Raw genomic sequence first — 239,333 nt, 5'->3', positions numbered from 1 at the left:
TATATCTAGTAACTAACTATGCATATGTATGTGTGTGTGTGTGTGTGTATTGAAGTATGTGCACTTCGATTGCCGGTTGCCGGTTGTCAGTTGCCCGTTACTGGAGTTCAATTGCATTGATAGCCCCGGCGGCGTCACTAACTCTTCTTCTTCTGCCTACTCGCTTACTCTACTTCGTGTGGAGCTTGCTTGGTGGCTGATGCAGCTTCTGGTGCTAAACTGGCTTTGTGTCATTCTATGTGGTACAGTAAAATATATTTTCCTTGGCGAATTCTGACCATAACTTCTTTGAAAAGTCAACAATTCTCATTGGCAAGTTTAAGTTTTATTATAGAAAATTCAACAACTTTGATATTCGAAGATTCGCTTTTTAAAATATAACAAAAAATAAGAGGAAATCAAATTTTTCAGCTATCAAACTTATTTCATATTCTTGAATCTTTATACTTTACTCTGTTTATATGTAGAACATTTAATTTGAAATATTTTGCTCAATTAATTTGAAATACTTTTTTGTTTTAATTTTCTTTTAGCGTCAACTGTTCAAAGTCGACATTAAAGTTTTTAATCTTAAGTTCTTTTGATTTTAAAAGCAATTAAAATTTATTTGAATATACAAATATTGTTCTCATTTTTTGTTGGTAATTATCTCATTAAAGCTTAAAAAAATTAAACCGACCTCAAGTTGTAAAGTAGTGAAAAACTCATGATCGCTTTCGAAAACACCAAATACCAATGAAAAATAAATATTCCAAATACCAAATCGATTTTTAATCGCTATAGGCAATGCTGCTCATTATACGGACCTAAACGTCAGTTGAGCTCAACTTGTGGCTGACCCCGGCGTAGATAAGAGCGTGCTATTCGTTTATTCGTAATCATAGCCTATACTATTGACTTGTAGTCGTTTTTGTGATTTCGAAAAACTGTGAACTTTGACACGGACAGAGCTGAGCTGAGCTGGGATCGCTTGCGGCACAGCTAGTGAGCTGTCAGCATTATTTTTAATGTACAGTTCTTATCAGGGGCATGGCTAGTAGCTCGCCTTGAGGCGCGATAAGCAAATTGAATTTGGGTGGCGTTGCGAGAATTCTATTTTAATAGGGCATTAAAAATAAATATTTATGCCTGCTGGCTTGACAGATTATCAGCTCGAACGAAAATGTTGCCCACACCACCGAGCAGCGACCAGAACCACAACCACAACCACAACCATTCCGGGCAGCTTGGGGTTATCGCCTGTGATTATAAAATGCACATGATGTTTTTTCAAGACATTTTATTTCTTTGCGCTGCTTCTATTTTCAAATAGAGTATATAATTTTGTGTACTATTTTATGTGCCATTTGACACAGTTTGGCAACAGTTCATTTATGTAATTACAGCAACTAGTAGAATATAATTTAGAAAACTTATCAGGACGCTGTCAGCCCTAGCCCCCAGGTCGCCATAATCTCAACCAGACTCGGACTCGGCGCATGTTGTCAACGCATGTTCGGCAATCTTGAACTCTCTGCCTAAAACTAATCAATAATTTAATAGATTTTTATAATACAAGTGATAGTGCTAATGCTAATGCTAATGCTGCTACATAGTTGTGGGCTGCATACGTTTGCGGCTCACTGTGGCGCTCCCCAAACTATTTTTGCATGCGCTTCTTTGTCTATCTGTCTTTCTGTCAGGCGGCTTCTGTCTAGCCGTCAGTTTTATTCGCTGTTGTTCTTTGTGTTGTTTTTTCTCTTATTTCTCTTTTGCATTTAGCATTTGCATCTAGCATAGCTCACATTTTTATAGCGATTCATGTCTATAGCATTGTTTTTCTTTTATTTATAAAGCTCTCTCATCTACATGCAGTATATCTATTTTCATTTTGTCGTTTGTCGTCTCGTTTCGTGGCAAAGTGAAACTGAAAATTGCAACTAAATGCCGTGCTCATCACTTGCAGACACTTTAGAATGCGCGCTGTGTATCTGTGAGATACTTATGCTGCCGACAGAGACAGACGCAGCCAAACTGACACACAGACGGACGAACGAACGGACAGACATTTGGCCAGACAGCAAATGAGACGCAAATGCTTGCTAAATGTGCTCGAACACACACACACACACACACACGCACACTCACACACACACACACACACAGCAGCAAGCAGATGTGTTGGTAATAAACCCCATTTTGGTTTTAAACGCTAAACAAACTTGGCTTGCAATTACTGCTAAATAAAATAATTAAACATTAACTTATTCATAGTCATCATCAGCATTGTCTTCATAATCAACGGTATCATTTAACTTTGGTTTGACTACATCCTTAGCATCCTTTTTGGCCAGCACTACAGCTGGCAGTTTGGGCTTAACTTTGGGCTTAGCTTTGACTTTAGTCTTGTTCTTAAAACCTTTGTTTATAAGACTGCTATTGTCAGAGCTTCCATTGTTGATGACTTTGGTTTTGTTTCTCAGCGGTTTGTTCCAATTTGCAAACAGTTTAGGTTTGCTCACATTGGTGCGACTGCTTATGTCGTCTATTTCGATTGATTTCGTGTCACTGTGATCGACTTGTCTCCTATTTTCACAATCTACCATATTCACGCACTGCCAGCAACAGTCCGGAAAAGTGCCCGTGGTCAAAACGCCATCATCTTCGCAATTGGCAAAAGCCACCGTCTTTTGGCAACTGTAGAATAAGAGAGAGAGCTTGAATTAAATTCAGCTTAAAGTACAATTTAAATGAAATAAATTATTCAAAAAATATGCAGTCTATGGTTTTCATAGTCGCTGTCGTCGTATTCAACTACCAACTTTGAAATACGCTTTATTGTTTTTAAGAGTTTGCATTTAATTTTAAAGAATTGCTTAAATTAAATATTCCAAAACAAACTCAATATTTGTGCCTTATATAAACAGTGGGACATTTGTCCGTAGTCACTTGCATCGTATCTAACTTCAATATACACTTTTGCTGATCTCATTGAGCAAGCGAACGACTTACAAATGCACCAGCGCCAGTCCTTGTTTATTCTGGCAAACGACGATTCCACATGTAAGATTATCCTGCTCCATGGCACCCACTGCCAGCTCACCCGTCGAACCCTTGCAGCCATTACCAGCTGGGCCAAGCTCCAGCTTACCCACCAATGCGCTGGCATAGAAGCTCAGCGCAATTAAAGCCAAACAATTTAGATAAAACAGCTGCATGCTGTGTGGCAGCAATGCAGCTACTGAGTGGCAAGTGGACACCACTTGGGCTTTTTAAGCGTAAAAAACATTGAAACTCTAGCCTGGCATCTAAGTAAACTTAAATTGTAAGCTGAGCGAATCAATCACAGCAACTTTTGGTTGTGCTGTAAGTTAATCTGTTGCCACAATGATCAGCAATGATTAACGGCTGTCCTCATGCACTTACAAAGCGCTTGCAACTGGCTTTTAATTGCTCTAATGCTGCTCACTTGCTCCACTTCCAGCTATCGATTAGTAAAGGTAAGTTTGAGTGTTCATTTCATTTTAGCTATGCTTAGGCTACTCTCGTGAGTTTACAGCGACATCATTTCAAAATGCCACAAAATATTTATGCAGACTTTGCGGCCATCAGTGTGACGCCGCTTAAGGTTGCAGCTCATGTGGCCGCACCGCTCTGCAGCGACTGCAGCCTCACTGCAGCTTCAGCTGTGCAGCCTTCGGGTGGTGCGGGCTGCAGCAAGGAAAAGTGCGACGTTAAGCAGATCTTTTCGCCTGGCTCGCCCAAGCAAAAGACCTCAAGCATAGCGGCTAAGGCAGCCATGGACGCCAAGGCAGCCAATGAGGCGCAAGCGGTGGCAGGACAACTGGCCGCACAGCATGTGAAGCAGGAGCTGGCGGAGAAGGCTTTTCAGTCGGCCAAGCAGGCTGAGGCTGCATTGTCGGGCAAGCAAATGGTTGTGGAACAGCTCGAGGTGGAGGTGAACGAGGCCAATGCTGTGGTCGAGGAGGAAACCAGCTCGCTGCAAGGCACCGAGACCAACATGAACTCAGCCGTGGAAGCCGCACGCACGGCCACTCAACAATATGAAACGTTGAACGAGCTGCATCGCACCGTCAAGGAGAATCTGGTCAATATACAGGCCGTGGCCATGGGCACCCAGCAGGAGGTGAGCGAAAAGGTGACGCTGCTCGAGGCGGCCAAGAATCGTCTGGACTCGCTGCAGAAGCAACTGCAAGTGGCGCGCGATGACTACGAGAAGACCAAGAGCGCCGCCTACAAAGCCGCCTGTGCCGCTGTCGAGGCCAAGCAGAAGGCTCAAAACTCTCACATCGCATCTCGTCGGCGAAGATATCAAAGAAGGCAGCGCAGACGACCCGCCTAAGATACAACTGTTACCTTTTTATTTTATGCTTATATTTTTTATACATTGAACGACTTGCCGATATTGACCGATTAAATAACATTGCTTATATATATCTAAAAATACAGTTTGCAGTTGTATAAAATTTGCAGCTCAGTTGAGTTAAAAGTTCGAATTCAAATTGCAGTTTTTGAAAACTAAAATTCTTGCTCGAATTTTGACTTTATCCTGCAGATTTTCTATGTAATTTCAAAATACAAGCTAATGATATTTATTTAGATTGTGCGCTTTGAATTAATGCAAAGTTCTAATAAGCGAGTGTTCACTATATTTGCTGGTATTATAAACTTTTCAAAGCTACTACTATAAACAGCTTCTTATATTTCTTTACGTTTGCCAAACAGTATCTGACATATATCTTCATATTCAGTAGAATTCATTTTATCGAACCAAGCAACAGCTGCTGCAACTGCTGCAAGGTGGGAGTCTCCTCCCTTCCAAGTCTATAAAAAGTAAATACGCAGCAAGTCTAGATTAGAAACAAAATTGCAAAGTGACTTGAAGCATGAAGCATTTGTTTATAAACCTTTATGGCAGTTACATTATATTAGTTATTTGCTGCATAGACGCGGATGCTTTGGTGCATTTTAAGGCTTTAAAAAAGGGCAGTGAGTGCTGGAACTAGTCGTAGACAGGAGCTTCTGTACATATTTTTACTTTGTAGGTAACGGTTGCTTAGATGATGATGGCAAGGAAATGAAAGTGTATGGTGAGACGCAGGACAAGAATACGTGCGGCGTGATTGTTTGTCAAAACACGGAAGGACATGCTCTAATACACTAGTGAGTTGCCAACTATGTAGCTAAGCGTACTTTTATTTCCCAATTCAATCCCAAGCTGCCAGATACCAGCGGCGTTTGAAGCCTGCAATACGAATGGTGTGCTGACCACTGTGGATTTTCCCGAATGCTGCTGGAAGTGCGTGAAGTGGCATAATTGTGATGCCGAGAAGAAGGAATAATAATTTATATTGCATTTATTGCATGTTGTGTTTATACTAAAGCGGCAGATGTCAAATGAGCACTCAAATGATATTTTAATTGCTAAACTGTTTCCAAAACTCAAGACACTTCAAATTAGTAACGACGCATTATAAATGCAAAGGGTATTATACACTCCATTTATCTTGTAGCTAAATTGTACTCAGGCCTACCCAAGCACGGCCCGCTCAAAAGACAAGACACAGGATCAGCAATGATATTCTCTACCTACCTCCCCTCCCCAGACCGCTTCTCTGCCCTTTGCAGTTGCGGCGCTTTTTTTAATTAGCCGCCCCAGGGTGAATGCGCAAAATCTTTCAGGCAGCACATCGCGCATTTGTTCTCTCGTTGAGTAAGGGCCCTTTGGGTCCTTCAACCCGAAAATGCGGCAAGCGAAAAATTAAAATTGAAAAAGCAAAAAAAAAACCAGAACTACACAAATTCTCATACAACTTACGCACAGCCCATCGTACATACCGACATACATGCATATGAATGTGTTATAAGAAAAATTGAGAACCGGACCTGACAATGGGTTATATCTGTAGACAGCGGCAACGCAACGGGAAGAACAACAGCCTCAAAATTAAGTAAGAAAAAACCCCAAAAAAAATTCATATAAAATGTAAAGAAATCAGCTCAGCCCAGCAACAATTTGTGAATTGCGGTTGACGTGGACATTAAGAGAACGCTACAGCAAATTGATAAAAAATATATTTTAAAATTTACTAGTTTTAAATCATTTATTTATATGCTTTTAATCGCTTTATATGTAAAGCTTGTCGAGTAATTTTCGCTTTACAAAAACTTAAGTTTCGATTTGCTTGTGTAGGGTGCAAAGCTGTTGCAAAGAAATTGAGTGAACATGTCCAAAAATGGACAGCCGAGGGGCATAAAGAATCGCAACAAATTACAAGAGGTTCGTGAAACAACGTGTAACGAAATTAACTTTAATTTTTTTTGTAGTATTTCAATTTATTTACTAATTCGCCTGCTTAAAACATTTAATTAAATAAAATCATTATACAAGCGTAGCACTGTCCGAGAGCGTCCTATTAGATTCTGACGGTGACACTCAAACTGGCAGCGCTGGCTCTCATTGGATTCCAGCCACAGAGCGCTGACTCTCGAACTGTGGCGGGGAAATGACAGCAGCAGCGCAGTCGCTGTTACAGCGCGCTGTTAGTTTGCAGTTTGGACAACAGCTGTTGCCGGCTCCCTCGCACGCACGGCTGAGCTATGGCGTTGGTTGCTTCGCACACTCTCACGTTTGAAGTTGTTTACACTCTTTGTATATTTATGCTTTATTTTTATACTTTATATCAAAATTGTTCACCTTTTTCCGTTACATTCGATCGTGTGCCGCGCGCGCCGTTGGACGTGTCTGGTGCGCTTCGCTCTCGAGACACTTGAGATACACTTTGGCCGTTAACTGAAGTGCGCGCTACCACTAAAAATAAAAAGAAATTAAATAAAGAAATTAATTAAATGAAAAACTAAACTCGGTCAATTACCCACTCCAAGTGCTTACAAACAAAGAGAACTGAATATATTTAACGTCTTTGGATTTAAATATGTAAATTGAGTTATTCTGGTGCCGCTACATGTGTCTGACGCTGTGTGTGTGCTTAGAATTTTAACACCTTGGCACAATCCAAAACGCGTGTTTTACACATTTTCTTAACTTAAGAAAATGTACGCGAAATTCAAAGTTTACCAAGAATTTGTGGCTGAGTTCTCTCGGACTTTGACACTTTACACGTGCTCTCTACCCCGAAAGCTAACCGACAGCTCCAACTGCAATTAGGCACATTTATTAATTTTTGATTAACATGAATATTAAGCAATGTCCCAAACCTTCGAGAGGGGGACGGAAATAAAAATCGCGTCATGGTTTTATAATTACTGCATGAAAGCCGGGATGAAAATGAGTAAGCAATAAGCAGGTAACAAAACTCATAAAGCCAACTAACAATTCAACACTCGAACATTGTCATTGCATGAAATTGAAATTTCAATTTAATAAAATCAACTAAGCGAGTTCGAAGAGCGTTGCGCCCATAGATAACTCTTTGCAGCGTTTTATCTACGCACATAAATCATTTCTTAAGCATAACAAAAGCCCGCCAAAAGGCAGTCAGATACAAAAAACACAAATTACGCCCAATTTGCAGTGAAAAATGTGGAACTCAGCACTCCCGCTGGCCTGATTTTGTCTAGTCAGCAATAATTCGCGGCTTAAATTCAATTTGCTAAAAGATAGAAGATAATTTAGAACTTGTAATAGCTCAGCAACGCTTAAAATAAAATATTAAAAAGTTTTATTGAAATGCAAACATTCAATTCAGTTATTAAATATTAAAATTCATATGAAAATTTAATTTAAATGCCAATTAAAATGCGTTTATGTTAAGCAAGAGTAACAGCTGCGTAACAGCTCTGCTGGCAGTAACAGGAGAGCGCAACATAACAGAAGAGAGCGCGTTTGGCTTAACAGCCATCGCTAATGTTGACGTTAACGCTAACAGTTTTACAGTGGGTTGCATAGCAAATGAAACGGGCATAAAATTTGCAGCAAGCGTTTAGTATACGCCGCGTGTAGCACAGTTACGATTTGGAATATACACTAATCTGCTAGTTAGTAAGACCAAAATTAAAAGAGAGAGAGAGAGAGGGAGAGAGAGAGAGCGAGTCGAAGTCAAAGAGAAACACAAGCAACCCAAAATTTGTCGCCTGCCTGCCAAGTATGGATGGCATACTAAAATAAGTTGTTCAGTTCTTTTTTGGTGCTCGATCGTGACGGTTTGCTCAACGCGCGCGCGTGTTTAATATTTCCGGTGTTTGACCAATGAAAAAAAAAAATATATATATAATAAGAAATTCAAATCATAATGTAAATCAAGGGGCCGCAGCAAAGGTTTCAATTAACGTATGCACTACTACTCATTATATTAATATATGAATAACAATTCAAGTTAAATATGCATGTGTGAGTGTGTGCTTGTTTGTATTTTCTGTTGTAATAATATGAATTGTGTGTTTGTGGCGACTGGCGCCAGCATCGATTTAATTATAAATACATCAATACAACAAATTCATACGTACATGTGTGTCGCTCACTCTATATATATGTGTGTGTGTGTGTTTGTGTGCACTTTTCGAAATTGTTACACACGCTGGTAGGCGTTGCTATTATTATTATTGTTGCTGCTGCTACTGCTGCCCAGTTATTCTCTCTATCTCTATCTCGCTCTCTGTCTATCTATTGCTTATTCTTACACGCTTTGACATTTCATCACGCGCCACACAGTACAAAGTTAAAGTTTTTGTCATCGGCGCTTTAAAGTGAAACTTGCCGAGATCACACAGCATTTAATTTAATTTACATAAACTTAACCAACTGCAAGAGCTATTTGCTAAGCGCTCTAAAATGTATGATTAACCCAAAAAAAAAAAAAGTCTTATCGCGTTGGAGAGAAGGGGACAAGGTTCCGGTTCCAAAGTTGAAAACTGTTTTGGACATACGATAATGGTGAATAAAATAAAAATGCTAATCAAAAGTTAAATAAAACCCACAAAAAACTCATTTGCTTGCAATTGAACCAATTTGCAAGGACATCTGTTCACATCTTACCGGGCAGCATTAGATTTTTGCTTTAGATAATTCTAATACTGTCAGGTAAAGATGTCGTCCGTGTCCTTATACATCATTAATGAAAGAGAAGAAACCATGAAATGCAAATTAAACAAGATACTTTTTTTTACGAAAAGCTCGGAAACAAGTTTTTCAATTGTGTGCGCCGCGCTGCCAAAAGGGAAAACTTGCGCGCTTGATGAAGAAGGGCCCAGCAACAAATAATAAAACAAAAAAAAAAAAACAACAACAACAAAAGCACACACGATCCCTTTTTGGTTGTGAAGGCTGAAAATTGGTCATAAATTCTTGTATATATAAATTTTTTGCAGCAGCAGCAGCCGCAACGCGCTTTTTGGGATGACATCAGTTTAGAGATCGTCGCTACACCCATACAAGCATAAGTATTAAAATACATATGCATATGTATATGTGTGTGTATGTGTGAGATGTACACAGGTAAACACACACACCAACACACACAAGCGAAGAACAACCAACAACTGAATAAGTAGAACCTATAAAAAATATATTTTATGGTTCCGCTTCTTTTTATTTTTATATTTTATTCTGTTGCCTACTCACTGTACATATGTCCCTCTGTCCGTCCCTCTGTCTGTCTCTATTTTGTAGGCTGTACATTTTATTTTATTGTCTGCCGTCGGCTAGTGACAAATACCTTTGTGCGATAAGCTTTTTTTTATGAAGGCTTAAGCTTAGCATTCTTTTCAAATTATTGCTATTGCAAAATGCAGTCTCATTTATGCTTAACTTAACTATATGTGTCAGTAGCTAATCAGTGGGCTCATCTCAAGATAGGGGCTGGGGCTGGGACTGGGGCTAGGGGCAGCAGCAGCGGTTTGTCAAACAATTTCACACCAAGGTAAAAATGTCTATCAAAGTGGCTGTTGGCCTGAAGCAAAGACAAACAAGGCAAACAAGTGAAACAATTGTCAAGAGTGAAGTCGTGCTGGCATATAGAAGACTACGTTTATACCAGAAGAGTATGGGGCACTACGATCGTATAGATAAAGATACTGAGAGACTATAGTACAAGTGTTGTGGATTGTGGATTGTAAACGCTTTATGAGGGGCTCTTAAATATTTAGTTTTCTGTTCATACAGTTGATGCCCATAGACTTAGCTTTGTTGGGCAGCAAAGGGCGGGGCGGGGGTAAGGCGCTAGATCTAATCAAGTTAAGCGGACAACGTCAATTACGGGCATTTCGAATCGTTTACCAAAAGCCGTAACATCAACGTAACCAGAACGAATATAACACCTGTTAATGAACCACGCTAGGGAGCGCTACAAATGGGGAATGTTGGGACTGTCTAGAGCCTCTAGACTCTGTTGTCAAGTCGGCTGCCCTACAAACTTTAATTGGAAATTGTAAACCTTTAAATAAATATTCGCACTCGCACTGGCACTTGAGCATTATTTATAACTTTGCGCTTGATATTTGTGCAATTTGCCAGCCATTTAATTTATTAGAAGACCAACTGCTAATCAGGCACCTGTGTCATAGGCACTTGGCGCCAAATTATATAAGAAATAGGCCCCTCACTATCATCAGGTCTAATTTCAGCTGCCAATCAAGCCGCTAGCTTGGGCAATAGAGACAAGCACTTGAGAGTTAACTGTGGCCGATTGTATCGATTAGTAGTTGTTGTTAATCAAAAATATGTGTTATCCAGTGGGGCACGTCGAAAGATAATGCCCTATAGCCCTAGCAACATGCAAATCAAAGCAAAAACCACTTCAACACTTCAGCAGACAAAATTCATTTTCATATATGATGATGACAAAAAACTAATTACAGCCAAACCCAACCCCAAGCAACTGTTGAGTGGCTCCAGAATCTGTTTCAATCTATATAGAGCTCTTCAGCTGCACTTGAATGTGTCTGTGGGATTTCACAAATTTAGAAAATAGTTTCAAAAACGCTGGTCAGTATCTAATCAGCGTGGTCATATGTGTATCTAATCGTAGAGCTACAGCAAGTGTAGTATCTAATCGAAATATTAAGTTTTAATCAACTTACGATACGGCATTAGTTTGAAGTTTTTATTGAAATTGCTTTCAAAGTCGCCTAATTGAGACCGAAATTGTTTGAGCAGCATTACAAATCAAAATTAAAGTCAAAAGAAAGCAACTGATGTGAGTTGACAAAGTAATCAAAGTTTGTTTAATTGAAAAGCGCACATTTTGTGTAGTCATGTTTCACTGATTTTGAAAGGAAAAAAAAAGACATTTCATTGAATTTCTATAAACAGTCTTTAGACATCGTCGTTAAGTCTATTCAACTGGCTGTTCTTCCCCAGATGGTCAGCAACAAAGTTAAGAAGAAGTTTCTTTTAGTTTGAAGCTGCTGCTGCTGCTGTGTTGTCTGCATAAATTAGTTAAACACTAATTTCCAATTCCGATCTCTCAGTCATGCAAATGTTAATTGACCACTTAAGTTAAAACTTCATAATGATCGTTAATAATACTGAGAGCACGATGCGCGACCAACCCCAAAGCCCAAGCCCTGCGACAAAAGCCCAAACAGTAAGCCAAACCGAAAAAGAACAGGTTCAAATTGTGGCTCTAACTAGCCAAAGCCAAAGCCAAAGCCAAAGCCAAAGAGCGAGCGCTTTGCTCAAGCTCGTAAAATATATGTATGCAACCTTTAACAAACTTACTTAACACAAATTACACACGCACACAGCCACCCATGTGTGTGTGTGTGTGTGTGTGTTTGGTAAACAGACGTGGTTACACCTGCCTACGTTATTCATGCAAAAAAAAAAACAAAATAAATATATATATATGTATAAATAAATTGTGAGCTCTTTTTTGTAGCCAGAGGCGCTTTTAACTGTGCATTAATGATCTTTTCAGCTAGCTCATTTAAAAGCTCTTGAATACCCTTTAAATCAGAATATATCGTATAAACAATTAATTGCAATCAGCAAATTAAATTAGTGTTGGGCGTAAAAGTAAGAAAATTAAATATTGTTAAAGGGTTAAGCATAGATTATTTCGCGATAGAATATTTTAGTATATATGTATAATAAATTAATATTTATTTATTTAATGTGAACTATGAACAGTCGACAATAAAAGAAACTGATTACTTAAAATATTTAAAATTAAATTTAAAAGTATTTAAAATTATGTTTTTATTTTTTATTTTTGATAAACTTATAGATTGGGAGTGTTAAACAGACCCTACAAAATCTAAAGAGCATTTAATAGGCAGCTATGCCGCAATCGGCCTAACCCTAAGTAAATAGTTAAAAGTAGCGCTCAGCTTAAACAAAATTAATGGATTATGCTTATACCTATTGGCTGACTTATAGAGAGCCTGACCTGGTTTTTAACTCAAGCCTCGAGTGGCATCAAATGGGGGGCAAGCTGGCACAGCTGCTAAGTAGTAAATGCAATTTTCAAGCTAAATTGAAGTCCAGTCATTCGCATGTAAACTTAGTTAGCTGATTAAGCTTTAAGCGCATGCAAAACTTGGAACAAGTGTTGCTGCAGCTGCGCCATATAAAAAAAAGCGCCTATAAAACTGCATATCCTGGGCTCTGAAACAATCAGAAAGAAATCAGCAGCGTAGAGCCCGCTACAAATAATTATTTGGAAAAAAAATGCAATTATTGCAAGCGCTTTGTTTAATGCTCATTTGCTTAGTGTGCGGCACAGCTGGCCTGGTGCACTATAAGAAAGTAGAAAAGACTGGTAAGCGCATAGCTTGAATATTTGAGAGCTCTCAACTGAGAATATTGCAGACAAGGGCTGCAAGTTCAACGACGCGGAGTTCGCTGTGGGCGAAGTGACGCAGGATCCCAATAGCTGTGGCGTGCTCGCCTGCATGAATACAAATGGCGATACCTTGATTCATTAGTAAGTCACAAGGACTGTTAAATTTCATTTCATTTATTTAGCAACCATTGCCATGCAGCTGCCAAATACCCGTGACCTTTCAGTATTGTGCCCACGATGGTGTCTCCACAACGACGGACTTTCCCGAATGCTGCTGGAAGTGCGTGCAGTATGTAACTTGCTGAACTAACTAGCTTAAGCTACACTTATTTATTAAATAAAGTAATGCTCCAAACTAAATTTGTTTGTTTTACGTTTTAAATTGAAAGCAACATGTTCGCTTCATTAAAGTTTATTTCAAGAGCGCTCAGTTCATTTCCATAGCTGATTACGCTGCTCACTTCGATTGCAACCCAAGCAGCATTTAAATGAAAAAAGGTTTTAATTTGTGGCAAACACTTAATCAAGATTTCTATCTTAATTGAACAACAAATTGTTGCAGCAACAGGTGTGTGTGTCTGCTAATTGGCATTCAAAGCCTACTTTGTATCTATATAAAGTTAGGGCTTTGCTTTTAATTACTTTGCGTACTTTTGTGCATAACCAGCGTTAATAAAGTTATTTCCTGTTTGTTTGAGTGCGCGATTTAGCATTGTTAGCATACATTTATCAATGTGGCATGCCACACAAACAGGCAAGCGCGACTCGTGCCAACAGAAATCTCTGCGGGCTGGCGCAACTAACTCTGCAAAGTTAATGGCCATGTTCAATTTGAGGGCGGTGACAAGCCATTACCCCAGCCCCCCCGCTCTCTACTACTCATTCCTCACTTGCAACTCGTGCGCTACTGTTTAAGCCTCGTATCTATTTCCTTGGCATTCTTGCATCCACTTAGCATTGCATCGCCTCGCTGATCGTCCCAAATTAGCGCTGCCAGCCCTCGTTGCAGCAATTTGCCAATAAGTTGGCTTTAAGCACTCAACTGATCAAATTAAGCGCTATGCTTGTTGTGGTTCAGCAACTGACGTACTACTGTCTTTATAAGATTCTAAATATAAACTAAACTTAAGCCTTAAATATCGATTTGTTTATTATAAACAGCCATGGAGCAGTTTCCATTCTATTAACTCAAATCTTTGTCTAGAATTTGTTTCAGCTTGGCTTTAAGAACTCAACTGACTTTAATAGACGTACTACTGTCTTTATAAGATTTTAAACATATTTATTCTAAATATAACTTTCTCAATTCCAATTGCAAAAAGACTTAAGTTTTAAATATCGATTTGTTTATTCTAAATAGCCATAGAGCAGTTTCCATTTTACAAATTCTATTAACTCAGCTTTGTTTAGCACCAGTTTATATAGCTCTAGGTATTATCTAGGCATTAACTTTCAAACGACATTATCGCTGTGAAAAAAAAAACATAATTTACGACATGTCTTGCAATTTAAATTGTTGTTAATATTGTATATTTATGAATTGGGGCCACAATGGCAGCACCTGGCCAGCTCTGTGTCTAATAGGCTACGCTATGCTTGGTAATTAAAAACTGTACATATTCGTTAGCTCTATTGTTAAATATGTGGCTCGTTTGCTTTCTTACACTTTGTTTGTTGTTTTCTTGACGTTTTTTCTGTTTTTGTTTTTTTTTTTTGTGGTGTAAATTCTTTTATTTTTGTTTTACACTTTTAAGCTGTAACTAATACAATAATTAGCGTTAATAATTCCGAACAAATGAAGCACTCTTGGCCCTAAGCAGCTGACGGACAAAAGCTGGCGGCTGCAAAAGCGCCAGCGTGCACAGCTCAGTGAGCAATTAAGCCAAACAAGAGATCTGCGGGCTGACTGACACAACTATAAATATGCATAAATAAATTATAATGAATTGCACAACAACAACAACAATGGGAATAACAACAACTTGCAGGCATGTGTGTGTATTTAGCACGTTAAAAAATTAGATAAATTTGCATAGAAATTGCAATGAACCTTAACTTTAAAATGGAAGAACAACAGAACAGGTTAACATCAACACTAGACAACAACAAGCAATGTTTTTACAGCTATAAAATTATAATTAATAACCAGCATTTCAATTGTCTTGCTGCACAGTGTAATATAATATGCAAACTAGCTGCTAGTTGTTGTAATTATAAACTCTTGTGGTTGTTGCTGTAACAGCCTGACAGACTTTTGAACCCCCTAGCAGCAACAGCAGCAGCAGCAGCAGCAACAAGTGCAAATGGAAAAAAATAATAATAATTATTAGCCAGAGATAAGATTTTGTTGTAGTTGCTGCTGCTGTTGTTGTTAGCCAAGCCAAGCGGGCTGGCTGGCTGGCTGCTACTGTTGGCCATTTTATGCATTTGGCTTTTAAGACACAATTTTCGGTATGTTTTGTTGTTGTTGCTTTATTTATAGCACAAACTGTTGTAGCAAGTTTGCCGACTGCCTCTGACCGTCGTCGTCGTCGTCGTCGTCCAGAGTTGTTACAGCAACAGAGTTATTAATGCTTGGAATTTTCATAATCGAAACAAGTTTTCAAGCCCAGCCAAGGAAGCACGCGCGTTTTACCTGTACCCCCCGCCCACCGCCCACCACCGCACCACAGACTCTTGAGATCTTGACTCCATGTGTAGTTGTTGTTGTTGTTTTAATAACTAACGCCTCGCGCTGGCAAAAGTCAAGCTGGGCAAGCTGCTGCGTTAACCAAACCAAGCCAAGCCGCGAGACGAGACTTGAGGCTTGAGCTTGAGCTCGGGACCGGCTGGGGGGGTGTATCTGCTGTATTTGCAGGGTATACAAACTCAGGCTGCTCCAAGCCCGCTGCCGCTCCCGCAGCCTTGTGACTGTCAGTGGCAGAGTTATGGCAAGCCAAGCACACGCCTTGCGCGAACAGGTGAAGCGTTTAACTGTACGTCAGCCTCGACTGCGACGGCGACGGCAACAGCGACGGCGACGGCAACAGCGACTGCGACTGCGAATCAGACGATCGCCAGCCAAGCTGCTTGGTTGGCTGGTTGGTTAGTTGGGGAGCGAGGTGGTTAACTGGCAGGCCAATTGACTTGCAGGCTAAAAGCGCGCTTTGCCAACCTGTTGGACTTTGTCTGCTTAGTGGCTTTAATTCGTTTGCAGCTTGGCTGCAATGCTGTTAGTTAACTCTGGCGAGTGCAACAAACACTTTACTCACGTCTAGTCTGCAAGGTTAGTACACATAACTAGCTTAATTTGCGTGATTACCTAAAGGACAAACTGACATTATTTGTAACTTGGCATTGTATTTGAAAATTATACATAAATATGCATAGTTTATTATTTCGTTTTAAAGCTTGTAGCAATTTATGTTTGTTTGAAATGAAAACTGCTTTGCATTTTGGAAACGCAGCTGGAGCAGGAGAATTTCAAGGGTCTAGGACAAACAATAATAATAATAATTCATAGGCATAGCCTAATTTTGGCAGTGCCATCAAATTGTATAAGCCGCACAGTATTAATAATAATATTTAATTAAAATTTTATTATCTTGCCGGACTATTGCCTGGATATGGCTGTAAAAACAATAATGAAAATCTTTCTCTAAACTTGAACTAATTTTTAAAATATTAAATACTTATTGTTATTAATATTGTGAAACAGTTGAACTAGGAGTTAATTTAATTAAATTGTCCTCTACTTTCAGTTTGTCTTATTTATTATTTTAATTTTACACATGCGTTTGTTTTGCGATTAATGATACTTCTATACTTATCTAAATAAATACAACATTTTTATTATAAATAATCCTCTTGTCATTTCTTTCTTGCTCTTCCTCTCTCTCTCTCTCGCTCTATTTGCTTACTCCATTCATTGCGCTTAGTGGAATTGTTGGGAAAAGCGCCAATGCGCTTGTTATTTGCTGAGCGTATGCAAAAATTTATTAATAATCGGTTGGCTCACGCACACATATGCATAGATATATATGTACATATATCGTACATATGTACATATGACAAGCGAGGCAGCAACAAGTGGCAACCGCATGGCATTGGCTTTCACTCACGTTGCAAGCGTTGCAAGCGGACAAGCGACAGACGCCGTGTGGCGACTGTGACTGGTGCTGGAGCTGGGGCATGTTAAAGGGCAGGTAGTCCGCCGGCGAAGCTGAGAACGGTCAACGTGGCTTAAATTAACCTGCTCGACGCTCGGCCAAGGCAAGGCTGTAATTTGCTTAAAAGCAGCGAACAAATAAAGGGTTTCAATGATTCAGCCAAAGACAGTCAGTCAGACAGACAGACAGACAAACAGACATACCTACATATAGATAATGAAGCGGGCCGCAAAGCCCCGAAGCCAGGCTCCAGTGACAAGTGCATGTTGCTCGCCGACAGCTGCAGTCGCATTTTTGACTGGCCCACTCGGCAGTCATCTTCATCTCCGCCAGGCCAGGCCAGGCCAGGCCAAGTCAACATGCTTGGGCAGTCTGTGCATAACTATAATAGCTAGGGGGCATCTAGGCATGTATGTGTGTGTAGTTTTTTTTATTTTTAATTAAGCACGTGTAGCTTTTCCAACGCATTTGTCTTGATGGCGAACGACATTTGCAGCTCTTGATAATGTTATTGGTTAAGCAGCTGTACACTGTGCTACAAAGTTGCGTGGAGCAGCAAGTTTGTTGCCTAAGTCATTGCTGAAATTCAATGGAAGAAACATTAGAAATTATGCGTATTTAATTTTAATTAAATAAAACTGGAGCAGCTTATCAGCTATTTATTCAATAGAACTGCCATAATATCAAATATTTCTTGTACATTTTTTGGAAAACTGATTGAAATTCAGAATCAATTGAACGTTGTCGCTTGGCGATTGAGAGTCCCAGAGGTGGCGTTTCGTTGCGGCATTAGGCAGAAATCCATTAAAAGCTGCTCGAGAGGGCAAGCTTGAGTGCTGTGCAGAGGGTAAAGTGCCTAGTGATAAATACTCAAAGGGCCTCCAAGCGCAACGTTGATAAACAAACTGAACAGCGGCAGTGTTGGCATCTGGCCCGCTCTGGTCTGGGGCCTGGGGTCTTGAGCTGAGCTGAGCTGTGGGCTTTATCAAAAACTATGCGGCGCGCTCATGAGCAAGAAATATTTTTTATTTGTGGTATGAGCAAGTGTTGTGTGCCGCACGCAGTTGCAGCTTGCCAGCCAAGAGCCAAACAGGTTCAAACTGACCACAAACCGCACCGAAATAAGCTTTTATTTCATTTAATTTTTTTCTCGCTTTTTTGAGCATGATAAAAATTAAGTATTTATTAAATAAGCAAAGCGCAATTGCGAATTGCGTTCTTAACCCTTTTTTAAGTGCTTCCCGACGTTGGCACGATAATCATAAGGTGTGAAAAATTTATTACCACAGCGAGTGCACAATGCGAAAAATAAGTATAATATTTATTTAGATTGGCCACAGTTAATAATATCATTGCTAACTAGCGTAGCCACCCTCGTTGGCATTTAGCATAAATGATTAGAATTAATGTAAAAAGATAATATCAAGGTATTATGCTGCATAATAATAGAGCTCTACCATTGACTTAATGAACAGCGTGCAAAGCGCAAAAGCCTGTTAAATATTTATTAAATTTATGCCAATTGAGAGTTGAGCAGTTGGGCAAGCAGCAAAGTTCCGATATAGTTTCAATATTTATGCCATATACAAATGTTAGATTTCAATTACGATTACTAAACAATTAAATAAGCGTAATTATTATATAATGCATAATATAAAACATATAAAATTTTAACTTGCGATCAACAAATAGGACAAGGCTCTTTTAACTTTTAACTAATTGTTTAAATAAATTAGACCTCAATATATATACTATTATTGTTCAGATATAATACAAAACAATTGTAAATTAACTCTTACTTCAGGCTTAAAATAAAAATAAACCAATTTGCAGCAATAACAATTATTTTCATTTTTTGAACAGTTATGATTTAAGATATATAAACATTGATTTTGACAGCAACGGCGCTTGAGACATCAAATTGTTCGACTGTCAGTGGGTTTTTGTTTTGTTTGTGGGGGCTACTAAATCAAGTTTAAGCTGCGTCTGAGGTTTAAGTTCAAGGCGTGCAGATTTATGGCCTGTTAAAGTGTTCAGTTGGCAAAGTGGCAGCCAAGAACAGCAGCAGCCGCCGGAGCCGCAGCTTCAGTTGCTATACAAAGCCAAAAGGGAACGCGACAAATGACCAAAAAAGGATGCGCAAACGTTGCGCCCGCCGTATGCTCAAGTTCATAAATAAAAGATTGGCAAATGGGGCTACAAAAGGCTCAGAGGCGATCGAACAATGGGAAGCGAGCAGCAGGCATAGCACTAAAAATATGCAGACGTGACTTATTTAGGACAAATTGTTTGATTTACGTTTTTATAAGTTGTTTATAAATAATTGTTGCAGCTATAGATAGCACATAGCATACATACAATATATGTATGTATGTGTGTGTAGGAATTTCAAAGTTCTTAAGCCAGACAGCAAAGCTGAGTGAGCAAAGCTAGGCCAATATGTAAGTACTTAGACTTTATGAACTGCAAAGCAGCAGCAGCAGATGAAGAAGAAGAAGCAGCAAGTCAGTGGCGTAGCTTAACAAAAGTCGTTAACAACAATTGCTGATATATAGAAATTTCAAAAGAATTTGCTATAAACAAAGCTTATAGTTTAATTGTTGTTTTAATTCTACTGAGCAGCAGCAGAAATAAATAAGTAACATAGCTAGAAACTCTAGTTTGTATATATCAATATATTTATAATATGTATGTATATCAATGTATATAATATTTATTTATTTATTGCTTATTACTCAAAATTATAATGGCACTGCCTACGCCTATGTCTACATACTATGTCTCTCTTTATCTGTTTTGTTGTCAGTCTCATATGCTTAGCTGGTAATTTGACACCTGCGACTTATGCGCATAGCTCCACTTTGCCCCTGGCTGCCGCTGCCCCTCAGCTTGCCACAGTGGCAAGCATATCGCTTGCCCAAGCATTGAAGCGTAGCTGTTTGGCTTAGTCCCTGCCTTTAGTTAATATCAATACCGCAGTTGTTGTTGTTGTCGCACGTCTAGGAGTGCGAGTTCATTGGCATATCCTGGAGCCATCGAAGCGATCAATGCGCTCCTCGATATTATCGCTGTGTGCGCTGACAAGCAGCATTTCTTATGTTATTTAATTTATGGTTTTTTCTCTTCTTATTTTTATTTCAACTTTAATCGCTGCTTGGGCTTGTGAGTTTTGATTTTGCCTGCGCTTCGTTTAGTTTCTTCTCTTTTTTCTGAATATTTAATTTGGCCGCTGACTGTGTGACACATTTACGTATGGGGCAGGGTAAGGTAACCGTTTTGGAAGTTTGTAGTTTACGGTGGTTTCGGTATCGTCTCTCAAACGCTAGCGCTGGGGCATAATTAAAATTTATGGTTAATGCGCTATGAGTCGATTCATTAGTCGCCTGCTAGCCGCGGCTTAATTAAAAAGTTTCATAAATTTTCAACTATCGCATACACCTGTTGTGCCTTCTATAAATTCTCAGACTCAGAATGAAAAACTATAAACATAAAATCGTAGATCGTGGCGTAGAACTAAGCTAAAATGCAATAACTAAGCATGAGAGAGAGAGAGAAGAGAGGATTACAAAGTAAGATTAGTTTTAAGACGTCTCACTAATTAGTTAGCTGCAAAAGCGAGAGAAGCAACGGTTACTAAACATTAACTGAAGCTTAAGTATCTTCAATTGCAACTCGTACTGCAGCGGGCCATAAATCAAATCGATATCCTGTTGAAGTCGTTTAACGGACAAATTTCAAAAACCCTTTTAATGTAATGAATGTCACAGTGGGACGTTGCTCCTCCGTTCTGCGTTCTTGCAACTGCAACTGCAACTGCAACTGATCGGCGACAAGTGATTAGCATGCAAGACATGCTAGCCAAGTTGACAGTTGTCAAATCCACTTACGACTCTTCATGTTAAACAGTTTGTGACGAGCCTGCTGTAGAAGGATTTATTTAAGTGCGACTCCAACAGACGCACTCATCAGATACAAAGTATCTGCATAACTTGTCGCCAGACGCAGCTCATTTCTCGCCTTGGAAAATCCCGCTAAAGTTTATACCTCTAGTTTGTTTCCGCCAGCTGATTCAAAGGCTTTCGTCTTAAGTCTGTTAACTTAAACAAATAACGTAGACTCCACTTGAAATTCCCATAGTTTCCTTCTTCAGCGTAAAAACAATACAATAAACTCGGTTGCCAACTGTTCCAACATTTAAAAATAAATGTGCGTCTGTAGTATTTTATATTTCTTCCTCTTGATAAGTAGCTGCTGCTTTTTTATACACTTTGACATGTTTTGTGCCGCTTCATGATCAGCTGGGGAGGGGGAGTTCAAGCTGTCGTATACGTATTTACTTTGCAGCATATTGACACAACCGTAACAGTAACAAAGCATAACAACAACAACAACAAACATTTCAATAAGTAAAACAAGTTTTCTTTATTCAATATCATTATTTCTTCAAAACTCCGCTCGTTGCGCGTGGCAACCAACTAATGTTGAAAAATAAAGTCAAAAAGAAATAAGTTCGAATAATGAAAAGAGTTGCACATGTGCGTAGTCAGGCTGTTAGTTAGGGGACAGCATTTTATACACTCTCAACAAAATCTTCTACAATTTCGAAAATCTTATCAAAGATTGATAGTTGTCTTTTTTGTTTACTATTTTGTTAATAACTTTTGTATTGTGCATCAACACCCAAAAGTTGTGAAACATCAATACATCAATAATAAAAGGTTAATACATCAACAAGCAAAGATTGTGCTGTACATAAACTTGTTACATCAATAAGAGAAGCTTGTTTTGTACATCAATCAAAGGATGTGTTTCTTAAACTTTGAGAAGCTGATAAAAGTATAGGAATGTACGATATAAAAATTATGTGGCGAAGTTTGATAAGCCGTAGCTCAGCGAAATGGCATCCGATTTAAGAGATTCATGCCCTGTTAGACTCGTGAGATACATGAGAACAAAACTGCATTCAAACTTGGAAGAAGTCTAGGATTTTCAATACTTTTGCAAAAAAAAACGTGATGTAACCCCTGTAAATTTTTCCCAAAAATGATGCCGTCTTCATTTATTATCACTTTCTATAACTTTGAAAAGCTATATCTCAGGCAAAAAAAATCGCACAGAAGTGTTTTTAGGGTTAATTTACTCAAGAGATACTAAATAAACCTATGCTGTGGTGTTCGACCAATAAAAAATTGTTTTTGAACTAGTTATGGCAAGAAAACCAATGCTGAAGAGTAACTTTTTGTTTAATTTCAAACTTTGCGAAGCTATAACTTAGCTAAAAAAAAATCTAATCCAAATGTTTTTTACCTCTTTATGTTGATATTAACCGAAAATCAAACAAACAAGACAACTGTCTATGAAATATCAAACTTTGATAAGCAGTCAACTTGCTTCTGTTTTTAAATTAAAGCTTTGAGAAGCTGTAAAATCCGATTCAAAAGTTTGATGCATATTTAAATACATAAGAGCCTAAATAAATACTTTCTGTTTCACTTGTTCAATAAAAACACAACCCTTACTCTTATATTATTTACAAGCTTTGCAGCTCTGTATCTATTTACAAAAATTAATATACAATATTATAATTTGTTATTGGATGTTGAAAAAAGATTGGTACTGGGGATAGCCATTATTTTTCTTATTTATTTGTGGATTCATTTTCGCTTGGTACTTAGCTTAAGTAAAAACTAAAAATGCCAAAGATGTTGACTTGAACTAATAAAGTTATTTTTTCTCTGCATCCCTTAAAATGTTGCGTATATTAAACAATGAGATTGCAGATAAATAATATTTCTTTCATCTTGATAATAATAACAACGATATGATAAGAAGCAGCTGCTAAAATAATTCTGGCAAGTGCCAAAGCACTTGGCAATTGCAATCTAATCAAATCAAACAAAATTAATATTTCAAGCTGGGCAGCGCCCACTATAAAAGCACCGCATTTTGTTAGCCCAGTCAAGTTTTGGCAATAATGAGAGCTGTACAAGTATTCTTGGCCATTTTATTTGTCGCCGTGGCCGCGGCCGACGTTCAGCCAATTGAGCCCTTCAAGAGCTATCCCAACTCCTGCAAGGCAGCCAAGGCCAAGAAGGATGGCATCCGCAAGCTTCAGCTTAACAGCGGTGCACCCTTCCAAGTATTCTGTGATGCCAAAACTCCTGGAGCTGGCTGGGGTTGGTTGGTTATTCAGCGACGTGTGGATAACAGAGAGAACTTCTTTAGAAGCTGGTCCAACTATCAGCAGGGCTTTGGTGACTTGGCCGGCAATTACTTCATTGGCCTAGACTTGCTCAATGAGCTGACTTCTGATCAGCCTCAGGAGCTTTGGGTTGAGCTGCTGGATTATTCGGGACAGACTCGTTACGCTCATTACGACAATTTTGCCGTTGGCAACGAGTCTAATCTCTACACGCTGAACAAGCTGGGACTCTACACGGGCAATGCTGGCGACGCTTTGAGATACCAAGAGAACATGAAATTCAGTACCTTTGATCGTGATAATGACATGAGCCCAAAGAAAAATTGTGCATCGGAGCTGTCTGGTGCTTGGTGGTATAACGACTGCATGACCAGGTGAGCAACAAAAAAAAATATTTATATATTTAATTTTTTTTTAACACTATGCAAACCCATTTTAGCAATCTGAATGGTCTATATTTGGGCGGTGAGTACGGCAATGATCTGACTGGTCGCGGCATGGTCTGGAAGGAGTGGCTGGGCGACAACTACAGCTACAAGACTGTGAAAATGATGATACGTCCCAAGGCTTAGATGTACAAAGCAAACGAAAAAAAAACATTTTATTAAATTTTAATAATTGTTAAAAAGTTACTCAGTATCATTTATCATCATATGAGCGGCTACCGCGAAATGTTTATGAACATATTGAAGCTAAGCTATGGATATGCATTATGAATTTTAATTTAAAAATCATTACAATTAATAAGTTGGCTTTTGAAAGTTTTTAACAAATTGTCTTAATTTTTTACAATTATTTTTAAAGTAAACAAATTTACATTATTTGCTATTCTAAACTTCACAGCAAAGAATAGAAATTTTATTTAATTAGATATAATATGTCAGCTTTTAGCTCATACTGAAGATTTTATATTAATAATCTTTTATTAATCTGTAAGGCCTATTCGCAAAATTATCTTTTGAGCCGATCTGCGCAAAGTTGCGAGCGTCTACTGTATGTGGCGTACAAAAATCAGCTATTATATACATAAGTGTGTATGTATATAAACTGCAATTGCAGTTATGTACATATATATATATATATGTCTTGTCTATATAATAAAAATACATTTGTGTAATAATTTCTTAGCAAGTGTTGGAGATCCGTCGGTCTCAGACTCGTTGGCGTTTGACTTTGACAATTGATGTCTCGCACATTTGTCTTTCACTTGTTTAACTTATTGCTCTCTCTCGCTCTTTCTCACTTTTGCTCACTCTGACATACACTTACTGCTGTTGGCCAACTTCCCGTTGTGTTTGCGAGTTTTTGCTTTTGCTTTTTTGGTTTTTATGCTTGCACTTGGCCACATTGTCTACAGCATCTTCGATTCTCATCTGCCTGCTCTTCTTACTCCATCTCTATCGCTCCAACTCTCAGCCGGCCTTTTGAAGTGCGCTCGTTTTGACAAATGTATGTCATTGCTGCCTGCCATCAAACCGACACACACACGTGTCTGTGTGTGTGTGTGTGTGTGTGTGTGAGATTTTCGACTATTTATTGATGAGCTAGCGGCAACGGTAAAAACTGTTAAAGTGAACGGCATGTGGGATACAATGAGATGCACGATCAATTCAACAAATTTTACAATAGTTGATGATGAGTCGGCAAACGCGTAGAGAACCTCTTTGCAACTCAATTCGAAACTAGACTAAATGTTTGCCAAACTTAAAGAGCTTGTAATGGCTTTACGGTTGAGCAGAATTGGCCCAAAGCCCCAAAAGTATACTCCATGTGATTATAATAGAACAACAATCTTATCGCACGTTTCTTGAGCCCTAATCTTAAACTACAAGTACTTACATTTATAACTTTGGCAATTATAAAAAAAAAGTAAATAATAAATAAAGATAAAAGCAAGTTTGCAAAGCTAACGATTGCTTTGAACTTGCAACAATATGCAGCAAGTTGTTTATTTTCAGAATCTTTTAATTTTTTCGTGTACTTTAGATAAACAAAGCGGCTAAGTAATTTTTTTGCAAAACCCCCTATGATCATCAATATTGATAAGAAGCAGCTATCAAAATAATTTCTTTTGGGCTGGCAAGTGCCAAATTGATATTACTCGTGCCACTTAACACTTGCAATCTAATCAAATTAAACAAAACTATGATTCATTACTAGCTAGCGGGCACTATAAAAGCAGCGCATTGTGTTAGCCCAGTTAATTAGTCGTTAAAGTTTGGCAATTATGAAAGCTGTACAAGTGTTCTTGGCCATTTTATTTGTAGCCTTGGCTGCGGCCGACTTTCAGCCAATTGAGCCTTACAAGACCTATCCCAGCTCCTGCAAGGCAGCCAAGGCCAAGAAGGATGGCATCTACAAGATTCAGCTGAAGGGCGGCGAGCCCTTTGAGGTATATTGCGATGCCAAAACAGCTGGAGTTGGTTGGTTGGTCATACAGCGACGAGTCGATGCCAACATAAACTTCTTTAGAAACTGGTCAAGCTATCAACAGGGCTTTGGTCCATTGACCAACAGTTTCTTTATTGGTCTTAACAGACTACACAATCTGACTGCTGCTGAGCCGCAGGAGCTCTATGTGCATTTGGAGGACTTTACTGGCCAGAAGCGTTTCGCCAAATACTCTGACTTTGCCATTGGCAACGAGGCTAATCTCTATTCGCTGTACAAGCTGGGCAACTTCGCAGGCAGTGCTGGAGATGCTTTCAGCTATCAGCGGGGTATGAATTTCAGCACCTATGATCGTGATAATGACAGGAGCATTCACAATTGTGCGGCACAGTTCTCCGGTGCCTGGTGGTATAACAGCTGTATGTACAGGTGAGAGACAGAAAGAGAGAGAGAGAGAGTGATATATTGTTTTACACATTTTGTTTATACATTACAGTAATCTCAATGGACAGTACTTGGGCGGTGAGTACGGCAGAGATCTGGAGGGTCGCGGCATGGCCTGGGTGCAATGGCTGGGCATCAACTATAGCTATAAGACTGTCCAAATGATGATTCGCCCCAAGAATTAAATGTACACAGTCTAGGGAATTGTTATAAAACTTGTTCTTAAGCGCTAAGATTGTTAAATATAGAAATAGAAAGCCAGATTTTCAAGTTTCATTGATCGTATTCTAATTCTAGCTGTAGATCACATTATGTTTTAATAAAAGATCTACATATATTTGCGTAGCGTATTAATCAATATCAATATCAGATTTCGCTCACAATCGGTGTTGCAAGCTATTAATATTAATATGCAAATCGGTTTGTGCAATTAGCTAAAGTTATAAATTTATATTATATGCTTAAATTTAACAGCATTTATATAAAGGCTACTAGGCATACAAATGTCTTTAGTTGAAATAAAAGATTAGAAAGCTTAAGTATGTGAAGTATGCTTGGGATTTGATGGCCAGACAGCTGCCGCAGCTTAAGCAAGCATGCAACATTTGCCCCTTGTGGCACGTAGTAAGTATACGCCAAGTAAATTCCCCGTAAACTTTGACAGTTGTCAGCAGATACATATTCCAAAATAGAAACGCTTAATTGCAAGTATTACGTTGAAAATGATACCAATAAACAGAGCCCGAAGGCGACAAAAGTTTTCATTTCAAAATTAGAACAAATGCGACATATACACGCACTAAATATCATTATATACACACACACATACATATGTATATGCAAGTGTATGTTTAACAATTTCCACTGTGGCGACAGCTAAGAAATTTTCTTTAAAACACAACAACAAAAAAATGCCGTGAACAATTTTCGGTTCGAACATTTTGAAACATTTTAATTTTCTTTTTTGCTCCAAAACTCACATGGCCACAGACCATGGCGGCGACAAAGACATTTTCATTGCTTAAATATATACAAAATAAGGTATATTAGCTGCAGCAAGATTATAAAAAAATAAGTTCAATGTATAAAATGCTTTTATAGCCAAGGCATGCAATTATTCGTGTATCTATAAAGAAAATTGTTGAGGCCAAGCGCTAGGGTATATGCTAGTCGTTGCAGTTGTCAACTTTGGATGCACTAGGAAGTGTGGAAATATTTCAACATTCGTTTTACGAAAGAGCTCGCATCATTTCAGAACCCATCAACGGCGACACGGCGACCAAAAACCTCGGCACAATTTTCATTTAAGTCAGAAATTAAGAGATGTTATACATTTTGATGACGATGCTCTACTCTTCAAATCTCTCTCGCTCTCTCTCTCTCTCTCTCTCTCTGTATGTCTGTCTGTCTCGACCCCGAGCAAGAGATGTGTGGAGTAGCCGTGTATGGATTTGTGGATTCTTTTTTAGCGGGTGTGGGGTTATTTTAGAGTGTGTCTGTGGGTGTGTGTGCGTAGGTGTAGGCATAAGTGTGTGTACGTGGCGCTGTCAACTGCTGTTGAAAGATTTTCGTGTCTCGTTGTTTCCATGCCGCCTGCCATCGGACGACAGACACCAGTAAAATTCTTGAAAAACATTTCAAAAACTTGGAAAAAAAAAATTTGGAAAATTCTTAGCTTGCGTACGTAAAAAGATTTAGCAATAGCAATGAATTTAGTTAATTTATGGCATTATTAATGACATTTTGAAATATTAACAGAAAATAAAAAATAAAAAAAGGCAGCTAACACAGCTACGCGACATTTTATTCGACTTTTTGTTCATGCTGTTTTCTTTTGCAGTAAAAATATATAAATATATGTATATATAACATACATACATGCATATATATAAGTATCTGAAAACTTTTTCATTTTCAAGTCATGTGAGCTTAATTTCCGTTGCTTTTGAAACAAAAGGAATTTCTTTGGGTCAGTCTAAAATATGTATATACTTTGGCTAGGCCAAAGTAATAAATATGCTAAATAGTTTGACATTTGTGAATGGCACGAGCTAATCAACCTGCATAAAATGCAAATAATACTTGGAAATCGAACAAAGAAATCCAAAATCCAAATATACTTAAACAAATTTACGATTTAATCAATAGAATCTTCAGTCATAAAATGCTAAAGCGCCGCTGCTGGTGTATCTTTATCTTCTTGATTTCATTACCATATTGTTAAACTAAGTTAGAGTGCCAGTCACTAAAATACAAATACGCAAAATTTACATTAATTTGAGAACAAAGTGTAGCATATTATGCAAATATTTGCCGAGCTAGCGCTAGCTAGCCCACCTGGCAACAGAATAGACTTTAGCATATAGAGCATTATACTTATTTTATTTGGTTCAGTTATAATCAAGTACATATGCTGGCAAGTATTTTAGATAACCTTATGTCTTGGGGTCCAAGTCTGGGCCAGGGTCTGACTATATAGCTGTTATTGAGACTATCCCTGGCGCTTACTTAATTAAACGCTCTAAATTGCGCCATGTGCAAATTCTTTGCTGACAAACTTTGATCTTTTGAATTTAAAAATGATGCTGATTAGGGCTCGAGTAATTTGCTGATTAGCATGGAAAAGTACGCTTGTCAATTATTATATAGAAAATCTGTTTGCTGAATGAAATTGCTTTATTTAAAAAGTAAAAACTCAGCTGAATAAATGTGCTACATTGGAAAATTATTTTCAAACTAAATTCAAGTCCTCAGTCTAAATGCATTCTGACATTTTTATGAACACCGAATTACACACACGAGTTCTTAATACGAGAAACTAGAAAGATTTGCAACAATTTTTATAAGCACAAATTTTCTCAAGATATGTATACTCATACATAAGTCTCTAGGTATACATTGTCTAACGTATTTTAAATTTATTGCATAATTATATTAAATTTATGGCAGGCAAAATCGAAAATTTTTTTAAACAATAAACCAAAAAAAAAGTTTCACAACTTTTACCACGAGCGCTTTACCAAAATAAATCGGAATATATGTATATAATGTTTCTGACAAGGGTGTTTTAGCTTTGGTTATAGCCCACATTGCATAAACTTTTTAATGTGCTTGGGTTTGTCATTGCCAAGATGTCTCAGATCATAACCGCACAAAAAAAAAAAAGAAAACAAAAATGACATAAAAAGCAGCAACAAAAACAGCAACCAACGATTAAAAGCATATAATTTGCATAAAATCACCTGAATAGCGTTAATATTTTTAGTTTTATAATGCCAACTGATGCTCGGCATGCTCATAAAGTTCAAGATAAAGCGACAAGCAACTAAGTTTTTTTTCCGTATGTAAAACGAGACCAAACACGAAATCGAATTTGAAGAGGCAAATCGAAGATCATGCACTTAAAGAAATTTCTTACTAAACTTAAGATGTTGATCATAATCCTAATTAATTACAATATAAGGTATTGCAAGAACCATACCGCTTATTAATATTTATTATTTTAATAAAGTTAGCGCTTAAAATAGCGACACTTATTAAAAAATAATTTTTCCTGCAGTGTTTAAGCAGTTAAAAAAATAGGAAAAGAAAACGTACGCACGCCTCTAATAAAATTTAAAATATTTGCATAAATCAACCAAATATTTTTCAAACTGTTTTACATTTATAATGAACCAAAGAGAAAAATACATAAGCATTACTTCTCTTTTATGACCCATGATCTTATCAATTGATGTGTTATGGAAAACCATAAATTCGCATTCTACTAAAATATAGCAATAATAGTGTTAATTAATAAATGACTTAACTTGAGTACATAAAATACATAATTTTATTAAGCTGCTTTTGTTGTTGCAGTTGTTTTTTTAATGAAAAAAAATCAGCATTTATATGACAGTGCTGCCCAGGTTATAAAAAGTTATAGATTCGTGCAGTAGCTAATCTGAGATGCTATTCAATTCAAAAAGTATCTTTAAGCTGCTCGCACGTTATCTTGTAGATGATACTTGCAAGCTATTTCATTGTTTGTGTCACGCTCGCACCAATGTGAGGTATAACTATCGCCACTATCGATAGTTTTCTTATACATTTAAAAATGTATATCTATTTAATGGGAATGCAATGAAATTATGGAAAGAAGGCAGGATCCATGTTTGATTCAGGCGAAAATAAAAACATACATATACCAATTAATGTGTCACAGACGCTCTTGCTGCCGCGCCACCTAGCGCTATCGATTGTGGCAAGTATCGACTGTTTTCCACCTCTAACTTCAGGCCAGATGTAGCTGTTGCTGCTTATCCATAATTTGAGAATTTGGTAGTTTTAAAACGCCATGGAAGACCCTTTAAAGCCGAAGCCAGTGCCGCTGGCTGCTGAGACAGTGCTATGGTTTGAGTTTCTGCTTGATCCGCACAAAATAACACAACACCTGCAAAGCAAACACCCTGGTAATGAAACAACAACACAACTGCAACGCCCCGCAACTTTTACTGACCGCATTCCACTCGCTTACAGAACCCAGCGCCGTAGAGCTTATCATGCAGTTTATTAGCATGACGCCGGAAACAGTAGTACCATCCACTGTTGTAACGCCTGGCAGCGATTTGCAGAACTTACCGAATTCCGGAATGGGCGCCAATGTTACTACATCCACTACCTCAGCATCACTAAGTGTGCCGCCCACAACACAACTGCAGCAGCGACAGCCAGAGCTTGGTTTGCAGCTCACGCGAAAACAATTGGCATTAAAGATCCTGGAATTGAAAGTGGCCACTTGGCTGCGATGGGATTTGGATTTGCTGGAAAAGAATCTGCCTGTGATTATGCAGCTGGGACTTTTGCGCGATTTGTGCATTATAAGCTATGGACGTGCAGTTAGCATACCACTACCCAGCGATTTTGATATGAAGATTTGTACGTTGCCAAGTGACAAGTGTTAAGCAAATAAGTTTAATTTAAATCTGTTCTTTTAGCAAAAACCGGCAATGAGTGTGCGGCACGCTTTGCACTTACCATTTATCATCGCATGCAGCTGCGATTGCAGCTCATCAAGGACAGTACGCTCAAGACACAGCGACCGCTCATGTAAGTCGCCAAACTTGGTCAAAAGTCTCTTCTAATGTATTGCTCTTGCAGTTACCAAGCTGTAGATCAGCTGCAACAGTTTCTGGACACACCCACGCAGCCTTCCATTGAATATTTGGAATATCTCTGCGCAACAGCTACCACGAGAACCTTTCATGTATTCCATTACGATAGTTTTGTTACGCTGCAATGCGATAATTTGAGTTCCTCTCAAAACTACGATCTGATGCATCTCATAAGTCCGCAAGAGTTGCGTGCACAGCTGCACTATGAACTGGCCCACTACTATCTCTATACCAAACAGTATGTGCTAGCACGAGAAAACGCCGCCGCAAGCAGCAGCAACTATCAATCCTTGCCCGCCGGCGTCACCCATAACTTCTGTCACATAAGACCCATTGAGCTGGAGGGATTACTGCAGGCTTGTGGCATTAGTGCACAACCGCAAACGCTGCTGGAGCGATTTCATATATCGCTGCTGAACAGCTATGCAGACATTGTTCCCATACTACAACTCGATAATATTGCACGTGAAATACCTTTGGTAAGCAGACGCAATGTGGAGCTGGACATTGAGGGCACCATTTCGACGGGATTACTCAAGGAGCCGCGGCAGCTGCTGTTGCAGGTTGCCGCCTTGAATGTGGTGCGCTCTATCTTTGAGTGGGGCAACATTTTCAGCAGCGTGGAGTATTTTGAAAAGTATCGTGACCTGGATTATATGACGCCCATAATGGATGCTATGCAAAACGCGCTGCCGCAGTGCAGACCCAAAGAACGCACAGCATTTAAACACTTTCTTATAGACTGTGTGCTTTCCCAGCAACTGCAGCAGCAACAACAACTGGAGCAATCACGACAGCTGCTGCAAACCTTGAGTGGCATGTGCCTATTCACCGCGCAAGAGCTGCAAGATCTGGAGGGACAACTGCAGCAAACCGCGCTGCCTGTGCTTAACAATTCGCTGGCCACGCTCAACGATTGGATTTGCAACTCCAAAAGTAAATATTTAACTGAGATACTTTTTTGAAAATTATTTAACATAATTTGGGTTTTTGATTGCAGTGACGCTCGTGGATGTGGCCAGCTTGGAACGTCAGTTGATCTCTTGCAGCAGCGCTAACACCGTGCGCATATTGTTAGTCAAGCTCTGCAGCAAAGCGCCCGGTAAACCGTTGTGGGCCATTAATCCTAGCTGGGATGTGCCGCAGCCGCTAAAATCTTTAATCATGGCCATGCCAGTGAGCTTTCTGCAAGACTTTAGCTATGTTCTGTTGGGCAAGGCACGTGAGCTGGCCATGCGTGGCAACTACATTGATGCCGTATCCATGCTAAGTGTGCTCAAGTCGGAAACGAAGCGTCAGGAGCTGGGAGGCAATGCGCAATTAATGTCCAAGCTGATTACCTGGGAGATTCTGCATATACAAATTACACAAAGTCTGGAGGAGTGGCATCAAAAGCCATTGGATCTGCAAGCCTTAGGCACACGTTGTAAGCAATGCTTGGCTGCACTTCAGGCGGGTGACTCCATGGTGCCACGGCTGGACATACAAGAGAACTGCGCCATTATGCTGCTTAATCTGACAGACTTTCCCGCGCTGCTTTATTTGGATAAGCGTACGCCACAGCTGGAGCTGCCGTTTGCCTTTGCAGCCACTTTTATTGAAATGGAAAAGCTCAAGGGACCCAAGAAGGTATGTCGCGATGCCTGGGAGCTGATAGTTAGCATGTTCCTCAATGTGCCCAAGCGTGCGTCTGCCACAGGCACTGGGAACGCTGCTATCAGCTCACTGTTGGCTTTCTTGCAACGTCTGCGACATCAAAGCGTCTTTGGACTAGCCATCTCCATGCTGGGCAAGATGCATAATATACTTAAAGACGATCCCAACCATGATTTGATCTGCGAGTACATGCAGCTCTGGCCTACCAGCGTAAACAAGTAAGATAACTTTACTATTGCAGCACGAATCCTTTAACTAATTGTCTTAATTTTTTACAGCCCCAATAGCTACAGTCTGCGTAGCGTCTGCGAAACGCTGCAATGGCTGCTATCGGAAGCACTCAGCTACTATCCGCAGACCATTTCGTGGCTGAAGATGAAAGGCGACTTGGAGCTGGCCAGCGGCAACAATGAGTCGGCAATGCGTTGCTATGTCAATGCTCTGGTCACCGGCACCGACTACTGCACCATGCCGCTGCAGCGTAATGTGGCCGATGATTATGTTATAAGGAAAATGATACGCTGTGCCGCCAATTTGGGATGCCACATGCAGGCTACGGTGCTATGCCAGTTTCTCGATGAGATCGACTATAGCATTGTCTTTAAGAATCTCAGCGAGAAATCTTCCAACTTTACAGATGCCATGGATGCCTATTATAGCTGTATTTGGGATACAACGCTGCTTGAGTTTATTGTCAATCTGCATGCAAAGCGTGGCGAGCACAGCCGTAAATTGGAAGCGGTATGGCTGTTAAGTCAACTAAATGTGCATAAAGTAACTAAGCTATATTTCTAGATATCTATGATGGGCACCTTGGAGCTGAATGCCAACAATAATGAGGAGATCAAGCGAGAGAGCGCCATGGTGCGCAAGTCGCGCTTTCTACGCGCTCTTGCCAAGCAGTATTTACTGTAGTCGCTGGCGGGGCCAACAACTACTGTTTACCGACCCCCGCCCTCGCCCACAGAAGACCAACTAGGATTAAGTGCAAACAGTTTATATAATTGTATGAATATAGTTGTAATTCAAATTCAATTATTGTAGATGTTAAGCTTAAAAATGCTAGTTATTAGATTTTGTCCTTAAATTAAAGAAACTTGTAATTTTTTAGACCAATTTAGTTTACTTACTTGGGCCGCCTGCCACGACCACCGCCGCCACTAACTTTGGCCTTCTTATTGTTAGCGCTCTTTTTGGCCTCTTCAGCCTTGCGTTTGGCATTGGCCGCATTGGCATTGGGCGTGCTAGGCAATGTTTTAAAGAAGCTATCGAGGCGCACTTGCGTCTGTGCCTGCTTGGACTTTAGTAGTTTCTTGGCACCATTGCGTACGCGCTCCTCGTTAAACTGGCGATCGCCGCAGAGAAACTGCACCAGACCCTCCTCATCGGGTGCCTCCCACTTCAAATCAATGGCGCTGGCATCGGCCACAACTGGCTCAATGAATAGTTCACGGGCGCGTTTGTAATTCCAGTTCTCCGGCACCGTATACTTGCTCGTATCTATGTTCTCCAATATGGTTTCAATATCTCTATAGCTTTTGATCAGCTCAATGGCTCGCTTGGGTCCCACACCTTTAATGCTCTCACAATAATCGCAACCCATTAGTATGCAGAGATCTATAAACTCAGTACTGGTGAGCTCCAGGCCTTGCAGCACCTTGTCGTAGCTAAACTCCCTAACGGGCATTTTACGTGCCTCGCTGTAGGTTAAGTAACGAAGCAGCTTAGTGGAGCCAAAAGTTAACGCATCCATATCCTCTGTGGCCGTTGCATATACTTTCCCAGCTTTAACTAACGCTGCGCACTGCGCCTCTGCTTCGCATGGAGACTCTACATATGGCACGCCCATCAGCTTGAGCAGATCCCTGGCTTCCTTTGCGTGTTCTTTAGTAACACGCACCAGCCGACGATTGAATTTGTCCATCTCCGTTTGATCGCCAGCTTCGGTAGCTGCTTTCAGTTGTTTCTCTGCCTCCTCTCGGCGCTCTGCGCGCTTCGCCAGCTCTCCGGACTTAAGATCTGGTGGTGCACCATCGAAAACGTAGACAGGCTTTATTCCATTGTCGAGCAAGCGAATAGTGCGGTAGAACATGCCCATCAAATGTGAGGTTGGATCTCCATTAACCGTGGCAAGTTGTGCTCCCTCCGAACGAACCGCTATCAGAAACTGATACAGACACATGCTGGCATCAATTGCAACTTTGCGACCTGAAAGTAATGGGTAACGTTAAATAAATAAAGTGAATAGCCGGTCTTCGATTTTATTGCGCACCGAAAAAGTTTTTGAGTTCATTCTCGCGTATTGCCTGTGGGGCTAAATCTGCAATTAGCTTTGAAAGTCCTAAAATTCCCATAATAACCGCTTGTATTTAATGGTAATTGATACAATATCTTTGTTGTTTTTGTTCAACGAATATAACGCGCGTAAATGTAATAGTTCTAGTGAGGGACAAACAACATTTTAGCATCTGTCACGCTTATCGATAAGAATCGATTATAGATGAAAAGTAAAATAGACGATTCTTCTTTCATAAGTTTGCGCTAGTTTTCGAGTACAAAATACACTAATCAGCAAATTCAAAAAAAAAAGTCATAATATATTAATTTTATCATTTGCAGAGGAAAAACATGTATTTTCTATAAGAATAAATATCGGCACACCATTTTTTATCTTCAATTTGTAGTCAATTTTTCTGTTATGCTTGTAAAACAACAAGCAACGCATTATATATTTAATTTTTTTTTATATTTTAAAAACTGCTAACACTGAATGCGGTTAAAATAGCTATATACCGAAAATGTTTATATAAACTTTGCTGAAGGCTAAAATTAAAAATAAAAAGCTTTTCACAACTGTTAATATCTAGTAAAATTTAAATTCTTGACCAATAAGAAGAATCGATATACAATAAGATATCTGTACAAAGCATTCTTATTGCTCATAATAATGCTTGTCGATATATCGATATTTTGATACAACAACCCATCATGTCGGCTGATGAAAAAAAAGATAAAACCATTGAAAATATGGTATGTAAATTAAAGTTAATGGTTTTAAAACAAAGGTCATAGTGTCTGCTATAATCGCGCATAGAAAAAATAAGGTGTGCAAAGGTGTTTCACATGCAAAACATGCGCAACAAATATTGCTTTCGATAAGTCGCTCGTTTATGTGTATAAACATGGCGTCGTTGCGTTTTCATGTTGTTTTCGATGTGTGCGAGTGAGACAACCTGTGCTTTGCCCCCATAGACATAGACACGCATACACAAACGCAGGCCCAAAAGAAAACTTGTGTGGTGGTGCCTTAAAGGAAGAAAAATCCGAAACGCATAAAGTCTAATGGTAGTGCTTAAGTTTTAAAAACCGCCAAAAATTTGTGTAGTGCTAATTGGAAAGTGTTTATGTTTTTGCTTTGATTTTCAATAGGATACGGATGCCAGTGCCGCGCCAGAGGCCGAGACAGCCACCAAAGAAAATGCCGCCGATAAGCTAAACGAGTCGAAGGCGCTAGAAAATGCAGCGGAACAGCCTGCAGCCGATGCTGAGCCCGTCAAGGCCGAAAAGGAGAAAGGGGATGGAGCTTCGCCTACCACAAGTGATGACGTAGATGTTGCTGATAAAAAGGCTGTTGGAGACGCAGCATCGGATGCAGGTAAATAAAAGCAACAAACGCACGCATATTCAAAAACAAGAGCAAATATTTGTGTGTGTATGAGTGAAGAAAGAGCGAGAAAAACAAAAATCATGAAATGAAATTTGCGCGCGTTTCACAATATCTGTTCGGCTCGTTCGTTTATTCATTTGAGTCGCTCGGAGATTGTTGTTGCTGCTACTTCGGTGGTGCTGTCGGCTAGAGCATGCGTCCAATGGCACACTCTCCAACTGACTGTTGCTCATGGTTCGATTCCCAGTTGTCACTAAACTAAAGTTTCAAATCTATAGGCTTTTTATGTTATTTCAATTTCTCCTTGGCTATTGTTCATACAAAACCCTGACCAATATGGTTTTGTGTAGTTAATGCTTAGGTAGATTAATGCTTCAATTTCATGGTTCCTTGCTCCCAAACATCTCGCATTGAACTTCCCAAGCTTGAAGACAATTTTTAACAACAAATATATTATATTTTTTTTTACATTTAATTATTTTATAATAATTTAACGTTTAATTTTGCAGACGAAAAAGAGGCTGACACAGAGTCGTCAGCGTCGCCTACGACAAAGAAAGCAGCCAACAGCAGTAATAATGGGGAAAATAAAAGTCAGGATGAGGATGAAGATGACTTAGAGGAGGATCAGGATGATGAAGATGATGAGGGTGATGACGCGGATGAAACGAAAAGCGATGCCGGCGACAAGGAGAAAAAGTCAACCACAGCAGAAAACAAAAATGATACAACAGATGGGGCCAAGGCAAAGGCTGGCGCGTCCGCTAAGAAGACGGAGACCAAGGCAAAGAATGGCAAATTGGATAAGTCAGAGGACAAAGAGGGTGATGACGACGATGGCGATGAAGGCGACGGGCTTGACGAGAACAACGAGGTTGCCGAGGACGATGAGAATGTAGTCGCTCTCGCCGAGATCGATCGCATTAATGAGAATATTAACAAGACGCGAGTCGATGGACTTCAGCCTCTGCATGCTGTAAGTTTCTTTTATAATAAATTTTTTGAGGAAACTGTTTAATTTATTCTATGCCATACAGATCTGCTTTGGTGCCCAAGGCAAGAACAACGTGGTGAAGAAAAATCTGCGCTCCTTTGCAGGCTTTGAGTTCGCAAAAGACTCGGCAGAATATAAAAAGAAATTTGATGCCATCAAAAAGTTGGATAACAAGGGTCTGCGCAATATTTGCGAAATTTTAACACTGGATCGTAAGGGTAGCAAGGACGAGATCTTGTCACGAGTGATGAAATTCTTAATGGAGCCCGATGAATCGTTGTGCGCGGAACCCGATGAGGAAGAAATGGATGAGGATGAAGCATCCGAAGAGGAGGAAGAAGCTTTTAGTGAGGAGGACAAAAAGCGCAAGAACAGCAAGCCAAGCGGAGGCAGAGGATCAGCTCGCAATTCCAGTGGACGCCCCAAGCGTGCCACAGCAGGCAAAAGTACGTATAGCTTTAAGTCGGCCAATTATATATTTACCATATCTTATGTGAATTTTAGAAATGTCAGCCTATGTTGATTTCTCCAGCTCGGAAGAGAGCGAACACAAGGTTCAAGTGGCTAAGAGAAGACGCAACGATGACTCCGAGTCTGGATCAGATGTAAGATTGTAAACGCACCGATATTTTGAGCTCTCACTTAATAATTTTACCTTGTAGTATAATCCTTCCGGAAATTCGGATTCCGATGGTGGTCGTAATGCAGGACGCAAGGCTGCAGCGCGAGCCAATCGTGGTCGTCCTGTGCGCAAGAGTCGCCGAAGAAATTCAGATTCCGAGGATGAAGAGGAATCAGAAATTTCTGATGCGGATAGTGATGTAAGTTAATGCTAGGACGGTTGATTACTTATATTGTACAAACTTTTGCTTAACAGGTGCCCAAGCGCAAACGCGGTTCTGCAGGTAAACGTGGTCGATCTGCTCCTGCAACTCCAGGCAGACGAGGACGTGGTCGTGCGGCTTCTGCGCGAAAGCGCAAGGATTCTGAAAGCGAAGAGGAAGAAGTTTCGGAGGATGAAGAAGAGGAAGAATTGTCGGAATTCGGCACTGAAGCCAGCGATGTAAGTGCATCGTTTTAAACAATATTTATATCAATACAATGTAATTTATCACACAGGATGAGCCTCCTAAGAAGAGTAAGAAACCCACAACGCCTGCGAAAAATAGCAAAACTAACAATAAGTCAAAACCAGCTAGCAAGGGTAACTAATTGCAAAACTACGTTTTATAAACTTTTACTACAACTCTACACAATTTATAGCACCTGGCCGACCGAAAAAATCAAAGAAGGAAAGTTCCGAGGAGGAGGAGGATGATGTTGACAAAGATGAATCCGATGAGGATGAGCCACTGACCAAAAAAGGCAAAGCGGCATTCCCAACGGTAGGTTACACTTAAGCTTGTCCTTAAGATTGTTTAGTAATTTTTACTGAATTTACAGGACGAACAAATACGTTCTTATGTCAAAGAAATTTTGGATAAGGCAAATCTCGAAGAGATTACCATGAAAACAGTGTGCAAACAAGTTTACGCTAAATACCCCGATTTTGATCTAACAGATAAAAAGTATTTTATTAAGGCCACAGTTAAAGCGGTAAGTGCAACATGCATTAATTTTTTATTTTTATTGATTTCATAATAATTTAATGTTCGATTTTTAGTTAATTGCCACATAAAATGACACAAAGAGGGAGGCCTTAATGCCTGGGGATGGGCCGGCAAGCAAACTTGAACCAAACACTAAAACACACAACAACTGATTTACAACAAACGGAAAGGCAGACAGGCGGTCGCAAGAGGTTGCCACGCTTTTTGGGAGCTGTTGTCGCAACAAGCATAAAACAAACAAAACATCCCGCTAGTTTTCGTATAAGCGTAAAACTGTCAACTTTGAACCTTTACCTTAATTCCTATTTCTATTTTGTAACTGTATTTTTAAACATTTTGGAATTCATTTTTTATGAATATATATGCGTTCTCAGACAGCTCTACAAAAAGTGTGTAAGCAAAGCAAACAATAAACAAAAAAACAAACGTGTAAAAATATATAAAAGCAAATAGCGAGCATGAGCAGAACACACAGTTAAATTACATTTGAATGTAGTGCTGGTTAATTTGGCGTTCAAAATTATGTATTTTATATTAAGTAATGCGGATAAATAAAAAAAAAGAAAATTTAATTTCACTCAATGGCAACAGTACAAAATTAAAGCATGGAAATCCACTAAAGAATTTCAAATTTAAATATCGATATTGATGACACACACACACACATATTTCGGCTGTAAGAAACACAAAAAATATTTAAGCAGTTGGAAACGTTATAGGCATACGAATTTTATTTCTTAAATGCCAGAATTGAATTAAATCGAATTGAAATGTGTTGCATAAAATTGCAAATGATTGCAATGCACACTATAAGTTTTTATTGAAATATATATTGTATATATTTAATTTTGTTTTTAGTCTTCATCAAAAGTAATGAAGAGGCTTAGAATTATGTGGAATTTTTTTTTGCTTTTCTGTTCAGCAAAAATAATATTTACTCCATACTTCCAAAAAAAAGTTTTGGTCACGTTAATGTAGCTCAAGTGCTTGGCCTTTTTATTTTATTAGATGGAAGACAGAAAAACTACAGCAGGTTTCTCAAGTAGCGTGACAGATTTACACACAGTTGTCGTACATGAAAATAAACATATGAACACAAATAAACAAATAAAAACACTGCAAGTTGAATATATAAATGTACGTATACAATATATATACAAGCAAAACAAAATAGATGTATGTAAATTTTAAATAAAACAAGAGTACTTCCCGTACGGAATCTTCTTGAATTATAAACTTAATCTCAACCAACACATCTCAATGTACGTTTTCTTGATGTAGGAACCAAAGTCCCAAATAAATAATACAAACAATTACAATATTATACTTGATGGTGCATCGCAAAGTAGAACACAAGAGTTTACATTTACATGTGTATTGAATATCGTACAATTCGATAGAATTTAGTAAACACAACTTTCTCTATAGAACAAAACCTAACCTACATTCGTGAAAGCGATATTTTGTTTTCTTTAATTGTTTCGCTAAGCAAAATAGATACGGATGATGAATGTATATGGAATAAAATAAATAAATCGCGAAAAATAAATTCAATTCGTTGTTTTAATGGATTTCTCTAACAATAAGCATGATTACATACATAAATTATTACTTACATTCGTAATAGGGTTGAAATTATGGTAAGTAAAAATGTTAAATAATTGCCCTAAGTAAAATAGCCATGTTCTAGTTTTCAGTTGAAAGTTTATTGAAAATTCGGTTATTTTAGTAAATTTGCATTAATTTTAAATTGATATTTGAAGAATTAAATTTAAATGATATATACCACATGGATAAAGGCTGTAACATACAGGTGTTAAAATATTTTAAATTTATATGTTACGAGCATTGGAAGAAAGAAATTGCAAGCAATAAAAATCAAATATATAGTATATATATATAGTATCTGAATAATGGATCGAATGGAATATCAAATGATTATTAATATGATTACTCAATTGGCCCTGGAAATAGATTAAAGCATGTAATTTAAATCAAATATAAAGATACATATACATATATAGATCAATTTCAAAAATATCATTTGATTGCGAAATAAACGGCTTAATATTGATCTACAAATTTAACGCAAATAGATTCCAATAGGCTCTACAATTATTAACAGACTATTGGTATAATTGGTGTCGTTTATACTCACCTCCAAATCGGAACTGCTGGCATTAACATATGATCCTTGTCAGCTGTAAATTGAAGAAATAAACGACTTCCCGGTTCCCTATAGCATGTAACATATAAAAACTCAACCGAAATCGAAGTGTAAAACATTGGTAAACCTTAACGACAACGACTAACTTGTAACTCGTATTTTATGTGGTTTGTCTTCTTTGCTTGTAGCTGTAGTATAAACATTAGAAGTATTATATATTATAACATATAAAATAATTGTATATACATATATTATTAAGAGACTTTCATTGGAAGACAATATAAACCGCAATATATCGCAAACAAATGATACCTTGATGATCAATATACATTGGTATACAATAAAATATATAAACGAGTTTACGAATAGTTATTGTAATATAATAAAATATTTGCTTTTTGGACACTTTGAATGGGCTTGCTGGATATACAGTACAGCGTGGAAAATCGTTGTTGTTGGCTATTGGAAATATATAGAGAAATATGCATGTCACAGTTGTACAAAATTATAGTTTATAAATAATATCAGCAAGATATGTGAAAAGTTAAGGCATTTTTATAATATGTATATTATCATCAGTATATATAGTATATCAATATATGTATGAAGGCATTATCATATAGACCTGCTACGTACCCAAAGACTGAACAGAAAACCAAAAGCTCGTCCCATGAGCCCCAGATCCCAGACCAACTCTTATTCACTCAGCTGCGCTGAAAATACGCTCAGAAACGATTTTCATATATGGCAAATAAGATTGGAATAATATTGTTAAAGTAAATGCAAAATTTGAAATAGAAACGCATAGTTCACACACACACACACACAAAGTGTGACTGCGTGTGTGTGTATATATTTGTGTGTGTGCGATGTGTGTGTGAACGCATATTATATATAGATATATATTATGATAGTTATTATTGTTATTATTATGTGTTTATTCAAGGTTTTGTCGGCAGCTGCGAAAGAGTTAATTAATTCTTGCGGCGCGCCCACTTTCAATTATACAAATATATTCATTACTGAGGATGCACATCATTTTTAGCTGTTGCAACATTATTAATATTCATCATAAATGGAGACATAAAACTTATGGACTATTTTATTGCATATAAATGGTTGGTAATATAGTTTTGTTGTTGTTGTTTCTTTTTTTTTTTTTTTTTTTTATATAATTGAAGACCTACATTAAATGGTTTATAGCATATATGTGGTTTAAAATTTCATTTCAAATTGGATTGGCTCATAACAAAAAATCTTACCAAGTTGCACGCGTTTTACAAACTTTATGGAAATATTGTTGCATGTATGTTTAAATATTTTGTTCGATAGATTTTTAATGTATTATTCATTCATCAAGTTTTTAGTTCTAGAGAGTTGCAGTGCGCCTGGTTCTTACTGAGCGGCCTCTGAAAATACATCATCATTTACAATATTTAATTGTATATATATGTGTTGATATATACAATACACACAGTAGATTCGTAATTGAGCTAGTTTCTACATATACATAGATTGTTTTGCATACCACAACTTATAAGCTAACATCTTACCAAACGAGTAGATGAACAGAAATAATGAAACAAAAAAATATTTAAAGTATGTAAACATAAAGAAGCTTGTCCAGCTGGAAGCTTTAGAGAGCAGTTCTGAAAACAAAATTATGTCTTAGCCTAAACTGAAATGTGCAAAAATAAATAATGTTGAACAAATAGTTTGTGAACAAATAAGAAAGAAACGAGTAATAACATTAACCGCAACAAACGCCTGTTATTCAATATTACAATTCAAGTGTTCAGCATTATGATTAAATTCTTACCAGATCAGTTGGATATATTGATCGTAGTATTATTATATAGATAGATATATATTATATGTATTAGAGCGCAAGGTTTTTGTATCAAGTTGTGGTATCAAAAGGTCATATCCTGTCAATATATATTTTCTTTACACATACACACCAATCATTGTTGAGGCCATGACAAGAGTTGTATATATATACATATATATATATAGATATGTATATATGTGTGTGTACTGCAAAGAAATCTAAGTATGCAAGTGTGTGACTGTGCTTTCAATATTTGTAGCAATCGCATTCATTTTATATGTTTTAAAAGTTACTTAGCGCTAGCAGAAAAAAATTAAAAATAAGTTGCTTGGTTTTTGTTTTTTGTTAAAAAAGAACGTAATTATATACCCCAATATAATTGGCATTATAAATTAATAGAATAAAAGTAGTATGTATAATTAATTTACATTGTTGCAATGCGCAGTTGCCTCATCAAGCTGCGGCGCTGCACTGTCTTGAATGATTGATTGATTGTTTGATTGACTCATTGACTGTTGATGTGGCATAGCTTGCTGTTGGGTGTTCTTGTTCTTGTGGTTGCTGTTGCTCATTACTCATCCGTCGGCTGGCGATTTCAATTAGACTTTTGTTATATATTGAGTTTGCTAATTTTATGTAGGGATAAAAGACATAGTATGTAGGGATAGTAGAACAATAGATTCACTGCAAAGAGTTTTATGGTATGGTAAACAAGATATCGTTAGGTCATAATATTATTAAGATACATACATATACGTGTACGAGTACATAGATAGTTTAAGAGAGCATTATCATCCATAATAGTAATACATAATACAAATAATTATTTTGTTTCAAATATCGGTTCAGGTCAAAATTATATATGTATATGGTGTATGCATATGGGTGAGAGAGGCAGGCGAAGAACGCAAAAGGTAATCGAAAAATAGGCAAATAGGCGTGGCATAATGTGCTACTCACCACTGCAAGGCACCCGCTTCATAATCTCCGTCTTCTCTCTCTCCGTCAATGCTTGTCGCTCTTGTGACCCTTTTGTGCTTGCTGCTGTTGGCCCGGAGCACCTCCTGGTCCGCCCGGACCATAGCCATAGCCGCTGCCCGGATAGCCACCGGGATAGCCAGCCGGTGGGCCGCCCGCACCACCAGCTGCTCCAGCTGCGCCCTGAGGCTGTGGCGCACCCGGCTGATGACCCGCAGCAGCCGCTGCAGCATAATACTGTGAATATTGTGCATATTGGCTAGGAGTCATACCTTGAGCGTAAGCCGCGGCAGCTGCTGCATTGGGCTGGCTAGCGTTAGGGCCAGCTTGTGCCGCATTGGGCGCACTGCTGTTGACACCAGCACCAGCTCCATTTTGCTATTATTGTAATGGGAAGGGTTGAAACAAAGTTTTTTACACTCCAAATCAAGCAGCCACTCACTTTGTTCTTCAGCGATTTCTCTATAGCTTCAGCTTCCTCGACTTTGCCCACGCTGCGATAGTATTCGGCCCACTGTGCACTGAAGTCAGCAGCTCCAGCTTGTTGCGCTTGCTGCTGCTGCGGTTGCTGCGCTGCCTGACCAGAGGCGCCTGCTGCCTGCTTTGCCTTCATCTGCTGCTCAATCATGTCAGCCTCGCGATGGCAGCCAATTTGTCTATAAAAGCCACACAAAAGTTTGCACAATGACAAAACTATTGCCTTTGAAAAGTTTTATACTCACTTGTAGTACTCAATCCACTGTGCAGAGTAATCGCCAGTGTTTGCAGCGCCGCCCGCTTGCGCTTGACCCGCCGCCATGGCCATTTGTTGCTGCTGCTGTGCTGTAGCTGGATCCCAGCCACCTTGCTGTCCATATGCACCCCATGGCTGCTGTTGTTGCTGTTGATAAGCGGCCGCAGCAGCTGCATTGGGATCGGCGCCTTGCATTTGATTGCCACCATAGCCGCCTTGCTGCTGATTGTGATGGGGATTGCTGGAGCCCCCACCACCACCACCGCCAGAGCCGCCGCCGCCACCTCCACCACCGCCGCTAATCGGCTTACGTGATATAACGGTTAGCTCCATATTAATTTTCTCAGAGATCATTTGACGCGCTGACTCCACCTGATCGGTGGTGCCCTTGGACTTGAACAACTTCTCATTGGGCGGATTGCTGGCATTGCGATCCATTTCTGTATGTGCGCCAGATTGCTGATTGATGAGCTTAATTGTCTCGCCGCCGCGTCCAATAACAATCTGCAAGTGAAATTAGCTATAACAAGAGCAAATTGAAAGCATTTTTTGTAGCAGACTTACGCCACACTTGGAAGCAGGCACTAGGAATGTAATCTCCTCGCGTCCACCTTGCGCATGATTCACACCATAGCCATAGCCATAGTTGGAATTGTTGGAATCATTGCCGCCCTGGCTGCCACCACCTCCTCCGCCGCCATTCCCATTACGATTCATACCGTTGCGTTGCTGCGAGGACCAAATTATCAACATGAGTTAACTTTCAATGACGCATAGACTTTAAATAATTATAAGTCATTTAATGTCAAAGCCGGTTGCCCAACTCACCATAACATTCTCAATGAGTCCGTCTATTGTGCGTTTCGCATCCTCCACCTGCTGCCGTGTGCCTTGTATAACGCAACGACGATCGCCCATTTCATCGTTTTTGCCTTGGATGAACTGCAGCTTGCAACCGCATTCTGTTTGAATTTTGCGTATCATATCGCCGCCTTTGCCAATGACCACGCCCACAGCAATTTTAGGCACAAACACCTCAACGCTTTCACCGCCATTTCCGTTGTTAAAATTATTAAAGCCCTGATCGTTGCCACCGCCGCCGCCACCAGCACCTCCGCTGCGGCCACCCCCAGCACCCTGAGCCTGCTGCAGTGTCATAGCATCCTTCTGCGCAATCAGATCCAACACCATTTGTTTCGCATGCTCCACCTTTTGTGGCACGCCGGAAATACGCAGCGGTTTGATGAGCTCCTGGTTGGGTCCATCTTGTATGATAATCATGCGAGCGCCAGTCTTCTCTTGTAGCTGCTTAATGGTGTCACCGCCTTTGCCTATGACCAAGCCTACTTTGGCGCCGGGTATCATAATTTCCTGATACGGCGGATAGCCGCCTGGACCGGGTGGCGGCATATTGATTGTCAGCAGCACCTCACAGTTAACATTGCCGCCATTACGAGTGACCATTTGCTGAAGCATGTCGCGCGCCTTGGTACAGTTTTCACGCGAACCACGCAGTGTTATGACACGCTCTTGATCCTGCATCAGCTCCAGCTTGGCGCCTGACTCGACCTCCAGATGACTGAGCGTGTCGCTGCCACTACGTCCCATAAAGGAGCTTACGATACTCTCGGGAACGCGCACTTGCTCCTCACAGGTGGACGCTGGCCAAGCAGCTAAACGTGCTGCCACAGCGGCCGCTTGGGCAATAGCTTGTGTCATGTTTCCACCGCTGCCACCGCCGTTGCTGCCACTGCTCATATTTGAATTGTTTTGGCCGTAATCAGGACTACCAAAAGAGCGCTTGCAGTCGGGACCACTGTCGCCGTCGTCGTTGTGCCGCTTAAAGTTGTTACCACCACCGCCGCTTGATGCACCGTTATCGCTGCCTCCTTGTTGCTGCTGCTGGTTGGGTTGAATTTTTGCGGCAATCTATGCAAACACACGACAACAAATACAAATGTTAGTATAGCCCGGCATTTTTCGGGCCCCGGCAGCAGACTCCGTGGCTTGCTATTTCTGCCTCTTCTTTTTCGTCTTCTTCTTACCTGCTTGGCACGCTGTATGGCTGCTGCCAATGCTTGGGATTGACTTAAACTGGCCTGCTGGGCTTGAAAATCGCTCATATTCGCAAATAGTCACTGTTCTGATTACTTTTAACAGTGTATTTCAATCTTTTTACGCTTACAACAAAATTTTCGCAATACTATTTCTGTTTATGTGTGTGTATGTATGCGCAGCTTTTTATGCACGTACAATTTTTTTCTTGATCAGGCACTTTTTTACACAAACTTTATGCGTAGGCACTGCTTTATTTTAAAGTAAGTTCTGCAAGCAATTGATTGGCACAATATTATAATTCATATTAAACTGCTGCAAATCAATTATTAAAGGTTAATTTGTATGTATTTAACTATATAAAAAAGTGCACTTTTACAGTACGTCGCCCTCACGCTTGATTCTATAAAATAGTGTGACCGTTGCACATTAACTAAAAGAAAAATATCGACATGCAATGCTTAACCGCCTTTGCGGACCAACACACTGTCATCGATAAAGAGAAAGGCGAAAGAAAAATATAAAAACAATTCATACCGAGTTATTATTATTTCCAGAAAATAAACATGTCTGTTGACTGGTTCGGTTATGTTTACGCCGCCACAGTTGGCGCTGGCGGTATAATGGGCTATGCCAAAGCCGGTAAGTTACATTTTACTGCGTATATTTGTCGCCATAATTTCATATCTATGTTGTAATCTAACCAGGGTCGGTACCTTCACTTGGAGCTGGTCTTGCATTTGGCGCATTGCTAGCCTATGGTGCTCATCTTAACTCCCAAGATCCGCCACGTCCAATGCTGCAGTTGGGCACATCGCTCTTTTTAGCTGGACTTATGGGTGCACGCTGGAATCGTTCCGGCAAAATGATGCCTGCCGGAATGGTCTGCATGCTATCTATTGGGGCTTTGGTGAAAAATTTGGTTTCATATAACCGTTATTTGCCGGTGCCCACAAGGGGGCCATAGGTTAAACAAAAGTAAAGGATTGGATGAATAGCTGCTTGCCTTGCCTTGGTGTGTTTAATTCTAATATCTTATGTATGCATGACTAAAAGTGAATAAATGGTGTTTGGATTTATTTTATAAAAAAAAACTTGTGTTGTTTTTGCCAAAATGATTAGATAGCGTCTAAGCATTAGACTCAATGCTTTAAAGCTGATTTTTTTTTTGATATACCAACTTTTTGTTTTTGATATTAACACATTCAATTTCCTCCCCCAACTTATTTTCATTAAAAAATCAAATAACTACTTTTCATAAAGATATTTATTATAAAGTATATTCTTAAAATAAAATTGTTTGTTTGTGTGGGTGTGTATGCGTGTGATAAATGTACAGTTTCACATTATATGGATTTCCAGTTAACTATGTATATCTTAAGCTTAGGCAGTATGTTTTATTAAACTATGTAATTCTTAAAAAGATAAGGTAATGCAATTTTCAAAATTTCTGCATAGCATTAACAATGCACAACTTTTTGAAACTTTTACAATAATTTCAATGCAACGATAAATGAAAGTTTAAGCAGGCAAAGTGCGGCTAGGAGAATAAAAGAAATTTAAAATATTTTTGAGCAAATTTGCTAAGTGGAAGGGATAAATATTTTTAGTAAGTATACAAATTATCTTTTATCACAATGAAACAAATGGAAATATTTAGGAATAAATTATCAAAATTGTTTGTTAGTAGTAATGCCAAAATGAGTGCGCATAAACTTTTTACAGAAATACATATATTATATACAAAGTTATTTTGTTTTAAATTAATTGTACAAATTAATTACATAATATATGTATATAATTTTGTTGGGCATGAATTTTTAACAAGAACATATTTTAAATTAGTTGTGGCTAAAACTAAAAACAAATCAATAGTTTTTTTTTATAGTAATAATAATAAAAAATTCTAACTAAAAACACATTTGTTTAACTGCAAAGATTTTGTTCAAATTTCAATGGCAATCAACCAAGCCGACGACTACGCGCGTGCCAATTCCAGAACGTTCCAAAACGATCTTTGCTGCACTAGAACGGAAACAGCTTCCAGTTAACCACTGTGTAAAGCAAGAGAAAGGAAATAAAGTTATTAAATAATATTGGCATAAAGATTTATAAAATGTTAGGCGTGCAAAAATGACAAATGTTTGCTAAATAAATGGAATATTAAAATTCTTTTGCTGTCGCCGCCATTTTCTGTGTTTTTATTGCGTGTATGTGTGTGTGTGTGTGGTATGTGCCAATCTCAGTTTAAACTTTAAACGCTAAGTAGTGTTCCATTTCCATGCGTTTCCAAATAGCCAAATTTTGTATTGTTGATTTGCTTTATAAACTGTTATAATTTTAGTTGATCTTACGCCATGCCAGTTGAAATATATATGTAATTATTATCAATTAGACAAGTTGATCAAATTTATGCCTTAATAGCTACGTTGATATCTCTTTGAGCTGGTGTTTTGTGTGGGCGTGTGTGCGTGTTTATATATGTGTGCGTGTGGGTATGTGTAAGTGTGACTGAATGTATTGCCAATAGTTGTAGCTGGATTGGTTTGCAGAATGTGTACGATGCGGGTTTCGAGAGACTGTAGCGATTATTAAATGGTTTAAATGGTATAGCAGCAGATGGATTGTTTCATGTAGATAGCGCATGAGCTACAACCGATAAATAATAACTTCTTGATGGTAACGGCTAACAATAAGTCGTGACAAATTTCAAAACATGGGTAACATTTTTAACTTTTAGCAAACGCAAGGGATATGCTGTGAATAAATAAAGAATGTATTTATAAAATAAAATACTTATAGTACGTGTTCATGCTCAAGAGCTACATTTGCAAGCACTACGATGTTTCCAAAATATTTACTACTATTTTCATAAAAAGATTCAAATATCTATGAAAAATGCGGCACATGCTTAAAGTTAATGTCGAATATTACAGCTAGGATGGCCAATAACGAATGCGTATTGGTAAACCATGGTAAGAATTTATTGTTTTTATAAACTATTTAACGCAACAACCGATTAAGTACTATAGTTATAGCAGGCAGCAAAAATACCACTAAATATTTATTGGGCAAGGGTTGCAAATCCTTTACTAAGTAGAAGCCAAAGCTTTATTTTAGACTACGGATGAGTTATAAGAAAACGCTTGTTTGCTTTGTTTCTTACCGCACGAAATCAGTTTGTAACGAAATCAGATCGGGTTTTGTATTTTGAGGAAGGGTACAGTTAACGGTTGCGGTTGCGTTTGCGTTTGCGGTTTCGGTTACAAGGTGTCAAATTGTGTGATTGTGTCTGTTTGTTTCAGTGTTGTGTAACTAGTTAAAGTAAGGACTGTTTAAGCAGCAGAGTTGTTCTTGTTGTTGTTGTGGTGGTTGTTGTTGCCTCTTTGAACTTTACATGACTCGTGTGCGGCGTATCAGTTTTTGTGTTTTAATTTTGGGTTTTTTGCCACTTGTTGACTGTTGTTGTTGTTGTTGTATGGCTGTTGTTGATGTTGTTGTTGTTGTGCTTGAGACATTGTCCAACACCGTTGGCAAATTGTTGGTGTTGTCGCCAATGTAATTTGTCACATATGCTGGCGATGTCAACTGTTGCTGTTGTTGTTGTTGATGTTGTTGGGGATCTTGCTGCTGTTGCTGTTGTTGTTGTTGACTATAGTTATGACTATTGCTACTAGATTTACTACTAAAATTCTTATTGGCTTTAATACTACTGCGATTTAGCGTACGTTTTAGAAATGAGCTGCCATCAAAGTTTTGCTGTTGTTGCTGCTGCTGCTGCGGCGGCTGTTGTTGTTGTTGTTTGCTGCTCGATTTGTTTGCTGTGGAGCTTACTGAGGCGGACACCGATGTGGTGGTGGCTGTAACGGCGCCATCCAGTGTTGGTAAATGCAGTGCTTGTAATTTTTTAAAGTATGCATCGAATATGGATGAAGTTGTTAGCGATTTGCTTGTTGTTGTTGTTGTGGTTGTTGGCGATGGCGATGGCGTTGGCTTGGCTGTTATTGTTGAGGCGGTTGTTGGTGTAACCAATTGTAGTTGTTGTTGTTGCAGTGTTGTCAAGTGTCTGGGTTGTTCTTGTTGTTGTATGAGAAACTTACGTTTTTGTCGCTCAATGGCCTCATTGATCTCAATGCCGACATTTGCCTCGTTATCCTCATCAACTAGCTGCTGCTGCTGCTGCTGTTGTTGTTGTCGCTTGTTGCTTTCTTCACTGCTATTGTTGTTGCCGCTACTAGTGCTGCTGCTGCTGCTTGTGGTGGTGGCGCTATAATTTGTAATTTCTTTTTGTACCAAGGGTATAGCAAAATGATCTTTTTGTTGTGGCTTTTGTTGTTGATGTTGTTGTTGTTGTTGTGTTTGTAGCAAGTGAAGATAGTATTCAATTTGTTTGCGTAGCTCGTGTGTATAGAATTGTAAAATATTCGGTGTTTGTGTTGTTGTTGTTTTGGGTGTTGTTGTTTTGGGTGTTGTTGTTGTGTGAGTGTTGCTGCTGCCGCTGCCGCTGCTGCTGCTGACGCTGCTGCTTGTGCGTGTTTTGACTACAACGCCGCCATTTCGCAAAAATTGCATTTGAGTGTTGTGTAATGCCGAATTATCGTCACTGTCCTGCCTAAATAAACGTCGCAAATATTCAAATGGTTTGCTAGTCGTTGTCTTAGTTTTTGGTGTTGGCGTTGTGGTTGTTGTTGCTGCAGCAGTGGCAGCCGCAGCAGCAGCGACAGGTGCAGCGCTTTGTTGTATATTATTGTCCTCTTGCTCTTCACTACTCGTGTTGAAACCATCATCATCATCAATATTATCGCTTTCTTCTTCTTGGGACTCAGTTTCTTCACTGCTATTATTATTCGCATCTGCTGCTGCATCTTCATCATCAGTTTTCATGTGGATTTTACTGTTGTTTGTGTGATGTTGTTGTTGTTGTTTTTTTGTGTTTATGTGTTATATTTGATTTTTGAAATTGTTTTTGTTGTTGTTGTAGAAGTGTAAAAGGTTTTGCATATTAAAAATTTGTGGTTGGTGTTTAAAGTGTTTTTACTTTTTACTTAAGTAATCAAAAAATCAAAACTTACGCAATCAACTACTAAAGCTTAATTATTCAAAACGTTTACTTACTTGTAGACCAAGCGATAGTTATTGCCATAGTCGGGTATAATATTTGAGGGCAGTGGCGTGCAGCGACCATCCAGACAGTGCTAAGAATTGAATATATATATAATATAAAATATATAGTTATGGCTATAGCTTGCAGCTGCTTACGTAGCCATTGCCGCAGGCTGAGCCTTCGGCGGCAGGTCTGTAGGCCACGCAGTAACCTGTCTGCGCATCGAAGCAGAAGAGCTGCGCGCAGACGCGCTCGTCCTTGAAGCAGGCGTAGGTGCCTCGGTCGCGTCGGCACTGCGCATCCAGCGACAGCAGCGTGCCCGGCAGCGATCTGCCCAAGGCGCTGTCCTCATGTGGCGCATTGTGCAAACAGGTGGCAGTGTCACCGCTAAAAAACAAAAACAAACAAAGGTTAATAAACAATTGTTGGGCCGAGCGCTGGCGCACAACTTACTTGAGAAAATGATGGAAACTTTGAACGGTGCAGGCGGACCAACGGAAGCCGCGTTCCGTATGACGCAAGTCGGACATTATGTAGCCATCCTCCCAGCGGCAGCGCTGTGCGCCCGGTCCACCCAAGTAGCTGGGTGGTGGAGAGCCATCGTGCACGGCGCCCAATCTGCACACACAAAATGTTAATTGATTAATTGCACTGCAAATGATGTCAAACGGAAATGCAGCAAAAAATAAACAGCAACTGGTTTGCTGACCAGTTTGTGGCCACTTGGCAACGGATATTAATAAACTTTTTGCATTTTGTAATTGTTTTTGCCTAAGAGGAAAGTTGCAATGCCGATTTGAACTCACAAATGTCCCACTTCATGGGCGGCAACAATGATGCCGCTGAAGCCGCCAGTGTCCTCAATGATGGCCACACTGTTCACCTTCTCCAGACGCTTGTTCACCACGCAGGCGCCGCCGACATAGGCAAAGCCTGTGAAAAACCAGACAAATCACTCAATTAATTTGCACTCGCACCAGCAGGAAGTTGACAATTTTTTGCCTATTTTTTTATTTTATACTTTTTTTTGTGTTTTTTTTTTTTTTGTTTGCTTGCTCACATGTGAGCTGTGAGTGTAGCTGTGTCAGTTATTAAATAAAAGTTGATTTTTACATTTGCCAATTTGTCTTTTTACTTTCAAAAAATTGCAGCGTCGCTTAGCGCTTTATCTTATTTTTTCTTTCATTTAATAACTGACTGTGTAGAGATTTTGTGAATGATATATGGACTAGGAGTGTAAGTTGATAAGCGTGTTCAATTAGCTGTAATTAATAGCGTATTTAGATAAGATATTAAAACTAAGCTAAAACCAAATTTAGTTACAATTTTTAGCAGACACCAAAGGTTAAAATTAATTTAAATAAATGTATTTAATAATAAAAAGCAGTCACCACTAAAACCAAAACCATTAACAGCATAAAATAATTACAAATAAAATTTAAATTTAAAATTATTATTTAAAGTTTAGGGCTAATATACAAAGCCTCTAAGTTGAAGTACTTTGACTAGCAGCTGAAAAAAGATATAGTTACATATATAAAGTTGCAGTTATCAACAAATCGGGTGCTAAGATACACATATAGTAAATATATATACATAAAGAAACGATTATAGAGCGGAGCAGTAGACAAATTATTCAATCAGCGCACACGCAGTATCAGAGCAGATCGGTGAAACACATACTATATATAGACACACATATATGTAGAGATTTGTACAGCTTGAAGTTGAAGTTGGAAATTAAATAGTTTTTGTTTTTTGTACAAAACGCGTGCGACATAAACACGACACATTAATTTGAAATTCACTTGAGTAAAAGGCGTAGAGCAGAAGAAGTAAATAGAGCAAAAAATAGATATAGAGTGTATATCAACAGCGACAGAGAGAGAGACGTGCATGAAATTCAATTAAGCTCGAGTTTGATTTGAAATGATGGAGCGGACGCGACGCGACGCGTTTGGGGCGTTTATAAAGCGGCAGCCGCCTTTAATGTTTATATTCGCATTTATTTGTACATTGTCCAGCTAACAAATTGTTATTGTAGTTGCGAGCTGTACTAGTAGAGTGATGTGTGTATGTGTGTGTGTGTGTGTGTGTGAGAGAGCTTAGATTGTTGTTTTTTACCTGCGGTACCGCGATTACATTCACCAAATGCGGAGGTGCGACGGCACATATCAAGTCTGCGGACGAAAATTATGCGTAGAAATGGGGTTTAGGTTTGCTCTTAAAAAAACATACTGTATACTTTACTTTTAGCTAAATTGTGGGCGTGCCCAACTAAAAGATAGAGACAGATTAAGAAATAGAGAGAGAGACAGAAAAGGAAGTAAAAGTGAAGCCTAGCGTCAATACTTTAAATTAATAATAAAAAAAAAATGAAAAAGTTATAAAATTAAAAAATTATGCAATTGAAAAAAAATAATATGCAGTCTTACGTTAGATTTTCATTTAAATTATATGTTTTAAGTTTAAAGCTTCGCTGGCATTGCCACAGAGTTTCAAATCAAACCCAACTCAACGATTTGATCTCTGTAGATTTCTGTGGCACGTATCTAAAGCTTATTTTAACTACTACCTTCTTATAAGTATGCTTTATAAATAAATAAAACTAGCTACAAACTATAAACTTGACACTAAGCGCATTGGATAACTTAAATAATTGCTATAAATGTCACAATTTATGCAAATAATATTATAGAATCGAATATTATTTAGTTAGATTATTGCACTACTGCTACCCAAGGCAACCAAAATAAGGCACGAAAATTACGTCTACTCAACCGGTTTATGGTATTTATGGCCAAAATCCGTTGAACAAATTAGATGAAATAACCTCTTGTATTTAGCGCGCCAAATTGTACGTATCGTTTACTATTTACTGTATGTGTGTGTGCGTGTGTTGTGTACTGTGTGTGTTTGTGTGTGTGTTGTTAAAGACCCACACGCAATTTTAGCCAAGTTGGTTAAGTGTTTTGTACTACAAGTGTGTAACTCTAAATTGTAACTAACTAGGCGTTTGGGTATGTTAAGAAAACTCAACCAAATGACATTTGTTTTATTTTTTTAAGGTGTGTGTGTGTGTGTGTGTGTGTGGTCTTGTTTTCAATTGTTTTTGCTTTTACCCGCTGTGCCTTTGGTGCAACGACCGCCTTTACGCCTGCGACACATATCATACCTGCGCATAGTTATAAATTTCGAATAGATACGATAAAAGAGATTTTGAAAATGTAATAGAACTATTTAGAGAACTTTGCGCTGCTGCATTATCTGCAAAAATAGATAGAAAAAAGGGTAGTCGGGTTGCAAATCTTGCTGCGGAACTCACTTGGTTATAGCCACTGCTATATCGTAGACGGGCAGACGACGCTCACGGAATAGATATTTGCCCATGTCGGTGAGGGCGGCCGCCGAGTCGATGGCATCGCGGCCAACGCGATTACGCTCCAAATAGGGCGTGGCATCGCGACCCTGTAAATAAGCAGATAATACAAGTAAATTAGTTTGAGTGCGATAATAAAATAAAATAAATTGCTAATTAAAATATAAAATTTGTTGCAGTTGCTGACTTATTGGTATTGAAATTGCATGTGAGAGTTTTATAATTTAAATTGTAAAAATGTTGATGAAATTTAAGTAAAGCTTAAATATTTTTAGCTCTCAGTTTAAATATTAAAATGAGAATTTTAAAGCTTACATATTTCTAATTGAAATATATAAAATGAATACAGCTGTTTTTTTTTGTACAATATTTATGAATTTTTCCGCGACTGTTGTCATTAGTTGTGGTCATTAAATCAAATAAAATAATTATTAAATGAATAAAAAATAAGCTGCCAATCTATAAACTATCAGCTTTCATAATTAGATTTTTCGATGCCATATTTGTTAAAGTTCAAGCCATGAAAATATGACCAAGCCCCATTGGCTGACATTCAGCTAGTGGCATCTTCAAAGAGCTGCAAGAGTCAATTTGGACAACCTTTAGACAAAAAACCAACAAAAAACAAAAAAGCGACAGGTGAACATGCAACAAACGTAAATACAATACAAACAAAACAAACCAAGTTAAGTATTTGCTGAGTGGGAGTTGACTAGCAATGCTTGGTTAACCTTTAATCGGCCGTTGTATTGTCTATGAAATCGAAATTATGCAATGTCTGTGTAGCATTTGACAAGCAATTGCAAAAAAAAAAGGAAAAAGAAATACCGTTATTTATGGCGTAGGCAGTTGTGGCCAATGTGTGTGTGTTGCATGTGGCAAGTTGTGTGCATTTAAATGGAGCAGCGGCAAGGAAGCAAGTGAACGTGTCTAACTCGCTGCGATGCGGCGCAAGCGATAAAAACGAGCAGCCGACAAGTTGATGCCACAAACGAAAATAAAAAAAAAACATTTGTGGCAAGTGGCGTCTGGCAGTGGCAAAGTCAAAGTCGTGGCAAGACAGACCAAACCAAACTAGTTGCAACACAATGCGTTGCATAAGCAAATTATACTTTTCTTTTCTATCATTTTTGGCAGCAACTAGCTGCGTGTGTGTATGTGTGTGTGTCTGTGTGTGTTGTCACTTTTGACGTGACAGTTACATAAATTATTCTAACACAATTGTCAATCATGTCTGGCCCTAGGCTAATCAATATGTTAATACCTAGAGCCGAGAACTTGTTCCGACAACTGCAAAGCTCTGCAGCTGATAGAAGCAAGCTCAAGTGTCAATTCTTGATTTGCAGTCATTTGCCAACTGAGTATCCATGAGATACATGCAATGCATCTGTGTACTGCACACTTGTGACTGCGCTTATGCGTCGACTGTCGCCGCTGAGCCACTTGATAAATGGCACCACTCACAGCTGTCTGGGCAATAGCATAGGGATTGACAAACAAACACACACACACACACACACACACACACTAATACACATAGACTAGACTTAGAGTTTGTTTAGCTTAGTGGACATTTATGAACTGCAGTCAAAATAAATCTCTTTGCTTGAGTTATAAGTGTACTTATTATAAAGCTGACTAACATATAAATCAGCGCATTAAAATTGAAGCTATAACTTCAAAGCTGCAGTTGCTGCAAAAGAAGTTAGCTGCCATAAATATCAACTGAATTATTTAATAATTAAAAATACTATAATATAAATTATTATGCTTGAATTTTCAACCAGCTTGCACCACTGTGCGCTTGTCAATTTGGCAATTATTGCCATAAATATTTAATGCTGTTCTATACAAATTATTTACCAATTAAATATTCATAGTAGTAATATATGGCTATTTTGGCTATTTTGGCAGTTGCTAACATAAATATTTAATGCTGTTTTATACAATTTATTTAACAATAAAAAATGTTTATGTTAATTAAGTGGCTTAAATTTTTAGAACAAAAAAATTTTATGTTTTTATGTTTAGTTGCTGCCATAAATATTTAGTGCTGCATTATAAATATTATTTATATAAAATGTTAATAGCAAGCGAATGCTTTAATTAACGAAGTAAAATATTATGTTTTAATGTTTCTGCATTTATTATACTTTTTTATTATCTATTTATAGTAATCAAATGCTCTATGTTTTATTTCTATATATTTTTAATGTTCACACAGTGCGCATGCCAATTTGGCAATAGCTATTTGTTGGTGTGTCAATCCACAGACACTCACACACACACACACACACATGTATATATATTCAAAAGCCGCCAAGTGTGCCTTAATGTCTTTGTAGCCTTTTTACACTGCTGCTACTAGATCAATGTCTGTCTTCCCTGACAACAGCTGAATTGAGAATAGAAAAAAAAGAGACAAAACTGCTAAGAACCAAAATAATTGACAAATCGACATATTGATCAATTGTAAGTGCGCGCACGTCTCCCAACTACTGAACTAAACTCAAGCAACAAATACAATTTATATATTTTTGGTTTTTTGGTAATCAAGAATTTTAAATGCTTTGATTGCGACCTTGGCCAGTGCTCGCGAGAAAGGCACACATTGCTTTAAAAACTATGCGCACGCTAAATTATTTGGCTTAGAATAGTTGGCAGCATTGCTGTGGCAGCGACTGTGGCGCATCTTTAAGTTATGGCGCGACTATAAGCCAAAGAGTTCATTGGGTCAGCTTCTATTTGAGCACAAGGCTGTTTGTAAAGAGAATTTGCGCTATATTTGTTAACTGCCCAGCGTCATGTTTGGGCACTTTGTGTGCTTGAGTTCGACATAGACCGATCAGCAGTTGCAGCCTGAAAGTCAAAAAACTGACAACTAGACACTGATCGCTGTCTTGCCTTTATTACACAATAATTTTGCATAACTGTAACTAATTTTTGAAATATTTTTAGCTGCAAATTATATTTAATTCAAAATATTGCGCATACGCACTGCTTGCACAGCGGCAACTTTAAAATTTCAAATTACTTGTAATGTCACTGGCTTCATTTTTGACTTTTTACGTGCTTCATACCTAAACTAGTATAAATATTTTTTTTTACTTGCCACTGGCTGCTGCTGCGGGCTGGGGCTGCTGCCTGGCTGGCACCCTAAGTAACCCGACTGTCTGGCAATTGGGCGACCGGTTTGCCTTTCCCAAAACTCACACACACACACTCACACACAGTTATAAGTGTCTGAGAGTTAACTTTATGCTGTCTTTGTCAATTTTGCAATAAGTTTTGTGCGTAATTAAATGTTAAGTTGTTGCCTGGCTTTAATTTAATTTTGCTTTTATTTTTTTTCGCTTGCAGCAGCGCACATAAATCTTAGCACGCGATATATTACAAAAAAAAAAAACTGTCATAGTGACAGCAAGTTGCTTAAATTTCTAATGCCAGCCACCCACCCAAAGCTGCAGTGCAATGACATACGATTTGACTTTTGGCTGCGCCCACACAGTCTGGGGGTGGGGCGTGCACTAAGCCTGCGGCTACTTTCTGACCAGGCCAGGCCAGCCAGTCAGCCCGCCAGTCAGCACCACCCACGGCGCCTGCATTTTGGGTCAACATTTGTATTTTTTGTTTGTTGACTTTTTCTTTTTGTTTGCGCTGGCAAAAAATTTATGTTTGCTTGGCGACAATTGCGTTTGGCTTTTAGCTTTCCAGTTGCAGCTTTCGGTGTAGTTATAGATAACTCTATATGCGCCCTGTAGACAACACCTGGGCCAGTAGGCTGGCTCGTTAGGCAGGAATGTTGGTTATGACAGTTGCCAAAAGAGAAATATACAAATGCATTGACTTGGGTGCGGCGCTCATACTGATAAAGACAAATAGATAAGCATTTGCTTAAAAGCAAGCAACAAACAATGCACTTAAGAGTGACGAAGCTGAACATTAAACATTTAGTTATAAATTAATTATGCTAAGTTGACTGCAAAACTTCAATGCAACTGTTCAATTTAAAGAGTTTAACTGCAACAATTGGGTGCCCGACGTAGCTCAGCATAACTTTTAATATATTTTTATATTTATATATAAATTCAAATGTTCAGTCGCTTGGTCTGACCTTAGAGTTTAAGCAAAAGTTAAACTGCTTGACCAACAAAAGCGTTTGTTAGTCTGAGCTCATAAATTAATCAGCTGCTGACAAATAACATTTGGAATTACTTAGTCCAATTTTGTGTGTGTGTTTCAAACTTTTATTCATTTTGCGCAATTAATCGATGCTTGCTGCTAAACTAAATGACAACAAAATGCTGCAACAACAGCAGCGGCTAGAGCAGCAAGGCAAGGCCAATTAAAGTTGGCAAGTTTTTAAGGCGCGCAAATTACACGCCCTCGTCGTCGCTGTGGTCAACACAATAAGTTGACAGCCCAGTTTTCAGTTTTGAGCTTTGAGCGTGGCTAACTAAATAATGCATCAAACGCTCTACTATATTATAAAACTTCAATTTACAGCCTAAACGGCGAATTCTAATCAAGCCTCAGATTACAATTTGCTGGCATATTAAATGCACATATAAAAGCAATTTTTTGCTGCGGCTGCTGCTCGACACGCACATAATAAATTGCGTATACGCAATATTGCGCATACGCTGCGAGTGAAAAATGTTTGTGGCGCAAGCGCAACGTTCGACACTTGTACAGCTGTCGGGCTGTCCAACTATGGGCTATAGGCCATACGATATGCCGTTATGCGCACACTTTGGGTGGGGTGGGGTGCACTAGTTGTTGTTGTTGTTGTTTTGGTTTTAAGCTGTAACTCAATTCTAACGCAAAGTTGCCTGCAATTAATTAAAATGTTAATTAAATGTCACAGATAAAAGTTCAGCGCCAACAGTAGCCCAACGCAATGTCAACTGCCTACACACAAGATACGTTTAATTATTATCAATGGTGTTGCTTTTATAAATCTGAACTTACGGCTTGTTATGATTGCGCGCCAGCAAATCGCAACGAATCGATCGGTGGGCAGATTATTAATAACGCGCTGAAGCGGTGACAAGCTCGACTTGGAAATTAATGCGTTGCCTACAGAATTATGGAAGCTTGACTCGGCTGAGCGCAAATTCTTGACAAACATATAGCAGATTTTATACGAGATATTTGCATTTCCTTAACTACAAAAATGTATTTAGCTTAAGCATGGCTAAGAGAAAGTAAAGTAATAAAACTAACAGAACAACTTGTTATTTAAAATATAATATGACTGCATATCATTAATAAATAAATATAAAGAAAGTTAAGAAGAAGCTAAGCATTCCAAAAATGTATAATTTTGACTATATACAAATTTCTCGGTTAAAAAAATAGAACAACTTGGCTTTTAAAATGTATAAAATATAATTGCAGCAACCAAATGTCAAATGTGATTGATGCAAACAAAAGACTGAGGCAACAAACTATGACGCAAATTGACAAAAAATCTTATTAAAATTCTTTCAGATTTAGTTTTAAGTCCGTTGGCTTTAATAACTTTTAATAAATTTGTTCTTAACACAAAAAAAATAGTTTGAGCTCTTAGATTTTCTTTGCCAAATGTATTTTTGCTTTTTAATTATTTATTGACTTTCAATTAGTGAATCAGAATTTATATTTGCTTATTTTTAATGAATTCATCTTAACAAATGTAACATCATGCTAAATGTTTGTTATTTTTTGCTACTAGCCAAATATAAATAAAAACTTCTTAACTTTATATTGAAAGCAAACTTCTTTGGTTTTGCCATTTGCTATTTGCATTAACGAATCATACTAATACATGTAAATATATATCTATATACTATATATGTGTGCAGACAAGTTGAATTTGAATTCAATAACAATTTGCTGCTCTAATCTTGGCTCGCATCGAATAACTCATAAAATTGATTATTGCTTTGCTACATTTGTCAACAGTGCTTGCTCCTCCCCCTCCCCCACCCGCTCGCTACTGCACCGATTTACACTTATGCGTGACACTTTGTTGAACGCACAATTTCATTTGCATTAGGCCTATTGCAATATTTGCAAACAGACTTCATCTGGCTTATCGCGAAAAATCAATTTGTAGCCGCCATTGCGAATTCTGAGTAATTATTGAGTTTTTGGCAAACTTGTTACTGCTTGGCCTGAGTTAATGTTTGGCTCAATAAATTTCAACATTAATTAGCAGGCCACAGCGTTTAAGCCTGGGCCATGTAGGCATAGAAGAGGAAGTGCTTGCTGCAACCAAAGAAAAAAAAAAACGGCAGCAATAACAACAACAAAAAATCTCAGTCACAGTCAAGTCTGTTGTGGCTGCTGTTTGCAGCCCATTAAATTATGTAAGTGCAGCCAACGCAGCCAGCAACAACAACAATTTGCTGTTGCATTATTTATGCCTGTCTAAAATAATATTTGTTGCTGCTGCTGCTGCTGCTGCCGCTTGTTGTGGTTGTTGCTGTGACTGCGGCAATTGACGTACTTAGGGTAAAGCCGTCAATGTGTGGGACGCTTACGCTTTTGATGCAACAACCGCAGTCGCAGGTGCACCAAACTGCGCCAATTTACCACTTTCCACATAAGCTGTGGGTCGCCACAAAACCGAGAGAGCGCCGCTCGTCGTCGCTTCATCACGATAAATGGCTTCCTCCATTCGTGTGAGAAAGTCTAATAATGTCGTCAACTCTATTTTATGCGCCAACTGGAGAGTTATGCAACCGAAAAAACTGGCCAAAAACGCAATCAAAGTTGACAAGCTTGATAAAGGATCTAGGCAGAGAGCGACAAGCTCATACATATAGTACAATATATCAAATCGCTGGCGACAGTAGTAGATGTTGATGATTACACGCTTGACAGCGGCCATAAATCTTTATAATGAGGCAGTTCGGGCTTTAGGGTTTCTTTGAAGTTGTTCAGATTAGTAATGAATCTGGATTTGATGTGAGCTGTTTAAGAAACTAAAGACAAGCAGTGAGTGGCAATTATTATAAATTATTATTAAAAGCTATAATTATGTCATTGCTGTTAAATTTAAATAAGCATTACCATTCATATTATATATTTTTTTTGAATATCGTAAATATCTTACGCTCGGATAAAATCTTTTCAATTACTAATGATAATAAATAATTAAACAATACAGGATTCAAAATAATTTAACAAATTTAAATAATCTAAATGCTTTAAAATATTATTACCAATAATTTGAATAATTAAGCAACTAAACAGTTTCTAAAATGATTCAAAGTTAATTATTAGTTCAGCTTCAAAATAAAAATATTTCTTTTAATGACTCGTATTATATAGATTTTTATATAATTAAATTATAATATTTTTTTGTATATCATTTATTGCCATTTATTGTCTGCTAACTATAACAATTCACTGCGATTTTGTGCAGTGACATTTCTATTTGTGCGCAAGTTTGTTGCCTAAGTCTTTTGTTTGCGTGCTTCGCAATTAGCTAATTCTTGAAGCAATGTGACTTTTGTTGTTGTTGTTTGTCAAACTGGCACGAGCAGAGCAAACTTAACGAAACAAAAAAACTTGTTAAAAATTTGTTGCTTGCGCTTAGCTTATGGTTCAGGCAAATAAACCAATTGATTGTTTTTTTTTCGCATGCGCATAGATCGTGACTATATAACTGTTATAGCCTGCGGTTAGCAGCTGCTCCAATTTGACAGCGCACACTGGGTCAAAGTTGAGCAAACAATTAGCTAAATAAAAGTTGCTAAATTTAATGCTATAACGGTACTTACGCGTGAAATAATAATGCCGGCAATACTGATGCGTATTCTGGGTCCCTTCAGCAGACGATAGCGCAAGTCGACGCCATTCCAGAATGAAATAAAGTAGCGCTTAACCTGTGTGGGTAGTAAAAGAAAGAAAAAACATAAACAAAGATTTCATATGAATGTTTTTAAAGCGCTTAACGCCCACAGCCTAGACACATACATCAGCTGCAAAGCTGATGCAGCGACTGTCATGTTTACTTTCAACTTTCAGGCTGCGCCGCCGCCGCCGCTGCGTTCCTAAGACGCGCACCCAGTTTGGGCTCATAAATCCCAGAGTGAGTGATGTGCATAATAAAAGAGATTTGTGTGCTAGCTAAGCTTAAAAACACGAATTCTAGATGCTCGCATGATATAATAAGCGTGCAAAGATAGAACACACTGAGAGAAAATTAGGCTGAGTTTAAAAGTTTTTTACGCAATGCTAAACATTTTTTAAGATTGCAGATTAGATTAATTTGTGCTAAAAATATTTGTCAGTTATTTTTACTTGGATTGGCAGCTTTTAATTTTTGCTCTAATTAAGTTTCAACCCAAAACCCCAATTTAATATGTATAACTTGTCATTTGTCTGCGTCGGCATTTTGCCAAAGCAACGAAACAACTTTTACAAAACATGTCACAGTCGCTCCGTCTCCTGGGCAAACACGGCGACAAGCCCCAAAATGCCAAAGGCACCAAAGCTCTGAGCTAACTTGACAGCTTCATTGGAAGCAACTCGAGGCAGGTGCGTACCTGTAAGTTATCGCCGCCGTGCAGACGATAGCCATCGTAGTCGACAATGACAAGAACCTCGGGATAGATGACATAAGGCGCTTGGCGTCTGGGGCGTGCGCGTGACTCTGACGTTTGGGTATCTTCATCGTTGTCTAGCGCAGCGTCGTCCTCTTCATTGATGTCTTCAAAGTCGGGGCTGCTGCGTCGCCGGCGACGCTGATGCCGCTGCAGACGCTCGAGATTTTCGCTGGCCAGCAAGTCGTCCGGTTCCATAAAGGCTGCAAATATATGGAGGGAATTTTTGTTGTTAACTGACTCAACTGTTTTGGTTGGTTGGTTGGTTGGGCAATCGTTTTATTATTATTGACAAGTCAACTCAGGTAGCGATCCATTTAACAGTATTTAAGTATTAAGCCAAGCGAAACACAAGTTAATACTATATAAAGTGCAAATGTTTACGATGTAAATTGAATGCTTTGTGGTCTTGGTATGTTGGCGCCACCAGCGGCACTTTGAAAGGTAAATGCATGCGCCGAAGGACAGAGTTCAAGCTTCCAGTTAAGCTTCGCATTGAACTGCTCTTAAGTGAACCGGAAATGCTAATCAACGGCACGTCGATCTCTCTTTTGGCCAACAGATTTATGCTAGCGCTGTCTTCTTTTCTAGTTCAATGTGCCCATTAAGCGTAGAATGCTTGTGTCTTATGTAATACTCACCAAAATCACTCATTTGATCTTCGGCGGCGGATGCATCACGTTTGTAGATAATGTGCTGGGCCTGCTCCTTGCTGGGACTCAGCTCATGTGGCAGTGGCTTAATGACCAGATCGTGACCAATGCTGCCCTCCTGTTAATAATAATAAACAAAGGTTTTGCGTTAAAATTTTACCGTTAAGTGGGTCAGCTGTAGCAAATGCTAAAGTTAAGCAATCAATAATATTATATAAGGAAAGTCTGTCTGCAGTTGATGAGCAAAGCCCAATAGCCATATATTTACTAAAAAAATGAAGCTCATTAAAATAATTGCACTTTTAAGGCTTTACAGCACTTTAACACTCAAATATTTAATTGTCAACAATTTATCAGACAAATATGAAACCAAAACAAATAATATTTTAGTATATAAACAAGTCACAGCGCTTGTGGCCAGCGGCAAAACAAATTCTTTTTTAATATTTATTAAAATCCCATAAATCATAACACACACAAAAATTTTGACAAATAATTTAATAAGTTTTACTAGCGTTGAACATACGCTGCGATTATTAGCAACATTTTTTTATGGCATTTGCTTAAATTATAATTCTTGCTCTTGGTATAACTCATATGAATGAGTTGGCGCAAACCTGACGCAGTTGCTCATAAAAACTATATCTATATATATATAAAAAGAATTAGCAACAATTTGCATAGCTGCACAATTTATGCAAATCATTTGGTGATCTAGATTAGAATAATTCTTGGGCGTTGCTACCAGTTGCATTTGATATTGGCTCAGCTTATGTTGTAAGTTTTTTACATTTGTTCAGTTTTTATCGCCAATGTAATGGCAATAATTAGCGAAGCTTAACTACAAATAAATGCCACCGCAGACCTTGACGAAGGTTAACTGATTTAAGACAATCTATTTAGTTATTTTCAGCTGCTGCCGATGGGCAGAACTTTGGCTAGCCAAGTGGTGAAGTGAAGGCGCCCACTGTGGGCCTCACGCCTCATGCTGTTTGTTGTTAGTAATTAAATCTTGGCACGATCAGCTGCTATGCTATAATTAAAATATTATATATGAATTATAGCAGCTATATTGCAAATTGTTATTATTAATGTGCCCAAAACATGAAACTGCTGCTGCTGCTGCTGCGGAAATCTGACTAAAACTTGAATTTAAGCATTTAATCAAGTTTATTAAGAACTACCACAAATGCCAAAAGTTGTTGGCTAAGTTCAATGCTCGTGGTGTGCATACAAAATGTCATCAGCAACAATTTTGTGCCATAAACAAATTGGTCAACAGCAACACACAGCAACAAATTGTCATTGATGACTGCAACTGCAACTTTCAACTTCGACGTTCACTGCTAAAAATGCGTTTTGGCCAACTGTCGCTGCTGCTGTTGGGCATTTGACTTATGCGCAATGCTGGCCCCAACGACATTTAAATGCATTTTCATAATATAATGTGCAACGTTGCGATTTGATAAATGCGTGCGATAAATCTTTGAGGCTTTGACATTCAACTTGAAACTGCAGTTAAATTGTAAAAGTTGCCATTCAATTTAAATATGTATGAATAAGCAGTCAATTTAAGTTGCGCGATGTTTACTTGACAAAGGGTCAGCTGAAAATAAACGAAAAGTGCAAGCAGGCAAGCCGCACATTTAAATCAACGCATAGCTAAAAGAGAGTGAGAGTTACAGTTACTTGACAATCACAAGCAATAAGCAAAATAGCGAGAGCGCTTAATGAGCGAGAGCGCGTGTAATTTGATGAGCGACAGCAAACGCAAATGCTTAAACGCGCATGGGCGCAGTAAGAGGGAGCGCTGAGCAGTTGAGCACCCTCTGCTTGCTTGCAGCTGCCCATGCGCTTTGAGAGCAATTGAGTGAGTGTTTGCCGTTACTTTAGCAAGAACAACCAATCGTATTACTTTGCATGTGTGTTTTTGATAAAACGCATGCAGATCTTTATCAGCAGAGTCAAGCCACTGTAAATATATTACAATCTATTCAAATTTTACGTTATCTGCTGACACCAAACACACAACAATTCCGCATTTGAAACAACAACAACAGCAGCATTGCTTAAGCAATTGCTACAACATTGCTCTAGTCTAAAGTCTGCGAAAAAAAAAACATAAAGTAAACCTGTTGCAAATGTATTGGGCGTGTGCTATGTATTTTTTACTTTTGCCCATTTTTAAGCGTGACTTTTTTTCAAATTTATTTGCGTAGTTCTTTGGCGCAAGTTGTGTAACAAATACAACAAGCTGTAATTTGCAAACATTTCTTGTGAGATTGCAAATTAATAAATTACAAGTGAATTAATGCCAAGACAGCTTTTGCTTATTTTGCGCACAATTAATTGTGTCTAGTGGTAGTAGTAGAAGCAGCCACGTGCCACAAGCTAAGCTAAGCTTTGACTAAGTATACGCTGTTGCTATTTAATGTAAATATGTGTGTGCAACAAGGAAAACAGCAAATTGCTTTTAAAATCCAGGCTGCAAGCAAAATAAAGTTGTACGCTTGTCTGCATAGTTTATGTAATCACCCACAACATGATTGTTAAAGTATTAGTGTCTGCCAGTGTGTGTGTGTGTGTGCTTGAGACAGGCGCCGTTGTTTATTACGTATACCTGGCAAAAAAAAAAAACCAACAACAAACGCATGCCAGTCAAATACATAAAATTTTAAGCTACTGTCTGTTTCCACCTGCAGCTATAGTTCACGCCCATTTGCTGCCACGCCTTGGCTCTTAACTCAGTGTTGCACAAACTATTGTCATTGCCTTGATTGATTCCAGGCTGCTTGCTATAAATATGCAACGCACATCGCATTATCTTTTATTTATATTACATAATACAATAGTTCACAAAAGTTCACTGAACCAAAATTGAAAAGACAAATACAAAAGCTGCTGGCGCTACCAAATTCACTTGCAGCCAATATTAACACCTTTTGATATTTGTTTTTGCAGCTATTTCTTTACAGCCAGCAGCTGTAAGCATTTGAAAACATTCAATTGGCAGCGCAAACAATGCGCAAACAGTAAAATCATTTTGTGGTTTGTAATTTTGGAAATTAGCATAATTTGTGCAAATTCATGACACGAACATTTGGCCGCAACGCCATCAACTGCAGGCTAAAAGTTGTAGAAATTATGTTTGTCATTAAAGTGGTGGCGGTTTCTGTTTCATATACGTGTATATATGTTTTTTACCAATTGAAATGTATGGCAAAATTTGCAATTTATATTTGACATGAATAAGTTTATAGTAGCAAGGAGTTTTTTTAAGTTTAATATTGCGTATACGTTTGGTAGTATTTGCTTATTTTGTTGCTGAAAAACATGCAGTAATTTCAACAACACTAAATAGTGCAGAATTATAGTTTCAGCACTCGAATTCTAGTTGTAGAATGGGAATTGATTAATTTACTAGTGATTGGTAATGCAGATGGAGGGAATTAGATAACCAAGTAAATCATCATAGCAAAGTTCACCAGTTGGTCGAGCTGAACTCTGAACTCTAGTCTAGCTGCATTATATTAAACTTTTTTTAAGACCCATATTAATATTAAAAAAATATATCATATCTGTTTACTATTTAAGCTTGTGTATACAAAAACTCTAATAAAATGAAATATATTTTTAAAACAATTCAAGTTCAAACGTTTCTAACAATATTCGAAGCTTCCATTGCGCTTGTGCCTTGTCAATTAAAATTGACAACAGAATATCAGTTCTATAGCTGCCAGCTATGAACTTGTGATCTTGCGTGGTTCTTGCTGTTCGTTATCATGTTGGTCAAGGTTAGATCTAATCGCCGCCTAAGATCGGCGTTCAATGCAATTGCGGCTAGTCGTAAACTAAAGCAAGACAAAGCAAAAACTGCGCCCCAAACTGTGTTAACAGTTTGTTTACATAAAGCAGCTCGTTAATAATGAAAAAAACTAAATAAAAAATACTAAAAATCGAACTATTCTGAATGAATATTTATAAAAGCGACAGCGTTGGCAGCTGGCAATAGCCAACGCCCATGGTCAGTGTGTGGCTCAAAAGAACCAGAACAAGTTGCAAGAACACAACACACACACACACACACACACATTGTGGCCCCCACACGGCAATCAAAAGCAATCAAAATTAATTTGTATCTGCTAGATGCTTAACAAATGCCACCAAAACGCACTCACTGCACTTTATATACGAAACATGTATGCTGTATGCTTTTAGATTTTTATTTTGGCATAATTTGTTGCAACTGTGTGTGTATGTGTTTGTGTGTGTGGCGTGGCTGGGGCCACTGTGCGTTGGCAACAAGTTCAATGTGAACGGGGCACAGTCAAGTCAAAGTGCGCTTTAAAGTTGCCGCTCCAATAACGCTGCTGCTACAAGAGTGCGGGGTGCGGGGGCAAGTGTGGCACAGACAGGCTTAATGAAGTTGCATGTCAATGTCGTATGAAGTCAACCTCACACAAAGAGACCAAAGCTAATCACAACTGGCGGCGGCAGTTATCCTTGCACTTAGACAAATGAAGGCTGTCAGCTTGAGAAAGTAAACGCGTTAAGCAATTTCACAAACAAATGTGTGCCAATATTATGGATTGTAACCAAGATTATGCTATGCTTAATTGAAAATTAAGCAAACAGCGGGAGTGTTAGAAAGAGAGAGAGCAAAGCAATTTGCAGTTAATAGTTTGAGCTTTAATTCACTTAAGACTGCCCCAAGCCAACATAAAAGCGTGAAAATTACTTAGTCTCTATATATATATTCACGTAACTGATCTGTTTGGTTATTAAAATGCAATAGAGCACTTGGCACACGCCTTTCTTATCAAGTTTCGAGTCTTTGCAGTTTTCGTTGTAGCAATTAAAAATCATTTTTCATGAGGAAATCGCTTCAGTGAATGCTCCAAATTGATTAAATAATGCTGGCGCATGTGGCATGTGGCAACTGCCGCCTGCGACTAAATCCTTTGTGTCTACCACTTGTGGCGCTCATGCGTAAAGATTGCCAGCAGCTGATGCCGTTAACAACAAATATATATATATATATCTTTTGCATATGCTAAGCAGCCAGACAAAGGGGGAGGGGGTTGGTGGCTGCCTTGTCGTTATGTCGTTTCGCTTTAGCTGCTGTGGCAACTAACCAAACCCGAAACGCCACTTGAGCAACCATTTTTGCGCCTGTGGGGCTTTTTGTCAAGTCTAAACTCTACCTGCCTGCCTGCCATATGCTATAGCCCGATATGAAATGTGTGGTGAAATTGTTTCGGAATTAGTTTATGCGGCACACAAAATTAATCGCTTCGTGTGCGAAATGTGGCAAGCTGCATTAAGCGCACATGTTTTACACATTTAATTGGCACAAATCTTCTATAAAACGAAAGCATTTGTCTGCATGCTGAGATTGTTATTAGCTAAGTCATGAATAATTAAAGAAATAATAAAGCGAGAGAAATGTTAACGAAAATTAAAACAGTTTATGTTAAATGATTTCGTTACTCTTGCTATCATTTTCTTTTATCGTCGACTGTTTATAGTTAACATTAAATAAATAAATAAATTGTAGTTTAATTTAATAAAAGGAAATAGTGAAATGTAAATTTTAGCATTCGTTGTATATAAAAAGTTAAGCTAACTTTGAATTTTTTATGTTTATATTTATATTTTTTTATATAAGAACTATATTTCCTTTTTAACATTAATTTTATATCAAAATCAAGTCTAACTTAAAACATTTTTAGATCAGCGGCACAAATTTTTATAATTTCTTATATACCTCAATAATTTTTTCGTAGTTTGATGCAATATATGCATATATAATAGTTTTTATATACTATTTATTATTTAACATTAATTTTATATCAAAATCAAGTCTAACTTTAAACATTTTTATATACATATATAATAGTTTTTATATATTATTTATATCTTTACCATTATTTGTATTTAAGAAGCGCGCCTAACTTTGAACTTTTTAAATTCTTAGATATGCGAAGCACTTTACGCACCATTAGCATAAATTATTTAACGTTGCTCTTAACGTTCGTTGCCATTGAAATTTTCCACTTAATTTACAGCTGGCAATAAGTTGAGCTGCATTTTAATGCTTTTCCATTGCAATTGCTTAATTGATGCTACAAAAGTAAAGCCATAAATGTCGTTGCAGTTTGAATGTCAAATCAAAAGACTTAGGCAACGAACGCGTTTACTTGTAACATAAATTTTGTGATTTTAACACCAAGTTGTTGAATCGCTGCCAATGCAAATCAAAGCTGTGGCCAGCTTGAGATATTTAAATAAACTTAGAAATTGTCTAACACACACACACACACAGGTTCAACTCTGTGTAAATATCAAGGCTAAGACAGCAAACGGCAAGTTAACAATTTGTTAAGAAGGTGACGATGATGTTCAATGATGTAGCAGTGGCAGCATCAGCAGCAGCAGCATCATCTTGCTTAAATATAAAACTAGTTTGCTGTGCCTAATAGAGTTGCCGCAAGTGCTAAGCATAGAGTTGTGCCGTGTCCAAAATGGCAACAAGCCGAACGTGTCGCTTTAGCTACCTAATAATTGCATTTACTGCAGATGCTGCTGCTGCTGCTGTTGTTGTTATTGTTGCTATTGTTGTTGCTTGTTTTTAGCTGATCAACTGACATAAATAGTCAGCAGTCAAAGCATATATTGATATTTGATGTGCTCGCTCGCCAAATGCCAAACTGATTGCAAAAGGGCAAAATTACAAAAGCCAAGTGCTTGTTGAGATTGGTAAATGAATAATGAGCACAGCTCTAATATTAGTAACATTATTAATTTTGATTTAGTACTCTAAACTTTGCTTGCAGTTGAGTTTATTTTGATTTTGTTAAGCTTATTCTCTGACTTTATTCAAAATTCAAACAAAATGTTAACAAAATTATTAAATAAAAAGAAATTATAACTAACAATAAGCCTGTGTGTTTGTAACTATTAGCTTTAGTTTAGTTTAAAGTATGATAGCTAAGATAAGAAAACAAAGCTGTGCAAAATGTAAAGCAAAACTCAAACAGAAATGTAAATCATTTTATAGTTTGTTGAGTGCTGCATAAAATTTTATGCTTTTAAATAAAAAAAAATACTTTACAGCAAAATATTGTTAAAAAATTTATGTTCCTCATTTTAAGTATTCTTTTTTATAGCCAACTGTAAAAACTTACACTAAAGTGTAAAAGTGTAAGTGGTAATAATAATATTTTAATATACGTATGCGTAATATAATATTAGTCTATATTTATATATATATTATATTTTTACCCCACTTATAATTGTTAAAATGTCTAGTTATGCTATTTACATAATTAATTATAACTATTTTCCATTCTACTGGCATTGAGAACTTTCAGCTACAGCGTTGTCCTTTTATTTTTCTCATAGCTCACTCGACTCTTGGCTTGACCTTTTGCTTAATTTGCTTAGCCAATGTACAGCTTTTGGCCTGGCTGACATTTTGCTGTAATTAGCATTAATCAAGCCTCAGCTGTGGCAGCAAGCCAAAGCCAAAAAAACATCAAGAAGAGAAAAAAAGTAAAACAAACTGCTGCTTTATTTGGCCAGCAAATGGTACAAGCATTAAAGTGAGGCAAATTGAAAAATTATGATGACGATTCGTTTGGAGCTTGGAGCTTGATTGACGTCTTGTTGTGCGGCTTCCCTTGAGCTCATTTTGCGCTCTTTTGATAAATTTTCAACGCATTTTTAAAAGCCAGAGCAATGTACTTTGAACAAAAACAATTAGCAGACAGCAACAACAGCAACAACAGCAACAACAGCAACAACAACAACAAATTGTCAACAATATTTTGCATATTTGCGTAACAAATTAACACAAAATACTGGGCGGCGCTTAATTAGCCATAAAATTTGCTTGTAAGCGATAAGTTGGGACATGTGGGTGAATGTTGATAGATTTCAATGTCAAGACGTTTCAATCAATGTTAATTGACAGTTGATGTAACGTTGCTGAAAGCGAGGGCTTGACCCAAAGCTCCCACAATAGCTTTGCATTGAAATAGTGTTGCTTGCTCGAACATGCTGTGAACAGCATTTATCAATATTTGTTTAGGAAAATGTTTGCTTGTAAATTATTCTTGGACACTCCATTTTTGTTGTTGAAATGAAAAGTCACGCAGCTTAACAACTTGCGCTTGATTAAGTGCACTAACGAACTGCAAAAATTATAAACAACAATTTGTTATTTCTGCGTCTGTCAAGTGCCTTTTGCCAAATTTGGCTCGCAAAGCAAATAATCAGTTTCCCTTTCAACTGCCCCGCCCAAGGTGCAGCTAACTGTTGCCGCCAGTGGCTGTTGCCCACTTTTAGTAATTGTTGCGCGCCCCGAGGTGTTAACGCGGCGCCCACAGAGAGGGCAGCAACAATTTTATGTAACAGCAGCAGCAGCAACAATAACAACAACAACAAATAGTGCGTGTCTAGAGAGTTGTGCCAATTTCTGTTGTTGCCACAGTTTGAGGCATAATTAAATAATGCTGTGAAGCAAAATTTAGCTGTAGCGCTTGTGCAATTTGTTGCTGGCAAGTTTGCGTCTTAAGTCATTTGTATGCACGACTGTGCTTAGAATGCTATGTGCAGTTCTTAGAGAGCAAATTGAATGATATAAAAAAAATATTAAATAAAAAATTGTCTAATACAACAAATATAAAATTTAATTGTAATTAATTTGATGAAAAAAATATTAAACAAAAATTAATACTAATACAAAAATTATAAAATAAATAAAATGTATTAATTTGATGATATAAAAAAATATTAAATAAAAAATTGTCTAATACAACAATTATAAGTTTTAATTGTAATTAAATTGATGATATAAAAAAAATATTAAAAAATTGTCTAAAACAAAAATTATAAAATAAATAAAAATGCAATACAAACATGACTATATTATTTTTTACTATTTCTATTATTATTATTATTACAAGTTAAACAAATTTCAATTGTAAATTAAGTTGCTCTACTCGCTTAGCAAATGCCTTTCGCTTTATATGCAGAAGAAGAAGAATGCGGTTGTTGATCAATCTGTCAAAAGCATTTGCTGCCAAAAGTCTTTAAGCCAAACTCAGACTAAGCTGTTAATGCAGTTGGCGGCTCTAATTAATTGCCCATAAATGCAAGTGCGTGGGTTAGCGCAGAGAGGGGATGGGGATGGGGGCAGCTTTATGGTCTGGCTCACTCAACAATGTGGACTTGCGCAATTGGCTGCTGCAGACATCTTCTGTGGACGGTTGTAGCTTTTTTTTAATTACAAGTCGGCGCGTCCGTTTAAGGTCAAAGCTAAGCCGGAAGACAACCGGCCCGAGACGCAGCTGTGTGTCTGGTCTGGGGCGCTTGCGAAATTTCAGCGGCAGCTTTGCACTTCAAAATGTCAGCGAGCGCAAATATTTTGGCACACACACACACACACATACACACACATGCATAATATTATTTATGAATTTGTGCTTATTGAATTCAGCAAATGCAACTTGGCCCGCGCACTTGGCCATAACAAGTCGGTCAAGCATTGGCCAAGCACAGACACAGACATTGCTGTTTGACCTTTTATTAGCCGTCTCAAGCCTTTGTCTGTGTAATTATTAGACTCGCAAAATACATTTCGTTGACTTTTGTTTAACAAATTAACAACAACAACAAGCTAAACGTCAATTAATTGCCAAAAAAAAAATATATATTTTTGTTAAAGAAGCAGCGTAGCTTTATTTATTGGCCATTTGTTGCTTTATTGATTGACCCGATTGGGTCCACTCTTTGTGGTTATTGATTATTAATTTTTGGCATTGTGACATTTGCTATGCTACGCCAAATTGATTAAAGCGCGATTTGGCCACAGTTTGGCAACATTTCCCAAGCTACACTTCCTTTTTGTTATAAACAATTTGCACTTAACTTGCTGCTGGTATTTCCGTGCTGGGTTAAATGTTAATTGCCAATTGTTTATGCGCAAATTGCATGACCTTCAAGTTTGAAGTTCTAAAATTGTCGCATAATAAAAATGTATAATGATCTAATAGACGAAAAGCAAACTAAACAATTTTCACTCGCTGCAAATTGGTCAAGGCTGCGAGTCAAGCGTGCAGCTGTTTATTTGACAAAATCTATGTCTATATCTAGGCACGTTTGGAGTGACGATTGTCGTTCTAAGATACGGCATTATGCTATAAAATAAATTAACGCTTAATCAGCAAGCATAACAAAATCAATCGCATTTGCTGAAGTCCGCATATTAAGCGAGGCAAGTGTCAGGCGTTTAATTGTTACTGCCCCCAAGTGGCACACACAGCCCACAGCTGAAGCCAAATTGAAATTGAATTGTGTGCCATTGTAGCCAGTGCTTGTTCTTGTCCCCCAGCTTGACCATAACAATAGCCAACTGTCATAATAATGGCCAGCCAGCTACAATAGCTTTGTGATTTGTAAAGCGCATTTAATTGAAAAATTCTTGCAGCCAGTGGCAATTGATTGCAGCGACCTTGAGGGGTCAGCTTGAAGTGGTCTAGAGTGCGACAGGTGCACAGCACTTACCATTATCAAGTCTCCGGTTTGCATATGACGACGCATTAAAATGGCAGCCATATTTTGCTCATCTTGAAACACTTCGCCGATCTCATGTTTGTGATGCTGCAAAGAGAAAACAAATTTGTTGATTAAATAAATAGACAAGTGGCTAATTTAAAATAAAATTGTGCTAAATATAATTGGAATGGAAAAGAATGAATAGAACATTATAATAATGTTTAAAAAAATGAAAGAAAGAAAGAAAATATATGCAGAGAGTTGTGCTTCAACTAGAAATGAATACGCAGCTGAGCTGGAAATAAATAACTAAAAATAATAATAATAATAAAATTATCAAATAGACCGAAGCCCGAGCTTGGCCGAGGATATTTTAATTCACGGTGCCTGGGAATTTGGTTGAGGATTAAAAGTTCTAACAGGTCCGTACCCATTTTCAGTTTCAACAAAGGAGCACTTAAAGTTCCAACAAAATGTTCAGATTCTACCAATTTCTATTATCATAGTTTAAAATATAAAACTCTAATCAATCCCAAAGCGTTTATATGATATAAATATCAATATAAACTTTCAGATATATAAAATTCTAAACGCATCTAATGCGTTTTTATGATCTATTCATTTGCATATAAGAATTTATGAACTTTCAATTTCTAAATTGCCAAAGCTTTAGCTGCCCAAATTGTTTACGCTAGCATATTGTTTTTAATTGTTGACTTCAAAGCTCAATATGCTAAACAAATTAGTCGCTTACGTAAAAAATTCCACTTTTTTTAAGCCAGCATGCCAAGCATACCACAAAAAAAACAAACAAACGAAACTGGACACAGCACAAGCCTCAAGCGCAAGCGCAAGTTAAATGTAAAGTCATTTTTTATAAAATATACATAGCACACAAAAACAACAAAAACAATTCTAACAAATGCAAGGCAAAGCTACAGCGTGTGGTCAGTCTGCATATTAATTAAACGCAGCCAGCAGCCGAAAGAGCGCAGCAAAGAGCAAAACTTAAGAGCGCATTGCGTGGGCATTTGATTTGCTTTTTTTTTTTAGTGCTTGCTGCGGCACTTTGATTTATGCACTTGGTCAGCAAATGTGACGCCTCAGCATGCACGTCACTCATACGCCGTGTGTGCTGCTGCTGACCATGAAAAAATAAGCGAAACTTAAGCTTAAGCATTTGACATTTGGCTAACTGACCAAAAGCTCGCGTTTATTTTTATTTATTTTCTTGAGTTCTGGCAATCCTTTGACATCGACATTCGTGTCTGCGTTTTGGTTTTCTTGCTGCAATTCAAGGCTTGTGCTCGCTGAGCTGTAGCCAAATGTAGCTTGAGGCTCAGGGGGATATATACAGACAAATATATTTTTTTATATATTTGGTGGTTTAGCATATGGCGTGTGTGTATGCCAGTTATTTTTTCATGTTTAGCAACAAGCGTATGTGCAACTAATTAAATTAATTGCCTTTTGCGCCTGCCCATTAATGCTGTAATAAATATCAGAATAAATGTAATCTGACACTTGACATCAGCATTTGGCATTGACTGCGTATTGGACTAGGCCGCCAAATCCGATCTGCCAAAAGCCACAAGACAAACCACTTGTCCAGCTTTTGCAGCTCTATCAAATTACAAGCATAAATCATTTTCATAACTGGCCAACAACAACAACAAAATCTAAGCCAAGTGCCAAAATCAAAGTCACTGCAAATTTTTCAAATTTGTAGTGTTGAACAAATCGCCACTGGGCAGTTTAGATTGAGGTTTGTATGCGATGAAAGCTCTGCAGCATAAATCAATCAATATATCAATAGAAAATTCGAATTAAATCAAAACTCTTATTTGCAAGCATTAAAACTTAACAAAGATTAAGCAATAATAAGATTTCAAAAATCTAAATAAAAATAAATACAACAATACCTTATTGAAATATCGAATTTTATACAGAAAGTCATATAAAACTAATAAAAAAAATTATTCTCATTCTGACTACTTAACTTTTAAGCTATTTGTTATTCTAATAAAATTGAAAAGCTATTTAAGCAATAATAATAAAAATACTAAATAGCACTTATTATTCTACATGTTACAAAATTAAATTAAGAATAATAAAATATTAAAAAAAATCTTAAAACAAAAACATAATTTTAAATATCATTTTCTTTTATCGTCGACTGTCCATAGTCCATAGTTAAATAAATAAATAAAACTTTAAATCAACTAATAATATAATAAAGTTAACACAAAAGCCGAAAATGTATAAATATTATTTTTTACAACTATTTGTAATTCTAATAAAATGAAATAAATTATTTGTATTGTTTTATTGTTTTCTAAGTTTTATTAAATTAATATGTTGTTTAATTTTTGATTTAAGCATATCCCATGCCGCAACAAAATCTCAATCTTAACGACTGCTAATAACACATTGCACAGCTTATCATGTGTATGGGGAGGGGGCGTGGCAATGGGCTGTTGTCTTTGCTTAGCGACCGCGAAACGTGTCAACACGCAACAAAAGCCAATAAAACATCAATTTTCATGTGCAACAAGCATTTATAGCTTAATTTGTTGTTGTGCTTTGGGTTAATGAGGCTACAGACGAGGAGTTGGGGTGGAGTTCGGGCTGGGCTGGGCTTACTATTTTACAAGGGGGAGTTGGGCGCGCTGTCTTGTGAAACGACCTTGTGTAAATAAGTTCAAAGCAACAAGTGCGACCCCCACAGCAATTGCCTCACGTAGTATTTACAATATGCGATATTTCAGCTGCCAACTGCCAAGAATCAAGGCGCTTGTTGTCTTGTTGTTGTTGTTGTTGCTGTTACTGTTTTTGTTTTATTTTCGTCAGCACGGCCAAGTGTGTGCTTCGACCATATATTTATGAACTGTTAGGTGTCCACTTGGCCACTTAGTGCAGACACAAACAGACTTGTTATTTATATATTTTTTTGTCATTAGTTGTTGACTTTGCATGCGGCCGTAGCAATTTCCTTTGTTGGCTGTGACAATTTGTGCTCATTTTGCGGCATGTTCTGTAAATTGTTGCAATTTTAATTAGTCGCATTGCTGCATGAATTGTTAATTGTAAATTGTCGTCGCGTTGGCGTCGACAAGCGCAAATAGCGCCAACAGCTTAAATTTGCAATTGAAACTTGAATAATTTTGCCGGCTGAAACTTGAGCCGCCTTAAGGGCGCTCAGTTGAATTTTATAATAATTTGCATGTTATTTTTATAAATTGCAGCTCATTAAAAATTTATAGGCCAACGGTTGAAATATTTTTACCATTCACAGCTTTCTAGCTTGGCTTAGGCGTGGGCGTGCTGCTCTAGGGCATAATGAGCTCAAAGGCTAAAAGAAAGTGAAGTGAACTCGAAAATAAAGATAAACATCAACTGAGCTGCGCTTTGTGCAAATTATTTTTAATTAAATATGTTAAAAATTAGCTAAAGCATTTAGATTTAATCTATCAAATGCGTTTGCATTAGCACTTTATGAACTTATAAGCTTGCATTTATAGCATTTTAATTAACTTAATAGACATTAATGGCTTTAATTTTAGAATTTTTAGCGTTTTTATTTAAACTTTTTTTTTGTTTACAAAAAAAAACTTCAAAATGAAAGTAAGCAACAACTTCCTGTTGAGGCGCAGCAGCTTGTTATGCAAATTAGCGTTGAGCACGCAGAAAAATGGAGCAGCAAAACAAATGACTTAGGCCACGAACTTGACAAAGTGAAAATTAGCCTCTGAACTTTTTATAGCTTAAAGCGCTCGAACGCTGAACAAAATGGCAATACATCATTGCTGCTTGCCACTTAATGTGGCATTGTTGTGTAAACGAAAGCGCGTTTTTGCCTCTTAGAAGTTGGCAACTGTTTGGACTGTTTGCAGTGTTTGGACTGTTGTTGGCGCCCACTCGTTAATGTTAACGTTCAGTTGAATAAAATACAGCGACATAAATCCATGGAGCGTTTAGCCACGCAGACAATTAACGCATTAGACAGCGACATCGACATTGCCCGCATCTGTGTGTGTAGGCGATGGTTACGCATACGCCGCGTTGGCTTAGCCGCGCATAATGAATACCATTTAACAATGTGTCAGACTTGATTTGCTATACACGCTTATTACGCACTATTATGCAGACGCACACACACACACACACACACAGACACATAAACACTTGACTTGAGTTGATTTGAGTGCAGACTGCTGTTGCTGCTGCTGCTGCTGCCTGTTGGGGTTTCAATTTAACTGGCCTGGCCGTCACAATGCCAAGGCTGTTATATATACGTGTATTTGTTGCTTGGACAATTGCGCATTGTCTGCCTATTATTTGGCTAATTACGAATTTCAGCTGCGGCTTTTGAAGATCAATGTTATGATTAGGCAAAGCTTAGCCTTAGGCAAGTGCTAGAGGTCTCTAAATTAAATTTGACAACAAGTAAATAAATTGATTAAAAAAGTCAAAAACTTTTTACTGCAATTTGCACATTTTTTTTGATTGCAAGCACTAATGAAATCATTTACATAAACACCAACAACAGCAGCAGCAGCAGCGGCAGCAACGTCTATAATCGTAAATCTTTTTAACTTCCAGGCTTACATTAGACTTTCATTACATTTGGCTTGGCTTGTTTTTTGGCGCTGCTGATAAAAAAGTACCAAATCTCAGGCATACACAATAAATTTGGTTGTTAGTCGCCATCGCAGTCGCCTTCGCAACTGGGACGTATACGTAGGGAATAAACTAGTTGGCTTTGACGGCTGCGCTTTAGCCGAGTTTGAGTTTGAGTTTGAGTTTGACTTTAGTTGGGTTGTTGCAGCTACAAAGCAAGAAAGCCGCAGCAGCGTTAACAATAACTGCAACATGAGCATGGCTAACAACTGCAACAACAACAACAACAACAGCAAACAGTTGCTGTCAGGCAACAAGTCGAGCGCATTATGCAACCGATTGCAGCGCCACAAGCTGAGCTGAGCAGACAACAAAAAACAAAATAGAAAGAGAGCGCCAAAAAGAAATGCAAGGCAACTAACGTTAAGACTGCTTTCTATGCCAACGTTTTGCTGCTTTTTGTTGTTGTTGTTGTCGAGACACTGAGCTAATTTTATATGCATGCAACTGCCAAATGTTGGCCATAATCGCCAGCTCATTAATCAAACGCTCATTCGGCGCCTACACAACAGTTTCAAATCGTTTTGCAATTGACAACACACACACACACAAACACACATACACACATACATACCGATGTGCTGCAAATGCTTTTACTGCACATTTTCAAAAAGGTTTTCAAAACTTAATTAGTTTGCTTTCAATTTGTTTTAGCTTTACCAAAAACCCAAAAAAGACGCGCGCGCCTTGCTCAAGTCTTCAATTAGTTTATGTTAATTGGCTGCTGCATATTAAATTTTACTTATAAGCAACAGCTTTGGTCAGCGCTTGGCCAAGCCTTAGCATTGTTTTTAGTTCTGCGCAGCTTAGCTAAGCAATTGGTTTTAGTTAGTGTGCATTGATTTATGCACTTATATATTTTAGACAGCGTAAACAATAAAACAAAGCAAAGTTAGTTAGTTAAAAACAAAAGACTTCCTGCAATTGATTTGCACGCAGCCTTCAGCAGCGACTGTGATAAACTAAACGTGGCGCAAAAATATGAAAACGAAAAGTGCAAGCAAGAACAGTTGCGAGTGTGAGAGTGAGAGCGAGAGAGCATGAGAATGAGTGCACTTAGAATTAAGAAGCGGGGCAAAGCAAAGAGTGAGAGCCTAAGCATAAGAGCAAGAGCGATGTGGTGAATTATTGATAGGTGAGGTGAGGTTGGCGAGCCCTTAAATTACTGAGAGTGAGAGCAATTCCTTGTGCGTGATCTTGCCAATCAACTGAGCATAGAATATTTACACACGTAGTCAAAAGTAATTTCACAAAACAAAAGTTGAAGGTAATCGCCAATTGAGCATTTTGTTATTGACATATTGGTATCAATGGAAAGGTCTTCAAAATCCCTTTTTAATGATACAAAATTTGTCTTAACCCATTAAGTACCTTTATGATTTGCTACTCAAGCAGCATTTGAAAGTTTATTTATACAATACCTTGATAAGTTATTAAAATGATTAAACAAAGTTTAATTTTATTAAGAATGTTCTCAAAAATAATTTCTTAATAAAATTCGATTGAAATATTAGTCTGAAATTAGTCGCTTATTGTTATTATGAGTTAAGAGATACTATTCTACAATTTGTGTCAACAGCAACATTTCTGATAAGAAAACGAGCACAGCTGCTTATTTAGATTAGAAAGTGAGGCTGTAATTTAAACAGAAATTTAAAAAAAAATGCTTCCAAGTGTTTGAGTTTTTAATTTGTAATTAGCCAAATGCATTGCAAGTTTGTCACTTTTGTATTCTGAGTAACTATGTTGCTGATACAAGTTGCTGGCAACAATGTTGCTCAACAAATGTAAGCAAATTAGCTAGAATCTAGCCAAACAATCGTGTGAGCTGCGCAACTTGGCTGCGATTCCTGTTGGCTTTGCCTATGCCCATTTAGGCTACACAACCTGCACCTTTATTTTAACCATTTTTTACAGATATTTACTTATTGTTGTTGCTTATTGTGGCGCGCTGACCTTTGCCGCGGCGCCTATCGATTGAATGTGGCAGTGGGTGTGCCATGTTTGGTTTGCCCAGAAATAAATTACAAAGAAAAGTAAAAGAAGGCGCAAAAACTAATTTTTTAAGGCGTGCTGTGGAAAATTTCACTGCACGACACTTGCAGAGTGCAATGCCTAGCAACAACAACAAAAACCGCGAAAAATGCAATTAATATTAAACAATGTATATAATAAAAAATATAAATTTGAAAGTTTAGCGTGTTTTTTTTCCGCAATTAAGTTAATTTCTGCGGCTGTTTAAATTTTCCCGCGCACAATTTGTGGCTGCATGCCTTTGTTTTAGTTAAGAATTGCGGTTTTGCCAAAAAAAAAAATAGAAACATAATATGAGAAAAAACAGAAACGAATTCAATGCACAAATTAGAATAAATGTTCTTTTGATAGAAGGTCTTTGCTTAAAAGTGCCGCCATTACCAAAAACAAAAAACCCAAAAAAGTGAACCAAATAGCTCAAATACAATTATAGTGGCCATGTGGCCTTTTAGCTTTAGGCCACAATTGGTTTAGTTGCTGTGGCTGCTGCTGCTGCATGTGGCATGAGTCAAAGCGACAAATGATTGCCGAACATTGCATAAGCAAATTTTAATTAAAGAAATAATAATCTTCCAATAGGTAAGCACAGTCGCACAAATTTTTAAGCTTTCCGCATTTACAAGGCGTTCGGTAATCAGGCATAAATCACTAAAAGCAGTCAAATTGGCTGCTACACGGCGTATGCGCAATTTCATTTACTTTGCCATGTCATCCAACATGACATTTCACTTTCATTTCCGAAGCTTGCGTCTTGCATTTAAAGCCATTCAAGTCAGCTCCCACACTTTGGTCAACAGCAATACGATTTTGGTTATAAATGCCGCCAGTAAAAATAAAAACGCGATCGAAGTTTACTCAGTAAAAAAAATCATAACAATAAAAATCACTTGCATTTGCTACACGCCCACCAAAACGGGCTGGGCCATAAATGAAATATATATATACAAATAGGGTAACAGTAACAGTTGCTTTGAAAAGAAAGTGCACACTTATAACTCAAAGAAGTCACGTTCATGTTCATGGCAAAATTACAAGTCAAGTGGCTCAAAAGTTTTTATATTGTTTATTTGTATTTAATGTTGGGAAAACAGAATATGGAAGTGAACTTTATATATGCATTAATTAACTTGAACTGTCAGCTCGCTTGCTGCATTTTCCTAAGCAGCTTTTCCAGCGTCCTTGACTTAAGCTTTTCTATACACAATTATTGTTTTGCTCTTTGTCAGCTAATTATATAACAAGCAATGTAATTAAACTCGAGCTTAAGCCTGGCACTGTGCCACTGTCTTTAATCTCTTTATCATACGGCCAATTAATTTCTGATTAGATATAGCAACAACAACAACAACAGCAACAACTACATTAACAATTGAGTGGCCAACGAAGCGCAGCTAAAGCAAACGCTGATAAGCAACAAAATACGTGTAAATAAATACGTCAGCCTTAGTTACTACAAAGCGGAAGCCTATGCCACAAATACAAACGCACAAGATCAAAACAACAACAACAAAAAATATTACAAAAGTAATGCAACTGCAATAAAAAAATATTTGTTACAATTTATGATGTAACAATGAAAGTGCAGCAAAAATGTAAACGCAAGCAAATCAAATTTAAAAACAAATTACAGCCATAATAAAAGATTTGACTTTATGTAGGTAAAGAGTTTTAAAAGGCAAAGTGGATTCTGAAGCAAAATAAAAAAAATATTTTAAATTGTGCACTGCATTTCTTTGGGCTTTGTTACAAAGCAATAATAAATGAAATAATTCTGATAGCAATAAAATAATTAATAAATGCTTAGATTCATATTTTGTACTTTTTAAAACAACATTTGCATTAACTAAAAATCTACAAGCATAAATTTAGCAGCAGAAAAGTTATAATAAATTATGCAATAAATATTTTTAACATTTGTGCTGCACACAAATGTGTAGGCTAATTTGTTTATAGTTTAAAACTTAGATTCTTCCACTTGATGCAAAAATGTGTTTTATAATTTTATATTAATGAGCGGTTAAGAAAATGTGCAATTTGCAAGTTTCACAAAATTTTTAGAATTTTAAAATTAAACTCACCTCTTCATTGTGTAGCTCCTGCAGATCCAAGCCATGCGTAGCGTTGGGCTCACTGCCCACTGACCACATGCGCAGATTGTGCGGCGCACCCTTGAAGAGACCCTCGGTGGCGTGTAGCGTTAGATTTAGCTGGCGCCCAAAGGCGCTGAACGAGACGTTGTGGGCCTTGATGTCGCTGATGTCGGCGCCTTGCAGCTGATTGGCGCCAGCGGATGCCTTGGCGTGTTGCTTGAGCTCGCTGTAGTAGGAGTTCTTGCTTAGATCCTTTTTGACATGATGCATGGGCAAGGCGCTGCTGCTGCTGCTGCTGGCAATGCTGCGACGTCGGCGCTGCAGCTGCTGCGACTGCGGAGTCTGATGCAGCAGCTGGACAAGCTCATACTCTGGCACAGCGTCGTGTGTGTTCACATGGAAAACTGAATGCAGTTGCTCCGGCGACATGTGTTTGTGTATCTGGAAAGAGTGAGAGTGAGAGAGAGATATAAATATTGCCCGCTGGCTATAACAAATTGTAGCAATTGTTAAAAGTGCTATTAATTGAAAAATTATTAATAATTTAATGGCAAGAGCAGCCAAGTGTTGTGTGCATGTTCGTAGCCAACATATGTGTATATAATAAATATAATTGTGTTTGTTTGTTTGTCTGGTCAGTCAAGTGGTCTAGAGATTAACGACTGAGCCGCGTGTTTGCGGCGGCGGCTCAGACTGAGGCCGTGTGGCGTGCGTATCTTCAGCAAGTGGGTCAGGGTCAGTTTATGGGTTTCTATGCCCCGAAGAAATCCAATAAAACGCTTAACAAGGCAGCAGCAGCAACAACAACAACAACAAATTGTTTTTGCATGTTGCTCCAAATTGGAAATTTTATTCGCTGCTTATCAAAACTAAGACTAAGCTAATAACATAATATTAATGCTCTTTTAATAACATATATAGGACCGACCCTATGCTAATCTTCAGTCACATTCACATTTTATAGTCATCAATCTTAGACTGGAAGCAGAAAAAAATTGTTTTGCAGCTTCAAGTCCATTTCCGTTTTCAATTTTTTGCATGCATGTTAACTGAACAAAAATTGGTTACAGGGTCAATACAAACTAGAATTTCCTTTTAACAAAAGACTTAGGCAACGAACTTGCCACAAGCTGCAGGCCAGCAGCCAGCAGCCGGCAATTTGGCCCGACAATTTAGGCAAATTTCTTGCATTTTCATAGCAAGCCACCAAATTTGGTGCGACACGGCATAAATGAGTCAAAAAAATACAAAAAAAAAAAAATACATGTTCAAGCAAATGACGACAGCAAACACAGGCCAACAACAAGAACAACAACAACAACGGCAACAAGCTACAACAAGCGCTTAAATAAGTGGCCCGCAAAGCAGAAGACAAGGTAAACAACATTAAACATGGATGCGATTTTTTGTTTGTTTTACAGTTAAATTTAAAGTTGAGTGTTTTTTATTTTATGCTTTTTGGCATTTTGCTGTCGTCTTGTATAACAGTTGGCGTGATAATTCTTTTTTAATTGAAATGCAAGCGAGTATTTTACATTAACCATAATGTGAGTTGCGCACTCTAAGCGAAGCGCCTGCGCGACAGGTGAACAAACGCCAAAGCAAAAGAGCGTTGAAAACTTGCTGCAGACAATGCCAAAGCGTTTTTACTTTCATTTGAAACACGTTTTGACCACAGCAGCGACAGCAGCAGCAGCAACAAGCGTGAGGAGCAGCCATTGAGCAACTTTTGCCCATTGAAAGTGAAACCAAAGCAACGATGACGCGTTCCACAGCCAACTTGAGTGCAACTGGCGCTCAGTATTTTATTATTTTATGAGCGCAAACCGTTGAGGGTAGCTGCATGCAGCTGAATATGCCACACCCCACAAATACAAAACTAACACCAAATAGCCATCAACAGAGCAAGTGTTGATCCCAGCCACAGTCCGTGGACTAGAACAAGTTCGAGGGCCGCCCTTGCCGACAATCAATTGCAATTAATGCAAATCCACATTGAGTTATGCTAAGTAATACAAGTTTTTCCATTTGATGGACAAGATCAGCGTCAAAGATTAGCTATGCCTTAATCAGGGCTGCATTAGCCACGGAGCTTGAGTGTGGGTTGGCTTAAGCTAGACATAACAAATTGCCATAGAATAGCCAAGCATATTTAATTGCTATAAATGCAGCTGACTTTATTTATTTTAAATTGATTTGAAAGTTTGTATAAAAAACTTTGTTAAAGAAATAAAGAGCTGCTAATAAAAATATAATATATATAAATATATAGCTAAATTATAATTTATAAAAAATTGTACACATTTTCTAAGCTTTAAATTAATATTAATAAATATATAATATATAGCTAAATTAGAATTTTTTTTATTTTTTTTATTTTTATTTAAGAAGAATTGTAAGCAATTTCTTTGCTTTAAATTATGTTGCAATCAAATTCGCTAGAATTAAAATGTAAGTGCATTAATCTCTTACATTTCCAATTTATTTTTATTAATTTTTATTAAACAAAAGTATTTATCTAAGCAATAATAATTATATTTTGATAGCTAATAAAACAGAATAACTATTAGCATAAAGCTGCGATTATTATTTAAAAGTCAGTCTCACGAAAAGTTACTCACGCGCTTAGAAACAAAAAGGAATTTTTTAAACTGCCGACTCTGACTACAACTTTTAAATTGGAGCGCTGTAAAATTTGCGTAACAAATGTATAATACCAACTACTATATTCTAAAGACTTGGCTTGATCTATTTGTATAACAAAGCACTTGTGAAAATGCTGCCAATTATATAGCGGCAATTACAGCCTTGATTATATATAAAGTCTAATAGCGCGCCAAGTAATTAGCATAGATCGCAACTTCACACAAACACACTTACACATACGGTGGAGATATAGACAAGCAGCTGTCTAAGTTGTTGAGCTATATAGTCAATAAATCGATGACTCTGCGCCAAAGCTGCGAACTGTTGTGAATGATTTGTCCAAGCGGCGTGTGATTTAGTTTGCGTTGTTTTTTTTTTTCATTTTTCGACGGGGTGCAATGACGGATATTGTGAAATTTTTGCATGTATGTGTAAATGTTTTTGTAATTTGTATGGCCAGTTGTTGTTGTTGCTTGTTCGCTTGATGTCCGCTGGTTTGTCGTTGTAAGCGCGCAATTACTGAAATTGTATGATTACTCATACGCCCGATATAACCGGCATGGTAGCTACAGCAGCAAACTACTTAAATACAACAACAACAACAACAGCAGCAGAGCTTTAAAGTAAAAGGTGTAGAGCGCCATATTAGTGCAAAAAGTGTGCTTCAAATTGGCTAGCGGGGAGGCCAATACACTGTTTATGGACAGACCAAGAGAGAGACACGAACTGTGTTCGCTCTTGTGCAACTTTTTGTAGCCCGGTCAAAGTCAACAGCAACGACAAGCAAACGCACGCCAGAGTGTCACTCGACCTTTTTGCTTTTTGCCATACAAAGAAATTATTCACTTCAAACTACACAAGTTGAAACAGACAACATCAAAACAAACAACACAACAGTCCAAATGTGCGCTACGCACAACTTAAAAACAACAATAATAATTACTATAATAATAGCAGCTACTTGTACTTTTTTTCTTGTTGCTGCTTTTTGGGGTGTGTTGACCTTGCCGCGCCTCACAAGCAACGGAAATTAGCAAATTCGCCCTCTCTCTCTCTTTAGCCTGCTTTGACTTCAGTTAAGTTAACTGTCTATGCACAAAAATTAACAAAGTGTGAAATACTTAGAGCCCTTGCTGGCCCTTGACTTGTTTTTGGTTTTAAGTTTTATTCACTTTTGCTAAGGCCAAACTTTCATTTGAAGTGTAAGGCTTTTATTTAAAGTGTAAAAGTTAAGTTCAACTGTTTTAATATTCTTAGAAGCAATCGCATTAGACTATATCAATTTAAAGCGAAAGCTAAATTATAGTTCTAAGAACTAAGCCATATAACATTTTTAATTGAAGCGCACAGCATAAAAAATTTATAGATTTTTTAAAATATTTTAATTATTAACAATGATTGTATTTTTATTATTTTTATAAGCAATTCCAATTTGTTTTTTATTCAATTCCCATTGTATTTTACTATATGTAAATATTTATATTGATAATATTAATAATTAATTATATTTAAATATTAAATATTGTTTATTATTGCACTTTATACTTTATTAATTTAATACATTTTTTACAATTGTTGTACAACTTTCATGTAACTTATGAGTTACATAGCTCTAGCTCCTAGCTCTATGACATAACCTCATACACAGCTAGCATAGTCTCCATACTATCTTTAAGCTCTTACTCACCCACTCACACACACACCCACACACACACACACACACACTCACTTCCAGCAATGATGAAAACGTGACCCAAAGCCCAGTCTAAAGCCCCAAAAGATAAAAGTCAAGCGTGACAGGCAGCCGCAGAGCAAACAGTCTGACAAAAGCGTAACACAAACAGCAACAGCAACAATAAGAGCAACAACAACAACAACTAGCAACAGATCGTGCTGCAGAAATATTTGTTCATTTTTGAATAAACGCCAATGTTCTTGATTTCACAATTAAAAGGCTTAATTTACGAGCTGCAATTGATACATTTTTGCAACAACAACAACAACAACCACAAGCCAACAACTGGGCTGCCTTATGGGAACTTATAAATTGGAATTAGAGGAACAAGGAAGCAGACTGGCTTGGCTGGCTTCATATTTTGACAGCACACACATAAAACATAAATGAATTCAAACCAACGACAACGAATTGCATTTGGCTGACTCATGGCAACAAAACGAATCGATTCTAAGCAAATTTTACGCGACTCTTTGCTGCTGTTGCTTTAGCTTTGGCTCGTTGCTTGGTTTTCATAATTTTATGCTTGGTTGCAATTTGAAGGGCCTCGTCATAGTTTTGGTTTAATGTTGCTGTTGTTGTTGAAGTTTATGATGCTTCTTTAAAGTACGACAAAAGTCAACTTTAATTGCAGTCTGAGATTTGCAATCGGATACGTTGACTCGCAGTCTTAATTGTATTGCATAAGCAACGTCTTATAGCGGCTGATGAGTCCACTTAAGAGCGTTAGATCTTCTTGTTTTTAGTCGCTTAGTGTCAAGGAGGCAAACGCTGTTGCCAAGAGGCAGCAGTTAAGATCAACAATTTAAGATATGTTTGCACACATTTGAGTGGGAGGGGAAGCATTAAAAATACAACAACAGCAAATATGCGTTAATAATATTTTATATTCCATTTATGGCTGCTTAAAAAAATTTAATAGAGATTTTTACAGATTTCAAAACAAAATCTAGCTATATGTATAAACTCGTTAAAGACAAAATAGATGACAAAATTCAAGCTCAATATAAAAATTAATAATTTAATTAAATTATAGCCAGAAAGAAAAACGATTTATTTTTAAACAAAGCTTGTGAATTTATTTATATTTTTAGTTTAAAGTAACCCGTTAATAATTAGACTAGCATTTTTCTAATTTGCTAGACATTCTTACATTTGCTTGCTTTACTTTTTAGCAACTATTTCAATGTTAACTACTTGCTGTTACTAACGATTTCATGTTAACTTTGTCAGCATTACCTTGTCGCTGTTAAATATCATTTAAGCTAAGTAAACTTGTGTGCCTGCCCACAAACCCATTCAATGGTAAGTACCCAAAGGTGTTTATGGAAAAATTCCTCAGCATCAATTTTTCAATAAAAGCCACACCCAATTTAAAAATAATTCATTTTAATGAGCCCCATTTAAATGCGGGTTTTGTTAAACTTTAATGCACTCCAAAGCCACAAGAGCCAGACAGACAGAATAGGAACAACTTCAAAAGCAATGCCAAGAAGAAAAATAACAACAATAAAATACAAAAGAAAAAAAAAACAGCAGCAGCAACTTGAAAAGCTTACTTGAAATAATTACAAGAACTTTTTACGTTTGACCTTGACCATAATTCGTTGCTCGTAGCTTTTTCTTTATACTACGAATACGAAAGACAAAAGCTGAGTGTGCGTTTGTTTGTTTTCAATGAGAGTTGAATGCACACTTATACGTATGTACGTGTGTGTGTGTGTGTGTGTGTAATAACAATGTCATTTGCCGCTAGCTATGCGGGTGCAGTCGTGAGAGCGAGAGAGCGAGAGAGAGACGCGTCATTTGCTCGCAATTTAAAAATAGTTTTGTAATTTAATTAATAAACAACAAATGTTTGCTTTAATGCTAATTACGCACAATGCGTTCAATGTTGACAATGAAAACAGACAACTGTTGCTCATTGTTGTTGTCCAATGTCTTGAGGCATTCAAATGTCAAATATAACGGTAAAAACAATGCAAAGAGTTTCATTTATTTTATTTGCTTTGAATTGATTGATGAGTTCTGCCCAAAAAACCAAAAAAAAAAAAAACGTGAGACGCAGTCAGCTACTTTTTTAGCTCAAGGCGCGTTAAGTGCAGCCTACATACATTAATTATATACTTATAGCATATATATGTTTATTTACTTACATCTGGCAGTGCCTGGCATATTGTGCTGGCCAATAGAAGCGTTGTGATGGGGCTCAGTATTGAGAACATTGTTTTGTGGTCTAAATTATGTGTGCTAAACAAATAAACTTAAGCTGCAAAGAGAAATGAAGAAACGTTGCAAATTAATAAATTATGTGAATAACATTTTTAAAATATTTAAAAAAATAACAAATAAGTATAAACAATAGAAAATCTAAACTAAATTTTACTTATAATAATACAAACTAAACTATAATTAGAAAATCAAAAAATATTTCTAAGAAATTAAAGTAACAAAATAAAGCATATCAAAATAAATAAAATTAATAAGTATATTATTAAAATATATAAATAATATGTTAACTATACAATTAATAAAACAATAGCTCAACAAGTTATTTATTTTTGTAAATTAAAATGTAAGCCCCACTTTGAATACAAAACCTTCAAATTTAGCACAACATTTTAGCTCATATTATAGCCACGTCTAAATTACTCTAAAACAAGACCAAGACCTACATATCAGTTACCCATGTGGCTATTGCCTAAGCTTCCCAGTTTGGGCAATCTTTGCGCCCCCTTTTAGCTAAGCATGCAAAACTTTTTGTTTGAAAGCGCCTTCGATAAAGTGCAGCGCGTGCCGCCCATTTTGGTCACGCCCAAATGGGTATTATGCCCAGTGGTGTAGTCGACAAACTGTGGTGCAACTTTTAGCTCACTGCTTGTACAATTAATAATTAGTATTTATTGTACAAAAAACCTACTTTTCAGGCCCGCTGGCTGTAATTAATTGTTGCGTAAGGCCAAGAAGCAGCTTGTTATTGTTGCCGTTGCCGTTGCTGTTGCTGTTGTTGCACATCCGTTTGGGCCTAAATGCCATCGAATGCGGCTAATTGTCAATAATGATGCAGCGATGCGTGGCAGCATCCACAGCAACAACAGCAACAGCAGCGACATGGTCAGACCTTTGACAAACCGAATAAAAACAAACAAAACTGCCCAACGGCAACAGCAACAACCAACAACAATTGCAATGACAGCTGCTGTTGCATTTTGCAACTTGATCGCTTGCAACAAATTGCATGACATTTGTCTTGCAGTTCCCCCCAAAAACGCTGCAGACTCCAAGCAATTTCTTAACCAGGGGAATATATCAATTTTTAGGGCAATTTACATAAAAACATTTTGCAATACGAACGTCAATGAGGCATGCTATATATCGTATATAAAAATATATGCAACATATATAAATGATTGAGAAAATGTTGCAAGTATGCAGTTAAGGTTGCTATAATTTCATTTTTTGCTTGCAAACTTTTAAGATTTTTTTTTATATTTTTCTAACATTTTTTTCTGCCTTTTTGAAGATTTTGTAACAAAGCTTTCCCATAATATTTTCTCCTAAATAGACTGCTCGTGATATGCACGCCATAAATTTATCAAAATTATAAAGAAAATCTCTAGAGATATGTGGGCGTGTGCTTGCCAGCTGCAGCAGCAGCAGCAGCTGTGCCCTAACCTTTCACTCTGCCCACAGCCCGCAGCTCCAAAAGGCAGGCCGCAACGTAAATTGCAACAACTCTTCCGATTCCGTATGAAAGTGAAAATTTATAGATTTTTGTTGTTGTTGCTGTTGTTGTTCAAACATTTAATTGTAAGTTATTAGGCGGCTGGCTGGCAAGTTGAGCAGCAGACAGCGCCAAAAGTAAAGCGAAGTAAGCCAGTCAAACATTCGCTTTGGCGCTTTTGAAGGCGTGCTGAGTGTTGAGTTTTCACTCGGTAGCGCACAGTGGGTCTATGTGTCTACAAATATGGCTAGATAGAGTCATTAGTGGGTTAGCTAAAGGTTAATGCATAACGTGCTAGGAGCTAATTAGTTTAGCAATGTAAAAAGCAGCAATTTACGCGTGTAAAAACAAAAGACTTAGGCAACGAACTTGCTAGCTAGAACAACAATTTGTCAATTTTTAGCCAGACAGCAACGCATTGGCGTCAAGTTCATAATGCTTAACCCTAAGGGCAAGTGGCTTGTGCCGCTTTAATTAAGCGTCAAAGACAAACAACAGTTCAAAGCCGGCTAAGTAAAAAGCTCAATTCGTGCATAACCTTGGGCGAGACTTTCACTCGAAGCGCAGCGCGCAACAATAGAGAGAAGACGATAAATTTGGATTTAAGCATGTAAATGAAATTAATTCGTCAAGGTGTCAAAAATTGAAAATTATGATGAATTCAAAGCTACTGAACTGCAGATGTCAACGTACCAAAAAAAAAAATAAAACAAAAAGCAGCAGAGAAATCAAAAGCTTGCAAATATAAACAACTGAAATAAAACCCAAACTTTCTATTAGAATTATTTTTGTTCATTTTTCAATTTCCCCATTTTCTAGTCTAGCATACCCCGTTCAAGATTGTGCTGCACTTGTGCTCATAACTTGTTTTAATTTAAGGCGTGCATTGATTATTACGTCTTTTGTTCAAATATTTACATAAATAGTTAGTAAATACAGTTAAGCGGCAAATTTGAAAAAAAAAGAAGACAGAAATCAAAAAACGGTTTGCAACGCAATCGTAACGAAACTAAAACTTGTCTTTGACTTAACTTGGCCATTTTTGTCAATTTTATGTTTGCCGTTTGCATAATTAAGGTCAAATCGGGTGTTAGTTTGTATTTATTTCTATATAAGCAGATGCTGCCTAACCGAATCATCAAATCAAGGTTAAAATTTAAGGCAATAGTTTTAAATTGCATTAGCTCGAACTTTTTATATTTCAATGGCTGCTAAATTTAGCACATTTAAGTGTAACAGTTCCTTGAACTTGCAGCGGCTTAATATTTGATGTTTCGCTTTCATAATGCAGCCTTGCAATGGAATATGCATAAATTTAGTTAATAAAGTTAATAAATTTGCTAGACTCACAATATTAACAAAAACTATTCAGCTGTCAAAATAAAATGAAAACTGTTTGCTTATTATTATTTATTAACTAAACCTTTAAAGAGTGAAGCCATTAAATTTACTCTTTAAGCTAATAGCAACTGTGTTACATTTTAAAAACTCTTAGATATACTCACATTTCTTTTTATTTATTTCTGTTTTTTTTCGCTTTTAGCGCGTTTTTACTTTAATAGTTTATTATAGAATATATAAAGCACTCAACTAAAATATACCCAGTATAAAAGAACTGCCTATATAGATGTATAGAAAAAGATTTAAATTCATTAGTATGTTAAGTATATTAATAAATAATTAAGAGCTAGATAACTACGAAAATAAAAGAAAAAAACTAAAACTAAAACGTAGTTAACAGAGTTTTGCTGTTGGGCGCATTGTAAGCATTTTGGGGCCAGTTGTGGTTTTAAGTGTGGAATTATGCCAAAATGTATTGAAAGCTAAAAAAAAATGTGTGTTGAAAGCGGCGACACGCAGCGCAGAGAGCGCGTGGTAGCCGCAACTTGCATTGTCAGCTTCCGCATAATTAAAGCGACACAGACACTTGCCATACATACAACACACACACACACACACACATACATATATACATTTATTTTTAGTATTTTTAAAACTTGACAATATGTTGTCTGTTGTGTTGCGAATGCATTTTTCTTCATTGTCTGCTTATGGGAATTATTGTATTTCGACTTTTTGCTCTTACGCTTTCTTTGCTGACACAACGGCCGCCAAGTCCAGTATTTCCAAAAAAAAATTAAAGGCGTCAGCGTTTTACTTTAATTGACATTGACAATTGGCAGCCAGCCAGACCCAACCTCAACCTCCTCAGCTCAGCTGCTCAGCTGTTGTCGCCATGACTCGTTTATTTGAATTGTTACTTTTTTTTTTGGGGGGGGCTTTGGCACAACTGTCATTGTTTCAAAACACCTGTGACCATTTAGTTGTCTACTTGTGCACTTTGCTTGATAATGAACTTATTTTTTAATGCTAAATAGCAAAGCTGTGCAAAATGCGCTCACAGCATTGACGCAACGGGGCGTATGAATAATGGAACGCATCTGTACGCTGTACGCGATTAAGTAATGATTACGCATTGAGTTTGTGTCTTTCACGCTTTGGCTGTACAAATACATGGCCTGTGATGAGTTTGTCTTTAGCTTTGGTACTTTATGTATATTGCTGTTATATAATGATCAAAGCAATTGATTATGCTGCTGCAAATGATATTTGCTATAATACATCAAAGTAGAAAATCAATTAAATAACAATTTGGCATATTAAAATAAATGTTTTGGCAGTTGCAACAGATGCTTGCAAATTTTGTAAATTTTGTAATTTAATTTGTACACAGCTGAGACCTTCAGAGTTTGCTCTTGCTGCTAATTAACAAACGATTGCTTATCAGCTTTATCCAACTTAAATCGTTTACTCCCACATAAATCGCAAATAAAATAAAGAAACAATCAGCTGTGACATAACAAAGTTCAACTGTGAACGTTTTGCAAAAACAATCAGCAGCCCAACGAAAAGATTATAAACTTTGATTAAACAGTTTGCAGGTTGCAGTTGCATGTGGCATGGATGACGCTGAGGCATTACGTAAAGTGTCTGTGACCTGAACTGTTTGCATTTGCTTAACATATCAAATCAACTGCAATTTGTCGCTGTATGCGTGTGTCTGTATGTGTGTGTGTGTATAAGGGCGAGTGAATCTTTGCCATTGTTTGGCTGCAAAACAATAGCGCTGGGAACTTGTACCTTGAATGTGTGTTGAAAGCACCGCTGACAGCAACAGCAGGCAAAAGTAAAAGAAACCAAAACCAACTGTGCAAATGTTTCAAGTCGGGACTGATACGTAAAAACACCAATTTGAAATAAATATTAAAACATATACAAAACATTAACATTACCAATTGCAAGCTAAGCTAATAATAAAATTACAATTAGTTTCTGTCAATTATAAATAATTGTTAAACAATTCGAGAGCTTACACAAAATAATTTTAAATAATCCATAGATGATTACTGTTTATTTAAAATATATTCAATTGCAAATAATGACGAATTACTTATTGATTATTTGCAGTCATTACGCTTATTTCTCAAAAATAATTTAATTGTTAAGTTAAGCGTAATTTTAATTTAACAGCTTTGCTATAAAAGCAGCTTTAAGTAATTTTTAAACTTTCCTTAGCGTTCTTAATTATTCTGTTCATCGCTTAAGGCCAAAAATAAATACTAAATAATGCCTTTAATAAAACAAACTGGTTTTATAGTCTCTGCACAAGATGGAAAATTTTAGTTAAAACATTTATTTACATAAAGCACAGCGGCTTATTATTTTGTCAATTCCATCAAGCTAAGAATCAGCATTTTTGAATATTATATGCGTAATCAAACCAGTTTTAAAGAAATGCGTTGACAATGTTTGTGTGTGTGTGTGGGAAAAACTGCAACAAAATATAATTGCCGCAATATTGCGTATACGTAATGTGTCAGTTAATTAAAGTAAAAGATGCGCCAAAGAGCGCTGAAAATTAATTAAAGCTGCCAAAAATGTATATATGTATATAAACAATTGTTTATATACATTTTTTGCACATAAATTTACTTTTAGTTATTTATGAAGCGCGCGCGCCTTCAACTCATTTTTTGAATTGCAATTTTGTTTAACGTTGCAGTTGCTCTTGTTATAAATATATATACATATAGCTGTATTTGTTACAACATGCAACAGCCAACACACACACCACACACACACATGTGTATGTGTGTATATAAATTTGTATATAGTTGAGTATTGCGTGTAGACGTTGCGGTCAGCGTTGCCTGTCGGAAAAACTGTAAGCCGCAAAATGAAAGTGAAATTGAAATTTGAAATTGAAGAAGACGTCATAAAAAGCGCAACAACAATTACTACCACAATTTGCTATAAAACAATGATTTCGTATTGCATTCATGACATTTGCATTTTGTTAATTGTTTGAGTTGATTTTGTTGCATTTGACTTTGCAATTTTCGCGTTTGCTTTATAGCACAGCAGGAAGTCGAAATTTATGCAAAACACACTTTGTGTTAATTGAACTTGTTTAACAATTTGAATTTATAATTATACTAACTGCAGAAAAAAAAAATAAACAAACGAAAAAAAATTGAAAGCTGCGCATTTAACCCAATTTTCAATATTTTCACCAGCAGCAGCCAATGTTAGCAAATGTTTATAAAAATATTGAATGGAAAAAATGTGCAATTATAGATTTCAAAAAATAAAAAACACGCAGTTGAACGACTAGACGCTGATAGACAAACAAACAGGTTACTCGGGTTTCTTCTTCGATGTCAATGAAAAGGCAACAAATAATAAAAAATAAATAAATAAAAGCTGTAGACAACAACAAATAAAATAATAACGTTAAGTTGATGAACGCTGCCACTCGAAACTCACATGCCTGACAAGGTTTTTATTATTTTTTTTGTTGTGTATACAAAACGTTTTTAAAACTAAATAAAATGCACGTTAAGTTGGTTCTTGGAAAGTTTGCAACTCTCTGCTGCTGCTGCTGCTGCTGCTGCTGCTGCCACTGCCGCTGCCGCCGCCTCTGCCTCTCACACTTGCATGCTTATTGTCTTTGGTTGCAACTTGCTGCAATAATTGCAGTAACAACAACGAGAGCCCATGCAGCTGAGTTTTTGGAGAAGTGTGGAGCAAAGCAGAGCAGGCAATAATAACTGTAGCAATATTACAAAATCGCAAACGATTGAAGCTCGAAAGCAGCCACCACGCTAAAAGCAACAACAATGAGATAATAACGAGCTATAGTTAAAACAAAAATAAAAAAAGATCTGCAACTTGGCGTGCATGCATTTGAAACAAGCCCATTTTATTTCGTAGGCCCTCAGTATTCTTATTTAAAACATATTGCAAATTTATGTATATATGTTGAGCAATTAGCAGGCTAAAACAAAAGCTATAATCAAACAAACTTGTTTATCAATTAGCTGAGGACTAACTAAGATTGAGTTTATAATTATTAAATAACTTGGCTACACATGTGTAAGAAATTAATAGACAAACTGTCTAGCTGGCAAACTGCCTTTGAGTGGTTACCAAGCGGTTTGGTTTGAGTGTGAATTCTACGAAAATCAAAATTAAATAATAGTAAAAAAAAAGCCACTTACCTAAATCCGTAATTTGTAGCGCGGCTGCTCAAATTGTTTTTGCTGCTCTTCGACAAGTCCTTGACATATAGAACAGCAATGAAGCCTGAATTTCAATTTCAAAATGAGTGTGTGTGTGTTCTTTGAGCGGCGATAACGATAACGATAGGCAAACGGCGCGACGCTTGTAACGCACACAGAGAACACAAAACACGGGCCGAGTAGAGCTGAGCTGGGAGCTGAGAGCTGAGGCAGAGGCAGAGCAGAGAGTGAATAGAACCCTCCCAGAGCACAGAGCACAGGGCACGGCACACAGCACAGAACGTAAAGAAAGACGAACAGCGATTAAACTGCAGGCGGGCAGTCAGCTTAGATTAAATACGGCGTGAAATTTGCTTAAAAAGTGACTTTTTTTGTTGTTGATGTTGTTGTTGATTTTGTTGCTTTCTTGTTGTTCACGAAATTTTTATATATGCACATATATTTTTCACTCATTCCATTTCATTGTGATTGTAATTGCGATTGTCGTGTTGTTGTTGTATTAACCTTCTGTTGGGCTCAGAACACGAAATAAACATAAACAATAAAAATAAGCGCAAAGCAATAACAACAAAGGCAGCAACAACAACAAACACAACGGCCGAAGGGGTGTGGAGCAGTTGTTGGAGAAAAAAAATGGCAGACTGTCTATGTGTGCGAGAGCAAGCGAGATGGAGTATGTAAACGGAGATATGTTACTTGCGAAAAGGCAGATTCACTTTTTATTTATTTTACTCTTTTTTTTATACATTTGCTTTTGCTTTTGCTTTAGCTTTTGTTTTACGCGACGCGATTACCTAAACGTTGAGTTGAGAGGCTTTGTGAGTTTGCGAATTGAGTTAAATGATTTATACAAAAGCAGTTATAGGCAGAGGCTGCATTTGTTGTTGTTGTTGTTGTTGTTGTTGCACGACACTTTTAGCTCACTGCTCACAGCGCGATATATTGTAGAACTTGAAGCCAGGCTTACATAAGGCACGGGGCTTGACAAGCTTTATTTCTTTGTTTCAATATATCCGTTAGTTGCTTTTATTTTTATCTCTTTTTCGATTTTGTGTGTGTTTGGCATACGTATTACGCGTCTGCGTGCCGCGGTTTGTGGCCGTCTACGGAAACTGGTCGGCGCACACTAAAGTTAACGTTCGCTTGGGCAGCGCAGCGCAGTCCAAAAAATATATAGCGCACACGCTGATCAAGCCAGCAGCAGCCAGCAGACACAACAGTAACAAAAACACAAACAAAAAGCTGCCAGCGCAAGCGAGACAGCTGACTGCGACGTCAGCAGCAGCAGCAACTAAAGAGCCCACAAGAGCCGAGCTTTATGCTCTGGCCCAAAAGCTAGAGACGCCAGCGACTTAAAGTTTTGCCTTGAAAGCTTTTCAATATGAAAGCGAAAACGCCAACGACAGCGCATAAAACAAAAGCAGCAGCAGCAACAGCAACAAAACACTTGCATTTTTCATAGACTCGACACTCGACTCAGCTTCAGCTGACTGCAGCTCAAAAGCTTGAGCGCAAAGCTTTGAGTGAGTTGCGCAAAGCGCTCAAATGCAAGCGCGCGCTCTCTCGCTCTCTCTCTCTCTCTCTCTCTCTTTTCTTTTTGGCACGTTGAATGACACTTTGAGCTGTTTGTTATTGTTGAAAAGCACTTGATTAATGCGGTAAGGATTTATTGAAATTAATCTGAAGCCGCGCTATCTTCACATCAACAACATTATTCACAATAACCACAAAACAGACTTTGTTTAATTGCTCATATTTAGTGCCTAACATTATTAATTAAAAATGTGTCATTGACAGCACTGCGCACAGCTCATCTATAGGAAGTTAAACAGTTTAACAGCATTTGTTTTATTTGAATAACTGTTCAAGCAAATGTTTTGCCAACCAGCGTGATTTGCTTTGCTACGACCTGGGGGTGCCTGGCTCTGAGTATTTGTAGAATAGAACAAGCTTTGAAGCTTCAAACGCTGTGTGTGCATAGATAAGAGAAAATATTGTTTATTGTACAAAAAAAATTATTGAAGTTTTAACAGTTTAGTTTAGTTGTTCAGACTTAGCAGCTTTTCTATAATGAAATTAAAGGGCCACAGTATTCAATTTAATTTATTTAAATAAAGTGTGCAAATAATTTGTTCCCCAATATTCTCAGCTACAACGTCTCAGCAAACATTCCAGCGATTTATACGCATATTTAAATTGTTCATAATCAAATAATTTAAGGAATCAAAAGTTCAATGGCAGCCGCTTTATAAAATACAATCGCATTATATATCGTATATGTTAATGAGATGCGGACACCCACTCGCAGCTTAGTGTAAATAATAAAACGGTCCAATTAAAAGGTAATTGTCACACATTTTTTATCAAAAGCAGTCGAAATGTTGAATGGAACGTAAGGTGAAACGTTTTGTGATTCTAAGCACAGTGAACTCTCTCGTTCACGTAAGACCGGCAGTCACTGGACGTCTTTGGGTGAAACGGCAATGAACCAAGTGAACTGCAGCAAGTGTTTGGCAGCCGCAGTGTATCGATGCCGCAGTGCAGGCATATTAGCTATGTGGCCCCAATACACAGCTTGGCCATTATATAATATAAGCCGATATAGTTTTGGCTTAGAGATTGCCATCGCTGGTTACGGTGTCATTACACGTGTTGGCTACGTAGCCACTCGGGCCACTTCAAGCGACATTTAACCGCTGACAGCGATTGGAATCTATTAATGAGCTGTGATATTTTTTGTAGCTTCCCCCTATCCGACTCTACCCCAGCCGTAGTCTAGTCTATAAGTGCAACTGGTTTTGTAGCATGCTCCGTTTGCGTTTGGCGTCTCGGGCATCTTTTTCAGCTTGAACTCATTACTTTTATGTGAGTTTCGTGTTAATTGCTTTGCATTTTGTTTACATTGTCTCTGAAATTTGCCGTGCTTATTGACAATCGTAGCTGCTTTCTCACAGTCCGTCCTCAAATGCCAAACGCATTTGCATTGGCAATTACAATTACATTTTATCGACTTTAATGATTGAGTTAGCTAAACGGTTAGTCGATTAATTTAGTTCAATAAAAAGTTCAGAACCTTTGTGCTGACTAAATCAAAATGCACACATTTCTTTAAGATAACTGCCTTAACTCTTTGGCTACGCTTTAGTTACCGTTATAACTCTTGCCTAGCTAACGCTGCATTCTCCAATAATAACTCAAGCTTATTTCCCAATAAATGATGTTCATAAATTAGTCAGAAATTATCCCTTATCACATTTGAAATACTGCGCTTGCACCTAGACATAAATCCAAGTCAGCGTCGAGGTCAATGTCAGTGGCCAGCAACTCAAACCTGGAGCATTGCTTAATAATCCCAAATAATGGAAACAAAACACAGCAAACATCTTTCGGGCCCAAGCATTGTTAATGTGTTGGCGTTTTATGTGGCGTTAAACACAAAATACAAATAAGATCTACAGTTTAGGCATTTCTTTAAAATATTTACATAATTTTGAAGCTAAAGTTTTGCTTTTGTTTTAACAATTTGTAGTTTGCAACTGAATTTGGAAATCCGCCAACGAAATTTACGCAATTGTCAACCGACTTGGGACTTGGGTAATAATAAGCGCATTAATCAGGTTTTTAGCCTTAAATATGAATATGAAAACTGAAGAAATGCGCATAAATTTCTTAAACATTATGCAGTGGAACAATATCAAAGGCGAGCACAAAATTGCAGCCAAGCTGTAACTATAACTATATATTATATTGAAAAATGTTTATTGGGCCATTTGGCTACCAGCTGCCAAGTCCCAAACCAATTCCAATTTCGATTCCAATTCCATTGCTATTGAAAGCAACTAGCCAAGCGAAAAAGTTGGCCCATTAACTTGGCTTCACAGCTGTTGAATGCAGCCAGTTATTGTTGTTGTTGCTTTTGTTTTGCCAAACATAATAAATATTCATAAGCAACGCGGGCTTCTGGCTTACGAAAGTCTGCGCCAGCTTGAATTTGTCTGCGCAGACCCCAGCAGCAGCAGTAGCAGCATTGATTGCTCTCTAAGTGACAAGTGTCATTCTTGCTTGTTATTATGTTGCAATCCTCAAAGAGTTGGCTTGTGATTGAGTTCAGCAGCAATTTCACAACTTGACGTTTGATGCTGCAGTTTGATCATTTCCGCATTTATATGCTAAATTTTGTATTAATTGCCTGCAAGTTCAGTGACTTTAATTCAATTCATCAACATTAAATAGGCGTTGAGTTAAAGCAGCTGCGCTTCCTATACAAGCTGCTGCTAATAACCTCTGTGATTCACGTGCCTAAGCGGAGCATCCCTGTCGGCTACATCACATTTGTCAGCTGCCTGTTGCATTTGTGTTAAGCTAAGCGCGTAATTTGTCAAACGTAAGCTAATTGACAGTCGAAAAAATACAAAAGACTGTAGCAACGAACTTGTCAAGCTTTAAAGAATGTTGAACGCATTAAACGCTTCCATTAACAAGCCATTAATCACGCTCTTAGAATGTATTTAGTATCAGCTATAAATGTGAATTTTTACAGACTATAAGAAAGTATTCAAACCTTATCACAACTTTAAGAGATAACTATTAATCATAAAAAAGTTTTGAATAAACTGTATTAGGAATTTATTCAGCGACTGCACTTATTTCTATAATTCTCAAATGGGACTTTAATTAAACATTCAGCTAAAATAAATGATTTGTTTAATGCACAACATTGCGTATGCTTAATTTGCTCTAAAATCAAGTCAATAACATAGCTGCAACAGTTCCTTAGCCTTTTGTGGTTTACGTTTGCTGTTGTTGATGTCATTTAAGCTGTGGCTTATTTACATTTGGGTTAATCAGCAATCAAACAAAATACCATTATTTACATACTAACAAATTATAATGCACAAAATGTATACATAATTGTGCTTTGTAGCTTTAGTCTTTGGGGCTAATTGTTTAATATGAATTTGCATGCCAAATTAATTGCCAACATTAGTTGTTGTTAACACACGAATATCACTTCCTAGACAGTTTCAGATTTGACAAGAGAGTGAGATTAATAGCAACAACAACAGCGATGATCTTTAAAGATGATATAGCTACAACGAGCTACACTTGAGCTGGAGTTCAAGTGTATGCAATTGACCTATAAATTCATTATGCATGCAAAGGCTGCCAATCGAACATTTTTGCCTTTTACATTTGACATACGTATACGTAATTTTTATATATATAAAAACTTATTGTGAATTTACTATTATTATTTCCGTCAACATTTCAGTTTATTAGATACAATTACAATTAATTTCGAGTTTCGATTTCATTTTCAATAGCCCAAACAATGGGCTGGAGCCATCGCTTATTAATCTTATTGAAAGGTTGCTGTTTTTTCTGCAAGTTCAATGGGCATTTTTCTGTGTCTTGATGGGTTTTTAATGCGTGCCGCAAATGTCATGAGCGTACATGAGCAGGGTCGCACGCTTTTGTAGGTGAAAGATGCCAATTAAATAAATAAATATAATACGTGTGCCACTTACAATAGGCAAATAGCTTATAAAGAACTTGTCTACAAAAACTTGGCAATGATATACAAAAGAAAAAACACTTTAGATTGTTCCAAGCGCATTAGGTGTGGATAATCTCAGGGGCAGTTCTTAAGTTCAATTTACACCGAATTTTCAGCTATTCAATTTAGATTTTGCAATTCTAATAACTTTGCTGCGGTTATACTATAAACTGTTAAAAGCGATTTCATATTTGTATTTCTATCAGTTGATTTTTGTGTGAATTAAAAACTAACAATTGGCATTAACAATTTTGCATGTAAAAATGTTAAATTCTTTTCATTTATGAAATGTTTTTTTTTTAATAGTAAAAATAAAGCATCAAAAATTCTACATTTTGAACATAAATTCTGTTTTTGAGAACGTTAAAATTATTCTAAGTACTGCGCACTTTTAAATATCATTTAATAAATACCTATAAACCTTTCAAGATCAAACCGGCACAACTTTCGCCAAATATATTACATGCACATATGTAGAAATATATACAAAATAAAATGCAATTGACTTACAGACCCGCTTTGCTGACCTAATAATTTAAAAGTTGATAACAAAGCATGTGCTGTAATTAAAAATATTGCAATGCTCGTTAAGATGCAAAATAATACAATAATTGTCGGCTTATAACAATGCAAGAACGTATTTTATTCAATACATATATTCACTTGAATTTACAAATTGGTTTATTGCACTGCCCTTGAGCTCAATTGTAATCAGACATATACTATAGATAAGTATATATTGTATTTTACAAATGCGATTTGTTAAATTTCACTTGCGAAATTCAGTGAGCGTAAAAAATACCTTCAGCTGCAGACGTTCCCGTTGCTCAGCACTAAATGTGGCATATATAGCGTATTCTCCAAAGGGCAGTGGCAGCAAGTCCAGCGATTTGACAGGAAAACGAAAGTGCTCTATTGACAGTTGGGACTAAAGTTTAAAGCCTCTTTGTTAATTAAGATAAGTTAATTTAAGTTGAGCAGCTTACTCTTACCGGCAAAGGACACTTGTTGACGTTTGTGTAGTTGGCAAGACTATTGAAGATAATATTGACAAAAGGATGATTGCGTTTCTCCAGATATTCACAAAAATCATGATGGCTTACATCATAGAGAAAGGGCTTATAGCCACTAGCTCTCTTCAATAGTTGTATGCGCATCTGCAAATAAATTAAAAGGATAAACGCTTGGGAATCAAATCAAATTCCTTAAAAGTATTTAATATTATTAACATCTTATTAATAGATAACCGTTTATTAGTATATAGTTTACACAACTATATACATTATTTTAAATAGAAGTAGTATGTTTTTTTTTTAAACAACTAGCAGGCGATTCATATAGACAGCAAACTGAAATCGAAATAGTAGACTATACAACAAAACATAAATTACAAACTTATTATTTATGTTACCTACAAATAAAAATTTGTTTCTAGAAAAAGCACGAAATAAACGTTAATCGAATTTCGATATAATAATGAATATCTTTGGTATGGTGACGCGTATCTTGACCATTGTCTTTGGCACACTGCTGCCGGCACGGAAGACCTACAAGGCGCTGGGCGAGTCAGAGCTCAATGCCTGGGGCAAGTATTGGGTTGTCTATGGGCTCTTGGTGTTTCTGGAGGTGCTGGCCGATGCGTTCTTCTCCTGGATGCCGCTCTACAATGAGTCCAAGCTGCTGCTGGTTATATGGATGGTGGTATCGGCGCCAAGGGCCAGCGTTTGGATGTTCGATTCGATATTCAATCCGCTGCTTGCGCCACAAATGCCCAGAATCGATGAATTTCTGCACCGCGGACGACACAATCTGCTGCTGGATGCTCTCAATTATAGCTCGCTATTCTGCTTGCGCATGCGTGACATAATCTTGCCCTGGCTGTCCGACTTCTGGCACAAGTCCCTTAAGCCACAGCCGAGCGCATTGAAAAAACGGCAAACCATTACCATAGAGGAGCAAGTCATTGAGCCTTCGAGCTCTGTGCTTATCGATCCCAAGCCTCAGGAGCAGTTGTATGTGCATGAGCTAACCGAAGTGCGTCAGCAGCAGAAGCACTCCCGTTCACAGACTCAGATGCTAGAGCACAAGGCCAAGAAATCGTCGCAACATTCGCTGCCCGAGCTGGCCAAGAAGTTGACCAGCACTGTGCCCAACTTGGCGCGCTCCGCCAGACGCAAGTATAACTATAATCCAGCTGTTGAGGATGATGAGTCCTTATTGCATGATAAGGAAGAGACTTTCATGAACGTCGAGGACTTTCTAGCCAAGTCAAAGAATGAATATCTTATGGGCGAGCTGCAACAACAGCAGCGTCAATTGGGCTCGGCTCGCAAGGATCATTATCGCCGTCAACCGATTTGAATATATAGTACAACACATATCAGCTAAAACCCGCATGCATATGCAAAATTTAAACAAATTTACTGTGTAACAATGACTTGGATTGCTAATCAATATGATATTTTTAAGTAATCTATTTTAAGTCAACTTGCCAATAAGAAAATTATTATTTGTTCGAGATGATCAATTGCAGTTTAATTTTTATAAGCAATGAAAATCAAAACAAGTCGATTTAATTAACATAAAATATAAAGCTTTGGCTTTAAAACATTTTATCTACTTGATACGGATTAATTTCAAAAGTGTGCATAGGAATTTTTGAATTTTAGAAATTAAACGAATAAAATATTTTTAAGCATATTAGACTTCGAAACATTCGAACTTATCAACTTTAAAATCTTTCAAATTCATTGAAACAGAGAGAAGGGCTCAAGCTATGTAAATGCTTTTAAATACGCATTAAAGGTGATGTCACTTGTAAATAATTTGGGAGCTTACCGTTATTGGCTGCTTGGGAAAATTGATTATCTGCAGACGTAAAGCCACTTCAGCAACATCGCGCTTAACCGCATATAAGCGGCAAGTGTTAAATATTGTAATGTTTTGATCGTAGCTAACGCACTGTATGTTAGTGAACTTTGCCTTGCCATTGATCTAAAAACAGCAACATACTTGAATAATAATTATAATACTATAATATATGGCAAATTTGAGTTTAACCTGCATTGCTTGCAGAAGCAAGATGAACAGCAGCAACGATCGCAGCGCCATTTGCAATTGAAACTTTGTATTAAACTGAACTATTTTTTGTCGATTGGCAAATAAAGTGCGTTGCGGCCGACTGAGCTCAATTTATGGCTAGCTGATAAGCATGATTATATAGCAATTATTTAAATCATTTTGAAGAGCCGCATTTATATCGACATGTGTGGTGTTTAATGGAAAAAATATAATATTTTCTCGGCCAGCAATCATTTTACAACTGCCAGAGGCTAACAAAAAATTCTTAGTCTACACATACATATAGTATATAGTAATAAATGTAAGAGAATGTGTGTATGCTTAGAGTTAATCAATAATTTAATCGCTGCCTGAATCATCATCGTCATCCTCATCATCACTGGCGCTGGCATTGCTCTCCTCATCACTGGCTTCGTTATCGCTTGCCTTTTTAGTCTCCTTGTCACTATGTTCATCATCGCCTGACTTACTTTTCTTTTTCTCTGGCTCACTGGCCGTTTTGTTAGCCTCCGCTGAGCTGCTAGAATCATCATCGGATATGTATTCCTTGCTCTTGAAGCCGCTACCTGAGGTGTTGGCCTTCTTCGTCGGCGATGTGTCTGATTTGCGTTTCTTGCTGGACTTGCTGGAGTTACCCTCATCATCGCTGCCGTCACCAGCGGCTGGCTTATAGTTACGCATTTCATCGTGATAGCGCTGCTTATCCTTGTTCGCCAGTTCCTCCCACTTGGATTTGTCCTTGAGTTCCTTCCACATTTCCCCGCCCTTCTTAGCAATTTCAGTCACCTTAATGCCTGGATTATCGCGCTTGATTGTCTCGCGTGTATCGTTAAGCCATAGCATAAAGGCTGTGGTGGCGCGTTTTGGCCTATTCGAGTCCTTCTTCTTGCTAGTTTTTCTCTACAAAATATAAATTATTTAGTTTGCGACTAAAATACAATTTAAAATTTTGCATACCGTGCGTTCCTTCTCCTTGTGCTTCCTTTCTTTTTTCTCCTTCTTTTCACGAGATTTCTCTTTGTGTTTTTTCTTCGGTGAACCATCGCTGCCACCATCTCCACCACCACCACCACTGGCATCGCTATCGCTATCCGATGATGATGCATTGCTGTCGTACTCCTCAGCCACATCAGACTCATTCTCATTGGGCTTGAAATCTTCATCGGTGGACTCTTCATCTGAGTCATCGCCATCATCATCGTCCTCTTCCTTCTCACGCGCTTCGGCCTTTAAACGCGCAAGATAAGCATCCGGTTCGTTTTCATTATCCGAGTCGCCAAAGTCAATGTCCTTGTAGCCACCCTTATCCTTGCCCATGTTCTGCACGTGCAGCTTGCGTTGGGAGCAAAAATCAAACATCTTGGGATACTCCTCCTTTTCAATGGATGAGAATATGTGGACGGTGCCATTCTTTAGCGTCACCTCAAAGTCAAACGAGCGCGTTGAGCCGCCGCCTCGTGCAAAGTTCACGGTGCTAATTTCCTCGAAGCGGATGTGCAACGGTGGCTTATGTATATAGATGAAACCACGCTCTAACGGATACAGATAACCAGCAGCGGCCTTGAAGGAACAGCCCACAGCTGCTGTGCCAGAATGGCCAATAAAGTTGCCCGGTCCGGTGATCTTGCGACCAATAAGCACCTTCATAATCTTCCCCATAACTTCATAGACGGGACCCGACAACTCCTTCTCCAGCTTGCCGTCATACTTGTCGCGCAACTCAGACTCGCTGAAGGGCAGCTCAATGCTCGTTTCCTCATCGGGCGCAAAGAGCATGACGAGAAAATGATAACGTGTCTGGCCCTGCTTAATGGGCGGATCCAGTGAGAGCACAAAAAACATTTGTCGGCTGTCTTTGTGTGGCAGCATAAACAGACGCAGCACTGAGTCCATGGGTATTTTGTAGTCGAATGTCTTGCCGTGCAGCTGGAAGAAGGTCGAGAAGATTTTAATGTCGTAGCGACCGCGAGGCGTTAGTATATGAATTTCGCGGAATATGGCAATGGACTCGCCGGAGGCCGATATGACCGATGCCTTGTTCATAACATTCTGATGGAACTTCTCCACAGGATCTTCATCCGCTGACTCCACAGCTGGTATATGAAAGCGCATCTCTAGCAGACCCACGGGCGCATCATCATTCTGATGAAACTCCAGTGTCACCTCGTTTTTCCCTGTTACACATTGCGATACATGCGACAGTGGCACCTCAAATATGGTCTTTGTGTCTTTATCAAAGCTTAGCACAGAACCCATGAACCGTGCTGTGCCCCAATTCCACCCCTTGACGCACATTTCCTTCTCCACCATATCCTGTGCATAGGCATCCTTGATGAATTTACTCAACTTCTCATGCTCGCTGTCACGAAAGCCGGTGAACCGATGCAGTGCGCCGCTTTTTGTAAACACACGCAATCCCCAAGTGCCCACGAATTTTTGTGCATTTATCAAATCAATTTCCTCAGCGGCAATTTGGTCTACTTTGCCGGTTTTAGTGTTCTTAAACACAATGTTCTGCTCTGTTAGCTTTATACGCCCTGCGGACTGAGAAGACAATTATCTTTAACTTTTGGCAAACTGCGACTCACACTTACCATAACACCGCGAACTTCGGCGCTTATATCGCTGTACTCTAGTGTCTCGACCATTTTGCATGTGCACAGCACTTAATACTTATTAACAATTCAATTGGTAATGCCAATTACACCAAAGCACGTAAATTCTTAATAATTTGCAATACAAAATTGGCACGAGAAAAATGCCGACACAATAAATAGTGCGCGCCCAATTTTAGGTTAGACGCTAGAGTAGGGCTGCATAAAATATTAAACTCTCGATGTGACCAACGTAACCACGGATTTCAGTATTATTTAGTATTCAGTGTTGAAAAAAAGCAGCGCCCGATGCAAATCAACAGTTGTTATTTCTGTATATCTTAATTTTAAATTATCACATTGCAATTTTAATAAGGTATATTATAAAAACCATATTGTATATATGTATGGTAACATCCCTAGAATTAACGCAGCAGTGTGACCACTATCAACAAATATACCACTTGGCACGTATTATCTTCAATAATAAAGCTGTGTGAGAGAGATGAACATAACGGTTAAATAGCGCAACTAACTTCACGTGCGATTTTTACAAAAGATGAGCCGCCAACTCTTTCGTATTCGTAAAATTGTCATTACAAATTTTCAAATGGATAATCCCAAGGCGGTGAAATCATTTGTAACACGGCTTAAATGCATAGAAGCAGGAGTTGTGGCATTATGCATACCATTTGAAATAGCCTTGTATGCTTGCAAAAAAAAGTATAGAGGTAATTCCGTGTGCGTTTACGTTATGCTTGGTGACCGATTTAAATTAGATCATTTTTCAGAGTGGCACAAGTGAAGGTATGGATATACTGAACTTGTGGCTTAGAAAACTCATAAGATCTTATATAAACGAAGGTGTGGACTGTGTTTCTTGTTTTCAATATTTTAATTTGTGGTCCAAAGCATTGGTATGTATGTATGTGCTTTAGGCTTCATTAATTTTGTTAGACAACCAATGAGCAGCGTAACAGCCTCTGTGCTGCTGCCTTATCATTTATTTTTTGGGCCAAAGAAGATCTATACAAACATGGGGACAGCATGGTGTATACTGCTGCGGAATTTATACTGGACATTGGATATCGTTGTTACGTTTATAGGTAAGAACTATACGCACCTAGTTAGCAACTTATAAAAACAGTATTTTTAGTGAGAAGACGAATAATAAGATCCTCGTGGATCAGGCATCTAAATTAATATGGGCGATGATTGGAATACTACAAGTATTTACTCCCGTGTCTACAGAAGTATCTCAGCAATTTAAAAACCGTGAGACTTAAATTCATATTTATCACACTGAGGTAATTAATCAATTTAAAATTCCACAGTATTTAAACTTCTGGTTCAAATTTATGGTGGTATGTTAGACATTAGAAACAGACTGGCCAATACCATGACAAATTTGTGTTTGCACTACTGTAGTACTGATAAGAGCCTAAACTTGGCTTTATCTACTTCGGATTGGCTCAACAAAATGATTGAATTGATTGCCGATACTTTTTAACGAAACAATTCAATACTTGTATACATTGTACATTTGTTATACAATTTAATATTTGACAGCAATCTTTTCTCGCTACGTTTACAAAAGAACTAGGGGAGCTTTGTCAAATATGTGTAAAATTACTTGGTTGCGGTATTACGCGCTTGACGAAGAGTTCATTCAAAATGCTGATGTTATTGTTAAATCCGTAAGTAACTAATTGATTAAAATAATATGTATTAATTATAATGTTGCAGGCCAATATATGAATATGAAGATGATTTACATTCGATCCATCGATTTTTTATAAAAAAAAGAGTAATACCACATCAAATACAGATCTGTGAGATTGTTTATAAGATGGAAGACTTTCAACAAGTAAGGTTTACAACAATTTAACAATATGCAATTAATCCCTTTATATATTATAAATAATATATACATATATTATAATATATATTATAGCAACTGCTTAATGAAGAACTATATTTGGGTGGATTTGTCAGTGAATTTATCGCGTACTACATTCGTATAACTATTAGGGATAATGCAGCATTGAACTTGAAAGTTTTGATGAAAATGTGGCAAGATACTATTAAGGGTATGTACTGTTATACATATTTTTATCTTTACCTAATAATTTACTATGCTTGCTTTTTCTGTAGATTCAGACACCTTTATTCATTTTTATAGATACAATATCATAATCGAGTCTTTTGGAAGTCTCTTATATGCCACTGATTGCCCTGAACTGTTGAAATTCTTTTGCTCAGGACTTCTTGAAAGCGATTTCATCAATTCACATGGTTGTGCTGATGTCATAATGCTTTACATACGGTTAGTTTTATATGCTGCATGTTTGTACATTTTAATAATTATATTTTTTTTGCCTAAAGTTTAAAGTATTTAAATGGACATTGGTCTGCCAAGCAATTGAAGGCCACTTTGTTTTATTGGATTAAATGCAATAATAAATACGCTCAGCATTCGAATAGTACAAGTCAATGTCATGTGCAACGTTTGATCAAATTTCTCCATGATTTGGTACAAAGCGAACTACCCAAGCGTAACACAAGAGTTTACCGCTACTTACGTTGCATTGTAGCGACAGCAGATCCTGGCAATGAGCTGCAATCTTGGCAGCTTGAACTGTAGGAATTACTTAATTCTCCGCTTAGCATATCGCACGATCAGTATTATAAATTGGTGAGATCAGAGAACCAGCTAAATTTAAGCATTGTGATTTGTTATACATATATATTACAGTTGGAGCTTATGGAAATGCATATGCTCACAGACGGACTGGGTGCTGCTGTCGTTGGAGAAAGTAAAGGAATTGATGCAGACTAGCAAGTGTCAACTTTTGTCAGAAGTGTACTTTAAATATGCGCTTAAAGTTAATGCAGATACTCAAATGCGCATATTAAGCAAGCTTTTGCCGCTGGCGGATAGAAGAAGCTGGCACTTGCAACAGGTACTTCATGTGTGTAAAAATAGCAACAACTTAGAGCTAAGCAAGTTGGCAGCCACGCAACGAACTGTCGACAAAGCGTATCTGGAGTTGTTGGAAACATTCCATATGCGGAGTACACCGAAAATCGATGCAGATAAAGCGAACTTTTTTGACTTCCCAGTGTAAGCGCACTTTTTTGCATATTTGTGCTTCGAAAAGTTTGAAGCGTAAGTATGTGTCAGATAATGCCTACCTAACTTGGAACAGCTGCGTTCAACGTTAAAGCAGCTTCTAGTTTATGGAACTCGATGCAGCAGACTTGAGACAATCAGAACAATTAATTATGCCATGGGCAATGTATTTTCAATCGTCGTAATCGTGACGATACAGTAGATAACGTTTGATTTTCAAAATCTATGCATACACAAATATACATATTTAATTAAATTCAAGCTGTAAACTCTGCTTTCTTTAAGTTTAATAATGATTGGTAAGTTTTTATATATGCAACTTAGTTAAGGTCTTAAGCTTCTCGACATTTTACTAGTGACTCCAATTATTGTTTAACAATTTATATATGTATTTATATCTGTGCAAGCGTAATGATAATTCTATGATTTAATACAAAAAGTATTTCTTACAAAAATTTGTATGTGCTTAACTGTAATTGGACGACAGTACAACAAATTGGTAACTTAAAACTATACACAAATATGTATGCAATTTCCTTCGCAATAATGAAGGCAAGCTTAAAGCACTTCAGTGGAAATCTTTTCAATGGTATCAAAGGCAGCTTTAATGTCCGTCTCATCCAGCAGACGATTAACGGCAATGCGCAAACTGGGACGCACGGGTTTGCGTTCGCGGTTCTGCAAATAAGCAGCATCGACAACAGCCACGCCATTCTCAATGCACTGTGAGGAGTATATGGAAATGTTAGAAAGTAATTGTTGTTGTAGTCATAATATTTTATACCTTATCAGCCAATAATGTAAGCAGCTTCCGCTCCGTCTGCAAATCTTCATGCTCCTGACTCATATACAAGTGCTTCACGGGAGAGAGTTCATCTCCCTGCAATCGCAACATGCTGAAACGTTTAAAATATTGCTGCACCAGACGCGACTTTTGTTGCAGCTCCTCAAATATGTGTGGGTCACGCTCAAAGCGATCCAGGGCGGAAATAGCAGCCTGCGTTAGCATAGGCGGCAACGATGCAGAGAATATATAGCCCAAGCCAGAGAGACGCTGATGCTCGGCTATAAAATGTGAGCCCACACAAAAGCCGCCAATCGTGGCCATGGCTCCCTCCATGCCAGCAGATATCAAATCTACCTCTTCACGCTGCCGAAAATTAAAATATTATTAAAAGCTACTTAATAATATTCTTAATTTACACTTACATTAACGTTGAAATGCTCTGTAATGCCGCGGCCAGTTTTACCCAGTGTGCCAAAGCTAATACTTTCATCCAAAAATAATCGCAACTTGTACTTCTGACGCAATGCCACAAGCTCTGGCAAGGGACACAATTCGCCTGTGTTCATAAAGATGCCCTCGACAACCAAAAATCGACGCGTCTTTAGCGCTTTCTTGGGGTTTTTTAGATCGCGTTGTTGTTGCTCCTTCAGAAGACGCTCCAAATCTTGCATATCATTGTGCTTGAAAAAGTAGATAGTACTGCGAGAGGCATCCAGACCTTTTTGCACAGAGAAGTTAACGGCTTCATCACTATGAAGTCAAAGATTAGCTTAAAAAATATATAAATGGTTGCCAAACACATACACAAAAATAATGTCCCCACGCTTAGCATAGGCGGGTATAGCGCTAGCTACAGTCGAGAAGCCATACGAATACACTATAGCCTCCTCCAGTCCCATAAACTTGGCCAAGCGATCCTCCAAGTCCAAATGCACATCCATAGTGCCGTAGAAACCACGAGGCCCACAAGAGCCAACGCCATATTTGCGTAGCGTTTTGCATGCTTCCTCCAAAATTTCACTATCCTCTAGGAAACCCTGATAGTTATGTGAACCTAGATTTAAGCAGTCGTGTCCGTCTACTACAATGCGTTTGCCCACACGTGATTGCACCAAGCGTGTGCGCAGCAAAGGATGATCGGCATCCGTATCAGGCACTAACGGTTCCGGTTCATATTGCTCAATAAGCTGATCCTCCTGCTCTTTGGTCAGTCTTTTGCCGCTACGCCTATGCAAGAGCAGCCATATCACCGTGATCAATAATAGCGTTTCCAGTACCAGCGCAAAGGTCGGCGTCTGCAATTAGAACAAATATATTAACTAAATGCATGTAAAAGCTACACGCAAACATTACGAACATTACGAAAAATGCTGCCTAATTCGTTAAACAATTGTATTGTGCCCAGCATGTTGTAAGCTTTTTTTTCCTCTGCAAGTGTGAAAAATCAATTAAGAGTCACGCCGTTTTTACTTATTGATTGTGCTGCGACTATGCGTCATTTCCAACTGACGCGCCTGGGCATGCTAGCAATGTAAATACCTCGTAGCTGATTAGGCCTCCAACAGTTATATCTTTAAAACAAACGATTCTGATAAAATGCAGGCATTAAAGAAATAATAATAAAAAAATATTTCCGGGAGTGTGACCACGCTAAAAATACGCAAAATTACCAAAGCTGTATCGATATCGAGCATAAGTATATCGTCATTGTCGGGTAAAAAACGCGCCAAACTGAAAGAGCGCCAAGATTTGAGCGTCAATTAAAGTGCAGCAATTTTAGATTTTTGTATGTGTTTATTTATTTCTTAATTTTTTTTCTGAGCTTGTCTTCCATTTATCGTTTGTGTATAAAATATAAAACAATAATGTTAATTAAATGTTAAACAAATTGTACTGTTCTAGATACGTAATCAGCCAAAGAGAAGTGCATTAATGCTTCTCTAACTGCTATATATGAACAAAGGTTAGGAAATTATTAAGCAAAACATAAAAAAAATTTGTTTTTAGCTGGGCATTAATGCACAAAAAATATGTGTGTTGTGTGTAAAGTGGGCGCTGATACAACACTTGTTGTATATACAATTTTAATTATATATATATATATGTTATGTATATATATTTATATACTACATTTATAAAGTTTTTCTTGTTGTAGTTGTGATCTGCTTATTTGTTTTTTGCATAAAATGTGTTTTTAAGTTGTATTTATTAATCGCTTGGATCTTTAGACACTTAAAAACTGTTTAAACTAAATTTAAGCGCAATTTTGTTGTGTTATTATGTTTAAAATCTATCAATTAAAGTTGGTTTTTGTTTCATCTGTTTGTTTGCTTATTTGTTGTGTGATTTTTCACTTGCTATTTAAAATGAAAGCGGATTCTCGGCTTTGCATTCTGTCTGCCCCGCTTATTTTTTGTCGAGGCCCGCATTGGACTGTGTGGAGTATGAATATTGAGACCAATAATGATTGGTGGCACCGCCATCATTATTGCCAGCGATGCCCGCAGCGCCACCGCCACTCCCACCGCTCGCACTGTTGGCACTATTGGCCGTTGATGCTCCACCACTGGCACCTTGTTGTTGCTAAAATAGATTAGAAGCATAAGCCAGAAATCGCCGCATTGCATATTAGTTTAAGCTTACCTGCCACCAGGACATCCATTGCTGTTGTTGTTGCGGGTCGGCGCCTTGCCAAGCGGATTGCTGCTGCTGTTGTTGTTGTTGTTGCTGCTGGTTGCCATAACCTGCAATGTTAGTTGATTAAACCAAATTGTCTATTAAAGGTGTCCTCCACACTATTTACCTTGCATTTGATTATAGTTCCAATATTGTTGTTGACCGGCGGATTGTTGTTGTTGTTGCTGGTATGATTGTTGTGGCTGTTGTTGCTGCTGCTGCCAGACGCCTGGCTGTTGCGTCTGCTGTTGTTGCTGATGCTGCGCATATGTGCTCCATTTGCCACTTAACGCAGGCTGCAATAACAAACGACCAAAACAGAATTAGAAACAAAGGTCAACACCGGAGATTGCATTTGGATCTTACCTTAACGCCAGGCTGATTGCCGCCACCAGACTGCGGCTTGTACTGTTCGTAGCCGCCATGGGCTGTCATATTGCCGTACTTGGGCAGCGTTTGGGCAGCTGAGCGCTCATAGCCACCGCGACTATCTTCTTTGGTGTCGCGGTGGCCATGCCGAAAATCCCGTTGTTGCTGATGATTGCCTCCACCGGAGCGATAGCTGCTCTGGCTATTACCACGATTGCGATCGTTGCTACCCATTCGATTGCGATCATTACCGCCGCGTTCTCGATCGCGATAATCTCGTGAGCTTCCGCCACCGCCGCCGCCATAGCCACGATCCTCATAGCCGCTGCGACGATTATTTTGCATCCAGTTTTGCTGACCGCCACTACCGCCGCCGCCGCCGCCTCCGCTATAGTTTCGATTACGATTGTCGTAGCCGCGATTTCCACCGCCGCCGCCACCGCCACCGCCACCACCATAGCTACGATCATCATACCCGCTACGCCTATTGTTTTGCATCCAGTTCTGTTGGCCGCCGCCGCCGCCGCCTCCACCACCGCTCCCATAATTGCGATTACGATTATCGTAGTTACGATTGCCACCACCAGCTCCTCCTCCGCCACCGCCGCCGCCACTGGAGTAGTTGCTGCCACCAGCGCCGCCTCTTCTGGAGTCGTTCCAGCGACTATCATAGCGTTGACCGCCATGATCTCGACGACGATCGTCAAAATGACGATTGCGATTTCTATCATCACGTCGATAGTTATCGCGTCCGCCGCGGGATCGCTTGTCACGCGACCTGTCTGCATCAATGGCCTTCTTGCCTTTCTCATTGTACTTCTTAACCTCGGCCTTGGCCTCGTCCCCGTTCAGCTCCGTGTAGATAATGTCGTCGAACCAGCCAAACTCCAGGGAGGGCAGCGTAAAATTGGCTGCAAAAAGAGTGGGCAATCATAATATCAGTTGAGCAGGCAAATGCTTAAAGTTGGTTGAAAAATTCTGCAAGGTTTTACACAATTACAAGATTTTTTTTTTTTTTTTTTGTATAAAAGAGGGAAAAGGAATTTGGGAATGGTGGGGGGTATGTAACAGCTGGCGGCGTGCGTTGAGTACAAGTGGAAGAAATTTCGAAAATAGCATTGTATCTTGAATTATATTTTGAAATATTAGTCAGATTCAGATGCTTCATTGTCTACGGACGATTGATACAAATTTTTATAAAATCATGGAAAGATCCCATCAGTGTAGTTTAAATTGAATTTTTAGCGGACAAAAGGCGGACACAAGTGGAGTTGATTTATAATGTATTATTCTAGGTAAAACGCCTTAGCCAAGCCAACTGTTTTGTATATGATTGCAGGTTGAATAAGTTTCACAACACAAAAAAAGTATACGAAAGAAATGAGTTAAAAGAGATGCTTAGACTTAAAGTATAAACAATTACAGTTACATAATTAAATGCAGCTGCTTACAAACTAAATATACGTTACATTTTTAAGCATTATACATTATAAATATAATTTTTTTTTGTCACATATAAATAATTGCCGCATTTTATATAGTTACATAGGTGGTACATTATTAATACATTATTATTATTATATAGTTTTTTTTTAAACGTTGCTTTTTTGTGTTTTTGTGGTGGACAATATTTACCTCGTAAGTTATTTATTGTTGATTCTTTAACTGTAAAAGCATTTCCCTTTTCCTCTTTTTCGGCAATGCGACGTTTCAATTCATCTTCGCCGGGTATGCAAACAACCGCAATACGCTTGAAGTCGCTAAAACCCTTCATTTTACGTCGCTGGGCCGAGGCATAGGCATTCGTCTACAAGAATATTACAGTTGTTGGTTGGTAGATAGGTTTGTTTGGTTGGTTGGTTGCATGTTTGATTGATTGGTTGGGTTTATTTTGTTGTAGTTGGTTGAATGTACATATATATAAAGTATAGTCGAGTAACCCGTGGCTGTAAGGCAGGCTGCTGCTGTTGCATCTCCATTGATGATGATGATGGTGTTCTCGTTGTTGTTGTTGTTGTTGGTCGTGGCCCCCGAAGACGCTTACTAACTAAGACATACCTGAATTCGACATATACATAACGCATATGTTGTTGCTTTTTCAACAACTCCGCCAGGGAGTTGAGTTTGTTTTTTGTGCGTGTTGGGGTTTGGGTTCTTAACCGAGCCCCACACAAAACTGAGAAAATGGCAAACAACAGTTGACTTTTAAACATGTTCTTTGCATTGCAAGAGAGTTAGAGAGTAGTATTATATATATAGTGATGTAGATAATTTTGTTTATCGCTTATCGTTTTGCCGCTGTGCACTAACTTGGCACTTGGAGAGACTGATAATCTTAGAGAGAGAAAGGTAGAGAGTAGGTAGTAATAGTACATAGCTAATACGTTTACTTTCAATTTAGTTTTTTGTTTTTGATAGATTTTGAGTAATTTATAGTTACTTACAGTGGCTTCCATGCCGCACGTTCATCCATCCTTCAACAACTCCAAACATCTCTCCATCCTTACTTCTCTTACACTTTTTTTTTGCCCCTCTCCTCCACTACAGTCAACTGTTGCACCTAAAACCTAGGCTTTGACAATATACATAAACGCATACAGGAAATACTTACACACACGCACACTTACACAAACTAATTATCAGATTAACTTAGAGCCTAACACATACCTGCATACATTTTAATAAGTTGGCGCCTAAAGATGACGCTTGGGATTAATCACGCTCTTACTCACACACACACACACACACACACACAAACACACTCCCTTTCTTATTCACTCTCTACACACGCATACCAAGACCATAAACAAATTCAAATTTATGGTCAATTTTTGAAAACAAAATCAAAACATATAGAAAATCATAAAATTCCATCAATTTGTTTGCTCTCATTCAAGGAGCTACGCATATTTCCCGATTCGTTTGTCGTTCTTGTTTTTTTTTCAGTGTCTTTGTTTTTTGTTGTTGTTGTTGTATGTATGTATGTAAGTGTGTTTGTTTATGGTTATGTATGTTGGCTTTGTATGTGTTCAGTGTGTTTGATGTTTTACCTGATCAAGTATAAAATTGCGACGTCGCTTCATGGCAATGTCTTCCAAAGCGCCCAGACTATTCAAGCAGATTTCATAGACCTTATCCCAACGGCCCTTGTGCACCGTTTTACGCGAAGCACCATCAATCTGCAATTTCATAATAAAACATAAATTTAATTCAATGCGAACTCTCTCTACTCTCTCAAACTGAAACTCACTGTCATCTTGGCTATAAAAGCGTCCGGTCCAATGATGTCATAACGCTTGTCGGCTGTCTCCGACACATGCTTGTGCGTCCAGTGCGTCTTGCCGGCACCAGGCAGACCCACCAGTAGGATAACCTCGCATTCTTTGCGTGATTCGGCGCGCTGTGGGCCAGCAATGAGTTGCTCAAAAGGCAACAGAGCGATTAGCACATAGTCTGCCAATAATGCAACAGCATCGCGTGGAACAGGGACCACATCCTCATATTCTTCCTCGGCCACAGCCGGCTGTCGCTTCTCTGTCGATTCAGAGACAGTTTTGGCGCGCTTATTGGGCGATGGACCATCATCTTCTTCGCCGTTGGCATCCTGCGATGCTTCCTCCGGCTTGGCTGCCTCTGACTTCTCAGCCTCAGACACGGTCGCAGTTTCCACAGGCTCTGCAGCTTCAGTTTCAGCTTGGCCATCGCCATTGGCAACCGCTGCAGGTTCCAAATCAGTGGCTGCTTCAGCTGCTTGCTCAGCTTTAAGTTAAATTTAAATTAACAAAAATTTCAAATATATAAATGCTTTGGCACTCACCAGGCTCAGCTGCCTCGGACTTTGCTTCCTCGGCACTCTCAGCTTGCTCCGTTTGAGTTTCCATGGGCTCTGGAACATCAGCTTCTTCTGCTGTGTTATCCTCATTTGACTTGTTAGGGTTGGCGTTCTCCTCCATTTTGTCGCCTTCATTGCTAGCAACTTGTTTAGCCTCTTCTTCCTTCTTTTCAGGCTCATCATCATCTGCGGTGGCCTCATCCAGCACCTTCCACTTTTCCCCATCGTTGTCATCATCCTTATGCACGGATTCGGCGCGCTGCTTGCGTCGTTTGCGTGTTGGACGCTCAGCATTTACTAGCAAATGCTCGCTGTCGGCAAAGTTGACACTAAACTCATAGCCCTTGGTGAGAATGTGCGGAAAGAGTGCACCCTCCTCGCCCAAAATGCTCTTGTCAAACTCATGCGCCACACCCAAGTCCTCGCCATTCAGCGTATACTTGATATTGCAAGGCGTGCTCTCCAAATCCAAATAGCAGCCAATTACATCATCCAACTGATATGGCTTCCCATAATCGGTAAACTCGCTGTTGTTGGCCTTGCGTCCGCTTTCGCAATAACCAAAGGAATGTTCCGCTTCGCCCAGCAGCATTGTTGATGGCGGCAGGGAGAAACCCACACGAAAACCACGCACATGCGCTTCATCACGAAAATGATGCGAATTCTCTGGCACCGATTCCTCAGCAAGGCGCACCTCAAAGCACACTTTGCCCTCACGCACGCCGTAATTGGCGCGTGCACCGGACCAAATAAGGGAGTAAATCTCTGCGGTCAGCGGTTTTGCTGTAGTAAAATTTGTGGCATCAATGCGCAAATGCAAATCCGAATCAACTGCAGCGAAACATAAAATATAAGTACACACTTTTACATAAAAGTAACTTAATAGCTTAACTTACGCCAGCTGAGTCCCATTTGCTTCTCCTCCATGTTGGGCTCATCTTCCGGCACTGTCCGCTCCTCAGCAGCAGCAGCAGCTGATCCTTTCGAATCGCGCTTGTCGCCACTGCGACGCTTTGGCGAACGGGAGCCTGTGCGCGAACGCGTCTGACTGTGTGAGCGCTTGCGTCGTTCATTTGGTTTGTCCTCCTTTTCTGACTGTTCAGCTTCTTTTGCAGCTGCAACGGCGTCATCGCCGTCCACCTCCATTTGCTCGTTATCGTTACCATTGGACTGAGTTGCAGCTTTATCGGCATCGTTTGCATCATCAGTTTCAGCTTCATTTGCCACTGAAGTTTTCTCTGCTGCTTCTTGCTCTTGCTCTTCACTGTTTTCTTCTTCTGGCACTGCTTGTTCTCTTTCGCCAATTTCATCTGACATAAGCACATCTTGAGCTGTCTCTGCTTCAGCCTCAGCTGCATCTGTTTGCTCAGATTCCTGCGCTGGCTTGTCTTCTTCTTCCTCTTCTGCGTCCTTCATGTCTTCTTGGTCTGCTCCCTCAAACTCATCTGCTTCTGTTGCTTCTATTGCAGAGTCTGCTGTTGTTTGATCTTCTTCTTGTAGTGTTTCCAATTCGGGCTCGGTGGCTACTGGCGCAGCTGCCACCGGTGAGGGCGAACGCGACATAGAACGCGTTCGACGCTGACGTCGGCTTGGGGTAACTGGCGCGCCTTCTGTTTATGAAAATAAAATAAATGATATAAGTAAAAATGATATTGCGTTTAAATGCCGCGTTTTTTTTTTTCTTTGGTTATACAGACGCACACACACATGCTCACATTTTCAACTTTGCTGTAATGCGCACACACAGCAATAACTCGAATGATGCATACATACACATACACATACACTCACTCTCACGCTCGTTCGCACTCACACATACAAGCTTACCTCCATCACTGCCGGCGACAGCGCCTTCGACATGTGCCCGCAATCTTTCGATCAGCACCGCTTTTACACCTTTGGTATCTAGACCGCGAGACTGTAATTCGTTTCGCAGGTCTACCACCTTCATCTTGTCCAGCTTCGCCAAATCCATTTTTTCGGTTCAATTTTGAATGGCGGCGGCAGCGCAGCACTCACAATAAAAAACACTCACACGCACACGGCTCAGGCGCAAAGGAGAAAAACGTAAGAATGCAACACGGAAAAACACGCCGCTTCGGTGCGTTTAACTATTAAACAATTGTGTAATTGCTTTTTCGCAGATATAGCGAATTACACAAATATTAGCAATTGCATTTGCTTTCGCATTTATTGCGAATAAATAATAGCTTAAAAAACTATACCGAGAACGCGTTGAAGTGAAGTTGGCTGCGATTAAAAGGTATGAAAAACTATCGAACTGCGCGGATTCGTAATTGGTGGCACTACAGCGTCGCCAGACTGTTAAAAAAAAGCTGACAATTATTAAGGTACTGGCAGCACTGTCAATAGCAGCTGCTTACTGTTTATAAAAGCTTTAGCATTCAAAGACAAGATAAACACTTCAACAAAAAGAACAATAAAACTGAATTATGTTTTACACATTTTCATATTAATTGAAAATTCTAAAGCATGGAATCTTTGTGGAGTTACTATTTAACGCTAATTTGCCTAACGTTGGTAGGAATCGTAGCATCATTCGGTGATTTTGATTATTTGGAAGAATTTGAGGAGTATGACCTGGAGGAAAAATTTGCAAATGTAAAGCCGCTTGCAGCTACAGTGGGACTGCTTTATCCGCGGGAGTCAATGACACGGGAAGTGCGCAGCTTAGATGGCGTTTGGATGCTTGTCAAAGGAAATGCAAGTGATCCATTGCAGGGCATAAAAGAAAAATGGTATGCACAAGCGTTGAGAAAAACTGGACATGAAATGGTGCATATGCCAGTGCCAGCATCTTATAACGATATAACTGTGAGTAAGGAGCTGCGCGATCATGTAGGCACAGTTTGGTATGAACGTGACTTCTTTGTGCCACATAGATGGAGCAAGGAGCATCAACGCACTTGGCTACGCTTTGGTAGCGTACACTATCTGGCGATGGTGTGGATTAATGGCCAACCAGCGGTTAAACATTGCATAGGACATTTGCCTTTTGAAGCTGAAGTTGGGCATTTGCTCAAGTTTGGCAACAAAAATCGCATTACAGTAATGGTGGACAATCGTCTGGACAATAGCACCATACCACAGGGTGAAGTACTTGAGGAGGAGAGCGACACAGGTGTGGTCCATTTGCAGTCATATACATTTGACTTTTTCAACTATGCTGGCATACATCGATCCGTGCAGCTCTACACCACGCCACAAACATATATCAGAGATATAGAACTGAACACACAGCTTATAAACAAGCAAGTGGGACGCATAGACTATCGATTAGATGCAGACTTAGTCGAACCACACATGGCTAATCTGGTGCTGTTGAAATTACATAATCATCTGGGTAAGGTGGTGGTTCATCAGATAAATCGCAATATGCGCAATGGAACGCTAGTGGTGCCCAATGTTAAGCCCTGGTGGCCCTATCTAATGCATCCAGAGCCGGGTTATATGTACACGCTGGAAGTGCAATTAATTGCCGCAAGTGGCAATGAGACTGATGGCGAAATATTGGATGTTTATAGCTTGCCTGTAGGTATACGCAGTCTTAGCTGGGATAATAATAGCTTATATATCAATGGCATGCCGGCTTACCTGCGCGGATTTGGCAAGCATGAGGATTCGGATGTAAGTTTATTTGAGAAGTTTTGCTTCTGGCATTTGCTTGATCCTTATCTTTTATAGCTACGTGGCAAGGGCTTGGACAATGCATTACTTGTGCGGGACTTTAATCTGTTGAAATGGGTAGGCGCTAATGCTTACCGCACCTCACATTATCCCTACTCGGAGGAGTCTATGCAATTCGCCGATGAGCATGGCATTATGATTGTCGACGAGTGTCCCAGCGTCGACACAGATCACTTTGAGCCGCTGTTGCTGGAACAGCACATGACAGCGCTAGAGCAGCTCATACATCGAGATCGCAATCACGCTAGTGTTATTGCCTGGTCTATAGCTAATGAGCCACGCTCCTGGAACAAATACGGAGCGCCATACTTTAAGAGCTTAGCTAATTATACAAAAAGCATAGCGCATGGACGACCGCTGACGGGAGCGAGCAATGCGTTTTACCCGTCAAAGTGCATGATGTCACAGTTTTTGGATATTATAGGCATTAATCGCTATAATGCCTGGTACCACAGTGCGGGTCGAACCGATATGATCGTAAATAAAGTGTTTGAAGAGGTTGACAGTTGGCGCCAGGAATATAAGAAGCCTGTTATATTATTTGAGTACGGTGGAGATGCATTGGCAGGTTTTCACATGGTAAGCTACATGCCAAAGTCACAGTCAGCTCCATTTGCACTAACTTTTCTTACAGCTGCCATCTTCTGTGTGGTCCGAGGATTATCAAGTAGAGTTGCTCTCAAAGCATTTTCAAGCATTCGACAAGCTTCGTAAACTCAACTGGTTTATTGGAGAATTTGTGTGGAACTTTGCCGATTTTCAAACAGAACAATGTGGGTAAGCAAAAATCTCAATATACGTCTAAATTAACAGAGTTATTTTCTGCAGCAACTACGCGTGCGGGTGGCAACAAGAAGGGCATGTTTACACGCAATCGCCAGCCCAAAAGCACAGCCTATTTGCTAAGGCAACGCTATTATGCACTTGCCTTTAAACTCAACAATGCCAGTATGCCCACTGATCTCTTTGATTACATTATCAACTGGAATTGATAATTGTATTAACTAACTTAGCTTTAATCGAAACCAAATATAATTCACATATGTCACACATGTCAACTGCATAATTCTAATTCTGCACGTTCCTGGTCACTCATAGGCTCTACCTCCTGCAAACAAGCATTGGCAAATTCTATGAACAGGGGCTCCTGCATGGCTGCCGTCATGGCCAGCTGTGCATTGTGCGACACATCAATTTGCTGCAATAGACTACGCAAATGTGGGTTGCACAACAGATCGCGCAGAGTTCCATTATTGCCTAAAAAAAATACATTCTTGTATTGATTGCAACCTGCAATGAAGTGAACTCACCTAGCTGCTCCAGCTGCGCAGGTGTTAAGGTGTCCTCTGTGCTAAAGGGCGGATAAATTGTAGGCTCTTCTGCCACGGCTTTGTCAAGCTGCCCTGGCTGTTCTTTTGCTAGCGTGCGCGCACACTCTGGAGACTCCTTATGTGTTTTATAGCAATTTACAGAACAACTGCAAGCAAATAGATTATTTTATGAGGACTGAATTTAAATATAAGTCCATAATAACTAACTAAGGTAGCAGACACTTGCTGCATTTGTATTTATTTGTTTTAACAGCACAATTAACGCACTCCATTGCTCCATATGATTGTGCAAATGTCACATCTGGCAACGCTAAGTTACACAGCTAACATCTATAGTATATCGATTTAAAATAAATTTCGATAGCTTGTTGCAAGTTGGCGCGTTGTTAAGTAAACTTAAGGTTTTTTTTTCTGTATTTGTAATTAAAAGTATACATATATTATTATTAGCTTTGATTGGCATGACATATTTATAAGCTACTCTGCTCCTCAATAAACTCAAGCAAAATATTGGGATATAGGTCGGCCAATTCTCTATGCATCACTATATCTAAAACACGTTGCCTCTTCCACTTAACCAACACGTAAGTATATGTGTCAACGTGAAATACCTTGTGTATTTTCTCCAATATTAGGCCACGTTGATAGCCAAGCGGATCCGGGCCCAATTCAATTTCAAAATTCCATGCAGGAGGACCGCTGCAACAATCAATGGGGGTATCCATATCGCTGTTATTCTTTGTAAACTTTACCGCAAGATATGGTAAGCTATCATTGGAACTGTGATCCGGTACCTTACAAGGTTGCTGTATTTTTAACTGCAGCTTTGTGGTGCTATTATATTCCTGTTTCTTAACGCTATCGAAGCGTGGCTGTTCTTGTTTCTTAACGCTTTCGAAGCGCTGCTGTTCTTGTTTCTTAATGCTCTCGAACCGTGGCTGTTCCGGATTTTTAACGCTCTCGAAACGTTCGCTGTTCCTGTTTCTTGACACTCTCGAAGCGTTGGCTGTTCCTGGTTTTTAACGCTCTCGAATCGTTGCTGCTCCTGATTCTTAACACTATCGAAGCGTTTCTGTTTCTTAACACTCTTGAAACGTGGCTGTTCCTGTTTCTTCATGCTCTCGAAGCGTGGCTGCTCCGGATTTCTAACGCTCTCGAAGCGTGGCTGTTCTTGTTTCTTAACGCTTTCAAAGCGCTGCTCTTCTTGTTTCTTAATGCTCTCGAACCGTGGCTGTTCTTGTTTAACGCTTAAAAAAAAACAAATCATAAGTTCTTAATGCTCTCGAACCGTGGCTGTTCCGGATTTTTACGCTCTGGATAGAGGGCGCTGTCGGGACAACCTTCTGATATCTCTTCGTGCCTCGGATTGTTTAGAGTCTCCCTCCGCTCTCGAAGTGGCTGTCTGGTCTTTCGAAACGCTGCTGTTCTTGTTTCTTAATACTCTCGAACCGTGGCTGTTCCGGATTTTTAACACTCTCGAAACGTTGCTCTTCCTGTTTCTTAACGCTCTCGAAGCGTGGCTGCTCCAGATTTTTAACGCTCTCGAAGCGTGGCTGTTCTTGTTTCTTGACACTCTCGAAACGTGGCTGCTCCGGATTTTTAACGCTTTCGAAGCGCTGCTGTTCTTGTTTCTTAATGCTCTCGAAGCGTGGCTGTTCTTGTTGCTTAACGCTATCAAAGCGTAGCTGTTGCTTAACACTATTAAAGCGCATCTGGGTGGAGGGCTGCTTGAAGCACTGATCAACGCTTGGAAACCGCGACTATATTTGGATTATATGATAATTTATTAATTTAAGCTCCTAAGTCATTTTAAAATGCTATGTACCTGATTGGGCACTTGTCCTTCAAGCTTTTCAGTCTTTGACTTGTTGATTTGCCGCTCGTCCAGCTGCGGGACGCTATTTACACTGGGACGTATGCTCTCACTGCGTTCGCTATTGTGTCTCACATCCTCTGGCCGTACGCTATTAGATCTTATTTTTTCATTTTGTACGCTATTAAAACGCACCGTTTGCTGCGGCACGATTTGCTGTTGAACGGATGTATAACGCACGCTTGGATGCATACTTTCCCCGCGAACGCTTAGATGACGAATGCATGCCTCGCGTACGCTTTCGTGTCGCACGCTGGGATGCCGAATATTATTGTCAATTGATGCAGCCACATTGGATATACTATTTTTCTTCGCTCTCTCCGCCAAAGTGTCAATTTTATTAATTAATAAAGTTGCACCTTTTGCAGTTTCACTGGCGCTCTCACTGCTGCTGCCGTCTTCATTGTCGCTGCTATCGCTGCTCAAGTTAAGCTCCTTGCCGAATGGAGGAAAGGTCTGCGGGCAAGCTTCAGGTTGTGCCTTAAGTTCTTTCTTAGACTTAGTCCTGTTCTTCTCATGCTTATCCTTACGACTCTTTTTGTCAATTGGACCAGGCGAGTTGCCTGATTTTCGCTTAGTTGTCTTTCCCGGTGAATAATTGAATCGGCAATTATTGTATTCCGCCATTATCTAAGTAATTGTACAATCTATTATAAATATCTGTCAAAATTCTTACAATATATATTACAATTCACAAAAATGCTTGAATAATAATTTTCAGATGAATTTACTTTTTCGAAGCAATTTCTAAAAGCAAATGCAGTAAATATTATTTTATCAACTCACAAATGTCAGTTTTTTTACACGCCGACTATTTTCAGGCACAAAATATTTCCATCACGTCAAATCATTTTATCTAGTTTTTTTTCTTCGTTTAATCAAATTAAACTGATTTCATAATTTTCACATTATTTTAACCTGGAAATTTTTTGGTAAATTCACTTTTTGTAAATTTCCTACATGATTAACATTTGAAATATATTCACCATAAAGCTTTTAATTTACATACATTCAGCTCCTCAATTAATATGCGTACAAAAATAAATGTTTTGTTTTTGCTTTCATATTTTTATACACTATTTATATGTACATATACAGGCATATATGTTTGTTAGCTCTAGACTGTTCAAGTATATTTGTCTGTACAAATATATAATGACAATTTCATCAATACTTTTACATTTAATATTTTTGTACTTATATTCAACTCGATAGACTCTGAGATTGGAAAAATATTTATTTTTTATATAACACTTAAATTAATAATATATTTACCAAATTTTTAACACAATTAATCAATCTGTTTATGGTGTAACTTTTTTGAACAGTTAACATTTTATGTATATTCCAACTATATTTCCAACTATTCAACATAATAGAAACTTATATTTAGTACGCATACTCAATGAAAAAATATACAATGCTTGTTATTTAAAAATAAAAAACGCTTTAAAAGCTAGTTACATTTTATTTTGATTCAAAACGCTCAAATAGGCCCATAAAAAATACATTTGATTCGTCAAGGCAATGCCATAGGAGAAATGCATTTCTGTTTAGTTCATATGAAACATTGCGCTTAAGATGAATAAAAATTACAAACATATAAACAATGTTTGGTCTGCATTACTACAATTTACAGTAATTATATATACTATATATAAAATTGTACTCTCTTGCAGTTTTGTCTTTTTTAAGTGTTGCGCTGTCTATGTTACAAGTGTGGCGGCCTCAATTTTATAAATCTGTGGCATCATGTTTAACACTAGCACCCACATCGGCTATGTAGGTGAAGAGGTCTTCCGGCATGCTGCACTGGTCCAGTTCACGTGCCAGCGCAAAGTATCTTCTACGCAGCAAATGTGCCGCTGCCTTGGGCTGTCGCGCACGCGTAAACACGCCCTTTTTATTGCCGCCCACGCGTGTATAGGCTGCAAGTGGGTAAGTAATCAGTAAAGGATATAGATGGTAATAGATTTGCTTACATTGGCCCGTTTTGAAATCTGCGAAATTCCAAACGAATTCGCCTATGAACCATTTTTTGCGACGCAGCGCATCGAACGCTTTAAAGTGTCTCGCAAAGATTTCCGTCTGGAACTCCTCGGACCACACAAATGCTGGCTGCAGATGCAAGCCCTCTAAGGTATCAGCTCCATACTCCGACATGATAATAGGCTTATCATATTTTTGATTCCAGGCAATGGCTTCATCGATTACACGCTGTGTCACCATGTCCAAGCGACCGGTATTCGAGTACCAAGCATTATAGCGATTAAAGCTTATAATATCCAAATAGCGACCCTATAAATAATATTATGTACATGTAGCAAATGAAGTAGTAGCCGTGTTTATAGCACTAACCGCCTTGTCATCCGCATGCGGAACTGCAATGGCTGCTGTCACGGGCCGCGTTCTGTCTAGGGAGCGCGTAAAGTTGGCCACAAATCTGAAGTAAACAATTTTTATATTAAATATTTACAAGCAATTAATGCATTTGGTAACCCACTGAAAGTATGTATCCGCATTGGTTTGACTAGTGCGAGGTTCATTGGCTATGGACCACATAACCACACTGGGATGATTGCGATCACGATGTATAAGCTGCTCTAGCGAGGATTTGTGCTTGCTTAACAAAGCCTGATTGAAATTTCTGTAACGGCATAGTATTGATCTTAAATTATACGACAGCAGATGGGCCAAACAAACTCACTCTGTATCCACGCTGGGACATTCATCAATAATCATAATACCATGCTTGTCAGCGAACTGCATGGACTCCTCTGAGTATGGATAATGCGAAGTGCGATAAGCATTGGCTCCAATCCACTGAATTAAGTTGAAATCGCGTGCCATAAGCGCATTATCCAAGCCCTTGCCGCGTATATCTGAATCTTCATGGCGTCCAAACCCACGGAAATAAACGGGCTTGCCATTGATCGTAAATGTGGCATTGGTCCAGCTAAGCGTGCGCAGACCTATGCTTAAGCGATACACATCCAACAGCTCCGCATTGGCTGCATGCAATTTGATCTCAAGCTCATACATATAGCCAGGCTCGGGATGCATGAGATACGGCCACCAAGGCTTGGCCTGTTCTACTTTCAAACGACCCGATAGCTTGGCATCGGAGGTGGCATTGGCAACCTGCACCCCCTCACGATTATACAGTTGCAGCTTCGCATATATAGCATTGTCTGCCTCATTGGCGGCGCTGCCATTAATGCTAATGACATAGTCCACATAGCCCACTGTAATGCAGTTAGAACACATAAATAACTGGGAGCAAGCAAGCAGAAGCTTTGGCTATTCTTACCGCTATTGTCGTCGGCCAGATTTGTACTTATTTCCACATCCTCTATGAAGGTCTTGGGCGTAGTATATAAATGCACGGAACGATGTATGCCGGCGTAGTTGAAGAAATCAAAGGTATAGCTTTGTATAATAGTGACACCACCATCATTGGCCACCTCGGAGATTTTGCCCTGCGGCACAGTGGTTTGTATTAAGGCATTGTCGCACATAACCGTTATACGATTCTCGGCTCCATAGTTGAGTATGTGTGTAACCTCCGTTTCAAAAGGCAGATGTCCCATTTCATGCTTAACAGCTGATTGGCCATTTATCCACTGTAAAGTTAGAAATAGAACTGAGCTTATGCTAAATCTCCGGCTATATTGAAACTCACCACAAAAGCTTCGTAGTGCACGCTGCCAAAGCGCAGCCAAACGCGTTGATTTTGTGACCAGGAGCGCGGCACAAAGAACTTGCGATCATACCACACCGTGCCCACATGATCGCGCAGCGATTGTTCTGTGGTTATATCATTATACGAAGCGGGCACGGGCATGGGTATTGTTGGTCTGCTTTTACTTAAATCCGCATTGAACCAGCCATCGCGTATGCCTTGTGTGGGATTATTTTGATCGGAGCGCACAAAATTCCAAATGCCATCCAATGAGCGCACTTCGCGCGTTTCCGATTCCGTTGGATACAGCATGCCTCGGCTTGTGGGCACCTCCTTGTTGACTATGATCAGCGCTAGAGTCAGATTCAGCACATAGAGAGCAGTTACCATCGAAATAAGCGAAAGCGCTGAAAAGAGATCAACATACGAGGAACGCCATAATTTTCGTCCTATTCTAAGCCTTTTTATTCCAGTGGCCAGACCACATATTCGTCTTCGATGCGGAAATACTAAACACATGTTAAGCCTTCTGGTCAATCTGCATATGCTTCTAATCAATCTTAAACTTATTTATCGTTTTCAATTATGACTCAGCTGCCGATAATATTTAAATGCATCAGCACTGTCGATGTGCACACATAAGCATTTGAACATATGTTGACGTTTATCAGTTATCTACATATGTATGCATTATTGATATGAAGATAAGCCAATAAGCACAATAATATTGGGCGTTTGTTTGCCAGTTTGTCTTAAATTTATGCTTGCAAAACATTTTTATTTTGTTAGTTGTCAATAATATCAACGGTAGAAACATTTTACTCATTTTAAGTTACAATGTTTTTGCACTCAATGTCAGCGCATTGTAACGGTTAATTTAAAAGACAAACGCTTCTTTCTAATTCTAATTTATACTCACAATTTGCATATTGTCATGTTGAAATCAGTGCGCGAAACGTAACGGAAATGAAATAGAATCCAATATTAATTGTTTACATTGCAACAATGCAATTGTGATTTACACACAAACATAATTACACACACTTTTGTGTTTGTAACAGTTTGTAGAAGAATTAAAAAAATAAAACAAAATCGTCCAGCAGGTCTAGCCATTTTCATATGTTCTCTTAAGTGAAAGCTCTTTACAAACCAGCTTAAAATTGCTCTTGCGTAAATCAGCTGTTTTTTAAACACAGTCACTCCCACGCTCTCTTTGGCACGTTCACTCTCTCACAATCAGTTTCTCTCTCTCTCACACACAAACAAGCACACAATTATTACATGGCACGACTACTTAGACTATGATGTTTTATTTTGTTTAACAGGTAATACAACAATCACAATCATTTTTGGCATTTAATTTCACTTGCCGACATTAACAAAACTAACAAATAAACAAATTTATTAAATTAACAAACATTTAAAGATTCTTTTCAATCCCATAATATGTAAAGTAGGTAAATTGCGGAGCTATCTTTGCTTATCTAGTCTGTTGCCCGCCATGAGCTAACTATGACTGTTTACTCTCTCAGTCGTAAGAGTGTTTGTCCTAAAAAATGACAATTCAGTGCTATCGAAAGTGAACGCGGCAAATTCAAATTATGTTTTATAGTACAAAAAAGTTTTTCAAAGCAAACTACTGAAGAGAACATAAGTTTGGTCTTTTTACTACATGCAGGCGCCACTTTTTAATTTATGAGCTCATTACTTTATCTTCGAAGTTCATATATAATCTATATGACAATAATTCCATGGTATTACATTTGGAGCCCCAAGAAATGTTTTTTTTAGCAGTCTTTATCGTATAGTTTTTTGCAGTTATTTTTTCAGCCATTAAGAAAATAATGAGGGTGGAAGGAATGAATTTACGAGCTTTCGGCTTATGTTTCGTAGAAGGGCACCGGCACTTGATTATTTACATGATTCAAAGAGTCAAATTAATTTTTTAAATAATAAATGGTTTTCGTCATCTTCAACTATATTTTATTTAGATTTGTCAAATGTTTGTATTTATGAAAAGACTGTCCTAAGTCATTTTGTCACGTATAACTTAGCCTAAAGCACAGGTGTTCATTTTTGTTGTTGTTTATAAGATTTCATAGGAGCAGTTATGTTATACACTTAATTTGAATGTTTTATCGTTATGATGAGACTACTGAATACTTACCCATAATGCTGGAGCTCTATGCACTGTGACTGCCGCAAGCAAACTGAAGTTGCATTAATCGTGGCAGCTACGTTTTATTGCAACTGCTTAACCATACTTGAAATGCGAAGCACAGCAGAATTACCGTTCTCAAGATAACTTAAGAATTGTGTGTACTACAACCGTGTTTATACATATTTATGTATGTGGGTTATCAATAAAGGCAACAACAACATAAACAAACACTTGCTTACCCCAAATTTCAAATTTACGACATGTTAGTCGTATCTTTAAATGCATTTTGGCTCCAGCAACAACTGCAGCCGCCAACTGACCAATGTGCACTGAATTTGATTATGTTGTGTACTATATGTAATCGCGAGGGGGGCCAGCATGATGGACTGGGTCAAAGAGACCAAATGTGGCACATTATCCATTACCCCGTGGCGCCGTGAGCCAGTTTCTTGCGGCTTCAATCAAAAGTGATTCGAGAGAATCAGGCGCAACGCACAGCGGATGCCCATTAAACAAGGTAATTGTGGGCCGGTTGCCAACACAAAGGTCGCCCCTTTCATCCCTTAGACATGCCCCTTAGCCTGAGTTTCGGCGCATGGGCGGAAGCACACGCACAGGCCCCACTGTACCAAGTGGATCGACAACTGCAATGAATGTGCCCCTAATTAGGCGTACCACCCCCCACACACAGAGCCACACTCGATAAGCCAAGCGTTCCAAATCCAAAAGTGTTTGGGGTCAACGACTATCAACAACAACAACAATTACTAGTCTGAGTCGCTTTTTAAGCGAGAACACTAAGGAATAGGCAGGAGCCATTAGGGTTAACTTACAATTAAGCGCAAAGTTGATTTAATTAATTTTGATTAGAGTCGCATCAAACATTAAAAGAGTTAACTCACATTTACCCTAAGTACAAGAGCTTTTAATTATAGTGTCATAAATGTTTTCTTGTTCTGAGTAATAAAATCCGGCATATATACACGATTATTTATATGTGGATGTATTTACACGAGTTTGTAATTAATTGAAAGGCAGATGGATCCCATTAATCAAAACGTTTAAGACTCAGCTTGGAATCTTCATAATCTATATTGTATGTATTAGATTTTGTATCAAACGATGATACTTATAATTACAACAATAACTTGAATGTCAACAAATGCCGGTTTAGTTTGGGCTTAAAAATGTTTGTTGTGCAAATTTACCCATTTTTTATTTGCTGAATAATCAGGTGATTCCAAGAGTTCGTCGGGATTTTTGTTTGAGTTTAAAATCATTTAATCAGTTTAACACTTGTGCTACTGTATTCCCATCAACAAAGGCACGAAACGAGAACCACGCACTTAAAACCATCAAACGTCCACACCAAACCGGCGACAACTTGACAGGCGGACGTTCGCTGTTTGACTAACGAAATGACTGCCTAACTTAAGCTTAGAAGCTTTGGTTTGCTTTACGCTGGCTTTGACGCTAGTCTCTGTGTTGTGGGTGCTCGCGGGAGTAGATAAAACAGAGTGGGGACGTAAGTATACGCGCTTGTGTGTTTATTATTGCATGCGCGGCCTTTAACATTTATGCTGCACAACAATAAAGCTCATAGTGAGATTACCACGATCGTTTTTGCGTATTTCTTTTCGTTGTTGTGTTCGTATGTGCCTAACATAAGTGAAATTGTTATTTTCAAAACACATTAAATGTAAAGTGTTACGCCTATTTGTTTCTTACGTACCGTAAAGTCACATATTTGCAGTTTTGGCCTTGTACAAGAGAAATTTCACTACGCAAATATAAGCAAATAAATATTTATACCGCCAAGCATTGATGTAAACAAAAAACAGCTGAGAATGATTCGTCAATGTGGCAACGCTGTGTGTTGCGCATACGATAAGAGCTATTGTTATCGACAATACCATTGTCATAACAATCTGTGGCGGAAAATTCAAGAATTGGACACATTTTAGAAATTAATGTGTATTTAATTAAACTATTATTGATATATTATTAAAAATTAGAATTATAGTGAAATGTTGTCAGTAGCACATCTTAACGAATTTTTTACTCTGCGCCGGCGAACAACACACTGTCATCCACTTGGCTATATAAAAGAAAACAAGATTGGTTGTAAATAAACAATAATTTTTAGGGAAAAGATTATTGTAAAGTGGAAGAGCAAGCTGGGTTATGTCCGTGGCCTTTGACCTGGACAAACCATTGGACATGGACAGTGGCAAGGAAAAGCAGGTACTGATAACAGCTGGTCCGAATGCAAGGCACAACATAAGTATCTCATGGATGCGGCGCTGTCGTCACTACAAGCTGGCTATAATAATACTTCTGCTCTTGGTGCTGCTTCCACTGTTAGCCCATCGCAGATTGCTGAGTGTAAGTAAATGAATAACTTAAAATATTTTATGTATGTAAACCATGATTGCAGGCCGAGCAAGATGCACAGCCAACAGATGTACATCGCAGTCGACCACTGCTGGATGCTTATGAAGATTTCAGTGCTATGCGCGCAAGCGATTTGAAGATGCGCATTGAAGAGATGCTACGAATAAAGGTAAGTCTGTAGCAAAAGAAAGCAAACGTTTTCAACAAGCATTTATATGCAGAGCACCGTGTCCGTGGAGCTGCGCGAACTGGAATCACGTCGACAAAAGCTGCAATCCGACATCAGTCAGTATAATCAAAAGATTGAAGAGCTCAAGCAAGAGTTATTGCGCGAACAAACAGAGTTGGAGCGCCTAAAAATCAGCGTGGAGCAGGCGCAGGTTGCGCAACAAGAAGCTGTGCAACGCAATACGCCCGAACTGGCGCTGCCACGCACACTATTGCCCAGCGTGCTACCACGCAAGATGCTTGCCGTTGGCAGCGACGTATCCGACGCTTGCGAAATGCACAATTGCTTTGATCACTCGCGCTGCAGTCTAACCTCTGGCTTTCCAGTTTATCTCTACGATCCAGATGTCCATAGCGTGCAGCGTGCGGGCTACGATATAGACGGCTTTCTGAAGACTACACTCAAGCAAACTCTAGGCTACAATGCACACATAGTGCGTGAACCCAAGCAGGCTTGCATCTATTTAGTGCTCGTGGGTGAAGCGCTCTTGGAACAGGATTTGCTGCGAAACAATCGTTATGCTGCACAAGAGGCTGAGCATCAGCAACGCGCCACAGCTGCGAACGACAAGCAGCACAAAGAGTCACCCATTGATATGCAAAAGCTTTACGCGCTGCCCTATTGGGGAGGCGATGGACGCAATCATGTGTTGCTGAATCTCGCGCGACGCGACTTGAGTTCCACGCGTAACAACCCTTTGCTGGGTCAGAACACCATGCGTGCCATTGTGGTGCAAAGCAGCTTTGAGCGCAACCAGTTTCGTCCAGGCTATGATCTCATAGTGCCACCCATATTGGGACCACCTGGCGGTGATGTGTGGCAGGAGTGTGCCAGCATGTTGCCAGCACGGCGCAAGTATTTGTTGTCCTTTCAAGGTGAACTACGTCCAACAGGCATAGTACAGACTGCTGCTCAACCACTAGATGACTTTATTTTGGAACATTTAAAGGACATGTCACATGGCGCTACACAGGATCAGTTTCAGCTGCAGTTTGAGTGTGTTCCGGCTATAGAGCAGCATCAGGAACTTGCCTTGGTAGACTGGACGCTATGCGGTACTGAATCCTCTCGCAAGCAGCTGCTCAAGGATTCTACATTTGCTCTTATACTGCCGCCGTTGGGTGCACGTGTTAGCTCCACTTTGATGTTGGCGCGTCTTTTTGAAGCGCTACGCTCGGGTGCTGTACCCGTCATTCTGGGTGCCGACGAGCTGCGTCTACCCTATGCTGAGACCATTGATTGGCGTCGTGTGGCAGTGTTGTTGCCTAAAGCGCGCATCACAGAGCTGCATTTTCTGCTGCGTGCCGTGCAAGATGCGGACTTGCTACTACTGCGTCGTCAAGGGCGCCTCATCTGGGAGCGTTATCTTAGCTCTGTGCAAGCAACAGTGGACACATTGATTGCCAGTTTGCGTGATCGTCTTGGCATACCGCCACGTCCAGTGGTCAATATTATAGCGCAAAGTGTGTTCAACAGCAGCTTTATACCGCTAAAGTCCGAGCCGCCAGTGGGTATGGATACGGAGCCGGAGGAATCACTGGGACCAATAGAGCCGCCTTATCCCAGTCCTGCTTTTCGCCGTAATTACACTATTTTGCGACTGCAATCGAAGGAGGCTTGGAACGATTGGTTCGATCCTTTCTATCTCTACCCACAGCTGCCATTTGATCCTGCACTGCCCTCAGAGGCAAAGTTCATGGGCTCGCATACAGGCTTTCGACCCATAGGCAAGGGCATTGGCGGCGCCGGCAAGGAGTTCAGCGAAGCTTTGGGCGGCAACTATCCGCGTGAGCAGTTCACTATAGTGATGCTTACCTATGAGCGCGAGCAAGTGCTAATGGATTCGTTGGGACGGCTCTATGGTTTGCCATATTTGCATAAGGTAGTGGTGGTGTGGAACTCACCCAAGCCGCCTTTGGATGATTTGCGCTGGCCGGACATAGGCGTGCCCGTATCCGTTGTGCGTGCGCCACGCAATTCGCTTAACAATCGCTTCTTGCCCTTTGATGTTATTGAAACAGAAGCAGTGCTATCAGTGGATGATGATGCGCATTTACGCCACGACGAAATACTCTTTGGATTCCGTGTTTGGCGTGAGCATCGCGATCGAGTTGTTGGCTTTCCGGGACGCTATCATGCGTGGGATCTGAGCAGCAACAACATGTGGCACTACAATTCCAACTACAGCTGTGAGCTGAGCATGGTGCTGACTGGTGCCGCCTTTATACACAAGTACTACATGTATCTTTATACCTATCATATACCTCAGGCCATACGTGACAAGGTGGATGAGTATATGAACTGTGAGGATATTGCCATGAATTTTCTAGTCTCGCATATGACGCGCAAGCCACCTGTTAAGGTCACCTCACGCTGGACTTTCCGCTGCCCCGGCTGTCCAGTTTCACTCAGTGAGGATGACACACACTTTCAAGAGCGACACAAATGCATCAATTTCTTTAGCCAAGTGTTTGGCTATACGCCACTGCTCAACACACAGTACAGAGCGGACTCAATACTCTTTAAGACGCGCATACCGCATGATAAACAAAAGTGCTTCAAGTACATTTAGTCATGCTCTCATCCTCATATCAAAGAGCGAGCGTACTTATGCCGACTCACTCAAGCTGACTTGACTCTTAAGCTTCTATACCTTAACTAGCTTAACTTAGTAATTAAGAGAGTGCACACACACGTAAAGCGTTGCCAGATGTACACTCTTATACAATTATCATTTTTAATCTGTGTTTAAGAGAGCGCAATGGCATGCCGCTTAAGCTCTTTCTTTAAGTTAAAATACTCCGTTTGTTTGTCGCTTAGTTACCTCAACCTTGTATAGTTTTGCCAAAAGCTTAATTGGCCGCTCACTGACAAAGGCATTTAATACCCTGCTGAATTTTTATCAATTCTGTTTTCTATTTGTATGTATATATATTTATCCAAAGAGTTTGTAAGACTTTAGTTGTAAGTATGCAGCCATGTTTTTTGTACGTATAATGTCGATAGTCATAAAATTTGCTTAATTTTTTTTAGCAACTTGTAAGAAAAAAATCATAAACATATGGTAAATGTATGCTAATTAGTAAATGTAACAAATAAAGTCAATAAAACCAAAATGCGCAGTTTTATGTTTATTTTTATATTAGTTAGGTATATTTTTTCTGTATATTTTCATTTACACAAAAATAAATGTACGCATTAGTATTAAAATAATGTTAATGCAGTTTACAAAATACATATAGAGTATATATACACATATATGTATATATATATATATATATATTATATATAATTTATCAAATAAATCAGAATGTTAAGAGAAACATACACACACGCTCTTGCTTTGTCTCTTCTGTTCTGGCGATTGACAATTTCAACAATAAACAGTTAGCAGTTCGCTTAGAAAACTTTTACAATCTTGTAGGTTAGCAAAAGCTATGCCTACATATGAATAAAATAAATTTATAATGTGGTATACACTTTAGATAATCTATTTACTCTATTTATATGTTTGTAAAGTAATGTAATGTAGTTGTGAGACTTTGTTACGATTTGAGACCGCGATTGGGACAAGGGAGAGTTAAATCTTTAGTGTTTTGCTTGCTTGTTTTAGTTACATATCACAATAAAAATAAGGATGCTGCTTTTTATGCGTTGAGTGCATAGCAGCAGTTCAAAATCAACAAAAGTGTTTTAGAAAAATAATTTAAACAAATATACAACTTAAGTAAAAATTTACAGCTAGATTTATAAACAATTTTAGAATTTTGGTATCGACAAAGTGGAGCTATATAAAAAAAAATGATCATTCGCTTGACTATGATAAGCGGTAGACTTAAAGTTGACTCATTGATTGATTGATTGATTTGCCGCTGTGGGTTTGGTTAATGCTCCTCCAGGCTAAGCTTGAGTGCCTGCTCAATCATCTCCTGCTCACGCTGCCTCTCCAGCTCGTATTTATGTTGGTCCTGCTGCGAGAGACGCATGGCCATTGCTAGATCCGAGTCCATGTAACGAAAGCCGCCATCATCATCATCCTCAGAGACAGGCGAACCGCTGGTACCATGAGCACCCAACATCGACTCTTGCAGCACGCTGTAAATAGCAAAGAGAGAAAACACACACACGCATACGAGCACATAAAGCGGGGATAAAGTATGGACTAGCAATAAAGAAAGTAAAGTGAAACTATTTGAAGATTTTCTTCATATAGTTGAGTTCATTTTTAAACTGCGCGCCTGCCGAATGAGAGCGACCTCGCTGCTGCGGCTCTAGCACCGGCGGCGCCAAGTGTTGAGCGGGCGAGTAACGCCCACAACGCTGATGCGGCGGCAACATGGTGCGTTTATTAGCAAGCGGAGAGGAGCGTGCATTACTAGCAATAAGTCACGCCGCAAACTTTCAATTAAGAGAGCGTTAAACATAAAAGAGCGTTACTCACCGCTGCAGCTGTTCATCATCCTCAGGCAAGAGTTCAGTGCCCGTGGCATGCTGACCGCGCAACACCTCCCATATATCAACTTTGTCGGTGTCCTGATCCAGACCACAGGCACCGCCAGCGTTACCGGTCTCGGCCAGACTTTGCTCAATAGCATATTGCAGCATATCGTCCTCATCCAAGGGCATTTGGCGCCGAGCATCGCCACCACGACTTACATAATTGCCGGGTATATCAAAGCAGCGATCGTCTACCAAGCAGGTAACGCGATCCTCCTCTTGCAGCGTGGACACATTGTCCACTGGACTGGTCATGGCAAAAACGTTGCCAAAAGTAATGCAGGCATTGAGCACATGGAAGAGCGGTATTTCAACTTTGACTGGAAAACCGGATGGCAGTTGCATGGTTATAAAGTCTTTCAGCTTAGAGACATGCGGACTGGCCATAGTAGACATTAAATCCAATATGGGCAGTACTTGCTCTTGCAGCCGTATGGGATGCTCCTCGGCCAGCCAAAGATTGGCCTTAAAGCGTTGCACCTTTGTGCTTTCATTCTTTGGTTTGCCAATATCGCGCCCATGCAGATTCACATCAGCACTAAAGTACTCCTCGGGCGTGATCATGGAAAGTGGCGTGCTGGCGCCTGAGCCACAAGCTGAGCTACCATTGCTCTCAGCGACCACAGCGGGTGACGTGCGGCCGCCATTCTCAATAAAACCTGCAGCAGCGGCTTCCGAGCGTGGAGAAGGTGTCTGCTAAATCAAGTAAAGAACATAAGAAATATAGACTAAAAACAATTGGAACCTTTTTGTGCTTACGCGCTCCTTAATAGAACCAGCTGTGTCTGTGTATTCCTCATCCCCAATGCCTAGCAGACTGTGCAGTGGCGTGCGGGCTGTCTTATTCTGCAAAAAATTCAACTTTAATATTGAACATATTATAAAAGTTTTTTAAATTTGCTAAAGACATTGTAGTATACTTTTATTTGCTCCTCGCTTAGATGATCCATACGTGTCTTTGTGACAAACTCAACATTACTAGCACCGTAGACTTTGCAATTGTAGCCATTGATTAGCTCAGACTTTTCGCTGCGCCAGCCCCAAATGCCAGATTTGTTGCGCTCAAAGCTTATCTTCTCCATTTCAATGTTGTTGGTAATAACAGGAGCAGCTAGACGAGCACGCACAGTTCCTAGAGCTGGTGGTATGGCTACTACATCGCCAACATCGCTGCTCATCTGCTCCACCATCACTTCATGTGTGTCATGATCAATCTCAATCATGGTAGCAGTTTCCTCTGCAAACAGCAAATGTGTTTAATTAATGTAACAATTGTTACAGTTACAGTTTAACTTACTGCCGCCTTTAAAGATGTAGGAACGATTGCCACGCTGCCAGCTGTTGTTATCAAAACCAATCAGCGTGGTATCGATGCGCACATTGGCTCCGCGTTTATATACCTTGTAGGTATCGCTGGGACAGAGACGCGACATCAGGGGCACCCACGAAGTAAACTCCCATTTCATTTCTATATAAAAATCGGGCGCATCTAGTAGATGTTGCAACAGCTTAGGCACATGTGTGACACGCTGCACATGACGCTGCAAGTCGCGTACCTCAATAATGGCAGTCAGTATATCCTCATCACCAGTGCAAACAGCTTCTTGCACAACTGCAAAACAACAGTTAGGAAATTACAATTAAAGTTGAATATAAACTGTTGAATATTATTTAGATACTCACTTGACCAGCCGGCATGCTCATAGGTTGCATTGCATTTGGATGCTAAAAGGCACTTTACACATTGTAGATTCGCCAAACGCACTGCCAGCATCAAAGGTGTGCGGCCGCGTACATCGATTTTTTCCTTATCAATCTGAAAATTACAACCTTTGTTGTTATTTCTTGCCCTTAGAGTTTCAGCGCCGCTAATTCAATTAGCAGCCCTTAAACACATACACCTGTATGTCGTCGAACCCCCATTAAAAAAAGCAATGCCACACCCAGCATATCCCTTGTCATACTCATCTGTCGCATAGCCACACACCTTCTCCAATTGTAATTCTTGCTCCAGTTGCTTCACATTTCCGTTCCAAATCTGCCAGTGCAGCGGATATTCCAATTTAATTTCGTCCAAACTCTTCATACTGCTCTAACTGCCAACTAATGGGATTGTTTATTTTTTTTAGGGTTGTATGCAGGGTTACCGCATTTAGCGTTTTTTGCAATAAAACTGTATCTTTGTATTGCTATTGCTGCGCAGCGCTTTTTAAATATTTGCAGTCGTTTTTGATGCTTTAAATTGTTTATATAAGTTTATAAGCAACTCAAAAATAGCGCTACGCAGCTTAAAATCCATTTGAGCACATACTCTTTAATTTAAATTTTTAATAGTGGCCGAACTTTTGTGTAATGGTTAAACTTTCTCTTTCATGATTTGATATCGACAAGCCACCACACAACTCTATTTATCAAATGTTTGTATGTTACTCGGCGTTTTATAACACTAACTAGCTAACTTTTGTTGATGTCAAAATATAATCCAATAAAAGTGAACAAATTTACTTAATACTCCAACAAAACACCCCAGTAGAAGCGAAAGCGCTTGCAGGTATTTGGTGAGTACTGTGGACTAGTAAAGAAGTCATAAAAGTGTGAAGGAATGCAAATGTTATTGAATTTCATCTATTGTTTAAGTAAACTTGAATAAAAACTCCAAATGGGCCAATTAGAGTATGTGCCAAGGTCTTTCAAAGAGTAGCCTTGCAATGTTAATAGATGGTGCTAAGAGTGTTAGATAGAAAAGAAATTAATTTAAAACTATAATTTATAGTATATATATTATATAAGTATTTTTGATTGATGTCTACATTTAATACAACTAAACTACGCAATTATTATTATACATTGCAGATTGCACTGTAGCAAAAAAGGCCGCACAATGACGCTTGTGCATTAGAGGATGTATGTTTATTGCATTGATCAAAACACAAGATAGACTGCATTTACTGTATAAAGACATACATACATTGAAATCCAACAAAGACGCCGGTAAGTTCAAGTATAACGGTACCACTTGGCGTCAATTAAGAGATTTATTATGCAGTGTATTCAGTTTCAATTAAATTTAATGCAAGTAAAACCTTTGAGCGGCACGATCAGCTGGCTGCAAGTGAGAGAGAGAGCACGAAAAAATATTTTCTCAGTAAATTAGAGACGGTGCGTGAGCATAACAAAAGGCACGAAATTGACGAAGCGCGTAATATGAATTATCTTGTTAAACGAAAGGCAAGCACATATTGTTATTGAAAAGATTTTTTTTTATAAATTTATGTTTCTTCGTGTCATGAGCTTGCTGTCTGAACAATATGCATTCTTATCACAAGGTTGATTGCCTAGGCACCCCCTTTATGTTGATTCAGTCAGTTACATTTATTCAAGCGCGTTAGATCGGAGGGTTCCTTTAAATTGTTTGTTTTTAAATATGATTCATTCGCATGCCATAAAATAATAAACATTGAAATTGTTTGCATGCATAATGCATAACGTCACGCTCTACTCATTTACAACTTTTGGTGATCGTGCTGTCTCAATGCTTAACAAAAATGTTGATTTGTACACTTTTTAATATTGTTTAACTATTTACAGTTATGCTCTTTACGCGTAGGCGGCACTGCCTCAAGAGGTGAATTTCAGTGTTACTCACTTTTGTTGTTACTGTTGTGAATTTCATGCTTAATTAACACTTATTTATGAGTAATTTACTTTGTTTTGTGTAGTGTGCTTTATTTAGTTTCTTAGTCAGTATCATAAAAGCTTCTTAACTATTTTTGTGTATGTTCAAAGTTCCTTAATGACAGGCGCATTAATATCATTATCGTAATTTGTTTGTGATTTCAATGAACCGTCAAATTTATGAATCGTGTGAAGCGTTATCAAAGCATTTTAGGGTACAAAGGTTAATGAGACCGAGCTCGTCGAAAGTATTGTTAAAAATTTAATATTTTTTACATTTTGCACGCTTGATTTGCTAACATATATGTATAATCGTTTTGTATGTATGTTAATTATTACTAAAGCTAATAATCAAGTAAATTTGTTTATTCTCTTCCCAATGTTCTGCTAGACGCTAGTACGTTAATATAAAGATCTGTGTATCTCACAGATACATTGACACACACAAAATAAACGTATTATTTGCACAGACACCAAACAAGTTTCGATTTAAACAAATTAAAATAAAAACAAAACCAAACAAAAAATCTTGCTCTATTAACGTACACATTTGTAAACATTTAAACGGGAGGATGTACGAGCTTCATAGTTGTTTAAATTTAGTATTTTATGCAACAATCATTCCCGGATCGATACTCATTAGTTGGCTGACTGGGCTGTAAGTATTTATGCTCGATCGCAACAATAATAAAAAAAATGTCTTGATGTTGTAAATTTCTTATGCTTATCATTTTGTAAAAAGAATATGTGAACCAACTCGCTTTTCAAATAGCCCTAATTTAACTTAACTTTAAATATTTGCATCGTGGCATAAATATTTTGTGCATCACCAAAAATTGAGTGATACACTCACGACCATGAATAACAAAATAAACCAGTACGCTGCTAAACACATATAAACTTTAATGCATAATTAATCTAATCATAGTTTATGTGTAGCATCCATTTAAAAACTAAACAAAACCAGTTTTTAAAAAACTCTTTTTTATACTTGCAGAGTTGCACTACCCGTCCTGGTCATAGCACTTTTCTTATTCATCTTGATATTTGTGGTATTTCCTTTAGCCTTTCGCTCCTCGATAACATTGCAGCGCGGCATACTTTTCCTCACGTTCAGTAAGTTAGCTATTTCATATTCATTACAAACAAAAACTAACTCAGATTTGTTCTTGCAGTCACCTATCCTAAGGGCTTAGATCTCACCAAACCAGACAGCGTTGGACTCTATGCTACACGCAATTTCTACATAAATGTCAGGGATCATGATACGGACGACGATGGCGTCAATATTGGCGTCTGGCATGTGCTGCCCAAGTATGCGGTGCGTCGCTTCAAGCGTGAACTGCGAGTGGAAACTGCCTACGCCGAAGAGGAAGAACATTTACGCTCAGTGGCCGGTACAGTTCAGTCTGCCCCAACCAATGAACATGAGCTAGAGCAGCTAGTACCAGCGATACGCGCTGAATTTCCTGTAATCGTGCCCGAGAACGAGCAGCTCTTTTATGAGCGTCTATTGCGCACGCCTGGCGGCGTTGTAGTACTCTACTTGCATGGCAATACAGCAACACGTGGGAGCGGGCATCGCTCTGAGGTCTACAAGCTGTTGCGACAATTGAACTATCATGTGTTTACATTTGATTATCGCGGCTATGCTGACTCAGATCCTGTTGCACCCTCGGAGGAGGGTGTAGTACGCGATGCTCTCACTGTGTTTGAATATATTTCAAATATAACATCGAATCCCATATTTATATGGGGTCATTCCTTGGGTACAGGCGTTGCCACGCATTTGTGCTCCAAGGTGGCGGATCTAAAGGAGCGTGGTCCACGTGGCATCATACTGGAGAGTCCATTTACCAATATACGCGATGAGATACGACTACATCCATTCTCACGACCTTTTCGACATCTGCCCTGGTTTGAGTATTCAATCTCGGAGCCCATGTTTCAAAATAAGCTGCGCTTTGAGTCGGACAAGCATATCTACGAATTTCCACAGCCTGTAATGATAGTGCATGCCGAGGACGATAGGGTGGTGCCTTTTATTTTGGGCTATAGGCTGTATCGTATTGCCCTGGACAAGCGCAGCCGCTCATGGGGACCCGTGGAGTTTCATCGCTTCGATGCAAAATATGGCTATGGACATAAGCATCTCTGCCGTGCACCAGAGCTGCCGGGACTGATTAAAAACTTTGTGGAAAGCTATCGCAATGTAATCTACTAGACAATGACTTCAAAACAGGCTATATAGCATTATAATTATTTATTTAAAAAGAGTATTTTAATTTAACTGCATTTTCTAACGCCACAAAATGTTACAAAATCTTCACTTGGTGTAAACAAATTAAATTAGTAATTTTGCTAGTACGCAATAGTCTCATTTTAACTTGTATTTTATACAGATACTATGTAGCATGGGAACAACTTTAGCTGCCCAAGTCTTTAAGCACATCGTCTGGCAACTTGCGCCCAAACACTGTTGACGATGACATACGGCGCTCATGTGGTTCGCTTGGCTCAGCTACTGATGTTTCCGGTTCGGCCTTTTCAATGTCGCCATACATGGCCCTGTGGCGCAAGCTCTTGCGCTGATCCAGCTGATTGTTGGTAGTGTGTGAGCTTGTGGATCGCTCGTCTGTCAGCATTTTATTGATATCACTAAAAACCGCTTGCAGTTGACTAAAGATGGTTGTGGCAGGCAGCTCCGTATGATGTTCAGCCTTGTGTTGGTTGTACGCAGTCTCTAGCTGGCAGAGGGGCTTACATGTAGTACTAAGCTCGGTTAGACCCTGTATCTCATCGACTAGATTTGCATTGGTTGGCCTTAGTTGATTTGGCAAAATATGTTTCGTTTGGTTCTTGCTTTGTTTGGTATCCACATAACTTTCCAGATGGTCATAGTCGGCTAGTGCATCCAGCGCTTGGCAGTAGTCCAAAGCTGTAAAGCGAAATGCATTTTTTTGGACCAGCTGCCAGAATATATAGCTCACTTGTTGCGTATCATTTTGCTCGCCGCTGTCTAAGCGCAACTGCTCCACAAACCTGCTGAGCGTTTCCCAGGTACTGGGCGAAACCTTGATTTTAACAAAGTGCATTGTCGGCTGCTTGTTATAGATGGCGTAAAGTAGATAGATGCCGCCAATGCGTTGGGCACGAGTTGCCTGGAATGGTTCGCCATTTGTGCGCCTTGCACAAGCTACGCGTTTAGCCACATGTAAAGCGGCCAGTGTTGTCTCGATCACCTCTACATTATTTGTTTGGGCTGAATAAAAATGTTGCATCTGTAGTTTACTCCAACATTGGCAAAATAATTCAAAGTTGGCCTGTTGGGCTGTATTAGCCAAACTTCCGAAGCGCTGCAGCAACTCCCAGCAGTCGGCAAATACAAACTTCTCCATAGTACTATAGACTTAAGCACTCGCCAGCGATGATGATGTGTAGTTTTATATATATTGAGAAGAATTGTATTTATTTAATTAGCAATATCTTAGTTAGTTTGAAACACATAATATTTTTTGTTTACATTTTCATAGCGATAGTATGCTGGAGTTCGATAAACTGGTCGATAAGCCTAACAGAGCTCGATATTTGCGAGGCGCAGCGTTGCCACCGTATCAAAATTGTCCCCAACAAAAAACAGAACAGAACACGTCTCGTAAACGTCACCAAAAAAATTTAGTTGAAAACAAATTATTGACTAGTTTCTATTTGATAAAATGTCTAATTAAACTCACTTATCGTACTTAGTCAGTGCGCATATGTGTGTGTGTGTTGTGTGCTGTGCGCGAACGTCTGTTGTGTCGCTGGCAAAAGCAGTAAACATATGCAAGTAGGATACTTGCCAAATTGTGGGGTGTTGCGTGCCAAATTCAGTTAAGGTAGAAGCCAATTAGCGCTGCAAAGTATAACAAAAGTCTGGAGAACTATGTCACTGCCAGGCAACGGTATTTATGTGGTGCGCGGCGAAATGGCCACAATAATGACGGCCATGCGTCGCGGCACTCGCTGGAATGCAACAGCCTACGTGGTAAGACGATATGCCATTGATAAAAATCAGTATAATCGTGTGATTAACTATCAATTGTAGGATGAAGAGAAAGATGCGTTGTTGAAGCTGTTTATAGATTTAAAGCAAGTTTTGAATCGCGTAGAGGAGCTGGACCTGCGTTTGATAGAGCCAAATGTGTTTCTTGCTCCCTTTCTGGAGGTAATACGTACAGCGGATACTACGGGTCCGCTAACTAGCCTGGCGCTGGCCTCGGTACACAAATTTCTTTCGTACGGGCTGATAGGTAAGAAGTCCTATAATCTAGAGCTGTCACTTATGTATTTGTTTTTGCTGCAGATCCCACCACACCAAATCTGGCTGTTATAGTGGAACTCATTGCAAATGCTGTGACGCATGCACGTTTTATGGGCACCGATCAGTCCTCAGACAGTGTGACCTTTATGCGTGTCATCGAAGTGCTACACACGCTTATACGCAGTCCCGAAGGCGTAGCCGTCAGCAATGAATCCATGTGCGAAGTCATGCTTAGTTGCTTTAAAATCTGCTTCGAGTCACGCCTGAGCGAGCTACTGCGTCGCTCCTCCGAACAGTCACTCAAGGATATGGTGCTATTGTTCTTTATGCGTCTGCCGCAATTCACAGAGGAGCGCAGCGATACTGTGTTGCAAAAACGTTTTACCTTTGATGCTGCCAGTGCGACGGCAGACAAGCAAAAGCTTAAAACACGTAAGGCGTCGAATGTGGATGAACAGCAGGCAGTAGCAGCAGCAACAGCAGCAGCAGCAGTACCACCACCACAGACGCCGCATAGCACGCTGTCAGTGCCGGCTCATGCCAAGGCGTCTATATTAGCTACAACACCAGCATCTCCAGCTGCAGGAAATGTATTGGATATGCAGGGAAAGATAACACAGACCCCAACTACCATAGCCAACAGCACAACAAACGAAGTGTTGGAGTCGTCAGCCGAAGTGCCAGCCATACAAGTGGATAACAGCGCTGCAGAGTCGAATGCTGAGGGTGAAGTCGAGGGAAATGTCACTACGCTGGCCGAATCCCACAGCAGCGAATATATTAACTCTGTGGGCGTGCGCTTCACACAACAAACCTCTACAACCGATGAAGCCACCACACTGACACCATATGGCTTGCCATTTATACAGGAGCTGTTTCGCTTTCTTATCATACTCTGTAATCCGCTGGATAAACAGAACACAGATAACATGATACACACGGGCTTGAGTCTGCTTACTGTGGCCTTCGAGGTGGGCGCAGATAACATAGGCAAATATGAAACGCTGCTGGAGCTGGTCAAGGATGATCTTTGCAGAAATCTTATTGCGGTAGGACCTGCAGCAAGAGTTTATTATCAACATTAAATTAATATGTTTTAATTTGATTCTAGCTGCTAAGCTCGGAGCGCTTGAGCATCTTTGCGGCCGACTTACAATTGTGCTTTTTGCTCTTTGAATCGCTGCGTGGCCATCTGAAGTTCCAGCTGGAGGCCTACCTTAGAAAGCTAACCGAAATCATAGCCAGCGATAATCCCAAGACGCCCTATGAAATGCGTGAACTTGCGCTGGACAATCTGCTGCAGTTGTGGCGCATACCTGGCTTTGTCACCGAGTTGTATCTCAATTATGACTGCGACTTGTATTGCACAGATATGTTTGAGAGTCTTACCAATTTGCTGAGCAAGTATACGCTCTCGGCCACCAATGCTGTCTACAGCACGCATATACTATCCATGGAGACGCTAATAAGCGTCATTGACAACATCGAGCGTAATTGTGCCGCCAGCAAAAGCAATAGCGCTCACGGCAATGCTATAATGGATGCACACACGCCCGCTGCAGTGGGTGGCAGTCGTCATTCGCGTCATAATAGCGGACTCGAGGGCATTGTCATCGACAATGGCGAGGAACGCGTTGAGAACATTGCTAGCTTTATTAACCAAAGCACACAGCGTTTGCGGCTGCAATCCACCTGCATGAGCAGCGAGCAGCTGGCTAGCGTCAAAGAGAAGAAGCGTCTGCTGTCCAAGGGCACCGAATGGTTCAATCAGCGACCCGACAAAGGCATTTTATATCTGCAGGAGCATGGCATACTTAATGCTCAGCTAGATCCCATGCAGGTGGCGTTATTCCTACGCGAGAATCCTGGACTGGATAAGAAAATGATTGGCGAATATATATCCAAGAAGAAGAATGTCGACTCCAAGATATTGATCAACTTTGTGGACTCTTTTGACTTCACAGGCTTGCGTGTGGATCAAGCGCTGCGCTTGTATCTGGAGACATTCCGCCTGCCTGGCGAGGCGCCGCTAATCTTTCTGGTGCTCGAACACTTCTCTGAGCATTGGCATGTAAGCTGCTGCAGCATTATTCAATTTTGATATATTTAATTAATGTGTATACAATATTTGCATTTGCAGACCCAAAATGCACAGCCCTTTGTCAATACCGATGCCGCTTTTCGCTTGGCTTATGCTATAATAATGCTTAACATGGATCAGCATAACTCCAATGCAAAGCGTCTCAATGTGCCCATGACGCTAGAGGATTTCACCAAGAATTTGCGCGGTCTTAATGGCGGCAATGATTTTGATCAGGAAATGTTGGCGCAGGTCTTCAATGCCATCAAGTAAATTAAGTTAAAGTATTTGCAATCGTTTGCAACTAATTGTTGTCTATTGTAGAAACGAAGAGATTGTTATGCCCGCTGAACAAACGGGCTTGGTGCGCGAAAACTATTTGTGGAAAATGCTGCTGCGACGTGGCGCTACGCATGATGGACACTTTCACTATGTGCATGATGCTGCCTACGATGTGCAGATCTTTAATATTGTTTGGGGCGCCTCGCTTAGTGCGCTTAGCTTTATGTTTGACAAAAGCACCGAGACGGGCTATCAACGCACGCTATCCGGTAAGTGTGTGTAGATAATCGCAGCTGGAGCAGCAATTAACCTAAACCCTATAAATATTCCAGGCTTTATTAGATCGGCGGCAATTTCGGCGCATTATAATCTGCATGCGGACTTTGATGCACTCGTATTGACGCTCTGCAAGTTCAGCACCTTGCTGAGCAGCGTGGAGCAACATGAGCCAGCGCCGCCCAACAATGAAATCCAACTGGCTGTTAACTTTGGCTTGAACTCCAAGGCGCAGGCAGCTATGCGAACTGTTTTCTTGCTTGTGCATGACTATGGCGATTGTCTGCGCGATAGCTGGAAGCATATATTGGATTTATTCTTACAACTATTCCGGCTCAAGCTGCTGCCCAAGAACCTCATGGAGGTGGAGGATTTCTGCGAACCCAATGGCAAGGTGCTGCTTATAATGGAAAAGCCACGCGAGCAGCGTGAGTCCGGCTTGTTCTCCAGTTTGTATTCGTTCATAAGCTCGGAGGCTCAGCGTGAGCCCAACTATGAGGAGCAGGACTTTATCAAACAGGGCCGTAAGTGCATCAAGGAGTGCCAGCTGGATCAAATGCTGCAAGAGTCTAAGTTTGTGCAGCTGGAGTCGCTGCAGGAGTTGCTCAAGTGCGTGCTATCATTGCTCAAGGCGCCGCAGTCGCCCAAAAGTAGCGGTCAGCCCTATGCGGAGGATATCACTGTCTTCTGGATGGAGTTTCTGGTCAAGATCGTCGTGCACAATCGTGATCGCATGTTGCCCTATTGGGCAGCGGTGCGTGAGCAAATGTTCCAGCTGCTCCATGCAAGCGCACAGCAGGGCTATGACTATCTGTTGCATCGCTGCATTGTCGCCGTGCTCAAGTTGGCGATATATTTGATGCGCAACGAGGAGCTGTGCCCCATAGTGCTGCAGTCGCTCAAACTGCTGCTGCAGCTGCAGCCATCACTGCTGCTGCGCATCTCCAAGCAGATTTCCATTGGCATGTATGAGCTGCTAAAGACGTCGGCACAGAACATACATTCTGAACAGGATTGGCAGATTATCTTTAATTTGCTGGAATGCGTGGGCGCAGGCGCAGTGCCGCCTACTCTGGAGGATGCTGTAGTGCAGCAACAACAGCAATCGAATGGTGTTGTGGCGCCAGAGGAACAAAACAGCTTGGAGCGTGGCTACACTTCCGACTCGGAGCTAAACAAGCCGGCCACTGCGAGTCCCACCACAGAGAATTGGATTATGGTTAATAAGGACAGCGAGCTGAGCACCAATTCCAGGTGAGTACGAATTCAATCAAACAGCATATGCATATTAATCAGAACTTGCTTTCTCTGCCCAGACCACAATCACCACCTAGTGCTGCCAGTACGCCGCCTATAAGCTCCTCCTTGGTGTACAATTGTCAGCTACTGGATCATGCACCATTTGCGCTCTTCAAGTGCTGGGATTCATTGGCTTTCATAGTGCGCAGCGTGGCGCACATAACGCCCTACAATTTCGAGGCCTGCGTGCGTTGCATTCGCATCTTTGTGGAAGCCTGCCGGGATGGCGGCATACGTCAGCGCCGCAAGCACGAGCAGCAGTCCAAGCAGCAGTCGTCTAAGCAGCGTCAGCAAAACGCACGCAAACTGGGCGTCATAGCCTCCACTTCGAGTGGCAATCTTAGCACATTGGCTTCCTCGGATTTGGGCGATGCGAGCACGCCCAATGCTGCAGAACAGGAGGAGCTGGCGCAGCGCTATGAGCAGCTATCCATACAGCTTCTGGACTTGATGTATACGCTTTATACGCGCACAGCGCAAATCTTTCGCTGGTGGGCAGAGGAAGGCTGCACAGTGCCGCAGTCGGCAGCGCTTTGGACGCCCGGTTGGTGTCCATTGCTGCAGGGCATTGCTCGCCTGGCCATGGATAGACGGCGCGAGGTGCGCACGCATGCCATCTCCTGTCTGCAGCAGCGTGCGCTATTAGTGCACGATCTGCAGACGTTGACGGGCAACGAGTGGTGCTCCTGCTTTCAACAGGTGCTGTTTCCGCTGCTGAACGAACTGCTGCCGGAACAGGCGGCGGCGGCGCAGCTGGATGCCTCATTGCTGGAGGAATCGCGCATACGCACGGCTACCATAATGTCCAAGGTGTTTCTGCAGCATCTGACTACGCTCATAGAGCTGGGCGCTGCCTTTAATGAGCTCTGGCTGGAGATTCTGGATTACATAGAGCGTTTCATGAAGGTCGGCTCGGATACGCTGTCGGAGCAAATGCAGGAGATACTGAAGAACATGCTGCTGGTCATGCATTCGGTGCGCGTGTTCCATAATCAGGATGGCACGCTTCAGCAGGCCTTGTGGGAGTTAACCTGGCGACGCATTAGCGAATTTCTGCCCAATCTGAAGCAGGAGCTGTTCCATGATGAAGGTGCGTTCAGTGCTAAGCTCTAAATTGTTAACCATGTCTTCTGACTTAAACGACCTGCAGATATGCTTGCGCCAGCTATATCGCTGGATATAACCAAGATACTTTATGAGCACTCCATTAGCATGTCGCTGCCCGCGCGCGGCTGTGAACTGTCCGCCTATGCAGCGAAGTGCATCAGCTTAGAGCCTGCCAAGCGGCCCAAGAAATCCAAACCGTTTGCCCATTTGCGCATCAAGCTCAAATCGCTCAAGCTTTTGGCCAAGAAACTAAAGTGATGCACACACTTACTATTAACATATTTTATTTTTATATCAGTCTGGTAATACTCAAATTTAAATCACACACTGTGCTTAACCGTCTTGCAGGCAAACGAGCTCAAACGCTGACCAACAATGCCGCAGCCATTGCAGCTGCCACTGCCGCACAGCAGCTGCCACAGGTGGCCGTCTTGCCACAAGCTGCAGCGCAGCCAGCAGCAACTCCAGCTGAACTTGTTATCAGCGCTGTGTCCGCTGATTCGTTGGTCTCGCCTGTGGAATCGCCACGACACAGCATCATATTGCAGCCGCCCATGGCTGAGGCGTTACAGCAAGCACCCAGCTTTATGTTTGCTCAGGTGAGTCAGTCTTCAAATATAGCCAAAGTATATAATTTAATTGAAATGTATTTTCCAGCCTATGTTGGTAGCACCACAGCAGTCAGCTGAGACGCAAACGCAAAATCACAACAATACCTTGCTACCGGATTTGGTAAATGAAGCAGCTGCTGCCAATAGTTACGTCACGCCTATTAGCAGTCCGCGTCAAGCAGCATCGCCCACGCTCACGCCTACGCCCACTCTGGTGAACAGCAATAGTTATGCAATTGAATTGCCCCCCACGCCACCAAGCATTGAGCAACAGCAGCAGCAACAGTTGCTCTATCAGCAATACCAGTATCAGCAATATCAGGCACAGCTACAGCAACAACAACAGCAGCAGCAGCAACAGCAACCAGCATATCCATCGCTGCCCAAAATGCCACATGCCAACATTGTGCAAAGTTTTGTGCCTGTCTATGAGCCACCAGCAGCAGCTGCTACAGCCGGCAGTGCTGCTGAAATCTATCAGGAATATGTGCAAAATCCCTACAATTTAACGCTGCAGCAACAGCTGCCACCGCAGCAGCAGCAGCAGCACCAGCAGATGCAGCCACCACCACCACCACAACAACAGCAACAGCCAGCTGAGTTAGCTTTAGCATCGCCAGCGAGTTACTTCAATGCCAACATTGATCCCAGCACTATACCGCCTGGATCGGAGCTGCTCTATGGCCAGCAGTAGTCAGCTTTAAGCTTTGAATAGCAAGACGGTTCCCTAACCGTATACGTTTTCTATTTTTATTAGTCAATTTACGGGGCGTTTTATTATGTTATGTGTGTCTCTAGTGTTTGTAGTATATAAAATTTTGTGTACATTTTCAAAAGCAAAAAACAATTCAATTGAAAATAAGCAAATACTATACAATTTTTATTTAACACATTCCGCCAGCGCCCAAGTTAATGTTTTGCTTTTCATTCTGCTGACTAATCCATAGTAAGAGTAATTAACTAATTGTATGCAATCTTTGAAGTCGATAAAGCTTTATGCCGCTGTTTAAACAACAGACAGACACTATAGTTTCAATTACACTAATTCAAAGTCTATTTATATTATGTATGAATATGAATATCGTATATATGTTATGCTAAACACAGTAAATTGAGGTAATTGTAAATAATTAAACCTAAAATAAACAATCAAATAAACTATTAAATGACTTTGTTATTAACTGGGTTCTTAAACATTCTCTTTGCTCTTTATAGTTTATAACCGGAATTAACCTGACAACTGTAAAAATATTCCATGTACCTAATAGCTCCTTCTAATTTTCGAGCCTTGCTTAAAAAAGACAAAAACATTATTATTTGTAGCATCAGCAACATAACATTGTTGTTTCTTTTATTTTTAATTGGTAATACATGCGAGCGATTACTGTATTTGAATTTCTGTGCCCATCTAGCGGTTGCCAGCATGTACTACTAACAAGCACAGCTCTGATCCAAAGCGCTATCTATTGTACTATTGCTGCACTAACATTTTCAATTAAAAACGTTTGTATGTGTGCATGCTTATGAAAATAGCATTAGGCAGACACGAATCCAACAGCCGGCATAGCCGTGATCGTCTAGTGGTTAGGACCTCACGTGTGCTCGTGGATAGACCCAGTTCGAATCTGGTCACGGGCACACATGCTTCACAAGCATTGTCACGGAGTCGGCTTTCTTTTTTATTTTTTTAATTTTAACGAATTCTGTCTTTATTTTATTATATATACTACACGCCATTAAACGAAACCATCAAGTATTTTTTAAATACGCTTGCAAAAAAAGTGCACTGCTAGTTGCATAAATTTGCTAAAGATACTTTGTAATCGATCCAATCATCAAACAAAAAAGTTAACCCGACTCCGTGACAATGCATATTGCAGCATTGCCGTGACCAGGATTCGAACCTGGGTTACCACGGCCACAACGTGGGGTCCTAACCACTAGACGATCACGGCTACGTCGGGTTGTTGAGCGGCGCCGTCCAAGTAAACAAACATATAACATAGTTCCACCTTATTTAGCATAAAAATACCAATTGAAAGCGATTTAATATAAAGCATTCACAAAAGACGGTTTTTAAATGTCAAATAAATGTTGATAAGGCATCTAGTAAACTCAAATTGTAGAAACTTATGCTTTCATTTAGCTTGGAAAGGTCATTGTACTTTTTTTCAATTGCAATTCGCCACACCAAGGTTATTTTTCTATTCATTTGTATCTTTTGAAGCTACTTTCATTTTTTAAGCTCGCTCCACAGATATTTTGAAATGTAATTAGCTTTGGCAATTAAATTAAGCGAAAGTCAAAGCTCGATACATAAACATACATATGTATGTATGTATCTGTAGCTATTTATAGCCACTCACCAATCTTAATCGTAATCAGCTTAAAGTTTGTTTCTTCGGACTCGCACGTTCAACAACCCGGCGTAGCCGTGATCGTCTAGTGGTTAGGACCCCACGTTGGGCCGTGGTAACCCAGGTTTCGATCCTGGTCACGGCAATTGCTGCATATATGCATGTACGGAGTCGGGTATGTTATTTTTTGTGTATAATCTTGATAACATGTACTTATTTTTTTTACAGAAACACGCTTGACGCTTGTATTGACAATAAAAAAATATGAAGCGAAAAGAGATTGTAATTTGATTAACTACATTCAGTTCAGTTGTAATAATAAGAGATAAATAAATATAAAAAATTTTTTTAATTAATAAAATAGAAAAAAAAGAAAGCCGACTCCGTGACAATGCTTGTGAAGCATTGCCGTGACCAGGATTTCGAACCTGGGTTACCACGGCCACAACGTGGGGTCCTAACCACTAGACGATCACGGCTACGTCGGTTGTTGAGCGCGCCTCGTCCAAGTAACAACATTTAACATAGTCCACTTTATTTGCATAAAATACCCAATTGAAAGCGACTTTAATATAGACAGCATTCACAAAAGACGGTTTTTAAATGTCAAATAAATGTTGATAAGGCATCTAGTAAACTCAAATTGTAGAAACTTATGCTTTCATTTAGCTTGGAAAGGTCATTGTACTTTTTTTCAATTGCAATTCGCCACACCAAGGTTATTTTTCTATTCATTTGTATCTTTTGAAGCTACTTTCATTTTTTAAGCTCGCTCCACAGATATTTTGAAATGTAATTAGCTTGCAATTATACAAGCTACTTTTGCATATATACATAAATACATATGTACTTAATGTATGTTGCTAACGCAGTAAACATTTTTCCGCTTGGCTGGCGCAGTAGCACTCAACAGCCGGCATAGCCGTGATCGTCTAGTGGTTAGGACCCCACGTTGTGGCCGTGGTAACCCAGGTTCGAATCCTGGTCACGGCAATGCTGCAATATGCATTGTCACGGAGTCGGGTTAATTTTTTTGTGTTTAATTTGATAAATGTACTTAATTTTTTTAACAGAAAACACGCTTTGACGCTGTATGCAATAAACAAATATGAGAAAAGATTTATTTGATTTAACTACATTTCAGTTCAGTTGTAATAATAAGAGATAAATAAATATATTAATTTTTAATTAAATAAAAATAGAAAAAAAAGAAAGCCGACTCCGTGACAATGCTTGTGAAGCATTGCCGTGACCAGGATTCGAACCTGGGTTACCACGGCCACAACGTGGGGTCCTAACCACTAGACGATCACGGCTATGCCGGCTGTTGAGTTACCATTGCCGAATGCTATTTTTATAACGACGCATACACACAAACGTTACTAGTTGGTTAATCAGCGCATGTGCTAGCTTTTTTTAAGTATACAATAGATGGCGCTGAATAGTTCGAAGAACAGCCGCTAGCTGGTTATTAATATTGCATGTGCAAGTGCTGCAATCAATTTATGAATCTGATAAACAGAATGGGAATCTTTATTACAACGAGTACAAGCAAGAGACCCTATTATATTCTGCTGTGCAAGGTAAAGATCAAAATGCAATGTAGCTGAGGTCAAAGGTCTCGAATTGCAGCAGGCGCACAGCTAAAGAGGCAGCGAGTGAGACAAAAAGATAACAGAGACCGGCGGCTGTCAACAGCATCCCATGATTAGCGTAAACAAACAACGATGCCATGTGCAACCAAGTGTAACAAGCAACTGGGCGAACAGCAATATAAGATAGCAAAGCCACCTTACAGCAGTTCACAAGATGCAAGATGTAAACACGCATCCGTTGCAGCGTCTGGGAAATGACAGCAGCATGTTTGCTGCACTTTGTTTTGTTTGCATTGTGTCAATAATTTGTTTAAACGTGTGGATTGAAGCATAAAATTACTAAGCGTTGTTTGTTTAACTAATTGAATTTCAATAGGCGCACAGTGCGTGCAGTAAGTGTACGCACAAGCAGCTGCTTTGATTTACTTATTGTGAAAATAGATTATACTTGCTGCTTGCCTAATGTATTGCTATAGATTTTCCCCAAAAATTTTAAATAACAATGGAGCCATGCTGCCCCATAGAGCGTATCTAATGTTGACTGCACTTTACAATGTTTTGATTGTGGTTTGGGCAATAGGTCAGCATAAATTGTAGTGGGTGTTTAGAACTAGACACACAAGCAGATCATTATTTTGAGACTTTCCTCAGCTCTAACGTTGGCTTAACATTTTTGTTTGCCCATTACCTTTACAACATTCATTTATGCTCGAGTGCATTTTCCCAAGATTTTTCTATTTTTAATCTGCTTTCCAGTGAAAACGCTTTAACAAAAAGGTCTCGGTCTGCCAGAGCAGGTAGCTTTAGCAGCAGGTAGCGTGAAGATGATTTTGAAGATTTGTCTATTTTCCCTTTTAAGAAGTTGCTTGCTTTGCATGCTGTTCACCTATTCGTTTGCTACACTTTTAACCCTTGACTGCTTAACTCTTTCGTTATTCGATTAAGTAATATTAGAAAACTAAGATGCTCAAATATTCAGCATCGCTTCTAGCTACTAACAGTTGCTGTTGACCTATTGAATTGATCAATATGATCATGCTTCAATGATTTTCTAAATCATTTTCATTTTGTCCTGTTTGTTTTTTTATAATCCCAAACATTTGCTGCTCACCTATTGATTTGATACATATGGTTTCGCTTCAATGATTTTCCGAATTGTCTAATGATTTTCAAGCAGCATCAAAGATTTTTTACATTGTGCTAATCCGTGTCCGTTTTCTGTTCACCTGTTGTTTTGATCTATATGGTCACGCTTCACTGATTTTCCAAATTTTCATCTTATGACAAGACAGCATTCGAATTTTCTTAGTTTTGTCCTGTGATCTTTGTGATCCCGGTGATAGCTACTGAAGATGCTGTTCTCCTATTGCTTTGATCTATATGGTCACGCGTCAATGATTTTCTTAAACTCTTATGCACGTTTTACGCATTATTTTCCTAATCCCTAGCTGGCTTTGATTACTTTGCTTCAAAAATTAGCATATTGTACGCTTGAAAGAGTTAAAACTGTAGCATTTGCCTAGGCGCACAGCAATGCGCAGTTGCATGCTCATCCTGTATACAAACAAATGGATGCTGTGCAGCAGATCTTTTAAAACCAAAAGCAGGTAGATAATGCTATAGCTATAAATACTTGTGGCAGGTAGCTGAGATTTCATTGTCTATCCTCGCCTGGCTGCTGTTGCTGCTGCTGCTGTTTGCCTCATGCTATGTTCAGCTTGATTGAATTCTAAGCACCGAAATCAACGCCTCGAGCCCTAATTCCAAGAAACTAAACAATTTCAAAGCAAACAAAGTTTGATTTATGAGTATTTTGTTTGTTTTTCTAATTGATTTCGAACAGGTTAACAGCAATTGGCAAGTAAAGAACGGCAGCGTTTCTAAGCGTGTTTAGCTGTTAAATAACTCAACAGTCCAGAGGCTATACATGTGCATTGTTATAAGGCATAATGTGCCACAGGCACGCAGCATGATCCACAGCTTGCCACAACCCCAGTCACACACACTAATTGAGCTCAATTAAATGCAGCACGCAGCACGCTTCTTGTTCTGCTTGCCTACGTCTCACATTTGCTTGTCGCCTGTTCAATAACTTGAAATTATCGTGACAAACATCGTACTTCATTAGCACGCATACAGACAGACCGACAAATGATCGCGTTGGTCTTGGGCATATTAATGTAATTTTCTTTGGTTAATTTGGCGCACAGCTGGATGGCTTGCATTGCAACAGGCTTGCAGGCGAGCATAGGGCGTGGCTGGCAGCAATTATGTACATAATGTGTATCATTAAGATCGGCCTGATGATCAGTAATTGGCTGTCAAAGTGACAGGGCAACAGACGCAGCCGACAGTAGCCACGGCAAGACTTTGTATGCCAGCTGATCACAGCAAGAGGGTTGTTTTGCCACACACTCACACTACTTGCCACACGCCACGTGCCACATCTTGCTTATGTAATTCGATGCTTGTAAATGTCTTGGCTGCTAACAGGCGCGCAGCAAAATGAAGCAGCTGCCCAAGACGCAGGCTGTTTTTCAACTTCAAGACGCTCGCCAAGTAAATTTCTTTAGGTTTATTTCGGGGTTGCAAGCAACATCAATGCGTATGTGTGTGTGTGTGTGAGTGTGCAGGTAACTGTAGAATATTTATTTTAAGATTCAGCAGCTTCGGCTGCGCAAGAGGGCAAAACAAATATGATAAAGAAGACAGACAAGGCTGAGATCAACACATGCTGCATTGTTATACTCTATACAAGTTGAGCTACATGCACTTATGTGAAGCCTTTGCTAACTCAACTTAATGCAAGCCATTAAGTATGAAGGATTTGTTTACTCTAAGGTTAACATTTAAAAAACTTTTGTGAAACTAAAAATTATATTTAATTGCTTTATAACTATTTGTAGTGTATGCATGTATTCGCCTTAGCTCACTCAAGATAATTTTCTTCTTTCAGTTCATCATTATAATCAAGCTGTATGCATGTATCTTGTATGCCAGTGTGCCAACTCTACAGCAAGCTGCTGAGCATTGCTGTTCACCTGGCTGTCAAATGTCACTGGGCGTGAAAAATTCTCACGTTCGCATATGTTTGTGCTTGTAACGGCTGCTCTTTCTCATTTGTAACGGCATTTGGCTTAAGATTTCCCACGCAGTTACGTCACTAAAACGAAAACTAAATAAGCGTAAAACCCACCACTTCCTTTAACTACTATTGTAAGGCTCGAGCTGAGGATCATAGCTAGGGCAGCCCTTGTCGCTGCTCTGCTCGCCTGTTTATTATGCCAATGGCTCAATGGAAAGTTCTCACGCCAGCAGCAATTAACAAACAATTTGCTCTTAACGGCAAACGATTTTAACAAACTCCTCGCATTTTTTCCCACACACTGATCCTCATGCGCTTAATTTTTATATCATTTGCTTGATGCTATAGTTGCTTAAATGCTGTGCGCCTATTGAAAGTTATACAAAACGTATTTTTAAATTTCTCACGCTTGTCTACAAAAATATGCTACCTGCTTCAGCGAGGATACCATTATATATGTATATATTTTTTAGGTCTGGAATGCGTTACGCCCTCGAAAGAGCGTGAGAGTTTTTTAGGCACAGTTCTCACGCTGCAATGAATTCATTTTTATTACTTTTTTTATATGACACACATTGCTGAGCGCCGTTTACAAATCGTGACAGTTTTAACTCTTCTGCAGCGCAGGCGTAGGCCTTATTTGTTTTCTTTTTTATGGCTTCTTCTGGCGCCTGTTGCTTCATGCTGTTGGCCGTGTCGGAGTGAAGACGCCACAGGTTGATTTCTTTTGTTTGGCTTGTTGCTTATAAGGCTCAAACAACCACCAGCTTGCTTAGAGGATCTTGGAATTCCTTTACCTTTGTTTGTTGGTTTGGTGGTAGTTTCTTCAATTTACCTTTGCTTACCTTTTGATTGAGCTGTGCTGGCAAATCTGTGCGCCTGTTTGTATTTTTAATTAATTTCATGCTTGGCAGCTATTTTTTGGTTCGTTTTGCATATAATGTAATTGATATAGCTGAGCTGTGGTTTCTAATTGCCAAGGATCCTCTTAACGCAGTTAAAAATGCTGTAAGCTGCTTGTCAATTTTGCTGTTAGCCTAGTGGCTAATGACTAATTGAGCTAAAAATTTCTCACGGCCTTAAAAAACATAATCTCAGCATGTGCTTGAAATGAGATAAAAAAGGCATGTGTTCCCACAAAAAAATGTCGCACGCATACATTTACTTAACGGAAGTGCGTCCTTTTTAAACAATATAAAAAACGGAAGTAATATTAAATCAATTTCCGGCATTTTCCGTTTGCAGCTGTCCTTGCTGCCAGCTGTCACCTGTTGCCAGCATATTTTCTCACGCTGCTGCAACATTTTTCTCAGGCCTTAATCCTTGGTACGTGTGCTGCATAGAAATTTTCCCAGCAACTGCCAGTTATACTGCCTGATTTTACTGATGTCCTGTTCACTTTTACTGCAGCAACGAACGAGTTAAAATTCTTTTCACACGCTGCAGCAACAGGTAGTTGCAACTGCAACCTTTTTCGAACAGCATCACTTTCCTTGCCTGGGAAAATTTCTCAGGCCAGAGTCACGTGTTGGAAAATTTCGTTGAAACTATTGCTAATATTGCTGTGTGCCTAGTGCGTGGATTTTCCACATGCATAGCCGTGCTGGAAAATTCACACGCATGCAACAGCATTTTCCCACAGCTTGCGATCGTTTTCCCAGGCAGGTAGAAAATTGTGTTGCAGCTTCAGCTGAAGATGCGCAATGGGCGCTGCTGTAGCTGCTGCTTGCCTAGTTGCTGCTTGACTGTAGTGACAAATCAAGCGGAAAATTTCACACGGTTCTGAGTGCATTTTTCCAGCTACCTGCTGCAACAAATCTTAAGAATTAATGCTTTTCTTTTTTTGGGACTAACTGGCTAAATACTATGCGCGCCTGCTTATATTCTAGGCTTAATTAGTTCAACATTTGCATGCTGCTTGAATAATTAAAATATATTTTGTTTGCTTAGTAAAGTTTTGGAGCGAAAAGCACTTCCATGCAGCCAATTTGGCTGTTGAGTCCCTGGAATGGATTTCTTATGGTGGAGTTGTTGAAATCCTCGCTGGCAAAGTTCAAAGCCATTTTGTTGCTGCAGCGACTAGAGCAGGAAACGGAAGCGCAGGCCAGGCGATTGGCAATGCAATCATCAATGAGACGCAGGGATGTGCCCAAAGTGCTGCTGGTGCTATAGACGGTATTGAAGGCACATTCCCAGGCAGTTTTAACGCGCGTGTCTGCAGTGCACTCAGCTGCTTGCATATTGGTGTTAAAGCTCTTTTGCATATTCATGGTATAGGTATTGGTTGTATCGATCTGCAAGCAAAAGTGAGGTTAGGATGTACAAAGTAAGGCTAGCTGCTGCTACTTACTGCGCTGATGACACAGTTTGTGTAGTTGACTTGGGATGTGGGATGCTGCTTCTCACAGTTCTTCAGCATAGTCTGCAGATTGTTGTTGTAGTAGCTCTTTAAGCTGTTGTAGTTGCTCGTCGCACTGGAGAGCACATTGTTGATCTGATTTTCTGCAGCTACCTTGCAGCTGGTTAGAGCAGTGCGCACTGTATAGATGGTGGGTATGGTGGCGCTATAGTTTTGCACACACTGCTTGTGCCACTGATCGATCAGCTCCATGGGAGCCAGACGTGCCGAGGTCTCCTCCAGCTTCAGCTGCAGCTGTTCGGTATCCACATTTATGGACTCCAGCTGCTTGGCATAGGTCTTGCGAAAGGCTGCCAGTTCATCCTCCATTTGCTTGAGCCGCGCATCGTACTGGCGCTGACTTTGACGCACATAGTCATCCATGGGTGCAGTCACATTGCTGGCGGCCAGAGCGCCACTTAGCGCGCCCAGCAGCAATAGCAAAGCTGTGTAGTTCTTCATCATCTTGGTGCGTTTCGTTTGCCGACTGTTTGGCTATGGCACATGCTCCTCTTATTATATATATGCTTCCTTATCGGGGCGCCAAGTGCTTCCCCTCTTGAAAGTCGACGAATTCTTTATTTCGTATTATCAGTATTTGCTCAGTAGTGTGCTTTTTGTATTTGTTTTTGACGCGCCCAAGCACTTTTAAGTTAAATTTCGCAGAATGTAATTTAATTTTCATGAACAAAAGTTGCGTCCAGTCAATATTGACTTTATGCTTTCCAATTAGTCGATCTAAGCCCCATGATAAAATATATTGGGCTGCAAAAAAATAAGGCTGGGGCTATAAAGATATTGTTCTAGGAATAACATTGTGTCTAGCAAGTTATCAAAATTGCAATCATAATAAACACTAAAGCTACTTTCAACTAAACATTTTAATCTTATTGCCAAATAGATCTTCAAAATGATAGCAAGCTATTAAAAATGTCTAGCATATATTTCTATTTCTAGCTATTCCATTATATATTATATTTTATTGCTTTTGCTAGATAAATATTTTTTTCTGATACCCATAGCACTACCGTAAACAGAGCTTATTATATTCAAACACATTCAGTGCGCACTTTATAAGGTCACCTTTGGCAACACCCACGTTTGGGCCTTATAAGGCGACCTTGCTCATTTAACTGTACACGTTTTGAGACTGGTTTTCACAATTTCTTTTTTATTAAACATATTTTGTATTAAATATAAACAAATAAATAGATTTTAAGCAGAAACACAATGAGAACATGGAAAATAATGCAAAATAAGTAACCAGAACTATTAGTAGTAGTTTGCTTTTAACTGTTGCACACTAACACTTGCACTCGCCCCTCACTCTCACTCTGACTATTGCGGCACCAGCTTGAAGCGATTGGCCTCGGCGTAGTCGCGAGGATCGGAGTGATTACGCTCGGGCTTGTAGCGCACATCAGTGGGATCGCTGACGAACTCGCCGTTCCAGCTGGTGGGCAATATAGTGGGATTGGTATCGAATTCATAGTAATCCTGATCATCGGAACGATTGCGTTCGGGCTTAATGCGTGTTTCGCCGCTCTTCACAAATGTGCCATCCCAGGCGGTGGGCAGGACAATGGGTTCCGTACTATAGCCATAGAAATTGTTGGTATTGGTGACCATCTGGTTGTGGCGACGTATCTTGGAAACGTTGTTCATGGAGCCCTCGGGATAAACAAATTTACCGTTCCATCCCTCACACTTGATGGGTATATAATCCTGTTTCTTATGCAGCGGCATTTTGTTATTTTGAGCTTTTGTCGTTGTGCTTGCGGCGCGTTTCAAAACTCGATTGACTTATTAAATTGCTGGCTGAATTCTAAAATACGTTCAAAAGTCTGTGAGTCTGTGTGTGTGTGTTGTGTAAGCCTTGGCTATGTAAATTATTGTTTTCGCTTAGCCCAGCTGACGACCCACACGCTATTTAAAACAAGATGACGTCAGGTCTAATAAGCGTCTCAATAGTTATAACAAATACCCTGTAGAGATTTATAATTAGAAAATGTTGATAGACGAAAACAAAATAAGCATTAAATTTAGTATAATACTAAATTTATTAAAATTTTATAACCTTAAGCTTTTAACGTATTAAGTGTATGCAAAATTAAAAACTTCAAACCAGAGTAAAATCAAAATTTTTGGCAAGCATGCTAAGCAATTAATTAACTAAAGCACAAGCTGTAATTTTAATACTTAATTTAAGCTTAGTTTAAAAAGAGTATTTTCTAGTTATTTGTATTATTTGTTTGTCAATTTGTCTTCCGTAAAACGGGTTCATAGCGTCACCGCCTCCACAGCTAAGTGTTATTTTTTTTTTTGCAATCTGTTTGCCAGACAATTTCGCGTCTCTGGCGTTTTGCCATATAAGTTAACAAATTATTAAACACCACAGCACAAGCCGTAACAGCAGCGCCTTCCATTTCCGCTTTTACACCTTAACTCCCCCTCCTGGCTAGATTGAGCTGGTAAACAGAGCTGTCATTTTCATTATGCGCCGTCATCATCATAAGTAAGCGAGTTGATCTTGATTGTCAGCTTTAATGTGATTCATTCGTTTTCAACTGGGCGGCTTTACTGTATTCTAAAACCAAATAAGGCTTTTCTTCATTTGATGCTATTTTCATAGTTGTTTCTAGATTGGCAATTATTTATAGAATTTTGTATTTAGAAGTGAAATGGCAATTAAAAGTGCATTTTAATTATTATTTATCACTAATCTTTAATTTGCCATATATGCTGAGCTTAAGTTAAATCTATGTATTATATATTTTTTATAAGCTGGAAAGTTGAAAGAACGAACTGAAGCTTTAAGGCAACTTCATTTATCAAGAGCAACACCAAAAGTAAAGTTGGCTAGGTCAAGGCCATTACTGAACTTAGAACAATGCGTAACGGACTTAACTGAAAGCTGTTGTATTAACAAGTTCTGCGCTCGCGCTGTTAACTTGTCAGCTGCGTGGGTGTAGCAGCAGTCAGAGACTGCGGATGAAAGAGCAGGAGGAGGTCAGCTCCTGTGCCGCTGCCGCCGCTGCTGCTGCTGCTGCGTTAGAGAAGAAGCTTCGCTGACGTCAGCGCTTCGGTTCGTTCGGCAACAGTTTGAAAACTTTCTCATCGTCATTATTGCTGCTGCTGCTGCTGCTGCTGTTGGTTGTTGTTGTTGCTGTTGCCTGCCCGCCCAAAAGTTGCCTGCCTGACTCTCGCTTTGCCTGGGCCTGTCTGCCTGTTGCCTGTAACGACGGCTGCGCATTTGCTGTGCGCCTAGTCGAAAATCCAACTAATTGCTTATTTTAACCCCTTCAAAGCACACACACACACAGAGACACAGACACACACATGCAAACATACATACAATGGGCCAGGCTTGGCTCGACTTTCGTGTTTATTAATTAACAACACAAAAGCCTCAAACCAACAAAGGCAACATACTATACAGGCGCACATACAGACAGAGACTAAAGCCAAGTATTGTCTCCGGCATTCATTAGTGTTCATTAGTGAAACAAAATGCCCATTTACTTAACTTCAAACCCCACACTGCTAACGAGCAGCAGCAGCTCCAAACTCCACTCTCTTTCTCTCGCTGTCTCTCTCTCTGCCTCGCTCCTTGTCGCTCCCACGCTCTAACTATGTATACTGCTGGCTGCCTGCACTCACTTATCGCCACTCGTGGACTCTCTTTCTCTCTCTCTCTCTCTCTTTCCCGCTCTAGCTATCTCTCTTGCTCGTTAGCAGTCTCTTGGTTGCTGCACTCGTGTTGCCAATTAAAATTCCACTTATGCCAAGTTAACTCACTTGGCTCGTTAATTGTTGTGGCTTTTTAATTGGACCCTTTTCAGTGCTGCTCGAATTGAATTGAATGGAATTGGAACTGCAGAAACTGCTGCTGCTGCTCTATACATGTTTGCATGTGTGTGTGTGCGTGTGTGTGTGTGTGTGTGCGTGTGTGTGTGTGTGTGAGGCGCCAGCCACTACTGTGAGTTTGTTGCAAATACCATTTAAAAGCAGCTATCACCAATACCCACTTGCTATTATAGCAATGGCCCATTAATTGCACACTGTGCAACTTTGAATTGTAATATGCAGAGTTGCTATGTGCAAAATTTTAGTTATTAATAATGCAAATAGTGTATTCCATTTATAAACTTTTATTATATTTAACTACATTTTATGCTTTATTTGTAACTAACCACTAACTAACTACCAAAGTGAAAGAAAGTAATTAAAAATAACTAAAATGAACAAGATGCACTATAAAATACCCTATTGTTAAATGATATTTATCAGAAAATAATAATAAAAATATTTTTCATATTTAAAACTTGTTTTTTTTGACTTTCTAACAAAAAAAAAAGTTCTTATCTTATAATAAGATTGAAAATTGATTTACTTAAAAACAATACAAAAAAACTTTCTTTTATAATTATTATTTTAACTTACAATCGCTGCTTTCAACATAAAAAGTAACTCATTTAAAAATAATAAGTACTTATTACATGCCACCATTTCTAGTTTATTTTGTAGGGTATTAAAACACACACACACACACACACACACACACCAATAAAATCCCCTAATTAAAATGCATTTTCATTTGGGACGTCAGTGTTGCTGTCGCTGCTCCAGCTACAGCGCGCTCGCTCACTCTCTCACTCTCTTGGCGTCTCTCTGGCCACAATGCTGAGCATTTAATGAGTTTGCTGTGGCGTGGGGGAGGTTGGGCTGGCTCTCATTATTCATTAGCCTAACAAGCCAGCTGCCTGAGAGAGTCAGGCCACTGTGCGTTACAGTCACATGAACCGTTATGCCATTGTATGTGTATGGGTATGTGTGTATTCGCGTAAGACCACGCTCATTCGTATGTGTCTGTGTGTGTGTGAATAGCTGCGGGCATATTTAATTACAAAAGCTGCTAATTAGGAAACGTAACACACCCACGTTGGTTAATTTGTTTGCAAACCAATTAACTCGGCGCATAGTATCAGGCGCACAGAAAACCACAGACAGCAGGCAGGCAAGCAGTCGGCAGCACCAGCAGCAGCAGCAGCAGCAGTCGGCAGCAGCAGTCGCCAGCAGCAGCGACAGCGGCAGCAGCAGCGAAAGCAAGAAAGAAACGCGTTAGTGGCGCAGCGGGGGCGATGGTAGGTAGGCAGCGACGCAACTGAAAATGCAGACAGAACTTTCCAATCAGCGTTGAGCGCTTGGCCCAAGCAGCAGCAGCAGCAGCAGCGGCGGCGGTTAACTAGTCAGCCACTGACTAAAACTGTTAACGAACAACAAAAGCAAAAGCCGAAAAATAATAAGATAAGGCAATACACAAACACACACGCACCCATGTGGGGTAGTTGTGTAGTGCAAATGTTTGTGGGGGAAGCAGCAAAAGTGCGCAACATAATGAATGAAATGAAAACGAAATTTTAATGATTAAGTTTTGTGTGTGTGTGTGCGGGTGTGTGTGACGGATCTGCTAGTGTATGTGTGAGCGCTGGTCGAAGTTATCAACGTCACTGCACACAGAGCGTCGTGCGTGCTAATGAGTAATAAGCAAAAACATAGACAAGGCGGACAGACGCACATGCCAGGGAAGCAGCGCCAAAGAGCGTGGAACAGCCACAATCTAAGAAACAGAGAGAGAGAGAGAGAGAGAGAGAGCAGAAGAGAGTTGTGGCGAGAGAATGCAAGAGGGTTGGGTCTGTGCTTTTAGCTTTAATTAGTTTCGAGCGCTTTTCATTATGCAGCCGTAATTAAATATTTGAAACAGAATAACAAATGTATAACATTGTGTGTGTGCTCCAACTAAATTGCTCTACATGTGCAGCGATTCACAGTTATAATACAAAAATAAACAATCGGTTTATTTCAACTTGCAGTTGCTGCTGATAAGAAATATAATACGCCCCTTTTAGCTATCAACACAACCTTCGGACCACGTGTCTGCCTGTCTGCCCAGCTGGCACTGGGACTCATACAATGCGCTTTATCAGCAAAAACAGGCAGCGTTACGCCACTAAGCAGTGCAGATACCCCTGCAAATAATTAACTTTTAAATTTTTGCAAAAAACTTTTAATTATAAAATGTTAAGTTATACAAATATTAAATGTTAGTGCTAATAATTTACGTTTAATTTTTTTTAAACACATTGCATGCCTAAACTCAAATGCCGCTTTGCAAAAGGTATCGCAGGTGAGTTAAATGCCAGCCAGCAACAAAAACAATAACAAAGCAGTGCATACTCGCATGTGCCTGCTTCAGCTCTAATGTGTGTGTGTGTGTGTCTGTTTTTTTGGGTTATAGTGGCCCGCATTTGATTGTGGACCCAGTCAGAACTCTTTGTTTATTTGGATTTTTTTTCATACACACATTTTGTTGTTGTTGTGCGCTTTAGGTTAACCACTTGTTGCTGGCTGCTGAGCGCCTGTTGCGCTGACAAATAATCGATCGACAAATAATTTATTGATTTTTGATTGATGAGCATTCAAATTGAATCGATTGAACTGGCAATCAAACGGATTAGTTAGCTTTGTTAATGCGGCTAACAGCAATTGGTAGACGCGGAGCTGAGCAGTGAAGAGCGTGGCCAGTGTGGCTACAACATTTACATATTGTCACGTTGCATGAGCAACAACAAACCTATGCTGGGATATTGATAAGCATAGCACGTAACTAAATATTACACAGTTATGTTAATGGAAATTTTGAGTAATTTATTTATATACTTGCATATTTTTATATTTATAACAAAAACACATAAAAGTTTATATAGTTCTGATAAAAACACAAACACTTAAAGCTAATCTATATATGTATGTGTGGAAAGTTTTCATTGTTTAGGGTGCTACTATATAGTTGTGGGAATAACCCTATTAAGTACTTTTATAATTTTAGCTCACTTGCTTTACAAAACTTGATTTCTTGTCAAAAACTTAAGCGCTAACCCAATATCCCGTAAAGTATGCAACTTAAGTACAATTGCAGCTCAAAGTCAGCCTCAGCGTATGCTTCACTCCTCTCGTCGTTATCTACGGCTGACTTTGCGCCGCAAGTGTTGACGCGTGGTAGCCGCTGCTAGAGCCACCGCCGCCTGCGCTGCCGCTGCCAAGCGTCGCTCAGCATCCGCACAGCGCGTTGGCCAATTCTAGGATTCGTATAGCAACCGCTGATAATGCGGCAGCACCTCATGCATGGGCACATGCAGACTGAACTCCAGGGCCACCAGTACAGCAAACTCGGACGAGATGAGCTCCTTGCGATTCAAGCGAAACACGCTCTCCGTCTTCTCGATCAAGCTCTTCAGTGCATCGCCCTTGACATCGTTCATTTTGGCACTGAGCAGCAAGCAAGCGCCGGCGCACAGCTTACGATTGGGTTTATTTATCAAATTGGCCAAAATCAGCTTCTCGAAGTAGACATAAGCCTGCGAGATGGTTACCAGATCAATGCGCGAGTCCAGCTTGTTAATGCGACGCATTTCACGCTTGATGCTGTTGAAAGAAATAGCAAAATATAAGTAAGATTTTACAAATAGTAAAGAGCATAAGCTAAATACCTTCTTAGCTTGCTCAAGGTAAGCTGTATGCTTGGAAACTTCTCACGGAACTTGTCATTGAGCTCCTTCTTCAGATCCGATGGACGCACATAGTCAATGACCTGCAAGCAATTAAAGTTAGCGCATGCTTAAAAGATATTTAGAGCTGCTGCCGTCTTACCGAAGTCATATATGACGTAAAAGTCAATAGAGTACGATGTTTGCCAGCTATAAGCTCAGGATCATCCAGAATACTTGCCGAATACTGTTGGTACTGCAAAGCAGAAAAATAATAGGTTTAGCTTATAAATCGACTAAAGCATAAAGAGCACTCACCGATTGACGCGTTGTATCTGCACCCAAAATAATGCTCTCCATATCCACATCAAGCTTCAGCTCTGGCGTCGGACTCGCTGCATTATTGCGATTGTTATCGTATGTAAAGCACCTGTGAAAACAACGAGTAATTAGTCAAAATGCAACGAGTTAGCAGGTGAGAGAGCAAGTGAAGTTAAACAAGGCGTGACAAAGTTAGTGAAAGCTACTAGTTGCAAGTATTTGAATGTGTGCAAATGTGAAGTGTGAATTTTGTTAGTGGTTTCATATTCTGTTTTTCTGGAACTACATTAAAGCTTTGTAAACAGCGCAGCCAAAACGCTCAGCTCAGCTCAGCTTAGTTCGTTAATCTCTAGCTGAGCGCAATGGCATACGCTGATTCGTTTTATTAGCTGCTTTAAAACATTTACCATTTGCCTTGGCGTTTGGTTATGATTTTTGTGCTGAAACGAAGTAGTGCAAAGCGTTATGATTAGCAAAAGTTAAATGGTAAGGGAAGATAAAAAAAATACAACAAATGCATCCATAATTAATTCTGTGTACGTTGCTGTTCGGCGTAGTTCTAGACTTGATTATATAAATGTTCAAAAATTGTTGTCGCAGCAAATACTTTGTATTATGTAATATTAATAATCATACGAGCCCAGTTTATAATGCTTAGCTATGGATTTATGTGGGTAAAGCTCATATGACAATTATGGGTCAACAAATTGTTGTTAAATATACGTAAATTGAACAATTTGTTGTAATAGTTAACAATTAATATTAGTATATAAAAAACATGTTGATCTTGATGGGTTTTCTTTTTAGAATGCATAGTGTACGTTTGCATGAGCTGTATACAATATGAATGAAGTGTCTGATGTGAGGATACATATGTCTGATTATATGGTACATATATGTGAATGCTGCTTACGGACACCAACCTCGCTATGCCGTGATTTCTAAGCGCTGCTGTGCTTGTTATCTCCATTTGGTTCTCAAAGATTGAGGCATTCGTGGAAGCATTGCCATGCTTCTTGCGCTCCTTTTCATACTGACGCGATGGAATCAACAGATGACCATAAGAAATGTCCTAAAAGATACAAGCATATAGTAGCTGATCGAAAAGTATAGCCATATATAGTTACCTGACCACTTTCGGCCTTTTGTATACCCAGCAAATCAAATGGATCGAAAGGCGCATCATTTATGGAGCTCAACGGGCGTGAAGTTGATGGATTGCGACGTCGTCTATCCTCCTTACGGAACTCAGTGCTATAAAGTACAAATTTTATAACAATTGTCTTTGCTATTCCATCTGCTTACTCACCGTCCATTCTTGTTCTTGCAGTACGGCAGCGCCGAGAATATGAAAAATGGCACCTTGCGTGAAACCAACACCATGCGCTCCTCTCGCTGGCCCAGACCGGGTACCACGCCACGTCGTCCATCGGTAATGTGCACCGACTTGCCCAGACTACTGCGAAAACTGCCCGAGAAATTGCCAACTGGTACCAGACTCTCCGTACTGCTGTCGTCCGTTATGTGACTGGCACTCGATCCGCTGCGTATGTTGTAATTACGCTTAAGTCCACCTGCTCCAATAATGTTGCTAGCCGCCGCCGCTGCTGCACCTCGCATGCCTGGAGCGGTATTTAAACGCGCTCGCCGCTCAGGTTGCAAATTCAAATCACTCGCGCCGTTGCTAAAGGTGCTGTAAGCAAGAAAGAAAATAAAAAATTAAATAAATTTTATAGATTTAATTTTATATATTTTCTTATTACGTATTTATTACATAACTGAATACTTCTGGTCTAGACTAACAAGTAGTTTAAAATTTCTTTTAATTGTAATTTGATATTGTTCAAAGACCACTGCACTGCTTTTACCTAACTCAATCGCTCTCCTACTCTTCCTCTCTCTTTTTCTAGCTATCGAACTATTTCGGTCTTTAGGCAGACACACCCCAAAAACATGTTGATCGACAAATTTCACAGGCGCGCAGCAAAATGCACTTGAATCTAAGCAAACATAGATTTCTTGTCAGCGATCATAAACAACCAATGTAAACGTCTTGCATGTTTTCTTATCGAGTCAGTGCCCTCGTAGGCATACATAGTCCCATAGGCATTTTAAGTACCTTATTGCTGCTCAGTAAATTTCGGTGGAAATCGAAACACAATAGACTGCATTGCTGCAAGCGCTGTGTCTGATTGCTGCGCGCCTGCTCGCTTACCTTGAGATAATTGGTCTAGGTCGAGGTTGTGGAGCACTCGAATAAAAATTAACATAAATACAGATCAACAAATTAACAAAAATCGGCTGGAGACGAAGACCACCAGCGCCTGAGGTGTGAAGCAGGCTCCACATTAAATGCATATGATGAAGTGGCGACCGTAAGCTGTCATAACCCGTTAATTAGTTGGAGTATTCTAGCAGGCGCGCAGCATTAACAGAGCGCAGCAAACGCTGATGGGTTGGCCCCCACCAAACACCAAAAATTCCATTTACATGCACACACACACACACACACAGACGTAAATATAAAACATGTGTTTGTAAAAGAGACGAAGACGACACACAGAAGCCTACAAAAGGGCACTTTGCAGCTCTCTCTAACTCATTGACTCTCTTTCTAATGAGTAAGCAAGCGCATTAGTATATATGTGTGTGTGTGTGTGTGTAAACGTCTCTGTTTGTTTGCTGATAAGAGTGTGAGGGCGCCCAAAAAACAGATTATGAAATAAGCAGGCAAGAGAAAGAGAGGAAGAGACGTAGCGAGCGATAGAGCAGAATGCAGCGTGTCTTTTGTTAGTGCAGGTGTTGGACCTTGGTTTATTTTTGTTGCTTTTGATAAATATTTCGTTTTTTTATGTGTGTGCGTGTGTGTGTTTATGCTTTGATCGTTTATCTATGTTTTGCTGAGCGCCTATGCGCCAAACAAACAATATTTAAATTTTAATCAATCATTTGAACAAGCAAGTTAAAGTTGCAATTAAAAAAAAATATCTTGCCAGCAGCTTAGTATTAAACAAATATTGTTGTTCAAAATAAACAAGTAAACATGCACTATTTGCCAATAATAATCAAAAACTGCGAAAAATAAATACATTAATAAGTGGGACGTGAGCTCATTTTGCATCACGTGCCAAATATAAAAAAATACCAAAGGCAAATTCAACTTTTGGACTTTTAATGCATACAGATGTTTATATACATATAATAATATATACTATGTCTAACAACAATAGTCACAATTAAAGATTGACGCTAATTAAAGATAAACACGTTTGCTAAACAGTATTAACCGAAACTCTCTAATAAAATGTATAGAAGATACAAAAAATTGAGTTTGTAAATAATTATTCAATAAATTACAAATGCTAAAAGCTCGATGATGTCAACTTGTCTGAGTATATTTTATAACTGTAATTAAGTACAGACCTTGCAAGTCATTAAATTAAACAAACAAACTAACATTAAATGTAATTCTAATGAAAATATAAACGATAAGCATTTGTTTGAAGAAGTGCAATATAAACTGCGCCATAAACTAACCATGGGTAAAGCAAATATTTATAGCAAAAAACTTTTGCAATTCACTGTCTGTCAGTCAGTCAGTCTGTCAGTTCATCAGTCAGTTTGTTGAGCAACAAAGCAAAGCAAAGCAAAACAAAACAAAAGCGAGCTGCCTTCTTATCAAGTACACTCGTTTACAGTAGGCCTATAAAGTAAACACACACACACACACACACATATATATATATATATGTATATCTAAATTTATATGTATGCGTATGCATATGACAAATCAGTCTTGGGTTTTGTATTTGTATTTGTAGCGCGTTATCAGCGTGTCGCCTTTTCTGCTTGTACGCTATATTTTTGTTATTTTGTTGCTTGCTTTATTTTTGAAGTGTTTGGCCAAGCGGCCAAAAGAGGTTCGAGCCGGTTCGAGCTAGTTTATTTGTTTGTGCATTTTGCTGCCTTTGTTTCGTTGTTTTTATATATTTACAGCTTTATATGTTATATGCCAGTTATGATGACCAATGCGAAGAGTAAACAAAAGCTCAAAATACAAATAGTAGCATTAGATAAATTACAATTTATAGTTTATTTTGTTCAGTGCATTTCAGTTGCACCAATGACACACATTTAACTGTCAACCCTTGAGCGAAATGAATGCCCATTGCAGCCCTTAATATTTGATACGACCTTGATAAAATATGAAATATAGTAAACAACAGCAGCTGTGCCAGGATTAACTCCACCAAACAAGAAAAGCGCATAAAAATAAAAACAAACTTCAAACCTAAACTGGTTCTTATTGCGTTGCATAAAACTTCGACTCAAGGTTACCCAGTTAAGAGCGGTTCTGGACCTTGATGATGGTGGCGGCGGCAATGCCAATGTCAGGGCTGTGCCCAAACGCTATCTAGCTAACCTTCCTGCCCTGGCTTGCTGCTGTGGAGCTTTTGCTCTGAAGCTTGCGTGTGCCTTTTTGTCCTTGAAACTCAACACCGTGTGCGGCGAGTAAAAGAGAAAGAGCGAGAGTGTGCGAGCAAGATATGCATTTGATTCATTTGACACGCTCAGCACGCATGACGCCATCGCCAGCGAGAGGGAGAGGCAGAAGCAGCTCGGAAAAGGGCCTGGTGAACCTTTTATAAATATCTATAATTAAGCAAAATGCTTACTTATCACATCTTTGAGCATTTGCTGTGCTGGCAGCAGAGCTTAAATTTCAAAACAACTCCAAAACACGAAGTCAGGAAATAAAGCAAGAATGAAAACAATAACAAGAATTTAATGCTACAAGTTGTTTTTGTTATGAGTTTGGGCTTTTGCGTCGTAAGTTTTTCTGCAAACTTTAACAGTTTTTTTTTGCACACTGTAGAAAGCTACATCAACTATGAAATGAAGTGTGCAACAAAAGCAAGTAAAATAAATTTATAATCGATCGAGATTAGCAGATTTACTTTATTTGATTGATTGAACATTAAGTGATAAATATATTTTGATCAGCTGTTATGTTGTAAACTAATTGTTATCGATAGTATCGATATGTGTAAGACAGAGTATTTAAAGTATAAGTAAACTTAGCTTTTTGCCATTTTTTCCCACAACAAATATGCATACGAATACGTATCTAATTTTGTTTATGTTCTTGCCTCGTAGTAAAGCCGTCAATGAATTTAGATATGACTTTGTTTTGAACTTGCTGGCATTTTGCGAAGTAATTGAATCAGTGTGGGTTCTCCCCAACTTGTAATATTTGTAGCACAAGTGTAAGAATTCGCAGATAATTATATTTTGCAATATCTAGACATTGACATCGTTTATCTTTAATTTGCTGTACTTTTTATAAATTTATAGCGTTATTTGTCTTGTTTGCACGTTTTCAATTCGGCTTTAGTCAAGTGGTTTAGCCAGATAACTGAAGAAAGACCTTGTGCGTCACTAGCTAATCAGTTGACATTTAAGTATATATGAGCTAGTAGATGCTTTATAGCCAATTTGATAATAAGTCTTACAATTAAAGCAGTAATTAAGAAACAACAATCGTTATACTATAATTAGATATAGAATGACTGCTGCAGTGAAATGCCAACTGGCAAAGGTCCAGATCGAACATAGATTTCTTTTAGATTGTATATAATAAAAGAAAAAGTCTTAATGAAAAACACAGCAGCGCAGCTTGAAAGAATTACACATGCAGATATTTTTAATTGCTTATTATGCATAGCCAGAACAATTGCAAATAGTTGCGTTGACAAGAGCGCACTAGAGCGCGAATAGCTAACAAGGTCAGCTAGTTGTTGCAACGGCAACTGCAGTTATAGCCTAGACGAGTTCAACGAAACTTTTGCTTAAGGTTATGCGACATTCTCGAGTGCGGCGCCAAGGGAAAACTTGGGGTTCAATGCAGTTCATTCGCATATGATAAACAATTTCTTTGTCTGCATGCAATAATGTAAATAAAACTTTGATTTTGCCAAGACTTTACAACTATAAATAATAGCTTACTGTTTAATTTAGCGTAGTCTATATAACTGTCAAACAATTGCGTGCGCATCGGCTCTGACAAATTTAATAACTGTAATGATATACGACTCTAGGTGACAACAAAGAGACAGCCCTTTTAACAATAGCGCCTACAAATTAAGTCGACACTAATATCACACGCAAACTAATAGTACAACAATTGTCATTAAACAATTTGCTTGATTCGCTCAGTCAACAATTGTACGCGCTTTGATTAGCTTTAATTGAATCCGCGGCGCACGTCGCCAATTGAGCCAATTGGACAGTGCCAGCGCCAGCGCCACCGCTATATCTTCTACATATATCTGAGCTGAGCTATATATAGGCGTTAACAAAAAACAACAGACAATGCAAACAAAAGTATGGCGAATCGTCACCTTACCAATTAACAAAGTCTGGGGGTGAAATTGCTTTCAGTTATAACGAATTTTAGTTGCGCTACATTAAATTTGTTGTTTTGCTAGTCGATTTAATGGATTTTATTTTGTTTCTTTTTTGACTCAGCTGCTATGGCAAATCAAATTGTATTGTATATTGTATAAACATTGTTTGCTTCAAGGTTTTCAATAAATTTTAGAACAAGTCGACAGATTTTAGACAGTTTCAAAAATAGCGCATAAATGCTCATTAGCTTGAATTCAGTTCTATAGGCCAATTAGTCAATTAAATATTAGGTGTTAATTAACAGCAATTAATTGACAGTTTGCCTAGTGTAAATATATGAAACAAATTTAACACACGTGTATTCAAAACAGTCGAAATTCACAAATAGCTAATTAAAATGCAAGTTATTAATTAATTACTACCTTATTATCTTTGATAACTAATTCATTTTGAAGCTTGGTCTTTTTTTTTTACTTATTTATTAAACTATTGAGCCACTTACCGTTCCCTCAGTGGCAACAGCTTGCTGGCAATTCCAGATGCGCCTGCCACACCGTTGCCGGCACCCAAGTTGGATACCTTGAGCGGTATCTTGACGCTGTCCGAGTCGCTGCCGCTTTCTGCGCCCGAACCAGCCGCTGGACCAGTTGCCTGGCTTGGCAATTGGGTGTTGGGCTGGCGGCCCGAGGAATTGGGCCGCTTTATATTGCGTCTTTCAGCCGATACAATGGGCTGCTGCCTGCTGCTGCCGTTCATCAGGTGTTGACCCATATTTTCAATTTCACTAAAACCATCACCATCGCTGGCACCGCCCACTCCAGCGGCTGCGCAGTCGTCCAGGCCGCAGATGCCGCCATCGTTGGTTGTGGCACACAGATGGACATCAGCGCTGCATAGAAGCAAAGCGGCAAAGCCATTCGGTATTTGTTGTTGCTGCTGCTGCTGTTGTTGATGTTGCTGCTGCTGCTGCTGTTGTTGGGGCTTATGCTGTTGCTTATGTTGCGCTTGCTGATTGCGACGCTGCTGATGATGCCTCTGATAATGCTGATGATAACCACCGCCGGTGCCGAGTCCCAACGCAGGCGTTGCGTTGTCCTTGCTGTCCCTGCCACAGCTACTGCTGCTGCTGTTGTTGTTGTTGTTATTGATAAAATGTTGCTTCTGCTGCTGCGGTGTGCAGATGCTGCTGCCAAATGTTGCGCCAAATTTGGTGTCCCGGTGTGTGCCATCTAATGAGATATTCGATAGAAACGAGATCGCAGCCAATCTGCGCCTGTGTCTCGTCTTGTTTAGCGAACTTGCCATTAATCACTTAACCCCGTTAACAACGATAACAAATGCAATCGTACGACGACTGTGAGAGAGAGAGAGAGAGAGAGCGGCGAGAGAGTCACACACAAAAAAATGCACGCTGCGCTCCTTTACGTTACTTTTTTTTTTTTTAACTTTGCAATGGAATGTGCAATAAAAATTTTATACACACTCACTCAACAGCACAAAAATTTGTTTATAGACAAACTTTGTTTTATGCAAATTGTTTAGCGTGTCTTGTTTGTTTGTTAACAATTAAACTGTTTAGTCTCTAAATTCGAAGACGAATTCAAACTCATTTTACTAACACGCAACATATTGGCATCAAAAACAATTAACACTTATTTTCCAAATATTTTATATGAATTTAATATTTGTTTAAATTAAATTATTGTGTCTCGATTGAAGGCGTTGCACGTAGTTGACTGCAAGTAGAAAAATCAAAATCATTTAATCAATAAAAGGTTGTTTAAATGCTCGAAAGCTACATTTTTGCCATGACAAAAGCTTTTTGTCAACCCCTCACCCACACAGCCATACATATATATAAATATGAACACACACACACACACAGATACAGATTTATACAATAGCTCTTGCTGCTCAAATTGAAAGTTAGACTATTTTTGGTACAATTTATGCACAAATGTAACTTTTGTTTTAAAATTCATGTTTAATAATGCATACAGTCAAATAACTCTTTATAAACACACACACACACACACACATACACAAATACATATGAGAGAGAAAGCTTTCTTGTTGCAAGTTTAAATGCGGCCTGCAAAAAAGCTGCGTGGCTCAAAGCTGCGCATTGCATTTCTTGTTTTTGTTGTTGCTTATTTTATTTGCTGTTCGGTTTTGTATGTCAGTAAACTTTGTATGCATGTGTATTTTATGTGTGTGTGTGTGCTGGTAAATGTGGGTGTTGCAAGTAGCGCTGTCGCCGGCAACACAAGCCCGGCACAAAATCGAAATTTCGAGGGTTGAAAAAATTTTCCATGATCGACAGCAACAGAAATAAATCTCGAACACACGTTGCTCTTGCATGGAAAATTTTTCTTGTTTTTGGTTGAAACAGCTGATTGGCATTGTTATGCATTGAATTCTTATTGGTTGATTTGACAGTTGGTCTAATTGAATATCACTTGGAAATAGGCACATGCTCAATGCACATACACACACACAGGTGTGCATGTGGGCGTGTGATTGAAGGAAGTGCACAATAAATAATATTTTGCAACCATATATTTATATTTCAGCATGAATCACACCCACGCATGTTGCAGATGACGTAGGCAGCGCTGCTGTCAAAAATATAACCATAATTTTTACATTTTCGTTGTTGTCATCTTTCTTTACTTACCTACACAATTTGATTTCTTCTACTGTTCGCTATTTTAGTAACACGTATTATGTGCACAATTGTATTAAAAATGTTTCAAACGCGCCATTTTAGCTTATTTTTAGCTCACACTATTTTAAACACTTTTTAACAATTACAACAACAGAATCTCTTTTTATTTCGATTTTCGTAAGTGTGCGAGAATATTTGTCTGTTTTCTATTTTTCTATTCGCGCTTTGTTTCTTGCAACTTCTATGGGTCACCCCTTGTATAACACGCAGCAAAGCACAGCTGCTGCTGATTTTTTATATCTTGGGCTATTAATAATAACAATGACTTTCCACTGGCTCGTATTAAAGTTATTAATTATTTAACGCAATTAATTGCAGTAAACAAACGTGCGCGCAAAACGTTACACTACCTCTTCGCTCGACGACAAATTTTATACTGAGTGCGAGTGAGAGGTAAATAGACTAATATACTATTAGCTCAACATCAGTGCTGCCAAACTTAATAAAGCAAAAAAAACAAAATTTTGGTGGGAAAAACGATAAAAAGGCTGAAATAAGCTACAGAAAAGTATTTCGAGTACAGAATTATAAAAAGACTAAATTCTTCAAAAATTTGCTTGTATATAAAAGTATAGTGCCAAATCCAGAATTTTCTGGAGTATACTATTTGACAATGAAATTTGCAATATTGTGGCCAGAAAATGGCTAAAAAATAACTGCCAGTGCTGAAGCAATTTCAAATACACAAATAGCACGTATCATCCACAATAACAATGTTCGAGTAGTGTGTCTCGCTCACACATCGCGAAAAAAAAGTAAAGCAAGAAAAAACATGTAAAAAGTTAAAGACAAATTGCAAATCGTTAGCATTTTCCATTACCCACCCATTTGTTATCATTATTATCAAATCCATCGCATTCCCATTCACCCAGCATCGAGATCACCCACCAAAATCATGGAGCACAACGAGATTAGTATGTGCATGGACGTCAAATTGGATACACATGACAAACGCGCCATTGCGCTGCACTACAAAAGCTGGACAAGATGTCAAGTGAAAATTGAGGCCATTAAATGTGTGCCCTGCTTTCTGCGATTGAGTTTTCAGCGCCTAAGTGACTTGGACACAACGCAACAACAGCCACAGGGACAGGGCCAGTCCAAGGTGCTGACGATATCAGTGAATGTGCCCGGAGTGAGCCTCAGCCTGGCCAGCTCGCGCACAAAGCAGCATTCTTATGGTTTATTCTGGACACAAAATCGTCGCGATTGTTTCATCTACTTTGCACTAGAAACGGAGACTGCCTGTCGTCGCCATATGAAATGGATTAAAAAGTCCATTAAAAATCTGGAGCTGTACAGACAGGTGTTTTTAGAGCAGCGCCGGCTCAGTCGTGGCGTCAGGTAAGTGTCATCTTCGTTTTGCGTTGACTCTGTTACTCAAACGTTTGCTTACAGTGGTATTTTGTTGGCTCCGGACTCATTTTGCTTTGATGTAGATATCAGTAGCTTTAATTTCACGCCGCGCGACTCGCAAATCTATGAGGAAATCTTTGATGGCAGTCGCATATCGCGCGCCTCTATTGCTTCTGGCATCTACGAGGAAATGAAGCCCACGACCGTATTGGAACTGCCACCAACATTGCCGCCGCTCCCAGCGCTTCGCAAGCGCATCAATACATTTGAGTCCGCAGCATGTGAAATACCGCGCTGCAGCACTAATCCCGAGTCGGAGCTGGCTAAGAAGAAGAAGTACAAAACTATGTTGGACAACATATTCAAACAAAAGCGACGCTCGGCTAGTGGAAGCGTTCCTATGCCGACGCCACAGCAGCAACAGCCAATACAGTTGGCGCCTAAAATCAGCAGCAACTTGAGTAATTCACATCGACACAGCTTCTCCAGTCCCGATCTATCGAAACTAAATTCTCTAGACATTTACGGCGAGGAGCTAAACATAAGCCTGGATGACTCGGCCATTTTGCAGCAATCACGTCAAGCTCTTGTAGCGCAAATAACTCGACAACTATCGCTGGAAAGTCTCAATGTATCAGAGCAGCTGCCGCACAACTTTAACTTCTCCGCCTGCAACACATCTACCATCAATCTTGTTGGCGCCAATGGAGCCGTGCTGCAGCGCAAGAACCACATTGTTATAGATGAGCATAATGGCTACTGTGTAATGGCGCCCATCGCTCAAAAGCAGAAGCCCAGTGCTAGCACTGGTTCCAGCTCTTCAGGCTATTCCACGGGCTCCTATAGCTCTACCAATAGCAACGAACCGCCAGCTGTGCCAAAGCCCAACGAAAGCGCTATCTATGAACCCATGCATGGCAGCTCTATAAGCAGTTTGTTTGCGGATCATTTGTATGAGAATCTATTGGCAGTTAAGGCGGCTCAAGAGCTAGAGAACCCGTCTCTGGGACTAAGCGTTATGCTCAGCACGAGCACACCCACCGAATCTCCATTAGTACCGGCCTTGCCGCCCAAGCAGCATACACCAGGCGCAGCTAACAGCTGTAAGCAACAGCAGCCGGAAGAGGATTACTATCAGACGCCACGCAAGTCCATCATAAGTGTGGATGAAAAGATACCTTCGTATTATCCCAATAGCTGTAATACGCTCAAATCCAAGCGTCGCAGTCCTAGCAGCTTGGCAAGCGCCAAGCAGCTACGCGAACGCAAGGAGAATCTCTATATATCATCGCCACAGCAAATAATCGAACAGCGCCAGCGTCAGCCAACGATATCGCCATTGAGCAGCAAGACCAAGACTGCGAACAAAAAGACTGCCGCGCACAAAATCTCCGAAGGTGTTTATGCTGTTAAGCACAGCTACAACAACAACAACAATAATAATAATAACAACAACGACGTGGATGCAGCCATGAGCATGTTGCAGCACATTGATTTTAAATTTGATGACAACCAGCCTAGCTGCAGCAGCAGTAACAACAGCAAACAGTTGGAGGAGGAATATGAGAGTTGCTTTCAAGCTGCCGGACAGGCTACACGCATGCTGCAGAAATATGCTACGTTGGCTAAGTTTGGTAATGGATCGCCCAAGCCCAAGCCCAAGCAGCAACAACCAGCAGCAACGCCGCCGCCGCCTCCGCAGCAGCAGCAACAACAACAACCAGAGAAACCAAAGGAGCAGCCTTTAAAGAAATTTGGCACCTTGCCACGTTTCAAGAAAATAGACTTTTCGCCATTCAAGCTGCGATTCAACAATGTGCTGCAACGTCAAGCAGCGCCACAACAGCCATAAGCAGCAACGCCTTGTTGTTGTCTAACCAAGACTATATATACCATATAGATAGACTATTTGCGTAAGCCAAGTTTTTAACGCCTAGCTTGTCCTAGTACAGTTTATATATGCATGTATTATTCAATGTGATTTTGTTTTATAAATAATTGTTTACATATTTAATTTGCCACTAAGCTTTAAGTATATTATAGTTAGATGCGCATTCTGCTTTTGGAACCACTGAAAGTTTCGAATTACTGAGTGTCCAGTAAACCTAATCATATCAAGCTGTGTGAATGTCTACGCTTAAACTAAACTAAAGAAAACTTATATACTATTAAACTAGTTTATAGCTCAACTGCTCAATTCTAGCAAATTAAGAATAAGGCTTTTATACACAAATTTATACAAAAAACCAACTGTTAAATTATTTAATACTCTAGCTGAACAAAATTTTAACTAAAACTATACAAGTATTTAAAATATAAACTGCCAACTTGAGTTGCGCTTTGCATTGTTGTTGATAATCGTGTTAAAATAGTTTATAATTTAAATCAAGCTATGCTAAGTTGTGTGCTCTGCGCTTTTATTGCTTTGCAAACTATACAATACATATCTGTCATATACTATTATATATACATATCTAAATACTTTATCAACAGCAGTTAGTTTAAAAACCTTGCAGTGCTTTAAAAACAACTAAATTTATATTAACAGCCAGTTCGTAGCATGTATAGTCTTATATTGATTAATACTCTATTGACTGTGTTTATTTAATTCTATGTAAAACGCTTGCCTCAGGGGTATTTATCATAAACAAAAGCAAAAGCTTCTTTTAAGCGCATTTTCAGCTCAATTGTACCGTGACTAATATTTAAGGAAATTTTTATATTTTGCTCCAAAGAAAAGAAAATAACTCAATAAAATTTATAAACATGCTTTGTTGTAAAGAAAACCAAATATCAATTTTTTAAATTACATAAAATTATAATTGAAATTGACATTGAGAACTAACGATTTAAGAAAATTTATTTTATTGATGCATAAAATGTACACAGATGAGAATCTAAATATGGAATATGAGTTAGTAACGTCTACCAGGTGAGACGTGTGGCATGATCCGTTTTGCGCTTGGACATTTTGATGTAACCCAGGAACTGCAGCTCAGCTACAGCGCGTGTAAAGCGTGCTCTATAATAGAATAAGTAATTGTTTAAAGAAATGAATAGTTAAAAGTATTGTCAGTACTCACTGTAACTGCGGATCGAGTTGCTCTTGCGCTACATCCGCTGACTCTTGGTCATCTGCAACGCGCAGCACAGAACGAAAAGCCTGGAGCCAGTCAAATATATTAATCATGCGACCGCACTCCAAGTGTAGCTTGTAGACCAGCGATAAATCAGGCAATGTGCTGACCAGCTGCGTGGATTCCTGAAGCTCGCAGCACTTGCACTGCAAATAGAAATGCGGATTGTTGAGTGCCGTATGCAGCGCGGCACGTGGTGCACCAATAATGTGGCGACGCACTGTGGCAATATCGCTAAACACGTAAAGTTCATGCAGTGGCGGTGCCTGCTGCAATGAACGCAGTTGCTCCAGCACTATATGCGTTTCAATATAGTTAAGCGTTTCTTGCAAAACTCGCGCATATTCCGAGCTTGACTGCTGCTTATCCTGTTTGCTGCGCTGTAGCAGTTGTGCCTGCAGTTCCTGCCGTGAAGCCACCTGCGTTAAATTGGCAGTTGTTGTATTGGCTTGTGCCGCCTGCTGCTGCTCCAGACTGGCTGTGGTTAGCGCTTTCAGTAGAATGCGCAGCGTCTGTAGCTGACTTTGCCACACAGCGCTGCAGGCAGCGCCCAGCTCTAATGGTGAAATTTGCTGCTCTAGAAATTGTTGCGTTCTATTTATGCATTTTTCCAACTTGGTTATAAAATCTGCCTTGGACATATAGTTGAGCAACTGCCAGCATTCCTTATACTCTGGCTGCTGCGATAAGGTCTTACTTAGGCAAGTAACGTAAAGTTCACGACGCTGCTTGCCCAGCGGACAACTCGGCAGATCCGCCACTAGCTGCGTAAAAAACTCCAGTGCACAGCGAAAATGCAAAAAGTAGAGCTGACAGTCGCGCAGCAGCTGCGGCAACTTCTTTTTTAAATAGTTGTCATCGGTTAATACGGCGATGACGCGCTTGCAATCATTGATCTGCTCCACATAAGGCCGAAATGAGGGCAAGCGTCTAATGGTTTCCACATCCTCATGTGCCAACTGCTGTATGCGACTCAACGCCTGGCTGTAACCCGTGCAGAGCGCAAAAGCATTGCCAGCAAAGTAATGCTCCATCAGGCAGTACTTGAAGCCTTGAATGAATCCTTGTATGGAAAAGTCATAGTAGAGAAAAATGTGCGTGAGCAGCTTGAAGGCTTTGCCGGACAAGTGAAACGCATACTTGGGCGACAATAGCACCTGATCGAGCAGCTATAAGCAATATATAATGGTAAAATCAGTTTGTAAAGGTTGATTGAATGCACTTACTTCGTTGAGCGCCTGTGGCGCTGCTTGGGTTTGAAACACGCGTAAATTTATCTTGCTGGTAATGTGATAGGGTAAGCTGCTGTGTACTGCCGTCATTGCTGTGGCCACGCCTAGCACTAGCACAAAGGGCAGCTTGTCGCATTGAGCGCTTAGTATAAGCATTAAATCCTGCAGCACTTGCATCTTAAAGCACTCAAAATCTGGCAATATAACAACCAGCGTGCGTTGCCTCTCAGTGGCAGCAAAATTATCGGCATACCAAGCATTTAACTGCTTTAGAGTGCAGTGACCACGTCGCAAACGCTTGCGCTCCCGATCACAATCAGTTTCAACTTCAGCATCTCCTTCAGCTTCAGCTCCAGCCTCAAGTGTGTCGTCAATCAAATTATATACCATGGTCTCTATGGCTGCCTTCAATGTGCTGCAATCACGCGACTGCAGCACACAAACGCGTGCTGTTTGTTCCCGATGCAAGCGCTCTGTCAGCGTCTCAAATTGCTTTAAATGATCGGGCTGATTGATGCCAGTCAATAGCGCTGCCGTGGGCAATACATTTTGATCGCTGTCAGCACCCTCACCCCGTCGAGTTATAAATTGTATTAGCTGCTCCAGTGTGCGCGCATTGCTTGCCATCTGCAGCTCACTCATATGAGTATGCAACTGTCTCCAACATTCTGTATATGCCTTATAGAATGGTTGTGTGGTAATCTCTTTACCCAAAATGCTGCTAATGGGCTGTTTTACGTGAGCATTACGCTTCCGTTTGGCAGCGCGCGTTGCGCCATTTTTATAAACAAAGCAGCCCTAAGAAAAGGATACTGTCAATTGGCGCCGTTTTGTTTCGCTGTGTAACGTACCTTGGAAACTGATATTGTTGGATCCATGCTCAATTCTTCACTAAGCGTTGCTAAATTTGATCATAAATGCCTAGCTCAGCTTTGTGCCAGTTAAGGTTTATTCACAGCCAACAGAAAAAAAAACAAAAACACAAAGTTGCAAAAACTAAAAACAGCTGCGATCAGCGCGCCTTATTTTCTCAGACGTTAAGTCGGCTGCTGCACATAGTATGGCAACGCCAATGTAACCGCCAAGCATGTAATTAAGAGTCTGGTAACATTTATTTTTATTTAAGTATTTGGTATGTAGTATTGGCAAGGATATCAGGAGTGGTAGTCGTTGAGTCTTCGATATCTTCGGTAGTTGTTGATGTATCGCTGACATATTTGTCAACTACAAGTGGATGTGTGCCATTCCAATGTTCATTACAATCATCACTCCATTTTGGTGCAAGCTGAAACGTAAATAAATACATAAGCAAAAAATCATTAAACAGTATAAGGGCTGCCAATATATAATCCTTTGAGCGAATTTCAGCGAAGCGCCCACCGTTGATAATTTGCGCATGATACATAACAAACTGTAATTAAATTATTGCTCAATAGTTAAATAACAAATAATTCAAAATTGTAAAATTAAACATACCATTAATATGCTTATTACGATAAAAGCGCGAAAAACAAAAAAAGAATATTTCACGTTTAGCACAATATGAAGCATCAAAAAATAAATAGCAGCTAAAAGGGCTAAAATTCCGAAAATTACTAGGACCACGACATCTAGTGTCAGATCATGCTTAGGATAATATAAAATAAACATAAAGGATAAAATATTAAACAGTTATTGTTGAATATGATTATTTACCGGTATGAGGGTACCCAACAAAATAAAAAGAGCAAGCACAATTGCCCATATTACAAAACTAACACCAAGATGATATTGATATTGCTTTACTGCCAATGAGGACAGACTTAGCACAATGAATTCATACTGTAATATAAAAAGAGAAAGCGGTAACAAAAAATATTGTAAATAAGTAATCTTACTATCAAAATGCCCATTATCCAGTTTATGGGGACTATAAAGCGAAGTTCTTCCACGTATATGAATATTATTACGAGCACCCAAGCAATAAGAAAGAAAATTATGCCCACCCAATAATAATCTTTAAAGAAGAGTTTCGTTGCATCGCTGTAAATAAATAACGCAATAATAAATGGAAGTTTTATTCAAAATATTAATTACTTACACCAAGTAAAACAGATACCACTGAGCACACGCTAAAATTAAAAATGCCGCAAATAACAAATAAGTTATTAGACAAAATTTTTTACGCTCCCTGCGACCAGACCATGGTCTTTTAGACGTATCCATTGCATTATTTTTAAACTTGAAATTTAGACACGGGATCGAAAACCTTTTTACCTAAATGTTTGACAATAAAAGCTAATTTAAGTTTATTTCAAATTGAACACAGCGCGAAAGTGTTATAGGGTGTTGCCACTGTTTATAGATAAATCCTTATTCGATTGTTGTTATCGATATACATAATTTCGCGCAATTTATGTGAGTGCACTTGTTAAAATTTTGCTGCTTTTATTTTTAATAAAATGGACGAGGAACTAGATATATACGATGACTTGGATGACTTTCAGGAAGCTGAAGAAAAGGTTGTTATTGCTATGCTATCTAAGAAATGTAATAAACACTTATTACCAATAGAAATCTAAAGAACTGCTGGCTTGGAAGAACAGACTTGATGCCGCACAGCTGGAAAACAATAATTTGCAAACGCAAATCAAGTCGCTCGAAAAGAAAATAAAAATAATGGAAGTCAATTTTCAAAACCTGCTCGACACAGGCAGGTCGGAAATCAAACGCAAGGATCAGCTCATTACACAGCTGCGTAAAGAGTAAGTTGAGCCAATATGATAATTAACACAAAGTGGCTTACAATTATATATTTGTAGGAAAGACGATTTATGCTTTAGGCGCAAGCATGCTCCTGGTACACAGCAGCCTGTTAGACAAAAACCGTTGGACAAGAGGTTGGACGAGACCGAAACCAACAACCCGTTTAAGAAAAGCGAGCGGAGCGCTCAAGCCACACGTAAACATAGCCATACAAGCCCTGATAAAGCTAGCGACCAGAAACGTACTAGACAGGACAGTGCAGCTGAAAAGCGACTTGAAGAGAGAGAAACATGTAAAAATCGTGATCGACGTCGCAGCAGAAGTCGCAGTCGTAGCCGCAGTCGCACCCGTGAGCGTTATCATAGTCGCGTAAGAGAGCGAGACAGAAGCAATAGCCGTCATGATAGGTCTAAGCACTCGAAGCGTAGTCGACGCAGTTCCTCACGCTCTCGTTCACAACCCAGGCATCAAGGAGGCAGCAAAGCCAGGTAAGCATGACTGGCTACCTTTTAACAGAGTTATAATCTAATTTATTATTTAGGAGCCACCACAAGTCAGAGGCAATGGACACGCTCTTTGGCCACACACCAGAGCGCAAAAAGTCAAGAGAAGGCAACAGCGATAGTCATGTGGAGGTGTTGGACAAGCTTTTGGCAAATGCCGAGCCCCAAACACCTCAAGAGTTGTACACACCGCAAAGCCACACAACAGTCAGCGACAGCGCTGAAGCAGCAGCAACAGTTGCGGAAAATATTGAGGATTATTTTGTGAAGAACACTGAACAGATTAAAAACATTACAGAGACCATTCCTAACATAGAGCTAGTGAACCCCCAGTCCACAGCAATAGACAGAAATGAAGCGCCAACTTTGAATTTAACTGGAAGCAATGACGAAAACAAGCCGAATTTCAACATCGAAATACAAAATAAAAAGGAAGAAACACAAAAGGCAGCGATTGATAGAAGAGACACGTCAACGAAAAGAAAATCCAAATCAAAGTCTGAAAAGCCGCTAAGTCAGGCAACAGTCATCACTAACAATACAGAAACAACAGCTGCAGAAAATATTGGAGACTATTTCGCTAGCAGCACAGCGCAGGTTCAAAACAATGTTGAATCTATTCCTGGTCTGGATTTATTAGCTGGGGGAGATGATGTGCAATTGAACAATGTGGAGCTCTTAGCATCAACTTCATCCGAAGGCAAAGAAGTTACTACAATCCACCACCATGGTGGTGTCAAGGAGAAACCGATATCAAACCTCGTGATGGAAAATAATAAGGTTGAAACAGAGGCAACTCATAAGGCAACAAAGCACATTGAACAGCAAATTGATAGAAGAGACACATCAAGCAAAAGAAAGTCCAAAAGTCCGAAAAAACTTGAAAGCAACGCACAAACTAATTTTGGCTTGGATTTGGCCGACGTTACCACAATGACTGTGCCAAGTCAGAGTAAAAATCATGTCGAGAAGCAGAATTCAAAGATCGTAATAGAATCTGAGGAACTTAAAGCAATGGAAAATCATAAAACAGCAAAGCACATTGAACAAGCGATTGATAGAAGAGAGATATCAACAAAGAGAAAGTCCAAATCAAAGAATGAAAAGTCACACGATCAGATTGCAGATTGCAGCAACAAGGACGCAGGAGCAACAGTTACGGAAAATATTGAGGATTTTAATATAAGCAACGCAGAACAATTTAACACACAGTTTATTCCTGGCTTGGATTTGTTAGCTGGCGATGAATTGAATAATGTGGAGTCAATTGCATCTGCAGCACTGGATGGAAGTGAAGTTAGCACAATGGGGGTGCGAAGTCCGAATGAAAAGAATTTTACTGAATGCATTGTTGAGCAAAAGACAATTTCGAACATCGTGGTAGAAAATAAAAAGGAAAAAATAAAAGATAATAAAGATGCGTCAACTAAGAGAAGGTCCAAATCGAAGACTGAAAAGCCTCAAAGTCAGGCAACAGTCCAAAATGCAGAAGCAACAACAGTTAAAGAAAATACTGAGGACTACTTTGCTTTTGCCAGCAACATTGAGCAGGTTCAAAACAATGCGCAATCTATTCCCGGCTTAGATTTATTAGCTACTGAGCAATTGGACAACGTGGAGTCCACAGCAATGGAATGTAGTGAAGTTACCACAATGGCTGCGACAAGCCCAAGTAAAAAGTGTGTCGATGAAAAGACGAACTCAAGGGAAGAAACAAGAGCTGCTGAAAAGGCAGCAAGGCACATTAAAGATGAAATGGACAAAAGAGACTCATCAACAAAAAGAAAGTCCAAATCGAGGACTGGAAAGCCACCCAGTCAGGTTGCAGTTAGCAATTGCGATGTAGAAGCAACAATAGCTTCAAGTAATATTGAGGAATATGTTGTGAGCAACATAGAGCAGCTTATAGCTGGGGAGCAATTGGCGAACGTGGAGTCTACAGCAGCTACAGCAATTGAAGGGATTGAAGTTAGCGAAGTGATGATGAGAAAGGATGAGATAAAGCCGACTTCGAACATTGCGATAGAAACTAAGAATGTTGAAGCAAAACGAAACAAAAATGAAATTAATTTGTTAGCAACTAAAAAGCCAGTTGATAAAAGAGATACATTAACAAAAAGAAAGACAAAAGCGAAGAATGAAAAGCAAAGTGCTGCTCTTAAGCAAGTTCAAAAGGAAGACAAAGCGGTAGAAGCAAACTTGCAAATCAGCGCAAGCGTTGACCTAAATATTAATAAGACAGAACCAGAAGCAGAAGCTGGCACAGCTAATGCGGTAAGCATGACCAAGCCGCAATTGCGTGTTAGCCAAAGCATTGAGATTATTGAGGACATACGCTTGCCCGGGCGCTTGAACATTGCTGATATAAGCGACAGCTCCAAGGAGCAGAATACAAGCGAGTCTGTGAAAGAATCTATAAAGTCAACGGCTGTGGCAGCTACGGTTATGTATGCCAAGCCTGATTCAACTAAGCTGGATCATACGGATGATGAGGCGACCGTGGACAGATTGATGCCAGTGCTAGCAACGCCAAAGCGAAACTATAACAATTTAAGCTTGGAAGCAGACAGCATTGAGATGGCATTGGAGCAACTGCATCAGCGATCGCATGGAAAAATTGAGCAGCCAGACGAAACGACGGTTAGCTCCACATCGATGCGTGCACAACAGGATCTTCTGCATATACTGACACAGTCGCCACAGCAGCCACATATTAGCCACGAAGTAAACACCAAGAAGCGAGCAAATCAAGGCACTTGCGAGAAGACACCGTTGAAGAAGCGCAAGCTTAATCTCAGCACTGAGCCGCACATTGAGCTGGAGCAGCTAGTGCCACCAACACCCATACCCACATCTACACCCACACCCACACCAAATGTCGACTGCCTGCCTGAACATCATGTGACCATAGACGAGACGTTCAACATGAGTAATTTGGATAGCAGTGATTCCTCCATAGTAACCAAGAGCTGTTCCCTGGGCAGCAGTGATTATCAATTTGAGCGCATTAATAATGAAGTTGTATTGCGGGTCATAAGACGCGGACGACATCGTCAAACAGTCGCCACTAGTGGTATATAGGCATGTAAAAATATATACACGTATGTATTTAAATTTTTATTAAATAACTATTGTTAATAAATTCGATTTAAGATATTAAACTTAAACCATACACTTTTTTATAGTTATTATAAGCTAAGTAATTTGCTTTATTTTATTGTACACTTATTATAATTAGGCTAAGCTAATTATATTTGATTGCATTTACATTACATTTATTTTATGCTATAATTTTTTTTGTGTGTGTTTGTGTGTGCATGGATGAGAGCGAGTGTGCGTGTGCGCTTAGGGCACATCTCCGCCCATTTCCTTATACTGCGAATAGATTGTGGCCCATTCATAAACGGCAGGAGCTGTTAAAAAATAACGTTACTACTGCTCAACTGATAATTGAATAAATTGATAATTACCCACTATAAAGCCACCGATAATATACATATTTGTATGATTAAAAAGTTCGCAAGTTTGAAATATCAAAAAGCAAATATGTATCAAATAACGTAGAATTCCAGTTATCAAATATGGAATGAGCATTGGCGGCTTTTTCTGTAATATATTTTTTATTAAAAAAAAAAAAACAATTGTAAAATAGATTTGCAACTTACAATGAATACATTTATAAACGCCAGAATACAAGAGCACATATGAAAAGCATGAATTATTATAAAACATATCCAAAAACCGTACAGTTCTTTTCGACAGAAAAATAAATAGTCTTTAAGATCCCCGATAGAATAATATCTATCCGGGTCACTATACTCCTCGTAGTCTAAAAGTAAATAATTTAACAATTTGAAATATTTAAAGAAATTGCATGCAAAGTAAACTTACCCAGAGTGAATACGATTACTAATGCTGCAAATAAAACATCATAGATTACAACTAATATGACGCCTATAAACAATTCTATGCAACATAAAAACTTTGGCAGCTGTAAAAATGTTGGATCTAATTTTGCCATTTTGTATTTTTTATTGAAAATGGAATTTTGTTGTGTGAGCTTAGAGCAATAGGTAACTAATGATAATTTATTTAACAACTGCTCGATGCTAACTTAGATTGATATAAATTGTTGCTATTGCTCAGTCGACTTTGTTGATGTAAATTGTTGCTATTGCTCAGTCGATTTTGTATGTTTACTAATCCATTGAGTCAAAGCGTTTTGTTGTTCAATTTTACTGTACCAAGCGTACGCACAGATCCAAAAGTATACACTTGCAACTATTAATTAAACAACAGAAAATAAATAAAGTTAATGACAATTTACAAAACTACAATTTATACTCACTTAATGTTAAAATATTCATCACATACATGCCAATGTCATGCAATTCGCTTATAATTTGATATATCAATAGACATATAACGAATAGAAAACGTATGGGCGTTGTTATGAGGTAGGATACATCAAGAAAGCCAATTTGCTAAAGTTTTAAAAACAATTTAAGGCACAGTACACTGACAAAAATTACTTACTTCATAAACAGACAGCGCTAATTGTATGCAAGCCATAATGTGTGCCAAATAGATTATAAGCATTACTATAAACAGCGCTTCATCACCGTCCACAACTAAAATTAGTTTATGTATTATATTTTGAATTAGGCAAAAGAAAGTTTGTTAACCTGTAACGACTCCAACGGAGGCGGCACATGATGCTAGATCGACTGCACAAATAATTAATATGCCAAATCTTAAGGGCAGACAGCAAAATAACTTATCGAGTCGCAACATTTTGCGTCAACTTTTATGCTTTAATTTTGTTTTTAAATTGACAATGATTGCTTGAGTTTTAAGTTTTGTAGAATTTGAATAGGAGCATTTCAATTTTGTCGCTGACCTTTTCGCGTTTATTTGTAACAAAACGTAACAATAAATATAGAACTAATGACTAGAATTTGTGCTTGAGCCAACAAGAATACAAATCACAATTAATATGCTGGCTGTCTAGGACTGCTTGAGCTTCTGTTCGCCCAGCAGCATACGCTGCACGGCGGGCAGCTTGAAGATTGGCACGGACAGCAATGCGCCCAGGCAGGCGCCAATCCAGTAGACAATGATGTGCTCCAGATTGCTGTGGCCGCGGCAGCCCCATTTGAGTGCTGTGGCTAGCACTGGATTAAAGTAGCCGCCAGAGAAATTAAAAGCTGCAAGCAGAGCATAATTAAAAGCGTAAACTTTATGAGAGCACGCATGACAATCGCTAATGAGCCGCAGTGCAGACGGGGCAAATGCTTACCTGCCACCACAAGGCTGGTGCCGATGAAGGAGTCAATGTAGCTGCTGAATTTCGGCTGCTGTACGCTCAACGTTTTGGATGCCAGGCGGCAAAGCAGCGTGGCCACACCTTCAATGACCGCTCCCAAATAGGGGCTCACCTGTAAATCGGCATTGCACTCCTCGAAGGCGCGTCCCTTGTGCGTGTCGGCAAACTCCAGCCACCAAAATACCTGCACAATGCGATAGACACAACAGCCACCCATTAGCTCAGCCCAGGTGCGCAGTGCCATTTCCTTAAAGCTTGTCTGCCCCTCCAGCATGTCCTCCATGTGAGTGTATGGACAGGCGGAGGCATCACCCCAAACCTTGCCCCACCAGACCGTTAAAAGAAACAAAATAATGGCATAGGCCGCCACGCCAAAGTTGTCAGCAACTGTAGAAGGGTAAATAATTAAGTTATTCAGCATAGCACTCCTAATTTTGTCAAAGCAGTCATTGATTTATGGATTGGCGTTCAATATTATTTTATTATTCAAGACTTACCTATGATAAGCTCAAAGCAACAGGCGCACAGCTCAGCCGCTGCTATGGCTTCGTTCATCAGCACGGGCACAATGCCATCAGTCTTCAGTAGTCGTCTACTTACACGGCGTGCTATCTGCGCCGTAATGCAGCAGCCGAGAATAAAGCCAGCACTTACGCCAAGCGATGTCAACGACATTATAGCGAATTCTAATTAGTAAAAAAATTACGTTTAATTTGGAAAATACTATTTAAATAATTTGCATATTTTGTTGTTTGTTTGGTTTTTAAAAAACTTGTTAATACAATGTCAAGCATGCAAAAGCAATGACAACTATTTTTGTATTTTTAGCGCACTAAAAATAATATAAAACTTGCAGCAATGTTCTCATTTCTGTTTTAACATTAATACGTAGATCCATAAAATATCCATGACTTTAAGCAATGTCTTTTGTTGTTAGCTTAGGCACTTTAAATTTGAAATTTATTACATTTGTGTAGTTACAATACATACTATATATCCTCTTATAATCGGCTTGAGGCAACCGCCATATGATCAATTGCAAGCGCTTTTAGTTTTCAACTGCGACTATGACTATAGCCGCCACCACTCTCTCATTTTTTGTTCTATTATTAAAAAAGCTGTGGCGCTCATTTCTTCAATTGCTGGGCAACTTATGCTGATCAGCTGATGCGGTGAACATCTCTCTCATAACGTGCTAATGACATTCTCACGATTCAAACAATAAAACGTTTTATGCAGTGTGACCATTTGCTCAACTAAAAGAGACAGGGCGACCCTGTGCGATGATTGACACGATGATTCGCTCATAAGTATCGATGCCACACAGCGATAGGCACAATGTTTTTATTAGCTAAGCACGAAGAGTAAGTTGTGTTTACATAAACAAAACATCATTTTATTTTAATTAAATAACATAATATTAACTATTGACAGTGCTGCGGAGATTACTAAGGCCACCAACTATTAGAATATTATGGAATCAAGGTGCAAGCAGCAATCGTTATTTGTCAAATAAAACGGCAAACTCCAACTCAAATGCGGCAACGGCAACAGCGCAGGATGTGACCATGCACAACAGCTTATTAACGGAATGGCGCCCCATATATCGCCTGCCTCTAATACGCCTAATTGCCGCTTTCAATCGTCTTAAAATATATCAGGCTGTCCTAACTGCAGCCGGAGCACCAATACTGTTTGGTTTGCAACAAGCTGGACATATAACATCAGATGTGTTTGGAATTTACGCTACGCTGGGAATCAGCGGTGTCGTTACGCTCACGCTGGGCAGCATGGCGGCTTCGAATCTAATTGGATTCATCTACATAAATGATCAGGAGGATATGCTGAAGCTCGCATATGTAGACTTTTGGGGTAGGCGTCAGGAGCAACTGGTGGAAATAGACCAAATAAAGCCGGCTTGGGAGCAGCGTATAAGTTTCTATCAGCGCATTGAGCTCATCGATGATGACAAACAACGCTACAAGCTGTTACAGCGGTTTGGAGTCGTCTCAGATCCTGCGATATTTGAAAGCCTTTTCGGGCATTGAGAATTGCATTTGACTTAGTATGTTGTTTAGTCTTAACAAAATGTTATATCTTTTTTATTTTGTTAAACATCGTTGATGAGAAAATATTTTATGAGTACATTTTAAGAGTAAACAAATTCGTTAAAAAACTAAAACTAGTACCAACTTGGTTTTGTTAAATCTAATATACAAAAATAAGTTTTGTACTAAATGAGATATTATTAGGATTTAAGATTAAGTTAATTAATTTGTCGACTCCTGCTGGGCACTATTTGTTGAGTTTGTACGTGTACGGCCCAGCTCAATTGCCTCAGCGACCGTATCGGGTAGCTTCTTGTGAAATGTTTCCGGCAGCAGAAAAGACAACAAGCCCGCTAGCATTGAGAAAGCACCAAACAATACTAGAGGCAAAGGCTCATAGTAGGAGCCCTGCAAGTAGAAAAATAAAGTGAAAATAAACATCCTGTTGGGTAAACTTATACTACAAATATTTATACTAACCAGTAAAGGCACAAATGGCGCCAGCATTGCACCGCAGCGGGCAAAGGTCGACATAACACCTACGCCACCGCTGCGTATGACCTAAAAATATTATTAATAAATTAAAAAAGTTCAATTTTAAAGTAATTAACTAACCGTAGGCATCATTTCAGCTGTATATGTGTATATAACCGCGAAGGAGGATGTTATGCCCAGTTTGCCAATTAAAAACAAAGCTATAATGATCCAATTGGAACCTGTGAAAGTAAGAATTATATATATTATCATGAAGTACACAAAGACAGACAATTATAGTGTCATTAAACTTTAAGATCAGAACAAATCTTTTAATGACAACAAAGCAAATGTGTTTACTTGCTACTCATATATCTACTTAACGTGTTATCTTATTTGTATAAACTGGGTAGGCATGCATGTTGAAATTGAGAATAGATTAATGCATTAGCAGCGCAATTTATTCTAAAAAAGTCTTACCAGATGTTATATAGCCGCTGATGACACAGGTTACAGCACAGAGTATCAGCGAACCGGACAAAGCAAGACGACGTCCCAATTTTCGTAGACATAACTATTTTTGGATTTGCAGAAGATATAAATATAGAAATTTAGAAAACGTTGTAGAAGGCACAAGCTACAAACGAGACAACTTTTGACATATAAATTATAAATGTTATGCTTACCCAGGCCAGGCTATAACCGGGTATTTCTATAAGGCACACCAGTGTAAAGTTCAGATATTTGTTGCCACTGAGATTAGTAGAATTCAGTGAAAGTCCATAGAATACTATAGCATTAACAGCCCTAAAATAAACTGCATTTAACTAACAATTATTTGCAGGTTTTTATTACTAAACTCACCATATAAACATCATGGCAGCATAACGCCAGACAAGTTGACGAGCCGCGAATACCTGCTTAACGGATGGCCAAATTTGTCGTTCTTCCTGCTGCTTTTGCTGCAACAGAGATTGATGCTTGTCGGCATCGTTGGCCTCTAGTTGTTGTTGCTTGAAACTGGCCATTAGCTCCAGAGACAACTCACGGTGATTAACCTGCGCCGCACGCTTGATTATTGCTCCTGCTTTCTCGTGTTCATTGCGTGCTATGAGCCAGCGCACGGATTCCGGAACTAACCAGTAGTAGGCCACAAAAAATAAAGGTGGTACTGATAGCGCATATTGCAGCAATTGCCAGTTGGGTAATAGCCACGCTGCCAAGCCCAATAGAGCTTCGCCCAGTGCATAGAAATAGTTGAGTACTATAGAAGTCAATTCTCTTTTACGTGGACCAACCATTTCCACACCAATTATAAAAGCCAGTGGATAAACACCAGATGTGCCGATCGCATTTAGCAGTGCAAAGATTAAGAAACTTGTATAATCCCAGGCAAGCGCCTGTCCAATGCCAGTTATACCCATGAATATAATGCAAAACAGGAAAATGTTCTTGCGTCCAAATCTATAAGGACAAATTTGTCAATAAACGTTAATTATCGATAAATATTTGGCACCACACACACACAGAGAGTTGCCACCACTTTTCAGAAAGCATCAAATTGAAATTTTTACCTATCAGCGAGATAACCAAAAAGGGCCGTGCCAATTACAAGTCCTGCAAAGTGTGTTGTACCAACAAAGGCCAGCTTCCATTTGTTCTCCTTGCACGTTAGATGCCAATCCTGCACAATTGTATATTCGCCCGTGTCGTAAACAAAGTCCATACAACGTTGCGTTTGCGGCGGCGCAAACAGCTCTGCTTGACACTCGTCTGAAGCTGCTACTGCGCTTATGTTGCTGGTATAACGCAGACACGAGTCCTTGGGTGTAAAGTAACCATGTTTATCACGTGTACCTGGCATAGCCAGCTCCAGCCAATCCGTCTGGTATGACGCCGGATTCTGATACGACACATCGCACTCTTCAATGCGGCAACGATATTTTGGCGTACCGGCAGTAAACACATACGACAGACTGTTTGCCGCCGCAAAGAGCACCGGTAAACAGATGAGCAAATAGTTGACTCTTTGGTAGCGTCCAAACTCTCCAATCTGCGTGAGTATTTCGTCAAAGTCCATCGCATTTGCCGATGCACTCATCTTGCCAACAAAACGCACGTGTTAACGGTGCGGTTTAATTGGCTCTTAGCGTACTCTTAAATTAATAATACAAATAAGTAAAATTATATTAAGCTTTGCACACCGACTTTTGCTTGCGCTTTACGTAACAAATTGGCCAAGATTAAGATTGCCAAGATTAGTTTAGGAACATAACTTTTATTGGCATATTAGGGTTTAATCTTTATGGTTGTTTGATTTTAATGTTAAATGTTAATCTATGCTTTATTGCAGTAATTGAAAAAAAACTTAAAGCAGATTCAGAATTTTTTTTTTTCGGAAAGACTTAACTACTCAATATTAACATATCTTCAATTGTTTCTAAACAAGCCTTGAATTTTAAATGGATAACATACCGTAACTCGCATACTAAATAAGCTGCATATTTCCGGCTCATTAGGCACTATGGGGCGTGAACTGTTGACTATATACGGTGCGATATGTCATGATTCCAGAATGTGAAAATTCTTTGGCGGAACCTTCACGCATCTGTTAAGTCAATTGATGCTCGAAACGGATCTGTTGTATTGGCTAATGAAAGTGCACATGCAATCTTTGATAATTGATACAAATTGTTGCATCCTACAGTGCGGCATAAAAATATGTTGACTAGCGAACTTGATGCACAATTAATGAATAGAAGTTTGTTTTACGCCGTCACGTTCGTAAATTAAAATTGGCATAAACAATTTGTAATAGTTGCACGATATTTTTACGACTTCCATTTAGTTAACTTTAAATTTATATATTTGTATGTATAAGTATAATTGTAGAAATGCAAATTCACATTCAGTGTATTTCTAATTCATAGCCGCCATGTGAACTCCAGCAGGCTGTTGAAATTAATTTTGGCCTTGGTTAACTTTAAAGGTTATCACTGGTCTAGCCCTTGATAAGAGTGCAAATCCATTCTGGTTAACGAACCCAGAAATGAACTTTTATGCAATACGTTTTTTTTTCTTAGCTATGCTATTCACTTATCAATTTTTTCTTATATTTTTGAAACTCACTTGGGCAATTTTCATCCAACTGTCAATATATATAGATACGTATATCAAGACACCTTATTTTTATAGCACTTCACAATGTTACGTTTGCCGCAACACTGACAGTTTATTTCTCCCAAGTGCCTGTGTCTAGCCAAACGGTCAAGTTGAAAGCAGTTAAGAGCTTTCCCTTTAAGCTCTGAGTTTCTTGCATTTTCTCTTAGTATCTAGACAGCCGGCAGCAAGAAAAATCAATACTTGTAGCTACTAAAGAGTACAGTGTAAGCAAGAGCATTGTAAAGAGCTTAAAGCTACAGCTGTTAACTTTTTGACGCGCTTTGAGATCGGCAATTTGTTTTCGAGTTTTATTACTTTGACAAAGCGACTTTGTTTGCAAAAAGTGAAATAAACAAAAGCGAAATCAGCAAGAGACGCTCGAAAATAAACAAAGAATATTTGTTATAAAATGTAGCACAACAAAGCTTTTAACCAGCTTTCTGCATGACTTTAATCAGTTGAGTAAAATGTTTATGCATACATAACTGAAGAATTATCGCTTAGTAATCAATAAAGATACTATTGCATAATGGTGTTATACCTATGTACGTACATATGTATGTATGTTTGTGCTTTTAGCAAGAATTAATTAGGCAACAGCAGTAGAAGAATTATAAGTAAAATAACTGGTTTTAATAAACAAAGTACTACCAAGCCATATTTGTATTAACCTGCAATAAAAGTGCTTAAATCTAAAAATAGCTAATAATGATAAATATTTAATTGCTTAACTACGCATATTATTGTTTTAACTATAATCTATATTCTTTACTATATCGTAGGTCTCTATGTTTTGATTTCATTAATCAGGCGGCAGAGAAACTGATAACAAGCTAAGGCATGAGTAATGGAGTGCAGGGACGTAGGTGCCAGGGGTAGTTGAAGAAAAAATACACTAGCCGGTGATCCCCCTTGCAAGTGCGCCACACGCTTAAGAGAACAAAAGCGAGCAAACGAGAGCAAAAGCTTCAGTGTGCGAGTGAGTAATGCTCACTCGTTCACTTATCGCAGCGGAAAGAAAGCTTTGTCCACCTTTTGCTGCAGTGTCGTGCGATATTCGAAAGCGAGCGGATCGGAGATACGCTGAAGCTGCCATACTTGTGCATGTGTGTGTAAGATGGGCTGGTTTAGCAAGAAGAAACAAACGGATGACTGCGGCGGTGGAGACGCGCATCGGGCGCTGGCCCTGCAGGATCCACGCACACGTGTTAATACAACAAGTGCTGCAACGGAGACCACGAATACGGCCGTGCAGAATTCAACGATTTTCGATAGTAATAAGCAAACGGTAACTTTTATGTCCACACGTCAGACGGTGACGCATACGCAGCAGGCGCGCGTAACGGAAATGATAACGCGCCGCACACCTAGCCAGGCAGAGCTTGAGGAGCTGCTATCGCAACTGCCCATGAATGGTGGCAATCGCGCCAGCCTGACGGGTGTATCCATGCGCTCGACGCCCACAGTGCAGACCAACGCGGAAGCCAAGCGCTCCAGCACAGTGATTAAAACCGAGCAAACGACAGTGTCACAAAAGCATGGACGCAGCGTGACTCAGCATGTGGAGACAAAGCGCGTTGTGCTGAGTCCAGGCCAATCCAAATTTAAATATACAACCACAACTAGCTCAAAGCCAACAGCAGGCTCAGCCTCAAGCGCAGCTTCAAACAAAGACAAGACCTATGTCTCGCCATATGCCAACAAGCCGTTGAGTATTGGTTATGTGTCGCCTTATACCACCAAGACGAGCAGCAGCAGCAGCAGCAGCAGCAGTGCTGGCGTTGGCGGCACCAGCACAATCTACGCCAAGCCTCAAGTCAGCAGCACAGTCCTTGCCAAACCCTCAGTCAGCAGCTCAGTTCTTACCAAACCGCAAGTCAGCAGCGCCAATAGCGTCAAGCCAGTTGCCAAGCTCACCATACCCAAAGCATTCGTTAGCCTCAATCCCAGCACAGGTGCTGTGCCCAAGCGCGCGTCCAACAGCACGGATGCCCAGGGCAGAAACGGCCTAACGAACATAACGCCAGTGAGCAGTGTTTCCACCAAGACCTTGAAGAATCTAAAAAAGCTCAAGCCTGCGCTTGTATATATATTCAATCATGAAAAGTTCGATAATCAAAATGAATTTCGTGATGGCAGCGCCAATGATGTGAAGTCACTTAAAAGCTCCTTCCAAGCGCTCAGGTGCTCTGTGCAGATAATTCCCAATGCCACTTTGTCTGTCGTGAAGAGCACTGTGCGTCAGCGTAAGTTTAATTTTTTTTCTTTAATTTATAGCCCATCAAAAGTTAATTATGTTTACTTTTCAGTGGAAGTGAAGAACTTTGCAGAGTATTCCGCCTTGGTGTTGGTCATACTTAGTCATGGCCAGCGTTATGACACCATAGCTGCGAAGGACGGTGAATATAGACTGGATGATGATCTGATCTTTCCCATAGTGCGCAATCGCACATTGTTAGATAAACCGAAGATCCTTTTTGTGCAGGCCTGCAAGGGATCCAGAGAAATGGGACAATTTAAAACGGATGCTGCACAGGTGAGTGGATTAGTACTTTTTTTATATACCTAATGCATAAAATTAGCAAACATTTGTGTTTATAAATTTAAGTATTACGACTGAAACAAAAGCAATTTAAAAGGGACCTAAATATTCATATGCTAATTCATTTTTCCAAATTTAGTTGAGAAATTATCTTGCCCTATTTACCCGAGCAGAGGTTTCGCTGTATTACTCTTTACTCTCGATAATTTATCACCTATATTTCAAACATGTATTTGGTTTTAAAGCCCAATAAATACTAATCATAAGTTTTCAATTATTTCTTCCAGCCCCACGGCAGCCCCAGTGAGATTCTAAAGTGCTACAGCACCTATGAAGGTTACGTTTCCTATCGCCTTGATGATGGCACACCCTTCATTCAAACACTTTGTGAGGCCTTAAAGAATAAGCCACGCACTGACATTGAGACCATTATGACTGATGTGCGACGTACAGTCAAACAAATAACCAAGTAATTTATAGAATTATTGCTAATCAGCCAAAGTATTAATAATAAATGTCTTTTGTTTTTGCAGGGATTCCCAAATACCATCGGTGACAAGCACTTTGACCCAAAAATATACATTTGGGGATTATCTCTAAGCATTTAAATACGACTCGTGATTAAAAATATACTATGAATTAAACTAGATACCATAAGCAACAGAGACTGTAGTCAAAAGAATGAAAAAGAGAATAAGCTTTATTTACATTCAATATTTTATTGTAACGATTGTGGAATTTAAAAATCACCTTCTATAGTTTCAAGAAGTTCGCTGTAGTAGGAGAATACAACGACCCAAAAATACAAGTTTAAGCCTGAAATACAATAAATTGTAATATATTATAGAATTCTTCTGAGAATGAACTTACCAATTAAACAAAGTTCCACGCCCATCATAATCAGATAAAATATCTTAAAATTGATAACGAGCATTATAACACAAACGCAGAGTACGCCTACATTAACTAAACTTGTTATTAAATAGAATACTAACAGCACTGTGGATTGCTAAATTTAAAACAACAGTTAAATTGTATTAAAGTCTTTTGAAAATTTGTTCTAAACTTACAATGAGAGAGCCCAAGGCAAGCATAATACAGCCCATGCAATGGCATATGCCCACGGCCTTTTCAACATGATTAATGTAACTAACTGCAAAGTATTGATAAGTAAGATAGTCATATAAGCTAGACTATAGACATAGTCATACCATCGTCTATCAGAATCAATATAACCAGATTGATAATAAAGTCCACGCAAGCAATGGCAAAGCAGCCACGTCGGAGACCAACGCAGTAGCAGAATTTTCTTAACAGAAACCGCATAATTATCAAAACAAATGTATTATTTTTATTGTTTATATATATTTGATTGTTAAAGCAAAGTTTGTCTGGCTCAGATAAATAGATGACCGCCCAGTGCGGCATAAAATGAATAAACAACCAGCCAGAAGTAAATGCTGACAACTGTTGAATGCAACAATTAAATTAAATTGAACAAGCCTTGTAGCCTAATTACTTACCAAACATAACGACATAGAGTATTATAACTACTATCCATATTTTTAATATCAGATCCGATACAATCAGTACTATCATAGCAAATATTTTTACCAGCGTGGTTATTATATACGGCAGCATTAAACGAGGACGCAGCTACAAGTAAATAGGATTAACTTATATTCTCAGGCAGTTGACATTGCTTACCCATATAGTGCCCAGCAATAACATAACTGAGCATATCAAATGTACAAACATAAACACCAGAAAGAGCTTGTGACCCAAATCGGGTATGCCTGCATTACATTTTTAGTAAATCGCTTTAACTATTTATTCAAAGCTTACCATTTTCGCCAAATATCGCTATAATAATACCGAATATTAGATCTATTAGTAGGTCCAGAGCACACACTATATACGTGCCTATGCGCAAATCTACGCAGAAGCAACAATACTGTAAATAGATCATGATGTTGATTGATTGTTGTTGCCACCTACTGCTAAATTTTGTTGTTCTTTGTGATTAATTGGCTGTTGGTCTTAAACTTTGTATGTGTGAATGTGTACGTGTATGCGTGTGTAATTGTTTAAAGTGAAATTCATTAAATATTGACATAAAATACAGAGCAAGCAATAAGATCTTTTATTATTGTTACCTCGCATCGCTTTTGTTCTTTATGTAGTTGCAGTTGCATGGTCTTAAAAAGTTTTTAATTATTGCTGCTAAGTAAACAAATTAATTTTTTTTATTACTTAAGCTTATGCTACTTTAATACAGACCGATTTTGGTAACAGCTTGTACTCTAATAATTAATTTTCGCTTAAATTCAAAAAAAACAATACATAAAATTAAATCTTTAATTATCTATAAGTTTTGACAATAAAATAGATTATGTTAATTTTAACATAACAATTTACTTAAATGCATTTAAGCTCAATTTGGACTGTGGCTTGCTGCACTGCTTATGTTTTGGCAATTAATAAGCCTATCAAAAATGACTTAAAAAAATAACGTACTTAATGCTAAGAATTTATATAAGCTTTAAAATAATTGTGCACGTAATTTAAACAAAAAATTATTTGCTTAAATTTGCAAACGCACTTTTCGCAAAATATATAATAGACATTCTCAATGGAGTTTACTGTCCCGAATTTATTCGCAATGATAAGATTCTTAGTTAGCATTCCCCACTTGCTATAGACTGCTCCAAAGGGTTCAATATTTTGAGTTTTGAAGCTTTAATCCATTATTTAAAGATTCCCATACTTGATTTTTTTTCTTGTTGGCATTGTTAATTCAGCCCGCTACCTGCGATCTTTAAAGAAATGATTATACATTGGATTAAGCGTATTCAACAGTCGGCAGGCTCATTTTTGACACGTATACTGGGCATAATTGAATAAATCAAAGGGAAGGCAGTTGCAATGACCTAGCATGGAATGCCCACGCGCTAAATCGCGTATGTGTGCATGTTTGTAAAGTGATTACAGGTGTTATATCATAAATAACAGCTGCTCGCAGCGCAATCAAGTTTAAATATATGTTTTTATTTTGACAATGTTTGCCAAATGGCGAGCACAAATAAGGCCGGAAAGTCCAGAGTGGGTACAGAACGTGCCGCGCCAGCAATTAAAACTTGAAGAGCATGCAAGGTGGGAGGTGAGAGGCGAGAGGCGGGCGCCGTGGGCGTGTACGCATGTTTGTCTTTGCAATTTCATTTTCATTATCGAAATATCGAAGAAGAGTGAATTGAGCACAATGACTGGGCTGGCAGCGCTTCCAAGCTAATTGGTATGCAGGCTACGATGCAGTTGGCGCTGTCGCTGTCGCTGTCGCAGTTGCCGCGTAACGGTTTCAATAAATACAAATCAAAATATTATGCAAAGCTACGCGGGATTACACAAAAGCGCACAAGATTTTCGTATATAATATGAAAAGCGCGCAACAGCTGCGAATCATTCGAACAACGTGCCACAACATGAACAGACAGATTGCACTGATGCTCATCCTGGCCAGCAGCTTGCTGGCTTTGGCCCAAGCACGCCCAGAGCCACCAAAGCCACGCTATGGCGCGCCGCCGCCGCCGCCAGCACCACAAAAGGAATATGGCCCACCAGCCGCGCAGCCATTGCCTGCCTATGGACCACCTGCAGCTTTCTATGGACCACCACCCACGGCTGAGGCTATTGTTACCAAGAATGTGTATGTGCATGTACCGCCAGAGGAGCCAGAGTTCTATCCCGCTGCAGCGCCCATACAGACAGCTGTGCCCAAGAAGCACTACAAGATCATTTTCATCAAGGCGCCCAATCCACCCACGCCAGTGCGTCAGGTGCTGCCGCCAGCCGTGCAGGATGAGCACAAGACCTTGGTCTATGTGCTGGTGAAGAAGCCCGAGGAGCAGCAACCACTGCTGCTGCCATCACCCGCCCCCACCGAGCCTAGCAAGCCCGAGGTGTACTTCATCAAGTACAAGCAGCAGCAAAAGCCAGCGCCGCAATACGGACCACCCCCAGCTCCTGCCGATGAGTACGGCGCGCCACCCGCACCACGCACGCTGGAGCAGTTTTAGATGCGAGCGCAACTCAACATGTAAATACTCTCTACTTAAAATAGGCTTTAAAATAAATGCAAGTTGAATTTAGTTGCTGTTACTGTTTGCCCTTTATGTTAATCATAGCTCGAGGCCTCTACGCCACACTCCAAGTAACAGGAGTAGACATTTAGCTATAACTATATTTTAATTGTTACAACAAATACCATTAATCAACGTGTTAATCATAATTAATTCAAATAGCGCAAAGAATCTAACGAGAGTTAGGCTGAGTCAAAACTAACTGCAATTATCATATAAACATTATAAAGACAGATACATATATAGTTTAACGGTACTTACAACTATTTTGCCAAAAAGCAAACGATATCGTCTTAAGGAAATGCATAGCTGTTTTTTTTTTAGCTGACAAAAATGAATAGCAATAGATCTAATACCAAAATTATAAAGTAAGCAGTAGGCAACAGAAGTCTCTTAGTAACGAAATTTTGGGAAATCTATTACCTAGTTGGCTATTTATTTAAATAGATATTATGACTACGGGTTTATTTTGATTGACTTGTCATAGAAACTTTTTGTTGACACATTTATATAAAAAGGTTACATTAATCACTTTTCACATATCTAGTGAGCAGTTGCCAAAGAGCATAGAATCAATTGGATTCGTCAACTGGTGTAAGATTTAAGCCTCATTAAAAAGCGGAAGTGATAGCTTGACTAATTAGCTGATAAAGTAATTAACTGAATTAGTTAATTTCTACTTGCTTACTTCTTATCGCTTGCAGCGATTCAATAGCTTATATAGCTTATTAGATTTGAACGCGAATATTTATATAATTCCTATTTATACACTTAAATTAAAATTAAAACAGTTGTTAAAATAATCGAATTCTAAAGCAGCATAAGCGCTGTTTATGCGATTTAAATATTTGTACAGCTGAATTTGCATGAATATGCTTTAGATTTGCTATAAAGCATAGCTCTCAGTCCATAATTAAGCTCAGTGAGTTCAAGATGAAAGTACACACGTTGTCATTTTGCTTTGCCATTTTGCTCATTTGCTTAGTAGAGCGCAGCGAGGCAGTGGCATGTGGTCCTTATCCTACCTATCCTGCATTTCCTTGTACTGACTGCACTGATGTCAGCAATCAGGATTCTCCTGATTGCATAACCACACCCTACATGGATACAACAACTCCGTCGAGTGCAACATCGAAGCATCCTAGATGGGCCAGATGGTTTAGAAATCCACGCCACCCTATTGTAATTAACTTTGGATTTATACGTTAAAAAACAATTGCAAAATAAAATCTGCTTAATTTCAACTGCCCGAACTGCATATCGATAGTGTAAATAAGGAAAGTAAGTGATTTATTTATTTATTTATGCAAGGTGTTGTTGTTGCTATTGTTTTTGTTGTTGTTGCACACAGAGAAACTTAAGTTAAAGCTTATGAAATAAATTAACAAAATATGCGTATTGCATTTAATAAAAAATAACGTATACGCCTAAATAACATTTGTTAAATTCGCTACTTCTCAGTCGCCTAACGTAACATAAAAGGAACGTACAACTAAAAAGAAGTACATGCTCACAACTGTTGATTGAGAAAAGCATTAGCAAAATCATAATCATTCGTGTTTTAAATCAAAAACTTACTTGCTTGAATTCCATCAAAGATTATATAATCGTAGACTTCATCATAAAGCGCCACATAGATGCATACAGCAATTAAAAGTATTATATGCGCAACAATGACAATCAAGTAGGGCAACAGCATTAAGCGCACTCTCTGAAATAGCTGGCTATAGATATTACCAGGTAATCTAAAGAGCTACTTACTAAAATTGCGCCAACAAGCAAAATAATACAGCTAACAATATAGACGCCAATTATAATTAAAGTAATATAGCCTACAAAAGTTTCAGCTGTTAGGGGATACTATTATATATAATACATAATAAATTAAGCTGTTTGAACTCACTGTCCACAAGAAATCTGTCCACACCGCGTATGATTACTTCCAATATGGCTATGATAATGCAACCGCATTTTAAATCAATGCAGCAACAGAAATTATCGGTATACAGCATGATGGCTTCAAGAGTTTTTACTTACTGTTTCAAAAATATTGTAGTTAGTTTGTTAGGAAAATATAAGCTAAGCTGATGTTTCAATGCTTTGCATATAAAATTGTAAACAGCCTCAATTTATTTCTTATGCTTTTCTATTTAAACTCTTGTAATTGTTGTATTCTTTTTAAGGTTTTCTTTTTATTGTGGGGTAAATGTTTCACAACAACTAAGTATTTAAATGAAATGATTGAATGCTTGAATTTGAAATAGTTACATTCAAACGTTTACATGTTTTTTTATTCGCAAGTATTTTGATTTTGAATTTGAATGTTCATGAGCTTTACATACTTGTTGGTTTTTGGTTTTAGTGTATAAATTTATTTATACATATGGTACATTTTATAAAGTTACAATGGGTATACATATATATATTTTTTCTTTTTGTTTTTAGATATTCTGGTGTTCACGTCTTTTTAACTCAGTTCTTTGCGCAACTTTTGGTGCTTTTATTTTTTTGCAAGTTTGGGCAACAATATTTGTTGAATGTATTTGAATACAGTAGTAGTAGTAGTAGTAGTATTAGGATAGATGTCTAAATAAATTAGTATGGCTGCAAGCTAAGTGATTGTGGAACAAGTTAACATAAACATCATTGCAATTCATGCATTTACGCCTAAAGGTATGCTACGTAAATTGAAAGCACAATGCTGCCAACTTAGCTGTTAGTCGGTAGTCGGTAAATTACTGTGGAAAACAACAGGGTTCGGGTACGAAAAACTTTTTCAAACTGTAAAAGTCTAACTAATGTCAACAAACATTAACTGCTAAGCAAAACCCGCAACTAAAACTAGAAACATCTAAGCCTCCAATTCACAATCCTCCTCCTCCTCGTCCTCCACGCGCTGCACGAAAAGCCGATGATTGCGTGACTCCAGTATAATCCAAACCAGCAACGGCAGACAACCCAATACCATGCAGGAGCCCATGCAATAAAAGCAAATCTCATAGTCGCCGGATATATCGCGCAGCAGACCCGCCAACGGTGGCACCGATATGGCGCCAATGCTCTGGAACATGCGCACCAAGCCGTAACTGGAGCTAATCCTATCCGTGCCAAAGACATCCGCCAGCAGTACTGGCATCAACACATACCAGCTGCCCAGGCAGAGACCATACACCGCAGCAGAGAGACCCACAAGGATGAGCGTCTTGGCAAAGGGTATGGTAAGCACGGCCAGACCAGCGCCCAAAATGCTGTCAAAGTAATCATTTAATTATAAATTCCACAATTATCATTCTTCTCTATTTGTTACCATAAGGTATAGGTGCGCTTGCGATCAAAGAGCTGCAAGTCCGATAGCCAGCCAAGACCCAAACGTCCACACAAGTCAAGCACAGCGCTGATGGCCACTAGGTAGCCCGCTTCGCTTTTATTATAACCTGCAGTGTACAAAGAGAATCAAATTTGGAATTAATTGCATTATTTAGTTTTCAGTTTTAATCAATCATACACAGTTGATTTGGTGATGATATCATAAATCTGTGAATGGGAAAATACAAGAATATTCATTTGAATGCGGAAAATAATTTCAATAAAAAATGATTTTAAAATTCATAAATGTAACTCTGTAAGTATCCAACATCAAATTTGGCAGATTACACGAAAACGTTTAAGAGACTTATAAAAAATATTTTACTTTTTGGAAATTAATATTTACTTTGACCGAATTAAAGAAGCAGCTATGAATTTTCTATGAATTAAATATTATACAGATCAGACAGATCTTGTGCATTTACTTTTTGCAAATTTCAAACTAGTGCTAACCACCATGCAAAATTAAATTAAAATGTACAAAGAAAACATTTCACCAGTTTTTTGTCAACATAAATTTGGCAAGCAGTGTAACCAAATTAAGAAATGTAATTTATTAAACATAAAATTGACATAACTAAAAATCTTGTATGGTTTATTTTTGTGTAGATTTTAAAATTAGATTCTGTTGAGCGAATTTAAAAAAAAAAACTGTTGCTCAATTCCATTAATAAGAGCGAAATCATTCAAGTTTTTAGATTTATGTGGGCTTTTATGTCGATGTGTATATAAAATTATAAATTTAGCTTTTTTCTTGTGCTTTGACCCACCTATAGATATAACATGCGCCGGCAGATAGTACAGCATGTAGGGACAGCCAACGGACATGAGGGTGACCGACAGACACATCAATATAAAGCTCGGATCTTGCAGCAGACTCAAGTCCAGATAGACCTCAATGCGTGCACAGCAGCTGCGCTTTAGCTGCTCATCCTCGTCAACGCCATCATCGTCCTCATCATCATCATCATCCTCCAGCTGCAGCTGCGAGTCTGCTGGCGGCTGCTGTTTGAGTTCGCTCAGTTTGCTGACAGGCGTGGGTATTTCCATGCTCTTGCTGAGACCACGACTGACCACGCTGGGCGGCGAGAGCGGCTTCTCCAGATGCGCCTGTATTTTGCTAATGGTCTCATCGTTGGCAAAAACATTGCGACGACGGCGACTGCCGCGATTTGAATCCGTGCCAGAGTGTTTGCGATAAACCCAAGTAGAGTCTGTGCTTAGATCCTCCACGGAGTGCAGCAGTCCGGAGCTGCGCACCTTTTTCATTGGCTTTATAAATGTGGTCTCTCCTATGATGTCCTTCACCTCATCGTCGCTCTCCTGCGCCGACTTGTCTTGAGCTTCAAAATACACATTATTTAATTTAATTACAGAGCAAACTTGTGCACTAAGCTCACTTGACTGCTTGTTGGCATAGTAGATCAGATGATTCTTGCACTCCTCCAGAAATAAATGCTCTATGAACTTGTCGTTCAGCTCGGTGTCTGTCGCCTCATGTGTGTCCAGGTACGTGGATGTTGTCAACATGCCTGTGGCATTCGCATTTGTATCCTCAACTATAGTTTTCTTCGCTTCTGCTTGCTCCACATGTGCGCTAAGCGGTCGATAGAGCATCGCCGAGACGCAGACATGCAGCATGCAACCGCCTAGAATCAGCAGAGTGCCATGAAATCCGCAATTCTCGGCCAGATGCTTGATTAGTATGGGCAGCACAAAGCTCCCGGCTGCCGTGCCCGACACACAAATGCCATTGGCCAAAGCGCGATGCTTGTCAAAATACTGAGAGACTATTACAATTCCTGGCGTGGTCGAAAGTCCGCCACCAATGCCTGCAAAAAAAAAAAACAAAAAAAAAAAAATTTAATTAAATTGCATGTCTCTGCTGGGAGTTGAACCCTGGAACTCTCAGCTCGAATACTAATTACGAGTTGGGAATTATAAGCATATTTGCTTGAGGTTTTGTTACTCACCCGTCAGTATGCCGAATGTGAAGAGCAGATGGAGCAAATTGGTGGCAAAATAACTGAGTATCATGCCCAGGGAGCAGAAAATGCCGCCAACAAAGACGACGGAGCGACATGAAAAACGCTGACACAGCGCGCTGGAGAGTGGCGCTAGGACCAGACAGAGAGCGGAGAGTATGGCTGGAATCCAAGAAGCTACAGTTGCCGTGGAACTGGGAAATGTTTCCATAATCTCGACATACAGCACGCCATACGATTTGACCAGGCCGGCTACCCAGAATTGAACTGAAAACGCTCCGAAAACAATAAACCAGCCGTAGCCACCATCCGGCGGCTCTGCAGCAGCAGTACCAGCGCCACTGCTCTCTGTAGTAATGGTCGATGTATCCCGATCCTTGACCAGCTGTTTGCTGCGTCGATTGGGCACAGGGCGGCGGCGCTGCTGCTGGTGCTTGCGGTTGCTGCGCAACTCGTGAGATTTGGCTATCAGCGGACGAGCCGTTATGCTGGAGACGGTCAATAGATTCTCATTGTCATCCTCCTCCAGCTCCGCCAGCAGACTGGCGTGCAGCGTGCGGGGACAGCAGGGCTCATCCAAGTAAGTGTGGGCGGGTCGCGAGCGGTGAGGCCATGTGCGAGTTGCAAGGTGAGGGCGTGGGCACATACAGCGATTCCATTTGCTTGACATCCAGCTGGGCCAGGGAGAGCGGTAGAGGTGCGGGTGGTGCCGATGCCACTGAATAGAGCGAGCCACTGTTATGCTGCCCGTCCATGTGGCTGGCATTGGTAGATACAACTCCAAGTCCAACTCCTTCCGACTCGTGTACAGCTCCCACGCCAGCTGGATCGGGTTCACTGGCGCAATACACCGATCCACGTGAGCCCTGCATAAATGAATAAAAATCAACAACTTGATTAATTCAAGCTACACGCAATCTCTTGCCAAACATTTACCACCTTCACTTTGTTATAATTACCCCTCAAGCACAATTATTATTGCTCTAATTGTTGTTCTTGCTCAAAAGTTTGTTTTGTTAAATCGATGGAAAAACACAACTCACCCCACCCAATCCCAGCCCAACTCAAACTGCCTTTTGCATGCTGTAAACCGAAACCCGTTTATGGTATTTGGCTTTTCCAAGAAAATTGCAAGTTGTTTAGTTTTCAGGGTCATAGCGAAAGTCGTGGGCGTCAAAGGAAAATTTTATGATATCAATGGCAGAGTTTATGGCATCAATCAAATTAGACAACGATTATAGATAACGCGCTTAATAACATTATGAAGCAAGCAAGCATGATAATAAAAAACCATTTGCTCATAACCGGTACTTTAAACATTCTAAATTGAGCAGCACGTTCACTTTTGTTTGCGTTTGTTGTTTTGTTTGCCAGTGCATACAAATAAATCAATAAACGTCCAATTATTTGGTGCGTTGCTATTGTATTCACTTCAAATACACATTTAGCGCTACTCATAGCACATGACTCCGTGGCGCAACGGTAGCGCGTCTGACTCCAGATCAGAAGGTTGCGTGTTCAAATCACGTCGGGGTCAAGTTTAAGATTTCTTTTCTTTTTTTGTAATTTGCTTTTTATTTTATTTTTATACACTTTGACATTGTTTTAAGTTAAGATTATGTTTTTATTTATTAATCAACAACAATTTGAGCATAAGTGCTTGAATGTAACAAGTTTAGCTTTAACACAATTAATTTGTTTTTTACATGTTCGTACTGTGAGTATCAAGAAATATTATAAAAGCAAGTTTTATTAAATTAAAAATTAGCACTATCAAGATAGATAGAGATAAAAAATAGAGAGATAAACAGACACACTATAGTGTATTTGTCGTATACGACAAATTTGTTTGTTTGATTGTTAAATGAATTTTACAAAAATCAATAAAGATATTGACGTTGGGCATAGCAGGAGCATTTAAATACTTTAGCTTACTGAAAATGTTTACTATTACCCGTTTGCATTGCAGATATGAAATGAAAATAAATTAAAATGCTCAGAAAAAATATAGATTATCGTTTGCTTAAATATTGTCTGCTTTTAGTTTTCGAACAATAAGCTGTGCCATAAACTTTAATTCTGTTTGTGTTTATATATTACTCAGCTCTGTTCCATTCTAATTTTGTTCTATTTTCAATCACATTCAATGCTATTTGCTGGTTAAATATATTTTTTTAAAACATTTAATGTTATTTATCGTTAACACAATTTTGTTTTTTCTTTTGATTATCAATGATTTTAACACCTGTTTCTGCTCATTATATAATATGATATATTATTTTTTTAGTTTTAATATATTGTTTTAATTTTTTTGTTTAGCCATCTGCTTACAACAACTACTTTGCGTATTAAGGACTAGTGGCCTTGGCGGGGACAAACAAAATAAGCACATTTTTAAAGTTTTGTTTAACAGTATACAAGAAATAAAATTAGAGGTATAACAAAATCAATTATAAAATAAAAAGTCATATATAATAATAATAATAATTAGTTAGAAAACACGATATATAGAAGGATTGTATGTGTGTTTGTGTGTGAGTGTGTGTAGATAGAGCTGATGGGTTTACAAATTCATTTGTCATGTTTTGCGCGGTGAAGTTGGCAGCGCAGGAGCAACGCTAGCAGCGGCGCCAGCAGCAATATGCAGCGATTGCCTCAGGCTGTTGATGTCTTTGGAAATGTTTTTGTATTTAACAGCTGCTGATGGCGATTCGCAGTAGAAATTCGATTTGCGCATGTTGCTGCCGTTGTGGCAATGATGACTGTTGCTGCTGCTGTTGTTGTTGCTAGCGCCAACAATATGCAGCGACGGCAGCGCTGGCTGCAGGCTTACTGCTCATGTTGTTGCTGCTGCTAAAGTTACCACCTCTTCAGCAGAGGCTATTGTTCGCTATTAAGCTTAGATTAGAAATTGCTGATGGTAGTGAAGATCTTTGTGAATCGCTGCCAATTCCACCGGTATTCCTAATGTTGGTATATTCGCGTCCAACCTGTATGCTCTGCATCTCGGCCCGCTTGCGTGCAATCAGCGTTTGTATATATTGCTGCAGAGCATAATAAACAAACTTGTATTGTGCCTCCGTCTGGACCAGGCCCGAGCGCTGCGATCGCACCATTTGAACTGTACGCTGTATATCGATTTCAGTATCCAAGCCATGGCGCTCAATTTGATCGAGCAGCATGTCGATGACAATAAACGTGCCGGTGCGTCCGATGCCCGCCGAGCAGTGCACACAAATGGGACCAGGTTTCTCACCAGCTTGGGTCAGGTTGCGTTGTCTGCTGCTGACGTCCTGCAGAAAATTGAGCACACAGCCGGGATCGGCAGGTCCCTCGGGTTGATCGCGCCATGAGAAGAGAAACTCGCGCAGCGTATAATCATTGTTTGAGCTCTCCTTGATGCACTGCACCTTGGCATGGCCGAATTGCTTGCACTGACCCTCGTTGGGCCAATAGCGTTCGCACTTGGTCTTGCCGCGTTCAATCTCCTTGGTGGTCATGACAATGATGCATGTGTTCTCCTGCCATATCATGTTCCAAAAGTCGGCTTTGGTGTTGCCCAGACAGCCCTGAGTGGCGATATAGATCTTATACATTTCACGTTTGCTATTGAGAGTGCCACAGAAGCCATTGCTGGCCGCTTGATCGGATAATGACTGCGAGCAAATGGAGGAAGGTTCGGGGCCTGTGCCATATGTCGCTGGACACGCGACGCCCAACGTGCTGCTCAAGCTCTCCGATGAGCTGCTCATGTTATAGGCATCACCATCGCTGAGTAAACGTATATAATTGGCATTTATGTACTCCGCACCCGGCACACTCCGCTCCACATCCTGCAGCTTGACACGCGTGTGATCATAGGGCAATATATTGCGATAGCGATTCTTTTGCCGATTCACATCTTTGTAGCCCTCGTGGCGCGAGAATGTATCACGACTTTCTTGCTGCAGCGACTCGAACTCCTCCCAGAAGCCGCCCTTGACCAGCTGATCCACGCGAGCATTGATGCCCGCAGCTGTAATGCGCGTCGCATTGAAGGGCTGGCGCAAAGGCACCACTGTGCCGCAGGTCTCCACCATTGGATCGCGCTTGTAGTGATCGATTAGCTCCGATAGCGTTGAAAAGCTTTCGCCACCGCCTACATCGTATTTTTTATCCTGCCATCTAATCTTGACATGCGTCACTTTGTCATCTGTGCGCACGGATAAAACAAAAGCACCGGGTTTGCTTTGAGATTCACGCACAAGAAACGAACCGTTCCTGCCACGCTTCAGTATCAGTGTTTCCGCTTCCTTGCCAGAAAGATTGCCATGAAACCATCTTTCCGTTGTGGGCTCCGCGCATATAAGCGGTTGCTTAAGCTCTATCACCTGTCCATTCTTCGCCTTTAGCTCGCCATTCTTCTCATAGTACTGCACCAGTTCCGGCAATGTGGCAAACTTTTCACCCCCGTAGAGATCAAAAAAGTCACCATTATTCTGTATTTTAATGTGTGTTACTTCGTTGCCGCGACGCACGGAAAGGGTGACTGCGCCGGGGTTTGATGAGGATAGACGTGCTAGATATGAACCGTCGTAACCTTGTTCCTGTAGCAATTTTTCAGCTTCGCAGCCCGTTATTGTTGGGTGGAACCATCTACGCGTTGACGTTTTCTTATTAAACGCACAAGAATAAAAAATTAATTTTTCAGACTTATTGTTTAGAACACAAAAAATTAAAACAATTTTTATATTTTAATCCGCGTGTGTACGGCAGTTGTTATAAATACATTCTATGGCTTTTAAGCAGCAACAAATTGCTTTTTAATAATGTGCAGTTTGCTGACTCATTTTCTGCAATGTTTGCATCATGTCATGTCAATATAATGACGGATATAACCCGTTGCAATAGCTGACAAAAACATGCAATTTGTTGAGTAAGCAGTTATAAAGTCCTTTGGTGACAGACAAATCCGCAGCCTCTACGCCCACTGACCTTGTCAAATGTCACAGCTTAAAGCATTGTTATTGGGTCCACTGGTGCAGAAACAGGATAGGAAGACGGCTTAAATGGCCCAGGAAGTGCGCAAGGACATGGCATGAGGCAATGTTGTTACAGATACATATAAATCTCAAGGTCTTTACGCAATCAAATGAAATAAAATGTTGATGCTGCTGCTGTTCTTGTAGTTGTTGCTGTTGCTTTTGACGCGTGCCGCAGCAACATGCAGCACAACCTTAAACAAACATTAGTTAGTTTAACTATAAAATGTTTAATATTTACCTAAAGTTCTGCATAATTACATTTTTATGCTTATTTACATAAAATGCAGCAGAGCGCATGCTCACAAAACATAGCAACACAGTTTGCCTTCCAAGCGACCTCAAACTACTACCTCAATAATTTTGTGCTTGTGCCAAGCATCCCATCTCTTAAATCAATGGCGTTTCTTGACCCTCGAGCCCCGCTGCTTTTTGATTGTTGCACTTATACGTTCGTATGAGTTATATATTTTATATTTGTGACACTCACCTGTAAATGCCAGTTACGCTGCAAGGATGACATTGTTGTTGTCGTCCTTTGCTAAACGTTAAACGTCTACGCAGTTGTATCTCTTGTTGCTCACGTTGTTGTTGTTGCTGCTTGGGGCGTTGCTGTTGTTGTTGTTGTGCACCTAAATGCATTGGATTTAACTCTGTTTTTGTTGTTGTGCCACTCACAAAGAATCAATGGAAAATATATTATTAATTCTTATCGCAAGCGCTGCGAAATGTTTTCTTTTATCTCTATTCTATTTTGGCACTATAGATATTTTAGAATTATTTTGTTTAATTTGTTAAGGCTTTGCAGGAACTTATGTGTCGGCTTTATGTTGCAAGCGTCATCATTTTTGTTGTACGCCCCAGATATTTGTGTCGACAGCTGTTTTCGCCAACTGCTTCCTGTTGCTGTCTCTGTTCAGGTGGCCTGTTTCCGTTTTCCGCCGCCTCGCCTGCAGCTCTCGCTGTTCAACAATTATGCACTTTCACAATTTCTGCTACAAATCGATAGAACAATTTTTGTTTGGAGCAAAATCTCAATTTATTTTGCGTTCTTTTTTAGCAATGCGTATCCCGAGCTATTCTTTTAAACTGGCTTTATTCAAATTAAACCGAAACGTTTTGTCATTTGCATTTATATCGAATTATATTTTTATTTGAATTTTAACTAATTTCTTTTAGCTTGGCCCAAGTGCTTGCCCCAAAGTACTGACAGGAATTGCGGCTGTTGATAATAGTGCGCATGAGTATATTTAACAAAAACGAAGTAAAGTCGGGCGCAGCCAGCTTGTTGATACACTTTGACCAAGGGATCGCAGGATACACACGTATTTATACATTGGCGTATAGCTAAAATCGAAATTCAATTATATAAAAAAAATATTCATACCAATTGCTCGTCCTACGGTCCTTTGTTCTGAAAATAAGCTTGCATTATTAAGGCTTGTTAGACCGCTGTATCTCAAAAACAAGCGTACGGCGATATACCAAGCTGTCATTTCCAAAACTGTAAGACAGAAGATTAGTGTAGCCATTATAATTAAATTAATTCGAGTTTTATTTACACACTCCAAATAAAATGCCATAAATAGTGCCGTTGCAAACTTTATACATAACTACAGCATAATCGATAGCTGACACGGGTAAAATAAGCCATGGAATGAGCAATTTTTCTTGCATCTTTGGATTGTATTGGATGTGTCAGTTATATATTACTGCATTTTCTTTGCCTCACCCACAGAGCTCCAATAGTGAGACACAAGGATGTAACTATTTGATATATGGTGCCAAAGAAGAGAACAATGTGGACAGACAATTCTGTCTGCATATAGTCTTGACAAGATAAGTACAGGCTAAAACCCCCAATAAGTTCAGATACTATGCCGATCAATGCAGTAGCATACTTGTTTAATTTATCACATTTTGACAAATTTGGCATGGTGAAATTTCTAAAAATATCTTAAAACAATAAACTTTAAAGTGATAAATTCCAAACAGTAAGAACTCAATTTAAATTTATATCGAAATCAGCTAATTAATAATTTGATGAAAAATGTTCTAAATAAACTATGAAAAAGTAGAGGAAAATGTTGTATAACACACATGTATAATACAGGTATTTATGTAAAATAAGTAGCTGAAACCTATGAATTCCTTTTCTTTTTTTTTCAATGGCACGCACTGATTACCAAAGAACCAAAAATCCCGCGCACACCGCACATTTTTTATATTTCATTCACACAGTACACAAGCATCAAAAGTTGCCACCAAGTTGAAATCAGCTGTGCATGCGATTACGTTTCGTTCTGATTGCCTATAGGTGGTGCTATTATACTTTCTGTTAATGGAATGGAATGGAATTTTTAATTAAAATAATCAAAAATTAGAATTATTAATTTATATTCATATGTCAGCTTACATTTAAAAGTGTAATATTTATATACATAATTCTACTATCGATGGTGCAATCGATAGTTTGACCATATATTTTATCGCAAATCGAAATAAGTATTAAATTTGTTGTTATTTATTTGCCACATCAGAAACTGTTGATATTTCTGTTGCCTGTTAAGTCAGTAAACCGTTCAGAGTAAAAATAAAATGCTAAAGTAAATTAATAGTTTTGAAATAATAACAATTGTGCGCTTAGTGTCTATACATGTAGCTGCGGTTGCAGTTTGAAGATCAACTTGATTGTCGGCAACGGCAACAATTCTAACACGTCAGAATTTCTGCCAGCATCTGAACGCGCCTCGCGAGATATAGAAGAGTGCTTATCTAACGGAATCTAACGGAATCTGCATGCATTATAGACCAAAAATCGAGCCGTACTTCTAAGTAAAAGTCGACGCGTCAGCAAAATAGATAAATATGTCGGAGACAAGTATAGATGTGAGCGGCGATATGCAAGTGCCACAGCAACGTCCAGCTGGCGGTGAGAATAGATTCTCCATAGATATGCAAAGGTAAATGAGCTCAAGCGTCAAATATACACGCATTTGGTAAAGTTGCATACATATTTTTAGATTTCCCTCACTGACGAATCTCCCAACACCTATGGAGCTCATACAAATGGTGCGTCGTTCGCTGCGCCCCTGGATGATGTTCTTCAACATAAACAACTTCAAGTCAGCCGTTAGTATGCAGCGTCTCAATAACCGTATCGTGCGCAATCTACAGTACTTCCAGAGCAACTACATATTTGTATTCATTGTGCTGATGATCTATTGCCTGTACGTATTATGCCACTGTTGCACGTGGCAAGCATGTAATGACCTTTTGTTTGTATTTACAGAATTACATCGCCACTTACATTGCTGGTTATAGTTGGAGTTGCTTTCGCTTGCAACAAGATACGCAACTCAAATTCAAACTTCAACTTGTTTGGCCAACAACTAACACCGAAGCAGCAAGTTTTAATAGTTAATTTGGGAGCAGCACCTGTGCTCTTTTTGGTTGGTGCTGGTGCAGTATTGTTTTGGACCCTAGGCGCATCCTGTTTTGTTATATTAATGCACGCTGTATTTTATAATATCGATGCACTTGTAACTGAAGAGAACGATGGATTTTTGGCTCAAACTGTTTAGGCCAATACCAAAACCAAAATCGAATATGCAACGAATGTCTGTGCAACGAATTGTTGACAGATGATTTGCCACGCAGGGGCCTTATTAGACTATAAAATGCAATATACTTACAACTATTTATACTAATAATTAATAATGAAATACTATGTAATTAAGCTCTAGCCACAGCGACTACGTTAAAAGCTCTACGTAGAAATCGAAAAATACACACGACCAAACGCATTTTAGTTTGTTTTCAATAAGTGCCTTTTTATATTAGTATATGCATGTATATTGTGTATTTAAAACAATTGGCAAAATGGGCATTAAATAATGTTGGAATGCTTTTGGAGGAAGCATACACAGAGTTAAGTTTAAAAAACATAAGTTGAAAACTATTTAGTAAAAATTCACTGAGGTAGAACTAGAACTAGGAATGCTTAGTTAGAACTTTTAAAAAAATAGTTAAGTCTCTTGGTCCTGGCTGTAGGCACTCCAGCTTCTTTAGGCGTACTGCGAGATTGATGTTGTCTGCTGTTCGTGCTCCTCATCGCTGGCATTCTGATCGAGCTTCTCGAAGCCATTGCGATCCAGTAGGCCGCCTAGCTTGAAGCCCTCGGTCTTCTCCCATGCATGCCGGCGATTGTGTGTGCCGAACGGCAAACAACCTGTTGAGATGCCAGCAAAGCAACAAACAATATTAACAAAGGTAAATATGTATATAAGTTGGGCACACATAAATATAAATTAGTACAAAACCCAACAGCTTTGTACAAGAGCATGCTTTAAAACATTCTTACAATTGAGTATTTAGTTTGTTTTCGGGCGCTGCAATTTAAAAAAATATTTAAAACAAAACACTTTTTAAATGTTAATAAAATTGTCTAAATTTGTGTTGTATATTTTACAGTATACGTGTATAAAATAATAAGTATGTATATAAACATGCAGCAAAACGGCACACGATGCTTACAAAACAGAATCCAAAAACTTATACGCATGAGATTTACAAAAGGCAAGACAACTTAAAAGATAATATTTATTGCATAGCACACAACCACAATATGGGGACTGGAGTGAGTCGATTGGGAAGATTAGCACAGACTTTGATTGGACGCGGCCAACTGGCGATAGACCAAATCGCTAGCTGGCGCTGCGCTGATTGCTTGATTACCTCGTTTGCGGCGACGCGCCATCATTAGCGCCAATGCCAGCGTGGAACCAGCAAAGACAAGCATAAGTGAAGCCACCAATATAGCTTTCCCGCTTGGATGATGTGCTGCTGCTGTCTCTGCTCCACTGCCACTTGATGCAGGCGCAGCGGCAGCTACTTCGTTGGAGCTGCTTAGTGATTTAACGGCTGATAGCGACATAGGCTTCGCCACAGACTTGTGCAGGAACTTGTGAATGCGCGTGGGAGATAACTCAGCAACATAGATGGCATTTCCATCTGCTGTTACAGCGACATCATGTGGGTTCTCAAATTGTAAATTGTTGGGACCAAACTTTGAGACCAATTGTCGCGTTCGCATGCTCAACACAAAGCCATGCACTTCATTATAATGCTGCTGCTGGGCGCCCACCTCAGCACTGGGTCCATTAACAATCACCAGCTCGCCACCTGATGAGAGATTGGAAGAGTTATAAAGCTCACAATCATTTATACTGAGACGCACCTGCTGCTGGTGTATATGCCATGCTAAAGAGACGATCGCCAATCACCGGATTATGATACTGCGAGTGAAATGTGCCATTAATGGAATGGAAGCACTGCACACGTCCATTTTCACGATCAGCAGCACAGAGTAGTTCCAGCTCCGGCACCAGTGTCAATGCATGTGGTATAGCAAAGAAGTTTGGCGGTGCCACATCGTAAGAAAAGCCTGAGAATGAGTTCTCACCCCACACTAAGATTTGTTCGCCTTGCTTTGAGTACTTGACAATGCGTGCATTGCAATAGCCATCGGCTACAAAAAAGTCGCCATTGTTGAGCACCGCCACTGCAGTGGGTTTGCAAAACTTTTTGATGCCATTGCCAGGATGAAAGGCAGTGCCTAGTGTCAGTAGGGGTCTGCCACCTGCGCCACGTGGTGGAAACTTAAACACTTGATGCAACGCTACATCTGTCAGCCACACATTATCTTCCGGATCGATGTGCAGACCATGCGGCATATAGAACCTGCAAAAATTTAAGTTTTTAAATATGTTTGCAAGCTAACAATCGTACAGTTCGTCTTAATTACTTACATATTTTTACCCCAATCATACAGCACCTTTCCCGTATCCGGCTCAAGACCTAGCACTGTGCTTTCCCTGATGGGTCCACGGTTTTTTTCTTGGTAAACATTTTCATTGTTGAACGTTCTCTGTGACCAAATGCGATTTACTCTATGAAATATGACTACGTTGCCTGCTTTGTCAAAGCTAACCGCAGTTACAGCGCCTAGTCGAACATTATTCGCCGGCCACTCATTTTGATAAACATAGGCTGCAATTAAAAAGTGTTATTTTTATTGCTACGATTGCTAATTTACATACTCTCTCACTTGTATTTAGTTTGGCGAGCTCAGTCTTAACATCTGTTATTTCCGGCTTGGCGGGCTGTGGCCAATTAATTGGTGCTCCAACACCCTTCAGCATTTGCTGCAGTCGATCCGCATTGCTACCACTGCCGATTGGTAACCCTTGCAGATAACGTTGTGCGCTTTGATTCTGTAGAGCAAAAGTAATTATAGCTCATTAGATTAGAGCTCAAATATCAGATATGCCACGGAGCACACACACACACACATGCACTACCCTGCATACCTGAGTGTATGTGTTAGGTGTAAACGTCACAAAACAAAATCAATACGCAAAACATCTGTCAGCGTATTAAGTCATAAAAAATATGTAAAACGCAGAGTTTTCGTTTATCTTTGAATCTATAATTACCTCAGTAACATCAATAGCTGTTACCAGTCTGTGAATCCAGAGAAAATTAAGGCAAAAAAAGCATCCTTTTAAAACTGTTAACGGCTGCTTCATCTTTTTGACACTCTGCTTTTAGCCAAGCTTTTTATGCTTAGCTGGAATGTTTTTCGCAGTTGTAGAGCTGTTTATTCAGCTTGTATTCGCGTATTATTTACAATATGGAACAGCTTATAAATTTATAAGACAGCGTCCATTTTAACTGTTACAGCTGTTGCGCATTTTGCACTCAACAATTACATGTAACGCGTATTAGTAATATCGATAGCTTTTGTGACTGGTCACACTGATGTTTATACTACCGTTGATCGACGGCATTCAAACAGAAACCGCTTATAATTGTGTATGGAATGTATATAAAGACTGTTTAATAGCAGCACTTAGGCAGTGCTTCAGTTTAAATCGAACTAGTAACATTTGCTTACAATTTACGGTGAATAAGCTACACTGAAATTACTGACTCAGCTGGCTAGAATGCAAACAGTCATAAAAATAACATTGCTAATTGCAGCAGCTGTTGCAAATTGTTGCCTGGGGAGCGCTAACAAAGAAAAATATCATGACATAGATCCTGGCAAGCCGCTGTTTCTGACGACTCTCATAAGGAATGCAACAGTATCGAGGCAGCAGATTAAGAACTTTGCGCGGGTCAACGGCTCACAGTTTCTTGGAGTTGAGAGCTATGCGGGCTATCTAACAGTTGAAGAGAAATACAATTCCAGCTTATATTTCTGGTATTTCCCTGCTGAGCAGAATGCAGACAAGGCACCCGTAGTGCTGTGGCTCCAGGGCGGTCCTGGCTCATCCTCACTCATAGGACTTTTTATCGAAAACGGCCCACTACAGATAAACGAGCAAGGAAAACTGGAGAAAAGAAACTATACGTGGAGTACGAATCACAACATAATATATGTGGATAATCCTGTAGGGACCGGATTCAGCACAACCGATCACTGCCACGGATATGCACGTAATCAAGTCGATGTTGCCGTCAATTTGTATGAGGCAATTACACAACTCTATGAGCTGTTTGAATGGAAAAACTCTTCAGGATTTTGGATTACCGGCGAGTCCTATGCTGGCAAATACGTCCCCGCATTGGCCTACTACATGCATAAAATGCAGACTACAACGGAGTGCAAAATACGCATTCCACTTAAGGGCGTGGCCATTGGCAATGGACTGTCAGATCCGTTGAATCAACTTAAGTATGGTGACTACTTATATCAGTTGGGCTTCATAGATGACAACGGTTTGTATAAATTTCATAGTGCAGAGGAATCTGCCGAAATCTGTATTCAATCTGGTAACATGGAGTGTGCATTTGAAATATTTGATTCACTTATTCTGGGAGACTTACCCGCTGGCTCGCTTTATAAAAATCTAACGGGCTTTAAATCATACTACAATTACTTGAAGGCTGACGATGAACTCGCGGTGCTTGTAAATAGAATGAAAGTTTTTCTTCAGGCCAATGCAACTCGTCGCGCGATTCATGTAGGCAACATGCTCTTCCATGATACGGACAAGGTGAACAAAGTCAAGAAGCATCTAAGGAAAGATTATATGGATACAGTGGCACCACTTGTGGAGGAGATTTTAAAGTATTATACCGTATGCGTGTATAGCGGACAGTTGGATGTTATTGTACCCTACACCCTTTCGCTTGGCTATTTGAAATTGTTGGATTTTCCCGGCGCTGAACGCTATAGAACAGCTGCACGTAAAATCTGGCGTATGGATGGCGATATTGTTGGTTATTTTAAGGAAGCTGGTCGTTTAATTGAAATAATGATTCGCAATGCTGGACATCTGGCACCTTATGACCAACCGAAAGTACTCTACGAAATGATTACTCGTTTGACTCATAACTATTAGCAGTAGAAAACCAAAATATATCAATAAACAGCTTACTCTTATTTTACAGATAAGATTTTATATTTAAAAATAGCGCCTCATTAGTATTCATAAGATTGGTGCGTTCTCATTCTTATCTAATATAGTCGTTCGCACTGTTCGCACAATATAATCATTATAGATGACACTCGCGAGTTTGTCGTGCTGCTAGCATCTCGCTTGTACTGCTCACGATATGCTAATTTATTGGATATGTGCCAATTTAAACACTTTTGCCATAAGTGTTGCCAGATTTTCGTGGACTGTTAAAAATAACTCTGCAATAGGTGAAATGACTTAAGCTGATAATAAGCAACAAAAGAAAAAGTTTTAAAATAACTGGATTCTTAACGAAAATGAATCTAGCATAAGATCTAGCTGTTGCATTTTGAAAATAGCTAAATCTAGCTGCAAAAGTGCTAAAACGCCAACACTATTTGTTATTCTTCGAGTTTCATCCACAGCCACGGAATTACGGCCGCACGCTAATTAATATAATAATATATAACTAATAATGCTAAGTTAAAGTTAAAACCTAACTCTACGCGTTCATCAACTTAATTTAAGTGTTAAAATAGTTCTAAAGTGTCTTTTAAATTGCCAAAAAGCCAAAAATTCTACAGGCGTCTGCACAACAATTCACAGAGTTCTTGCTGTTGTTGTTGTTGTTCTTTTGGGTTGCAGTAAATTAAAGTACATGGTCGCTATTGATTTGGAATTGGCTTGAGAACGTAAACGCAAACGTTTTTTGGCCTATACCTCAACTGCATGCGAATTGAGAATACGAAAATAAATACAAACGCTGTGGATCAGCAAAGGCGTCGAGTGAAAAGAGGAGAAATACGTAGGTGAGTGCGCGGTTTGCAGACAAATGCAGACCTGAAATTGTTATGCCATATGCATGTGAGCAGACAGTGGTGGCATAGAGAGAGGGAAAAGGGGATCGCAGAGCAGGCGCAGTTCAATGCACGTAGAGCAAAAAGGCAACATAGGGATAGATACGAACCTGATTATATGAAATTCAAATGCAGCTGCATTTTATCGAATTTCAGCAGCAAAACAACCACACTACAATGGAACTAGAAAAGTGCAACAAGACGTATACATATGTATATGTTATATATTTGTATTTGTGTGTAGGTAGCGAAGAGGGGTAAAATCTTAAGCAGCAAGGCTTGGTGGTTGCTTGTTTGCGCCCTTTTGCAGCCTGCCCCTGTCGCTCTGCATGTCGAAGTCTTTGAGCCTGTCACAATTTGATTTAGGCACGTCTGAGTGCCCAGTGTCCGCTGGCTGCATTCAAATGCAGTTCTTGCCGTATTGCTGAAAGTGCGCACAATTGCAACACAAAAAGACACCATTTGTATGCATTGTTTTACCAATAAAAATATTTGTTTTCTTAACTCACATTTTGCAGCTGCAACAGCAACAGCAACAGTAACAGCAACAGGAGAAAGAATTTCAGACTGCAATGCAGCATCATGTGCATGCCGCAAGACCAGCACCGCATATGCGTGGAGCACATCATCATGGCCATATGCCGCTAACGCATCCACACGCTGGCATGGATCCACATCTGGGCTCGCTGACAGCTTCGCTCGTTGGGGATCAACCACAGGCACAGCCACCGCCGCAACTCGATGCTCATCATGGACGGTAAGCGGTTAAGCAGTTAGACAAACAGCAAACAGAGATTGAGAGAGAGAGAGAGAAAGAGAGAGATCGTGCAGTAGGCGCTTAGTTGGTTTTTGGTGTGCTTTCGGTTTGGCCAACACCCTTTTGGCGACGTCGTCATGTCTAGGCTTTTATACGTTGCGGCAATTATGTTAATTCCTGTCACTGACAATCGCCTGTGAGACTCATCATCCCATTTTCTCAACTCATAAATTATAATTTCAGTGGCTCTTTGTTCTTTAGCGCACAGCATGACTTCCGCTCGATAACGGGTTTAACAACGGCAACAACAGCAACAACAACAACAGCAGCAGTAAGAGCAACAAGCAATAGAAACGGCTGCAATTATCCTTGACATTCGTTAGGATCGCAGCTATGCTCAGCGCTCACTTTTTGTCGCCTTTTCTTTTCATCTCGTATGCGATCAGATGTTTTGCAGTTCGAGCTCCAAACTCAATCTGCTGCCAGTTACTCTTTGGCCTCTGCTCAGTCGTATTCGGTCTCGCACACGATTCAAACCCAAAACTCTAAACGTCTGTACGCGTGCGTCCAAGGATTACAAGAATTTGCGAAATAATGTAATTAAGAAGGCAATAATTATAAGATTTATAAATCGCGCAGTGAGTTTGGAGCACAAAACTCATGAATTATAAAGCAACAAACTAAATTCAGGACTCTAATAGCGTTGAAATGTTGCTGCCAAGTGATTAATTATTAACAACAAAATAAGAGTGCATATAAATGAAAGTTTAAACAAATGTTAAAATTGATTAAGATTAAAACTAAGTTACATGAGTATGTGCAGCTCAAAAATTACTTTTTGTGATTAAACTTCGAACGAAAGTTCGAAAGTTAAAAACTAAGTGTAAATTTAAGTTTTCAATAGTAGACGGCGCTACTTTTTGTCTTAGTAAAAGCAGGAATCCCTTTTAAGCGCTTCCTCTCTAATTCTGACTTCATGTGCTTGTCTCTAAGTGCTAACTACATAGATTTATATTATATATATACATATATATGTATGTGGTATTCTCGCGGTAGGTGCGTCTCAATCTCAATTGAAACTGACAGTTGGCGAAAAATGACACGATGCGTAAAAGAATGCGGCTTTTGTGCTTTGTTAGGGATTTTTGCTATTGTTCAAGTTTACCGCTGTTGTCTGTAGCTGCAACAACAACAACAGCAGCGGCAGCAGCAGCAATAACAGCAACAATAATAATACAAAATTCGCTAAGAGGCGCAAAGGGTGAGGCCCTTTTTACTTTTTGTTTTGCATTTTGGCTTTCGATGGCCACTCAATATGGCAGTTTGGGTATTTTTCGTGAAATCTATTTGATTGCAACATATTATGAAACTAACTGTAATTTGGATTTTATTCAACAGTCTCAATCATCATCATCAGCAGCATCTTCTCGCACAGCCACAGGGACCGCCGCCGCCGCCGCCACCGAATGCCGCGTATCACAATAACAACAGCAATCAAATGCAAAAGATACGCCAACAACATCAGAACCTCAACCTCAACCTCAACCACAGCAACAGTCACAGTCACATAGCAAAACACAACCAAACTGCGCAGCCGTACAACCATGCGGCTGCCCTAGCCTACGGCCAATTACCGCCGCATCACATGGCAGCCCATCTAGGCGGCTATGCAGCACAGCATCCGCCGCCACAGAACGTCTTGGGCAAGAACTCGCACTATTATCTAAACAAGCATCACAAATACAACAACAACAATAACAATAACAACAACTACGCACATGTGCCCAAAGCAATAATGCACAACACATATCGCCAGGCCAAGAGCAATAGTCAAGCAACAGCAGTAGCAACAGCAACAGCAGCAGGCACAACATCAGCAGCAGCAACAACAACATCAGCAGCAGCACCAGCCGTGGAGCCTGTCACTGCTGCTGAGGACAACAGTGAGCCAGCAGCAAATACAGAAACAACTGATAATAGTGAAGAGCACTTGCCCATCAATGCAGTAGAAAGCGAAGATTGCAGCAGCAGCGTAGAAAATATTGATACTGCTGTCACGCTGCCCAATGTGGACAGCAGCGCTGGTTCGCGCAGCTCCAAGGACAAGACGCCCATGTGTCTGGTCAATGAGCTGGCGCGTTTTAATAAGGTGAGCTAACAACATTCAACACTTTCCTATCAAGTCATTTATTAATATGCTGGCTTCTCATAGATCACACATCAATATCGCTTGACGGGCGAGCGTGGACCAGCGCACTGCAAAACGTTTACAGTCACCTTAAAACTGGGCGAGGAGGAGTACTCTGCAGATGGTTTTAAGATCAAGAAGGCACAGCATATGGCTGCCTCCAAGGCAATTGAGGAGACCAAGTATAAGCATCCGCCGCCCAAAATACGCCGCAATGAGGAAACCAGCACAACGCGCACGCACATTACGCCGACGGTGGAGCTGAATGCATTGGCCATGAAGCTGGGCCAACGTACTTACTATCTGCTGGACCCGTCGCAATTGCCACCGCCAGATCCAATGATGCTGCCAGACTATGGTGCACCCTTGTTGGCGACGCCAGCGTCTGGAGTGCCGCCACCACAGCAGGCATCATCATATGCAATGCGTCGCAATGCCGCCGCTGCTGCTGGTGCTTATGTTATATCTGCACCACCGCATATACATGGCCATCCGCATCCGCATCCACAGCTGGCGTTGCAGCCACAGCGCGGCATTTATGGCCATCAGCGCGGCTATGGGCCGCGTCAATCGCGCTATGCGCTGCCGCCTGCGCTCGGCGGACCGCATATGATGGCCGGACCACATAATCCATATGCGGCGCCTGTGCCCGCAACGCCCAGCAAGATTACGCTGTTCGTGGGCAAGCAGAAATTCGTGGGCATTGGACGCACGCTGCAGCAGGCCAAGCATGATGCAGCGGCTCGTGCGCTGCAAGTGCTCAAAACACAGGCGAGCAGCGCTAGTGAGGAGGCGCTGGATGAGATGGATGATGAGGAGAGTGATAAGAAGTCGCCCATTTCGCAGGTGCATGAGATTGGCATTCGACGCAGCATGACCGTGTCCTTTAAGGTGCTGCGCGAGGACGGTCCAGCGCATATGAAGAACTTCATAACCGCCTGCATAGTGGGGCCCATTGTGACCGAGGGCGAGGGCAATGGCAAGAAGCTGTCGAAGAAGCGTGCCGCTGAGAAAATGCTGGCTGAGCTGCATAAGCTGCCACCGCTGACGCCCACGAAACAAACGCCCATGAAGCGCCCCATCAAGCCAATCAGGACGCCGGGCAAAATCAGCACAGGAACTAACCTCACAGTAGCGCTGCCGGCATTGGTGAAGCCAGAGCGACGTAACAGGCGTGGCGAGAAAGTTGTAAAGGAGAAAGCTGTAGCCGAACCGCTTGATGATGCTGAGAATCCCATCACCAAGCTCATACAACTGCAGCAGACGCGCAAGGAGAAGGAGCCCATATTCGAGACGATTGCCAAGAACGGCAGCGAAACGTCCAGGCGGCGTGAATTTCTCATTGAAGTCAGTGCCAATGGGTACACAGCACGCGGTGCGGGCAGCAGCAAAAAAGTGGCCAAGCGCAATGCAGCCCAGTGTAAGTTTCAGTTTGGCAGCTTATTTTGGAAAATTACTAAATTTGGTTTACTTTAGTACTTTTGGAGCAACTGGAAGCTATTGAACCAAAAAGCAAGGAACAGAAGGCAACAACCTCAGCGGAAGCCAAGTCAACAGATGAGTCAGCTGGAGCTGGTGAGCTGGATGTGCCCATGGTTACAACGCCGGGAGGTCTAGTGCCGGGCATTTTGATATTGCGTCAAAACAAGAAACGTAAGCTGAGGCTGAGTCTGTAACTCTTATAAAATATAACTAATGTTTTTCGATTCGACAGCCAACAAGAAAAAGGATATTGTCATTAAGCCTAATACAGAGGCAGCGCAAGAGAAAGACGCCAACACTAATGGAAAAGAGGACAGCAAAGAATCGAAAGCAACTGAAGCAGCCGCTTCCAGTGAGAGCAACTTGAACACATCCACAGGCAGCAATACCAGCGGCGTTAGCAGCAACAGCAGCAATGCAACTGCCGGCAACAGCAACAGCGGCGGCGGCGGCAACGAGGGTAATAGCAGCGGTGGCGTAGCCATGAAGGAACAGCTCTTATATCTCAGCAAATTGATGGACTTTGAGGTAAGTGGCTTTAGATATTGTAGTGAACTTTAATTGAATGTTTCTTTTTTTTGAGCAGGTCAACTTTTCGGACTATCCCAAGGGCAATCACAATGAGTTTCTGACAATTGTTACGGTAACCACAACTCCGCCGCAAATTTGTCATGGCGTTGGCAAAAGCTGCGAGGAATCGCAAAATGAGGCCGCTCGCAATGCGCTCAAGATTCTCAGCGCACTGGGATTGAACAATTGAAGAAACTAAGCCAAAAGCCAAACTAAACTAAACTAAACTAACTGCAATTATTAAATTATCATTTTTTTTGTTTCCAAAAGAGTCAAAACGCAAGCAAAAGAAACGAGAAAAGCAAACCACCCGTCCACAAATCAAACCTTAAAACGCTCATGTTCAAAAAGAAAGAAGCAGTGTGCAACATTTTGAAGTATGCAAACGCAAAAGTAAAACTAAATCGATTAAGAATAACAATGCAAGAAACAATGCCAGTACTTTTTGAAATAGCAAATTCTTAGTTAATATCTATTTATTTATTTATGTGCCAGTGTGCATAAAGCTGTGCAGCTTGTGCAAACTGCTGTTATTATTTTTATTTATTTATTGTTGAAAATTGATGAACGAATCGATAATGTTATAAAAGAAAAAGAAAAGAAAAGCAAGGCAAGCAAAGAAACAATAACTAAATATACACATTTAACAATTAAGATTGAAAGCGCATTAGCCACTTGAATTGAATTGATGAACAAAAATATGAGATTGTAAACGAAAATTATTGCATATATATATTTATTAGCTGCATGCGAGATGCGGCTGTCAACAGCTTAGGCAGAGCTTTCAAAAAATAAATAGAAAATTTGTTGCATTTTCTTCAGATGTGCACAAAGAGAGACGCCCAGAGAGATCGAGCCTAGAGAGATGAGCCTAGTAAGCCAGCGAGTGAGAGTGAGAGTGATTGTGAAATTTTTGATTTATTTTTTCAAAGCCAACTAAAGCCAAACAAGCGCACACCAACTTAGCTTCTGCTTGTGGTACATAATGTCAGATGAAACTCGTCGAATAATGAAACTATACATATAATATTAATATTATAATCACTAGTTAATATAAGCCTAAGTACTTACAACTATGCCAGACGTGTCTGTGCCGCCTAACAAATTTCAAACTCAGCGCTCAGTTCAGTGTTTGAAGTTTGTTGAACCAAACAGCCGGCAACAGCTTATGGCAATTTGCTTGGATTGCTATAAATTGTGTGCAAGGCATTGGGTGAGAGCGCTGCACTTGGTATAGCGTAAGCAGAAATACAATTTTCATAATCGTTGTAATTAATATTAATTGTTTAAAATCCATTTTGTAAATGCTCAGCTTTTGCTAACAGCTACGGCCAAAAGCTGAGCATCTTTATGAATATTGTGTTGTTTAAATTAATACCCAGTTTGTTTATTCCTATGCGTTTTGTTTTTATACACACACACACACATACACACACAATGTTTATTATGTTACGTTTGAAACGAAATTCCCATTATATATGTTTGTACAATAGTTTTTAAACGTTCTTTGCTCACAATTAAACAGCACAGGTTAAGCGTTAAGTTGCATTATGTGAAATTGTATTTTGTCGCAGCTACAAATGTTGTTGCAACAATGTGCATGATTACTTTGGATACCAATCTATCAACTATAAAACCTACTTAGCATGTAAGGCAAATTGTAAACACTTTTAATAACACATCCAGTATTAAAAATATAACAATTATATAAATAAACAATTAAATCAAATCGTGCACATTGTTTGCACGCCTCAAAGCTATACTAACTAACTGAACAAACACACACACACACACAAACACACTACTACACATTAAAGAAAAAAATCTTCATTTTGTTCGAAGATTTTGCAAAAGCATTAATTTATTTAATAAAACACGCAGCAACATATTGTAAGCACTTTTGCAAAATCTTCACAAAATTAATAATAATAATAATATACATGTTTCATAAACAAGGAAACAAACTAAACACTGTTCTTAAACAGCAAAAGCAAGAGCAAACTGAAACATTTATTAGATCTTAAGCCAGCCCACGAAAAAGAGTAAAAAAAAAATGAAAAAAAAAACAAGTGTTAGTCTTAAAACTAAATGTCTATGTACTGTTTTTTGTGCTATTTCATACTACAACTACAAGAACTATACGACCATGTAAACTGTAATACTTGTAATAAATTATACAAATAAAGTGGAATCCAACGTGTCGTTTCATTTCGCAATCGCAATCGTTAAACGTTTTATTAATGCATAACACATTTCAGCTATTAGTCATGAATTGCTTATATCATATTAACAAAATTGTTTTCTAATTTTTACACTGTCAATAAACATTTATAAAACTTAGTGAGTGGCCCGAAAGCAACAACAGCCAAACACAGAGCTGAGGGCAGCAACAAATTAACGCTTGTTAAATTTTGACACAAACGAATATTTCGCAAACAGGCCCAAATACAAGACTGTTAACATTTTAAATACCTTTTAGGTATTTATGTTTTTTATTGGATTGCTACAGATACATATCAAAAAGCAAGCAGAAATGATAATTTTGAAATTTAAGTTTTTTGTTTTTAGTTTTTATGAATTACAGCAAACAACAGAGTGCTAAATTCAAGATGATTAAGAGATTATGCATGTTAATTTTGGATTATGTGATTATGATAAGTGTTTTTGGAAGGTTTTTTTTATAGCAGGGCACTTTTTAAAATTATAAATTAAAAGTCTTTAATTTGATTAAATTAATCAAATGCATTGAAACTTTGATATAGTGGCCTCGATGTTGCTATTTTTGTCATTGCTAGTTTTATAGATGAGCACGAGATTGTTCGAGCCTTTTAAAAAAATAACAAAGGTTCATGTATGAAAATCAGTAATTTATATAAATTAAGAAAGCTACAAACGAAATTATTATAAGCAGCTGCGTCACAGAAATATTTGGAGACTTTAGCCTGAAATTTCTTAAAGAAAATACAAACAGAACTGATACCATTCATAAAATGTGTATTCAATATTTTCCAGCTCGATGTTGATTTTGAGTTGGTTTGAAGTTAATGAGGTCGGGCTTTGTGCAAATTTGATGAACTGGGCCTTAAAAAGTAGGCCCGTCACCATTTATAAGTTCGTCTCCATCTTGAAGACCACACAGCAATTGTAATTTGAATACTGCATGGGGGCCACTGGTTATGTGTAAACGGTGCTGCTGACTAATGGATTGTTTAAAAACATACCGAGTTATACAAATGTAAAACACAGCGACAACACCTTTTACCGATATTTACATATTTTATTTTTATGTTTGTTTTTTTTATTTTATTTTTTTCTTATCTTTGGCGACGCAACCGAAACATGTTTTTTTATTTCCATGCACTCGATCGCGTGTGAGTTTGATTGCAACTACTACTCGAGTTATAGTAGTAGTAGCAGATATCAGAGTTTATAAGTTGTTTAGGTGCAGCTTCACTTTCTCCGTTGGCATTTTTTGGCTAGCGATTAAAATACATTTTGTATTTTGGTTTTTTCGAGTGGCAAATGCATAATAAAAACATAAAACTAAATTAATACTACGCTTGCACATGTGTCCATACGGCAAAATCAAAGTGTTGCTCGCATTTGCATATGCATTTCTTTTTGCCTTACAGCGCCAGAGAGACAGAGAGAAGATGCGCAGCATCCCAAGCCGGCACACTCTCATTTTGTGTGTGTGTGTGTGTGTGTTGGAGTGTCTGTGTCTCTTGATTAATTTATGGCGTTGATAATAATCCGGCACCGGCAACGTCAGCATGCTGATTATGAAATTTGTTGTTGCTGCTTTTTCCCCAAAACCGAAATCAATAATTTAAACGCGCAGGAGTGAAAGAGTCTCGAGCTGACGAAGAAATTAACATGTGTTTGTCAGCGCCGGCAAAGACATTGGACATTAGACATTCGTGGGCATCGATGTAAGCATCTGGCATGTGTGTGATGTAATATGCGTTTGATTTAGGGAATTGGGTTTATGGAATTTATAACTGAGCAGCCAGCAGCAGCAGCGGAAATGGAAGTTAAACTTGAAGTTCAAGTTTTTTTTTAGATACTCTTGTTGTTGTTTTCGCTTTTTGTATGGTAAATCGGGCAATTAAAGCTTAGCTTTAATTTCTGCGCTTGCTTGTCTTGCTGAGTTTTGATTGTTATTGTTATATACGCACCTTAAATTAAGCATTACTTATGTAAGCAACTTATATTAATTTCTTAAATATTTATTTAAATTGTAACCGAATGCCGTGCCGGCGAATCTGACACGAAAGTGAAATTTTCTGTATTCGGTTATAGCATTTGAAATGAGTGTGCGCCTCTTCGACTGACTCGACTTTATAATTTTGATTTATCAGCATGTCAGGCTGGGGCATTAAGGTTTTTGAAAGCTTGTCGGCTAATTTGATATTTGACATGCATTTAGAAGTAAACGCCCATCACTCTTCAAAGCTGTGGGAATTTTGTGTTAGCTTAAGAGCTAAATAAATGAATGCTGCACATTTAATGATGATTAAATATATTGTTTAAAGACAATAGTTTACAGCTGTTGTGCTTGATTGTTACAGTTTTTATACACTTTGACATTTTTGTAAAAAATGGAAAAAGGGTATTATGAAGTTGCTCAAATGTATGTAACAGGGAGAAGGAGGCGTGGCAGACCCTATAAAGTATATATATTCCTTGATCAGCTCGACGAGCTGAGTGAGTATAGCCATGTCGGCTGTCCGTCTGTCCGTCGTCCGTCCGTTTGTCCGTCTGTCCATATGTCCGTCTGTAAGGACTAGAGCAACCAAATTTGGTATGTAGGTGCTCCTATATCCCGGACCTACGCTTTTTATTTTATTTTTTTTTATTTCCTCCCCCTCTCCCGCAAATCGAAAAAAACGAAATATATATAGGCAGTACAAAAAATTTTAAAATCTGAAAGTAAATCATAAAATTGCCTAGTCATGTTTTCGACCGATTGTGCACGTTTCAGATCGATCGGATAAATAGCTTAGGAATTATTGACATTTCAATTTTAAATATAGTCAGCGGGGTGCACGTGCTGACGCGCCATACAAACGGTCGCTGCCGACGCAGACAGGCGCCGTCGCTGCTGACCGCTACAGCGAAAACGAGCTGTGACGCGTCCGCTGTTTTGTGTGTATGGTTTGTGAGTGCATGTGTGTGTTTGTTGCGATGCCTAGTCAAAGTGTATTTAAAAGTTGGTGGCGCCAAACTTTAACCTGTCCACTTGTTTCTTTTACACACTATGACATTCTGATAAAAAATTAAAACGGCTTTCATTAAGTTGTAACAGGCATAGAAAAGCGTTGATTGATTAGCAAGACAAATTGACTCGATAGAGCCATAACTGTATTTCTCTATGAGTAACAGAATTTAGGAGATTATAAGCACTCAACACACCAAATTAGAAATAATTATTAGTTGCCAAGGTCTATTTCCGGAGCAGCAAAAACGATTTGCACCCACAATAAAGTATTTAACGGATTTGTTTAAGCTTTAGCCAGTTCTCGATCAATGCCAATATTCCATGTTTAAGTCAAAGTGTAACCAACTGTTGGCTGCGCTCAACTTTGGCGCGTTCTTGTTTTCATTGATTGCTTTAACTCTCTCTCATAATAAGTATTGGAAGCCCTGAGCACTGCTTAATGTGCGTCAATTTGCATTTATGTTTATTTTAATGCTGTTGCTAGCTTGCGTGTGATGGACGCCTGACTCTAAGCTGACTTAAGTCAAGCTTAAGCTTAATTTATTACATTTTTCTTCAAGCAGGTACAGTCGGCAAACAGTGCACAGTTTATTTAAATCAAGTAGCAGCAAATATTGAGCTGTGGTAATTGCAAGCTAAGCATGTTTGATTCTTTGATTTGGCAACTAAAACCCATAATTAGTGTGTGTAATGAACATAATTATAAAGCAGCATGCAGGAAGTATATAAAGTATACGCAACGCTTGCCACGATGGCGCCCACATATAAATAAGATTTAATTGTTTAATAAAGCCGCAGGTTAGAAGTTATACAACAACAAAAGCTAACAATAAATTATGCCTAAAGAATCTTTTATAGTCAATTTGAAGTGCCAACAATTGGTTTACTTAGCGTTGAGGCAAAAGCAACACTTGGCACAATGGCAACAATTGCAAACTATTTTGGTTTCATTTATAATGCCAAATGCGCAACTATCATCAATTTAACTATTTTTATAATAAAAGATTTGGCACAAGTGCTTGCATAATGATTTATTTTTGTTTGATTTATGGTAGAATTCGCTTGTTGCTTTGCATAGTTGCCTGTCGTGTAGACTTTTATTCAAATGTTGCTTCAACGGATTTGTCAAGAAAATAAAATAAAGACTAATTTGCCAATGAACGAAAACATATGAAGTGTCATGTTTATAGATAAGACATACAAAAGGCTCAGACAGCTTAGCGCAGCGCAGCAGCCAATAAATAATAAGCAAATAAAAGATACCCTGGAAATTCAATTAAATGCAAAAGCCAAACAAACAATTAAATTAACAATGCGCAAGCAACGCGCACATCATTAAAGTTTCAAATGACAAAAGCTGAGAAAAAAATGCCATTTAATTAAATAATTTATTTTGTAAGCCATGCAGCAAACTTATAGCCAAGTCTTAAGTTATTTGTCTTCCTTATTATTGCCGCTGCTGCCGTCATTGTTAATAGCCTTGTTGTTCTTCTCGCATGCGCTGCACTTCCGCTGCAAAATTCCTGGGCGTCCAAGTGCCAAAGAGCGCATCACCCATGGCCACATAGGCTTTGAAGAAGTCATCATAGTTAATATGCGGTATATCCAGCTCTTCCTCTGAAGTTGTGGCAGCTATTTGTGGCAAGTCCGCTAGCATCAAGAGGCAAGCAGCCAGCGCAATTAATGTCCAATGGCAACGCAACATGCTGTCAAGTGTATTCGACATGTTCTGTCTGTTTCCTTTTATAGTCGCTGCGTTGACCCATTTGTGACAGTTGACCAAATAAACAGTTTTGTATTTATTTAATGCATTAGGCAAAAGCAGCTCAGGGGCAAAATGCTTGCACATCAAATACGCTTGTTGTTCAAGTCTTTTGTTTGGCTATGCCTTTTAAGCTAACATGTGCTATAAATCTATAAATGAAAAAAGATAAACAAAATATTTTGCATTTTATATGCGTGAATTACACTCCGCCGCCCACTTCATTAATCATTTTGGCACCGCATAAACGCTTCAAGTGCAGCCCTCTTAGATTAGCACTTAAGTAACTTTAATTGATCGCGCTGGCTTTTGTTTAATTAAAAAATTGCTTAGATTTGGGTCACACTTGGCTTTGACATGGCTTTGATACGGAAATTGTCAGCGCAGCCTTGACAGCTCTTTAATAAAATTAATAAAATAAATTATCTACATCTAAATTAACTACATAATAAGTATAATGTGGTCCTAGTTACATAAATATACATATGTTGGCAACATCGTGAGAAAAATGCCAAAGATGCAAATAAAATGAAAGTTAGCTGCAATTCCAAGCAGCAGCAGCCAAGGGCCCCCAAAGCTGCAGTTAACATAATTTGATTTTGCCTGCTCTCGCTTTTTTGGCTTTTAACTGTTGCAGCGACAACAGCAACAGGTTGTCACCGGCACCAGCACCAGCAGCAGCAGCATGCGCAGCATCATCATCATTATCATCAACTTCATTATCATCTTCAGCAAATACGCAATCGATTATTGTTTTGTTGTTGTTGTTGCTGCTGCTGCTGCTGTTGTTGTGTCTTCTTCTTTACGCATATCATAAGACCTTTTTAGTTGTCTTGTTGCTGCGATGCTTCATTGTTGGCCAAAAAAATATTTCGATATCTTTGGCGTTTTCAGTTCAGTTCAGTTCAAGTTCGCGGCTCGAGCGGTTTGGTTTTGATTTTCGTGCCAGTTATCAACGCAAAGGATCAAAGGATAATGCTTTTGTTTGCTTCGTTTCAAAGTGAAGTTTAAATACAAAAAGTGATAAACAGAACACACAAAAATAAATTAATTACTTGAATACTAAATTTAAAAAAAAGGTAAAAATAAAAGGATTTTGATAAAATCTGTGAAACAAATAAACGCTTAAAAAACTATTATACAAAAATTAACACTACAAACATAAAAAGATTAAAGTTAAATTTATAAAAACAAAAAACAGTGAATAAAATATACAAATTTTTGCACTATTATTTTAAGTTTTATAGTGTGCTATAACATTCAAAATATACTTATTTAAAGTTAAATCTGTTTTCTATAATACTTACATAGATTTGCAAGTTAATAGAGTATTTGGCGCTCAGTTTCTATGCTGTGTTAATTATTTATAACTTAAACTTACAGCTGCTCTAAGACTTACTGAACGTAAATATAAAACTGTCTAAATTTAGATTCCCATAATATCCATACAATGCGGATCTATC

The 239,333-nt window shown here is 39.3% G+C and overlaps 48 protein-coding genes and 5 non-coding genes across 82 annotated transcripts; 23 read left to right on the top strand and 30 right to left on the bottom strand.

The window, feature by feature from the left end:
* Positions 1-2,243: 2,243 nt before the first annotated feature.
* On the bottom strand, positions 2,244-3,203 carry LOC108594874 (CG34460). Its single transcript, XM_017980012.1, has 2 exons — positions 2,992-3,203; positions 2,244-2,676 (listed from the first exon to the last, which is right to left on the bottom strand). Exons 1-2 carry the CDS (start codon positions 3,195-3,197, stop codon positions 2,244-2,246), a joined length of 639 nt encoding a protein of 212 aa, XP_017835501.1. The 5' UTR covers positions 3,198-3,203.
* A 111-nt stretch (positions 3,204-3,314) lies between these two features.
* LOC108595699 (myosin heavy chain, skeletal muscle, adult) lies at positions 3,315-4,421 on the top strand. Of its 2 annotated transcripts, none has more exons than XM_017980981.2 (2): positions 3,315-3,479; positions 3,576-4,421. In XM_017980981.2, exons 1-2 carry the CDS (start codon positions 3,377-3,379, stop codon positions 4,340-4,342), a joined length of 870 nt encoding a protein of 289 aa, XP_017836470.2. In that variant the 5' UTR covers positions 3,315-3,376; the 3' UTR covers positions 4,343-4,421. The 2 variants fall into 2 exon arrangements, with proteins under 2 accessions (XP_017836470.2, XP_017836471.1); XM_017980982.2 differs by having other exon boundaries at positions 3,398-3,479; positions 3,539-4,421.
* Positions 4,422-4,874: 453 nt separating this feature from the next.
* Positions 4,875-5,448, top strand: LOC108595852 (CG34460). Its single transcript, XM_017981143.2, has 3 exons — positions 4,875-4,989; positions 5,046-5,163; positions 5,219-5,448. Exons 1-3 carry the CDS (start codon positions 4,887-4,889, stop codon positions 5,340-5,342), a joined length of 345 nt encoding a protein of 114 aa, XP_017836632.1. The 5' UTR covers positions 4,875-4,886; the 3' UTR covers positions 5,343-5,448.
* A 6,724-nt stretch (positions 5,449-12,172) lies between these two features.
* LOC108595748 (maker99) lies at positions 12,173-13,093 on the top strand. Of its 2 annotated transcripts, none has more exons than XM_017981038.2 (3): positions 12,173-12,719; positions 12,770-12,884; positions 12,926-13,093. In XM_017981038.2, exons 1-3 carry the CDS (start codon positions 12,629-12,631, stop codon positions 12,957-12,959), a joined length of 240 nt encoding a protein of 79 aa, XP_017836527.1. In that variant the 5' UTR covers positions 12,173-12,628; the 3' UTR covers positions 12,960-13,093. The 2 variants fall into 2 exon arrangements, with proteins under 2 accessions (XP_017836527.1, XP_017836526.1); XM_017981037.1 differs by having other exon boundaries at positions 12,183-12,719; positions 12,943-13,093.
* Positions 13,094-22,865: 9,772 nt separating this feature from the next.
* Positions 22,866-23,857, top strand: LOC108595842 (ficolin-2-like). The gene is made up of 2 exons (XM_033293172.1): positions 22,866-23,467; positions 23,533-23,857. The coding sequence occupies exons 1-2, from the start codon at positions 22,866-22,868 to the stop codon at positions 23,663-23,665; spliced, it is 735 nt and encodes a 244-aa protein (XP_033149063.1). The 3' UTR covers positions 23,666-23,857.
* Positions 23,858-25,315: 1,458 nt separating this feature from the next.
* LOC108595765 (ficolin-2) lies at positions 25,316-26,186 on the top strand. Its single transcript, XM_017981055.1, has 2 exons — positions 25,316-25,913; positions 25,981-26,186. The coding sequence occupies exons 1-2, from the start codon at positions 25,321-25,323 to the stop codon at positions 26,111-26,113; spliced, it is 726 nt and encodes a 241-aa protein (XP_017836544.1). The 5' UTR covers positions 25,316-25,320; the 3' UTR covers positions 26,114-26,186.
* A 4,009-nt stretch (positions 26,187-30,195) lies between these two features.
* On the top strand, positions 30,196-33,672 carry LOC108597487 (integrator complex subunit 8). Its single transcript, XM_017984064.2, has 7 exons — positions 30,196-30,379; positions 30,447-30,845; positions 30,905-31,016; positions 31,068-32,017; positions 32,082-32,955; positions 33,016-33,478; positions 33,533-33,672. Exons 1-7 carry the CDS (start codon positions 30,265-30,267, stop codon positions 33,650-33,652), a joined length of 3,033 nt encoding a protein of 1,010 aa, XP_017839553.1. The 5' UTR covers positions 30,196-30,264; the 3' UTR covers positions 33,653-33,672.
* A 156-nt stretch (positions 33,673-33,828) lies between these two features.
* On the bottom strand, positions 33,829-35,173 carry LOC108597488 (flap endonuclease 1). The gene is made up of 2 exons (XM_017984065.1): positions 35,010-35,173; positions 33,829-34,945 (listed from the first exon to the last, which is right to left on the bottom strand). Exons 1-2 carry the CDS (start codon positions 35,089-35,091, stop codon positions 33,864-33,866), a joined length of 1,164 nt encoding a protein of 387 aa, XP_017839554.1. The 5' UTR covers positions 35,092-35,173; the 3' UTR covers positions 33,829-33,863.
* Positions 35,174-35,693: 520 nt separating this feature from the next.
* Positions 35,694-39,582, top strand: LOC108595031 (protein DEK). Of its 2 annotated transcripts, none has more exons than XM_017980170.1 (11): positions 35,694-35,767; positions 36,167-36,392; positions 36,914-37,380; positions 37,442-37,844; positions 37,903-38,003; positions 38,061-38,219; positions 38,276-38,461; positions 38,518-38,602; positions 38,662-38,783; positions 38,842-38,994; positions 39,062-39,582. In XM_017980170.1, exons 1-11 carry the CDS (start codon positions 35,726-35,728, stop codon positions 39,074-39,076), a joined length of 1,959 nt encoding a protein of 652 aa, XP_017835659.1. In that variant the 5' UTR covers positions 35,694-35,725; the 3' UTR covers positions 39,077-39,582. The 2 variants fall into 2 exon arrangements, with proteins under 2 accessions (XP_017835659.1, XP_017835660.1); XM_017980171.1 differs by lacking the exon at positions 35,694-35,767 and adding an exon at positions 35,977-36,082.
* A 2,501-nt stretch (positions 39,583-42,083) lies between these two features.
* Positions 42,084-47,075, bottom strand: LOC108597361 (far upstream element-binding protein 2). Of its 3 annotated transcripts, XM_017983886.2 has the most exons (8): positions 46,763-47,075; positions 45,546-46,646; positions 45,282-45,446; positions 44,707-45,221; positions 44,427-44,640; positions 44,257-44,362; positions 43,967-44,208; positions 42,084-43,690 (listed from the first exon to the last, which is right to left on the bottom strand). In XM_017983886.2, exons 1-7 carry the CDS (start codon positions 46,838-46,840, stop codon positions 44,012-44,014), a joined length of 2,376 nt encoding a protein of 791 aa, XP_017839375.1. In that variant the 5' UTR covers positions 46,841-47,075; the 3' UTR covers positions 42,084-43,690; positions 43,967-44,011. The 3 variants fall into 3 exon arrangements, with proteins under 3 accessions (XP_017839375.1, XP_017839373.1, XP_017839374.1); XM_017983884.2 differs by having other exon boundaries at positions 43,967-44,362; positions 46,763-47,074; XM_017983885.2 differs by having other exon boundaries at positions 42,084-43,632; positions 43,967-44,362; positions 46,763-46,840.
* Positions 47,076-47,270: 195 nt separating this feature from the next.
* On the top strand, positions 47,271-47,858 carry LOC108595226 (transmembrane protein 14 homolog). The gene is made up of 2 exons (XM_017980421.2): positions 47,271-47,414; positions 47,480-47,858. The coding sequence occupies exons 1-2, from the start codon at positions 47,339-47,341 to the stop codon at positions 47,737-47,739; spliced, it is 336 nt and encodes a 111-aa protein (XP_017835910.1). The 5' UTR covers positions 47,271-47,338; the 3' UTR covers positions 47,740-47,858.
* A 699-nt stretch (positions 47,859-48,557) lies between these two features.
* On the bottom strand, positions 48,558-98,298 carry LOC108596720 (A disintegrin and metalloproteinase with thrombospondin motifs 18). Of its 7 annotated transcripts, none has more exons than XM_017982759.2 (15): positions 97,536-98,294; positions 90,407-90,519; positions 83,858-84,310; positions 75,075-75,170; positions 64,494-64,623; positions 63,796-64,055; positions 63,028-63,132; positions 55,202-55,344; positions 54,999-55,051; positions 52,683-52,809; positions 52,330-52,494; positions 52,032-52,263; positions 51,888-51,967; positions 50,873-51,666; positions 48,558-48,826 (listed from the first exon to the last, which is right to left on the bottom strand). In XM_017982759.2, the coding sequence occupies exons 2-15, from the start codon at positions 90,473-90,475 to the stop codon at positions 48,798-48,800; spliced, it is 2,736 nt and encodes a 911-aa protein (XP_017838248.1). In that variant the 5' UTR covers positions 90,476-90,519; positions 97,536-98,294; the 3' UTR covers positions 48,558-48,797. The 7 variants fall into 7 exon arrangements, with proteins under 7 accessions (XP_017838248.1, XP_017838247.1, XP_017838249.1 ...); XM_017982758.2 differs by lacking the exon at positions 54,999-55,051 and adding an exon at positions 54,001-54,056 and having other exon boundaries at positions 97,536-98,292; XM_017982760.2 differs by lacking the exons at positions 50,873-51,666; positions 54,999-55,051 and adding an exon at positions 54,001-54,056 and having other exon boundaries at positions 97,536-98,281.
* Positions 98,299-103,882: 5,584 nt separating this feature from the next.
* On the bottom strand, positions 103,883-106,224 carry LOC108594876. Its single transcript, XM_017980013.1, has 4 exons — positions 106,174-106,224; positions 105,952-106,107; positions 104,106-104,270; positions 103,883-104,041 (listed from the first exon to the last, which is right to left on the bottom strand). The coding sequence occupies exons 1-4, from the start codon at positions 106,222-106,224 to the stop codon at positions 103,883-103,885; spliced, it is 531 nt and encodes a 176-aa protein (XP_017835502.1).
* On the top strand, positions 104,511-105,636 carry LOC108595453 (HVA22-like protein h). The gene has a single exon (XM_017980692.2). It carries the CDS (start codon positions 104,590-104,592, stop codon positions 105,472-105,474), a length of 885 nt encoding a protein of 294 aa, XP_017836181.1. The 5' UTR covers positions 104,511-104,589; the 3' UTR covers positions 105,475-105,636.
* Positions 106,225-106,366: 142 nt separating the features above from the next.
* LOC108595050 (FACT complex subunit Ssrp1) lies at positions 106,367-108,969 on the bottom strand. Its single transcript, XM_017980192.2, has 3 exons — positions 108,789-108,969; positions 107,152-108,738; positions 106,367-107,094 (listed from the first exon to the last, which is right to left on the bottom strand). Exons 1-3 carry the CDS (start codon positions 108,840-108,842, stop codon positions 106,534-106,536), a joined length of 2,202 nt encoding a protein of 733 aa, XP_017835681.1. The 5' UTR covers positions 108,843-108,969; the 3' UTR covers positions 106,367-106,533.
* Positions 108,970-112,363: 3,394 nt separating this feature from the next.
* Positions 112,364-114,335, bottom strand: LOC108595197 (serine palmitoyltransferase 1). The gene is made up of 6 exons (XM_017980384.1): positions 114,248-114,335; positions 114,066-114,136; positions 113,513-114,003; positions 113,131-113,458; positions 112,706-113,071; positions 112,364-112,644 (listed from the first exon to the last, which is right to left on the bottom strand). Exons 2-6 carry the CDS (start codon positions 114,114-114,116, stop codon positions 112,480-112,482), a joined length of 1,401 nt encoding a protein of 466 aa, XP_017835873.1. The 5' UTR covers positions 114,117-114,136; positions 114,248-114,335; the 3' UTR covers positions 112,364-112,479.
* A 511-nt stretch (positions 114,336-114,846) lies between these two features.
* On the bottom strand, positions 114,847-121,796 carry LOC108596966 (heterogeneous nuclear ribonucleoprotein U). 2 transcript variants are annotated; one of them, XM_017983214.1, is made up of 10 exons: positions 121,413-121,787; positions 120,482-121,195; positions 119,571-120,416; positions 119,004-119,512; positions 118,804-118,932; positions 117,389-117,560; positions 115,751-116,664; positions 115,512-115,680; positions 115,352-115,452; positions 114,847-115,291 (listed from the first exon to the last, which is right to left on the bottom strand). In XM_017983214.1, exons 1-10 carry the CDS (start codon positions 121,558-121,560, stop codon positions 115,115-115,117), a joined length of 3,879 nt encoding a protein of 1,292 aa, XP_017838703.1. In that variant the 5' UTR covers positions 121,561-121,787; the 3' UTR covers positions 114,847-115,114. The 2 variants fall into 2 exon arrangements, with proteins under 2 accessions (XP_017838703.1, XP_017838704.1); XM_017983215.2 differs by lacking the exons at positions 114,847-115,291; positions 115,352-115,452; positions 115,512-115,680; positions 117,389-117,560 and having other exon boundaries at positions 116,511-116,664; positions 121,413-121,796.
* Positions 121,797-122,010: 214 nt separating this feature from the next.
* LOC108597683 (beta-glucuronidase) lies at positions 122,011-124,350 on the top strand. Of its 2 annotated transcripts, XM_017984358.2 has the most exons (5): positions 122,365-122,420; positions 122,489-123,233; positions 123,291-123,872; positions 123,928-124,066; positions 124,122-124,350. In XM_017984358.2, exons 2-5 carry the CDS (start codon positions 122,547-122,549, stop codon positions 124,283-124,285), a joined length of 1,572 nt encoding a protein of 523 aa, XP_017839847.1. In that variant the 5' UTR covers positions 122,365-122,420; positions 122,489-122,546; the 3' UTR covers positions 124,286-124,350. The 2 variants fall into 2 exon arrangements, with proteins under 2 accessions (XP_017839846.1, XP_017839847.1); XM_017984357.1 differs by having other exon boundaries at positions 122,011-123,233.
* LOC108597684 (zinc finger HIT domain-containing protein 3) lies at positions 124,289-124,912 on the bottom strand. Its single transcript, XM_017984359.1, has 3 exons — positions 124,832-124,912; positions 124,604-124,770; positions 124,289-124,550 (listed from the first exon to the last, which is right to left on the bottom strand). The coding sequence occupies exons 1-3, from the start codon at positions 124,894-124,896 to the stop codon at positions 124,348-124,350; spliced, it is 435 nt and encodes a 144-aa protein (XP_017839848.1). The 5' UTR covers positions 124,897-124,912; the 3' UTR covers positions 124,289-124,347.
* A 1,082-nt stretch (positions 124,913-125,994) lies between these two features.
* LOC108597458 (reticulocyte-binding protein 2 homolog a-like) lies at positions 125,995-127,243 on the bottom strand. Its single transcript, XM_017984030.2, has 3 exons — positions 127,186-127,243; positions 126,450-127,127; positions 125,995-126,384 (listed from the first exon to the last, which is right to left on the bottom strand). Exons 2-3 carry the CDS (start codon positions 127,122-127,124, stop codon positions 125,995-125,997), a joined length of 1,065 nt encoding a protein of 354 aa, XP_017839519.2. The 5' UTR covers positions 127,125-127,127; positions 127,186-127,243.
* A 658-nt stretch (positions 127,244-127,901) lies between these two features.
* On the bottom strand, positions 127,902-133,737 carry LOC108597457 (beta-glucuronidase). Of its 5 annotated transcripts, none has more exons than XM_017984025.2 (8): positions 133,549-133,737; positions 130,180-130,586; positions 129,808-130,120; positions 129,205-129,742; positions 129,001-129,144; positions 128,856-128,940; positions 128,480-128,795; positions 127,902-128,425 (listed from the first exon to the last, which is right to left on the bottom strand). In XM_017984025.2, exons 1-8 carry the CDS (start codon positions 133,550-133,552, stop codon positions 128,232-128,234), a joined length of 2,001 nt encoding a protein of 666 aa, XP_017839514.1. In that variant the 5' UTR covers positions 133,553-133,737; the 3' UTR covers positions 127,902-128,231. The 5 variants fall into 5 exon arrangements, with proteins under 5 accessions (XP_017839514.1, XP_017839515.1, XP_017839517.1 ...); XM_017984026.2 differs by lacking the exon at positions 133,549-133,737 and adding an exon at positions 132,347-132,378; XM_017984028.2 differs by lacking the exon at positions 133,549-133,737 and adding an exon at positions 131,598-131,682 and having other exon boundaries at positions 130,180-130,532.
* Positions 133,738-134,459: 722 nt separating this feature from the next.
* LOC108595141 (exostosin-3) lies at positions 134,460-138,030 on the top strand. The gene is made up of 3 exons (XM_017980306.1): positions 134,460-134,725; positions 134,778-134,903; positions 134,956-138,030. The coding sequence occupies exons 1-3, from the start codon at positions 134,525-134,527 to the stop codon at positions 137,533-137,535; spliced, it is 2,907 nt and encodes a 968-aa protein (XP_017835795.1). The 5' UTR covers positions 134,460-134,524; the 3' UTR covers positions 137,536-138,030.
* Positions 138,031-138,705: 675 nt separating this feature from the next.
* On the bottom strand, positions 138,706-141,787 carry LOC108596404 (ankyrin repeat domain-containing protein 13D). Of its 6 annotated transcripts, none has more exons than XM_017982090.2 (7): positions 141,448-141,781; positions 141,144-141,276; positions 140,758-141,072; positions 140,381-140,697; positions 140,220-140,321; positions 139,405-140,156; positions 138,706-139,058 (listed from the first exon to the last, which is right to left on the bottom strand). In XM_017982090.2, exons 1-7 carry the CDS (start codon positions 141,544-141,546, stop codon positions 138,848-138,850), a joined length of 1,929 nt encoding a protein of 642 aa, XP_017837579.1. In that variant the 5' UTR covers positions 141,547-141,781; the 3' UTR covers positions 138,706-138,847. The 6 variants fall into 6 exon arrangements, with proteins under 6 accessions (XP_017837579.1, XP_017837580.1, XP_017837581.1 ...); XM_017982091.2 differs by having other exon boundaries at positions 139,405-140,153; positions 141,448-141,780; XM_017982092.2 differs by having other exon boundaries at positions 140,220-140,306; positions 141,448-141,779.
* A 123-nt stretch (positions 141,788-141,910) lies between these two features.
* Positions 141,911-145,458, top strand: LOC108596406 (lysophosphatidylserine lipase ABHD12). Of its 2 annotated transcripts, XM_017982096.2 has the most exons (5): positions 141,911-142,018; positions 142,314-142,451; positions 143,049-143,085; positions 144,133-144,251; positions 144,311-145,457. In XM_017982096.2, the coding sequence occupies exons 2-5, from the start codon at positions 142,367-142,369 to the stop codon at positions 145,357-145,359; spliced, it is 1,290 nt and encodes a 429-aa protein (XP_017837585.1). In that variant the 5' UTR covers positions 141,911-142,018; positions 142,314-142,366; the 3' UTR covers positions 145,360-145,457. The 2 variants fall into 2 exon arrangements, with proteins under 2 accessions (XP_017837585.1, XP_017837586.1); XM_017982097.2 differs by lacking the exons at positions 141,911-142,018; positions 142,314-142,451 and adding an exon at positions 143,527-143,793 and having other exon boundaries at positions 143,061-143,085; positions 144,311-145,458.
* LOC108596408 (snRNA-activating protein complex subunit 1) lies at positions 145,395-146,624 on the bottom strand. Its single transcript, XM_017982099.1, has one exon. It carries the CDS (start codon positions 146,531-146,533, stop codon positions 145,562-145,564), a length of 972 nt encoding a protein of 323 aa, XP_017837588.1. The 5' UTR covers positions 146,534-146,624; the 3' UTR covers positions 145,395-145,561.
* A 182-nt stretch (positions 146,625-146,806) lies between these two features.
* LOC108596403 (Golgi-specific brefeldin A-resistance guanine nucleotide exchange factor 1) lies at positions 146,807-153,927 on the top strand. 2 transcript variants are annotated; one of them, XM_033293135.1, is made up of 10 exons: positions 146,814-147,162; positions 147,223-147,427; positions 147,481-148,487; positions 148,550-149,509; positions 149,579-149,787; positions 149,843-150,069; positions 150,133-151,330; positions 151,393-152,465; positions 152,831-153,081; positions 153,140-153,927. In XM_033293135.1, exons 1-10 carry the CDS (start codon positions 147,061-147,063, stop codon positions 153,785-153,787), a joined length of 5,880 nt encoding a protein of 1,959 aa, XP_033149026.1. In that variant the 5' UTR covers positions 146,814-147,060; the 3' UTR covers positions 153,788-153,927. The 2 variants fall into 2 exon arrangements, with proteins under 2 accessions (XP_017837578.1, XP_033149026.1); XM_017982089.2 differs by lacking the exons at positions 152,831-153,081; positions 153,140-153,927 and adding an exon at positions 152,526-152,824 and having other exon boundaries at positions 146,807-147,162.
* Positions 153,928-154,976: 1,049 nt separating this feature from the next.
* Trnah-gug lies at positions 154,977-155,048 on the bottom strand. The gene has a single exon. It is a non-coding gene; the product is annotated as a tRNA-His (tRNA).
* Positions 155,049-155,856: 808 nt separating this feature from the next.
* Positions 155,857-155,929, bottom strand: Trnah-gug. Its single transcript has one exon. It is a non-coding gene; the product is annotated as a tRNA-His (tRNA).
* Positions 155,930-156,371: 442 nt separating this feature from the next.
* On the top strand, positions 156,372-156,443 carry Trnah-gug. The gene has a single exon. It is a non-coding gene; the product is annotated as a tRNA-His (tRNA).
* Positions 156,444-156,694: 251 nt separating this feature from the next.
* Trnah-gug lies at positions 156,695-156,766 on the bottom strand. Its single transcript has one exon. It is a non-coding gene; the product is annotated as a tRNA-His (tRNA).
* A 5,276-nt stretch (positions 156,767-162,042) lies between these two features.
* Positions 162,043-163,032, bottom strand: LOC108595137. Its single transcript, XM_017980300.1, has 2 exons — positions 162,481-163,032; positions 162,043-162,424 (listed from the first exon to the last, which is right to left on the bottom strand). The coding sequence occupies exons 1-2, from the start codon at positions 162,991-162,993 to the stop codon at positions 162,077-162,079; spliced, it is 861 nt and encodes a 286-aa protein (XP_017835789.1). The 5' UTR covers positions 162,994-163,032; the 3' UTR covers positions 162,043-162,076.
* Positions 163,033-163,844: 812 nt separating this feature from the next.
* On the bottom strand, positions 163,845-164,316 carry LOC108595735. Its single transcript, XM_017981022.2, has one exon. The coding sequence runs from the start codon at positions 164,272-164,274 to the stop codon at positions 163,867-163,869; it is 408 nt and encodes a 135-aa protein (XP_017836511.1). The 5' UTR covers positions 164,275-164,316; the 3' UTR covers positions 163,845-163,866.
* Positions 164,317-169,289: 4,973 nt separating this feature from the next.
* LOC108597672 (CDK5 and ABL1 enzyme substrate 2) lies at positions 169,290-178,235 on the bottom strand. The gene is made up of 8 exons (XM_017984345.1): positions 177,307-178,235; positions 171,706-172,089; positions 171,524-171,650; positions 171,320-171,468; positions 170,394-170,505; positions 170,239-170,331; positions 170,079-170,179; positions 169,290-170,013 (listed from the first exon to the last, which is right to left on the bottom strand). The coding sequence occupies exons 1-8, from the start codon at positions 178,107-178,109 to the stop codon at positions 169,668-169,670; spliced, it is 2,115 nt and encodes a 704-aa protein (XP_017839834.1). The 5' UTR covers positions 178,110-178,235; the 3' UTR covers positions 169,290-169,667.
* A 2,046-nt stretch (positions 178,236-180,281) lies between these two features.
* Positions 180,282-183,115, top strand: LOC108595168 (putative uncharacterized protein DDB_G0285119). Its single transcript, XM_017980340.1, has 2 exons — positions 180,282-180,876; positions 180,931-183,115. The coding sequence occupies exons 1-2, from the start codon at positions 180,428-180,430 to the stop codon at positions 182,738-182,740; spliced, it is 2,259 nt and encodes a 752-aa protein (XP_017835829.1). The 5' UTR covers positions 180,282-180,427; the 3' UTR covers positions 182,741-183,115.
* Positions 183,116-183,740: 625 nt separating this feature from the next.
* On the bottom strand, positions 183,741-186,350 carry LOC108596593 (origin recognition complex subunit 3). The gene is made up of 4 exons (XM_017982522.2): positions 186,109-186,350; positions 185,252-186,055; positions 183,972-185,194; positions 183,741-183,910 (listed from the first exon to the last, which is right to left on the bottom strand). The coding sequence occupies exons 1-4, from the start codon at positions 186,133-186,135 to the stop codon at positions 183,814-183,816; spliced, it is 2,151 nt and encodes a 716-aa protein (XP_017838011.1). The 5' UTR covers positions 186,136-186,350; the 3' UTR covers positions 183,741-183,813.
* Positions 186,351-186,357: 7 nt separating this feature from the next.
* LOC108596595 lies at positions 186,358-187,538 on the bottom strand. Of its 2 annotated transcripts, XM_017982524.1 has the most exons (5): positions 187,338-187,538; positions 187,135-187,279; positions 186,953-187,078; positions 186,734-186,883; positions 186,358-186,668 (listed from the first exon to the last, which is right to left on the bottom strand). In XM_017982524.1, exons 1-5 carry the CDS (start codon positions 187,460-187,462, stop codon positions 186,375-186,377), a joined length of 840 nt encoding a protein of 279 aa, XP_017838013.1. In that variant the 5' UTR covers positions 187,463-187,538; the 3' UTR covers positions 186,358-186,374. The 2 variants fall into 2 exon arrangements, with proteins under 2 accessions (XP_017838013.1, XP_017838014.1); XM_017982525.1 differs by lacking the exon at positions 186,734-186,883 and having other exon boundaries at positions 186,358-186,542.
* Positions 187,539-187,581: 43 nt separating this feature from the next.
* Positions 187,582-194,999, top strand: LOC108596592. The gene is made up of 5 exons (XM_017982521.1): positions 187,582-187,758; positions 187,811-188,001; positions 188,059-188,490; positions 188,544-191,606; positions 194,950-194,999. The coding sequence occupies exons 1-4, from the start codon at positions 187,699-187,701 to the stop codon at positions 191,584-191,586; spliced, it is 3,726 nt and encodes a 1,241-aa protein (XP_017838010.1). The 5' UTR covers positions 187,582-187,698; the 3' UTR covers positions 191,587-191,606; positions 194,950-194,999.
* Positions 191,774-193,305, bottom strand: LOC108596599. Its single transcript, XM_017982528.2, has 7 exons — positions 193,191-193,305; positions 193,042-193,136; positions 192,854-192,989; positions 192,397-192,786; positions 192,171-192,334; positions 191,976-192,111; positions 191,774-191,918 (listed from the first exon to the last, which is right to left on the bottom strand). Exons 4-7 carry the CDS (start codon positions 192,524-192,526, stop codon positions 191,851-191,853), a joined length of 498 nt encoding a protein of 165 aa, XP_017838017.1. The 5' UTR covers positions 192,527-192,786; positions 192,854-192,989; positions 193,042-193,136; positions 193,191-193,305; the 3' UTR covers positions 191,774-191,850.
* Positions 193,387-194,913, bottom strand: LOC108596596 (aquaporin-11). Its single transcript, XM_017982526.1, has 4 exons — positions 194,822-194,913; positions 194,329-194,517; positions 193,805-194,218; positions 193,387-193,712 (listed from the first exon to the last, which is right to left on the bottom strand). Exons 2-4 carry the CDS (start codon positions 194,504-194,506, stop codon positions 193,513-193,515), a joined length of 792 nt encoding a protein of 263 aa, XP_017838015.1. The 5' UTR covers positions 194,507-194,517; positions 194,822-194,913; the 3' UTR covers positions 193,387-193,512.
* A 10-nt stretch (positions 195,000-195,009) lies between the features above and the next one.
* Positions 195,010-195,971, top strand: LOC108596598 (transmembrane protein 186). Its single transcript, XM_017982527.2, has 2 exons — positions 195,010-195,195; positions 195,266-195,971. Coding segments are annotated over exons 1-2 (615 nt in total). The 5' UTR covers positions 195,010-195,194; the 3' UTR covers positions 195,880-195,971.
* Positions 195,972-196,015: 44 nt separating this feature from the next.
* LOC108596594 (organic cation transporter protein) lies at positions 196,016-199,570 on the bottom strand. The gene is made up of 8 exons (XM_017982523.1): positions 199,483-199,570; positions 197,928-198,509; positions 197,218-197,817; positions 197,040-197,160; positions 196,834-196,927; positions 196,495-196,595; positions 196,360-196,440; positions 196,016-196,287 (listed from the first exon to the last, which is right to left on the bottom strand). The coding sequence occupies exons 2-8, from the start codon at positions 198,452-198,454 to the stop codon at positions 196,102-196,104; spliced, it is 1,710 nt and encodes a 569-aa protein (XP_017838012.1). The 5' UTR covers positions 198,455-198,509; positions 199,483-199,570; the 3' UTR covers positions 196,016-196,101.
* Positions 199,571-200,567: 997 nt separating this feature from the next.
* LOC108597667 (cell death protein 3) lies at positions 200,568-202,679 on the top strand. The gene is made up of 4 exons (XM_017984337.1): positions 200,568-201,761; positions 201,825-202,051; positions 202,345-202,526; positions 202,591-202,679. Exons 1-4 carry the CDS (start codon positions 200,633-200,635, stop codon positions 202,655-202,657), a joined length of 1,605 nt encoding a protein of 534 aa, XP_017839826.1. The 5' UTR covers positions 200,568-200,632; the 3' UTR covers positions 202,658-202,679.
* Positions 202,680-202,773: 94 nt separating this feature from the next.
* Positions 202,774-203,485, bottom strand: LOC108597668. Its single transcript, XM_017984338.2, has 4 exons — positions 203,269-203,485; positions 203,128-203,210; positions 202,928-203,066; positions 202,774-202,873 (listed from the first exon to the last, which is right to left on the bottom strand). Exons 1-4 carry the CDS (start codon positions 203,483-203,485, stop codon positions 202,797-202,799), a joined length of 516 nt encoding a protein of 171 aa, XP_017839827.1. The 3' UTR covers positions 202,774-202,796.
* On the bottom strand, positions 203,434-204,195 carry LOC108597669. Its single transcript, XM_017984339.1, has 4 exons — positions 203,903-204,195; positions 203,765-203,853; positions 203,581-203,713; positions 203,434-203,524 (listed from the first exon to the last, which is right to left on the bottom strand). Exons 1-4 carry the CDS (start codon positions 204,024-204,026, stop codon positions 203,454-203,456), a joined length of 417 nt encoding a protein of 138 aa, XP_017839828.1. The 5' UTR covers positions 204,027-204,195; the 3' UTR covers positions 203,434-203,453.
* A 1,339-nt stretch (positions 204,196-205,534) lies between these two features.
* On the top strand, positions 205,535-206,170 carry LOC108595850 (extensin). The gene has a single exon (XM_017981141.1). It carries the CDS (start codon positions 205,537-205,539, stop codon positions 206,128-206,130), a length of 594 nt encoding a protein of 197 aa, XP_017836630.1. The 5' UTR covers positions 205,535-205,536; the 3' UTR covers positions 206,131-206,170.
* Positions 206,171-207,517: 1,347 nt separating this feature from the next.
* On the bottom strand, positions 207,518-208,270 carry LOC108595962. Of its 2 annotated transcripts, none has more exons than XM_017981248.2 (4): positions 208,097-208,270; positions 207,955-208,040; positions 207,772-207,904; positions 207,518-207,709 (listed from the first exon to the last, which is right to left on the bottom strand). In XM_017981248.2, the coding sequence occupies exons 1-4, from the start codon at positions 208,203-208,205 to the stop codon at positions 207,651-207,653; spliced, it is 387 nt and encodes a 128-aa protein (XP_017836737.1). In that variant the 5' UTR covers positions 208,206-208,270; the 3' UTR covers positions 207,518-207,650. The 2 variants fall into 2 exon arrangements, with proteins under 2 accessions (XP_017836737.1, XP_017836738.1); XM_017981249.2 differs by having other exon boundaries at positions 207,955-208,025.
* A 774-nt stretch (positions 208,271-209,044) lies between these two features.
* Positions 209,045-217,177, bottom strand: LOC108597128 (monocarboxylate transporter 12). Its single transcript, XM_017983512.2, is given in 7 exon segments — positions 209,045-209,441; positions 209,501-209,627; positions 210,330-210,902; positions 210,960-211,391; positions 211,533-212,143; positions 212,145-212,410; positions 217,056-217,177. Coding segments are annotated over 7 exon segments (2,439 nt in total). The 5' UTR covers positions 217,089-217,177.
* Positions 213,010-213,081, top strand: Trnaw-cca. Its single transcript has one exon. It is a non-coding gene; the product is annotated as a tRNA-Trp (tRNA).
* Positions 217,178-217,701: 524 nt separating the features above from the next.
* Positions 217,702-218,526, bottom strand: LOC108597129. 3 transcript variants are annotated; one of them, XM_017983515.1, is made up of 3 exons: positions 218,298-218,526; positions 218,132-218,242; positions 217,702-218,069 (listed from the first exon to the last, which is right to left on the bottom strand). In XM_017983515.1, the coding sequence occupies exons 1-3, from the start codon at positions 218,499-218,501 to the stop codon at positions 218,058-218,060; spliced, it is 327 nt and encodes a 108-aa protein (XP_017839004.1). In that variant the 5' UTR covers positions 218,502-218,526; the 3' UTR covers positions 217,702-218,057. The 3 variants fall into 3 exon arrangements, 2 of the variants coding, with proteins under 2 accessions (XP_017839004.1, XP_017839003.1); XM_017983514.1 differs by having other exon boundaries at positions 218,128-218,242; positions 218,298-218,524; XR_001915078.2 differs by having other exon boundaries at positions 218,041-218,069; positions 218,128-218,242; positions 218,302-218,525.
* A 588-nt stretch (positions 218,527-219,114) lies between these two features.
* Positions 219,115-220,371, top strand: LOC108597537 (prenylated Rab acceptor protein 1). The gene is made up of 3 exons (XM_017984136.2): positions 219,115-219,528; positions 219,589-219,795; positions 219,858-220,371. Exons 1-3 carry the CDS (start codon positions 219,434-219,436, stop codon positions 220,147-220,149), a joined length of 594 nt encoding a protein of 197 aa, XP_017839625.1. The 5' UTR covers positions 219,115-219,433; the 3' UTR covers positions 220,150-220,371.
* A 26-nt stretch (positions 220,372-220,397) lies between these two features.
* Positions 220,398-223,291, bottom strand: LOC108597538 (peptidyl-alpha-hydroxyglycine alpha-amidating lyase 1). Of its 2 annotated transcripts, none has more exons than XM_033293140.1 (6): positions 223,063-223,291; positions 222,675-222,840; positions 222,376-222,616; positions 221,805-222,307; positions 221,234-221,749; positions 220,398-220,796 (listed from the first exon to the last, which is right to left on the bottom strand). In XM_033293140.1, exons 1-6 carry the CDS (start codon positions 223,153-223,155, stop codon positions 220,633-220,635), a joined length of 1,683 nt encoding a protein of 560 aa, XP_033149031.1. In that variant the 5' UTR covers positions 223,156-223,291; the 3' UTR covers positions 220,398-220,632. The 2 variants fall into 2 exon arrangements, with proteins under 2 accessions (XP_033149031.1, XP_017839626.1); XM_017984137.2 differs by having other exon boundaries at positions 221,303-221,749; positions 223,063-223,290.
* Positions 223,292-223,478: 187 nt separating this feature from the next.
* On the top strand, positions 223,479-225,008 carry LOC108595457 (venom serine carboxypeptidase). The gene has a single exon (XM_017980698.1). The coding sequence runs from the start codon at positions 223,573-223,575 to the stop codon at positions 224,974-224,976; it is 1,404 nt and encodes a 467-aa protein (XP_017836187.1). The 5' UTR covers positions 223,479-223,572; the 3' UTR covers positions 224,977-225,008.
* Positions 225,009-225,487: 479 nt separating this feature from the next.
* LOC108597138 (maternal effect protein staufen) lies at positions 225,488-233,101 on the top strand. Its single transcript, XM_017983529.2, has 7 exons — positions 225,488-225,842; positions 226,409-226,647; positions 228,046-228,796; positions 228,860-230,255; positions 230,312-230,488; positions 230,550-230,845; positions 230,904-233,101. The coding sequence occupies exons 2-7, from the start codon at positions 226,463-226,465 to the stop codon at positions 231,075-231,077; spliced, it is 2,979 nt and encodes a 992-aa protein (XP_017839018.1). The 5' UTR covers positions 225,488-225,842; positions 226,409-226,462; the 3' UTR covers positions 231,078-233,101.
* Positions 233,102-239,333: the final 6,232 nt, after the last annotated feature.

This window comes from Drosophila busckii, chromosome 2R (genome assembly GCF_011750605.1).
Source record: "Drosophila busckii strain San Diego stock center, stock number 13000-0081.31 chromosome 2R, ASM1175060v1, whole genome shotgun sequence".
Taxonomy (NCBI): domain Eukaryota; kingdom Metazoa; phylum Arthropoda; class Insecta; order Diptera; family Drosophilidae; genus Drosophila; species Drosophila busckii.
Note: the sequence above shows the minus strand (reverse complement) of the source record. Positions and strands in the feature narration are given on the sequence as shown.

Bases quoted from the DNA above. Each gene is read 5' to 3' on its own strand.
- LOC108594874 (XM_017980012.1), bottom strand. From the start codon at position 3,197: ATGCAGCTGTTTTATCTAAATTGTTTGGCTTTAATTGCGCTGAGCTTC. The intron at 2,677-2,991 runs GTAAGTCGTTCG...CTTATTCTACAG, and splicing joins GGACTGGCGCTGGTGCATTT to TTGCCAAAAGACGGTGGCTT.
- LOC108595699 (XM_017980981.2), top strand. From the start codon at position 3,377: ATGATTAACGGCTGTCCTCATGCACTTACAAAGCGCTTGCAACTGGCT. The intron at 3,480-3,575 runs GTAAGTTTGAGT...ATATTTATGCAG, and splicing joins CCAGCTATCGATTAGTAAAG to ACTTTGCGGCCATCAGTGTG.
- LOC108595852 (XM_017981143.2), top strand. From the start codon at position 4,887: ATGAAGCATTTGTTTATAAACCTTTATGGCAGTTACATTATATTAGTT. The intron at 4,990-5,045 runs GTGAGTGCTGGA...TTTACTTTGTAG, and splicing joins TAAGGCTTTAAAAAAGGGCA to GTAACGGTTGCTTAGATGAT. The intron at 5,164-5,218 runs GTGAGTTGCCAA...TTCAATCCCAAG, and splicing joins GGACATGCTCTAATACACTA to CTGCCAGATACCAGCGGCGT.
- LOC108595748 (XM_017981037.1), top strand. From the start codon at position 12,629: ATGCAATTATTGCAAGCGCTTTGTTTAATGCTCATTTGCTTAGTGTGC. The intron at 12,720-12,769 runs GTAAGCGCATAG...AGAATATTGCAG, and splicing joins TAAGAAAGTAGAAAAGACTG to ACAAGGGCTGCAAGTTCAAC. The intron at 12,885-12,942 runs GTAAGTCACAAG...ATTGCCATGCAG, and splicing joins GGCGATACCTTGATTCATTA to CTGCCAAATACCCGTGACCT.
- LOC108595842 (XM_033293172.1), top strand. From the start codon at position 22,866: ATGAGAGCTGTACAAGTATTCTTGGCCATTTTATTTGTCGCCGTGGCC. The intron at 23,468-23,532 runs GTGAGCAACAAA...AACCCATTTTAG, and splicing joins TATAACGACTGCATGACCAG to CAATCTGAATGGTCTATATT.
- LOC108595765 (XM_017981055.1), top strand. From the start codon at position 25,321: ATGAAAGCTGTACAAGTGTTCTTGGCCATTTTATTTGTAGCCTTGGCT. The intron at 25,914-25,980 runs GTGAGAGACAGA...TATACATTACAG, and splicing joins TATAACAGCTGTATGTACAG to TAATCTCAATGGACAGTACT.
- LOC108597487 (XM_017984064.2), top strand. From the start codon at position 30,265: ATGGAAGACCCTTTAAAGCCGAAGCCAGTGCCGCTGGCTGCTGAGACA. The intron at 30,846-30,904 runs GTACGTTGCCAA...CTGTTCTTTTAG, and splicing joins CGATTTTGATATGAAGATTT to CAAAAACCGGCAATGAGTGT. The intron at 32,018-32,081 runs GTAAATATTTAA...TTTTGATTGCAG, and splicing joins TTGGATTTGCAACTCCAAAA to TGACGCTCGTGGATGTGGCC.
- LOC108597488 (XM_017984065.1), bottom strand. From the start codon at position 35,091: ATGGGAATTTTAGGACTTTCAAAGCTAATTGCAGATTTAGCCCCACAG. The intron at 34,946-35,009 runs GTGCGCAATAAA...CATTACTTTCAG, and splicing joins TGAACTCAAAAACTTTTTCG to GTCGCAAAGTTGCAATTGAT.
- LOC108595031 (XM_017980170.1), top strand. From the start codon at position 35,726: ATGTCGGCTGATGAAAAAAAAGATAAAACCATTGAAAATATG. The intron at 35,768-36,166 runs GTATGTAAATTA...GATTTTCAATAG, and splicing joins ATAAAACCATTGAAAATATG to GATACGGATGCCAGTGCCGC. The intron at 36,393-36,913 runs GTAAATAAAAGC...TTAATTTTGCAG, and splicing joins AGACGCAGCATCGGATGCAG to ACGAAAAAGAGGCTGACACA.
- LOC108597361 (XM_017983884.2), bottom strand. From the start codon at position 46,840: ATGAGCGATTTTCAAGCCCAGCAGGCCAGTTTAAGTCAATCCCAAGCA. The intron at 45,222-45,281 runs GTAAGTCTGCTA...TTTCACTTGCAG, and splicing joins TGCCTGCTTCCAAGTGTGGC to ATTGTTATTGGACGCGGCGG. The intron at 44,363-44,426 runs GTGAGTGGCTGC...TTACAATAATAG, and splicing joins AGAAATCGCTGAAGAACAAA to CAAAATGGAGCTGGTGCTGG.
- LOC108595226 (XM_017980421.2), top strand. From the start codon at position 47,339: ATGTCTGTTGACTGGTTCGGTTATGTTTACGCCGCCACAGTTGGCGCT. The intron at 47,415-47,479 runs GTAAGTTACATT...TAATCTAACCAG, and splicing joins AATGGGCTATGCCAAAGCCG to GGTCGGTACCTTCACTTGGA.
- LOC108596720 (XM_017982753.2), bottom strand. From the start codon at position 90,475: ATGTTCTCAATACTGAGCCCCATCACAACGCTTCTATTGGCCAGCACA. The intron at 55,345-63,027 runs GTAAGTACCGTT...GCTTATTTACAG, and splicing joins CCGGCATTATTATTTCACGC to GGTCGCGATGCCACGCCCTA. The intron at 51,667-51,887 runs GTAAGTAAACGT...CACAAACAACAG, and splicing joins AACTATCGCTTGGTCTACAA to TAAAATCCACATGAAAACTG.
- LOC108595453 (XM_017980692.2), top strand. From the start codon at position 104,590: ATGAATATCTTTGGTATGGTGACGCGTATCTTGACCATTGTCTTTGGC.
- LOC108594876 (XM_017980013.1), bottom strand. From the start codon at position 106,224: ATGGCGCTGCGATCGTTGCTGCTGTTCATCTTGCTTCTGCAAGCAATG. The intron at 106,108-106,173 runs GTTAAACTCAAA...TGCTGTTTTTAG, and splicing joins TGCTTCTGCAAGCAATGCAG to ATCAATGGCAAGGCAAAGTT. The intron at 104,271-105,951 runs GTAAGCTCCCAA...ATTTATTTGCAG, and splicing joins TTCCCAAGCAGCCAATAACG to ATGCGCATACAACTATTGAA.
- LOC108595050 (XM_017980192.2), bottom strand. From the start codon at position 108,842: ATGGTCGAGACACTAGAGTACAGCGATATAAGCGCCGAAGTTCGCGGT. The intron at 108,739-108,788 runs GTAAGTGTGAGT...TTGTCTTCTCAG, and splicing joins CCGAAGTTCGCGGTGTTATG to TCCGCAGGGCGTATAAAGCT. The intron at 107,095-107,151 runs GTATGCAAAATT...TATATTTTGTAG, and splicing joins ACAAGGAGAAGGAACGCACG to AGAAAAACTAGCAAGAAGAA.
- LOC108595197 (XM_017980384.1), bottom strand. From the start codon at position 114,116: ATGCTGGGCACAATACAATTGTTTAACGAATTAGGCAGCATTTTTCGT. The intron at 114,004-114,065 runs GTTCGTAATGTT...TTCTAATTGCAG, and splicing joins TAGGCAGCATTTTTCGTAAT to ACGCCGACCTTTGCGCTGGT. The intron at 113,072-113,130 runs GTAAGTGTAAAT...AATTTTCGGCAG, and splicing joins CAGAGCATTTCAACGTTAAT to CGTGAAGAGGTAGATTTGAT.
- LOC108596966 (XM_017983214.1), bottom strand. From the start codon at position 121,560: ATGGATTTGGCGAAGCTGGACAAGATGAAGGTGGTAGACCTGCGAAAC. The intron at 115,453-115,511 runs GTAAATAGTGTG...CTAACATTGCAG, and splicing joins GAACTATAATCAAATGCAAG to GTTATGGCAACCAGCAGCAA. The intron at 115,292-115,351 runs GTAAGCTTAAAC...AATCTATTTTAG, and splicing joins AATGGATGTCCTGGTGGCAG to CAACAACAAGGTGCCAGTGG.
- LOC108597683 (XM_017984357.1), top strand. From the start codon at position 122,079: ATGGAATCTTTGTGGAGTTACTATTTAACGCTAATTTGCCTAACGTTG. The intron at 123,234-123,290 runs GTAAGTTTATTT...TATCTTTTATAG, and splicing joins GCAAGCATGAGGATTCGGAT to CTACGTGGCAAGGGCTTGGA. The intron at 123,873-123,927 runs GTAAGCTACATG...CTTTTCTTACAG, and splicing joins CATTGGCAGGTTTTCACATG to CTGCCATCTTCTGTGTGGTC.
- LOC108597684 (XM_017984359.1), bottom strand. From the start codon at position 124,896: ATGGAGTGCGTTAATTGTGCTGTTAAAACAAATAAATACAAATGCAGC. The intron at 124,771-124,831 runs GTTAGTTATTAT...ATTTGCTTGCAG, and splicing joins AGCAAGTGTCTGCTACCTTA to TTGTTCTGTAAATTGCTATA. The intron at 124,551-124,603 runs GTGAGTTCACTT...TATTTTTTTTAG, and splicing joins TGCGCAGCTGGAGCAGCTAG to GCAATAATGGAACTCTGCGC.
- LOC108597458 (XM_017984030.2), bottom strand. From the start codon at position 127,124: ATGGCGGAATACAATAATTGCCGATTCAATTATTCACCGGGAAAGACA. The intron at 126,385-126,449 runs GTACATAGCATT...ATCCAAATATAG, and splicing joins AAGGACAAGTGCCCAATCAG to TCGCGGTTTCCAAGCGTTGA.
- LOC108597457 (XM_017984024.2), bottom strand. From the start codon at position 130,698: ATGTGTTTAGTATTTCCGCATCGAAGACGAATATGTGGTCTGGCCACT. The intron at 129,145-129,204 runs GTGAGTTTGTTT...ATGCCGTTACAG, and splicing joins TGTCCCAGCGTGGATACAGA to AAATTTCAATCAGGCTTTGT. The intron at 128,426-128,479 runs GTAAGCAAATCT...ACCCACTTGCAG, and splicing joins AGATTTCAAAACGGGCCAAT to CCTATACACGCGTGGGCGGC.
- LOC108595141 (XM_017980306.1), top strand. From the start codon at position 134,525: ATGTCCGTGGCCTTTGACCTGGACAAACCATTGGACATGGACAGTGGC. The intron at 134,726-134,777 runs GTAAGTAAATGA...CCATGATTGCAG, and splicing joins CCCATCGCAGATTGCTGAGT to GCCGAGCAAGATGCACAGCC. The intron at 134,904-134,955 runs GTAAGTCTGTAG...ATTTATATGCAG, and splicing joins AAGAGATGCTACGAATAAAG to AGCACCGTGTCCGTGGAGCT.
- LOC108596404 (XM_017982090.2), bottom strand. From the start codon at position 141,546: ATGAAGAGTTTGGACGAAATTAAATTGGAATATCCGCTGCACTGGCAG. The intron at 141,073-141,143 runs GTGAGTATCTAA...GTTGTTTTGCAG, and splicing joins TGAGCATGCCGGCTGGTCAA to TTGTGCAAGAAGCTGTTTGC. The intron at 140,322-140,380 runs GTATACTACAAT...TCAATATTAAAG, and splicing joins TAAGCGAGGAGCAAATAAAA to TTGAATTTTTTGCAGAATAA.
- LOC108596406 (XM_017982096.2), top strand. From the start codon at position 142,367: ATGTTTATTGCATTGATCAAAACACAAGATAGACTGCATTTACTGTAT. The intron at 142,452-143,048 runs GTAAGTTCAAGT...AACTATTTACAG, and splicing joins GAAATCCAACAAAGACGCCG to TTATGCTCTTTACGCGTAGG. The intron at 143,086-144,132 runs GTGAATTTCAGT...TTATACTTGCAG, and splicing joins AGGCGGCACTGCCTCAAGAG to AGTTGCACTACCCGTCCTGG.
- LOC108596408 (XM_017982099.1), bottom strand. From the start codon at position 146,533: ATGGAGAAGTTTGTATTTGCCGACTGCTGGGAGTTGCTGCAGCGCTTC.
- LOC108596403 (XM_033293135.1), top strand. From the start codon at position 147,061: ATGTCACTGCCAGGCAACGGTATTTATGTGGTGCGCGGCGAAATGGCC. The intron at 149,510-149,578 runs GTAAGCTGCTGC...TTGCATTTGCAG, and splicing joins ACTTCTCTGAGCATTGGCAT to ACCCAAAATGCACAGCCCTT. The intron at 150,070-150,132 runs GTAAGTGTGTGT...TAAATATTCCAG, and splicing joins CTATCAACGCACGCTATCCG to GCTTTATTAGATCGGCGGCA.
- LOC108595137 (XM_017980300.1), bottom strand. From the start codon at position 162,993: ATGATGAAGAACTACACAGCTTTGCTATTGCTGCTGGGCGCGCTAAGT. The intron at 162,425-162,480 runs GTAAGTAGCAGC...TTTTGCTTGCAG, and splicing joins CAAACTGTGTCATCAGCGCA to ATCGATACAACCAATACCTA.
- LOC108595735 (XM_017981022.2), bottom strand. From the start codon at position 164,274: ATGCCGCTGCATAAGAAACAGGATTATATACCCATCAAGTGTGAGGGA.
- LOC108597672 (XM_017984345.1), bottom strand. From the start codon at position 178,109: ATGGCAAGTTCGCTAAACAAGACGAGACACAGGCGCAGATTGGCTGCG. The intron at 170,506-171,319 runs GTTGGTGTCCGT...TTGTTTTCACAG, and splicing joins AGAAATCACGGCATAGCGAG to GTGCTTTACATACGATAACA. The intron at 170,180-170,238 runs GTAAGACGGCAG...AATTGCTTGCAG, and splicing joins TTACGTCATATATGACTTCG to GTCATTGACTATGTGCGTCC.
- LOC108595168 (XM_017980340.1), top strand. From the start codon at position 180,428: ATGGAGCACAACGAGATTAGTATGTGCATGGACGTCAAATTGGATACA. The intron at 180,877-180,930 runs GTAAGTGTCATC...GTTTGCTTACAG, and splicing joins CGGCTCAGTCGTGGCGTCAG to TGGTATTTTGTTGGCTCCGG.
- LOC108596593 (XM_017982522.2), bottom strand. From the start codon at position 186,135: ATGGATCCAACAATATCAGTTTCCAAG. The intron at 185,195-185,251 runs GTAAGTGCATTC...TATTGCTTATAG, and splicing joins CGCCACAGGCGCTCAACGAA to CTGCTCGATCAGGTGCTATT. The intron at 183,911-183,971 runs GTGAGTACTGAC...ATTCTATTATAG, and splicing joins CAACTCGATCCGCAGTTACA to AGCACGCTTTACACGCGCTG.
- LOC108596595 (XM_017982524.1), bottom strand. From the start codon at position 187,462: ATGGATACGTCTAAAAGACCATGGTCTGGTCGCAGGGAGCGTAAAAAA. The intron at 187,079-187,134 runs GTAAGATTACTT...TTTATATTACAG, and splicing joins GGATAATGGGCATTTTGATA to TATGAATTCATTGTGCTAAG. The intron at 186,669-186,733 runs GTATGTTTAATT...ATTTAATTACAG, and splicing joins TCGTAATAAGCATATTAATG to TTTGTTATGTATCATGCGCA.
- LOC108596592 (XM_017982521.1), top strand. From the start codon at position 187,699: ATGGACGAGGAACTAGATATATACGATGACTTGGATGACTTTCAGGAA. The intron at 187,759-187,810 runs GTTGTTATTGCT...TATTACCAATAG, and splicing joins TTCAGGAAGCTGAAGAAAAG to AAATCTAAAGAACTGCTGGC. The intron at 188,002-188,058 runs GTAAGTTGAGCC...ATATATTTGTAG, and splicing joins ATTACACAGCTGCGTAAAGA to GAAAGACGATTTATGCTTTA.
- LOC108596599 (XM_017982528.2), bottom strand. From the start codon at position 192,526: ATGGCAAAATTAGATCCAACATTTTTACAGCTGCCAAAGTTTTTATGT. The intron at 192,335-192,396 runs GTAAGTTTACTT...ATTTACTTTTAG, and splicing joins AGTAATCGTATTCACTCTGG to ACTACGAGGAGTATAGTGAC. The intron at 192,112-192,170 runs GTAAGTTGCAAA...AATATATTACAG, and splicing joins CGTTTATAAATGTATTCATT to AAAAAGCCGCCAATGCTCAT.
- LOC108596596 (XM_017982526.1), bottom strand. From the start codon at position 194,506: ATGTCGTTGACATCGCTTGGCGTAAGTGCTGGCTTTATTCTCGGCTGC. The intron at 194,219-194,328 runs GTAAGTCTTGAA...ACCCTTCTACAG, and splicing joins TTGCTTTGAGCTTATCATAG to TTGCTGACAACTTTGGCGTG. The intron at 193,713-193,804 runs GTAAGCATTTGC...CTCTGCTTGCAG, and splicing joins CACCAGCCTTGTGGTGGCAG to CTTTTAATTTCTCTGGCGGC.
- LOC108596594 (XM_017982523.1), bottom strand. From the start codon at position 198,454: ATGAGTGCATCGGCAAATGCGATGGACTTTGACGAAATACTCACGCAG. The intron at 197,161-197,217 runs GTGAGTTTAGTA...AGTTTATTTTAG, and splicing joins GCTGCCATGATGTTTATATG to GGCTGTTAATGCTATAGTAT. The intron at 196,928-197,039 runs GTAAGCATAACA...ATCCAAAAATAG, and splicing joins CCGGTTATAGCCTGGCCTGG to TTATGTCTACGAAAATTGGG.
- LOC108597667 (XM_017984337.1), top strand. From the start codon at position 200,633: ATGGGCTGGTTTAGCAAGAAGAAACAAACGGATGACTGCGGCGGTGGA. The intron at 202,052-202,344 runs GTGAGTGGATTA...TATTTCTTCCAG, and splicing joins TTAAAACGGATGCTGCACAG to CCCCACGGCAGCCCCAGTGA. The intron at 202,527-202,590 runs GTAATTTATAGA...TTGTTTTTGCAG, and splicing joins ACAGTCAAACAAATAACCAA to GGATTCCCAAATACCATCGG.
- LOC108597668 (XM_017984338.2), bottom strand. From the start codon at position 203,485: ATGCCGCACTGGGCGGTCATCTATTTATCTGAGCCAGACAAACTTTGC. The intron at 203,211-203,268 runs GTATGACTATGT...AATACTTTGCAG, and splicing joins ATTGATTCTGATAGACGATG to TTAGTTACATTAATCATGTT. The intron at 203,067-203,127 runs GTAAGTTTAGAA...TTTTAAATTTAG, and splicing joins TTGCCTTGGGCTCTCTCATT to CAATCCACAGTGCTGTTAGT.
- LOC108597669 (XM_017984339.1), bottom strand. From the start codon at position 204,026: ATGATCTATTTACAGTATTGTTGCTTCTGCGTAGATTTGCGCATAGGC. The intron at 203,714-203,764 runs GTAAGCAATGTC...ATTTACTTGTAG, and splicing joins TATTGCTGGGCACTATATGG to CTGCGTCCTCGTTTAATGCT. The intron at 203,525-203,580 runs GTAAGTAATTAG...TGCATTCAACAG, and splicing joins ACTCTATGTCGTTATGTTTG to TTGTCAGCATTTACTTCTGG.
- LOC108595850 (XM_017981141.1), top strand. From the start codon at position 205,537: ATGAACAGACAGATTGCACTGATGCTCATCCTGGCCAGCAGCTTGCTG.
- LOC108595962 (XM_017981248.2), bottom strand. From the start codon at position 208,205: ATGCTGTATACCGATAATTTCTGTTGCTGCATTGATTTAAAATGCGGT. The intron at 208,041-208,096 runs GTGAGTTCAAAC...ATCCCCTAACAG, and splicing joins GGACAGATTTCTTGTGGACA to CTGAAACTTTTGTAGGCTAT. The intron at 207,905-207,954 runs GTAAGTAGCTCT...CAGCTATTTCAG, and splicing joins TGCTTGTTGGCGCAATTTTA to AGAGTGCGCTTAATGCTGTT.
- LOC108597129 (XM_017983514.1), bottom strand. From the start codon at position 218,501: ATGCCAAATTTGTCAAAATGTGATAAATTAAACAAGTATGCTACTGCA. The intron at 218,243-218,297 runs GTGAGGCAAAGA...TACAATCCAAAG, and splicing joins TCACTATTGGAGCTCTGTGG to ATGCAAGAAAAATTGCTCAT. The intron at 218,070-218,127 runs GTAAATAAAACT...TCTGTCTTACAG, and splicing joins TGGCATTTTATTTGGAGTGT to TTTTGGAAATGACAGCTTGG.
- LOC108597537 (XM_017984136.2), top strand. From the start codon at position 219,434: ATGTCGGAGACAAGTATAGATGTGAGCGGCGATATGCAAGTGCCACAG. The intron at 219,529-219,588 runs GTAAATGAGCTC...ACATATTTTTAG, and splicing joins TTCTCCATAGATATGCAAAG to ATTTCCCTCACTGACGAATC. The intron at 219,796-219,857 runs GTACGTATTATG...TTGTATTTACAG, and splicing joins GTGCTGATGATCTATTGCCT to AATTACATCGCCACTTACAT.
- LOC108597538 (XM_033293140.1), bottom strand. From the start codon at position 223,155: ATGAAGCAGCCGTTAACAGTTTTAAAAGGATGCTTTTTTTGCCTTAAT. The intron at 222,841-223,062 runs GTAATTATAGAT...TTTGCTCTACAG, and splicing joins CAGCTATTGATGTTACTGAG to AATCAAAGCGCACAACGTTA. The intron at 221,750-221,804 runs GTGCGTCTCAGT...ATCTCTCATCAG, and splicing joins GGCATATACACCAGCAGCAG to GTGGCGAGCTGGTGATTGTT.
- LOC108595457 (XM_017980698.1), top strand. From the start codon at position 223,573: ATGCAAACAGTCATAAAAATAACATTGCTAATTGCAGCAGCTGTTGCA.
- LOC108597138 (XM_017983529.2), top strand. From the start codon at position 226,463: ATGCAGCATCATGTGCATGCCGCAAGACCAGCACCGCATATGCGTGGA. The intron at 230,256-230,311 runs GTAAGTTTCAGT...GGTTTACTTTAG, and splicing joins CAAGCGCAATGCAGCCCAGT to TACTTTTGGAGCAACTGGAA. The intron at 230,846-230,903 runs GTAAGTGGCTTT...TTTTTTGAGCAG, and splicing joins GCAAATTGATGGACTTTGAG to GTCAACTTTTCGGACTATCC.